The following is a 288358-nucleotide window of genomic DNA, read 5'->3' as shown; positions in this document are numbered from 1 at the left end:
GCAGACAGCCTGCCTCGACTCCTCCCAGGTCTGGGCTGCAGAGAGCCTTGCAAATAGCTTACACCCTGGGGTCACTGTTGCCCACGCCTGCCAGGGCCAATTCTTTCCGGGGGGGGGGGGGGGGGGGTCCTTCATGGCTTGGCTCTACTTCAGTGACCCCAGAGGCAAGTGTTTCCATCTCCTGAAAAAGCAGGTTGGTGGCTCAGGTCCTAAGAGATAACAGCCAGTGGAGACAAACCCCTCACTCCTCCGAGATGATGTGTCTTCTCCTAAAGTTCGGTGTGACGATGCCAGTGCCCATGTTTTATCTTACAAGTAATTTGCCATTTTCTTCTGATTCGTCAAATACCCTTTAGCCCTGATTGTAGTCAACCTTTGGTTTGTAGATTTCTGTGGCCTATAATTTCTAATGGGCCCAAAGAGGACACAAAGCTAACATTTACCCATTACATCCACACAGTGCATGAAGAAAAACACCCCCGCTTAGGAAAGACATAAATTCTGACAGGAAAAAAAATATTTCAGGGAAGTGGCATGTATTCACTCACTCGGTCGTCATGGCAATATTATCAAATTAGCTTGTGCTACCTCCAACTTTAATATTTTTGTTTGGTTCTTTTTCCCCTTAAGCATACTAAATAAGGATAATTAATCATAAAAGGAGTGTTACATCTGATTGAGGAAGTTCATTGCTGGTGGCTGACAACGTAGGTGGGAGACTTCATGTGCTGGTTTTTTTTTTTAATATTTTCTTCTCCATGAGTGAATTAGATAAATGGAGCCGAGGAAATATCAGAGCGCCAGAGGAGTACTGAAAGTTCAGGAGGAAAAGCCAGCATCACTCCCATCATCAATGAGCAAAGCCGAAACTGGGTCTTCCTTTGTCTGTCTCTCACTGTGCAGTCAATGGGCTTCCAAGTGTCCTAGAAACATCGAGTGTGCATCCAGAGACCCCAGATGGATTAAAGAATCCCTATAGGATTGTACCAATCCCAGGAAGGGGAAGCTGAGCCAAAGTGGGTTATGAAGACGAAATATTACCTTCATGGTTGCCAAATTTATTTCTGCCAAATGTCACATTTCAAGGGATTTAGTGTTTAGAGGTAGCCAGAACGTCTGGGGTAGGTGCCTGGTTCAGCCTCCTGGAAGCCTGTGTGAACAATGGGGAAGGGGCTTAGCATCTCCACACTCTGGTCTCCTCCCCTGTAAAACAAGAAGAATAACACCACCTTCCTCAGGAGTTGCATTTCGGAGATGGGTTGAGTCAATTAGAACCCATCTCCCATAGTAAGCCCTGAGTAACTGGTGAGCACTTTTACCAAAGGTGTTGCGGGTGACAGACCATACTGTAAATCTGCACTGAGAAAACCATGAGGACAGGCAGAAGGTGGACGGTGACCTGGCCAGGTCCATGTCTTTCTGTCCTTGGCTGGTTGGGAAGCTGAGTGGAGGTCATCTTTCATGTGGCCACGTCCTTGTCTAGAGGCTTCTCGGTCAGAATGTGTCTGTCTCTTGGCTGATGCTTTCACGTTGGATGACAGAGGAAAAGTTAATTTTACAATGTGTTTACTGCATTTTGAAGGGAACCTAAAACTGAAAAGGATTTCTGTTTCTGAGAATTTGGTCTTTACCCCTGAGCCTGGCTTTGTGTCCTTCACACTCAGTGACCTCACTCCGTGGTCTAGTGATCCAGGGAGCAATGAAGTTGGCACACACCAGGCAGACATATTTTCTCCACATACGTTACCCGGAGGTATCCAGCTCCCATCTGTGTTCATGTTTTGAAGGTCAAATGAAGGTCATGCTCCCGCAATTCATGCAGCTCAGTCACTGATGCTCCAAGGTCACTGTGGGGTGATGAGCAAGTGACTTGGCCTCTTGAGTTTCTTTTCCCATTTGTAAAATGACACTGCCCAAAAGTTTCCTGCATTTGACCCTCAGGACCTCTGCAATCTCCAGATAATGAAGAGATTCATCTGTCTTGTTCAAAGGAATCTTTCTCCAAGCTTTAGGTTCTTGTCTGTGTTTGCTTTATTCTTTTCAGGAGGCCGACATCCTGGACCCCTGAATGCTCTATCCTCACACATGATCTTTCTCAGGTTCTAGACACACTGAATGGCCTGTGAGTTCGTTTCTCCCCTGAGAGTTATTCCGAATCACATCCTGACCCAGGTTTGCCCATGGCAGCTTATAGTCCCAAGTTTTAGCTTTGCATGAACAGCTTTTGTTAGTGGTTGGGTTTGCATGTTTTTTATATAGTGTTTTGTCTGATCTGGTAGTTGCTATATAGACCAGGCTGACTTCAAACACATAATGCTCCTGTCTCAGCCTCCCAAATGCAGGCTTTCCAGGTGGGAACCACTTTACCTGGCTAAGAACTTGTCAGAGAAAGCTGGAAGGAGTCTCTGTTGAAAGCCTACTACTTTTTAGGGTGACACCTATTTCTTGTCTGAGGTGTAGCATCTACCAAAGGGTCACAGTGGAGTGACAGGACAACCTTGGAGACTCAGGACTCACCAGCTCAGACTTAATGGTCCTCAGGATGCTCCCAGGAGTCATCACTCATGCGAAGATCAATGGTTTTCCAAAATCATACAATCAGAGATTTAGAATAACAAAAAGCAATTAAGAACATAACAGAAATTAACTGCCAGTTTAGAGCATTTTGAGTTTCTGGTCTCAAAGAAATACAATGTTTGACAACCTTTTAAGAGGCTAAGATCTTAGTTTATTCTGGATCATTTAAGGAGGGAAATAATTACCTGTGAGGTATCAGGTAACCCACTGAAAGACCTGGATGCAAAATAAACACAATCAGAATTACAATGCGAAACATGGCTGAGGTGGGCGAGAGGACCAAGGGGTCACATCACAGCTCACACTGTGGATTCTGTCATCACTGAGTCCTGGGAAAGATGACGAAACCCCAGGAAGCAAGCCTCACAGGCATGATTCGGCCTCAATGGCATTACCTACCAACTTGCAGGCTATTACAGCAAAACCATTTTATCCACACTGGTCTCACTGTGGTCTGGACATCACAGAGGTTCATCATCGACCAACACCAAACATTCCTCCCTGTGTCACACAGAAACTGCTACTCCATCAGTCAGAGAGCTCCATTTTCCTGTTGTCTCCTGTCCATAAACTGTCATTGAGACAGTCACGGACTCACCCTGTCTTCTAACAGCAATCTGTCCAGAGTGAAACCCATCCTGATTCTCTGCAGATACATCCACTGCCCTCTTGCTGAGGACGCCCTACAGTTTGCATTAACAGACTGAACAGCTTCAGAAGTTGTCCCTGCTGCCCCAGAGGCTATTGTCACCACTCCATTGCCTTGGGCAGGAATCTTAGCCTTTCCCACTTGATACGCTGCCTTCAATTCCAATCACAGGTGAACAAATCAGAAGGATTCGGTAAGAATGGGGAAAATGAAGAATTGGTGTTTGGATTTTTCTACCTCCCACCAGGACACAGAGAGATTTCTCGAGTGTAGGAATGAGATTTTAAAGGTAAGGAAGAGAGAGAAGAGGAACAGGAAATGAAGAAGAAAAGAAAGAGGAGAAGGAAGAAGATGAGAAAAAGGAAGTAGAAGGTAATCAGGAAGAGGAGGAAGATGATGAGTGATGGAGGAAGGTCATTGGCTAATAAAGAAACTGCCTTGGCCCATTTGATAGGCTAGCCCTTAGGTGGGTGGAGTAGACAGAATAGAATGCTGGGAAGAAGGGAAGTGAGGTCAGAGACGCCATTTCCTCTGCTCTCTGGGGCAGACGCAATGAAGCAAGCCGCCAGGTCAGACATGCTGAATCTTTCCCAGTAAGACTGGTGCTACACAGTTTATTAGAGATGGGTTGATCGGGATATCAGAATTAGCCAGTAAGGGCTAGAGCTAATGGGCCAAGCAGTGTTTAAATGAATACAGTTTGTGTGTCGTTATTTTGGGGCATAAGCTAGCCAGGCGGCCAGGAGCTGGGAGGCGGGAAGCGGCCCGCAGCTCCATCTACAGATGAGGAAGTAGAAGATGGGAGGAAGATGTGAAGGAGGAGGAGGGGGACTAGGAGAACACAGAGGGGGACAGGGGAAGGAAAGGACAGGACTGATTTATGTTTTCCAGCATGTGTCATGGAGAGACACACTCCCTCCCGTTGGTCTCTAGAGATGGTAACAGACTGAAAGTAAAGCAAGATGGGGCAAAATCTGTGCTGTCCCGTGTTCTCTGGGTTCCTACTGCAGTAAGATCTGATTATCACTGCCATCAGACTTGTCTGTGCTGTCCCGTGTTCTCTGGGTTCCTACTGCAGTAAGATCTGATTATCACTGCCATCAGACTTGTCTGTGCTGTCCTGTGTTCTCTGGGTTCCTACTGCAGTAAGATCTGATTATCACTGCCATCAGACTTGTCTGTGCTGTCCCGTGTTCTCTGGGTTCCTACTGCAGTAAGATCTGATTATCACTGCCATCAGACTTGTCTGTGCTGTCCTGTGTTCTCTGGGTTCCTACTGCAGTAAGATCTGATTATCACTGCCATCAGACTTGTCTGTGCTGTCCTGTGTTCTCTGGGTTCCTACTGCAGTAAGATCTGATTATCACTGCCATCAGACTTGTCTGTGCTGTCCCGTGTTCTCTGGGTTCCTACTGCAGTAAGATCTGATTATCACTGCCATCAGACTTGTCTGTGCTGTCCCGTGTTCTCTGGGTTCCTACTGCAGTAAGATCTGATTATCACTGCCATCAGACTTGTCTGTGCTGTCCCGTGTTCTCTGGGTTCCTACTGCAGTAAGATCTGATTATCACTGCCATCAGACTTGTCTGTGCTGTCCCGTGTTCTCTGGGTTCCTACTGCAGTAAGATCTGATTATCACTGCCATCAGACTTGTCTGTGCTGTCCCGTGTTCTCTGGGTTCCTACTGCAGTAAGATCTGATTATCACTGCCATCAGACTTGTCTGTGCTGTCCCGTGTTCTCTGGGTTCCTACTGCAGTAAGATCTGATTATCACTGCCATCAGACTTGTCTGTGCTGTCCCGTGTTCTCTGGGTTCCTACTGCAGTAAGATCTGATTATCACTGCCATCAGACTTGTCTGTGCTGTCCCGTGTTCTCTGGGTTCCTACTGCAGTAAGATCTGATTATCACTGCCATCAGACTTGTCTGTGCTGTCCCGTGTTCTCTGGGTTCCTACTGCAGTAAGATCTGATTATCACTGCCATCAGACTTGTCTGTGCTGTCCTGTGTTCTCTGGGTTCCTACTGCAGTAAGATCTGATTATCACTGCCATCAGACTTGTCTGTGCTGTCCCGTGTTCTCTGGGTTCCTACTGCAGTAAGATCTGATTATCACTGCCATCAGACTTGTCTGTGCTGTCCTGTGTTCTCTGGGTTCCTACTGCAGTAAGATCTGATTATCACTGCCATCAGACTTGTCTGTGCTGTCCCGTGTTCTCTGGGTTCCTACTGCAGTAAGATCTGATTATCACTGCCATCAGACTTGTCTGTGCTGTCCTGTGTTCTCTGGGTTCCTCTGGCAGTAAGATTTGACCTCATCACTCTAGTTAGACTTTCTTGTGGACTTCTAGCTCCCAAATAATGCAATGGAGACTTTTTATTAATTATGAAAACCTTGCTTTAGCTTAGGTTTGTTCCCAACTAGCTCTTATAACTTAAATTAACCTGTTTATATTAATCTAACAATAACTCTCTGCCAGGGAGTCTGTTACCTCTCCTCAGTCCCGTGTATCCTACTTGCTCTACTTCTTGTTGGCAAATTACTACCTCTTTCATTCCTTCCCAGAGTTCCTATCTCTGCTGGGAAGTTCTGCCTATCCTCTCCAGCCTAGCTATTGGCCATTCAGCTTTTTATTAAGCCAATCAGAAGATGCCTTGGCAGAAAGACATCTTCACAGTATACAAAAAGATTATCCCACACTATCACACAGCCAAGACAGACACAAGCAAGCAGCTGGGGGTGAAACAGGGTAAACACTTCTTGTTCAGGAGCAGCCTTGCTTACTTCACTGTCAGACTCTGAACTTCTCATGGTCCTCATCTCCCAAACTTTACCCAAAAAAGTAAAGAGAGAAGCTAAAAAGTCCTTGCATTTATCTTCCTCATTCAATTCCTAACACACAACCTTCATATACCCAATTGGCCACACTCAAGTCACCTTGTTGAATGGAACAGAGGACATGTTGGGAAATCAAGGCTCAAAACATCCTCAAAACACACAAAAAAGTGTGTATCAATCCATACAAACATACACACACATATACAGAGACAGGAGAGAGAGAGAGAGAGAGAGAGAGAGAGAGAGAGAGAGAGAGAGAGAGAGAGGTGGGCTTCAAAATTATCTTTGAATGATTCATAGAGCTTCATGGAATACCTAACTCCTACAAGTAAGTGTGTGAAAATCTGGAGACTCTATGGCTGTTTTTGGAATCTAAATTTCCATGGGTCAGATTTATAATACATGGATAAATAAAATGATGGTCACCTGAATCATGGATGACCAGCCTAGTTTACCTGATTCTAAGAAGCCCTTTCTTAAATAGGGCTTCTGTCTTCTGTCAGGTTACTTGAGACTGAGTGTCTTTATAAGCAAATCGCAGAACAAGCTCTTGTGATTAGGCTCATAATTTGGGATCTGACTTTAAGATACAGTAATAAAAGACAGGAATAAAATAGATCAGAGAAGGAGATAAATTTTGTTACCACTAATAGTAAGAAAGAATTGTCTTGTAAAAGCTCTAAAGTAACTTTATAAAATGCATGTCTGCTTGGTTTGCCAGGGGACGTCACGGGAAATTATTTCCCCAACAGCCCACATCCCAGTTTGGCCAAGGTTAGCTCTGGAGCAGTAACGCCCTGAGCTTCCAGGATCTGCATGCATGAGTGCCAAGGCCAGGGTCAGGAGTTTTCCTGCCTTACCATCAAGAAAGTTCAAGCAGTCAACATTACCCAACAAAGATCAAGTACACAACACCTTCAAATCATATCTGGGGAAGTGGAAAAGCCCCAAGATTCTGGTTGTAACAATGATACTTGTGGCCTTCCACATTTGCAATAAGATGGTTCCAGGGAGATCTGGAAAAGTCATACACATCATAAATGGCTCCATGAAATGTTGTGACAATGGCTATAGGTGTGGTGATGATTGTAGTTCTTAGAACCAGAACATCTGGAATGGTTCACTGCCGTATCTTATACCACCGCTTCCTGCGACTCTGACCATCACCCTTACCAGTTCATCCCAACCACAGCTATCTCTGCCTTCATCACCATCCCCACCACCATCATAACCGCTACCACCATTACAGCCACCACCATCGTAACCACCACATCATCTCTATTACGTCCGTCAACATCATCACCACCACCATTACAACCACCACCATCATAACTGCCACCATCATCTCCATCACGTCCATCAACATCATCACCACCACCATTACAACCACCACCATCATAACCACCACCATCGTAACCGCCACCATCATCTCCATCACGTCCATTACCATCCTTACCACCATTACAGCCACCACCATCATAACCACCACATCATCTCTATCACATCCATCAACATCATCACCACCATTATCATTACTACCATCACCACCAGCATTCTCATGACCACCATCACCACCACCACCATTTCTACCGCCATTTCTTCTACTACCTCCACTACCAGCACCATCTTTACTCTATATCCACTACTAACCATGGGTCTTTACTACCACAGCCACCACCATCCCCACCACTTCCACCAGCACCTTGCCCACTCCCTCCCACCACCTTGACCACCTCCACTGCTCCTCCTTCTCCTTTTCAGTAATATAATTTCTATTTCGTGACTCAGTTTTGTGACTACAAACCAGGAACTGTTTACTGGGATTCCAGTGAACTGGCAAGTGTTACAAACGATCACTTTGTTTTTATGATCTTACTGGGTGAAGTCTGCAGAGCCAGGTCTGCAGTTGACTGTCTCTATCACGCCCTCTGTTGCAGTGGTTGACAGAGCTGTCAACAGTGACAGCTAAGCCAGTCTGCTTAAGCCCAGAGCAGAGTATCACTCTTGAAGAGCCAGATCACATGGGACTGAGAAGCCAGCACACCCAGGCTGGTGCCTCTTGTGTTCAATTGCTCTGGCTTTGCTCTGATGTGTCAGGATTAGCAGATGCCTCTTCTCTCTTCTCTACTCAACCTAAGTGCCCATCTTCTTGCCATTCTCGTGTAGACCAATTAGTTGCCATAATGAGCATACTTCTCCTTGACTGATTAATGTTTATTTTCTGCTGCGCAGATCATGACATTTTCTTTGGGTCCTATGATCGTCACCAAACCCAGGCTATGGGTTGCATTGTATTCCAAGAGATATTCCTAAGCCCTGGTTCCCAGAACCTTAGAATGTGATCTTATTCAGAACTAAGCTAATTTAGATGGAATAAGATGAGGCCATAGAGGAGGAGGACTGGCCAGAACTCGACAGCACTAACTCCAGGTGGAAACACAAAGTCACCAGAAAACTGTTTTGTGAAGATGGGGAAGAAACCGGGGTGGCGGTGTACCCGAAGTCAACAGGAAGATGCTTGTGAAGATGGAGGGGTGAGTAGGAGCGATGGTTTACAAATTAGGGAACCCCAATGTGGTAGTGGTCCTTACTAGCAGCTCAGAGACCACAGGGCAGCGTCTCCTCATCCAGAAGGATGTAACTTGGCCGGTATCTTCCTCTGCCTTGGGCCTGCAGCATTGGGAGAGAACTGGTGTTTGCTGCTCAAGCCACATGCTTTGTGTTAGAGTTTATGTGAGCTCTGGGAAATGAATACACCCTGTTTTGTGCCTTCTCTTGGGCTCTTCCCCTCTTTCTTGTCCAATTTTGTTGTGTGAGTTTTTGCTTTATTATTATTCTTTAAAAGCCTGTTTGTTTTCTAATGAGAGACAGAAGGGGAGTGGATCCAGATGGAGGAAAGGTGGGGAGGAACCGGGAGGAGTACAGGGAGGGGAAACTGTAATCAGGATATAATACCATGTGAGAAGAAGCTATTTTCAGTAAAAGGGGGAAAAGAATATAAGTTGTTGGAGTTGGGGAGATGGCTCAGCAGTTAAGGAGCCTATTGCTCTCCAGAGGACCCACTGGGTTGTGCTCCCAGATCCCACACCAGGCAGCCCATCATTGCTGTAAGCCTAACTCCAGGGGGATCTAACGCCTTCTTCTGGCCTCTGCAATCACTGCACACATTTGGTGATACACACTCACACAGAACACATACACATAAATAAAAATAAACATGTAGAAAATGTTGGCCCCGTCATCCCTGCAATCTGTCTCTAGTTCTTTGACCCCTCCCTCATGCTAAATCAAGTATGCTTGTATATGCATATGTACACTATGTTTTATATTTGTATAGAGCATATAGATACATGTTTTTTTTTCTTTTTTGACTCAGTCAAATTCAACCCTTCCCCGGACATGTACTGTTATCTGAATCCAAAATTTCCCCCATAGGTGTGTATATTTGAACACTTGGTCCCGGCTTGTGACTGAGAAAGTGGTTGAGTCTCTAGAAGGCAGAGCCTTGCTAGAGGAAGTAGATCAGTAAGGGTGGGTCTTGAGGGTTGGTAACACAACACCACTTCCTGCCTCTCTTACTTCCAAAGTGTAGGCACAGTGTGATACCTTGCAATTCCTGTTCATTTAACACATATTAGATTTGTGGATAATAAGAGAATGCTTCTTCTCATACATAGGCTGGACAGGGCCATCATCACTGCAACATTTAATATTTTTATAAAGAAAGTTTTCCATGACAAGTCTGTTTATGCTGTTTATACTCCTATGAACACCATGGAGCCCAAGATAGAATCTACTGTTTTTGTGAAGTTAGGGCAAATCTACATCAGCCTCCCAATTGAAGGCATTGCATTAAGATAGTGTGGGATAATATCAGCAGATGTTCCGGACAGAAATCTCAAGGTCCAAATCAGGAGCAGAAGGAGAGAGAGTATGAGCATGGAACTCAAGACTGCGAGGTGTGCACCTACACACTGAGACAATGGGGATGTTCTATGGGGAACTCACCAAGGCCAGCTGGCCTGGGTCTGAAAAAACCTGGGATAAAACCGGACTCGCTGAACATAGCGGACAATGAGGACTACTGAGAACTCAAGAACAATGGCAGTGGGTTTTTGATCCTACTGCACGTACTGGCTTTGTGGGAGCCTAGGCAGTTTGGATGCTCACCTTACTAGACCTGGATGGAGGTGGGTGGTCCTTGGACTTCCCACAGGGCAGGGAACCCTGATAGCTCTATGGGCTGACAAGGGAGGGGAACTTGATTGGGAGAAGGGGGAGAGAAATGGGAGGAGGTGGTGAGGAAGAGACAGAAATCTTTAATAAATAAATAAACGGGAAAAAATATCAGCAGATGTTATAAATTTCTGGTGTAAAATGTGTAATTTTAAAAATAATAAAATCAGCAGGCAAGGAAAATGCTTGCATTGCCTGACATGCTCCTGTAGAAGCCACCTAGAATAAGCAAGCGGCTCTCTGCTCAGTAGAGCCTTATTTCGGGAGAAGCACACACAGATTTTGGAAGTGTTTAGAGACTGTCCTGTAGACTTGCGGTTCCTGCCTCCATGTTGTGATTAACATAGCTTTAGCTTTCTTCCTTGCAAACCCTGTCCTTCCTGGGGTAACATCCCTCAGGAGTAGGTGCCCAGGTTTGGCATGTAGGGTCTCTCTTTTGGGGCAGCCTATGACAGAGGAACCAGGATCTGTTTCTCCTGCCTTGGTCCCCACAGGGAATGAGGATTATAGGGCGTGCCCATAACTATGCAACAGCTGACCCTTCATGCTTCCTGGGCTTACTTCTTACCTTCCACAGACCTGCTCACTCTGAGCCCAGGTACTGGCTGAATGGTGAGGGAGTGTTCCTTCTCAGGGGCCTTTCCTGCTGTGTACCCTGACCTCCTTGATGTTCTCACCAAAGACTGGTAAAACAGTCTCAAAAGGTGCAGTCAATGTGAAGACGGATGCTTAAAAGAGATCCCACACTAGCTCAGAATTGAGGATAATAGAGGGTTATTTATTTAGGGGTAGACTCACAGATTAGAGTCGGGGTTCGGGGAACAGCAACCGAATCCTGCAGCCAGAAAAGAGGTCAGACACACTTTACATCGGCATATATAGTGTAAGAGGCCACGCCCAAGTGGGCAGGTACCTTAAAGGCTACTGGTGGTAGGAATTCTTACAGCATCAATGTCCACATAAGTGGTGACTCTTCACCTGGCTAAGGTAGTTGTTAAAAGAATTGGGCTCTCAGCTGCTAGGTCAATGCAGGATATTCAAAAGTAACTCCCATATGAAAGGGGCTCTTGTTGGGATCAAGAGCATAACTGGGATTTGATGTTATAAATATATAATACGGTTATTATGTTGAGCAAGCGTTGCTCTCAGGAAAAGATCCAAACTCATTAGCAAGGCCATGAAAGGTCCTGCAGATTTCCCAACTTGGACCTGGCTTCCACGGCCACTCCTATACTATCCTCCAGAGAAACCAAATCAATGGCTGTTGGCCAACGGTGTAGCTAGAGCCCTTGCTTTCCCCTTGAATACCCTTCTTGAGGCACACCTCCCCTCTCAGCGAGCAAAGCTCATGCCATTTCACTTTTGGAGTCCTCCTATTCCATCCTCCTATTCCAGAATGTTCTCCCAGAGACCCCAAACATGAGTATGACCCTTTGGATTAATGTCTGACCAGGTAATTGCTACTTAGTCTTGCTGTTAATGCATCTATTCTGTCCATCAGTCTGGGCCTGGGTTGTGTAGATGGTGCCGTCCCCAGCACCCTGAACAGTGTCCAACCAGGGTAGGTATTGATTAGTATATTGCAAGAGAATTCTGCCCTCTTCTCCTCAGAGAGCTGACTCAAGCTACAATCTTCCTATAATGAACATCATTGCAAATGGGGGCATCTGGGACCCACCATATTTAAGGCCAAAGGACTTCAAGGGGAAAGTGTGAGAAAAAGGGCAGATTAAAAAGCAAAACAAGAGGCAAGATGTCAGGCTCCAAGAAAAACCCTGCACCCCTGGCTACTCTTCCCAGTATCCTTGGCCCATCTGAGTCTGACAGGTCTCTGGAGAACCGGAAGGTGAAGGTCAAGGGCTTGAGCCTAGCTTAAACCAGAGCATGTACTTCAGAACGAGGACCCCCAAACACTTATTGCATATTGAAGGTTCTGCCTTGATTCTTCAAGTTTTCCTAATTTCAGACCCACTCCCAAGAACTAACTCACTTGTAGGAGCTGTGGTGGCATTAGGGATCCTTGTCTTCTGGCATTAAGTTTTCAAAACAGACAGGGGCAGAAAGGAAAGACTTATCCAGGAAGGAAAATCAGACCGAACATTTAACCTCTCCTATTAACTTTGGCAACAATGATTCTATTCTTGCATAAATAAATATTCTATTAATCACTGAAGGAAAAGGAAAACAAAACAAACTCTCAACTGTGGTTCCATTGTCTGTTAAGTGGGACGCTCATGTGATAACATTTCTTGCCCACACAGAATCTTAGTGAGGGTACAGGAGATAACCCACTGTAAACACTATGATAGAATTCTCGGTAGGAAGTAAACAATACACATTGGCTTAAGGAAAAATAGTATAATGGAGGCTTAGGGGTCATTTAACACAGCCCCATCCTGCCCATGAAGGAAGGGCTTTAGCGGAGGTTAAACACCCAGACTCTGGCACCCATGAGCTCCCTCCTGGTCTGTCCAGTCCTCACGATCTTCCAAAGGAGGTGAGCCATGCCTCTGGCACACATGAAGCCCACTGTTCTCTGTTTGGAGAAATTAGATTCACCTTGTATTTGTTGTGATTGATTGGATGCGCATGACTCACAAGGGGTGCATTCCTTTTCTTAGGAAATACAAGCATGACAGTCAGCCGCTGTTTTTCCCTTGGCTTTTGTTCCAGATCCCACTCCCTGGGTGTCCATTGTCAGATCTCCCTGCCCTCCCTTTTCTCTCCTGGGCTCTTTCCACCCTTCCTGTTCTTTGGGAAAATCCTCATTTCTTTTACGTTTTAAGGTGAAAATTCGCACCCTTCCAGCGGCCTTTGTCTGCACCCATCCCACCCTCTGTGTTGGCCTCTTGGGAATGATTTCCCTTTCCATGCATGAGTCTTCCAGTCCCTCACCCCAGGGAAGGGCGAATCAAAAACAAAATCCCGTGGCCCAGAAGTTTGACTCATGCGGGTGGATAAGAAACAGACACAACATGCACAGGTGCTCACGTTTCTATCCTGCTGTGCTCTGGTTCCCAGACGAAAGAAGACACACAACATGCAGAATGAACCCAAGGTGTTCATTTAGAAAGACAACCAAGAAATGCCCCAAAGAGGACAGAAACAATTGTAGCAAAGTATGTAGAGGCTCCTCTTCTTTAGGCCAAAATGTTTAAGAAAGAGAAGAATAATTGTTTGTGATTTAATTTTAAAAATCTTGGAGACTACACAGAAAACAATGAATGTATTTGGAAAGAGGGAACAAAGGATAGCAGGAGAGTAGGAAAAAATAAAATGTTCCATTTAGCACCATATATATACATATATATAAAAGGAATACACATTAGTGTATATATATATATACACTAATGTGTATTCCTTTTATAATTTAAGTTTACTTAACTAAAAATGTTTTTTATCTTAGTATCAAGCTGCAAAAAAAATCAACTCATAAGAGATTTGAGCAAAAATGTGCTTACTTCCTAATGTGCACATAATAGAGTTCAGCAAACCAACACTTTTAAAGGAATACCACTCGGGAATCAGAGAAGGAAAGAGAAGCTGAACGGAAAGTGAACAAAAAGACAAATGACAGCAGCAACTACTTAAACCCCGGGAAAGGAAACAGCCTGACTGGTGATGCCACTACCCCAGTCCCTGGCAAAGGGTATCTGGTTCCAGTATCAAGACCTCGAGTGTGAGGGACTCGCAACAGACTTTTCGGCCTGATTCCATAAGACACTGGAGTAACCAAGAGTGGAGATCAAAGGCTTTGCACTTGGATGAGCAGGGAGTTCAGACATAGCTGGGGATGGGGACTAGCCGCCTCCGTACCTCTTCCTGAAGACGGGGTGCTTGGGTGGAACCAGGGACCTCAAGTGTGTGAGGCAACTGTGTCACTGAGTCGCACCCGCAGCGAGCTTTCTTTCTTTCAGCAGATGCAGGGAGGGTTCGGGAACACACACAGAGAGGTTGTGCTCTATCTGAAGGCTACGTATGCAACCCATCGCCAGCGCCAGGAAGCCATCCCAGCCATGAAGATGGAGACATACTTTGTCACGGTCAGTGAACAGTCTGAACTTTCACGCTGTTGACAAGCCGCCAAGGCAGCCTGTTACGGTTTCCCTGCTGCCAGCAGAAGAAAATCGTGGGTCAGAAACTCCATTGCTTAGTGCAGCTTCGCCGCAGGCAGCATGAGCTTCACACTGGTTGGCGCTGAGTCTCTGTGGTCCTGGTTCGTTGACCGATGTTGTGAGAAAAGAAAGGCAAAAGCAGCTGGAGGGAGAAAGAGTTGATTCTGGCTTCCATTCCAAGGATACAGTGCACCGCGACAGGGAAGTCGAGACAACAGGACCTTGAAGCAGCTGGTCACACGTCACCTCCACCACCAGGAAGCAGAGACGGTAGAAAAACACGTGCATTGGCTCAGCTGCCCCTCCCTGCAGCTGAGATCCAGTCCAGGATCCCAGCCAGAAAATAAGGCCACCTGCACTGGGCAGGTTTAACCAACCCAGTTAATACAATCAAGATGATGCTCCACAGACGTGCCCAGAGGCCTGTTTCCCGAGGGATTTCAGATCCTGCCAAGGTGACAGCGAACACTGACCACCAAAATGCAGCTTTGAAAACAAGCTAAGACCAGCATTGCTTAGAGGAAGAAAGTGCACACACTGTAGGTGGCCCTGACAGTAAGCATGGGATTGCCAAATGAGTTTGAGCACAGGCTGATAGGTATGTGGAGATACCATGGTGGTTGATCCTCCACCTGATCCAGCTTTAGAACAGTAGCCCAATAAAATCCAAACGTCAGTAACTACGTTTGTATATATATTATAGTATGTACTTTATCTGCATCGCGTGCAGACACAAATTGTTTATTGGTCCAGGGGGGGAGGCGGCACTCAGAGTCAGCATCCTCCCCTCTGGAGCTCACAGCAATAGCTGACCTGTGTTGATCTCACCTGTCTTTGCCTGTGCTGGCTATATTCAGGGAAAGGGATGTCCACAATTCTGTCCACTCTCTCTCTCTTTAGTGAGCACACTCTATTGAGTTTCCAGTCCTTCACCCCCATTCTTCCAAGGGCCCCATGTCCTTTGCCACTGGAGCAAGGCTCTCTCTCCTAGTGGACACACAGTGGATGCTCTAAAAATGCATAGTTGCTCTAGTGCAGCACGCTACACCAAGGACCAGGCAGCCCTCACAGTGGAGCAAGCAGTGTTGGGGGTGGTGACACTGGGGGACAGGAGCCTTCTTAAGACTGCAGGGGACTCTGGGTGACACTTTTCCTTCAGGACAGCTGAGGGATGATGGCAGATGCCGCAGATGGCCTTAGCGATGAGCTGGGACCAGCTCCAACCTCTCGGTTCTGCCTGCTTACTTGGTCAAGGAAACCTATGCAAGGTTTATAGCAAATGTTTCTTGTGAGTAAAGTTACACAAGAGAAATGCAGCCGTCTTCTTACTTTACTAGGCCACTCTGGACCACTCCCACCTCTTCCTCCCCATTCTTGTGTATCAGTCGTTAAGTTGGAACCATGACCTTGTGTAATACAATTCAATGGAAAAGAACTTTTAACATGTTTAATAGGCATATGAAATATTATTCCCCTGAGTCTTTGGAATATAAAAGTGGTACCGTATTGGCAACTCAAATTGAAGATTCCTTTGAGTACATAGCTTTGAATGGAAAAAGACAGGAAGAGAAATTAAACAAACCAAAACTTTGGCTTTGCTTTACGAAGTCCAGTGAGCTCTGTTTACTTTAGACACACTGTGATAGAGGAGGTAGCTGAGGTTCACGTCTACAGCAGGCCATGCGTCTTCCAGAGTCTTCTTGACTTTCCAGGCTCAGAAGTTTTCAACTATTGAATATACAAAACACTACAGTATGGTCCTTCTGTCCTGCCTTCATCCTTCCCTTCCTTTTGTCCTTTCTGGAAATCTCTGGAAAATATAGTAAAGCAACCCACACCCTTTCTCCCACTGGATGGTCAAATGCTTTTAATATTTTACTTTATTTTCTTGGGTTTCCCCCCTAAACATATTAAAAGTAATTACAAAGCTGTCATGTGACATATTGTGTTCTTAAAAGTAGATCTATCTGAGCTGGGCTTGATGGAACAGACCCACAAAGCCAGCCCTCAGAAGACTGCCTTGCTGAGCCCGTCTCTTCATGGCTCCAGCAAGCTTTTCCAGGTCCATCACCGTGTTTCTTAACTCCAGCACTCTTCTTTCATAAGTCCTCCACTTGTGATATTGTCAATCTTTGCATCTTTTTTTCCTGGTTTTATTTATGTCTGAGTTTTCTTGCATCTCACCGAGCTCTTTGAAAGATGGTTATTTTCAAATCCTTGTTAGTCACTTCACAGATCTCCATTTTAGTATTGGTTATTAGACATTTTTTTCTCATCTTAAGTGAATTTTGTTTGTGATGCTTTTGTGTTTTTTATGGACATCTGTTCGTTTAAATAATAGCTTCCTTTGACAGTCTTGTCGGTTGTCTTCAGTAGGGGAAGGTCTTCAACTACCAGCCTGGCTGAAGATGGTGGAGCCTCTCAACTTTTCTGTGGATTGTCTTCACTGACTAATGTATATAGGTCCCTAATTAGAAAGATCTTCCTTCCTTCCTTCCTTCCTTCCTTCCTTCCTTCCTTCCTCCCTTCTTCCTTCCTCCCTTCTTCCTTCCTTCCCTCCCTCCCTTCATTCCTCCCTTCTTCCTTCCCTCCCTCCCTCCTTCCCTGTCTCCCTCTCTCCCTCCCCTTTTTCCTCCCTCCCTCCCTCCCTCCCTCCCTCCCTCCCTCCCTGCCTTCCTTGCTTTCGCATGGACCCGCTGATCCGCATTCTTTGGTAACTGGCTGCTGCACCACAGGCACATCAGAGCACACTCTATTCCTCTCCCTCCTTGGTGAGTACTGTTGTATCCTGTACCTTCTCCCAAATTTGCTATACCATGCAAGCGACAGAAGGTGCCCCCGCCCCGTCTTTTGTTCCTGGACACAGGTGTGAGAAGGAAGTCTGATAAAAAATAAATAAACAAAAAGATGGGGAAGATGGGCTGTAGAGATGACTCATCAGTTAAGAGCACTTGCTACACTTGCAGAGGACCCTGGTTTGATTCCCAGAACACACATGGAAGCTCACAACCATTGTCTGGGATGCCAGTCCAAAGGGACAGATGCCTTCAGGTCTCCGTGGACACTGTATGCACATGGTACACAAACATACATACACACAGGCAAACACTCAAACACATAAAAAATAAAAATAAATCTTTGAAGGTTTGGAAACTTTACTAGGTGCCTGCCTGTTCTCTCACTGGAGTAAGGCGAAGATCAGCTCACTGGGTGTATAATTGGGAGTGCTCCTCTCCTCCCCTCCCTGCTGAGGGAGAAGCTGAACTACCTGATCTCAGACCCATGTGCCCTTCAGCACTTGCTCAGCCGCGCATAGCATCACCGCTATGCTGGTCACATCAGTGTTGCACGTGAACCCCGATGGGAACCTGCCTGTGACTGTACTAGAGGGAAGGGACACTGGGGCATGCTCCCTCGGACACCACTAAGTGGACTGCTGGGAGAGGGGCTAATACAGCTGCTTGTTTCAATGTGGCTGATATCGGAGTGGATCATATGGGGCATGGGTCTCTTATGCATATCCACCTGCATGTTATTAAGCATGTGTTTGTTGACAAACCAAGGACATGGATGTCCTGTTCCACCATTGTGCTGATGTCACTCCCTTAAAGGAGGACTGAACCACACTTGTTTAAAATGCAGCAGTTTAATTGTTGTTGAGGAGGCTCAGTATGAAATAAAATAACACACAATGTCTTGTTAATAATTTTATGTGGCGTTTTATAATGAGAATGTTTTGATTTAATCAAAATATGACCTTTAAATTAATTCCATTTTATTTTCTACTTTTAATAATGTACTTGTTGGAAAATAAAGTGAATATGTGGCTATTTTAGATCTGTAGGCAGTGGTGGTACAAAGTGCCCAAAGGCATAATCACAAGCTCCACGCTAATGAAACCACTTCTGGGTGACAGCTAAGAGGTGGAACCCCCAGCACCCTCCTTCAGCCTCCTCTGACAGATATCCCTTAGTGTTTGGGGACGGGAAGGGGAAGCAATCAATTTTTAGGGTTTTTTTTTTTTAGGTATTTTTGACTTTTTTACATTTTGATATACCTGTCAGCTTGTTTTTATTAAATATGTGAGCACTGGATTTCATTTCAAAATGGCAGCAAGAGGGTGATGATGGGGAACAAGGAAAGAGAATCAGAATGAAACAGAACACCAAGTTCTGTGTTGTCTGGGAACAGAGTGAGGGAGTGGCTGGCGCTGAGCTGACACCTGCTGCCTGAACAAGGATACAAGCACTCAGGCAGAGGGCAGCCTGGGGAAGAGCCCAAGTGACTGCAGGAGGGGACAGAATACTTCTCCCAAGACAGTCCAAGACAGAAGCCACCAAAGGTAGCTGATGCCCGAAAATCACGAGGCAGCAGAGGGGGACTCTCGGAGTCACAGCTGGAGGACGGGCTGAGGTATAGACAGAGGGAGGACGGGCTAGGGTGTAGACAGAGGGAGGACGGGCTGAGGTGTAGACAGAGGGAGGACAGGCTGGTGTGTAGACAGAGGGAGGATGGGGAGGACGGGCTGGGGTGTAGACAGAGGGAGGACGGGGAGGACGGGCTGGGGTGTAGACAGAGGGAGGAGGGGCTGGGGTGTAAACAGAGGGAGGATGGGCTGGGGTGTAGACAGGGAGGACGGGCTGGGGTGTAGACAGAGGGAGGATGGGCTGGGGTGTAGACAGAGGGAGGACGGGCTGGGGTGTAGACAGAGGGAGGACGGGCTAGGGTGTAGACAGAGGGAGGAGGGGCTGGGGTGTAGACAGAGGGAGGACGGGGAGGACGGGCTGGGGTGTAGACAGAGGGAGGACGGGCTAGGGTGTAGACAGAGGGAGGACGGGCTGGTGTGTAGACAGACGGAGGACGGGCTGGGGTGTAGACAGAGGGAGGACGGGGAGGACGGGCTGGGGTGTAGACAGGGAGGACGGGCTGGGGTGTAGGCAGAGGAAGGACAGGCTGGTGTGTAGACAGGGAGGACGGGCTGGGGTGTAGACAGAGGAAGGACAGGCTGGTGTGTAGACAGAGGGAGGACGGGCTGGGGTGTAGACAGAGGGAGGACGGGGAGGACGGGCTGGGGTGTAGACAGAGGGAGGACAGGCTGGGGTGTAGACAGAGGGAGGACGGGGAGGACGGGGAGGACGGGCTGGGGTGTAGACGGAGGGAGGACGGGCTGGGGTGTAGACAGGGAGGACGGGCTGGGGTGTAGACAGAGGGAGGACAGGCTGGGGTGTAGACAGAGGGAGGACGGGGAGGACGGGCTGGGGTGTAGACAGAGGGAGGAGGGCCTGGGGTGTAGACAGAGGGAGGACGGGCTGGGGTGTGACAGGGGTGTAGACAGAGGGAGGACAGGCTGGGGTGTAGACAGAGGGAGGATGGGCTGGGGTGTAGACAGAGGGAGGAGGGGCTGGGGTGTAGACAGAGGGAGGACGGGCTGGGGTGTAGACAGAGGGAGGACAGGCTGGGGTGTAGACAGAGGGAGGATGGGGAGGACGGGCTGGGGTGTAGACAGAGGGAGGACGGGGAGGACAGGCTGGGGTGTAGACAGAGGGAGGAGGGGCTGGGGTGTAAACAGAGGGAGGATGGGCTGGGGTGTAGACAGGGAGGACGGGCTGGGGTGTAGACAGAGGGAGGACGGGGAGGACGGGGAGGACGGGCTGGGGTGTAGACGGAGGGAGGATGGGCTGGGGTGTAGACAGGGAGGATGGGCTGGGGTGTAGATAGAGGGAGGACGGGGAGGATGGGCTGGGGTGTAGACAGAGGGAGGACGGGCTGGGGTGTAGACAGAGGGAGGACGGGCTGGGGTGTAGACAGAGGGAGGACGGGGAGGATGGGCTGGGGTGTAAACAGAGGGAGGACGGGGAGGACGGGCTGAGGTGTAGACAGAGGAAGGACGGGCTGGGGTGTAGACAGAGGGAGGACGGGCTGGGGTATAGACAGGGAGGACGGGCTGGGGTGTAGACTGAGGTGTATTCCCAGAGCCCTCACCAGTCTTGCAGAGAGGGGCAGTACCACAGCACATGCCTTCTCCAGAACATTCCAGATGCTCAGCTGCTGACAAATGCCTTTGCTCCCCTGGCCCCTGCTTTCAAAGCTCAATCAACAGGGCTCTCTTAAAATTGATCACTTATGTTTGCCTTTTGGCTCCTCAAATATACCACAGAGGAATCGAACTTTTTCATTTCTTTCTCTGCCCACTGGCCCGGAACCCTTCAGTCCTCTCACTAGTGCTCCCCGACCCAGCTCCCCGACCCAGTCCCCGACCCAGCTCCCCGACCCAGTCCCGGACCCAGCTCCCCGACTCAATCCCCCACCCAGTCCCCGACCCAGTCCCGGACCCAGTCCCCGACCCAGTCCCCGTACGAGCAAACAGCAGGTGTGGTGGTCAGAGGATGTGAACTGGACACAATGTTACACAGGGTGTCAGCCCACAATTCTTTAAAAAAAAATATGGAAAATTCATCCTGAAGAATACACATATTTAAATATTTGTACACAGACTCCTGTATTATCCTGTATGTTGGTGACTGTTGACTCAGGGGAGTCCCTGCCTTTAGAGAGTGGTTCTCTGCAGCTGCCGTGGTCACTGACTTGATGGAGCTGTACTTGTCTTCTCCTGCAGCATTGAGCCAGCCTCACGAAAGGAGTGGAAAGAAACACACACACACCAAGCTCCCTGGCATGCTGCAGCCAGGCAGGCTGCAATAGATTAGCTCTCCCCTTAACCATGAGCTTCACTCATGAGAGATGTCTGTCGGGGAAACAGCGTGCGGCCCCAGTGGCCAGGACGGCATCGGGTAATCGCTGACATGAACATACTGAACCGGCACCAAGACTCTCCAGCAGTTTATGAGAAGGCTTTGATGCACACTGTCACGGAGAATCTGGGTGGCTCCTGCGACGGGATACAGAGCCATGCTCTTCTCTGTCCCAACTTCAAACTCAGGACCCAGTCCTTTCTGGCTAAAGTTAGCTGCCATTTGAGACCATTTAGAGGACTTGGCAAGGCAGGCTGGTCATCTCATCCCAGCTACCAGGAAAACTGACCTCATATGTGGGGCAGCTTCCAAAGAACCCAAACCCCCAGCGAATACACAAGGTCGCACACAGTGGTAGGAGGCTACTACCATGACCTGAAGGAGTCCCAGACATCAGTGCCAGCTTAGGAATCAGAAGGGTCTTCAGTCCTCTAGGGACTTCAGGAGAGGTGAGGCTTCAAAGAAGTCAGGGGCAAGAGGAAGAGGCAACAGAAGCTCAACTTCTTCTATGACAAGTTGAATTTTTCAGCCAGGCTTAAGGAAGGCCCACAATGGGGGCTTTGGAATGGCTTAATCAGTCACGCACTTACAGTGTTAGATAGAAGACTTGAGTTTAGGTCAAGCACACACACACAAAGCTGTGCACGGTGACAAATACATACAGTCCCAGCACTGAAGACACAGAGACAGAAGGGTCCATGGAGCACACTGGCCGGCATACCTGCCAAGTTGGTGAGCTCCACATTTGTTCAGAGAACCTGCTTTCAAAAGAACAAGGTGCAGTGGTTGATGGAGCCTCCCGATATCGAGCTCCGGCATCCACAGGCACATGCACAATCACGTACAGAAGCTAACACATGAACACGTGCATATGCACACATGTGTGAGTGCACACACACAGAGAGGCACACATGCACACACATACACAGAGGGAGAGAGAAAGAGAGAGAGTTGAAAACAGAATTGGAGAGGCAATCCTGACCAAAGTAACAAGGAAGGGAATGTTTACTTTAGCCAATAGTTTGAGGGTCAAACTCTGTCCTGCTGGAGACGGCCTGTGGGGGCAGATGCTGGCATTGTGTCTGTAGTTGTGAGGCAGACTGGGGTGAATGCTGCAGCTGAGCTGGCTTTCCAGAACCACACCACAGGGGAAGGTGCTACCCACTTCCCTCCCTCCTCAGTGAAGCCTCTCTGAAAACACCCTTACACACACACTCGGGTGTGCATCTCCTACGGTTCCCAAGACTGGCAGGTTGACAATCAATATTAATAATCACAGCACCAAAGAGACGCCGAGAAACCTCTGCGCATCAGTAAGCCCAGAGCTAGCCCCGATGTCCAGAATCAATCAGTGTCTCCGCATTGCCTCTGTGGAGGAAACGCTGCTGCTGCGAATCCTGGTCAGGTCCCCTAACTGCCCCGCGTAGCCACCCGGAGGTTTGGGAGCTTTCTTGTGGCTTTAATCCACATGGTGTCCTTTTATACCCAAATGAAATGGATACAAGTTCCCAGAACTGTCTGGTGTGGAAATAGCATGGCAGTTCACAGTCCACACTTGTCGAGGCTCCAGCTTTCTCTTGCTCACTGTCATCGTCTCGGGTCATCACCATTAAATTAGGAGAAGAGATCAAGAGACTGCACCTCCCACAACATCCCACTGCAGGCAGACTGCCAGTCAGGTGACTCCATCAAGGCATTCTTCCACGTCACAGAGGTGGACCAGGGCAGGTCTCCGCTCACGCCAGCACTTCATTTACCTGTGCTGGAGATTGTCCAGAAACAAAACTTCATAGTTAAAAAGAAGGGAGACTTTTATTTACAAATTGGAAAAACCACTCTACTGTCCTAACATAACGGGAGACACGATGGCATTTCCGGGGCAGTTCAGGACCCGTCTGCACAAGGGTAACTCCACAGGCTTGTGTTTGAGGGTAAGGACATGCTCTGATGGACTCTGGGTGGCGTCGTTACCTCTACACAGAGCAGAGTGGGGACTTCGGAACAGTTACATCCTGTAAAGTGCAGGACATGCCAAGGTTAGGCCAGACACTACACAAAGACTTGAAAAGCAGAGTTGGGGTCTAGCCTGGGAGGATTATAAATAGCTTTTTCACCTTTATGAAAACCCAGAGAGGAGTCATACCGTTGAGGATGCTGGGTAATTCCCCACATCACAGGGTCAGGGGATACAACAGAAGACACTGAACTACCTTCCTTCTTGGTTTCCAAAGGCAAGTCTGTTCCCCTCAACAAGGGAAAAGCCAATGTCCCACCACATCCTAAGAGGAAGCGCTGAGGTGAGTTCGTCTGTCATTCACTGTAGCTGCTTGTTCAGTGTTCACTCAATTATGGGTTCCCAGAGAGCCAGGGATGTGTCTGTCCCGCTCACCCTTGTCGGACAGACACTGTTCACAGTAGTTTCTGAATGTCTTGACGAGGAAAGAAATGGATAGAAGGTGGGGAGATGGCTCAGTAGTAAAGTTCTTGTCATGCAAACATGAAGACCGAAGTTCAACCTCCAGAACCCACATGAAAGGGATGGGTGTTGGGGCATGCACTTGTCATCCCCAATACGGGAGTGGCAGAGAGAAGCAAATCCCTGGGGTTTACCAGCCAGCATAGCCCAACCAGAGAGGTCTAGGTCCTAGTGAGAGAGCCTGTATCAAGAAAAAAGGTAGATACTGCTTAAGGAAGGAATGACATTTGAGATTCGCATACACACACGCACACATGCACACACAGAGGAACAAGCACATACACAGACACACATACAAGTACAGTCAAAGCAAACAAAAGAGGAATGAATGAATGGCTCAAGTGCTGTGCTGCCCTCAGATCAAGTCTGAACTACAAATTCCTGAGTGGTTTCCCTTGGGGATTAGTTACTGTCCACAGATACCAGCTTAATTGTCACAGCTCCCATAGAAACACACACACACACACACACACACACACACACAAGCTCTTGGGTCAGCCAGGCGGTGGTGGCACACGCCTTTAATCCCAGCACTTGGGAAGGCAGAGGCTGCAGGCAGAGCTCTGTGAGTTCAAGGCCAGTCTGGTCTACAGAGTGAGTTCCGGGACAAGCTCCAAAGCTACAGAGAAACCCTGTCTTGAAAAACGAAAGAGAGAGAGAGAGAGAGAGAGAGAGAGAGAGAGAGAGAGAGAGAAAGAAACTTGGGTCAAATGTCACAGCTATTTCTCAGGTATGTGAGTGTGTGTGTGTTTGTGTATGAGGCAGGGGTTGGGTGGGCGGTGGGGTGCATGACAAGAGAGAAGGGTAAAGATTATGACAGCCTTACTCAGTTCCTGAACTCTAGGTGTAACATGGCCCCTGATTAACAGAGTGACCCTGAGAACCTCTTGCAGGCCTGGGAAGCCCCAGGCTATGGTGCCTCTCCTGTGTCCTGAAGAGCTCACACCTCTCCGGGTACCAGAGTCGAGCCTCTGGTTACAGATTAGAATAGGAATCACATAAGATACCCATTAATAAGGACTTTGCACCAAAACAAAAACAAAACAAAACAGAAAAAGGAAGGGCATGGTCTGTGATCCAAGCCCACTGAAGGGCCGGGAATCAGCCTTGTCTTGCCTCATGAAGGTCTTCAAAATGTTAATATGATTTTGATTCTTCTGCCTTAATTGAAATCTCCAAGCCTTTCTATCACCCAGCCCTCCCCCCTGCCTTGAAATGACAGGCCCAAAAGCGTCCTCCCCACTACCCCACTATTATTACTGGATAATTGCTTAGCATTTTCTAAAGGTAATTAATCTTGCCTTTGAAATGAAAGAAATCCCTAAATTGAACAGTATCATGAAAGCCATTCTTTCGTGTAATTTGGGTTCCATCAGGCAGTACCAGCCACTAACTACCTCAATTTCTGGCTCAAAAGCAGTGAGGAGAATTAGCAGTGGAGATATTTTTAAATTAAAAAGCAAAAAACAAAACCTCAGGGTCTTAATACTGTGAATCTCTGTTTCTTCAGGACAGAAAGTTCCTTTGTCTGGTTGAGAGAAGCGATTGGTTCTGTGTGACCTCCACATGGTCACCTCGATACAGGACATTTGTTCAAAGGAGTCATGTCAAGCCCAAAGACAGGCAAGGGCTGCTGAGTGCTCCCCTAAATTTAGAACTCTGGTTAAAGCGGAGTGTTTTCTTGCACCTTAGAAAAAATACGTTACATTATACAGCTCTCTCATTCTCTGTGACTCAATATCCATTAGCACTAGCCTGTTTCGTTAAAAGTCTTTCTGGTAAATGAGTGGACGGGCAGACTGAAATACACAGGGCTTCAGGTGCTGAAAACCCACACACAACAACTTTGCCCTCCTTGCCTCCACGCAAGGGTGTGCTCAAGTGACCTCAAACTGATAGCTATCAGCATTTTCCTCATGCAAAGTGGAAGGTTTGTGAGGTAGAGACTAAATACGCCTGGCATCTCCTTCCAAGGGTTATGAAGCCCTGTACTAGCAAACCACTTTGTGGTCCAGTAAGATGCTCTTTGTGGCTCTGTGGTGAGCTGGAAAGATGTTTGCCATGGGCCTTTATCACTATAAAGTGCTATATTTCACTTTCTGGGTGACCCAGGCCCACTTTGCAAGCCAGAGGAAGACCTCCAGGACCTTTCAAAGGACCGCCCAGAGACCCTCAGAGATGCAGGGTGTGCCAAACATCGACACGTGATCCCTTTGGTGCCCTCTAGGGGCAATTTCCCGCCAACAGCGCACAGAGGCACGCCTGTCGGATGCGGATGTTAGCGCGGAGACAAACATCTTGTCAGCGATTCCCTCATTTCCTCCTACGGCTTACCAGCAACCTTTCTACATTCTTCGCGTTGATTATTTTATATGACCACAGGATCTCTTTTCTCATGGAAACTTCATCATAAAAGCCCGGACTAAGGAGAAAAATAAAAACCACCACCAACGAAATGAAAGCCAGAGACATTGGTCATGTCTCTCAGCACTGTTTATTTTGATGCAAGCATTTGAAGGCAGCGCTTCAGCCCTGCTCTAGAAAGCTTTGAGTTCATAAACATGTGACTAGAGGTGGTTTCACTGCCTTCTCATGTGTGTGTGCGTGCGTGTGTGTGTGTGTGTGTGTGTGCATGTGTGTGTGTGTGTTCTCTTACAGGAGGCTTTAGATTTAAGAGCATGGTGTTTAGAGTCTGATTTGGTTTCTGTTCATGAACGCCTGCCTTTGGGGAAACCTCCGTGAAAGTGGGTGAAATAAGGGCCTGCTTCCCTGATAAAACTGCTGTAAGACTAAGGAGATACGTCCATCACACACGGGCCACGCCATGTCTTACTTGAAAGTTTCTAGAAACTCAGGACAGTAGACAGAAGGAAGTTAAGGAGTCAGATTACGAATGGGTGGTGGTGTGGGGTGGTGGAAGCTTCACATTAGTGAGTCCTGGCACGGTTAACATCCCCCTGGGCTCACCTCTGTTTGCATGCGGCAAACCCCACAGAGATAAGGCGACTCTCCTCAAACAGACAGTACGCAGTGTGTCCAGGAACTAAGAGCTGAACCCAGACCCACGGCTCTTATCTTTACGCTCCCTATGCCCAGTAAGTATTCCAGTCTATGCTATTTGACAAGGCAGATAAATTTCAAGTCATCTTGCTGTTGCTTTCCCGAAGAGAAGTTTCTAGATCACTAGCCCATGAGGTGAACACACCACAGAAAGATCTGTTCCTGGAGACACCATCAAGCCTGTCCCCATTAGTCAGAGGGCAGGGAGAGGTTCCTCAGATACAGCACTGAGTCCTGGTAAAATCAATGCAGCATCCCTTGGGAGGAGAAAGGCTGAGTATTAACGTGTGTGCCCACTGACTCCACGGACGGTGGACATTCACTAGAGCCAGATGCTGCTGCCTGCAACGGGGCTGAAGCCCACAGTGCCATGGAGTCCAAACCAGGAGGGGAGACGGTAGTAGGTTTAAATGCCCCCCTGCACACCAGCGCACATTCACGTGGTTACAACTGTGACATTTAGTTTGAGGAAATAGCTGCAGGTGCGTTGAGAAGCCAGCACAGCTAGAAAAGGTTGACGTTAGAAAGACAATGGCTGTGAGCCTAGCCTTCAGTGGCAGAGCCATCCACAAAGGGGTCAAGACCATGATGGGGAAACCCCGCAGAAACAGCTGACCTGAGCTAGTGGGAGCTCACTGACTCAGGACTGACAACTGGGGAACCTGCATAGGACCGAACTAAGTTCTCTGAATGTGGGTGACAGTTGTGTGGCTGGGGCAGTTTGTGGGGCCACTTGGCAGTGGGATCAAGATTTATCCCTGGTGCATTAACTGGCTTTTTGGCACCCTTTCCCTATGGAGGGACGCCATGCTCAGCCTAGGTACAGAGGGGAGGGCCTTGGTCCTGCCTCAAAGACTTTGTTTATTCCCATTGGAGGCCTTACCCTCTCTGAGGAATGGATGGGGGGTAGGATGGGAAGAAGGTGGGGGGAACAGAAGGAGGAGAAGGAGGGGAAACTGGATTGGTATGCAAAAAAAAAAAAGACAATGGCACACAGACTGGGGGCTCAACAGGAACGAAACTTCTAGAAAGAGAAGAGAAAAGGAAACGAGAACATTTTTTGAGTGTCCCAAAGAAGCATCCTGCTGGGAGTGAAGCACACAGCATCCTCCTGGCTTGTTAACCTAGTTCTGATAACAGCCAGGAGCTGCAGCATGCACTGCTCCCCTCAACACCCCCAACCTCTGTTCCAGCTCAGGTGCTCAGAGCCTCCTCACCTCCTCACTCCCGATTCTTCCAGGGTCTGCACTTGGTCCTGCTTTCTACTCTCTGAGCTGAAATCTAACCACTGACTAGAATTCAACGTCCCTGCGTTTCCCAGTCTACCTCTGAGAACTTGCAAGCCCTCATAATGGCCTAACCGCCTCCCAGGGAACCAGGTGTTTCAAGGTTCGTCACTTGGCCGCAGGGGTTAACATCAAAATTAACAGAGGCTCTCTAGAATGAGCAGAGGCCAAGGGTGGAGGCTAACTGGGAAGGAAGTTTTCAGTTCCTCTGGGATCCAGCTCTTAGAACTGTGGATCTCAGTCCCATAGGAGGTGCTGTTACTGAACGTGGGGTTCATGAAAAATTTGACTGTAAATGGAGGCGCATTTTATTTCCTGGCTGGTCAGACCCAAATAATCATACAGAAGCTACATTAATTACAACACTGCTTGGCCAGTAGCTTAGGCATATTCCTGGCTAACTCTTCTATCTGAATCAGTGTATCACCACGAGTCTGTGGCCTACCGGTAAAGGTTCTAGTCATCTTTCTCCTTCATCAGCGACATGACGTCCCTTTTACTCTGCCTACTCTCTATTTCCTGCCTGGCTTTACTCTAAGCCATTGGCCAAAACATTAAGCAATAAAAGCAACACTTACACAGAAGGACATTCCACACCATTTGACAGGTAAGGGCTTCTGAAGACATGGTGACCAAAACTAAACCGCAGTCAGATGCAGCATGAATCTGCGGTGTTTCTGGCAGAGACGGCAGGTGTTGTATCACATGACTTCACTGCAGCCTTGATTCTAACACACATGCACACACACTGTGGGCTTTGTGTATTATCACGCCACACGGTGCCAGTGAAACTGCCCAACTGATGGAGGTGGGTCTGACAGTTAATGCCCTAAAAAAAGGGTAAAGTCTTTAAAGAGACAGAGTAAAGGTAGTTACAGACTAAAAGAAATAAAGAAAAGTAAGCCATGTAAAAATGGAAAATTCACAGAGAGTCTGGATTTTGTACATTGTGTTTACTTTAAAATTTTTGACTGTGAGGAGCTAAATACAGAGAAACATTTCATTATATGGGCTGCCAACCTAAACCAGAATGGATATCATGAGGGTATGACTTCAGAATTTGGGTCTAAGGATATGATGCTTTGGAGAGGGTCTTCTTTTGTTTTCACAGAGGATGAGACCCTGTGAATTGTTTCTATCCCAATATGGTATGATAGACCACGCCCTCCTGAAAGGTTGCTGTGAACACCCTCAAAAAATTACTTCACTCAACTGCCAACTGAGATGAATCTAGAACACAGGTTATACCATGAAAGACCTAAATAACAGCGCCCCCATTCAGCAGGAAACAGTTTGGAGAGAAATAACTATGTCCATATTCCCAAATACTGTTATAAATGTTCTTTTACCTTTAAAGGGGGATATGATATAGATATGAATAATTTGCATTGGTATGGATTTTAAGGTCAATTTTGTTATATGAATATGTATTTCTGCTCTTGATTAAGGTACTGTGATTGTGTAGTTCATTTAAAAATGTAATGTATAATTAAGAAATATAGGTTGTTAATGGATAATCATCAATAATAATCAAGCTTGTAGTCATGTTTGTTAGATTTTCTAGATATATAAAGATATATTTCAGTTAGATAGGCATTCTTCATATCTTTCAAAGACTACAGAATATGGCATTTCATGTTTTAATAACTTAGGGCTTCTCATGACAATGAGACACGTCTGCTCCTGGCAGCATCAATCTACTTCAAAAGGAAGATGGGCATCAAAGCGGCTCCTTATGAAGTTGGTTAGCCATTTGGGCAAGAAACTGCTCTTGCCTGGACTGTTACATAAACTGGACACAGAGAACCCACAGAGAGAGGACTGCTGAACTTGCCTAAAGGTGAGATGGTCTTTCGGGGTTCCTAATTCATAAAAGAGTCTGCGAGACATTCTACAGGACACAACAGAAAGTGATTAAACTGTCTTTGAAATTTCCTGCTTCATGGAAGAGTCTGCTGGATACTATGGGCCTGAAGGCCGAAGATAGATGCCCCAATGGTACAGAGGAACTTTGGGTGACTGTCCAGATGGTGAGATGTCTTTGTCATTTCTAGAGTTTTGGAAGTTGCTTATTTCTTGTTTGCTTAGGTAATATTGTATCTTTCTGAAGTCCTTGATGGAGTTAAAGAATGGATAGATAGTTATAGTTTTCCATTATTATGATAAAGATAAAATAGATATAAATATTGTAACTGTAATTCTTGCTTGATAACTGTTTTGTTATATATAATTTTACTATGTTAAAGTTAAAGCCTTTCTTTTTTGTTTAAATAGAAAAAGGGGAAATGATGGAGGTGGGTCTTCTATCTATCTGTTCCTTTCATTGGTTAATTAATAAAAAAAACTGCTTGGCCTGATAGGACAGAATTTAGATAGGCGGAGTAGACCGAACAGAATGCTGGGTAGAAGGCAGTGAAGCAGATGCTATAGCTCTCCTCTCCAAGATGGACACAGGTTAAGATCCTTCCTGGTAAGCTACCACCTCATGGTGCTATACTCATTAATAGAAATGGGTTAATCAAGATGTGAGAGTTAGCCAATAAGAGGCTAGAGCTAATGGGCCAAGCAGTGTTTAAATGAATATAGTTTCCATGTAATTATTTCGGGTAAAACTAGCCGTTTGGAGCTGGGCGGAAACGCAGCCCGCTGCTCCTTATACACCCAACACCATGGCTCCTGGCCCAGATGGCTGTGAGCTGCATACAGGGTTTGCTGTGTGTGCAAAGACTTAGGGTCCTACAAAAGCACAATGACTCAATTACAGAAAAACCAAGGCTTAACCTTTCCCGATCATTCTCTTTGGATCACACTGTGTCCAAATGTTGGGCTTTGAAAATAGCTCTTCGGATTGCTGACTTAACATAAAAAACGTTGGATGGATTTTGTCTTGATACTAAGACAAGAGGCCTTTTTATTATACAGAATGGCATTTGGGCCATTAACAATCATAAAACCCAGGCATTCAGCTGAGAAATGTTTAAGATGGTCTGTTTCCTTCAGTATCAAATATTCAGCCATGATTTAATTTTTCATGTAAAAATAAATAAGCATGTCCATCTCATTAACATGTAAATTTGATCTTATTTAATAAACGGTAAAACTTACCAGTGTGCTATCACATTTTAAAGTAAATAGGTTTATGATTTATTATCAATAATATTAGATGTTTTGCAGGATATTTATGACACTGTGTGAAGATGTGTCATTGTTTTACCTTGTTTGCCTAAGGCACCTGATTGGCTTAATAAAAAGCTGAATGTCCAATAGCTAGGCAGGAGGTTCGGCAGGACTTCTGGGAAGAGAGAGAAACTCAGGGTGGAGGAGAGCTGAAAAGACAGGTGGCAGAACATAGATTAATAGAAGCAGGCTAATTTAAGTTATATGAGCTAGTCAGGAACAAGCCTAATCTAAAGGCCAAGCTTTCATAATTAACAAGTCTCTGTGTCATTATCTGAGGTCTGTCAGGCCAAGAGAGATCGCCAAGAAAGACCTGCTACAGATTATGTATATCTGACATATTCAGGGTTGCCTACAAATCTCTTAGGTGGTCACAAATGCAGAGATGAAGGGGCGTGGTCGATTGGTAATTAACCAGACCAGTTTAATAAAATATATTCAGCTTTAATAAACAGAAGAAAGGGAACTTACAAAACCAGGGTTCCAGAAATCCAGGAGCACAGGGGGCAAAAGAGAAAGAGCACATAGATGTTTTTATTGGCTTTGTGTGGCCCCAGGGGGACACACCTTAAGCAGATGTGATTGGCTGAAGTCCCCCATCACAGAGTTCAGGAAGCCTTATTCCAGAATGTCCAAGTCGGTGATAAAGGAAACAATATCCTTCTGTTGCCATCATAGACTTTGACAAAGTAAAGACAGAGCAGCCTCATCTCCAGTTATTAGTCAGGACTTGAACATGAGGGCCTACTTTGTTGGGGTTTCTGTCCTGCCCAGTTCCCACAGCCTTTTAGTCCCAGAGAAAATCACACAGAGAATCTGCGTTAGGTTATAGACTGATTAGCCCATTAGCTCAGGCTTTGTATTAGCTCTTATAACTTATATTAACCCAGTTTTCTTATTTATGTTAGCCACATGGCTCAGTACCTTTTTCAGCGGGGGCAGGTCACATCCTGCTTCTTTGGTGATTTGGGTAGGACTGCGGAAGGAGCTTCCTTCTTCCCAGAATACTCCTGTTCTCGTTGCCCCACCTTTACTTCCTGTCTGGTTGTCCCACCTATACTTCCTGCCTGGCCAATCAGCGTTTATTTAAAACATGATTGACAGAATACAGACAGTTCTCCCACACCAAGGACTCCCATTTTAGAGAGAGGCAGCACCAGTCAGCATGCCCCACCTGGGTTCAGCCAAGCAGACTGACCTGGAGAGGGAGACGCAGCCGGGAGACCAAAGAACTCTCTGGGATTCCAGACTTTCTGCCTTAGAAAAGGAGCGAGTCCTAGTGCGTTGCTCTCCAGGATGTTCATCCTAAATTATGGCCACTCTTTCAGCCCTTCCTACAGATTGGTATAATTAGCCCAATTCCTTGTGTTAGTAAGCCTTCTGAGACAGGAGATTAGAAACCTACGGTGGCCTGGGAGTTTAGGATTGTCAGAATCAGCAGTAGAAAGGAGGCAAACAGTCACTGAAAGGAGAGAAGATCTCGAACAGGCCAGGCAGGAAGGGGAAGTTTGCATCTGAGCCCTGCCCACAGTTCCCATTGGTTCCTTCCCCTGCAGTTCCTGGTCATCAGCTCTAGTGACACTGGTGCCCATGTCTGCCCTGGCTCTTACGCTATGCCCAGCTATGGTGGCACCTGGAGGCGTTATCCTTTTGTGCCTCCCATCTTTAAACTTGAGAATTTTGTTCCCGGTTGTTGAGGGAGGCCTGCTTTCTTCTTGGAAGGAAAAGTCTTCTGTGGAGACGTCTGTGCCAGATTATCTCGTCTGTTAGCAGAAGAGCCCAGAGATAATGTGGACTATTTGACAGAGACCAACACTGGCAAATGGTCCACATTTTTGAACTCATTTCAAAGTACAAATTTCTACTTCCTTTCATTTTCTGGAGCTCTGAGAAACTTATAGACAATTTAATTGACTGTGTTCGAGACAGGGAATTTCTAAATTGTTGGGTATAATATTTGGATTTAAAGAATAAGATACTATAATAGAGGACATTGTTCAAGTAAGTAGAGACAGGTTCGTGTATTTCAAACCTTGGATAACATATAAAGAAGATTATTGAGCCTGAATTTGAAAGAATTCTGTTGAAAGACAGCAAACAATCCACCAGGGGAACATGAGAAGGAATTACAATGTTTGATGGACAATTGCTTGCTAAGACACATTTACTTTATATCACTATTTAATGAGAGTAGACTATAAAGCTGTTTAAAATTCCACTGGAAACATTTGGATTATCAAAATAAAACATTTAGATTATGGAACACAAACGTGTTTACTCTTTTCTCCTTCCATGGAGATTGGGTTACGCATGGGGGACAGTGGAAAGAATCTAAGACATGCTGTTTTGCAGCAAAAGCCCAGCCACCTTTCAGAAATGTTATAGACTGTATAAAATGGGAATGAGTTTTGGACAGAAATAGCAGGAGCTGCCACGAAGCTGGTGCAGAGAAAAGCACAGGAAGGAAAGACGCCAGAGTCGGCAGAGGGAGCCTATGGAAGGCCATGGCACACAGCCTTCTTCTCATTGGAACAATGTGTCTTGTCCAGAGTCGGCAGAGGGAGCCTATAAAAGACAGTGGCACACAGCCTTCTTCTCATTGGAACAATGTGTCTGTCCAACAAACACAGGGCGCCTTTATTCTCTTTTGTTAGTGCTCTGCTACCTGCAAAAGTCTGTTCGTAATTTATGCTCCTACGACGTCAATAGGGACCCAGGATTCTCTCATCCCTGAAGCTGCTCCCAGCACCTGAGCCCATCTCCTGCTAAATGTAACCGTAAATGGAGTCTGTCTAGAACAAAATTCTACTCTTTTCTTTATGTGAAAGTTACATTGGCTATTCATCTTAAGACGAAGAAGTGTTGGTCTTTCTACTGGTATAACTGCTCCAGGATCGGAATTCACAACTGCTTGTGGATGATTCGTAGGGAGGCAAGAACCATTGTTGAGAATTCAGTGACTTACCCTTCTCCAACAGGTACACGGATTCTATTGCACAAGTTCTTAACATGGGTCCTTGTGCAGTCACAGGTCACACCTTTCCAAAGCACCCTGACTATCTGGAGAGGGTGACTTGTACGTTATGGCGCTTGTCTTCAGTTAGCCCAGTGGAACCATTTGGAAATGCAGTGCCTGTTGGACTTCTAATGCAGGATGCACTTGAATATCACACCAGGAGCTCACTGTTGCACAGCTGGAACAGCAATAGGTGACCTTGATCCTGGCCACACTTACCTCCTTAGGCCATGGCGACATCCTCTTCTTTGCGTGTTAATTACACTATTGCTGCTATAATAAAATACCTTGAGAAAAGCAATGGAAGGAAAGATTTATTTTGACTCAAGGTTCAAGGGTGCAGCCTGTGCTGGTGGGAACCATGGCAGCTGCAGAACAAGACAGCTGGTTACATTGTGTCCACAGCCAGAAAGCTAAGAGATGAATGCTGCTACTTTTTATTTAGCCAGAAACTCCAGTCCATGAAATGGTACCACCTGCAACTAAGGTGGGTATTACCACCTTAATCAACCTAATTTAGACAACCCCTCCCAAGCTGCACTGGGTCTGGTCTCCTAGGTGACAAGACAGGACAGTCCTCAGGTCCTTAGCTCAGCCTCCTCTGCATAGATGTCTTTTTCAACACCCCACAGGAGACCCACAGGCATAATATGCCAGGATGCACTTCAGCGATTAATTTATAGCATTCTGGTCTTTTGTGCATGAACATTCGAATGTAAGCAGCCTCCTAGATATATCTGTCACACCCAGCACCCGTCCTGGCCTAATGGATTGAAAAAGAGTTAACTAAAAGGATTGATAGCTTTTTACTTTTCATTAATTTAAATTGATGTTTATATTTTTCATAACTCCAAAATTAGTTTCTTTCTGGGTGTGGTGGTGTGCACCTGTAATCTCAGCACTTCTGAGGTGGAAGGCAGGGAAATGGGAATTCAAAGTCATCTTTGGCCATGTAGTAAATTTGAGACTATCCTAGGCTATACAAGACCCTATTAAAATCAAAGATTCTTGAGAGAAAAACTTCTTTGGGGGAGGCAGGAGATGAGACAGGGTTTTTCTGTATAGCCCTGGCTGTCCTGGAACTAGCTCTGTAGACTAGGCTGACCTCGAACTCAGAGATTCTCCTGCCTCTTCCTCCCAAGTGCTGGACTTAAGGCATGTGCCACTGCCACCCAGCTTTAAAAAAACTTTCTTAAAGGAAGGGCAGCTAGAATGTGATCTGGTGTGCTATAACCATGCATAGGGCTGCACAGTTACCTCTCCTTGGTCCCAACTGCCGTGTAGGTGCGTTTGGCCCCCAGTCCTTTGTTAGTTTTTCTCTGTGTAGGATACACACATGGGACAGTTTGAGAGTCATCAAGATTGCCTTCTGTATTATACCAGCTACAAATGGAACATTGCATTATTAATTCAAATATCACAAGCTCTTTGAGGTTGAAAGTCCTCTTCCATGGCTATGATCTATCCCAAGTTTATTTAGGCTTTGGTTTCTTGTCTCCTCGGTGACCTGTGACTCTTCCCACCAACCACAGGTATGTAGGCAAATACCCTATATGTTTTGTTTTGTTTTTCATTATTCATGGTTTAAATATGAATTTCATAGACTATGTTCATCCACAGCTGACACAAACAGTTTGAGCTTTGGCAAAACAATGTGTTAATTTAAGCTTCCATTTTGGTATATGTTCTGTATTATGAGTATTCTGAGCAAGAACCTAGAAATGCTTCTGTAGCAAATATTTTATTTATATACAGCGCAATATTTTTAACCGTTTTGTAGATGTTGTTGTACATCCTGTCCTTGGAGATGGAACATGGCCAGTTTTTCATGGCTAGAATGGAACGCCTCCTAATGCTACTCAAAAAAGGGCAGGTTATTCAGCTTCTGCATTTTTTTTAATAAAAGGGGTGCTTTTGGAAAGTCTAAATAACACAGCACAGAATCTGAGGAGCCAGGTCCTTGAGAACCATGTCAAAGATGGGAGTGCATAGGGGAGGGGCGGCTGTATTTGGAGGAGACTGTGGTCCTACAGTCCCTTCTAAGGGCGTACCTGCTACAGCTGACTGGGGCTCTCATGAGGCCCTGATTCTGCAAGATCACACTAACCTGTCACCCTAAGGAACAAGCCCATAATATATTCCAGCCAGCTCCCACGGACTTGAAGGACACACGGAACACACAGACAGGAAGAAGAGTGTGTTGATGCTGTTGGCATATGACTTGGATCTGTGTTTTTCTGACACCCCACCCCCACGGCCACACACACTTTTGTTTTCTTTTCCTTTGAAGCTGCGCCCCAGAGTGCCGATAGTCCCCTGGGCATCCTTGCTGAGCAGGACACACAGGATGTTTAGGCCCAGACACAGGAACCCTGAACAGATGACCTCCGACCTTGGCAGGTGTCCATTCAGAGGAGTTTGTTCATCCACCAGTTCTGAGAGCAAATCTCAGGATGCATGAATGAAGTAAGCCAGGATGTCATGGGTTAGCCTGTGATATGTCATGGCCTTTGAACCGAACCCGAAGTAGCCTGAAAGGTGGGGAACCTCTCTCCCACCCTTTGGTGTTTACCTTTGACTGGCTGGGCAGATTCCGAATCACTTTCACGCTTAGGTTTACATTTTCAAATCATATCTTGTTTGCTAACATGATTTATCTCCTAACTTCCATCGGATGCTCAGTTTGGGGAGTTGGTGGGGTTACATTGTTTCTATGGAACACTCAGTCTGTTGCACCCCTGCCAGGCAGAGCAGCAACCTGGGGTGTGTGTTCTCTTTGCCTTGATATCATTAGGGGAAGAAAAGTTCCTGCTGACCAAGGTCGCCCATTTAATCCCAGAGCAGCTGTTAGAAGCCTGCTCCTTTCACAAGACTGGTGGCAGCTGAGGTCATCTTGCCCTATTCAGATTTGGCTGAGAGTGCTCTCAGTTCTCATTCCTTATGTGAGTATCTTCTCCTCGAGTAGCTGGCCCTTTAACAACCTTGCAGAGGCCCTGAAACCTCTGATGTGTGTGCAGAGTGTTTACGGCCATCCCTGGCCATTTCTCCCAGAGACTTGACCACTCCATTTTTGGACTCCTGGACTCTCCCACGTATCTTGGGTGTTCTATGTACCCAGCGGGTCCATCATTCTGAACATTTTTCTTCTTGTTGTTTGGACCTGTTCTTGCCCCTGTGTGGGTCAGAGATGGCGGTGGTGACTCATCTTACAGGAAAATGAAGGAAATGGAGTGTCCAGTAGTGAAGCTGTCTGGCTTTGTGTTAGAGTGCATGCTCCACAGGCCTCCACCCTCTCCCCATCAGAACCTCCCCTGGCTCCCTGGACACTTTTCTTCCTAGTTCCACATCCTCCCTTTGGAACCCTTCTCTTCATGTCTTCCCATTTCTGTTGTTTCTATGCCATATTCTGGTTAACTTCTTCTACATGGAAGGTTTATTTGATCTGTTTTTCTCTGCACTTTGGCCTTGCGACTACATTCTCTGCCCCTTGGGAAGTCTGTCTATATGTCTTCCCAAACATACCCCACTCCCTGAAAGTTTTATGCAAGCATTCACCCTGCCTCCAGGTAGCTTCAGAAAGCCCAAGTCAGGCTGTTTGTGTTCCATACAGTCCATTAAAAATCACCCTTTCTCAGGTAACATCTTATTCTGTAGTCACTGCCGTGAGTACACAGAACATAGGTTTGGGACTAGACCTGAATTTGAATCCCAGGTCTGCTCCCTTGGGTTTGCTTGACTCCTGTTATGGTATAGGACAATTCTGTATTCTGTCAATAATGTTTTAAATATACTCTGATTGGACAGTAGCAAGGCAGGAAGTATAGGCAGGACAACCAGACAGGAAGTAGAGGCAGGGCAAGGAGAACAGAATTCTGGGAAGAGGGAAGCTTTCTCTGCAATCCTGTCTCAACCACCTAAGAAGCAAGATGTGACCTGCCCCACTGAAAAAGGTACCGAGTCATGTGGCTAACATAGATAAGAATAATGGGCTATATAAGTTATAAGAGCTAATACAAAGCCTGAGCTAATGGGCCAATCAATTTATAACTTATGGAGACCTCTGGGTGATTTTCTTTGGGGCTTACCGGCTATGGGAACTGGGCAGAACAAAAACCCCAACAATCAGGCCTTCATGTTACACTGTTAGGCTACCTTTTTCTCTTCTATGTTTCTTAGCTGTGACACCATGAACAGAAACAGATCTGCTCCCTTGGGTTTGATTGACTCCTGTTAGGCTACCTTTTCCTCTGCTGTTTCTCAGCCGTGACACCATGAACAGATCTGCATGAGGATTAAGGTGATGTCAGTATCCAGCACCTCAGTGAAGGGCAGCTGCTGGATGCCCTTCCCTTCTGTCCAGCTAGCCCCACACATCAGGGCTGCTCGGTGTGGACTCTCCCTAGCGTGATTACTCTGTTTACCTTGTTCTCACACTGCTCCCTGAGACCTTCATTTTGGATGCTTTATTTGTCTCCTGCTTTTATTTCTAGCTTTGAATTTTATTTCATTGCGACTGCTGCCCCAGGCTGCACGTGTGTGGAACTGATGAGTCACATCTCCTTCACCCTGGAATTTCTACCTCTGTTTTCCTGCACAGGCAACTGCCACTCAGATCTCAGTTAGATACCCCATTTTCCAGAAAGCTTCCTGGATTTTCCCAAGGCCCTCTGAGCACCACTATTATCATCCCTGATTTATCCTTATGACAGCCCTTGACAGCTTTGCCACCCCACGCGGCTTGGCCACTCTGTAGATTACGAACTTCCTGAGGCAAATGCAATACCTTCACCAAAGTGGGTGGCATTTGTCATTGGCTTAACACTTCTTATTTTTCTTCTGTGTCATGTGATTGCTCACCCACCTTACATGACTGTAAGTAACGTTAGCTTAATCATCAAAAAGGTAGCTTCCTCCCTGCCACCATCCCATGCACTTATCACGGCAGCTCATCATGGAGACATTGAGCACCCCAGCACTGTCGAAGACAGACAGTGAGAAAAAGACCACAGCAGCTTAGTAACTGATAAAAAGGATGCGTGCCAACAGGGGCCTCTAGGTTTAGTGAAGAACACTAACCTGGGGGTGGAGAGGTCAGAGGACGAACACCCAGGTGTTCCAGCAAAGCATCTGATGTTGAAAGAGGGGGAACGTGTAGAGAAACACCGTAGAAAAGACAAGTATGCAAAGTCCTGCACACTTAGCACATGTCCATATTTCCACGGTGTCTATGGTTCATGCTATGCATAAGTGACGAGGAAAGACACTTGCCTGTCTTTCCACTCTGTTTAAATATGACCCATCTAACGTAGAAATGGCTTCAGAGATGAAGCTGTAGCATTAAGTAGGCCTGAGACACATCCAGAAATATCTAAGTGTTGTTTGAAGTGCCAAGGCCCTCTTACTTTATGTGGAGAGGCAGGGGACTGTGTGAGAGAAGACTGAGAGAAAGGCAGGCTTCTGTATTCTCTTATGTATCTCATAAAAGCCCCTTGGTAGCCTGAAAAGGAAATAGACCCAAGATGGCATGAGCAGTGACTCAGCTCGTGGCTCACGACCCTGCAACCCCTCACATGCTTCAGAGGAGAAACGAAATACCTCGAGGCATACTTCGTAGTAAATAACTTCATTTTAAACATACAAAATCCCAAACATAAGCCCCTAAATACTAGTATTAAATTTACTATTAGGCAAAGATGATAACATTGAAGATTTATTGATCCATGATGCCGGTTATCTTCATTGCTGAGCTGCCTCTGAGCCTTGATATGGTTGGAGGCTGCTGTGGAGGGAGCTGCCAAGGCTGCACCCAGTCCTGTGCACTCACTGGCAGGGAAGCTGAGCCAGGCAGAGGTCCTGTCTGGGGATTCCTAACAAGCGAGAGGGCTTTAAGACTGCACTGGTGATCCCACAGGACCAGGGAACTCTACGGGACAGCATCACGGCTGGGATGTCGAGGGTCTGCCCTACAAGCCTATGAAGGCAGATTATTTCTTTTGATTCTCACCAGGCTATGAGAGTAAACACAGAAGAGCTGGGAAACAGTCTGGATACCCTATGACTGCTGCTCAGAGACAGGAGCCCTCCTCCTGACACACAGTGTGCTCCTGTCCTGTAGAGTTGAGAGGCCAGCTCCAGTGTGAGGACCCAGAGCTTGCCACCCTCATTCCCACAGCCTTGCAGCTCTTGTCTCAAGAGGTGGTCAGTTCCCAGTGCTGAGCCTTCCTCCCTATGTCCCAGGCAGAGGGAAAATAGGGGGGCTAAAAGAGGACCCAGGGTGCCCCCTTATAGGGGCATGACTCCCATCTCATTGGCTAGCATCGAGCAAGTGGCATTCAGTTGACAATGGAGTCTTTTGTAGTGATGCCATGGACCCAAGCAAGGCACAGAATTTGTCTTTGTAACAAGGGAACATTTAATGCTCTCTAGCCATGTCAGGGGCTCTGGATTCCACTTTCATGTTCTCAGTAGGACTGACAGCAATGGAGCCTCCACCACTTGGCACTGCTATTCACAGGCCACATTCTGCTGCCTGCCATTCCCTCTGTGTTTTGTCATGAGATCACAGTGTTGGCAATTATGGTACATGCTCATGTTCCCACTGTCCTCAGGATATGCACTTGTTGATACAGGGGTTGAAATCCACTTTGCAACTTTATTTGTAGAAGGGAATATAGCTCCCCCTCTCCGGAACAGTTCTTAGGATCAGATAGCAATCTGATCACCCAGGCACAGGGCCTCCCTGAGACAAGTGTCATCTAAAGCACCAAGTACCTGGTTGCTAGCAGTAACCATAGTTAGTCTATCCCTTCAGAAATATTTGCCTCAAAGTGTGAGGTCACAAACATGGAGCTGCCAGCTACAAGCCTGGAATGACCACATGACCACATCCAAGTTGTTGCCATCAGACAAGCCTTGAATCTCTCTAGGCCTGCAGCCACAGTCTCCTGTGCGAATGAGTAGGTGACAAAGGCCCAAACTCAGGTCCTCCGGCTGGCACAGTGGCACTCTACCCACTGGGTCATCTCCCCACCTCCATGACATACAAGTTTTGCATTTAGTGCTATGTTGCCATCATTATTCCTACTTGCCCTTTATGCTAGGATCTCCCCATTCCCAGGACCCAAGGGAAGAGAAATCTGATCAGCCAACGAGACTGCATATAATGTATATAACCCATCAGTGAGCTTCGTGTGGTCTGAGTTGAGAGATCTATGGATGTGCGAGGGCCTTGTGTGGAGAAGGCAGCAGAGATGATGCTAACCCTTGAGTCTGGGGGCTCCTTGTGGGTTGGGGAGAAGGCAGCAGAGCTGATGCTAACCCTTGAGTTTGGGGGCTCCCGCGTGGTCTCATGAAGTCCTGTCTCAACTCCTAGAATCTGTATCATAAAAAGAAAGCACTTCTGAGAAATCACTCACAAGCTCTGCTTTTTTTCTTTTCATCAAAAGGGATGAGGTTGGAGATGATGAAACAAATTCTTGGCGTGAATATAATACCATCTGACTACTGGGTAAAGACTGCATATTTGGGGAATTTGTGATATGAAAAACGACTTCAAATAAGTTAGTGTGTATGGAAGCACATCCTGTTCAGGGCATTGGGGATGCCACTCGGGAATGCTGCATGGAGGTGATTTAAACCAGCTGGGAAGAGGGTGTCCTCCTCAAAATGCTGACATGAGAATGAGGCACAGCAGATGCTTCTAGCTGAGGGGAGAAGGAAGGGTTGCCTCTCTCGTGACCAGCTCTTTATAAGTGAGAGTCTGCTGTATGGTCCGGAACACAGCGAGGAGAGCTGTGGTCAGGCTGCAGAGAGGCTGTACAGACAGCAGGCTGGGTGACAAGCATACTGTTCAAGGCTTGGGATGTGGCTTCAACCTCAGGGAGTGACCAGTTATTCAAGCTGGGCCACTGGGAAGAATGAGAGGGGGGATTCTGTCTTCCCAGTTGTAAGGGTCATGACTGAGGTATCTTTCAGGACAGTGTTTTGTCCCTGTGATTTCTTGTCTGCTCCAGAGGACATCATCAGCAATGCCACACACATCTAGTATGTGTATCCTCAACAGGGATAAAGGTTCTAGTACCATCTTGGGAGTATGAGTTAAGAACACAGAAAGACATCCTAATATACACAGATCAGAGGGCTGTGGGGGATCCCCCGATAGTAAAGTTCTCTGTGCAAACATGAGAATCTAAGCTGAAACTCCAGCACCTATGGGAAAGCCAAGCACGGCAGCACACAGCTACCATCCCAGTGCTGGGGAAGCAGAGAGAGGAGGGTCCCTGAGATGTGCTGGCCAGCCAAAGTAGCCACATGCATGTGTTCAAAGTTCAGTGCTAGACCTTGTAACCCAAACTAAGGTAGAGTGTGATGGAAGGGACGTGAGACACCCGACAATGACCTCTGGCCTCCACTAGCATGCACACCACACATCCACACACATACACTCACGTGCACACACACGCACACACAAGCACACACACGCCCACATATACACACATGCGCACACACGTGCACACCTACACATGCTCACACACATGCATACACACACACACACACACACACACACACACACACACAGACGGACACACAGCCAGATTCCTCATGGCAGAGTACCCAACTCAATGAGGGACCTGCACTAGGACAATCCAGTGATGAGTTCATGTCGTGTTACTAGGGCAGTGGTGGTTTTTTTTTTTTTTAAATACTTTTAAGAGAATCAGAAATTTTGGATATTTATGTGAAATATCACGCAGTTAAAATCTGCTGACATTCGTAAAAGAAAAATAAAACACCCTAGGAGTCAAGGGAAGCGGGTCTCCCGTCTTCAGGATGTCATGTTACATCCACTTTAGCTACAAACTGTCTCAGTAATTAATGAGTGTGGTTTAGTTGAAAGTGGGGTTCCTTCCATCTGTCTCTAGTTATCCCAGCCAGAGCTCAGCAGGGCAAGGTTAACCCCTGCTGTGCCCACACACCCGTGTGATGAAGTGAGTGGATAAATCATTAAAAGAAATACTACATCATTGCAAAGGCCCCAGGCTGAGAAGCCAGGTGTCTTAACTACAAGTCCCAAGAACTCTGGAAGAGAGGAGGGAGGAGGGAAGAGGGAAGAGAGGAGGGAAGGGAGAAAGGAAGAGAGGAAGAAAATGAGGAGGGGAGGGAGGAGGGAAGGGAGGATGGGAGGGAGGAAGGGAGGGAAGATGGGAGGGAGGAGGGAAGGGAGGAGAGCACCAGACGTGCTCTCAAAGGCTCTTCCCAGCTCTTCCCGCTGTGCTGAGAATCACGGTGACCTGTGACCTGAGGATTAAATGATAAAGCACACAGGGTTCCGTGGCATCTCCAATTGTGAGGTCTGTGTTAGCCTTCACGTCTGTGTTGGAGGACCAAAGAGCGCTCTTGCCAACTGCAGGGTGGGTGCCTGACAAGTGTCACAGGGACCTGGAGCTAGAGCAGGAGGCTGGCTCAGCATGGCACAGAGCAGATGGGGGGGGGGGGGGGGTTACCGGGCTGGCACACGGTGTTAAAACGCTGAGGGGACAGAGACCAAGTTGCTGTTTTTTACTAACATGAACTAGCGGTGTCGAGGTGAAGCTGGGAGGCTGGGGATTGGCTCTGTTGGTAAAATGCTTGTGGCATAAGCATGAGGACCTGAGTGTGACCCGCAGAATCCACATAAAACGTTACCCGGCTGTGGTAGTGCTCTCATAATCCCAGCGCTATTCAGGCAGAGTCAGGAAGGTCTGCGGGGCTGTTGGCCAGGGAGCTCCAGGCCAGGGAGAGACCCTGTCTCAAAATACAAAGTGCAGAGTCCTATGGTTGACCTCTGGTTTCTGAACATACACAGGCACTTCCTCCCCACACAGAGACACACAATAATAAAATAAATAATAAATTATAGCAAGGTAAAACCCCAGGGCTAAGGCTGGTTCCCTGCTCCTACCAGGTCTGTCCAGGAGCTAAGAAAGCTGGCTCCCCTACGGACCTGAATGACTTTCCCTCTGTCAGCCTTTGTTAAGCGTGCCTGTTATGAAGGTTAGTTACAACAGAGTTTTGCATCGACTTCCAGAAGATCCCTGTTAATTGTCATGTTTTGACTGGCAGGATTTTTCTGGGCCCTGTGTGAGCATGGCGATGATGATGCCGTCTGGGCAGAGAGGGCGCAGCTGAGGTTGCATGCTCCTGACCGTCCCTGGGCAGCTCCAGCAGGCTCCACATTTTTCAGTGTGATGATAGTGTTTTAGTTACATACAGGATGTAATTACCAACACTTATTTGCAATAGAAGTAGTCCCATGTGCTTACTTTTCCATTAATACAACACTGCCCTTTGTGGAATGTTCGCATACCCTTTCCTTAAAGCTCAGCTGAAACCTTAGTACGCAGCTAGCTTCTTCCCTCTGGTGTTCCATATGGTGGCACCATGCTGTCTGCTCTGTCATCTGGACTGTGACAAGCTCCTCGGAGGAAAGACTGTTCTCGCACTTCTGCTCCCTCCCTGAGAAACAATTGATACTTCTTGTGCGGTTTCCGCTCCCACTGTACAGTCCCATGCTCACTCCCGGGAGTATTTACATCTGTGGGACTCACTCTGGGAGGGACAGGGTCTGACAAATGCTTTCTCATTTCTCTGTGATTAACAGTTTGAAGAAAAGCCACAGGAGGAGCAGGGCAAAAGGCTGAATGGCCAGAGAGTAAGCTTGTGGTCTGAGGTAGCCGAGCCACATGAGGGCTACCTTCCCTGGAGGGGGAATCTGTCCCCAGAGACGGAGAGTGAGGTACAGGGATGGCAACTCCCTCCCAAAGGAAGGACAGTTGTTCATCTCAATTATATTCTTTGCAAATTAGCCATCCAACTGCCTCCCAGGCAACCAAGGAAGGCGGCGTGTACGTTCCCCCTGGAAAACCACAGAAGTGGGGAAGATGTGTTCCTTCTTAGTGTTACTTTAAATGACAACAACTTCAATTTTTGAACACAGCTCTTTCAAACCTTGTCCCCCAATCATCAGAACTTGGGGAATTATTTATGGGCCATTGTGGCATGCCTGTCGTCTCTGAACAGTCCGTGCATCCTTCAGCATCCGGCACTGACTGGTTCACAGGAGGGAAGTGCATTTTTCTCAGCCTCTCACAATCTGCAGAAGACGCAGGAGGAAGGATTCAGCTGGGATGTCTGCAGACCCAGAGTCTGTTGGGAAAGAAATTTGTCTAGGAACTTAATTAGGTCAATTCAGGGGGGGGGGGGGGGGTCCTAAGGCAGTTCTAGAACTTTCTGAGAAGAGAGCCGCCTTCTAAGGCTGATAGCTTAGGATGGTTATAGCCCCAGCGGAACGGAGACACTGACACCTGTGGAGTCAGCTGCAAAAGGTACTGGAGGGGAGGAGGCTGTAACTGGAAGGGAGAGGCTTGACACTGAGACAAAGCTGGAAAATGGCTTCCCCTGGTGTTCAGGAGTTGCTGCTGGTCACACACTTACCATGCTTGTGGATGTTTGCCTCTTTCTACCCCAGTCTGTCTCTGTCTGTGACTCGTGTGTGTGTGTGTGTGTGTGTGTGTGTGTGTGTGTGTGCGCGTGCGCGCGCGCACTGGGGGGTAGGGGAGAAAGAGAGAGCAAGAGAGAGTGAGAGAGAGAGCGCGCAGAGGTTGGCATCAGGTGTCTTCCTCCATTTCTCACCACCTAACTTTTCAGGGCAGGTTACTTGTGGATCCCACAGCTGGCTGACTGGCTAGCCTGGCCACCAGTGAGCTCCAGGATCTCTGTATCCACCTCCCCGGTGCTATCTGTCATACATGCATATACTGCTGGTCTGGGCTTCTTCACACAGGGGCTGGAGATCTGAGCACGGGTCCTCAGGCTTTCACGGCTAACATTTTACTGACTGAGCCATCTCTGCAGCCACCACCAAGTGCCTGTTTTCTTCGTGTACTGCGGAAGATACCTTTCCTCCACATCTGTGTATTTTCTATAAAAACACATTGGAATCCAGCGCTGGCCACGTCCCCAGTGACCCCATACTCACCGTGGATTGCAGGCTGCCTCCTTTTCCCAATTTCTGTTTCTATGAATAACTGCGGGGTTGTGCAACTCACGGATGACACATGGAAATCAGAGTCTGACTTTTATGTAGACCGCACTCGGCTGCGCCTGTAAATTGCCTCCAAATGGCCTGGCAAGGGGTACAGATTTCTCTTGCTTTCAGCTACCTGCTTGATACGACCTGATCCTGTGACTCTCCCCATGCCCCTCTGGAGGGCTGCATCAACCTGGGACATTATCTCTGGGGTAAAAGAGCTTTGACTTCTGGAAACAAAGGGAGAAAATTCAAGGAGCAAACCCAAGCGTCCTCACGTCACTGACTGGAATTCGGCATTTTAAGCTTATTCTGAAGAACACACGGTGAGACCAGCAGAGAGACCCGAATGTGGTCACCGGGCCCCACTGCTCTGATTCAGACCGACCTAGGGAGAGAGGGGACCCTCGGAAGGACGACAGTAGCTTGCAGCCCCGTCTATCACCAGGACAGGATGGTTCTGCCACTGACTAACCCACCGACCTCTGGCAATTCAGGAATAGCTGTGACTTAAGTTTAACTGCAAAACAGGATATTATTGCTTGACTCCTGATTAAAGGAGCGTGCGCAAAGGTTGTTTTCTGTTTCCAAAGCTCGTCCTGCCCTTTACATCCCTACTGGGCTGCCCAGGACATCTGCCTGGCTTTCCCTGACGTCCAGTCTTCCTCAGCACGAAACTCTTAGTGATGAATCTTGATTTTATGTTCCTGAAGCTGTCTTTCCACATTGTATCTTAACTTTTGAACCACCAAATAGATGTTTAATTTGGCTGATATTTCCCCCTATAACATTATCATGTTTCTAAAGTTAAGGGATACTTTGAATCAACAAAACAACAGTTGTGAATGTTTATGTGATATAATATGATAACCCATATATATTATCCTTGGGGAATGATCAAATCAATTCCATCCATAGCTCTAGCTCCTGAGCATTTTCCTGGTGGCAAAAGCACTTGAAACTCTTGGGTAATTCTAAGTCCTAAAATCACGGTCTGTGCAAGATCGATGGAAACGTACTCCCAAGAGAAACGCTGGCTGTTCCTTTCCCCCTCCACAGCCACTCCATCCTCCCCTTGTTCATTATAATGGTCAGCTCATGATGAACCTGTTTGTATAACCAAGTCTGGTGCTTCTTCAAACCCCATGGCAAATACAGCTTTTAGCCCGCCACCGCTCTCTCTCTATCACTTCTGTCCGGTTTCTGCTACCTGCTAAGCTTGGTTCTCGTTTCAGGTTCTTGACGTAGTGATGACGTCATTGTTAAAGAGTCTTGATGTGTTCTTTTGACAGAGCCCAAGTTGCCTCTGAGAAGCCTTAGACACATGCCCTCCATTGTTCGGGTAGGATCTTTAAATATGTATCTGGGAGCAGTGCTCAGACTGTGTTAGAAGCATCTAGAGTGTTTGGAGGGAAGCCTTCCTAGGAAGACTGTGGTTTGGAGGCTGAGGGATGGGTAGCACCCAGGAAAATCTGCTGCAGGGGTCCCTAGCTGTAAGCTGTTCAAGGCTCACCAGTGGCCAGGCCTTATCCCTCAGGACCTCCAACCACCAGGTTCCACCCACAAAACACGTCCTAATGGCTGGACGCACCCCCCCCACACACACACACACATTACAGAGTAAAAAGCTCTGGACTTGAAATCCCACCAAACCACATCCTGAAAATCTCCACCCAGGAAGGTCTGCTCTCAAGAAATCCTATATGAACACTGTCTTCTGCTCGGTTCTCCACTGCTTCTCTCCCAAGCAGAGGCCATCACCCTTCTGTGTCCCACCCAATATATCTCTGTGTGATGTCTGTTGTGCAGTGTGATGTGACTTTGTGGTATTCCTTGGCTCCTGACTACCAGGATACCTTTCCCTTCAGAGCACAGCACTTGGGGGAAACCTTCCATGTTGGAGCAGGGCTGTAATATGTCCACTGGGAAGCTTTCCCCTCATAGCTGCAACACTTACACTGGCCAACACCCCCAAACCTTCCTTCAAGTAACGATGGCGATTCCAAAAGTAATCTGGAGATTCAAAACCTTGACATTTTAAAATGAATGTTTCGCAGAGAGGATTACTGTCCTGAGAAATTTTTATATTCAGAATGCAAAGCTGTGGGGACAAGCAGGCAAGTGGATGGAAGTGTGCGTTCACATTCCATTCTGGAATGGAACAGGACACCACAAGACTCTCCAGGGAAGGGATGCAGGGAAGACGGAGATAGTGTGTGTTAGAAACCATCGCAGTGCGGAAGAGTGCAACATGAGCAATGGCAGATGCCTACGAGGTGCTGGAATTCCAGCTCCCGCTTGCCTGCTCTTCCAAAAGTCCTGAGTTCAATTCCCAGCAATCACATGGTGACTCACAACCATCTGTAATGAGAGCTGGCGCCCTCTTGAGGAAGAGACCTATGGACAAGTTCAACAGAACTGCCATATACAAGCTGCCCATGCATGCTTCAGCAATAAAAAGCATTTGTATATAACATTTATAAAGACCGCCAGCAGGCGATGTGTAACATCATATTTTTGTGTATGCACACTCCACTTTCATCTTTCTTTTCATTTTTTTCTTATCTCCTCTTCATTCTTCCTGTGCCCTCCTTGCCCTCTCTACTCCTTCCTCTTTCTCTTCTTCCTCTAGACAAGGTCTCACTCTGTATTTCAGGGTGCCAGGTCAGGCCTCAATCTCCTGCTTCAATCCCAAGTGCTGGGACTGTGGGCGTGATCTTGTGTACCTTGCTTCTACTTTCAAAATATCATCTTCCATAACGTAAAAATCTTTCAGCAGACTCTCACCATAGAGGGTGGTCAACACAACTGAGTAAGTGTTTCTAGGCAATGATACAGCAGAGGGGCACATACTCATCATTTCTCATCCCTGAAATGGGGTACTGTGCCTGCAGACATGACACACCCAACACAATACCACTGAGGTTGATGTGGCCATGAATCATACAGTGATATTCCCAAAGTATTAGCACTTCGATGGCCACTGCTCCACAGCAATGCTGGTTGGAGACCGTTGTCTCTGTGGCACCCTGTTGTGTTGGTTTGATCTCCAAAGTTTCCACACCCAAACTCCTGCTGACATGCTGAAGGGGCTTGGGGCTGGTGGAACTGGTAGTGATGGGTGTTCTGACTTGGGCATGGTGCTCATCACTTCTGTGCCTGTGACTGTTGGCTCTAATTGCCATGGCAATGGGACAGGGTCTACTTACTGTATGTCCCACAGGCAGGGGAGAACCACAGTGATGAGACTTGAGAATCCCTACTTGCGTGGGATAGTGTTTTTGTACACTGTAAAGATTTGTTACTCATATTGGTTTAATAAAATACTGATTGGCCAGAAGCCAGGCAGGAAGTATAGTTGGGACAATCGGACTAGGAGGATCCTGGGAAGAGGAAAAACAGAGAGTCAGTCACCAGTCAGATGCAGAGGAAGCAAGATGAGAATGTCTTACTGAGATAAGGTACCAAGCCACATAGCTAAACATAGATAAGAATTATGGGTTAATTTAAATTGTAAGAGCTAGTTAGTAATAAGCCTGAGCTAAAAGGCTAAACAGTTTATAATCAATATAAGCCTCTGTGTGTTTCTTTGGGACTGAATGGCTGTGGGACTGGGTGGGACAGAAACTTCTGTCTACACTTACTACTGTAACTTCATTGGTTTCCAAGGAAATTCTAAATAGACAACAGCCTATTTATGGTGAGAGAGCAGAACAAATGAACTGGTGGAAAAAATCACATATGTATATGTAGTGAGCAGGGCTTGGATGCTGATTGTAAGGGTGGAGCTTGAAGTCTGGGTTCAGTTTTACCTTTAACATCAATGTGAATTTATTCTAAAATAAGATTTATATACTCTATATATACTATATTAAACCATCCTGTTTTCCACGAATTACTGCTGAATAAAGACTTTTGGAATCAACAGAGATTGTGAAGACGGAGACTTAGGTGCTGAGTGGTGGATACATTGCTCTAAGGAACATGCCATTCCACGGCTGGACATGCAAACCTCAGTCATAGGAAGTGAATGATTTTTAATTAAGTAAAAGTTACATTCTTTTCTTGTGGAACTATTGGGAAAACTCTCTAGGCCAAAGCTAAGTTCAGTCTAAGGTAGTCTGTGGTCATCTCAAACAACACATGAAAAGGTAGAGGAGACAGCTCAGTCAGTAAAGGACTTGTATAAGCATAAGGACCTGAGTTCAATCTCCAGAATGCACACAAGGAAGCCCATGGATTGCTTGCAATCCCAGCACTGTGGAAGCACAGATAAGCAGATCCTAGCCTAGTCTGTGAGCTCCAGGCAATTGAGACTATATAATAAAAAATAAAGTAGACAGCACCTAAGGCGTGACACCCGAGTAAAATATCTGACCACCACATGCATCTGAACACATATACATGCACACACATTACACACACATATGTACACATACAGAGCCAGGCAATACATCCAAATACACACATAACAAACACACACAAGCATATATATGCATATCATACACATATACATACACATGCACTCACACACACACACACAAAGGCTGAGAATTGAGTTGATTCTCTAATTTTTTTTTTTTTACAGTGCTGAGTCTTTTGGACTTTTTCAAAACTAGATCTCACACGGATTTAAAAACAAAAACAAAACTAACACCTAACATATAAAGTTGACAGCAGGAATTTAGACCTAAATTGCTAAGATCATTTATCATCTCCAGTTTCCTCCCACAGAAGTGGGATTAAGTTCAGGGTTCTGTCGATTGGAACTTGCTGGATGTCCTGAACAAGAAAAAAAGGCCCTATGGATTTGTAAGAAATTGAAGTCAAGCTTCGCGTTTGCCTCTGAGTAAAATGGTTTCTAATCATGGTTAATCTTGCTCAGATGTGTTCAGGAGAGCACGAAGTACCACCTGCCCAGAAGTCTCCAAGGCAATACCCTTGGGACGAGCTGGGTAGGCAAGGCCTGCCACCCCCCTGCAGACCTGGAAGTTGATGTGTAGACAGAATGAGTACTTTGGGACGTGCTGGGTAGGCAAAGCCCGCAATTCCCCTCCAGACCTTGGGGTTGATGTGTAGACAGAGTGTGCAATTTTGCAACTGGCTGAGCCAGAAGAGGATTTAATATTACATTCGGAACCGTGCTCAAATTGTCAAGAAACCTTCAATAAAATAACACTGCAAATCACGCTTGGTGAAACCAGCTGGCAGAGGCAGCATGACAGAATTGAGGAATATAGCAGACGGGACTTGCCGCTAGTTACATGTTTTCAGGTTCACGCACTGGGTGGCTTTGCTATTTACAAGACAGTCAGTTTCCACCCTCCCACTCTGCTTTGGTTTGACACGAGTCCAAGTCCTCAATCGGACTGCATCTGACTGTGGTCTAGTTCAGATTAGACTTTGTCACCACTCTTTGGGGGCAGAGAGGAATCCAGCGGCCAGGGAAGGAAGAGAGAGGAAAAAAATGAATGTTTGTTGAGTCTGGTGAGGTTGAACACACCTGGTCTCAAAGCAGAGACCATTGCAGCAGGGAACACTGCGGCCAGCAGTGCACACACCTGGTCTCAAAGCAGAGACCATCGTAGCAGGGAGCATTGCAACCGGAGGTGCACAGTCCCACACCTTCTAGATAAGCATTCAGGGGAGAAAACAGTTCAGAATCCCAGAATGCTAGTTCTAGGTATCTGCATGTGTACTGCAGCAAACACTGTTCCAAACGCAGTGTGAATGTGTTAACAGATATGAACAGATCACAGGAGCAGATATTAGAAAACATTTACTTAGAAACTAGTGGCGTCTAGTCTTCAGTGATCTTCAAGGGAGTTTATTTATGGCTTACCTGGAAGACTGTCCATCAGAACAGATAGGTCAACCATAAGGCAAACTTGGTCAAAAATTAATAGTCCATCAGTGCTGAAATGGTCACTTGGCTGCTTCCTTAACTTGAAATGATTTATTCACAAACCAAGATAGCAGGGAATGATCATAAGTGGAATAATTTTGAATAGTTACAATTTATTAGACATTATTTTGCATTCATTAAAAACTCTACATGTAAGTTAAAGTGTTCATTGAAGTTATAATTTCTCTGCCCCCTCCCTCCCTCCCTTTTTCTTCATGTATATGTGTGTGTGTATGTGTGTGTGTGTGTGTGTGTGTGTGTGTGTGTGTGTCAGAGAGAGAGAGAGAGAGACAGAGAGAGAGAGAGAGAGAGGCGGGGGGAGGATCTCAGGTAGCCCAGGTTAACCCCAAATTCATCATGTAGCTGAGGTTGGCTCCAACCTTCTGATCCTCCTGCCCCACCTATTCAGGGCACTGGTACGGCAGGTACTGCAGGTATATGCTGCAGAGCACAGCTTTCTGCTTATTCATTTCAACCATGGCACTTGTTCATGCCCAAAGACACATTCCTCCAACTTTGGATACTCAGCTAAAACACTGCTCCCTCCAGGGATTATCTGGAGAGAACTTTGCATCCTCTCTTTTGCTCCAGTATGACCAGAGCGACACAGCAAACAAATCAAACAAAAAATGGTAGCAGGAGGAAACACAATCTAACAAAGTATTGCTATGGGAGGCAGAGTGTCCCTAGGAAAGGACAACTCCATCCTGACACTGTTGGTATGATCATATCCCATATATGTATATAAACTTAAAAGAAAAAAGACCCTTCACAACCGTGTTTGAACACTTCAACTCCCACAGCCCAATTGCCGAGCATTCCCTGGCCAGATTGACAATGCTGTACAAGTCACCACTGTGTAAGCGGTAAGGACAGTGAAAGGGTGGCCCCCAAGAGTTCACCTTCTCCCTGTTCCAAGGGAAACAACCAACCTGTGAGGCATTGTGTCATCTCTGAGAGATTTATGCGTGAGTGCATTGTACCAATGGCATTGAATTCTGATTGCCAGGAAGCCTTAAGGGAGGGAAACTCTCACTGGGGAAGAATACAGAGAAGAAAAAGGAGGCAGATTCAGTGTTGTACCCCATAGAAGAGAAGGGGACAGGATGCTCCAGCAACAGAGACCACACATACACTGACTGGAGGTTTGTAGGACTCTTATCTGGTCATTTACCAATTTTATCTGCCCAGATGTCCTGTCAACATGCTGTCATTATTATACATACCCTAGAGTCAAGACCCCATCAATGACGGGCACTCTTCATTGTTCATGACCCAACAGTCCACGATGAAGAAGTAATAAACACATCTTTCTGGAGATGCTAGCTTAGCTCTCAGGCAATCAGGCTACTTAGGGGATTCTTGGGGTAAGTGTGGAATAGTAATCACCTGCATTCTTCAAATGCCTATGGAGGAGACCATGAAGGTCTGGGGCAGGAAGGGGGAATGAGATGGCTGGGATAGTATAGGACTCAGGCTACGCTATGGAGTGATGTAACTGTGTGTGTGCACTATGGAGTGATGTAACCAAGTGTGTGTGTGTGTGTGCACATGTGTACTATGGAGTGATGTGACCAAGTGTGTGTGTGTATGTGTGCATGTGCACTATGGAGTGATGTAACCAAGTGTGTGTGTCTGTGTGTGTGTGTGTGCGTGCGTGTGCACTATGGAGTGATGTAACCAAGTGTGTGTGTCTGTGTGTGTGTGCGTGCATGCATGTGCATGTGCACTATGGTGTGATGTAACCATGTGTGTGTGTGCGTGTGCACTATGGAATGATGTAACCAAGTGTGTGTGTCTGTGTGTGTGTGTGCGTGCATGCATGTGCGTGTGCACTATGGTGTGATGTAACCATGTGTGTGTGTGCGTGTGCACTATGGAGTGATGTAACCGTGTGTGTGTGTGTGTGCGTGCACTATAAAGTGATGAAAACAAGTTGTCTGGGGGATGGGTGATTTTCTGTCCATTGAGGTTTAGTACTAGGAAAGCCCTCAGAAGCACACAGCAGGTACTTAGACCCTGCTTTGCTGAACAGCAGTGACTCCTCACTTGAACCAACACAGAAATAAGAGCAGGGTGAAGCTGACTTCTCTGTCACCTGTCTGTGTCTCTTCTTCTTTGGGCCAGACTCCTGTTGGATCTACACAACTATGATAGTCAATATGAATAGCCTGCCCAACTCCTCTTTGCCATTTAAGGCTGAATGGCACACAGTTAATCATCCCAAACCTGCTGTCACCTTGGATTCCAGAAGATCATCCTCACAGGACAGACTGTTCCCTAGATAGGAAAAGCAGTCTGTGTTGGAAAGGCTGCAGCCAGAAGCAGGACCCATGGCAGGACCAAACTGCCTCGCTCTGAGATGATGGTGATTAGATTAACAGTCTATCAGCCAACTTTGCAGCATAGAACTGAACCAGTGTTGAGCCAGACCATAATGGCTGTTTAATTCCACACACCCACCTCTTGTCCTCTGTCGCATTTTTTAAAGTTTATAGCTCATGCCAATACTTGACTGTCAACTTGGGGTCATCTTTATCCATGCCTCTTGCTAAAATATATTAGTTAAATCCACTTTGCTTGCTTCTCATTGCTTTTCACCATTTCCCCTCTCTTTGGTGGCACACTGGGATGGGTGGCAGATCCTTGCTTGCTGAGGGCTTCAGGAGCCAGGGCTTCTGTACTCAACCCAGGGATGAAGATTCCTGCTCTGGACATGATGAGCATCACTGGCCATATGAAGCAGGTAGTTAAATGGAGGGCTCAGAATTAAAAGGAGAGAGAACGCAGTCAGATACAGATTTGGTGGCCACCATCATAAGGAGAGCATTTTAGCATGGCGTAAGTTGAGAACACAGTATGGGAAGGATGGCAGTGAATGAGGCTAGGGAGACAGCTCTGCGGCTAAGAGCCCTTGCAGAGCAATTGTGAGGAGGAGACTGTAGCTAACCAAGGGAGTGATCTCTTCCGGCTCTGTGTGCACGCACACACACCCCTAAATAAATCTTCAGAAATGTGAAAGATATGGATGAGCCTACCAGCGCGATACTTGGGGTTAGACTCCACACAGCACTGTCTATGGGTGATGAGGGATTTTTAGGCTTCAACGTGGACTGTATTTATGTACAACAGAGAATGTACTTGTAATTGCAACAGGCATAAAGCACATTTCTGAGAGCAAACCCTCTTCCTGTACAGACCTGGCACCAGGGCACAGGGTTCGCACAGACGAAGATTGAAGTGATCGTAACTTTTCAATGGCAAGGTGTTCTGAGCTGTGCAGAGGCAGGTAGATCATTTCCTAAAATCGCAGATTTGATATCCAGAGTTCATCTTATTCTCTACAGCTGGTAGCATATTCCAGATCTAATTTAATATATAGCGCGCCTTTCCTCTGCTTTGTAAGAACATAGAGGAAACTTAAAAAATGTTGACAATTTTAGCTTCTTAAGTGACTAAACATAAACCCTGTCTAAAAACATCACAATATGTAATGAATTTTAAAAACTCTCTCCTTGTGAAAGTTAATACTGTCAACGTGACAAGAGCCAGAATCACCCAGGAGCCTGGGGCACACCTGGGAGGGAGACACACAGTAACTGTGGGCAGCAGTATTCCATGGGCTGTGGGTCCAGACTGAACGAGCTGAGCCCCAGTGTCTCTCTCTGCTGCCTGGCTGTGGACATGCTGTGCCCAGCCTCTCAATCCCCCTAGCTATGATTCCCCCACCATGACATGCTGTACCCAGGAATGCTGAATCAAAAGAAACACCTCTCTCCTTCAGTTGTTTGCATCAGACATTCCGTAGGAACAGCAGGACGAACAGCATACACTAATAACTATGAATTTACTAATTTAGTAACAAAGTAGCCATCATTTTTGTAGACTTTCAACATTTATATCTTTTGGGAAATAAACACCAAAAAAATACTAGAGTGAAAACAGCTTAAAAAGTTCAGCGCTGTCCCCACGGCTGGAGTTACTAACGTGTAGAAAACAATACCTCGATCAAATGGGCAAAAACTCAACATTCATCACATACATATCTCGCCACAAAGAATTTTCTAGAATCTGCCTCAGTAAGCTGTGTTAAAGTCAGCAATTTGTACATTCTGTGGCTGTATTATTAATATTTCTAAGTCAGCTTCCAGACTTCCGACAACTGAATGTTCGCCAGCATTGAGTCAGATTTTCCTACCTTCTGAATGAGTGTGCTTCTCGCTTTCTGTGTATTCCCCATACAAGGCCAGCCTGCATCCCATCCGGGGATGGAGCCGGATTCAGGCAGGCTCCCATCTAGGCGCAGCCTCTGTCTTAGCAGCGCTTGTATATCTTTGGCTCTAATCTGACCTGACCCACCCCTTCCCACTCACACCTGCTAGTCCTGAATGAGAAGACCTTCCGCCACCGCTCCTCCACCTCTTTGCTTGCACCAGGGGAGCACGGAGCCCAGTCTCGTAAAGGGAGATGCTCCCTGGCTCTTACAGCCAGGTACCCCACACCCCAAGACTATTTCATATAGAAGTTCCCACACAGTCTTCCCAACTCGTAGTTCTGACAACCTTGTTGTAACACGAGGGTCAGCTTGTTGGGGTTTCTGTCCCACTCAGTCCCCCAGCCATTTAGTCCCAGAGAAAATCACACAGAGAGTCTACATTAGGTTATAAACTGATTGTCCCATTAGCTCAGGCTTCTTATTAGCTCTTATAACTTATATTAACCCATTATTCTTGTCTATGTTAGCCACATAGCTCGGTACCTTTCTTGGCAGGGCAGGTCAGGTCACATCCTGCTTCTTCAGTGTCTGGCTAGGACTCAGGAGGAAGCTTCCTTCTTCCCAGAATACTCCTGTTCTCATTGCCCTGCCTCTACTTCCTGTCTGGTTGACCTGCCTATACTTCCTGCCTGGCCAATTAGTGTTTATTTAAAACATGATAGACAGAATGCAGACAATTCTCTCACACCACCTTGTGAACTTTTAGCCACTGAACAACAGTGGGAGTGAAAATCTTGCTTTGGAATTTCCAGGCCCTGGTGATTTTCCACAGTCTGTGAGCTACCACAGGCTGGCTACAGGTTCTCATGGAATACAGTGATTTTAGCTAAATCCTATCCATTGCTAGTCAGGATCTATGAGCTATTAACTGATTAGTCTTTCTGAAGGTGGAGTATTTTACTAATTGATTTGGTTATTAAGTCACTATACATTGAGTTCGCTAGAAACAGTCACTGTGAAATGCTTGGTGGAGAAAACACAGAAACTGGTGTAGGGACTGGGAGACAGATGTGTGCAGGTGTGAAGAGGATTTCAAATCCCTGGCACCTATGTACAAGTCAGCTATGTCCTCAAATGCACTTATAACTCCAGTGGTGTGTGTGTGTTTATGTGTGTGCATGCATGTGGGGGGGGGGGCAGGATGGCTGCCAGTCCAGCTCTAAGTCTTGAGAGAGAGACTCTGTCTAAAGGAAATAAGGAGGAAAGTGCTCAGGCTGGACATGCGACATCCTCCATTGGCCTTCATGCAACCTGCATACACACCTGTGGACACACACACCTGATACAGGCTCTCTCTTCAGGGGGAAGACAACATAGAAAGAATACAACCTCTGAACTATAGTAACAACCGCATTTATTCAGAATAATTTAATTATTCGGGTGATTCACATGACACATTCAGTAGTAACGATGGCAGTGCTGTTGCTGTTGCTAAGGGGCCTAGGATGCTGTTGCTGTTGTTAAGGGCCCTGGGATGCTGGCATTGTTGCTAAGGTAAAAAACCTGAGGTGCTGGGGCTGTTGCTAAGGGACCTATGATGCTGTTGCTGTTGCTAGGGAGCCTGTGATTCTGTTGCTGTTGTTAAGAGGTCTGTGGTGCTGGTGTTGTTGCTAAGGTAAAGGGCCTGAGGTGCTGTTGCTGTTGCTAAGGGGCCTGGGATGTTGGCATTGTTGCTAAGGTAAAGGACTTGAGATGCTGGGGCTGTTGCTAGGGAGCCTGTGATGCTGTTGCTGTTAAGAGGTCTGTGATGCTGGCGTTTTGTTGCTAAGGTAAAGGGCCTGAGGTGCTGGCAATTTGGTCCATGGCCCGTGAGTGCTTGGTGCACTGGAGTTCTGGGTTATCAGCTGCCTTTAGGACACAACAGAGTAGTTTACTGGTATGAGAGCTTTGACCCAGCTCTTTCTTCTTCCCTTGGTTTTAAAAATACCTCTCAGGATTATATATATGCTTCCTCCCTTGGAATTTATTATATAAAACTCTCGGTTTTTCAGTGAACAATGCTTTTGTTTTTACTGTTTAAACACAGCATTTTCTAATTTAATCCAGTTAAATTGTAAAACTATCTAAAAACATTCATAAGAAGTTATTATGGACACCTGACTCTGCAGTCTAACACCAGGCCAATTGCTGAGTCAGCTCCTTGGACTTTTAACATGAGTCAGCACTTAGCTAAGGGATTGGACCTTCAACCACCTATTCTGAACTGACAGCAAATGTCTAAGCCAGGCACTGTCTACAAGTCTCAGGTGTCTGTGACTTTTTCAGTTTTGTCAGATGGGAGACTGGTTCAATTATGTATTCAACATTCTTTACAAAAAAAATCTGAGTGTTTTCCTTCTAGTGCAGACTAGCATGTGCATGTGGAGATAAACCAGGGGCTGGGAGGCAGGGGCTACTGCTGGGCTCTCTGGACAGCCTTCATGGATGCTTCTTTGGTGCAAGTAACTCACATGGGCTCTGTCTAGCTTTAAAGGAAAGGGGACCTGTACAGTTCAGGAACACCTGGGTTCTATTGTAGAGTCCAAGACTCAGAACATAGGGAACAAGCAAACTGACCTTGTGTTGTAAGAATGGCGGGCCGCTTCCCGGCCACCCGGCTAGCTTTACCCGAAATAATTACACAGAAACTGTATTCTTTTAAACACTGCCTGGCCCATTAGTTCCAGCCTCTTATTGGCTAATTCTCACATCTTGCTTTAACCCATATTTAATAATCTGTGTAGCACCATGAGCTGGTGGCTTGCCCGGAAAGATCTTAACCTGCGTCTGTGTCGGGTGGGAGAATCATGGTGACTGCCTGACTCGGCTTCTTTCTCCCAGCATTCTGTTCTGTCTACTCCGCCTACCTAATTTTCTGTCCTATTAAAGGCCAAGCAGTTTCTTTATTAATTAACCAATGAAAGCAACAGATAGACAAATGACCTTAACCAATAGACAGATGACCCTTCTCCATCAACCTTGGAAGGGAAATAGCTGCCTCTCAAGGGTACAGTAGGTGACCTACCAACTAACTTTTCACAAGAGTCCCAGTAAGGGTCAGGTCTTTACCTGCAGATCCCTCAATCAAGGAGTTAGTAGTTGACCATGTGCCTGTGGCCGTCACCCATCTGTTTTGTGGACTGTTTGCTGTGGCCGTCACCCGTGTTTTGTGGACTGTTTGTGGCCATCACCTTGTGTTTTATGAATTGCTTGCCTGTGGCTGACATCCATGTTTTGTGGACTGTTTGCCTGTGGCAGTCACCCCTCTGTTTTGTAGATTGCATGCCTGTGGCAGTCACCCGTGTTTTGTGGGAGTGTTTTATCCCTGTGCACTGAAGGCTGCATCAGCAAGGCTGTCACCCCTGTTTTATATGGGTATATTATTGATGGCCATATCAGCAAGGCTCATACACAGAGTACCAGCAATGTTTCACACAGTCTAAAAATCATATTTTTTAATCATAAATGTGGAAACTGAGCCTTTAGTGGGATAGGCTGTGTGTCTAAAAGTCCAATGTAGAATACTAAGACAAGCCAGGATACACACCTGATGTTCTGCCTTTGGAGGGAGCATGGCCTATAACGAAAGAGAAGAGCCCCGTGTTAAACGGCCAGAGGTCGAATCCCACGTGAGAAACTGACTCTGTTCCTCTAATAAATATAACCCTAGCCAGGGTTACTGATCTCATGTAAGCAGAGCTTACAATGATGGGGGCTATAGTGATACTTTGTAATCTAACAAAGCTTGCCTGAAGATCAGAGTGCAGAGGTAAGCCACTAGCCAACCATAGAGGCCAGACAGTGGGGGCTCACACCTTTAATCCCAGCACTATCAAGACAGAAGGATCTCTGTGAATTCAAGGACACCTTGGGCTATACAAAAGGTTGATTTAGTCTCAAAGAGAAAAAGAGCCAGGCAATGGTGGCTCACACCTTTAATCTCAGTCCTGGGAAGTCATGTGTCTTTAATTCTAACACTAGGGAGGTGGAGACGGAAGGGATATGGCTGGGGGTAGGGGAGAGGAATATAAAGCAGTCCAAGGATTCTGTCTGAGGTTTCATAGACAGCATTCAGTCTGAGGATTAGTAGAGACAGGACCGCCCCTTCAATCTGAGCATTTGTAGAGGTAAGAATTCTGTAGCTGCTGGCTGCTCCCCTTCTTGATCTCTCAGCTTTCACCCCCTATACCTGACTCTGGGTTTTTATTATTAAGACCAATTAGGATTCGTGCTCCAGGGGTTAGGGGTCCTTTTCCACTTAAGTGCAGTGGTGTCACACCTGTAACTTAAACAATTTCGCCTGTCAAAAAGGCCTTGCTGATAGGCTGCAACCGTTCACTCCTTCATTCACCTGAACTCAAAGGTGTGAAGGGGCTAGGAGACCAGCTGAGGAACTGAGACTACATGGGACTCACATCTCAAGGCTGGATTTGCGCCTTTGCTGTAAGAAGTGTTTGATCATCTAGTTCTCCTGGTGCATGCAACCAGAGGTGGTCCAGGCTCTTTAAATAAACAGAGCCAACACCACAATGCATTTAATTGGAAATACAACTTAAATGTCACTGAACACTATCAGTTAATCCAGTGTCAAGAATCTGTACACACACCGGATGTCACAAGTGGAGTGCCAGCCATCTTTAGGGACATCCCCGTGGAAAAGGGACCACAGCAATCCAAGTGGAATTGCACGGGACCTGGCAGGTGTCCTGAGCACTCGTGGGCTGACAGATCTGATTCCACGTTATTCCAGAGAGCAATTACTCTGTATAGAAAATGAAGCTGGACACCCAAGAAGGAAGAGGAGAGCCTGTCCTGTGGTGGCCGGAGAGGAGCAGACAACACACCTAGACCCATGCCTGATACTGCTGCCCTCTCTGAACCTTAGCGGCAGTGACCGACACCCCTCATTAACCTAGGGCTTGCTGGCCCACCTGAGTGATCTATGGTGGCAAAGAGTCAAGCAACCTTAAATGCTGGCCCCAGACTTACTGGCTTCTTTGTAGTCTCAAAGCTCCCCTTCCTCGTTCACCTGTAGCAAGTCAGGCCCATGGCTTGCTTACTCTGAACTTTATCTAAGTTTCTATGATAATTGAGGAGTCATAAAATTCTTGGAAAATACTGTCACTATTTAAGGGGGAGTTTTCACAAAACACATTCATGGTGCAGAAATTTGAAAAATAAACACTTGTAATGAATTGCTAGATTGCAGCTTACATAGTGGGGCCATGCTTTCTCCAACACTCAGCAAACAGAGGCAGGAGGATGGCTCTGATTTTTAAAGCAGGACTCACAGCAAAACCCTGACTCGAGGGAGGAAGACTAATGAGAAAGAGAAAACATGACAACAAAGAGAGTTTTGGGAGCTTCTTTTATTACATTTGAGGAATCCCAGAGAAGCCCAGAGCCGCTGAGCGCGGACACATCTGCACAGGTCCCTGCTGTCAGTCCCAGTGCACAAACTGCTCACGATTAATATTGGAGCGCACTGCTCATGGATTAAGAACACCCTGATGACCCCTTATGTCTGATTTTGATTAAATTCCCATAGATGTCTAGAAGTCCAAGTTACGTTCTTTCTAGAGAATAGATTATGACACATGATTCTCAGAGCCTCTGAGGAAGGGCAGGAAGTGAGCCTGTGCCACTGTACCCCACGTTTAACTGGGGCAGCTACTCCAAGCCTGGCCAGCTAGTGCTGTTTATTTTTGATATGATAAATCAATGAAAACCCACAGATTCACCTCTAGAGAAGCGGTCAGGTTTGTTACAACAATGACCATGTCAGTGTTTCCACCCACTCCGCTGCTCAGAAACAAGTAGATGTGTGGTTACACAGATCACCAAAACTGTCACCAGGCCACCTGAAGCTGTACTGTTCCCTCTATGGACTCTGCATAGCATGTCACTTTCCCATGACTTTAGGTCATACATATTCTTCCACTGCTACTTGTAATAAAATAACAGAGAATAAGAATAGATGGTTCTAGATACTGCTCTGGCTCGCCCTTGACCTGGAAATCAACTGCTTAAACAGAAAACAAAAGCCTCTTTCTATTAGCAGTCCAGTGATGGACACAACGGCCAGGGAAGGTAGCCTGTCACGTTCCTTTAATTCAATGCCAACAGGCTCCATGGCCACTAGAGCACGCCGCTGCTTCTGGGTGCAGGCGAGGAACAGCGTCACAGGAGGCAGGTGTGATGACAGGGACGGTGGCCAGCGTCTTTACTCCACGTCAACAGGCTCTGTAGCTATGAGAGCATTCAGCTGCTTCTGGGCACAGGACAGGAAGAGCTCCAGGCTGGACAGACTGCGCTGGCGGGTGACCTGATCGAGCTGTTGATGGGTTTACAAAGAGGAGAGAGAGAAAGAAACTTCAGTTGGGGGAAAGGTAATCCAATGCCAGCGAGACCCTCCAGGGGTGGCTTTCTGTGTGAGAGGTTTCGAAGCCCAGTGGGACTCCCACGTCTGCCTGTGCAGTCACGGTTGCTGGCCTGTTAGCTGAGAGTGACCTCAGACTCTCACAGCTGACTGCAGCCTGCAGTTACTGGAGAAGTTGTGTGCAGACTCTCAGGATGATTTTATAAAATGTGAGTACAAACATGCTGTTTTTTATAAAATAGATCAAACACCGCAAAGATCCTATCAAAATCACAGATGCAAAGGACAGAAAGAAAATCAGTCACATCACGCTTGAAGTCAGGAGGGAAGATGAATGAGGTGACACCCTGAATTTAGTCAAGCGTCACGGGTCGGAGAGGCCTGGAGGGGTTGGAGAGAAAACTCACCAGTCAGGGTCAAGAGCAGGCATTGCTCTTGCAGAGGCCAAGAGTTTGGTCCCCAGGACCCTCACAGAGAGGCTCACAACTGCCTGTAATCCAGCTCCTGGAGACCTGATGCCCTCCCTGGACTCAGAGTACCCACATGCACATGCCCGTGCCACACAGACACAAACACACACATAAGTAAGCATAAAATCAATATTTAAGTTAGGGTTATTTTAGTAGATCAACATAAACTAATGCAGTAGTAAAAAACCAGGTTCAGCAAAGACAGTTATGGGTATGATGACTTTCTGGATGATGGCGATAACGCTGCAAATGGAGCAGAAAGAGATACGCTAACAGTGAGAAGCTGATGCCCGCACTTTACACAATGGGAGCCTTCGGGAGAGTGCTGTGGAGCTCTATTTTAAATATAAACCTGCCATATTCTCCCCATAGGCACCCCTAAATCCAAGTGAGAGTCTCTACTGAACTGCATTTAATAATCCACTGAAAGTCAGGGTGACTAAAAACTAGAAGACAAAGTTTTCAAAGGATCCAAGAATCAACTGACAAAGAATGGAATTCAGCTAAACAGTTGTATGGGAGGACTGGGCTGGATGAGACTCCTTCAATCCTGGGGTTCTGAGGTGTTCACAAATCAACAGCCGAGTTCTGGCCCATCTTTCCCTCTCAACATTCTCCTCCTCCTTTGTCGTACGATGCCTCTGGATAGTTGTGAAAACAAACACTCCTCCCACTCATAGGATCATAAGTAAGAGAACCATTAAGTTTAGTCCCAGCTGAGCAGAGACACGGTCTGCCTTGCAAACGACCGTATCCTCGGCTTCTGGAAATAAGTCTGGAAATGTTGGACATTTGTCGAGATTTCTGAGGACGATGATCTGTGCATGAGCCCAGTAAGGGCCGAGGCATCTACAGGGAAATGGCTGATGTATCCTAAATTCCAAGACAGGCGGTCCAGCTTCATCCACAAGTGGGAATGCTAGAAAGACATTTTAGTATAAACAGGGCATGTGCACGTGCACACACACACACACTCACACACTCACACACACACTCACACGTACACACACACTGTTTAGTTGCATTTGGAGCAATAAGGAAATTTAAAATCCAAGCGTATGCCATTCAGATGAGATGTTCAGACCATTCTGGACAGAGTCTGTATGTGGAATTCCTACAGCACACAAGCTGGTCACTCAGGAAGTAGCAGGTGTGACCAAACTGCTTCCCAGGGTGAGTATACCACAAGCTGGTCACTCAGGAAGTAGCAGGTGTGACCAAACTGCTTCCCAGGGTGAGCATACCACAGGCTGGTCACTCAGGAAGTAGCAGGTGTGACCAAACTGCTTCCCAGGGTGAGTATACCAGGTCACCAGTCCCTAGCATGAGGGAACCATGTCCTCGTTCTGTTCTTTCAACAGCGGCAAAGTTCCCACTGTGTTGACCCTCCTGTGACCTTTCACCCTTGGCTACCCCCATGTCCACGTCACGTATGTTTCATTACCACCCCCCTTCTGCACAGACAGCATCCTTCTCCCCAGTCTGTGGTCCTGGTCTGGTTTCACTGCCTACCCCCACGGTCCCAAAGACTCCCACATTTGAACATTAACTGTTAGGAGGAGTGCATGACAGAGAACATGTGGTACTTTCCTTTCTCGGTCTGTGTTACTGTGCTTCATATAATAATTTCCAGGCCAATCCATGTATCCTGCAGATTTCACTTTTCTTTATGGCTAAATAAAATCCCATTGTGGATATGCATGTTTTTTTCATTATCCATCTGTCAACAGACATCTAGGTTGACCCTACTTTCTGGCTGCCGTGAACAGAGCGGGGATAAACAGGGGTGTGCAAACATCTTGTGGGGGACAGAGGCCTTAGGATGGGCGTCCAGGTGTGATGTAGCCAGGCCATGTGGTCAGGAGTTTCTGTGAAACCTCCACCAACCACGAGATGGACCCTCCAACTAGGAGAGAAAAGAGCAAAGTAGTTCTAACTTGCATCTCTCTGATGGGTTAGGATGCCGAGCACTTAAATACTTGCTGGTCATTTGTGTTCCTTCTTTGGAGAGCTCTGCCCATTTCGCCAGTCCATTATCAATAGGCCGGCTTCTCGGTTTCCTTGTTTTGCAGCTATTTCTATATTCCAGACACCACACCCAAGCGCAGCATGACTGGGAAGCATTTCCTCCTACTCTGGAGGGCATTTCTTCTCACTTCTGATAGTTTTCTGTGGGAGCTTGTAAGACTATGTTCCCATACCTGTCAATTCTTGGGCTATTTCTGACTTCAAGTATTCTTCCTATGCTCTCTTCTGGCTGATTCAGCATTTCAGGATTGAAATAAGGTCTCTGATCTAACTTGAAATGATTGTTGTGTGCAATGAGCGATATGTATCCATCTTCATCTACAACTGGATGTCCATCTTTGTCAACACCGCTTGTTAAATAAGCTATCCCACCTCACCCCACCCCACATGTTCTGATGTGTGAAGGTAGGCACAGCTGTGTGCTTTATTTGCTGATCCTATGTTCCCCTACTCTGTGTGTCAAGCTGTCGTCATCACCACGGCTCTGTAGCACGGCTTGAAGACATGTCCTATGGTCTACCGGGCAGTATTCTTTCTGCTTGGTACTTCTCTTGCTATTCATGATTTTTTGTGCTTCTATATAAATTTTAAGACTTTTTCCCTAGTTTTGTAAATAATGCTATTGGATTTTGAGAGGGAATTTACTGAATACATACATTATTTTTGGTAATGTACTATTTTATGATATTAATACTTCCATCCCAGGAGCATGGAAAGTGTTTCAATGGTCTAGTATCTTCTTCAAATTCTGTTTTCAAGGTCTGAAAATTTTCATTGTAGAGGCTTTTCACTTTCTTGGTTAGACTTATTCCTAAATGTTTATAAAATGTTCCTTTTAAATATTATTACTTAGTCTTTGAGTATAATGAACACTGAGAAGTGTCTTGGGTTTTCTATTGCTGCCATAAAACACCATGACCAAAATCACCTTGGGGAAGAAAGGATTGATTTCACTTTACTCTTTCAGGTCCCAGCCTGTCATCAGGAAAGTCAGGGCAGGAACTCAAGTCAGAAACCTGGATGCAGGAGCTGAAGCAGAGGCCATGGAGGAACCTTGCTCCCTGTTCCTCACGGTTTGCTCAACCCTTGTTCTCACGCCATCCGGGATGATCACCTGCCCAGGACACTGCACCCAGTGGGCTGGGCCCCTTCCCACAATCAGTAAGAAAATGCCCCAAAGGCTTGCCCACAGGCCAATCTGATGTGGGCATTTTCTCAACCCTGAGTTCCCTTTCCCAAATGCCTCTAGCTTGCACCAAGTTGACTAAAAACTAAGCAGGAGAAGATGCCACTGAATGCCTATAGATCAGGTAATATTTCCCTATTTATTTATTCATTTATTAGTTTTCATTATTTTATTTCCCTGACTTTTAAAACTTTACATTCCATGTCTGCATAAAACAAATTTTGAAAAAATAGCCTAGGAATGATCTTATTCCTTTTGAAACCATTCTTCTAGACCCTAAACAGACAATCACACAAACTGCAAGTCCACGGAGAACAGTGGTTGACTGCTCCTGGACTGTACAATGACGGAATTTAACCGCTCGGTCTGAGGTCTGACCTTCCCCATCACAGCCTGGAAAACTGAAGCTGAATAGCTAAGAGTCCAGGTTTGCATTCTCAATAGTACTCCGCACTTAAAAAAACACCCGCTTCTTAAAAGGACATTTAAATACATTTGGGTTTGGCTATTGTACATCAAGGAGAGTCGTCTGTCTTTGTTTTTGATGAGATAGGTTCTTCAGAGGCTCCAAGGCCAGAGAGACACTGAAAAGCTCTGGATGACAATACAATACCCTATTTTGACTTAAGGCCAGATGCTAGCTAACACACACACACACACACACACACACACACACACACCACACACACACACACCACACACATACCCATGCACAGCTCTAAGATCCTGGACTTTTTCTTAGCCATACATAAAGGGCTGATAAACATGAAGACATGGATCTCCCTCTGTGTGGTCTGCAGTGTGAAGCTCTGACATTTCGGGATGAAGACAGCCACCTTTCTTTTCTCTTGTTTCTCTTCACCGGAGTTGAAAAACAATCAGCTTTGTCTACAGCATGTCTAGCTGCTTTAACGGGGGCTCCCTGGTACTACATCACGATGGCCACGCCTGCTCTGAGTCGTTTCTCTATTGAAAAGATTGTTCTCTATTTTTAGATAAGTAAGTCTGACGTGAGAGTCCACATTGTATGCAAAGCTAAAGGTCAGACACAGAGCCCTCTGTGGGAACGTATATGTGACCTTACTGTAAACCGTGCTGATAGGGACAACTGGGGAAATTAGTGTCGCATAAAATACATGCTTAGAATAAATCAGACTGAAAGATTCAACAGTCTGAGCAGCGGTTTGACCCGAGTCAGTGCCGGCTGCCTTCATCTTGAACTTTGGAGGGTGTGGGTCTGGCCCCTTCACCAGGACACTCAGTCCACATCTGAGGATGACAGCACAGAACGAAGCCGTGTTCCAGATGGGCTACAGATGTTCGCTGGGAGCAAATGACAAGCGGGTAAGCGGGCAGAGGGAGTCTAAACTGCGCTGGCCACAACTGAGGGCCTGTTGTTTCATTTTAAGATGTCTCGGGGTAAAAGCTTCTCTGTTCTCGACGTCTCTGTTCTCGAACCATCTAAACTGAGTTCCTCACATCTGAGCAGTTGGCCCTTCTATCCCAAACCACCAGAGCCCGCGGGGAATGAAAGCACTCACTTCTCCACTCTAGAGTCTACACACACATCAGCACATAATCTTGTTCAACTTCACGGCCTCGGCAGTATGCTTGGCCAGGACAGAGAGGCCCACAGTAGACATGGTCTTGGCAGGTAGTACGCCCAGTGTCAAGAACATGGCTCCTGACAAGAGGTCTGGTTCCAACAGCTCTCGCTCTGCCAACGGCAATTCTAACACAATCAAAAAGTAAGGCCATGGATTTAAAACTTATAGAGAGGAAAGCTGGCTACTGCTTCCCAGTGTCTCTGGCTCAATGATCTGGACACCACCACTTGGAGTGGGTGAGGATGTGGTCCCTTGAGGACCCAAGGAGCTGGACACTGAGTCCCAGGAGTGTCTGAGGAGCTGGACAGAGCTTCCCAGGGTGTTCTGTCTCTACCCCTAAGCCATGTCTGTATTCTCCTGACAACTGTATGAACAGGACAATTGAGTTTTAGAGAAGTTATGACTTGCCCCTAGTAGAAGAGCTGAGACTAGCACCAGGTGTGTGTGACACCCAAGCCCAGCCTACAACCTCAGCACGGTTCAGCCTTCTCAGATAAGGGCTTCAGTCATGGCTGGGGGCCTTGGCACAGGGTCTATTTTGTTATAAATGCACAGGGGTTCTTTACGTTGCATTACCCAAGTACAAAAGACTGCCAAGGTGCCAAAACCCTGGCAAATACAGCTACTAAACAATGCAATCATCTTCCTTCCACAGAGTACTCAGTATGTTTCAGAAATTAACACACAAAAGGGTCTCTGAAAACACACTAGAAGCATTTAAAGAAAATTCAGCTTATCAAATACACCATGAAAAGAAACATTTCCTTTAAAAAAAAATCTGGAAATGTCAGTGGCTATACAGAAAAACACTATGAGACTCCCTCCTGCCCCAGCTTCTAACAAAACAAAGGTTTTTGATTCAACCTGTACTGTGTGGTACCAAGCGAGCCTTGCAGTGCACAGCCACCTGAAGCCTGGGTGACCTCTGCCACTCATTCCTGCATTTCCAGTACCAGCAATGAGGCTGGGCAGCTTTGGGCCAACACGTGCTCGGTGCGTACTTGGTTAGGGAATTCTCCTTACTTAGTGCCCCAAATTGCACCCATAAAGCACTGCTGACTTGAATGAAAGGGTGCTGTGAAGAGATTTCCCCTCTGAAATAGTCTTCATCTTCAGGGATTCTATAGTGTGGACCCGACCATGGAAATCTGATCACTGTCAACTAGACCAGCCACCTGGTACATCTTAGACAGACTTCTGCCCTGGTACATCTTAGACAGACTTCTGCTGCCAAGGGAAGGAAGGAAGAGGTGAGTGCCTTCTCGGTGGTCCCTCTCGGGATCACCGCTGCCTCCCAGCTGGCCCTGTAAAAGGAGGGAACAATAACCCCTCCATCCGTCCAGCGCAAGTAAAGGAGGCTCGCTCTCACTCCAAGCTAAACATGGATGATACTGAAAAAGTGGAAATAAAAACGGGTTATGGTAAAACTTGCTAAGTCTTGGCAGAAGGCCTCATCTTCTTCATCAACAGGCTTTAAGGGAAATTCCAGGAAAAACACACACATCCTTGGGGTCACTCTATGTCTTAGTTTGTATGATAAACACCATGGCCAAAAGCAACCTGTGGAGAAAAAGGTTTCTTTGCTTACAGTTGTAGGCCCTCATGAAGGGAGGTCAGGAAAGGAACTCAGGCAGGGGCTATGGAGGAGCGCTGCTTATTGGCTTGCTCCTCAAGGTTCATTGCCCAGCCTGCTTTCTTATGCAATCCAGGCCCACTCACCCAGGGGCAGCATCCCCAACAGCGATCTGGGCCTTCCCACATCAATCACCAATGAACCCCCCCCCCCCTCCCCGGGCTTGCCTACAGAAAATCTAATGGAGGCCTTTTCTCAACTGAGGCTCCTCTTCCCTGGTAACTTGTGTCAAATCCAAGGGAAGGAAAACCCACTGGAGCTCAAGAAAGGGCCTTCCGGGGGCATCTTCCCCATTTCTGGTCTTGCGTTTTTCCTTACCCCACCTTCAAAAACTGCAGCCTGCGCTGGCACTCTGTAGCAAGAACGATACAGTTTGGTGCTATGATCAGAATGAGCACACAGAATTCCACACAGAAAGGGCACCAAGTCCCAACGACCCTGGACCAGAGAGAGTACCTAGACCTGGCTTGGCTTCTGTGTTCCTCTGGACGGTAGGTTTCCAGATTCTGTGCTTACTGCTGCTGCTTTCAGTCTGTGCTATGGGAAACTTCAATGTTACACGATAAAGGAGCCCACTTCCCACAAGTGAAAGTTTAGTTTTCAATTTTTTTAAAAGATTTTATTCATGGGTCTGTTAGAGTGTACACAGATGAGTCACACACACACACACACACACACACACACACACACACACACACTACTGTCCATTGTCCTAAAAAGCACGTTGCACTCCTTACATGCTGGCCCCTTGAAGCCGGAGTTAAAGCATCTATGAGCCACGTGACGTGGGTGCTGAAATGTGAACTGCCTTTTTGGCTGAGCGGCAGATGCTCACAGAATCTGGGCCATTTCACCAGCCTTGAGAGCTCAGGTTTTAGATCATGAACAAGGATGTGGGAACAGGCTCAACATGTTAAGTGGGTAATGGAGCTTTTGCTGAGCTGGACAATTTAATTTGGGGGTTGAACAAGCAATCATTAGAATGTAACTCTGATAACTCAAGAGCCTGTGAAGGGAGCTGGGTGTCGTGTTAGGAAGAGAGGGGCTGAGGGATGAAGGTCACCAAGGACAGCCTGGACTACACAGGGAGCTTTAGGAGAGCCTGAGCTCGAGAGACCAGGGAAGCAATGATGCTTCTCTGTCTTCTGAGGCCGACTGGACATTACAAAGCAGAACTGGCAGTTTGGAGTTAGAATTTATGGCTCTGTGGTGAGCCTGGCATAGACACTCTTATACGTGGCTTTTACTATTTCAGTCATTTCCTTTGTCAACTAATGAGCTCTGACTTACTAGTTTGATTTTTATACACTGCAAACAAGCTATAAAGAACACAAAACAAACAAAACCAGCCCCTCCCCCCTTACCGTATTCTCGGGTGATCAGACCTCCCCACTTGTCTTTTATAAAAAGCTGTCAAAACTGCTTAAGCCTTTGCATGCAGTCAAGCTCTCCCAACACTCGAGTACACTGGTACCAGGAGATAAATTAATAAGAGGTAGGATATGCCTTCTGAGAGGTAAAGTGCATACTGCCTCTGGGAAGGGAGAGGCCAGGCCCTCGCCTCGGGTCACCACTGCCTGTGTGTACAAGTCACTCTGGAAGGACCCAATTAAATTCAGGTGACAGAGCAGAGAGAAACTCTTCTTCCTCTTAATGTAAACACATGACATCACGCGCGGAATGGAAGGGGTGAGCTGTAGTGATATTCTGTGTGTGTTTTAACAAATAAAGCTTGTCTGAAGAGCAGAGTGCACAGTTAAGTTACTAGGGGCCAGACAGTGGTGCGCACCTCTTTAATTCAGGACTCAGGAGAAAGGCAGAGGGGTCTCTGGTAGTTCAAGGCCACCCTGGGCTGGCTACACAAGATTGAATCTGTCTAAAATAGGAACAGAACTCACACAAAGGTGATCCCAGCACCTGGATGGATAAAAGTGCCTTTAATTCCAGCACTAGGGAGTTAGAGACAGGAGTGACGGAGACGGGAACTCAGGCAGTCTGAAGTTTGGTGGAGACGATGGAGTCTGGAGATACAGTCTGAGGCCAGGGTCTCCCCTTCGCTCTGAGCATTGGTAGAAGTAAAGGAACTGGTGGCTGGCTGCTCTGCTTCTCTGATCTTCAACATTAACCCCTATATCTGACTCTGGGTTTTTATTAGTAATGCCAATTAGAATTTGTGCTACAGTAGTTCATCTGAAGGGCATGTGGCGAGTTACGTAGAGACTACTGCCAGACAGAAGCGCCATGATGGGTCTTCCCTCAAAGTCTGCTCCTTTACTCTATCAGTGCCTCTCTGCCTGGACGCAGACTAAAGATGGCTTTGGCGGTACATTCCAGGGTTCTTCTGAATCAAAGACAAAGGCCAATATGCAGAACAGAGCCATACACAATTAAAATCTGCCCAACATAAACATGGCAAGCTGCCAGTCTAGCCTTCGGTTCTCTGGGCGGCTGGGGATCCCATCTGCTTCTTTAGGAAGAGCTAGTACAAGAGGTTCTAAGAGGTTCCCACTTCTTGGCTCTGTATTTCTTAGGGGAAAGTACAGAAGTCTATTGCAGAAGGCATGTTTAAGAATCTAACTTTACAAATACATACATAGTCCTTGAGTCGTAGAAGGGGTTTAGAGGAAAATAAAGCAAGTGTCTAGCCTTGCCCAGTTGGGTTAGGGATAATGTCTGGGGAGGAAGACCACCGTTATGCCTCACTGCTCACTTGCTGTACTTCCTTCAAACGTAGGAGTAAAGGGGCGGTGACCTAGGTTCAGCAATCCAGAGTTTAGCCTAAAAGGCACCAATATGGTGCTCACTCTCCCGGGAGTCCTGACCTAAAGCTGAGACGCATTTGGGGTTTGCTCAGGGGAAGGGTGTGGATCCCGAGAGTGTTAGGAATAGTCTCTGCATCTATCCCGTTTGGAGGAAATGAGGTCACTAGTGCCGAGTCAGAGATGGGCTGAGTCCCAGAAGCCACAGGCAGTTGGCTGGCCTTTCTGTGCTTTTCGAGACTGACTCCGTATCACGGTCTCACGATCATTTCCAAGGGCTTCCTTGATGAAAATGCCAGGGCCCCGCCACAGCTGTTGTAGAGCCCTTCACAAAGGCCGAGTGGACTCAGCGCCCAGCTGCAGGAACTATTTTCAGTGGAAGGTGAAAGGGAACGGAAGCAGTGACCAGACTGTGTCTTTTGTTCCACCTTCCTGTTCTACAGACGGAGATGGAAGTGTTGGAAAGGCCCCATCTGAGATTGCCGGGTGGCACACTTGCAAACCCAGCACTTGGGAGGCTGAAGCAGGGGCATTGGTGTGAGTCTGAGGCCAGCCCTGGCTACAAAGTGAAACACTGTCTCAAAGATCAAAGCCAAACCTAACAGGGTCCTTGTCTGGGAACCAGCAAAGTCTGGCCTTTGCAGTCCCACTGAAAAGAGACCTCTCTAAAGAAACTCATTTAGTTCTGGAAAATAAATGCATAATACAGCAAAAGACTACTCCATTCCCCAAATACATGAGTATATGAAAGACCTTGGAAAGACGGTTCACCAATTTGTGCGGCCATTCCAGAAGACTAGAATTTATTTCCTGTCACCCACATGATGACTTACAACCACTTGCAACTCCAGTTCCAGGGGGAGGGATCTAATGCCCCATTTTGGTCTCTCTAAGTACAATATATATATATATATATATATATATATATATCTGCATGTTCAGATACACAGTACACATAAAATCAGAAATTCTTAAAGCATATGAAAATATTTATGAACAAATTGATCAGAAAAATATCTCCTAACACTCCTAAATGACAAAGACTACAAAGGATGTCAGTTGTCATGATCAAACAGTAAAACTACAGGAAAGGCTGAGGAAAGCATCTCAGCACAGCTAATAATAATGATGATGACGAGGATGATAACGATATCCCTGAAAGGCAGCATTCTCAAACCTGCGCCTCAGATCTCTGCGATTTCAGCACCCCTCACAGGCAAGAAGTAGGGAACATAATGAATATTAGGGTCTTTATAATGCCAGATTATTCTGAACATAAACTTCTAAATAACACACACCTCAAGATATAACCTCAGCTAATAAAAGAAGTGCATTTGAGAGATACGTTTATAAAATATTAAAACTATTAAAAAATGACAAAGATTTTAAGGATGACCAACTACTAAAATTACTTGATAATAGACAAACCCTAAATAGAGTTCTGAAGTATTCAAAGAACGCATTTTATAGGCGACCAAGCCATTTTTGAAAATAAACAAATTTACCGTAAAAATTAAGACCGTTTTGCAGATAGAACTGCTTCTAATTCTGACCAGAACAGTTTGATCCCGACAAGGAGAAAGTTGGGTGCAATTCTACAAATCGTGGCGAAGCAGAGCCAATAGGAATCTGGGACGGGAACATCGTGGACTAATGAGAGGACAGCACAGGCACGTGCCTTGGTTACTAACGAAGCATGGCTTCTGACTATTAAAGAGATGCGTGGATATAATTACCAGATGAAATACAGGCCTGGAGCTACCACCATCAATCAATCACCACATGCCACAGGGGACCCATAACCACAGGTGTTAGTGAAGAACTGTAGAAAGAACAAATTTGCTGATGGATGTGTTCTGAGAAGTTCTACAAAGGATAGGACTTCCAGCCCATGGTGCTTCTCACACGACTGCAACCTTGACTTCCAGTCCGTGGTCTTTCTCACACAACTGCAACCTTGTCTTCCAGTCTGTGGTCTTTCTCACACAACTGCAACCTTGACTTCCAGCCCCTGGTGCTTCTCACACGACTGCAACCTTGACTTCCAGCCCCTGGTGCTTCTCACATGACTGCAACCTTGACTTCCAGCCCCTGGTGCTTCTCACACGACTGCAACCTTGACTTCCAGCCCCTGGTGCTTCCCACATGACTGAAACCTTGACTTCCAGCCCATGGTGCTTCTCACACGACTGCAACCTTGACTTCCAGCCCCTGGTGCTTCCCACAGGACTGCAACCTTGACTTCCAGCCCCTGGTGCTTCTCACACGACTGCAACCTTGACTTCCAGCCCCTGGTGCTTCCCACACGACTGCAACCTTGACTTCCGGCCCATGGTGCTTCCCACATGACTGCAACCTTGACTTCCAGCCCCTGGTGCTTCCCACATGACTGCAACCTTGACTTCCGGCCCCTGGTGCTTCCCACATGACTGCAACCTTGACTTCCGGCCCCTGGTGCTTCCCACACGACTGCAACCTTGACTTCCAGCCCCTGGTGCTTCTCACATGACTGCAACCTTGACTTCCAGCCCCTGGTGCTTCTCACATGACTGCAACCTTGACTTCCAGCCCATGGTGCTTCCCACATGACTGCAACCTTGACTTCCAGCCCCTGGTGCTTCTCACACGACTGCAACCTTGACTTCCAGCCCCTGGTGCTTCTCACACGACTGCAACCTTGACTTCCAGCCCATGCTGCTTCCCACATGACTGCAACCTTGACTTCCAGCCCATGGTGCTTCCCACATGACTGCAACCTTGACTTCCAGCCCATGGTGCTTCTCACATGACTGAAACCTTGACTTCCAGCCCATGGTGCTTCCCACATGACTGCAACCTTGACTTCCAGCCCCTGGTGCTTCCCACATGACTGAAACCTTGACTTCCAGCCCATGGTGCTTCTCACATGACGGCAACCTTGACTTCCGGCCCATGGTGCTTCCCACACGACTGCAACCTTGACTTCCGGCCCCTGGTGCTTCCCACATGACTGCAACCTTGACTTCCAGCCCATGGTGCTTCTCACATGACTGCAACCTTGACTTCCGGCCCATGGTGCTTCCCACACGACTGCAACCTTGACTTCCAGCCCATGGTGCTTCCCACATGACTGCAACCTTGACTTCCAGCCCCTGGTGCTTCCCACACGACTGCAACCTTGACTTCCAGCCCATGGTGCTTCTCACATGACTGCAACCTTGACTTCCGGCCCATGGTGCTTCTCACATGACTGCAACCTTGACTTCCGGCCCATGGTGCTTCCCACATGACGGCAACCTTGACTTCCAGCCCATGGTGCTTCTCACATGACGGCAACCTTGACTTCCAGCCCCTGGTGCTTCCCACATGACTGCAACCTTGACTTCCAGCCCCTGGTGCTTCCCACATGACTGCAACCTTGACTTCCAGCCCCTGGTGCTTCCCACATGACGGCAACCTTGACTTCCAGCCCCTGGTGCTTCTCACATGACTGCAACCTTGACTTCCAGCCCATGGTGCTTCCCACATGACTGCAACCTTGACTTCCAGCCCATGGTGCTTCCCACATGACTGCAACCTTGACTTCCGGCCCATGGTGCTTCTCACATGACTGCAACCTTGACTTCCAGCCCCTGGTGCTTCCCACATGACTGCAACCTTGACTTCCAGCCCATGGTGCTTCCCACATGACTGCAACCTTGACTTCCAGCCCATGGTGCTTCCCACACGACGGCAACCTTGACTTCCAGCCCATGGTGCTTCCCACATGACTGCAACCTTGACTTCCAGCCCCTGGTGCTTCCCACATGACTGCAACCTTGACTTCCGGCCCATGGTGCTTCCCACATGACTGCAACCTTGACTTCCAGCCCATGGTGCTTCCCACATGACTGCAACCTTGACTTCCAGCCCATGGTGCTTCCCACACGACGGCAACCTTGACTTCCAGCCCATGGTGCTTCCCACATGACTGCAACCTTGACTTCCAGCCCCTGGTGCTTCCCACATGACTGCAACCTTGACTTCCGGCCCATGGTGCTTCCCACATGACTGCAACCTTGACTTCCAGCCCATGGTGCTTCCCACATGACGGCAACCTTGACTTCCAGTCCATGGTGCTTCCCACATGACTGCAACCTTGACTTCCAGCCCATGGTGCTTCTCACGTGACTGCAACCTTGACTTCCAGCCCATGGTGCTTCCCACATGACTGCAACCTTGACTTCCAGCCCATGGTGCTTCCCACATGACTGCAACCTTGACTTCCAGCCCCTGGTGCTTCCCACATGACTGCAACCTTGACTTCCAGCCCACGGTGCTTCCCACGACTGCAACCTTGACTTCCAGTCCCCTGGTGCTTCTCACATGACGGCAACCTTGACTTCCGGCCCATGGTGCTTCCCACATGACTGCAACCTTGACTTCCAGCCCATGGTGCTTCCCACATGACGGCAACCTTGACTTCCAGCCCATGGTGCTTCCCACATGACTGCAACCTTGACTCTTCTACTTATCTACACTCTGCCTTCATCGACTGAAAACCAGGCTAACAGATTCTTTTTGAAGATACACAGCATTGACAGTGCTCTCTTTGTGAACTTCTACATGTGTCCCCAGCCCCCTTTCATGTCTGATACTCTATCTTAGCCATAAACCACCAGGGGATGATTCTATCTTACATCCCGGACACGGATGTGTTCATTTAATTAAAAAATACCTGCTATGGTCATAAATCTACCCATTCTTCCTAGGGATTAAAATGATATGTGAGCGCCTTCAACAAAAACTTAGACACTACAGTAATTAAGAGTTGTTCAGTTTTTAAAACATTTGATTTGACACATTTACAATATTCAAACCTCCACCATTTCCTTTTTCTGATACCACTCAATGCTCTTACTTTTCTGCCCAATTTTTTGTGCTGTTCTGTGTCTGCCTAGCCTCTCTCAAAGTCTTGCTCACAGCATGCCTGTGTCTGGGGTGCTCTTCTGGACTTAGCCACTCTGCTCACATCTCTTCTTAGATGCTGGCTCGGTTCATTAGAATGCCTCTCTCACTCTTCCCTCCCAACACTCACTCACTCTCCTGGTTTTTTCCAGTGTCATCTCAAAATATCCTATTTGCTTCTGTCGATCATATGGAAGATCTCTAAGGAAACAGGGTTTCCGGTGTATTCTTTTCCATGACTTTGAGGTCTAGAGTTCTCTGTGGCTCAGTGGCCCCGACGCAGCTGGGGCTGCTTTGTCTAGGCTCTGTGTGAGTCAACATCTAGAAAACTAGATGTCTAGGTGCTTGTTATGGCTTGGATATGAAGCGTCCCTCAAAAAGCGAACGCATGCATTGGTCCTGATGCAATGCTGCAATGTGGGAAATTTGTCCTGATGCATTATTCATGTGGGGAGGGCCGGTTCTGGTGTCTGAAGGAAGCACTCTGGGGAAGCAAGAATGTCCTGAGAACTTTGACCTCATGAGTGGATGAATTTGTGGGTGGATTTATAATCTGATAGCAGTACTGGGTATTGGTAGATAAAGAAGATGCACCTAGTTAGAAGTAGATCCACATCATGTGAATTTAGTTTCTCCAGGACTGTGATTTAGCACCTTATGGTTCACAGCTTAAAGGCTCGAGTCCCTGTGGTAGGGGTAATTTTGTGTATCCGCATACGGCAAATGTTTGTGGAGCGAGACACGATACTTTAGGCTTTAAGAGTCACCAAGCCACCGTCATTGCGACCACTTCTGCACCTGGACTTAATAAAGATAACAGACCACAGGGCCACAGGAGTGGGCTAGGAATGCTCCCTTCCCATCTTAGTCCCGTCATATTTTAGTGAGATTCCTACCATTTTTGAAATTTTTGTTTCTCCCCTACAGAGTGAAGGTTACCCAGCTGACTGTAGGACAGTGTTTTGAAAACACGCACGGCAGCTGTGTTAACACCATTGCCTTGCTACTTCCAGCGTTCTTCGCTATCTACTGGCAACTCCAACTTCATTTAGGGAATTCCTTCTTTCTCTCGACTGCAATCAGGACTCCAGAGAAATGGCGGCAGCTAGCTCGGTCCATTCCCACTTGTCATGCAGAAGTCACCATCGATGCTGCTGCCTCTAGTTTCTGAGGCATCTCACTCCGTGTCCTCAGATGCCAATTAAGTGGGCTGTCTTTTAGTAAATCCCGTTTCCTTGAGTCGGCTGGTCCAGTTTCTAACACTTGAGAGCAAAGAAGCAGGACTCTGAGCGGCTGTGTCTCAGCATCGACTGTTTAATTAATGCTGCACTAAATTAAATAGAAGTGATATTGCTGACATCTCTGCATTTACAACCACCCACTGCTTTGCTTCTCATTTCAGCCCCAATACACAGCAGCCTGGGCGAAATCTACAAAGGAACCCAATCCTCCTCCAAAGCTTCCAGCAGCCCAAGGTGTCAATGATCAGCACTGATTGATCTCTGTGGAGGCCTGGGCATAAGGAGCTCCCAGAAATATAAGGCCAGTGTTCAAGCCGCCATGGTACAACATACCTGAGATCTTAAGGAGGGCTCTTTTCAGTCTGGAGGTCAGCTTGGGTTATGTGTTTCGAGGTAGCCTGAGCTAATACATAACACCTACTCTCAAAAACAAGCAAGCAGAAAGAAAAAAACGGTTGAAGCAAAACTGTCCAGAATAAAGTGTTTAGAAGCAAATGATTATCATAAATAAGCAGAACAAGGAGGACTAGTTTTGTGGAGGATATAGAGATTTTTAATGATTATGTAATGTGTGTCCCCCTTTCCTAGCAAGTATTCCACCTCCCGCTGATGGGGAGGCAGATGATTCCAGGAGGTCACTGTCTTCTACCAATTGAGCCAATCTGCATCTAAGGGGAAGTCGGGAGACCAAGGCTGTGAAGGACTTTAGGTACTAATGGTCATGCTTTTAAAGGAGCAATGAGCTGATCTAGTGGGGACTTTGTGGTTTCCAGAATGACAGTGTGGAATCCTGAATGAGTATCATATCCTTATTTACGACGAAAGAATACACAAGGTTCCTCTTTCAGCGGGTGCTTTTTATACCAAGATGTAAAATATGCAGAGACTCAGAAGACATTTACTTCAAACTTGACAGTAGAATAAGCACTCCTTGGTAGGACACGTACACATGCACAGAGTGCGCACACACACAAAGACATCATATACATGCACACATACAGGCATGAACACACACAGGTGCACACATACACAGGCATACACCTTTACCCCCTGTGGGGAGCGTGAGGGGATGAAGGGCAGACATAAGGACTCCCTGTTTCTTACATAAAAGCATTATTAGCTCATTCCTCCCTGGGGAAAGTTCAGTGTCAACCACTTTTAATAAACTACGTGCCAGGCTTTTCTCATTTTGCAAACTTGTCTATTTTCCATTTTAATTAACCACACACAAACACACTCAGAACTTTATGTATTTAATTACTTCTGAGGGTAGTCTGTTTGCTTAGCTTTAGTTAGTGGCTACTACCTGAGCCTATATCCTGGCTTTGAGTTCTGGGTGTACATGTAAGGCAGACCTTGGCCAGACATTGTTGACCAGCATACCTTGTTGTGAGGAGGCCGCTTGTTTGTTTTCCGGCCGCCGAGACTCCCAAAGTAACCACACAGACACCATGTTATTTAAATCACTACTTGGCCCATTAGCTCTAGCTTACTGGCTAACTCTTACATCTTATTTAACCCATCTCCGTCAATCTGTGCATCATGACGAGGTTGTGGCCTACCAGCCAAGTTTCAGTGTGTCTGTCTCCGACTATAGCTTCTCCCTGACTCCGCCCTCTTTCTCCCAGCATTCAGCCTAGCTTTCCCTGCCTGACTAAGTTCTACCTTGCTATAGGCCATTAACCAATAAAATCAACACATAGAAGGACTTCCCACACCAATCTGGTTCAGGTGACTTAGTACTGATGGTATCCGTTCACAGAATGATGAACTAATACAATGACCCTAACATGATCTCAGACACAGCTGCTACGGAGCAAGCACTGCTCCGGAGAGGGCAGCTAATGGAGACCGTGCTCTCCTGAGGATTTCATCACTGTAAGCCATTCTTCTTCCCACCACACTTCCACTGACTTCCTGGAGCATGGACTTGTTATGATACAGCAGACTCTACACAGTCAGCTTACAGTGTTTGTGTCTGCGGCTTCCTCTTACTTGCCCTGGATAGCTGGTACTGATACTGAGCACTAGAAACTGTTGGGCCAGTGACCTTTTGATTCCTAAACGTTTATGCGAGTTTCACCTTCTTCTTTACTCTCCTACATTACTGATGTAGGAGTCTAAGGTATAAAGAAAGTCATATTGTACTTTGGTAAGAGGAAACAGGAAGGAATCTTTACTACCTATGAAAGTATATAAAGAAAAAGGTATATATAAAACTTTTTTTTTTAAAAGACAGGATTCTAAAGCAACCAATAACCCCAGCTAAGAACAGAAGGAGAACGCGTGTTAGTCCCACAGCTCAGCTCCACCCCAGACAAGATATTCTCACTTTCAACATATGATACCCATGAAAAGGAAAACTGAGCCACAGGAAAGGGACGAACGCTGAGGATGGAAACAGGGTGAGTACAGTGATGGTCACACTAAATCTTTAGAGAACTGGATGAGCTAACTGATACAGAAAAAAGTCAGCAATATTGTTACACTGAAGCCCTGAGAGACATTGAAGTGCTGAGATTCAAATGTTCTAGTACCGACTATTAATGGCATGAAACAGGCAAGTATTGGTGGGATTTCAATGGGCCGAAAGGAAGATCTATCCCAAAGTATTTTACTTCAAATACAGAGCTAAGAAAACCTCTATGAACAGACAACATCTGGAAAACACAAATGAACTAGAAGGTTCTGTGTTTGAAGATGAGTCAACACTGTGGCTGGAGCCGTTAACCTTCAGATCAACCAACCAGTGAGGTCCGGGGAGAGCAGACAGTGAGCAAGCCTACCTCAGCCGCCCTTGTCTAGGCTCTTCGTGTGGCCCTGACGTCTCATCTCTGTCCAGTTTCACACGCAGAGCAGGTGCTGGAGAAAGTGGAGGCCAAGCTATAGCGGCATTTCATTTGTGTTTTAAAAAAGACAAAGCTTGCCTGAGGATAAGAGTAAAACAGCCCCACTGGTCAGCCTTACAGACCAGGCAGTGGTGACACGCACCTTTAATCCCAGCAGCCACACTAGTTTGCTAGAGAAACCGAGCCGTGCATGCCTTTAATCCCGGCCCTAGAGAGGATTATACAGCGAGAGGAGACAGCTCTCAGTCTCAGAAAGTCTGAGATCGCCATTTTCGGCATGAATGGAGCTAAGAACCAGTGTCTGGCTGCTTCGCTTGTCGGGTCCTCAGGCTGAACCCCACCGTCTTTCCACGCTACGGCAGTCTGGTGACCTCTAGGTCTGGGGCACACTGGGCAAACACTCTACCACTGAGCGGTATCCCGGCCCAGGTAACAGGTTTAATACAGCAAGAACATGGAAAAGGAAAAGGAAGAGACGCCCTGATTGGCAGCCGTAAATACAGAGACCAGAGATGTGCGGAGGGCCCAAGGAACATGCTGGAATTTACCCCAGCGCATTCTGTGGGAAGGCAGCTGGCCAAGCTCTTTATCCTACAGAACTTTGCGGTGACCCCGCAATGAGGAAGACTGCTGTGACCACCACACGCAAGAGAGCCCCAAATTCCAGCGGTGCGGCTGCTGTCAATGCAGGGCAACAGCAGACTCACAGACACATGACAACACCCAGCTCCCCATTCTGTCAGTCCACGGAAACAAAAGCCTCATCTACCAAACACCATGGAGCCTCTGGAGGGCGAGACACAATGTAGACATCGGCTACAGAAAATTCCAGGTTACTTAAAGAAAGAACGCCACCACGGAGCCAAGAGGTGAACATTCGCTAGGATGCAGGGCAGTTGCTACAGCTGTTTGAATGAGAATGGGCCCACCCCCACCTCCCAGCTTGACTTCAGAGAACCAGCTCTAGGATTAGCTGAGAGAAAAAAAAAAACTAGAAATATTTCTGCAGTAACCATGGTGACCTGAAGAAACTCCCAAAGTCTGTGGTGGCAATTTGTAATGCTCTGATTTCTGACACCCTTCCTGTGTTTGAGGAACTCCCCAGCCCGTGAAGTCCAATTCCCCTACATCAAACTGAGCAAGCTCAGTCATCTGGCCTGCTCGCCTCTGACGCCACTTACTGGTCACGTGAGCAGGACTCTAAGCACTGAGGTCTCTGCACAGGCACCTGTTCTAAGACGGCAACAGAGGCATCCGTCTGTGGGGTGTGGCATCCGTCTGTGGGGTGTGGCATCCGTCTGTGGGGTGAGGCATCCGTCTGTGGGGTGTGGCATCCGTCTGTGGGGTGTGGCATCCGTCTGTGGGGTGAGGCATCCGTCTGTGGGGTGAGGCATCCGTCTGTGGGGTGAGGCATCCGTCTGTGGGGTGTGGCATCCGTCTGTGGGGTGTGGCATCCGTCTGTGGGGTGACGCATCCGTCTGTGGGGTGTGGCATCCGTCTGTGGGGTGTGGCATCCGTCTGTGGGGTGAGGCATCCGTCTGTGGGGTGTGGCATCCGTCTGTGGGGTGTGGCATCCGTCTGTGGGGTGTGGCATCCGTCTGTGGGGTGTAGCATCCGTCTGTGGGGTGAGGCATCCGTCTGTGGGGTGTGGCATCCGTCTGTGGGGTGTGGCATCCGTCTGCAGGGTGTGGCATCCGTCTGTGGGGTGTGGTGGTTTTTTGTGATTTCTCATGTCACAGCTGCAGCAAAGGAAATGCTACCTTTAGCTCGTTCTATAGAGGAGATTCTGGTACTGCCCACGGGAATTTGGCCTTAACCTTGGTTTCTAGCCTTCCATTTGGCTAACCACTCATTGTCCTTCTGATAATCCTTGTGGGTGTTCACCCTCTGGCGTCGGCTTCTGTGTGAACAAAAACTAGAAACTCAGAGGAGTAAGAAGGACCTCGGGTTGGTTCTCTGTCTGTAAGGCTGGAGGGTCAGTTACCCAGGAGACACTGGAGAGAGAACAAGTCAAGTGTGCAGCCCCAAACCTTCAGCAGTCTGAAACAAATTATTAACTTCAGGGCTTGAACAAGTGGCCTGGCTCTCCTTGCAACAAATGGCACCCAATGTGGGAAACTGCATCCACATAAAGCCCAAGAGAGCTTGGGAAGGGATTCCAGATAGAAAAGAATAGAGTAAAGCAGGGCTTCTTGGTAGCAGCATTTTCTCAAATGGGCCAATCAGTTTATATCTAATGCAGACCTCTGTGTGATTTCTTGAGACTAAACAGCTGGGGGACCCTGGTGGGACGGACTTAGTCAACAGGGGTACGAAGGGGCGTGAACAGTGGGATACTTAGCTACACAATGTCTCAGATGAGTTTCCTATACCAAAGCTCAGCATCCAGCATGCAAGGTTAGTGTGGCAAATACTTTTCACGCATCTCCCAGGCTTGTCTCTCAGAAGACATGGAAACGTTTTCTCTTAGGGTTGCCAAAGTACTGTGTTTCACACTAGGGCCCACTATATTGCACCAGACTCCAGGACACAACACTGTAGCCTTCTGCCTGCAGGTGGGAAGCGGAGCAATCAGCACTGAGGAATACATATTTGTCTCTTCATGGGGAAGTCCACAGCAAGATTCACATTGGGTTCCTTTGTGTCTTTGGTAGTGTGATTCTAACACTTCAGTGTGAGGCAGCTGATTTGAGGGTGTAACACATTCAAATGTCCTTTCTGTTGCTGAGGGTGTCAGAAAGTAATTCAGCTCTGGGAGACACAGAATGAGTTGTAGAGTAGAGTTTGTGATTCCCACAAGGGGCATTAATGGGGGAGTGAGTCTCGGAAGGGCAGCAATGATGGCCAGACCTATTCCACCTCCTCGGGCTTTGCTTCTAAAACCCACACCTGAACACCTGAATCCTTCAACAGATGGCTCTTCACAATCAGCTTATCTCCCCCCCCCCCCCACCCAGTCATTCTCAAAACGTCAGTGAGAATATAAATGTTTGTGTGTGTATGCAGTTTTCAAATGGACCATAGCAACTTCATCTTAGGTGATATGTAGATTTATAATAAGTTAGTTTTAGGGGCGGGACAGATAGCTCAATGCTGATAGGCAGGTATTGCTGTCAAAGAGGACCTGGGTACAGCTCCCAACACTCACACAGAGTGGCTCACCATCTGCAACTTCATTCCCAGGGGCATCTGACACCCTCCACTGGTCTCCATGGGCACACTGAGCACATAAGCTCACAAAGACACAGCATAAATAAAAAGAAAAAAATTAAAATGAGTTTACAGGGTGTAAAGCAATGTGATTCATGGAATCACAGCTGAACCAATTGGCAAAAAGGGAAGAAAACAAGAACTCACTAGGACAGGGATGCAGCGATGAGAAACACCCACAACCAGAGAGAGAGAGAGAGAGAGAGAGAGAGAGAGAGAGAGAGAGAGAGAGATGTGCAGGGCACCGTCACCCCAAAGGTGATCAGTACTGCAGGGGCCCCCTGAGACTATCCAGTTAGAACCCTGCCTAGGAAACAACATTCAACAGTCTCAAGTTTTAGCTGGGGGCAAAGCCAGACTTAGGGTACACCCACAGCCACGGACTTCATTCAAACACAATATGGCGGTAAGCAATGAGCAATCTCCCTTCTCTCTCATGGGCTGGCCTTCCTTTAGGAGGGAGCACCCAGAATCTGCAGCCAACAACGGGCAGGAATGCTGCTGTGTCTCTGAAGGAGAAAAGAAACACCACATCCCTCAGAGGAGGACATTCTCGAGATGTTTCTAAAACAATATTAGTTACAACTGTTATTATTAGTTTTGGCTATTTTTTCAAAGGAAAGGAATGTTTGTGGAGATACACATAATAGAAAATAATAGCACAATAGAGCAAGCACATTAAGACATTACAAAGTGTCTTTTAGCCAGAAAGTCTTTCTTCTTACCACTGAAAATCAGAAAATAAGAAGATGACAATCTCAGGAGCTACACCCACCGGTCTCCTTATAGCAAAGAGGCCAGCGAGAGTCTTCATAAACATGAAGCCATAGGGTGAAGAGTGCTGACTCACTAGGGTCACATGCTCAACCTCACACCCAGTTCCTAGCAGCCAAGCCTGTGACACTCATCATCACGAAGGCTATTGTATTTCTAGATGTTCTGTGGGGAGCGCTGGTGAAAGTTAGCTCAATGCCTGGAATTTAGTCTCTTCTCTCCTCTCCTCTTCTCTCCTCTCCTCTCCTCTCCTCTCCTTCCCTTCCCTCTCCCTCTCTTTCTCTCTCTCGACAACAGCGTGGTATCTCCAATGAGAAGAAAAGATCTAACAGTGAGAGCATTAGAAACAGAACTTGACAGCAGGAAACACTGGTGCTGTGTTGCTCACCTCCAAACCACGAAGGAGAATTAAGTTTTTGTTTGTGGAACGCCCTCTGAGCCAACCTAACTTCAAGCTTTAACAAAACGGACGGCTTTCAGGGCACACTGGGACCGTGACTCAGTTTTCTTAACTTGCTACAAACAAAGCTGTGTTCTAAGTAACAACGTGTGTGCCTGGACAAGCGTCAAGACCAGCAAGGCCCTGGTACACTAGGCTCTCCTTTCTCTCAACGCCAAAGGGAAGTGAGACTTGAAGTGAGTTTGGCACTAGCCCATGTGAAGGAAAGCGCTGAAGACTGTGCAGTCTATTGGAGGCTTTGAGTGAACTCCCCTAGTCCTGATGGGAGGCTAAGATAAGGCTGGGAGCAGTGACTGGCAGGCAGAGGGCAGGGAAGGCTCTGGCCACAGCTGCTGGGAAGGCATGGGCTACTGTCCATGGCTTTCTGACTTGAAATAGGAAATAAATCTGAACTGCCTTTACAGTAAAGAAGGGACAGTTTGTGAAAGCAAAAGACTTGGTCTCTTACAGGAACGAGCAAATCTATGTGCACAGATTGTTACACTCTGCAGAGCCTTGGTCTCTTACAGGAATGAGCAGATCTACGCGCAGACTGTTACATTCTGCCTTTCCTGGGGTCTTAATGCTCTGCCACCCTCGGTCTTTGCCCAGCGGCCATGGCAGCTAGCAGCATATGGTGAGGGTCAGATCTACAATGTTGGTGACGGAGCTATTGTGCCTCCTTACAAGTCCCAGGAGACTCGAGCATGGGATCCATATTATTGCTCCTTCCCCAGCTGCCCATGGTCCTGTGGAAGCTGGGGAATATAGGAAGTAAAAGGCTGATTAAAACAAATACATGATACGTTTCCTCGAGGCTGCAATTCACAATCGGGTGGATGCTGTGGTGATGCTGCTGTCTGTGGGGTCACCCAGGCTTCTCTAAGAAACCCCCCACCCGCATTCTGTAATGGAGCTCAACAAACTCATCGGTCTCGCCACGCCAGACTTTGGTCTGGCACCGGTGCCCATCATGGCTGGTTAGAAGTGCATCAGTCTCCCTAGGAAAAGTTTGTTCCATTATCTTCTAGATTCTTGATAGACTGGGGCTGTAGTTCTCAAGATTATTTGGTACATGAAATTCAGATTCTTTTGGCTGGACGGTGGAGGTGAGAATTCATTATGATGATTTTATCATTTTTCTGCTAGCTAGTCTTTATTTTAGAAATACACATACACTGGCGCGTGCACACACACGCACACACTCGCACGTGCACACACACACGGCATACACACACACTCGCACGTGCACACACGTGCACATACACACTCGCACGTGCACACACACGCACGTACACACACTCGCGCGTGCGCACACACGCGCATACACACACTCGCACGTGCGCACACACACACACTTGCACACACACGCACACACACTCGCACGTGCACATACGCATGCACATACACACACGCACATACACACACTCGCGCGTGCACACACACGCACATACACACACACTTGTGTGTGCACACACGCATACACACGCACATACACACTCACGCGTGCGCACACGCACATACACACACTCGCACGTGCACACACACGCACACACACACTCGCGCGTGCACATACACACGCACACACACACACTCGCGCGTGCACACACACACGCACATACACACACACTCGCGCGTGCACACACACACACATACACACACTCGCGCGTGCACACACACACGCACACACACTCGCGCGTGCACACACACGCGCATACACACACTCGCACGTGCGCACACACACACTTACACACACGCACACATACTCGCACGTGCGCACACACACGCACTCGCGCGTGCACACACACGCGCATACACACACTCGCACGTGCGCACACACACACTTACACACACACGCACACACACTCGCACGTGCACACACACGCACATACACACACACTCGCGCGTGCACACACGCACACACACGCACACACACTCGCGCGTGCGCACACACACACTCGCACGTGCACACACACACTCGCACATGCACACACACGCACACACACACTCGCACACACACACGCACACACACACACTCGCGCGTGCACACACACGCACATACACACACACTCGCGCGTGCACACACACGCACATACACACACTCGTGCGTGCACACACACGCACATACACATAGCTGTCCATTTACTTAGGGGCTATTTATCCAGGAACCTCAACCCTTCATTGTGCTATCCTCACTAAAATCAAGTTACTGAGAAAAACATGTTGCATGTATTCATAGAGCAGGCATCTTATTTTATCCACCTTCTTCATTTCAGCCTGGGCTAGCAACATTATCAATACAATTTTTTTTTTGTTTTGTTTTCTTGCTTGAGCCTTGTGCTCAGAACATAAAGTCGGAGAAGACCACACAGGAAGAGTCTTATTTACTGTATTTCCAGTACCAGCTATGCAGTTCAGACTGGCCTGGAACTTGTGTATGTCTGAGGATGATCTTGAACTCCTGATCCTCCTGCCTCCACCATTAACATGTTGGGATTACAGGCGTGTAACAACACATCTAGCTTCATTCTTTTGTCTCCATCTTGCTCACCAAGGGGGTTTGGCCAAAAGTCAAAGCATGGACTTCAGAATCAGACTGTAATTCTCTGCCTCTGTGACTTGGGGGTGAGAGGCACAACCACATTCCCTGTCCTCAGGGACATTCTTACAGTCATCATTTCAAGCTCTCTGCAACTTTGGATTTCCTTCTTAGTGATCCATTACTTATACCACAAGACTTTTATCCATTGTTAGTAAAACACTCACCTGTTTGAACCATTGCAAAATAATGTCATCAAAATCATAGCCTGTCCTGAATGTGATGGTCTGGCCTCTAGTCACATGTCTGGGAATATTCCCAAGCGTCTTCTTATCAATGACACTTTAGATCAAGAATGAAGGTCAAGAAATGTGAAGAATTCAAGGAAGAATTTAGGACAGCAGCCAGCATTTTAGGGTCCACTTGTACTGATACTGAAAGTTGCAAGGACCCTTTAAACCCTTAAAACCCTGACAGCTCATTGGATTTATAAAGCTTTCTTCTAAATAAAATTTTCTAAGCTCTACACCTAGGGAGGTGTGCTCACTGGAGGCCACTTAGCACGGCAGCTAGAACTGGCTGGCTTCCCTGACTCTCAACAGTTTTCTAGAGGGCCAGCTGACACGGATGAGATGCTACAGATCTGGAAAGGAAAATCCTGATGGTTTAAATGAAACGAGAAGGCTGAGCCCACTCAGGCACTGAAAACAAGTGACCAGAGAGTACAACCACGAGGGAACGGTCCTCATGTGTCTCAGTCTAGAGAAGCAATCTCAAATACGACATCCGAATCAAACGCCACAGCAGGTCCTGTGGGTCCCCACACAGACACACTCCCTTACTGACTACAGCTGGACCAGGTCACACAGAAGAAATAACTGATCAGGATGAGGGAGCAGGGGTGGGCGGCAAGAAACAGCATTGCTTCTGCAGGTGTGTGCAAGAGAGGTCAAGGGCTGCAACTCTTAGGACACAATCAGTGCACACCAGGAACTAAAAAGCCCTTGACATACTCAGTAGTGGTCAAGGAAGAAGCCATTTGCATTCTTGGTGGAATGTCACAACTGTGAAGGGGAGGGAGGGCCGCAACACGCCACCATACTAGATACGAAACAAGGCAACGGCAACGGGACAAGCTCTCTAGAGCTGTCTGCAGTTCCAGTAACTGTCACTATCGGAAGAAATGGAAGTTCTTCTAGAGCTGTCTGCAGTTCCAGTAACTGTCACTATCGGAAGAAATGTAAGTTCTTCTAGAGCTGTCTGTAGTTCCAGTAACTGTCACTATCGAAAGAAACGTAAGTTCACATTGGCTCAGTGCTGCCTTTAGCAGCTGAAGATGCAAGTGAAACCGCAGGGGACTGCAGCATTGCTGGCCTTCGAGAGCCTGGTTGTGATTAAGAAATTCTGACAATGTCTTGGCCTCAGACCTTTGAAGTAAAGATAATTGTTCTTTGCTCCCTTCTAAAAATCTAAATTAAAAGAATCCTCCCAAGTGAAGGTTATTTTCCTGGAGATGATTTTGAAAACACAGGCCGTAATTCTGGTTCTTAAGAGGAAAAAATAATAATCTTTTATTACATTTGGATGAGGTTTTATTTTTAGGAATCACCGCCTGGCTGTGAAGAGCCGCTGCGTGCTGGATGCTGTTCACGCTTCCTCCCTCACGGTGAGCTCATGTGTAACAGTCTGAACCTATGGGATGGGCTGCAACTATCCATTCCAGCCCAAGGGCTATTGGTCGTCCCAAACCACAAATTCTCCCTGCCCCAAGAAGTATCTGGGATGTGGTCTTTCCCGTCTCATTTCTCTGCAGCCTGCGGCACTACTGATGCTTGCTCTAACGGTTGGTCTGGCCGTTTATAAGACAAGGGAAAGACTTCTCCAGAAGACTAAGGGAAAGCCAACTGCCTAGTTCCACAGTGAGAGGTCAGGAGTGTTCAAGGACCGACTGGGGCCTCTGACACCTGATTGCCAGCGCTGCTTCAGCAACATATGGCAGGTGTTCAGCTCAGCTGTTGCAGCATGAAGCAAGGCTCAGTGCGCCTAGAAGAGGAATTTTTAAAAATATGATCGGGTTGAATATTTGTTTGTTTATTTATTTATTGGTTTTTTGAGACAGAGTTTCTCTGTATTTTTGGTGCCTGTCCTGAAACTAGCTTTTGTAGACCAGGCTGGCCTCGAACTCAGAGATCTGCCTGCCTCTGCCTCTTGAGTGCTGGGATTAAAGGTGTGTGCTACCACCACCCAGTGGGTTGAATATTTATTTATAATTATTTTAAACACCCAAACTGTTTCATTATTATTTTTTTGATTAATCATGAATATTTTTACAAGTAGGATGTTTTGATTATACAGTTTTCTTGTGCTGTGGACCAGCAATGCAGTATCATGTGAGCGGTGCTGACGGAATCTGAGCACGTACTGGGACTTCCTAACTAGTACATAAGTAGCTCTCCTGCAGGAGTCTGAGCACTGGGACTTCCTAACTAGTAACTCTCCCATCCTAGATTCAGGGCCAGATGAATGACAGCTGTTTACGAAGTTTAACAACACTGACGGCACTCATACAAACAAAACAAAGAATATGCCACGAAGACTTTCCACACTGTGAGTCCAATATCAATTCCAGTATCCTGGGTATACTTTAACATTCACCAGTCTTGGGGGGTAGCTTAGAAAGTCACTGATTTACAGACTTAGAAAAAGCTATTTCCTCTTACGATGACCTGAATTTTATATCATGGGAAAGAAATAAATTTGAGAAGTTTACCATTTTGAATCTTCTCTTCCATTTTTTCTCAGTCCTTTAAAAGTAAAATCAGAAGGGGAAATGTAGGGTGGAGAAGTGTTCATTTCAAACTTTCAGCTTTGGGAAAGGGTCTGATGATGCTGATGAACACACAGACCAAGGCCTAGCTCCACAGATGTCTCAAAACTTCAAGGCTACTCTACAGACTGGAATACAAGGCAAGCTGGAACCACGGTCTACAAGGCTGCTTAGTGTCTGAGCTGAAAATCTTAAGCTTGATCTAGGGTTTCTTAAAAAGAAAAAAAAAAGAACTAAAGAAAGGAAAGGAAACATTTATCCTGAAAATGTGTTCTTTGATTAAAACAAAACAAAAACTATCTTCCAATGGAAGAAGTGGAGAGGACTTGCCCCAATTTAGGTTTTGTTTTTGTTTTTTTTGTTTTTTTTTTTGAAAGAGACAAGAATAAAAGGAATTAGCTAAAACAAAGCAAAATGAAAAATGTTTCCTCTAAGTTGGTTTGTAAGCTTTGGGTGTCCTTCCTCCGCCCCAAACATTTTCTAAGTCCCAAGATAATACATTGAAATTAACTTGAAACAATGAGTATAGTATTTTAGAGGAAGAAGGAAATACAGAATTAAAAATCTAAAATTTTCAGAAGTGACATAAAGAGGTGTTAGCAATTGCTGCTTCACTTGGGTGTTTCCACGAACTTTTCAGAGTTAGCTTTTCTCTTCAGGAAGACAAAATGCCCGATACTAAGTGTCCCCAACACAACTGCAAGCGACAAGTGGTAACTTTCTATGAAAACAGGGCTGTACCCTCCTGGGGATCAGTAAAAGGAGTGGGGTCAGAGCTCACCATGTAAACAGGAGGACCAACACTGATCGGAGCACACACTTCAAAATGAGCAAAACCTGCCTACCAACATGTGGCTTCTGGGTATTTTTACTAAGGGGCTGAATACAGTGCTCAGAACAGGTACTGATGCTGTACAGGTGTGTGCCCTTGCTACAGCTGCTGCATCCTATCCCTAACTCACGACAACGTGGGTGCTCCGTGCAATAAGAACCAGACAGTGTGAACGAGGCCTGGCTCTGTTGTGTTCTCACTGTCTCTGCTGTCAATCAGACTACTTCTCATAAACAGTAACTGACAGGCCTTTAAAAGGATTTGGAGGACTATAGGACAAACGGCCTAGCCCATAATTTGGTTCTTTTGAGATATTAGTTTGACATCCAGGGATCAGAGGACCCTAAAAGAGCCATCCTTACTCCTACAAGATGCTTTTATGGTAACCACATACTACAGAAAGTAACACAGCTTTGAAAAAAAATATATGTATATACATATACATATATACATACATATATATATAACACACCCAAATGATTTTATAAAATTGTCATAATTTCTCTGCAGATTTACACCTCATCTATAGATTGGCTGACTCAGGAAAGTATATTAAATATGGAGGAACAATCTGAACACCTATCAATGAATGAAGTAAGAAAACACACACATACAACATCCCACTCAGCCTTGCAGAGGGAGCGTCTGTGCTGTGTGACCCACCCAGGAACGCTCACAGTTGGGCTCAGAGCGGTTGGTCTAATTCACAGAGCTGGGTGAGGGGAGGGGAAAGAGGCAACCACTAATGAGCTAACAGCATGTCTGGTCAGAATGATGAATAACCTCCCCTGGGCCACTCTACAACACGGCACCTATAGTCAGCGAGGACACCTCAGGGGTGCCACACGACAGAGGGGGCAGATTTCATGCTAAGGGTTGTTGTAACCACCAAGGGAAAGATTAAGAGGAAAAGACAATGGAAAGGAGGGGCCCATAAGAACCCCTAAGTTTATTTTATCTGTGTTTCTTCACTATTCCAAATAATCTGTGTGTATATGCCATTCCTCTGGGCACAGCTCATAAACTAGATTATCTGAAATAACCTCTGTGGGAAACACCGACACACAATTAAAGCGTCAACTTCACTGTCGGGTTCAGAATGTGAAAAATCTATCAGAAATCAGGGTGAAAATAAAGATCCCCCTAAAGCAAGGTGCTCAAAGATATAGCCACACAGAGTGCTCCTGTGGATGCCCACTTCTCTGGAAATGTCTCTGACCGATTCTGTACTCTGCCGACAAGCTATCTGCTGACAGGAATCACAGAGACCGGGAATTTTCTTCGCGCCATTCAGGTTGGGAGCACGGGACTGAGTGGTGCCCCGACCCTCACTACCTTCTCAGCACTTTGCAAACTACAGGACAGCAGCTGGCGTTTTCCACTCTGCCATTCAGCCAACAATCAAGTTTAGACACTACACGCTTCATATTCATGGTTCCGCTTGTCTGCTTGCTATGGTGTAGAACACCTGACCCTTTATAGTATGCATCTGAATGCAATACACGGGAATTACTGTACTTTACATGCATATGATAGGCATGTAAATAAAACATACTAAAACGCTTTAGTGTGGCCTGTTCTTCATACACTGACTGTTTGTGGGAAGACGGTGAGTGAATCTTGTTCTGCTTTCAGCCCCTGCAGCTCCGTCCCTGAATCCTGACCAGCGTGGTCTGACCTGCTCTCACACAGAACCAGAGCAATGTGGTATTTATTTGTGGACTGTAATGAAATCTGTTAGAACCACAGTTAGGCTAACAAAGAGAGCCTGAAGAGCACATTCAAGTGTCTACAGGAAGTAAAGGAATCGACAATCACACGGCAACCCCTTGGAGTCTAGAACTGCCTTTCTGAGTGTATCGTTACGGGTCCTAGACAGAAGCTCACGGCTGCTCTGTCCTTGTCTGATGGCTGTGCAGAGAGCTGTTGGGGGGATCTGCACGGGTGCTGTTCTGCCCGTGTGTGATGGGTGATTAGCAATAACTGTTGGGTGGATCTGCACGGGTAAAGGGGACTTACCCTCCTCTGCTCTCTCAGGTACTCCACCAGCTCCTCTCTCGTTCTCTTCACTGCCTCCGCCATGGCCTTTTCACCTCTCTTCTGTTCCTCTGTTATGGCTGCTTTGACAGCTTCCTGTTTGGGGTTGGAAAGCGTGGTCAGCATGGCGCACACAAAGGCACACTTGTGCCATTTATGTAACTGAGGGGCTTTCGGGGTGCATCATTCTGTTCCAGGCCAATCTTTGCAATGCACCCCTGGAAAAGATTTGTAACGGTTAGGGGCTATAGGAGGAAAGAAGGGAACTAACCACTTACTGAAGGAGGTGATGAGCCTAGCAGATGACACCTGACTCCCCAGCAACCAGTCACCCGTTTCCATCAGACTGCCTTCCTGTCCTCCGTATCCACACACTCAATGCCTGCTCTTCCAAGAGCATCTCGCGCTCCAGTGGCCTCACTCACAGCCAAGTTTTTCACAACCATCATCAAATGAGGTCTTATAGCTAAGGTTTATAGACACTTTGGCTTCATGTCAGGTCAAGATGCTGAGAGCCGAACACCAGGTGAAACTCCACCCTGTTAGCTGCTATTTGAAATGAGAACTCGAGAGAGAAAAGAGAACTCACTGCCTTACTGAATGGGGTATCAGAAACCTGAGGGATTTCAGAACAGCAGACAAACAGAAAGCGGGTGGGCAGGTAATATTCTAAGGAAGAAAGACTTCTCAGGAAGCAACAATAAGTTCTGCAAAAATAGAACTTTATCCTTCTATTTTGATTAAAAATAAATAATAGCACCCGACTGAAATGAATGCTATAAACCACAACTACTTAACTCCCCTTTATCCAGAGAACTGGCTGGACCTTTCCCATGGGGTAACACCAGCAATGAGCATTCTCCTCACTTTTGATTCTTGAGGGCTCTTCCAACTGTAAGAGTTTACACGTACTTTCTCTTACGTTTTCCTCAACCACTTTAGACATGTATATATGGCCCAGAAAATATAAAACAATGATTCACTATTAAAAGTCTATTTACAGGCCGGGTGGTGGTGGCGCACGCCTTTAATCCCAGCACTCGGGAGGCAGAGGCAGGCGGATCTCTGGGAGTTCGAGACCAGCCTGGTCTACAAGAGCTACTGTCTCGAAAAAAACAACAACAAAAAAAGTCTATTTACAGTAGAAATTTTGTAGCATGTAGGAAAGCATGAGCACAGTGATAGACATGCAAATGTGTAAACACGCAAGTGTGTAAACACGCAAATGTGTAAACATACACATGTAAAACCGTAAACATGCAAGTGTGTAAACACGCAAATGTGCAAGCATACACATGTAAAACTGTAAACATGCAAGTGTGTAAACACGCAAATGTGTAAACACGCAAATGTGTAAACATACGCATGTAAAGCTGCAAACATGCAAGTGTGTAAACATGCAAGTGTGTAAGCACGCAAATGTGCAAGCATACGCATGTAAAACTGTAAACATGCAAGTGTGTAAACACGCAAATGTGTAAACATACGCATGTAAAACTGTAAACATGCAAGTGTGTAAACACAAATGTGTAAACATACGCATGTAAAACTGTAAACATGCAAGTGTGTAAACACGCAGATGTGTAAACATACGCATGTAAAACTGTAAGCATGCAAGTGTGTAAACATGCAAATGTGTAAACACGCAAATGTGTAAGCATGCAAATCTACACAGAGAATAAGGGCAGAGTAGGAAGGAGCGAGGGGGGGGACTTGATCGGGGGAGGGGGAGGGAAATGGGAAGCGGTTGTGGGGACGAGGCAGAAATCCTTAATAAATAAATAAATTAAAAAAAAATAAAATAAAATGCATCTCCAATAAAAAAAAAAGAGGTAAGATTACACTGTTTGTGATATTTTCCTATCTCTGGAAGTTTTCAGCTGAAACATGCTCTGAACATTTTCTTAAGTTCTTACATTCATTATAGTATGACTTATATTCCTTTATACAGTGTTTAATGACTTATTTTTACAAGTTCTTAATTAATAAACCACATTTATCATGCAAATGCGCAATTCAATTTTTATTCCTACACATATTAAATATAATTTAAGCATTATTTTAAAAGTTACACATGGCTGCAGAAAGGCCTAGAAAGCGAGTGATTAGAGGAGGCACAGATACCAGACCGAGTTCTCGTCTGTGGTCGGCCGCCCTCCGCTCATGTGTTCATTTGTCAAAGTATCTACTAATTACCCAGCAGGATGTGTGAAACACAGCTCCAGATCCTAGAACCTCCTATCTCCTCTTAGTAAGCTGTAATTTACCCACACTAACAGGACACAAGCAGAGAGAAACAGAAGCAACAGTGTAGTAACATACTGCAAGACACCAGGGTCAATGGTTGTGCCTGAGAGAGGTGCTTGCTGGGCACTGGATGCTGGTTATGGATACATTTGTCTGATAGTTCCTGTACGAGTGGAGAGGAGAGGGAGAGGAGAAGCCAGGCAGACCTGGCTCAGAGCTCCCAAGTATCCTAGTGCACTGGCTTCCATTCCTGCTGCGTGGGCTAGTGAACATGTCAGTTCCCCACAGTCACCCCAGCCTCTCCCCAAAGTCAGCATCTGCCCAATCTTCCCCACAACACATTCAAACGCACTCTTAATTATGCAGAGAAAAGCAAAGTGAGGGTGAATTCTCATTCCCTTTACTGTGAACAAGGGCTAGTGTGCGTCCACACTTAGCCAAGTACATGATGCAGACCATGGACTTGCCTGAAGTTAGATGTTCACTCTCTTAGTACATGGGACACACATGTCTTAGCATGGTAGGTAGTGTGGTGTGATACATTAGTGCTAACAGAAGCTGTGTGTGCAAGCTTTGGAAGAGGCTGAGTCTCTGCTGTGGCATTAGGTGGTGGGGCCTGATGGAGGCACCTATATCACTGGGGGATTCTAGAAGGGACTAGCCTTGCTCTGGTGGGCTGGGTCGTTTCTGCGGGCCCAGTCTCTGAACTCCTCACTTCCTGTCTCACCGTGTGCTCTGAGGTAATTCCTGCTGTTCTGCCACAGACCTGGAGCGACACAGTCCGGGAGGCCTGGAAATGAATGACTGCACCCTTTCCTGGACTTCAGCTCCAAATGAGTGACCTGCTTTTTCTTCTTTTTACAATTTCTGGGTTCAGTTACATCGTGCACATGCACACACACACACACTCATGCACACACACACACACAAACACACACACGGTGGGTATGGAAAGACACTGGTCAATGCATCCAAAGCTGTTTCCGAGGAGGAGAGAGTTCTGGTGTTCTGTGGCACAGGGGGATGACTACAAACAAAATATTGGATCTTTTAATATAAAAATGACAAATATAAAAATGTGAGGAATATGCTAAGAACCTAGATTTCACACAATATATACATGTGCTGAGACATTAAAGCCCACTATGACTGTATGTGGCATTATCATGCATCTACTAAAAACGAAAGTCACAGATACTTGGGTGTCTCAGGCAGGAGAACCAAGTCCGAGGCCAGCCTGGGCTACAAAGCAAACTGAAGGCCTGTCTGAGAAATACGGTGAAACCTTGTCTTAAATAAGAAAAAGAGCTGTAGGCGTGGGCAGAGAGTGTCTGTCGGGCACACACACTGCCAGTTCACTTTCCCTATCACCGTGTGAAACCTCTCACCCTCCCAGCAGTGTGCAGACAGGAGGAGTCACAGGTACAGTGTGCTTCCCCGTGTATCCACACTCTCCACTGCCACACAAACTTAAAACTCAAACCATGGTTCGGAAGGGTTTTCTAGAGTCTAGACACTAACGTAGCAAAAGGCAAATTTTGCATTTCAAAACGCATCTACTGTGCAACAGCCGTTCAGGCCATGTTGACTTCGAAGTGATTAATCTGTACTGCAATGACTGGAAAAGGAAATCAAGAGAATACAGGAACGCCACCCAGGAAACCAATGCACTCTCTCAACTCAGAAGCTTAGTGACACAGGCAGGAAGTGGGCACTGGAACTCAGATGATGGGGACAATGAACCCTTAATTACAAGTAAGCAAAATGCTACCTCAGAAGAACTTGTATTAGAGAATCAAGCCTGAAAAAAATTACTTTCTTTTATGATATTGATTTTCACCAATTGAGTTATAAACATCACTCATTATATTAGAACTTCTGCAACATTTTGCTGAAACCCTAAAAGATTTACACCCTAGCTTGTTACGGAGACGTATTTGCCAGCACCTAGTTCCGGCCATGGTCCTCCAAGCTAGCGAACGGGGCTGGGTCAGCTCTGCAGGCTCTTGGATCAGCACTTTCTCTGTCTGTAATCAGCTACAGCTACAGTGACCTCAAAGATGGGGCCACTCTGTCTTTATGATCCCCATCCTCTAGATAGGAAGGAGCTTAGAAATTGTTTTAGGAAAGTCAGATGTACTTTCAGAACCAAGAGTGAAGGCATGGAGGCTCCTATGGCAGGCTCGGGATAAGGCAGCTGCTGTAGCCACAATGCTCCCAGATCCTTTGTCTGTGGCCTTCTCAGCACTTGCGGACCTCCCAGACACTGCTGATCCCCTGGGCTCTCCCTCTCTCTTCATCAGAACCTCTAGATTCTAGACCTATAAACTGCTTGTTGTTGGCTGATCCTTCCTTTGGTTGACTATTTCCTCTGGGAGGTTTTTGCCTGGGCAATTTCTTTGTCTGAAAATGTTTTTATTTTACCTCATCATTTAGCTGGTGATTTGAAGCTCTAGGCTGGAATTTTCAGTTTTAAACACCCTTGAGCATGTGACCCTACGTCGGTTCCTGGTCACTGGCACACTGGCTTGGTTTTCCCATGACTGACTCCATGTTGGTTCCTGGTCACTGGCACACTGGCTTGGCTTTCCCATGACTCCACGTCGGTTCCTGGTCACTGGCACACTGGCTTGGTTTTCCCATGACTGACTCCATGTTGGTTCCTGGTCACTGGCACACTGGCTTGGTTTTCCCATGACTAACTCCATGTTGGTTCCTGGTCACTGGCACACTGGCTTGGTTTTCCCATGACTGACTCCATGTTGGTTCCTGGTCACTGGCACACTGGCTTGCCTTTCCCTCCAGAGCATCCTACCTTTTGACATTCCAACACCTTGTAACACAGAGCTCACTCAAGAATCAGACATTAGAGTTTTTTTTTTTTTTTTTCGAGACAGGGTTTCTCTGTGGCTTTGGAGCCTGTCCTGGAACTAACTCTGTAGACCAGGCTGGTCTCGAACTCACAGAGATCCGCCTGCCTCTGCCTCCCGAGTGCTGGGATTAAAGGCGTGCGCCACCACCGCCCGGCTAGAGTTTTTTAAAAATTGTAAAAACCATTCAACTCCTTAAGTAAATTTACAATTTTGTATTTAGCTCCGATTCCTAGCTATCCTGCGGCAGTGGGGTCTATGGGCCACAGGCTGGACACACTGTCTGGATTCTAACATATTTCCTTCATTTCTCAAAAGTTTCATTATGAACCTAGTTACGAGCAGATCCAGACATAAGTCCTAATAATCTAGAAAGCCATACCTTCTATTTCTAGATTTCATAAAAGTCATGAGGAATTAGTGCAGAGTTTTGATTGATCTGAGTTCCATAAAGCTGTGGGTGGGGCCTTCTGATGGACTGCCTGGTTCATTTCTGTATCTGCATGATTCAATTTAGCCTTTTAAATTATCACAAGGCAATTTCTATTTTTAAATTTTATACATTTTAAATGAAAGTAAATCACTTCACTCCTTTCCTCCCTCCAGCACCTTCCAAGATCCCTCCTTACTAATATTCCCCCCATATGGCCAAACTGACAGCTTCTTTTCTTTATTATTACCACAGCTGTGTATTTTACATGCAGGCAGATTCTCATTCTCTCTCTCTCTCTCTCTCTCTCTCTCTCTCTCTCTCTCTCTCTCTCACACACACACACACACACACACACCCCTGAGTCTGTTTGTGTTGTCTGTGTACTGGACACTGCATAAGAAGGCCCATCCCTGAGAGGGCCCAATTCTTCCACCATCAGTGATTAGTTACCTGTAGTTCTCGGTCTGGGGTGGGACCCACGAGGTTTTCCTGCCTTCCATTTCAGCACATCTATTGATAATGCTTTTGTCCTGGTCTTATTTATGTGGCCATTTCTGGGATAAACAGGTTTCACATCAGGATTCCTGGAATTCTGGCTCTTACAATCTTTCTGCCCCCTCTTCCACAATGCTGCCTGCACCACGAATGAGGGAGCTGTGGTAAGGATGTATCTCCTGGGGCTGGGCTCTCAGTATGCCGACCTCTGCATTGGGCCCAGTTGTGGTTTCCAGTGATGGTCCCCATTTGCTGTCAAAAGAGGCTTATTTGATGAGGGAGGGCAGCTACATTCACGCAGCAAAGATGCCTCAAGGACAAGGAAGAGCTCAGGTCATGGTGCGTTTGCTGATGGTGGCGGGATGAGGGACCGGATAGGCTACATCTGTCTATTTATATTCCTCCCTGGAAAACATTTACAACTCCTGAATTTGATATTTTTGATATATGTTCCTATTCTCTTGCTTTAAAAATACAGCATCCTGGACTAGAGAGATGGCTCAGCAGTTAAGAACACTGGTTGCTCTTCCAGTGGACTCAAGTCTAATAGTCAGCACAGACATGGCCATGCCCATAAAAACTGTAACTCCAGTCCCAGATATTCAACACTCTTATACTGGACATACTTGTGCACAGACATGCATGGAGGCAAAACACCCATACACAAAAAATACATTTAAAAAACTTAAAAGCACAGACTCTCCTTTGTCTGGTGTGTAAGACTCCATTTCTGAGGAATCAAGGATAGCATTTAATAACTTCTAAGGCCCCAAATCTCTCTTTTATTCTCTGTGCTCTTAAAGAGTCACACACTAAAGCAGTGTGACAACCCAGTGCTTGCAGTTACAGCCCTTGGCCCAGGTCGAGAACAGAGCCATCTGGCTGCCGCTTCCCTGGGGCCATTTCCTATAACAAAGTACTTAGGTCTTTTATCTTGGGCTCCCCAGATTCTTCAGAAAAAAGCATCCTCCAGTTCCCATGGCCCTCAGCATGGAGAGCTGAGACGGGGTGGACGGGAAGGGTGAGGCTCTCAATGCTCAGCTCAGGGCGCTCCCCTCTGCTGACCCACTGTACTTCAGGAAAACGGCTATATTTCAGAGGGGCACCTGCTCTTGATTCAGAGATCTCCCTCCTTTCTTACAGTCCAAACCTTCCCTCTCTGCAGTGTCCCCGTGGGCCACCAGAACCAAAGTCTCTCAGACGTGCCCACACTGGATTGGAATTCTGAAAGGGGAAAATGACGCTGAATCTTCTCTATGCTCTTCTCAGTGGGGGTGCACGACTCCTACAGTTTCTAACAATTTCCGACATAGCTACACTCCAACCCCAGCCAAAATGCAGCTGAGAGTCATGCAGCTTCATCCGCATTCCAGTGACCGTGTCTGTTCTGTTCAACGTTTGTCCAGGTTTGCTTTCTTCAATGCCTGTTTGTCCGCCGCTCCACCAGTTCAGCTGCCATACCATGAGCCAGGAGGCCGTCTTCCTGCGTTGTTAAATATCCAGCTCTTTCCAGAAAACATTCGTAGCGCTCTCCTGTCCGGGTGCGTCACCTGCAAGGCTAGCTCACGAGCATCACCAAGAACACCTGCAAGGCTAGCTCACGAGCATCACCAAGAACACCTGCAAGGCTAGCTCACGAGCATCACCAAGAACACCTGCAAGGCTAGCTCATGAGATTCACCAAGAACACCTGCAAGGCTAGCTCATGAGATTCACCAAGAACACCTGCAAGGCTAGCTCACGAGCATCACCAAGAACACCTGCAAGGCTAGCTCACGAGATTCACCAAGAACACCTGCAAGGCTAGCTCACGAGATTCACCAAGAACACCTGCAAGGCTAGCTCACGAGCATCACCAAGAACACCTGCAAGGCTAGCTCACGAGATTCACCAAGAACACCTGCAAGGCTAGCTCACGAGCATCACCAAGAACACTGAGCTCTCACTATTAGTCATTACTTTTCAATTTGGCATCATTCCAGATTTCAGGACACTGGCAGAATGTAGCCAACACACAGCATGATGACCTCCAGCCTGGTTCCTAAGGCCTCCTGCTGCCACCTGGAACCCGGAGAGGACAGTCTTCACTGTCCCCATTGCCACCAGCAGCTGGTCTTGGAAAACACTTGCTTAATCCCCTGGTTTGATGGCCAGCACCCACATGGAAGCTCACAACCATGTGACTCCAGTTCCAGGGGATCCAAGACCCTCTTTGAACTACCACAGGCAACAGGCAGGCCTGTGGTGAACAAACATATATGAAAACACACAACAGAACACAAAAATTTGTAAAAAGAGGGATCGGTATATACATGTATATAAAGCTAATAGTATTCTTTTATTTACCATTTATTTTGTTTTTGTTTTGTAACCATGACATGTACTAGAAGAGTTCTCAACCTTCCTAAAGCTGCAATATTAAATAGTCCCTCATGTTGTTGTCACCCCGATAATAAAATTATCTTCACTGCTACTCCGTAACTGTAATCTTGCTGCTGTTATGAATCGTAATGTAAACCTCAGATAAGCAATCCCTGTGATGGCAGTGGCGACCCACACGTTGAGAACCACTGGCCTAGAGGATGACTGTCAACTCCTGACGCATGCTTCTACCTCCTATGTGCTGTGACAGGTGTGCATCCCTATATCAGGGTATAAGACTACAGTGGACACCCCTATGTCAGGCTATAGGACTACAGGTGTGCACCCACACATCACGCTATAGGACTACAAGTAGTCACCCCCATACCATGCTATAAGACTATAGGTAGACACCCACACACCACGTTACAGGGCTACAGGTAGACACCCACAGACCACGCTATAGGGCTACGTAGACACCCTCATATTAGGTTAAGCCTTTTCATTGCCAATGGACTACTTTCCAGGCACAATGGGAAAGTTCTAGAGATTTAAGATGCATGGGAATGAGGGTGACAGAGGGACACTCTTGGATAAATCCTAGCCCTCTGCATGCATAAGGAAATAGAGCTTTTTCAGTAAAAACTGCAAAATGACTGAATCCAAACCCAACATATCGGTAGAGAACGGGTTTGGGGTTGGGAAAGAGTCCGGGCTGGAAAGCTTGGACAGAAATGCCATTTCCTTTAAGAAGGGTGAGAGGGCAATGCTCAGTTTCTTTAAGAAAATTTAAGCCCTGATTATAGCACCTGTGGCCATGATGAACACTGCAGCATCAGACGGGGTCCCTTGCAAGTCCTCTGCCACAACTGATGGAGGAAGGTCATTGGCTAATAAAGGCACTGCCCTGGCCCATTTTATTGGTTAGAGGATAGGTGGGAGGAGAAAACAGGACAGAACACTGGGAGGAAGAGGAAGTGAGGTCAGAGACTCCACAGCTCTCCTCCCCGCAGCAGATGCCTCAGCAGAGACGCCATGCCCTGCTCCCTGGCAGACACACGTGATGAAGCTCGGACCCAGGATGGACTAGGCTAGAATCTCCCCGGTAAGCGCACCTTGGGGTGCTACACACAGATGATTAGGAATGGGCTAAATTAATATGTGAGAATTAGCCTAGAAGAGAATGGGCCAAGCAGTGATTAAAAGAATACAGTTTGTGTGTTGTTATTTCGGAGCATAAGCTAGCCATGTGGGCGGCCGGGCAGCCCTGCCGCTCCATATTACTACACACAACAGTCACGCTAATGAACCCTGCCATCTGTGCCTGCAGTCAGCCACAAATGGACTCTCCCTCTTTGAAGGACTTCAGATTAACTCAATGTGAAATACACCTGAGGTAGAGAGCTTCCCTTAGTATTGTTGAATGGTACCCTCTGTAACAACATGTGTCTTCACTTAGGAAGAGGCCAAATGGAAACCACCCTCAGGTGAGGTCTAAGGACTGGTGGGCATGTTTCCCGCCCATGTGCTCCCGTCTCCCCAGGTGATGCCGGATGAGCGCAGGGGCTCCTTGCAGTCCCTTGCTCAGGGGTGGCCCTGGCCCTCGAGCTTTCACACACGAGGCCCATTCTCTCATGTTCTACCCGTGTCTGCACTCAACAGCCAAGAGAAGATGTTCGTGTCTATTAACACGGCTCATTTGCGTCTCTGTGTTTATCTAAATGGCTGGGCTACACAGCATCTGGGCCACCCTCTGGGGCCCAAACACTGCCTGGTACTGCTAAGGGAGTTGCCAGGAGCAATACTGGCCTCTGTTGCTCAGCTGCGCACAGAAGAAACTCGGAGCACCCAGACGTGGGTGACATCGTTATCCCTTGTGAAGCTTAAGTGTGTGTGTAGAATCACCTCCACTATCACAGTCAAGTGGAAGCAAACCCTGTTATTTATAGTTAGGAGATGGCCACAGTCCATTAAATCGATGCCAGGGCCCTATCCAGAAAGTATTCATGCTTTAAACAGCACCCGTGTCTTATCCGTTCCAAACACTAACAAGGCGCCCAACCTCATACCAGTTTCTTTTCCGAGAATTTTAAAATTAGCATACAAAGTGTAAACTGGAGTCAAAGATACTAACATCTCAAAGGTGCCGCCTCGTCACCCCAAGCAGAACCTGTTTTGTTTCCTTGTCCCTTCTCCCTCTATGTGTCCTTCCCGTGCCCCAGCCATGTCATTTCTGCCCATTCCCTAACCCTCAGCATCTTTCACCCACATGAGGCTTCTACTATGCTCTTCAGGTTTCAACCCCACTTCCTCCTGCTCACACACATGCAAGCACACATAATGATCTTCAGGTTTCAACCTCACTTCTTCCTGCTCACATACATGCAAACACACATAATGATCTTTAAGTTTTAACCCCACTTCCCCCTGCTCACATACATGCAAGCACACATAATGATCTTTAGGTTTTAACCCCACTTCCCCCTGCTCACACACATGCAAACACACATTATGATCCAGACGTGAGGGAGAAGGCGACAGGTTGCTTGTCTGTTTTTCTCCCTGAGTTTGGATTTCCTCATTTATAACTTTCCAGATCCATGTTTTCCTTCAAACTTCATCATATAGCTGAGTAAAAGTCCACTGTGTTTATATGCACTTCCGTTACCCACCATCTGCTGAAGGACAGACACCAGGGCTAAGCCACTTCCTTGGGCTCGTTACAGTCAATGGGCATGGGCGTGCGGGCATCTCTGTAGCAGGATGTAATAGGCCTGTGTCTCCAGCTCCACGATCTCTTCTCTAGGCTTATCAACAGGTTAGCAACAGGCATTAGATATTTAATAGAAAACACTTTTTTAATTCCAACAAAAATTGACACTTTCTCAAAAATGTAATAGGAATTTGTTCCTAAAAGCCACCATTTACTAAGAAATGGCTCTGATGATTGATAGGCTTGGCCAAATGAAACCACCACGACAATTCAGTTCATCACACTTGTCATCAGCAAATGTTCCCAAGGCCCCGCAACCACTGGGTACCTCCCACCACAACATGCCCTCTCCCCAGGACGTCATGTGAGTGGCACCACATGACCTGCCTAGTAATTCCCCAACTCTAGTTTCCTTCCTGTATCCGAGGAACTCCCCCCAGCAGCTGCCAAACACAGGTGTGGTGCTTTTCTCTCTCTCGCAGCTCACCGCACTACAGACACTTAGCTTGTTTACTATGGCTCCTTCTCAACTGATCTTATACTTCACAGGGGTCAGCTCTGTGCAGCAAAACCTTCTCCAGAAGTGACAACGTGTGGTCAGAATAAATGAATAGCAGAAGAATAATGCCTACCTACGGGTTTTCTTATCTAATTATCTATTCCTATCTAAGACAAATCTGTATTTATACTAAGATGAGAACCTTGGGGTGGGAAAATGTGGGGTGGGTGGAGGCACTGTGGCAACCTTCAATGCCTCTGGAGATAGACAGCCTGGCCCTGACAAGGCCAGACATCCACTGTGATGAGCAACAGAACCTGCATCTTCATAGCGGTATTGGCACGGTGTGCTGGAGAGGATGGCTCAGCCAGTAAAACGCTTGCTAAGGCTGAGGACCTAAGGTTTACTGAGGGTCAACCTGCAGAACCCAGGAAAACATCTGAGCATAATAACATATGCTGGTAATCCCAGCATGTGGGAAGCAGAGACAGCGGCATCTCGGGGGCTCCCTTTACAGCCTCTCTAGGCCTAAGGAGAAAGCCCAGATAACAGGAAAGAGTCCATCTTGAAGGGGTGTGTGCTGGGGGGGGGGATGACAAAGAAACAGAATGGTGAGCCTCATGGAGGACACCCCAGGCTTATCTCGAGCTGCCTCATGCACGAACCTATGAAAGCAGCACACACGGGGGTAATAGCAGCACCTGCCTCATGATGTAGCTAACTAGCAAGTACATAGTAAAGTCAAAGTCAACTCGGCCACATTAGCAACTAACTAGAAAAGGGCCTGCCACTCACTGGAGGTGAGGGAGCCGGGGCTGTGATGGTCACTGCGGATGTCATGGCAACCACAAGCAGTTCCTCTTAACAAGTCTACTTCCACAGGAAGCCTTTCATCTCCCCCAGCCATCCTTAAAGTGGCTTCTTTGTCTAGAACAGCCTACGAAACCCCGGAGAACAAAGCTACCCAAATGGCCCCAAAACACGGAGCCCATCACTGTCCTTGTTGTGCGATACAATAATGTCCTGTCAAGGTTTGTAGCACTTCCCGTCGGAGGGACTTTCCCAAGGATGACAAGGATGTTAGTTATGCGTCTAAGACTCACAGCTACAGCGCTCCAGGGTAGGAACAGAAAGCAGGGGCAAGACTTTAGATTCCTATCGCTAATAAACCAAGGGGAAGTCTATTTATAAATTATATTTCTGGCCTAGCCACATAACTCACTTAGGAAAATTAATTTAGTTCGTGGGAAAATTTTCAGGGCAGTTTATAATAACTCATTGATTTTTTTCAACTAGTTTTCCCTGGGGGATGCAACTAATTCATAAAGTGACGCCCACAAATTTATTCAGAAATCTGGGATAATGCCAGGTGTGGCGGATATGCCTGGAACCTCAGCACTCAGGAGGTGGAGGCGAGGATCAGGAGTTGAGGGCATTCTCAGCTGTTTGGTGAGTGTGATTCCAGCTCTGTGTATGAGACCCTTGTCTCTAAAACAACATAAAACTCTAAATACAAGGAGGTCACAGGCAGGAGCTTCCGGAACATCTATTCTCCAGTGGCAGGCACTGCGTGTCATTTCTAAGTGTCTATTTAAGCTGGTATTTTACACCTATAATAATTTTATTTCTCTTAATTATTTCATCAACTAAATTCATTAATTTACTTTTCCCTTTATATTGTGAGTTCTAGAAAAAAGAATCAAGATATGATCAGATCAGATGAAGCCAGCAAGAGTGGAAAGGAAGCCCTGATGATCTCTTCCCATGAACACAGAGAGCCAACAGCAACACATGCACACGAGAAGCCACACACACAAGTTCCTTTTCCGGGAGAGCATGGAGCCAGCCACAAAGCTGCCTGGACACAGTCACAGTGAGCCCCTTTGCCCAAAGGTTCTGCTACAGGAAAGGGGGTGGGCTGCACACCCCTCATCCGTCCTCCTGGGAGTGCTCGTGGCACTGGGTTCCCTCTCACCTGTCAGCGAGGACAAGGCATGGCAAAGGCTGTTCCTGAGACCTGAAGAAGCAGGTAACATTACATTAGCACAAGAGTCATCTCCTCTCTGCCCCGTCAGAGAATGGCATGGTTTCTTCATGGGAGCAGAAGAGCTGCATTATGGCTTCACCTTTGCAGGGCTATCTGGGAGGGTGGCCTCTACTCTACTGGGGGGGAGGGAGAGGCAATGAGGTGAGATCGAACATGTCAGACAGAGTCAACAGGAGTCATAAGGAGGGTCTCAGAGGCTGTGCTTATCTCTGATTAAGCTGATGACCGAGGAGGAATAGGGAAGGTAACTGGTATTGTTAATGCATAAATAAACTCAAAACGTGAAAAATAAACATGGAACCAGGTCCCAGACAAAGGAACAAAAGAAATCTGAAATCAGTTCTAATGAATGGAAATGGGTAACTAATCAGACAGAGAATTCAGGATCCATACAAATGGACACCAGGTCCGTGAAAGATGAGTTACAGGAGAACCCACCTCACCCTGCCGGGAGGGCACTGTAGGAAGACAGGTCTTAGGTAAAGGGTTGAGAGACAGGAAGTGTGTGCAGTGCTGGTGGGAGTGTGGTCAGCAGTCACAGGACATTCTGCACGGATATCTCAGAAGCACTCTACAGACGGTGACGTGACTTGGTTATCGCAGGCCTATATATTCACATACAAAGACTTAGAGAATACAGTAGGCTAATATATAAAGCTTGGTGACTCATAAGAGAAAACAGCAAGAGCCAAGGCAGAACTGATGAAACAGCTGTGTGTGAAACGAGCTGTGGACAGCAGAAACTCGGTGACACTGGAAACTGTTAAGGACATTTCTGTGCTAATGACTGGGTGCTGTAGAAGACAGGGACATTTCCACATGAAATCTCTATGTGATATCTGATGCCATCGAAAGAAGCCAATGGTACCATTGACGACTACACTGGATGTGTGAGATCAGATGTGCACTAATGTATGGGACTAATGTATGAGACTTCAGTTCCTGCCTTCTCTCAGGTTGTGATGCTTTCTGGAACATATCTGGTGAGCTAGGCACTGCTTGGACCTCCTAGGAGACATGGGGGTGGGCAGAGGTCATAGACAAAGCTCTCAAATAAGTCAGGTCAGTCAATTGTGCAAACACATGAATCAAACACAGGCTGTGAGAGGAAGTAACTGTGGGGGACACGTAATCTGGGTGACAGCTGTCGGGAGGAGCAGGAAGAGTCACATGGAGCAGGTGAACAGAGCCACCATCCTAAAAACTCACGAGCAGCCTTCAAAAGAGATGTGGTTCTTGAGGAGCCCAGGCACTCGTGATGCAGAAGAGTTTGTGAATGCAAAAGAAAACATCTGAATTTTTTGTAACACAGAGTAAAGTCTTAGTACATTATCCCATTATTGGATATTTCTGACTGATTTTCTGTCTATCTGTGGATTAGTTTTCCTATTTCTTTTAATATTGTTTTTGTTTCTAAACAATGCACACTTAAAATAAAACAACGCAGCGACCCAGAAACAGGTCTCTTCTGTTCCTCTACATTTATTACCGCATCTGACCGCTAAAATACAGTTTGCCTGTTTGGTGTTCTCCCATGCAGTAACCTTTCAGGCCTAATTATGCAAAGCCTGCAGTCTCCCGCATACGCAGCTGCAGTTACTCAAGTAGTTTCTCACTAGGGCCTCAGATGATTAATCTGCTAAGGGGAGAGGCAGATTCCTTACTGTTTTGAATCACTACATTTCCCACCCTTTTCCAGAAGGTTCCCTTGCTGTGGGAACCTGGACATGGTAATTACAACTCTGCATCTTCGTCTTTACTCTCCGCTTTCTGAATCTTAGACAGCGGTCAGCAGCTACACAGGCCCTTCTAGGGGTGTGTGCGACCTTCCAGAAGCCTGAGCTTTTCAAAGGCATTTACGGAAAATGAGTTTTCCTCCTAGATTTTTCCTCTTAAGTTTTTTTTTCCAGCCCCTATTTTACCCCATCAGGTATTTCTGTAGCTGAGACGATGACCGTCACCATTCTGTCACTGACTAACTTCCAAGGGGTAGGGTGGATCTGGCAGGAGTTAGAGAGAGAGTGGGTATATGATCAAAACACGCTGGATTCACGAATGAAATTCTCAAAGAATTAATAAAAATATTGTGTTGAAACAATAGAAGTGCTACACTGAACAATAAAAACAGAGAGCGGGTTTTCCAAGAAGTTGCAAAGCTAGTCACAGTAACGATCCTTTAGGTGTGTGGCTTCTGTGGGGCTGCAAACCTGGCACCTTGTCAGTGGGCCCTGCAGGCGGGGCTTCATAGTTAATGCCCTGTGCAAATCTACACTAAGGAGATGGAAATGGTAAGGAGGTTGGTTAGAACCGCAGGAAGACAGCTTAGTCATATTTAACCATTATTTTCCTTGAAGAAACATTTGGATGGGTACAAGAACGTGGAAAAAAACCTGACTTTGATAATTTTTGCTAACATTTTCCTACTTTTATGACGCTGATTTTGGTGGTACTTAATCCATCACCCTAACAACCTGCTTAGCCTTCCTTATAAAGAATGTTAATATGTGTCTAATTCCATAAAATTTATAATTTAGGTATTTGGTCAAATTGGAATATATTTTACATGAAGTTCAGAAGGCAATGGGAAGCCAACTGCAATATTTTAAAAAGCTTTCCTAATTAAAATTCTTTTGAGAATTTAATAAAAGTATAAATTATCTTTGCAGAAAAATCTGCTCATATGCACAGTTTTGTGTAATTTTAATAAATTCTCAGACTACCTAGACCCCCTTCCAGGGAATACAGACTCAAAGTGTAGGTGGATAGAGGCCCCTGGTCTATCTAATCTGTTACACGATCATTTTATGTATCTATCAATCCCAGGAGGGACCGGGTATTTCTGTATTGGTGCCTACTCTGATGTCCTCCAGTCTGTTTGTCTTAAACAACAGCTCTGTTTCAGACAAACCAGATACTTATCTGCTCTCCTCTGGAGCACTTTCCTGTGCACAGCAAGTGTCTCGCATCTCTGCAGACTTGTTTTCCCCATGCCAACTGATCATCAGCACTTGATATGACCACCAAACACTTAACATGACCATTAACACTTGGCATGACCACCAAACACTTGACCTGACCACCAAGAAACTTCTTGTGACTGCCAAACACTTGACCTGACCGCCGAACACTTGACCTGACCGCCGAACACTTGACCTGATCGCCAAACACTTGACATGACCACAAATACCTGACATGACTATCAACACTTGACATGACCACCAAACATTTGACATGACCACCAAGAAACTTCTTGTGACTGCCAAACACTTGCCCTGACCGCCGAACACTTGACCTGACCGCCGAACACTTGACCTGACTGCCGAACACTTGACTTGACCATCAACACTTGACATGACCATCAACACTTTGCATGACCATCAACACTTGACTTGATGACCAAACACTTGTTGGGACTGCCAAACACTTGACCTGACCACCAAACACGTGACATGACCACAAACAGCTGACATGACCATCAACACTTGACATGACCACCAACACTCGACATGACCACCAAACACTCGACATGACACCTTTGTCAGTTTCCCATCCATCTCCTTTAAAAAGGCTGGGTTACTATTTTTCTACTACCGTAGCTAAAAAAATAAAACAACACTGGGGAGAAACAGAAAGTCACTTTATTTATTAAGACAACAGTAAAGAGTAAGTTTGGTTGTAGCTACTTATTTAATTATTCTAAATAATCAGGAGAGATGTGAGCTTCACAGAGCTTTTCACAAAAGCCATTTTCCTTGAGGAGGAGCATTGAATTTAAGTAATGGAACGTCAGTTGTAAGACTACACCGAGGTCAGCCTTGGACTAGAGCTGTCTACAATACTCTGACTGTACCTGATAGGCCAGGTCACTCACACAGCTCCTGCTACAGCCACTTTTGCCCAGTGTTCCCTGCTGTGTGCAACCAAAGAAGTTGTAGCAAAACCTTACATTTCTAAGATCCTTCATAACATTCTCAACGTGCACGGGAGACATTTTGTGCTGTTAATGCTTTGCTTGGTTTGGTACAAGGTCCCATGTAGTCCAGACTGGCCTTGAATTTGCTCCACTGCTGAGATCAACCGCTGATCTTCCTGCTTCTATTTCCCTAGCTACGATTACAGGTGGGCACCACCATGCCCAGATGTTTAGGAGACAAATTTCAAAGACTATGACATATTATGCTATACCATATATAAGATAGACAAACAGCAGAGCAAACAGGTTTCCATGAAGGCTGCCTTTGTCTTTTTAGCTATGCATATGTCTTTTATTAAGTACCTCTGCCCACACAAAGTCTCAATCAATGTAAAACAGAAGATGCAGGTTCAACTGTGGAAATGAAGCCTGGGAGGGTCAGTGGGCAAAAGCTACTCTGTGTGGAGAACATGCCCGGGTCACTGCACATCTCCTCTCAAGGGACCATGGGATACCTGTGAGGTTGTGTCAGTTACTGCTGCCAACTAGAGGCACAGAGGCATATATGTCAGACTAATTTATTGGAATCAAACTACATCATTTCCTGCATGCACGCACATTATGTATCACATGAAAGGTGGGAAAGGATGAATGAGAGAGTAAATGAATGTGAGGTGCCTAATACAGTTACAACAATAAAATAAAAACACGGATTCTGAGCTTCCTTAAATAGAAGCAAACCATAAAATATGTTGTAGGATTTTTTAATACCAGGAAGGTAAAAAAGCATAGATTATTAAAAAAAAAAAAAGGTCAAAACAGAAAAGTGTGATAAACATACAATACCTGTGGACCCTCACCTGGACTGGGACCCTCAGAAGCTCCACTGCTGGGTGACTTACCTGACTCAGTGTCCGCTGCTCCTGCACAGCGGCCCGGATGGCCTCTGCTACCTTTTCTTGATCTCTTGCATGTTCTGTTTTCCACATTTCCCGCTCTTCAGCATGAACTTTTTCCAGATTTTTCCTTTCCTCTTCCACTGCTTTGGTGATGACATCTTTCATCGCTTCTTTCTCAAGCTTAAGAAAAGGGGGGGAGGAAGGGTCAAAACAGACCTGTTAATGAGTTCAAGCTCCAGATACGACACTGAACGCACACAGTCCCAGCATCACTGTTTGATGTACATAGACACTGAACACACACAGTCAGTCCCAGCATCACTGTTTGATGTACATCGACACTGAACGCACACAGTCCCAGCATCACTGTTTGATGTACATCGACACTGAACGCACACAGTCAGTCCCAGCATCACTGTTTGATGTACATCGACACTGAACGCACACAGTCAGTCCCAGCATCACTGTTTGATGTACATCGACACTGAAGGCACATAGTCAGTGCCAGCATCACTGTTTGATGTACATCAACACTGAACGCACACAGTCCCAGCATCACTGTTTGATGTACATCGACACTGAACACACACAGTCAGTCCCAGCATCACTGTTTGATGTACATCGACACTGAACGCACACAGTCAGTCTCAGCATCACTGTTCTGATGTACACTGACACTGAACGCACACAGTCAGTCCCAGCATCACTGTTTGATGTACATCGACACTGAACGCACACAGTCAGTCCCAGCATCACTATTTGATGTACATTAAGCAAAGGCACAGCACATTCAATCATTCTGATACAGATTTTCCCTACACCCCCTGACATTCTCTACCTTAAAGAAATCAAGCCTTAGTTTAAAGCAACAGGCATCCAAAGGGAGGCTCAGAAGATAATTATGGAGGCTGGATAGAAGGCTCGGTGATTTAGAGCACTGGCTGCTCTTCTAGGATCCAGGTTCTATTCCCACACGGTAGCTCCCAACTGCCTACAACTCCAGTTCCCGGGGGCCCAGCATCCTCACACAGACATACAGGGGAGGCAAAACTCCAGTGCACATGTAAAAAGTTATTTACAGTAAGGAAAATACAGTAAACGGAAGTACGTCTTTCATGGTCTGTTATAACACAACCCTTTCCAGTACCCCCAAAGACTCCTATAATTGAACATAGTTTCTAAACTGTTGGTATTTGGCAAACACTGATTCACTACGTTGCTTCTCCGGAAGTCTGCACACTTGCTTGTTTCCGGGCAGGTTAGCATCAGGTCCACCCAGCCACCACTCTCACCACCAACGTCAGGCTCCACTCCAGCAAACAGCTTGACCTTTCGTTCTTCCTGGGCCCGCTCTCCTCAGTCACCTCTAGCAGCCGTGCTGAATTCATCCCACAGCCACTTCCACACTTGTCTGCTTGGCTCTCGGGCTATTTTCTGTCCATTTTCTGTCTCTCTACCCGTGCTCTCCTGGGTCCAGCCTCCATTTCCCAGAAGCTAATGCTCATTTCCAGCATGGCGCGCCTAAGCCCCACAGCCCCACACATCTTCCTAAGCCACAGACTCAATTCCAACTCATTTCAGAAGACTAGCCACGTCTGAAGGCTCACTTCAAAGGTGACTTACTTAAAAGCATTTTAATGTGGACATACAACTTTTAATTTAACTACTCATTTCCTTGTTCGTATATATCAGACTTTTTTATCCAACTGTAGGTCCCATAAAGAAAAAGCAAAAATCATAATTGTTTTAGGATCACCACCCTCAACAAAGTAAGATTACATTTGTTGCTATGGCTACTAAACCTACTTCTAAATCACAGGCATATCTGTTTCTCCCTCTCTCATCCATCCATCCAGTACTAGAGGCAAATATCGCTGTCCTAACATAACTATTTTAAAATAAGTAACTAATAATCTACGTTGCAAAGTCTTTCAATGCCATCATGTTATAGAATATGAATTAACAGGAATATGAAGGGTCATGTAGAAAGTCAAAGAACAGTGGAGAGAAGGTGGCATTCTTCTGTAATGAAGCATTGTTCTATACTGTGTTCCTCTGTCAACGGGAGGCATGCCAGCCTATGCACAGACGCACCTACCTTCACAGCTGACTCCAGCGTCTCTTTGTTTCTCTGCATTTCCTCCTGCAGGCACTTTCCCAGCGTTTCCTACAGAGCAGAAGACAGCAGGGAGGATGCCAGCGAAGGAAGGCAGCAGAACCACACCTCTCCCGCCATGGCTGTGGGCACCAAGGCCACCACGCCTCTCCCCCTGTGACTGTGGGTACCAAAGGCCACTGCGCCTCTCCTGCCATGGCTGTGGGCACCCAAGACCACCACGGCTTTCCCGCCGTGACTGTGGGCACCCAAGGTCACCACGGAAGATCCTGACGTGGTTGTGGGCACCCAAGGCCTTACCTTCTGCTCCTGTGACTGCTGGGCCAACGCTTCCTGGATTTTTTCCCTTAACAGCTCCTTCTCAGTGTCCAGAACTTCCAGGAGCCTCTGATGCTACAAGGAAAGACACCTGAGGTATTGTTATGGCTCTGACCATCATCCAGAAGGAACAGAGACCGTCTGTACCCAGGTAACCAGAGCTGGCAAGCCTCCATTCATCCTAGAGATCCTGTTACTCTCAAGCTCAGCAAGGCACATGGCTCAAGCTCTGGCTTACAAATGACGTCACACTGACCAATCAATTGGAACATGAAATGCTACCCACTTGGAGAAAGCCCTCTTTAAAACACTGGGTACTACCTCACTAACTGATTTATTTTCATGGCTAAGTAGAATTCTTTCGTATAAATACACAGTGGGTTTACCCATTCTACTGTGGATAAAGCAGTCACAAAGGGTCTTAAAAACACATCTTTGTTTCTCTTATAAATTTCTACAACCTGGCTCAAGGTAATGTTCAAAACTAGGCTGAACTCAGTGATCAGTAGAGCTTTGAAATACAGCAGTGTCCCAGGATGTCTGCCTGCAGTGCAGGGGGCTGTGCAGGCCCAGGATGTCTGTTTGCAGTGCAGGGGCTGTGCAGGCCCAGGATGTCTGTCTGCATTGCAGGGGGCTGTGTAGGCCCAGAATGCCTGTCTGCAGTGCAAGGGGCTATGCAGGCCCAGGATGTCTGCCTGCCTGCACAGCAGGCTCAGGATGTCTGTCTGCAGTGTAGGCCCAGGGCTGTGTGAGCCCAGGATGTCTGCCTGCAGTGCAGGGGGCTGTGCAGGCCAGGCCCAGGGCTGTGTAGGCCCAGAGTGTCTGTCTGTCTGCAGCACAGGCACAGGGCTGTGCAGGCCCAGGATGTCTGTCTATAGGCGGAGACCGAGGGCTGTGTGAGCCCAGGATGTCTGTCTGCAGTTCAGGCCCAGGGCTGTGCAGGCCCAGGATTTCTGTCTGCAGTGCAGGCACGGGGCTGTGCAAGCAACGCCACAGACCCAGCAGCGTGGTTAAGGACTGACTCTATTGCTTCTCACTGGAATGGGTGATGTGGATGACTTTCCACAATTGCTCTGGTTAACAAGACTTGGCTTTACAGCCCTATAAAAGACGTTATGAAAATTAACTGCAACTATCCCAGCAAATCCCATCCAAGAGGGGTTTGTTATATTTTGCTGACTTAAGATACTATATAGCTTTTTAAAACTGCAATGCAAATTTAATAAAAAATTTATATGTATTTTACATGAAAATATAAAAATAAAAGAGCTATAAAATTATGCAATTTGAGAAATAAGTTCTAACTTACAGAGTAGAAGCTGGGTGCAAAGGTATCAAAAGCAATCTTTTGAAAGATAACCAACACGAAAGGCACCTGGAACAGAATGCCTCCCCTCCCTGAAAACTCATCCCAAGGGAAAAGGATCCCTGGAGATACAGAGGTCCTGTGGTTTTCACCCAATCCTGAATACGTGGAAAACAAACGAACCAACGAACACCCTCTTCTTCCTTGGAATGTGAATGCCGATCCCAAGACATTCCAGGCACACGTGATGTAAGCCACCATGGTGTGCGTGGCCTACAGTTATCTTCACACACCTGCAACCTCCTACTGTTCCTCTGTGTTTGGGGTGGGGTGGTAGATATACTGTACAACTGTCTCTGATCCTGCACACACCGAATAATCCAGAGGAAATTCTAAGTGTGTGCTCACAAGCATGTTTCTATGTGATATGAACGGAAGCACATGGTAACTTAATAAGCATTTCACTAGAATATGAGATACAGTCATTTATGGGCCAACACTTTAAGTACTGGGAAAGCCTTAGAGAAGATCAACTGAGGTTTCATCTAGAGGTTTCACAAAGCCACGGACATCGTGTTTCTATCCTGAATAATACTATGCCTTCACTAGCAGATTTACTTCCACCAACAGTCACGTTCACAGCAGGCGCAGGAGCGCATCGGTGAACACATGGCTCCGATTTAAACAGGCTTTTCGACTTTCCAGAGTGAAGAAATAGGTGCGTACCAGGAGACCAGCAGTGTAGAGGCCAGATGGCACTTCTGCAGCAGGCTTCCATCCCAAGACAGGTGTTTCATTAAAATCAAAGGATTTGACACACTTCAGAGTTTAAGCATTTTCTGTCTCAACAACTTCTAAGTGAAACAGCTCTTGAAAACTCACCTCACCTCATCCAGTCACCTAAACTCTCACGGCAGTGACCAGGAGCTTGAGAAACGACTCCTCTATGCACCAAGCCCAACAGCAAGTATCTTGTGTTTTAGCAGTATCCTGTTTGTGATTGTGACAAACACCGTCATACTTCGTAGTCTGTAGAGGGAGCAGCCAGCCTGGTCTCACAGTGATGCCTTCACGGCTGTGTTCTCACTGTCTAAGGGCTGAACTGAGGCAAGAAAGCCCAGCCGGCTGCCCCAGGCCCTGTTCTCAGCACTGCCTTGCTAAGAATTAAATTGTAACATGTACTTTGGAAGACATTCCCCTCCCCTATGGCAGTGGGGGAGGTGGGAGGAACAGACCCCCGCCCATCAAGGTTTTACTCCACAGGGAACTTTGCAGCATTCAGCTGGAGCCGTCTTTGAGGGGCATGAAGAGCTTGATTCTAACTCCAGAAGGCATCATCAGAAACCAACTGGCAACTGGGCCTCATTTCTCACGCTCATCTTACAAACCCCCACTTTCATGTCTTACATAGCAATATCCCTAAGCCAGCTAGAACAAGACTTTTTATATCAGTAGAGAAATGGAGGCTCTAAGGGCAGACAAGTGTGCAAAACAGTGCAAGCACTGTGGCAGTGTGTGGCACACCTTTCAAAGCTAAAAATGGCCCCCTCATAAGCCTGTCAATCAAGCTTCCTGGGGCTGACCTTAGGGAGATGAAAACTCAAGTCCACACAAAGATCTGGACACAGATGTGTGCAGTGCTATACACAATCGCTAAAATTTACAAGTATCTAAAATGCCGTGGGTGTAGAACAGGTAAACAAATCCTGGAGCGTTTAAACCAAGGGCTTTATGAAAAATACACAGCAGTGGTGAGGAGGTGTGTCCGATCGGAAGACTAGAAGAGGTGCCTCAGGGGTGGGCAGGGCTGGATTCAGGCCCTTACACATCTATGAACACTCCACGATGTGCGCTTTCGAGAATAAACTCTGAGGGGAGCTGTGCACTTTGTGTGGCAGGGGGATGGTTCATGGGCCCTAACAAAGGTGCTGGCACTGGGAAAGCGGACTGTGTCGGAAGCTGTGACGAGGGGAGTATCAGCAGATGGGAATGATGTGGGAGTGTCATATCAATCTGTTGATTTCATTGGTTAAGCAATAAAGAAACTGCTTGGCCCTGATAGGTTAAAACATAGGTGGGAGGAGTAAACAGAACAGAATGCTGGGAGGAAGAGGAAGTAAGCTTAGAGAGACGCCATGTTCCCCTCTCCCAGGCAGATTTGAGAGCTCTGCTCTCTGAGGCACATGCAAAGAAGCTCCGACCCAGGATGGATGTAGGCTAGAATCATTCCCGGCAAGATTGATGCTACACAGATTATTAGAGATGGGTTGATCGGGATATGAGAATTAGCCTGTAAGGGCTAGAGTTAATGGGCCAAGCAGTGTTTAAAAGAATACAGTGTCCATGTAATTATTTCGAGGTATAAGCTAGCAGGCGGCCGGGGTGCTGGGGGCGCAGCCCCGCCACTCATATTACAACATGGGAACCCTGCAGTTTCTGTGACCTAGAAACAGTCACGAGAACAAAACCCCATCAGTGAAAAGAAAAGAGCAGCTCAGGTATCCACTGCCCAGCAGGGATTCATCCTGCCACAGAAGTGAGATACTAAAGCAAACTTCAAAACATCTGACACAGAGACGCCTCTACTGATGGCTCCTGAGGTATGCGTGGGGTGGGGGTGAGGGGGACCACCACGGAACCGTGACAGCTGGAGCACAGGTCGACTGTGGATGTCCTGATAACACAGCTCTGTGAGAGTAGAAGACAGAGAGGACCAGGTGGGAGGATGACTAAAAATCTCCTTACTGTAGCACGGTTTTACGTAATTACTCATCAACCCAGCACTCTCTCCCAAGATTGACCAGGCTGTGAGATGTTGGTCTCTGACACAATCTGGCTGCAGGGGACTGGACTAACAGACGCATATCATGAACAGCAGCTGAGAAACACACAATATCTGAGCTACCATGTGCTGTCAGTAAGAGGAAGGAGTGAGGACATGTCAGAACTCAGTGTTGCACATACGGGATGCATGCACGTAATTATTCACAGACATTATTATGAGCCAGTTATGAACGAAGACCCAAAAACATCCTATCCATATTTTAAGGATATTACTGGGGGTGGTTGTTCTTTTGGGGTGGGGAGGATTTGCGACAGGGTAAGCGTGTTCACAAACACATGTAAGTACCCAACATAGGAGTAGAAGTATGACAATAATCATGCCCCATACACTCTTCCTGGCAGGTTGGTCACCTCACCAGCTTCATCTCATGATTCTGAGTTTTCTTTCTAAAATACGCATGGATACACAAACACATGTGCTCACAACATAGAAAATTCTGTAGAATGTACACACACACCATATATATACACACACATATATACATGCATACATACATACACGAGGGGAGCTAGAAATAACAGTTCAGTTCTAGGCTGTGAACTCCTTCAGGATTTTGGCACATCCTGCACAGCTTGATTCTGGAAACCTGATGGGGGCAATGTAACAGGTAGAAAGAAGAGACACAGACATGACATAGGAAAGCTGGGGTTGGGTGGGCTGTGTCAAGCTGATGGAATAGCACCCACCATGTCACAACTCCACATTTATTTATAAGCAGCACAGGGAGGGGCTGGCCAGCCTCTGCCTTCCTGGGAGATCTCAGTATGGGGTGGTTTCAGGCTGCAACATCTAGGAGGGAACCGCAGGCACTATCTCTGCAAACTGCACCACCCAGGAGGGAACCGCAGGCACTATCTCTACACACTGCACCACCCAGGAGGGAACCGCAGGTACTATCTCTACACACTGCATTATCTAGCAGGGAACCGCAGGTACTATCTCTGCACATACTAGTCAACATTTACACACAGACCAGAAGTCTTTGCCAGCCCCAAAGGTCTGAGACGCTGGAGCCCTCGACATGACCGCACCTATGTCAAGCAATGCCCCCTCACTCAGAACCTCACCGCTCTTCACAAGGCTTCCTGGCCTTTCTAAGAGCCTGTTTTCAGTAAACTGCAGGAGGACATCCTGAGGACAATCTTAACAAAGCAGAATGAATCCCACATGATAGGGGCTATTATCTTATACAATACTATAGCGCAATATTAATGCTCTTCTTAAGATGAAGTTAGATGAACATTTAATTACAGATATACTTAGATTCTTTCTGTAAAGTGCAGGCACTCGTAAGTGTCACCTTCCCCCACTCTAAGTCTAATGGAATCTTTCTTAAAGCCATCAACTTACTCTCCAGGAGTGCCTGACTTTCACTAAACCACACAACTAAAGTATAGTTAAGAAGTGTAAAAAGCTTTTGCTTTTTAGCTTATTTCTGACAGGGCTTAGTTAGGTAGCTCAAGCTCCTGAACCCCCTAAGTAGCTCTAAATGGCCTGGACCCTGCAGCCTTCCTGCTCCAGCATCTGCAGTTTTGGGATTGCAGACTGTGGATCCCATTCCTTGTATTTCCTACCAGTTGGAAGCCCTGACACAAGATGAAACAGGATCAACACGTATGTAATTCATTTATAGCAAACCCAATGGCATACTTGCTTCTTAGAAATACAGAACGTCCTGTATCTTAAAGTACGAGGCATGCTGCATTGAAAGCTCTGGGAGTAAACTGGCCACATATTATACAGACAAGTTTGTGGATGAGTTGTATCATATCACTGTGACCACCAAAATAACCCAGGAAAAGTGAGAACTAGGTTAATTCTTGATTGAAAAAAAAAATAAACAACCCCCTTTCCATGAATCAAAATGAAAGGGAAAGGCGGCCAGTGTCCACCTAAACCCTGCGCAGAAACAGCGGGGAGTGAACTAAATGAGTCCCTGATGGAACCAAGGCTTCACGGGCCTTACAGGGAGCGACTGTAACCAGCTGGTCTGGAAGACTCCCAAGGGGACATCGCCACCCAGTCCACCCTGGGACACAGCTGTGGCTAAGGTTTACCCAGAGCAGTAACGCACTAAATGGCCGCCTCAGGGAACAACCAGGTCAGAGATACATAATGGGACAAAAGTTAGATGACCAAGAAAAAGATCTCCACACCAGCCTCCCTGTTCCTCAACACTGAGCTGACAGTCGTGAGGTCAGGAGGGGGGGAAGTCATGAAGCATGAACTATTCTTACATGGTCAGAATGTGCAGACTGTGTTAAGACTGCCCTGGGAAGGGTGGACACGTCTTTGTCTTTTATGTCTTTACAAGCTTTAACAGGGGCAAATACATTAGTGTTGTTGAGTATATTCAACCCTCTCGTTCCTTGAAAGATCCTATGCTCATATAGAGCGAGAAAACAGAAACCAACCTTGGGACAGAGTTAAGGCCCCTGATTTACAGAACCAAAAACATCAACAAAACCCACTGTCTCTTTCTCTTCTACACGGAAGAAACATGCATTAGCTATAAAAGGGGAGGGAGATTTCAATCACAATATTTTCTTTACTACAATAAAATGAAAAAATATTTTATAATTCTAAGAAATATTTCGATGAAGTCTGAGGACACACAGTGAGATAATCATGAACAGGAAGAACTGAGTGATCACAGCCTGCTCCTCACACGGAGTCACACCAGCCAGTCTGAGGACACACAGTGAGATAATCATGAACAGGAAGAACTGAGTGATCACAGCCTGCTCCTCACACGGAGTCACACCAGCCAGTCTGAGGCAGTGCAGACTGCACCAACAGTCATCACAGTTTGTCTGGGAGAGTTCTAGAAACTTCCATTCTTGCTTCACTCCAAACCAGTGTGGCACCAATGCCCTATTTCTAAGTCTGGACTTCAGAAGTATTATCCAAGACAAGTTTTAAAGTTTAAAAGCAACTTATGGTGTGAAACTGCTAACAATTCAGCAATCAAGTTATAATAATTTGAAATTCGTAACCAGTAATATTTAAACAAAAGCATTAAATGAGTTAATGCAGCAAAATGCTTTGTGCAAACTATATAAGGCAACCACATATCATTTTTTGATAGAACACATGTGATTCTGATAATTTCATAATCTAAACTTAATCTGTTAATTTGCTCTTGTTGACACACCAAACAAAGCACTGAGAGGCTGGGAAGTCCGAGGAGTGGAGGGCATCAGGCCCAGCTGCAGACGAAATGACCTTCTTCTGGGGATGATCGAACAGAAGTAAAAATAACAGTGATTCGTATGTCTTATTCACAAAGAACGCTTGAAAATGGCAAGGAAAAAGTAGGCTTCACCGCGGAAAGCACTACCAAAATGCAAATCTACTAAAGGCTCAACCCCAAAGTCAACAGACACAATGCATTCAAGTGGAAAATGAGGCATCATGTGAGCAGAATGAGATACAGGCCACCGGATCATGCTAAGCGTCGGGGCAACTGAGGGTGAAGGACTGAGTTGGCAGCCCCCCCAGACATGGGGTCCTCATTTAGCATCCAGTACCTGCAGTCTCCTACAGAAGGGACGGCAGGAAAAAAAGGGGAGTGTGGAGAGACCAAGGGGTCCATAGCAGACAGTGTTCCATCTTCTAACTTAGCCTCTCAACATACGGACACATAAACTTTGTGAGAGGCTAAGGGAACAACGACATGGATGTCTGTACACTACAGGGAAGTCAGGGAACACAGGGAATCACAGCTGAGATCTGTACACCAAAGGGAAGTCAGGGAACACAGGGAATCATAGCTGAGATCTGTACACCAAAGGGAAGTCAGGAAACACAGGGAATCATAGCTCAGACTCAAGTCTATGAAAGTTACACCAAAGGGAAGTCAGGAAACACAGGGAATCATAGCTCAGACTCAAGTCTATGAAAGTTACTCGGCAGCAGACGATAGTAAGGAGACAGTGCTCATTAACACTCAGGAATAGTCCAGGATTTTAAAAATATGCTTCAGTGGCTTTCAGGGTAGTCTAGTAGAAAACAGGAAGTAAGTTCTATACATACCATTTTGGCTTTCAGGGTAGTCTAGTAGAAAACAGGAAGTAAGTTCTATACATACCATTTTTGTGAAATAAAATATAATAAAACACACTGTGAGTTATGTATTCGAATAAGGACAAACACAGTAGACATTTTAAAACTGTTCCCCAGGAAGAGGAGAGAGGCTAGAGTGGAGAATTAAACATCAGACATTCACAAACATCTATAAGCGTGTGCATGAACAGAGAGAAGGGGAGACACAGAGAGTAGGAGAGAGATGGAGAGATAGACAGGGGGAGAGTGGGGAAGAGAAGTAACACTGCTGATAACCATCACAGAGAGAGGGGAAGAGAAGTAACACTGCTGATAACCATCACAGAGAGAGGGGGAGTAGGGAAGAGAAGTAACACTGCTGATAACCATCACAGAGAGAGGGGGAGTAGGGAAGAGAAGTAACACTGCTGATAGCCATCGCAGAGAGAGGGGGAGTAGGGAAGAGAAGTAACACTGCTGATAACCATCACAGAGAGAGGGGGAGTAGGGAAGAGAAGTAACACTGCTGATAACCATCACAGAGAGAGGGGGAGTAGGGAAAAGAACACTGCTGATAACCATCACAGAGAGAGGGGGAGTAGGGAAGAGAAGTAACACTGCTGATAACCATCACAGAGAGAGGGGGAGTAGGGAAGAGAAGTAACACTGCTGATAACCATCACAGAGAGAGGGAGAGTAGGGAAGAGAAGTAACACTGCTGATAACCATCACAGAGAGAGGGGGAGTAGGGAAGAGAAGTAACACTGCTGATAACCATCGCAGAGAGAGGGGGAGTAGGGAAGAGAACACTGCTGATAACCATCACAGAGAGAGGGGGAGTAGGGAAGAGAAGTAACACTGCTGATAACCATCACAGAGAGAGGGGGAGTAGGGAAGAGAAGTAACACTGCTGATAACCATCGCAGAGAGAGGGGGAGTAGGGAAGAGAACACTGCTGATAACCATCACAGAGAGAGGGGGAGTAGGGAAGAGAAGTAACACTGCTGATAACCATCACAGAGAGAGGGGGAGTAGGGAAGAGAACACTGCTGATAACCATCAGAGAGAGGGGGAGTAGGGAAGAGAACACTGCTGATAACCATCACAGAGAGAGAGAGAGTAGGGAAGAGAAGTAACACTGCTGATAACCATCACAGAGAGCAGAATTAACAGAACACTTTAGTTGTAAAGCAGAGAAATTGTGCCAAACCTGGCTGGGGTATATGTATAAGAACAATGTGTCATTCTTACAAGATGTCCTATCTTACAAGGTGGTAGCTAACAGTGACTCTGTGAAGCCCTGGGTTAAATTATCTCAGTGGTTTTGTCTTATGAATTTGACTGCAAAACCATTCTGATGATCGATCTTGGAAAATTTAACTTTTTCCACCGACCCTGCTTTAGAGTCACAGAATCCCTGGCCCCTGTGAGCTCAGGAGATGATCCCAGCCCCCAGGTGGGTCCTAGTAGAGGAGCAGAGGAGGGAATGACCACCATTACACACTGTGTACGTTTTTCTGTCTTCCATTGAGTGGGAAGTGCTAAGTTGCCCAAGAGAATGGCAATGCTCTCATTCAGGAGCAATGGTGTCCTGTGGTGACACTGAGGACCCCAGGATCTCTGCTAAACAAGACACAATGGGTGAAAATCAAAAGCAGCTTCCAGAACCACAGAAATCATCATCATCATCACCATCATCCCCATCATCATCACCCACCATCCCCATCATCATCACCATCCCCATCATCATCACCACCATCATCCCCATCATCCCCATCCCCATCATCATCACCATCCCCACCATCCTCCTCCTCATCATCATCATCATCATCATCATCATCATCATCTCCATCATCATCACCATCCCCACCATCCCCATCATCACCATCATCACCATCATCATCATCATCACCATCATCCCCATCATCCCCATCATCATCATCATCACCACCATCATCCCCATCATCACCATCCCCATCATCATCACCATCCCCACCATCCCCACCATCCCCATCATCATCATCATCATCATCATCATCATCATCACCATCCCCATCATCATCACCATCATCATCACCACCATCATCCCCATCATCACCATCCCCATCATCATCACCATCCCCACCATCCCCATCATCATCATCATCACCATCATCATCATCATCATCATCCCCATCATCATCACCATCTCATCACTCACTATGCTAGCGACCCAGGTAACAACCCACCACCAGTGGGGTCACCTTAGTTCCTCCAGAAAGAGGGGGTATGCTGCCTCTAGGGAACTCTCACCCACTTTCTCTACACTAGGCTGGGGATGTGAGATCAATATTTTAATATGAAATTAGGAAAATGTGGCCGATGTCTCTCAATGTGATAGGAGGGTCACCTGAGACAACTTTGTATTTCCATGTTGAGTGGAAATGTCTCTCTCTCCCAGTTTCAGCATGTTTAACTCTAATTCTAGAATAACCTAACAAGCCTTTTTTCCTACATAAGTTTCCAAACAGGCAGTGTGTTTCAGTACCACCACCTGTTCTCCGCACTACAGACTCATTCCTCTAGTTCTGTACTCGCCACCCTCAAAAGACACCGCAATCTGACTATGACATGATTAAGTCTGGCATCTCTAGGATTTTAAGAACTAAACCAATATTACAGGAGCCTCAAGCTAATGTTTTTAACTCTTAAGACTTGACATTTAAAGCCAAAACATTAAATGCACACAGCACGGCTGAGTCTGCCTCCTAACCCTCGACTGATGCATAAGCTTTCAGTATTGGTGCCCCTGAATTGCACTCCAGACACAGTGCTGCTATGCTCTTGTCTTAAAGACTTCCAATGTGCTAAACACAATGTAAGAATGGGCCTTCTCTTCCCCAACCACTCATGAGACACTGAGCAGAATGAGGACACATGCCTGCTGATTCTACTGCATACCCCACTGATGTGGGATTTCCCTCTGTCTGCTGTGATTACTATTAATGAATAAAGAAACTGCTTTGGACCTATAGCAGGGCAGAACTTAGCTAGGTGGGGAAAACTAAACTGAACACTGGGAGAAGGAAGGGCGGAGTCAGAGATATGTCATGTAGCCCTGCTGGAGACAGATACTGGACCTTTATCCTGGTAAGCCACTGCCACATGGCAATACACTGATATGGGTTAAATTAATATGTAAGAGTTGGCCAGTAAGAAGCTAGAGCTAATGGCCCAAGCAGTGATTTAATTAATACAGTTTCTGTGTGATTATTTCAGGACTAAGCAGCCAGAAACCAACGAGCAGCCCTCCTTGCAACAAAATGGCACCCAACATGGGGCACAAAACAGCCTTAAGATTAAGAATCTCATGCCACTCCAGTTGACACTCATCCACACGAGTCATTCAGTCAGTGGCTAGTGGTCAGCTGTTTCTTGAATTCCAGCTCCTCACACATTCTGTTTCTGTCCCAAGAGTTTTGTGGAAGACCTGGCGACGGTGAAAATATGTCCTAGCCTGTTTTCTAGGCTGATGAGCCCAGCTCTATCCCTCAAAAGGTTCAGATCAGGCAAGGTATATTTCCTTAGCAAAGCAACTTCAGTTAGAGTTTCAAACCTTCTTTTATAGCTTACCGCATAATCACTCTAGTATTGTACAGTTATTTTCTCTGGGATAAAGCCTTTCCTTGTGAAACCTTTCATCTTGGAGGAAACCTCCTTAGATACAAGATGTCCTAAAGGAGGTGAAAGAGTCCATCCTTCACGGAAGTTCTTAGGCTCACCAAGTCCACAACTACAAAGCTTCAGTCAGTCCCGAAACTGACCCGATGGTGCACTAAGCCCTTTCTTATACAACAGTAAAGCTGGCCAAGGGAGAGGTCAGATGAGCCTGAAGATGCTCAGGTCACCTCAGCTGCCTGAAGGAGGCAGTCCCCAACCTGCTGAGCTGCCTCCAAGTTGTGCAGTGTGGTCCAGGTTTCAGCTGTCTGTGAGCTGTCACCTATGCTGGGTGGGCTTTAGTGATGCATCTGTCTGAGTCATTTCTGCTCCTGTAATCCCCTACCCATATTCCTGTAAATAACTCTAGTTTATAGACTGGTGTTGTAGGGAGGAGAGGGCTGTGCTCCCAGCGCCCGGCTAGCTTACCCCTGAAATAACCACACGAAAATCGTACTAATTTAAATACTGCCTGGCCCATTATATCTAGCCTCTTCTTGGCTAACTCTCCCATCTTGCTTTAACCCATATCTAGTAATCTGTGTAGCACCACAAGGTCAGTCTTGGTTTACCAGGAAAGATTCAGCATGTCTGACTCTGACGACTTCATGGCGGCTCTCTCTGCTTGCCTTCTTTCTCCCAGGATCCAGTTCTGTCTTTCCCGCCTACCTAAGTTTCTGCCCTATCAAAAGGCCAAGACATTTTTTTTTTATTCAACCAATGAAAGCAACACATAGAAAGAAGGACCTCCTACACCATACAGGGGTCACTGGTTGACTGACTGGAATTGGGTGGTACCCGTGTTGTGGTCTGTCATTGGTTCACGATCTGGAGCGAGCAGATTATCTGTTTACATTTCCCTAGGAATAGGCCATACAACATCTATAATAATCATTACAGGGACCAGCTTGAACGATGTTCCTTTGGGAAGTGAAGAAGGTTCTCGTCTATGAGTAGATGCAGGCACTGAGGCCATTCTTCAGATCACCTAAGGACTGCAGGTCATGGTTCCTGTTTTCCTATGTCAGTTCCCTGACAAACGCCACCTACATATTCCTGCTGCTTGCTCCCTCTGAAGAAATCCACTGTCAAGAGGAATCTATCTTTTCATAGAGAGACTCAACAGTGAAGAAACTACCAGAAAGGCTAGGCAGAAGGCTCATTCTCTGCATCCTCTCCTGATGTGAGCACGGAGCACGGTACTGTGTCCGGGCTTTCTTCCTCACAGGACGCTGACTTCTCTTCACAGATTGTTTTTAGGAGAACAGCAACTCATCTCTCCCAAAGAATGCATACAAGAGAAATGGGAACAAGTGTCTCAATAATGGAGAAGGCTTCATTTTAAAATGATGATTTCTTAAATTTCTTAAATTTACTGTATGCAGAGAATAAAGCAAGGCGAAGTATGCGGTGGCGAAACAGTCTTCTGGCTAGCCGCAATCCGCTCAGATATCCCTATGTATACATTTGGGACAATAATTAGCAGGTAATAAAATGTGTTTTTCCTGGCAGACAAATGGTCTTGGGGCATGCTTTATCTGCCTATTTTATGAGAATGAGACCCAAGTGATCCTGACAGCTAAAAACGGACAAAAACAACGGCAGGACTTACACAAAATCTGCTTTTTCATAACCATCGTACAGAAAATTAAGAAAAAAATGAGCCAGTGATACTTGCTATTAATGTTCTAAAAGTTAGAATTCTGACACCAACAGTTTCACCCCATTTTACCCACGTAAGTATCAGTACACAAAAGCAACCACAAGTGAGGTCCTGAGTTAGATAAAGCAGTCGGAATGGGAGCTAGACTTCCACCTCCCGTGTGAGTCCAGCAGCCTGTACTGGAAGTCATTCCTCTACTTAGAAAAATAAACAAGCAGACCACAGGACAGACGCTGGGCATTAGACAATGCTAGGGTAAGATGGTGATAGGCTTGAACAGAAGCTCCGCCACCTTTATGGACTCTGCAGACAGGAGCATAGACGTGTGCAGACAGAGAAGCCCCGGATGTGGTGAAGCATTCTTAGACAGTCATCTCAACCACAGGCAGGTGAGCAGAGCCTTGTGGGCTACATCTCTAAGGAAGGTGTTCACCAAAGGACTTTATTATTATCAGGGCCTGCTAGAGGACTAGGAACTCAAACAGGTCCTCTACACTGCAAGCAGTTTTAGAGAGGATGTGTCGTCGTGTTAGCTTTCCGATTGTTTTCCTTCACCTCTCTCAGCACGTCTACACACATCCACTCTCACTTCGCTTTAACCTCACCCTCCTCTCCCACACCGTATCTCCCCAGGTCTCCTGTTGATTCTGTGTACACCCTGCTTGTGAATGCCTTTCTGGACCAGGAGGCTGCAGGAGAGCTCTGACAGCACACTGCTTAAGTCACAGCTCAGGAGCTGCTGAACCTTCCATGTTTCCTCTGATTTTTCAGCCTTCATGAACTTCCTCTGCAGCACAGCTACACTTAAAAGCTACCATACAGTGGTATTTATTTTTCTATGGTATTAATCCCACTTGTCACAAGTTCCTAAACACATTCTGTCTGAGGAACCGAGTAATGAAATATCCTTTGATCTGCTTTGATGCCAGTCTGATCTACTGAGGTCACTGCTGTCAGGGGACACAAGCTTCCTCAATGTGTACTTCACGAAATTAATCTACTTCAGGAAAGAAGCTGTCACAATACAAGTCTACCTTTTTCTTCGTTTTTACTTATATTCCTTCAGTCTTGTTTATCAATATTTATTTCCTCAAGTTCTTACCTGTTGAGAAACCAATGCCTACACTGCGGCCAACTGGGAGTGTGTAAAAGGAGAGTCAAAAACAATGACATCTGTCAGGTATGTAGTGGTTCACACTGTTAATCCCAGCACTCGGGAGGCAGAGGCAGGTGGATCTCTGTGAGATCAAGGCCAGCCTGGTCTACAGAAAGCTTTCCAGGACACCCAGGGCTAATGGTGAGACCACCTCAAAAGAATACCCCACGCTCAAAAAATGAAAAAGGTGGAAAACAAGAGAGGAAGATTCCCAACATAGGCCTTGGGCCTCTGCACACAGGAACACACAACTATGCACACAGGTACAAACTTACATGTATGCCACACACATGTATTTACATCAACTGCAGTTAACAACCAACTATCCAACATTGTATTAACAAAAAATGATGCCTTGTTTGCCCACCTACTTACTTTTCAAAGAACCCAGAAACTTAACTAACCTTTGAAGGACTGTATTTAGTGGAGGGTGAGGACAATATCTCACTGGTGGCCAAAGTGACCACGGGAGAAAAAGACTAGCTAGTCAGCACCTAATAATCCAAAATTCAAAATAGAGAAGGAAAAGGCACCCAAAGGCAAATGAGAAACCAGAGGGAGAAAGGCACTAAGGCCGCTGCCAGTGTCGAGAGTTGACGCTAGGTGACAGGCTCACAAGGGGAGAAACGTGTGGACAGACACTCCTCCGCAGTGCAAACTAGGCTAGGGGAGGACAGCACGTGCAGCAGAAAGAAGCCACTCGACTTCAAAATGGCATGGCTTCCTACGGTGAAAACCACTCACAATCTCCAAAGACAGTTCATTTCTTTCTTCACTGATAAAAGTGTGCCATAGGATACAAGGTCTGTATTAACAACAACAACAAAAACAAGTACGTTTCCTAGAAGGTGACAATTGGAAATTAATAGAAATACCACTAAACACACACTAAAGCATAAAGTAACCATAGAAATATCAAATGTGGTCAAATCTGTGCAATATGCCCTGTCCCCTCCGAGACTCACTTTGGTGTTTGATCCTATGCAATAAGGCCTTAGAGGACAAGACGTTGATCACTGTGGTATCCAGAGGAAGTATATGTGGGGGCTGATGGGGACTGGGTAAGGCAGGAAGGTTGAATGCTGTTGGCTTTACAAGACTAGAGAGAGACCAGACACACATGCACACATGTTCTCCGATCAAGGGTCCTATCAACAGCTTTAGAACTCTGCCAGCAAGAACACCATCCCCGGATATTTAAAGCTCCCGAGTTGGAGACAACGAACCTGTCCTCATTTACACACTTCTGGTTTGTGCACTCATGACCAGCAACAGGAAACACACTATCCACTGACAGAAGATCTCAAAGCAGACACACGGGAGGCAGAAAGCGTCATTCAAGGACTGGAGAAGTCGACCCATCTTTAGTTTCATTGATTCTACATAATTCAAACTGCAACACCAAAGGACTTTCCAAAAACAAGCTAATTCCCAAATTTATACGCTCACACAAGAGGGCTATTATTCTGAGAAAAAAATACTGTTGTGTGATTCTGTCATTGTGGCATTAGCACAGGCACAATGTACACAATCAACTACCTCACAGTAAGTCTTGGTCATCAAGATGAAGTAAACACAGGATGGGGGCAGCTCCTGCTGTGATGGTGCAATATCCCGGGCGATGGTGCAGGATTGGATGAGCAGACGGGGCACTCTTTAATGACAGATCAAAACAGACACATTAATTAGTGCCCAGCAGCTAACAAACAATATTACACATTGGGCACAGCCATAGATATTGTTCACACCACCAACCGCCATCACCACCAACTTCATGAGTGATGCTTTGTGCTGCAATGTTACCATGGTTACGGCATAACTACATGGTCCAGGTCCTAGAATCCAGCACACAGTGGCACAGGAAGGAGAGAAGTAAAGACACATGAAGCTGAGTTTCTAGGTAAGGATGATTTACAAGAACTGCTAGTGCTTCCAGACAAATTACATCACACCTTCACAAGAGGAAACAGGAAGAAGTTGTTGTTTGAGGTTAATTATATAAAATATATTGAGGATTTCATCAAAATAGGTTTTTTGGTATGTAATGCTGGGAACCAGATTTGCCATTTATTGGCCATAAAAATATGTCAAAAGTTAAAGTATGCTAAATTTATTGAAAAAGAAAAAACACCTCACACATATTGATCAGAATTACTGCATATAAAAACAGATGTTTCAGAGCAGATATTTTGGGTAGAGAGTGATCTTCAACTCAAATTTTTATCTGTACAAAATGTAATTTTAGTATACAATCAGCTTACTTAACACAATTTACATGTGCAAAGACAATATTTACATATTTACACATTTATGTATGCAAAGATCATATGAGAAACCATGTCACAAATAGTATTTTATATAATATTACCAATATATTTAAAGTTATTCCATGGCTAGGCACTTACTAACAATAACATGCTTTAAAACACTCACTTCAAAATTCACTTTACAAACAAATAATATTTTAAGCTTATTCCTAAAGAGAGCCTAAGAAATGAGGGTTAACATTGACTGGGCAAAAATAATTTAAGAATCTTCAAACACAAGTAGAAGCCAGAACGTATTATAGGTTCAATAACAAGATGCAACTATATGCTTCCTACAAGAAACCCATCTGAAATAATTAGAGGAAAATTCATCTAGAGTAAAAACATAGAGGAAAACATACCCAACTAACAACAACCAAAATAAAAGTGGGTTATTCACATATCTCATTACAGGCAGTATCACCAGAATAAGAGCTGGACATGCCATAGCATAAAAGGCCAACTACATGGACAGAATGTAAGACTTCTCATGTGTGTGCCTCAGCTGTTTGTATGCCAAAAGTCCTAGAAAAGGTTAAAACTTGACAGACAAGCACAGAAAACTAGGCAAATCGATAAGCACAGACAAATGTTTTCAGTATCTTCCTCTTAACAATTGCCAAGGCAGGCAGACAGGAAATTATAATACTCAAGTCCTGAACAGGACAACCAAAAGACTTATTTAAATGAGGACATCAAAATAAAAAAAAAAAGTCTACACATTCTGGGCCATCAAACAGACCTTGAAAATATATCAAAACCACATGAAGTATGTTCTCTCACTACACCAGAATAAAACCAATGAAATAAATATATCTGCAAAACATCAAAAATATCTAGGAAAGAAACAAAATACTTCTAGACCCAACTACAAGACAAATTTAAAGCCATTCTAATTGAAAGTGAGAGCATGATGCTGAAAATAAACCCCCTGCCCCGGGAACAGGTCCACAAAGCAGTTAACAAGGACGCACTAATGGTGACCTCCAAGTGAGAGCCCTACCTGGAATACCTAAGTGAATACAAACTGGCATCCAACTAAACCTGAAAAGTTAAATAGTAAAATTTAGAGTAAAAATTAGCCTCACAGAAATAAAAAATAAAAAAGTAAATAATAAAATTAAAAAATGGAAGTCAATAAAACCAAGTTTAATTGGTTGATTCTTTGGGAAGTTCTAAAATATTGATCAATCTCTAGCAGATCAACAAAGAAAATAAAGCATGACACAAATTACCAATATCTGAACACAAGAGACATAACCAAAATGTTCACATCACTAAAAGGACAACAAGGGAATGTTATGTAAAACTTAAACACAAATATACTTATCCAAAGGAAATATTGTAGTCAATTGATTAATAAAATCCAACATCTATTTCTAGAATACAAGCGCCTACTAGAAACTACTAGAAAGCAGCTCAGGTTTGTAGAGAGTGCTGCCAAGGGCAGCCACACCCAGACTTACACCCAAAGGTCAGAACAACAGTACTTTCCTGGGGCAGCATGCTCAAAGGCCACGCAGTACCTTCCCCATCTACTTTACACCACAGACCTCCAGCTGGCAAGCTGAGGAGAGGAAGCACTGAAGTGGTCCCTGGGTGGTGGAACTGTCTGGGGAGGTTTAGGTGGTACATCTTTACTGCAGGAAGTGTGTCAGGAGAGGGACAGGCTTTGAGAGTGTAAGAGTTCGCCATTCCCAGTCGGCTCTGCTTTGTGTTTAGGGTTTGAGAGTTTGGTGAGTTTCCCACCGCAGCTGCTCAGCTGTCCTCTGTCACAGACTCTCCCCCTCTAGAACCCGAAGCCCGAATGAACTCTTCCTCTCATACGTCGCCCTTGATGTGACGGGACAGCAGCCATGACCGCGTCAAGGACAGAAGGAAGGATGCAAAAGTGTCTAACTTATACTCAGAAATCCCAGGGTTCTTTCCAGAAAACCTGCTAAAACTGAGAAGCAATATTTGATCATTACAGGTTGGAAAACTGAAAACGGGGGAGGGGATGGTGACCCAGCTTACCAATAATGAAAAGCCTGAACTGAAACCAGCGTGCTAGTCCTACTGAAGAAGTGGGGCAACAACCTAATGCCCTGAACAGGCAGTGATGTGCTCTCCTCATGTTCACACATGAGCATGCTCAGACCTGTTCATACACAGGCACGCCCAGTCCTGCTCACACAGGGCACATCAGTCCTGCTCACACATGATGAGCATGCTCAGTCCTGTTCATACACAGGCACGCCCAGTCCTGCGCACACACGGGCACGCCCAGTCCTGCTCACACAGGGCACATCAGTCCTGCTCACACTGGGCACGCCCAGTCCTGCTCACACTGGGTACACCCAGTCCTGCTCACACAGGGCACACCCAGTCCTGCTCACACAGGGCACACCCAGTCCTGCTCACACAGGGCACGCCCAGTCCTGCTCACACAGGGCACATCAGTACTGCTCACACAGGGCACGCCCAGTCCTGCTCACACACGGGCACGCCCAGTCCTGCTCACACAGGGCATGCCCAGTCCTGCTCACACACGGGCACACCCAGTCCTGCTCACACATGAGCATGCTCAGTCCTGCTCACACAGGGTGATGGAGGAAGGTCATTGGTTAAATAAAAAGAAACTGCTTGGCTCTCATTGGTTAGAGATAGGTGGGAGGAGTAAACAGAACAGAACGCTGGGAGGAAGAGGAAGTGAGCTCAGACTCCACAGCTCTCCTCTTGGGAGCAGACACCTCAGAGAGATGCCATGCTCCGCTCTCCGGGGCAGACGCACGCGATGAAGCAAGCCGCCAGGTTAGACATGCTGAACCTTTCCTGGTAAGACCGGTACTCACAGATTATTAGAGATGGGTTGATCGGGATATCAGAATTAGCCTGTAAGGGCTAGAGCTAAAGGGCCAAGCAGTGTTTAAATGAATACAGTTTGTGTGTTGTTATTTCGGAGCATAAGCTAGCCGAGCAGGTGGCTGGGGTGCCAGGGACGCAGCCCCGCCCCCCTTATTACTACAACAGGGTACACCCAGTCCTGCTCACACCGGGTACACCCAGTCCTGTTCACACAGGGCACGCCCAGTCCTGCTCACACAGGGCACATCCAGTCCTGCTCACACTGGGCACACCCACTGCAGCCAAGACATCACACCCCAAGCCTAACTCAGTCCTCATCAACATGCCAGCCTGCTTTGTTATAAAAACTCACAGGGCTTAACAATGTTACTCAGAAACCTAGGACATCAGATATCAAGTAGCCACTTGGTTGGCTACAAGTACAATGTGGAGGGCTTTGCACTTCCTGGTTCAAGGCCAGTAAGACACCCGTATAAAGAAAACACGACAGACAGAGGGCAGTTGAGTCCACAGACATATGGTAACTGTTTTCTGACAAACACGTACAGGAGATTCAGATATGGAAGATTATCATTTTTCAGCAAAAGATACTGGACAAGTTGTGTATTGGGGTGGTTTGAGTGAAATGCCCCCCACAGGCCCATAGGGAGTAGGGTTATTGGAGGCCTAGCAGACATGGCTTTGTTGGAGAAAGTGCATCACAAGAGGTGGACTTTGAGGGTTCAGAAGCTCAAGCCAGACCCAGTGACTCGCTTGTCCTTCCTGCTGCCTGAGGATCCAGACAGAGAACTCTCAGCTACTTCTCCAGCACCATGTCTGCCTGCACGCCACCATGTTTCCTGCCAGGAAGACGATGGACTAAACCTCTGAACTATAAGCCACTGCCAGTTAAATATTTTCCTTCATAAGCATCACTGTGGTCATACCATGGTCTCATCACAGCAATAAAACCCTAAGATATATATATTGATAAATTAAAAAAAAAAGTTTGACTTCAAACAACACATACATAAATCAGTTTAAACTGTTAGATTTTAATATACTTATATACTCCCAAATTACAGAACATCTAAAAGAAAATATTTTGGGGACTGAATTAGGTAAAAGATATTTATATAGAAATCAAGACAAACATGAACACAGGCCACCTCTGGCAGGTGTCAGACCATGTGGGAAGTCCTCTATGCTCCGACCCATGGCTGATGGGGTTTGTTTCAGGCACCCTCAGCCCATCCTAACATGGATAATTCCTTCATGAGAATTCTAATACAGTGTACAGGAATACAGACAGCTGTCATTTGGCTTTCCCTTTAGTAAGCAGAGCAAACTATACTAAAATAGTGAGAGGCCAAAAAGACTATATGCCACCTGAAATGATCCTCTGGCCCTGATTTTCTCTTTTTTCTTTTATTGTTTTTAATTGTGTGTGTGTGTATGTGTGCGTGTGTGCGTGTGTGTGTGTATGTGTGTGTGTGTGTGTATGTGTGTGCGTGTGTACAGGTGCTTGCAGAGGCCAGAGCTATTGGATTCCCTGGGGCTGGTATTACAAGTGATTACAAATTTGCACCATTTGGAGGGCAGAGGCAGATTTTTTTTTTTTAACAGAACAGATTCCTATTTGAGTCTAGCTTAGTCCACAAATCTCCACCAAATTCTATACTTTATTTCCTAAATTGCAGTCAATTTTCTTCCTATTCTATTTAATAAGCCTTTCAAAAAGCTGCTTCCATTTTTATTTTACAAATTTTATGTTATAAAGCATTATAGGAAATGTTTTACATATATTACTGACTATTGTACATGTTCTTCAATGATGGCTTAGTTAATGCAGCGTATCGGTTTGGCTTGTAAGACAAAGTTCAAACAGAAATTAGTACTTGTGGGCTGGAGAGATGGCTCAGTGGTTAAGAGCATTGCCTGCTCTTCCAAAGGTCCTGAGTTCGATTCCCAGCAACCACATGGTGGCTCACAACCATCTGTAATGGGGTCTAGTACCCTCTTCTGGCCAGCAGACATACACACAGACAGAATATTGTATGCATAATAAATAAATATTTAAAAAGAAATTAGTACTTGTACAAAATAACCAAAAACTCCAGAATGCATAGACTACCTCCCTGTTAGTGTAGATATATTCTGTTTTTCTCTGTTTACTTTCCAATTTTACAACCTGAACATCACTGACAACAGCTGTCACAACAGTCACTCAGACTCTGAAGCACTCGGCAATCTCTTTGCTTCTGTGACTTTGTGAAGCTTAATTTAACATGGAAATGGAAACATGAGGAATCACAGATTAGGGGAAACCCACGCAGTGTGGGCCTGTGCCCTATCCTGAGTGTCATTAAGTTATCAAGGTCTGTTTACCCCAGTGGACTGTTCCTCCAAGCAGGCAGCTGATGGGGAGAGGGAGGCAGAGGGAGCACTGGCGTGTGCAGGGTGCATGGTCAACCCGTACCTGAGCGTGGAGCAGCTCCTCACACCTGTGAGCCTGTTTCTCGATTGCAGACACGTACTGTTTCTCGATGGCATCTAGCTGCTGCTTAACTGAAGACTGTAGAAGTGCCTACAAACAAGCAAAAAAAGAAATTATTTGGCTCCGACAGTCCCTGGAGCTGGCTCCTGGCGTGCCAGTGTCTGACAGCTCGGCATCCCAAGCAGGGCGAGCTGCACTCGGGAACCCACACGCACGACAGTGGGGCGCACTGACACGGCACATTAAGCGTCGATCTTTAGGTTTTACTGCTGCCGATACTACACTTTTTTGGCTCAAATTCTACACACCTTCTTAAAAAAAAAGTCAAGCCATAGAAAATGATAAAGAGGGTAAATATCTCTGCTAAATAGAAATTCCGTTCAGTAGAGACCACACAGGATGAAGAGCAAATGAAAGCTGATGGGGGGGGGGGGGTGGGGGGAGGAAAAAAAGCCAGACATATTTCACTGGCTGACAAAACTCCACATCCTCTGGACACACTGTAGTACCCATGGGCCAAGCATGATCTTCGAGACCACAAGGCAAGTGGAAGCAGATGGCGGCTCTGAGCAACCGAGACACTAAAGCCTGCCCCCCAGGATGCTCATGCCCCTAAGATGAAATGGTGGAGGTTAGGTATGTGTAAGTCAGCCATAAAGCGGTATTCATAAAAGGTAGCAGGGCTTGTGAGAGGACACTGCATAGCGTGGACTCCGGAAGCCCGGAAGGGGACATAGGACATTACCGCTCCCAGAAAGTCCAGTCAGCCAGTGCTGGTGCCAACGTAGCCCTTCCTGGACATGCTCACAGGACTGCCAGCTTTTCCCCTTTCTGTTCTCAGTTCTGTGTGAGTCTACCATATTCCTGTGATATCTATTTATAGACTCTAACATCCCAAACGTGCACAGGCCCCCAGCACACGCTCCACTGTTAGGCCTATGGTATAATAAACTACTCACAGGCGGGACAGCAACTCAAGGCAGACACTCTTATGGGAAACAGACCTTTGGCATATTTGCTAGTGAAAGAAAAGCGAGCCAAATCTCCTAATCTTTGTTTTGAAAATAGACTTATTCAGCTGGAAACAACAGGCATCAAAATCCTAAATAAACAGGCAGGCATTTTTTTTTTTTAAGAAAACTAAAAATATTTTTTAAACCTCTGGATAAGTCTCAGATGCTCAAAGAACTGGCTCTTTCGCAATGGAGGTTGCGAAGGTGCTGTCCCAGCTGCACATCAGGTCCTGGCCGAGCAGAGAGAGACCAGTGCTCACGCACGGTGAGACTGCTCCTGAAGCCATCTCAGTCCTAGGCTGAGAACCTAGAGGAGCGTAAGGAGTGATGCACAGAGAAAGCAAAATTAAGCTTCTGAGTGGGACTAGAAACATCTAATTTTCCTATGGCAAAATTTAGTACTTTTTTGTTAGCTTAAAAAATTATTTTTGGTGGTTAGCTTGAGGCAGAATCTCATTATTTAGCCTTAGTTGGCCCGGAACTCACTCTATAGACCAGGATGGCTTTGAACTCACAAAGATCCACCTACCTTTGTGTTTCAATTGCTGGGCACACTTGGTGTAAACATTTCTAGTTAAAGAATGACACAGACCATTTTCTTGAATAATTGAAGGCCTTTCATAAGGAATGCCTTCTGGTTTTGAGATGGGGTGTCAAGTGGCCCAGGCTGCCCTCAAACTCGCTATGTAGCTAGGTTATACTCCTGTCCCTACCCCCCAAGTCCTGGGAGGACAGTGTATATCCCCATGCCTGGTGAAACTGTCATTCTCTTCTGGAAGTAGAGTGTAACAGAACTGTTTAATTCAAGGAGTTGCTTTCACCTCCCTACTTGCTGTGGTCCCAAGCTATCCCAAATGCAAATGGCTCTTGATTTCTAGTCAGTTATGTTCTTAGTCCATATGTTCCCACTATGGAGACGTCACCTGAACAGCCTCCGGGGTCACAGCAGCCCTAGTCCTTTGAACACTTGTCGTTGGAGGATGGGTCCCTCAAGAGGTGTTCAGAGAGAAGAAGAAAAGGCCAGCATCCCAAGCATGCACACAACCTCCTATCTGCAAGCGAGGAAGACAGTGCACATTCCATTTTAAAGACCCCAGAATGTCGAAAGACAGAAAGCAAGCACTCTCTGATGTGCGTGTGGGGGGGGGGGGGAGGGGGCAAGGCCTGCCAGTCGACCCGGGGTGTGTGTGTGTGTGTGTGTGTGTGTGTGTGGCAAGGCCTGCCAGTCGACCCGGTGTGTGTGTGTGTGTGTGTGTGTGTGTGTGTGTGTGTGTGTGTGTGGCAAGGCCTGCCAGTCGACCCGGGGTGTGTGTGTGTGTGTGTGTGTGTATGTGGCAAGGCCTGCCAGTCGACCCGGGGTGTGTGTGTGTGTGTGTGTGTGTGTGTGTGTGTGGCAAGGCCTGCCCGTGGGCTGGGCACAGCAGCTGGTATGAGGAAGCCAGGCCAGAGTAGAGGCAAAGGCAGGGAAGTGGAGGTGGGGCCGTGCAGGCAGGAGACCTGGGAGCCACTGCAAGCCCTGACAGACCTCCTCAGTTTCCTCAGTGCTGGGATGGTTAGTGCCTCGGTCCAGGAAACTCCCCAAAGCTACCCTCCCACCTCAGTTTTACACACTGTGGACACACAAAAACATGCTCATAGCAGCCAGTCATTTTCCGGCTTCCTGTGCAATCATATAAAACAATAATCATCCTGCCATGTGAAACACGCATGGATTTTAAGTCAAAAAAGGTACATTAATATTAACATTCCTAACCTGTCTTCTGTAATTGTATTTATAGATAACTGCATGGGACAAAGGCTTCAGTCTGAATTTAAGATTTCCAATTCATTTTGGCTCCTGATTCAAGTTCAAATGTGCAGTCCCTATGACCCTGTCAGGAAAAGGCCATTCTGACCCCATATGCTCACCTCTGGAGAGAAGATGAGAGCCCCACCTCAGGAGTGAACACCATGTGTCTGGGGAGATTCTATTTCATTTTACAAAAAAAGAAAGAAAAAAAAAAACAAACCCTATTGTCTTAAGTGTTTTAACAACTCAATTGAGACATCAAAGGTTTCTCGTTTTTTTCCTTGTTTTAAAAAAGAGTGCCGACCAGGTCACACAGAGGCTGCAGGCGATGCCTGTATCTGGGGTGTGAGGAGAGGGCTGGCATTCAGGCTTTTCTGGAGACTGCGGACCAGCGCCGCATTAATACACAATTCAAAGGAGAAATCTCAGCTGATGGGCGTCGATCTCAGTGGAACTCAATACAGTCTAGCCATGTTATAAAGTGCTTTGGGGGCTGCGAAGGCCAAAGCAAACCTCCAGGACAGAGGGAGAGTTTCCTGCTGGCCTTGCCGCTGCAGGATTCTAGTAACGTAAGAGCTGCTACCTCAAACACCACACACGTCTCCCAGAGAAAATGTCTTTTGTGCCATGGACAACACATTAAAATTAAGAAGTTTCTAAAATTAAGCGCACCACAGAGGCTGTGCGTGTCTGCCTTCCAGATACTTCAACCTTTTTAAAAGCTGCTGCACGGGCCAGCCTCCCTCTCTGATGCCACAGCCTGGTCCTTGCGACTTGATCACAGCTATGGCTTCAGCTCAAAGAACAAAGAGAGGAAAGGAGAGCGATTCCTGCCTCCTTGTGAGCCCCCGGAGAGTGAGATGGAGCACTCGGTGACTGGTGCAAGAAGCCGAAAACTGGGGGTCAGCTAGGACAGCTCAGAACATCAGGACAGGAGGGCCTGGCTCTTACTCCTCCTCCTCCTCCACCTGTTTGTTTACCTGCATTTATCAACATAGGGCCCCTGTGCCCCAGTATCAGCAGTGGTAACTGGGAAGAGGTGCAGACCCTTCCCCCTTGGTGATGATGTTCTCTTTTATAATGGCGATGGCTTTGCTCTTATTGATGACATTCTAAAATGGGATTATTCTAACAATTTCCTGATTGTTTTGTGTTTTTGTTTTGTGTTTTAAAGTCCTCACTGTGTATACATAAAGTAGACTCTTGGGAAAAAAACCTGGAGTCAACATTACTTTTAGTAGTCGCTAGATTTAAAATCATTACTATTTTTCTTTCCAACTTGGCGGGATCTACTCATGAAGTGCAGGTCTCTCGGGAGAGAAGAAAGGGGGCCTCCCATGCAACCTCTACCAGCGCTGAGAGCTGAGAGGCTGGACTCAAATCAGCTCACTAGAGCGGCACAGAGACACACCTGCCTTGACGTCCTGTTCATGAGGAGCAAGGTCACAAGACACCTCCACAGGTGGTTTGCAGTCCCGAGGTGACAACAGATGACAGAGCGACCGCATGAGGGGCAGGATCTGAAATCCTTAAGACCTGCTGGCTTCTTAGAAGTCAAGAGTCACTCCCCAGAACTCAGGCTTGCCCAGGGTACGGAGCAGGCCACACAGACGCGACAGTGACACTCGTCATTCCGTGTCTAAATCAGACTGTGACTAGCTAGCGCGGAAGAATCTCACTGTTAAACAGTGTGAGGTGGCCTGGCAGCCCTGCCATCAACACATGCTGGTCTTTGCCAACACTCCCCAAAGGGGGGAGGGGCACATGGGTCTCCCACAAAAATCACGAAACCAAAGTGTGCTGATAATGGGAAGTAGAGAGGAACCACGGTTGACTTTTCCACTGAAATCCCTCTGCTACACAGCAAGCTGACAACTCTTCACAAATCAGATGGACTTTAAGTTCTAAAAAGGTAGTCACCAGTTTTCAAATTTTCAAAATTATTCACTGTATATGTGAATATGTCCAAAGACAAACCCTTTGGTAATATATAATTATATACACTCTGTGTGTGTGTGTGTGTGTGTGTGTATATATATATATATATATAAAATTGTGCGTGTATATATAAAAATACATATAATTTCATATTCTCACACTGGGAATACACAGAAAACTAGCTAGAAAGTAAGAACAAACACAACTCAGCCTTTCTGATCTTGACCGTAAGCTACACTAGTTAGAAACAAGACAGACAGGTAAGGGTTTCTTGGATCATTAGATCTCTGCCTGTCCAGACTCAGAGTCTATTACACATATAAAGAACAAATTTAACCACTTCTCTCTATATTGTTCAAACAGGAGAAAAATTTAAAAGAAAAATACATTCTTGAATATGGTCGCCTTTGCAGAGCTGTCTATGAACACGCCCTCCACACTCAGGAACTCAATTTAGAGTGAGATGTCAAACTCCTGTGTCCCTTTCTCTCCTGGCGGCAGCCATGGCACCTGTTCCATCACACTGAATGGGATGTTGTTGTCAAACGAGTGAATGCACCTGTGTTACAAGCATCTCCATTCTTTGTCCACTCACTGCTTCTCGGGCACTTTTCTGAAGGCCCTGATCCACAGACCTGCAAGAGTGAGAGCCAAGATTGCAGGAATGACACAGGGCACTGATGGGGTTGCCGAAAAACATGTTTTGGCGGATGTCACTGAGCAGTTGCTTCTTCTCAAGCATGAGCTGAGATGGACACTGCTGGACCAGCTCGGGTTTCAGGCGGTCCACTCCACCAGAACACGCCAGGTCTCAACCATGAGACTGAGGAAAGGGAGAGCAGGACCTGTGGATTCACTGCCCTGCTAAGTCTCTAAGAGCATTTGTAGGGAAATAAGCAGAAACAGGCATCCTAGCCTATCTGGTAGGGTAAGATAGACAGCGACCAGATCAGATGCTCAACACTGAACAGCACTGAACACTTTGATTTGTACAGTGAAGGCTCAGTGTGGGCAGAGCAGGTGCTGTGGACTCAGGGAACAAGAAGCAGATAAATGTGGGTCATTCTCAAATTTATTATACTGGGGTTCTTCCTGGAGAAGATCGGCGAAGGAAGGCGAGAGAGGGAGGAGGAAGGAATGGAAAAGGGGGGGAGAGCAGTTAGGGGAGGAAGGAGAGAGTGAGAAGGTTGGTGTATAGCCTTCATCTATAAAAGAACAAGGTTTCTTCCAACGTTCCCAGTGTCCTTCGGTTTTAGCCTGGCTAGAAAAACCATGGGAGTAGCCTGGCATGTGGAGTTCTGGCTCAGTCCTGCAAACTCAGAGGCACAGGAAAACCATTCTTGAGCACTCAACCTCCTTCAGACTTCCAGTGAGGCTGAGCTTGGTAGGAGGGACGGGGGAAGACAGGCCAAGGCCCAAGTCCCGTCCAGTCACTTGTATCTAGCAGCAGGCTGTTGGGCCTGACTTGGCTGGCAACAGCAAACAATGTTAGTGTCCAGGAAAAACCTAATCACATGATAAAACTTGGAATTTATGAGAGTCCCTGCTCAATCAAATAGCTAAAAGCTATAAATTTATTTCATACCTTTGGAATAAAAGAATGGTGAGATTCAAATAAAAGTATCCTAAATTTTATTTTTCCCATCTTTGGATGAAGACCCAGAAACATCTAATCAATGGAAATTACCCAACAAAGAGAAAACAAAGTTGTTTCTCCAGTTAGAAAAGAGCTTTATATAATATGAAGTAACTGGACACCCTGGGAAAGTCTCCTAAATGCAATATCTCCCTCCCCCGCCCCCTTACTAATGGTACAGTCATCTCAAGAGCTCAAATAAAGCACCAGCTAGCAGAGATCTGGAAAAATGGATGTAGCAATCATGTGATTCTCTAGGCTGGCACACAACTGGCACTGGCTGGATAGAATTCAATGTGATGCTTACCAACAGGAATTTAAGGCATATTCAAACTAAAAAAAAAAAATAGCAAAAGACCAATGCTCTCACAAAACATGGTTTAGTTACTATGGGTAACTGGAATGCCAAGACTGAGTCGAGATTATCCCAGAACAACTTTATGTAGCAACTGTAGAGGCATATCATATCATTTGTATTTTAATAAACAAGGCTTGCCTGAAGATCACAATAAAACAGCCGGACTGGCCAGCCTTACAGACCACACAGCAATAACACACACCTTTAATCCCAGTAGCCACATAAACTTGCTATAGAAACCAGGCGGTAGTGGTGCATGCCCTTAATCCCAGAACTAGAGAGGGTTATAAAACGGGAGGAGACAGCTCTCAGGCTCAGTCCCATTCTGTGATTCCTGGAGGTAGGATCACCATTTTGGACAGAGGTTGAGGTAAGAGCCAATGATTGGCTGCTTTGCTTTTCTGACCTTCAGGTTGAACATCAATTTTTGTTTCTGGGTTTTACTAATCGTGCTTCAAGCAACCTCACACCACTTTTCTGTTGTTAAGCAGCAGAAAGGCCTGTGCCTAAACTTCAGTGCATCCACTGAGTGCCTGAAAAATGAAGGGAGTGGGGGGCATCAGAATATTTGAATCGCAAGAAAAAGATTTCTGCCCATGTCCTGTTTCTCATTAAGTAGCCAGTGTTTACAGTTCATGTACTCAGTAATGAGTGAAGCTTGGCTTCTGTATTACAGACAGAACTAAAGGTGGACATGAAGTTGAGCTTCAAAAATAAATGGTAGGAAAAAAAGTGGCACTGTGTGCCCATGGGGAAGACATCTTCAAGTGTGTAGATACCATAAGGTAGGTGAACTGTCTGGTTGGTTGGTGGCTGCTTGGTTGATGGGTTGGTTGGCTGGCTGACTAGCTGACTGGTTGGATGATTAGTTGGTTGGTTGATTGGTTGGTTGGTTGGCTGGCTGGTTGGTTGGTTGGTCAACTGGTGGGTGGGTTGGTTGGTTGGTTAGTTGGTCAATTGATGGGTTGGTTGACTGGCTGGTTGGCTGGCTTGTTGATTTGGACATTTGTTCTGATACAATATTGTAGTAAGTAGTTCAAGTTGGCTCTGAATTCACTACGCAGCTCAGTCTGGCCTGGAACTCAACAACTGTCCTACCTCGGAATCCTGAGTGTTCCTACACCCAGCGAGAAAATGAGTTTCTTAAATGACCGCTTCTTGGCCAAGTGTAAGCCAACAACAAACTGGGGAGGGAAAAGGTACCAGTACTGGAGGCATAAAAATTGTCCCTGATGTTTGGCCAGCATCTCATTTTCATGTCACAAAAATAAAAAATGATACAGAAAATGTTGAGCCACTCACAAATAAGCCAAAAAATACAACACACTTTTACAGTTATAACTTTTTAGGCATCCTCTCTGAAGAAATACAAAAACCAAACTCTGTATTTTCACATATGAAGCAGGTAAAAAGTCAAGTTTTTAACACTTCTGTCGAATGTGATCTGAAATATGACTAAGCCTTTTAGTTAAAAGATATTAAATGTTTCTGGGTAGGATGCAAACCACTGAGATAGCACACTGTCCTCTAAATCTTTTAAACAATAGCAAAAGAGTGTACTTTAATTCCAAAATTAAACAAGGTGAGCTAGACAAGAAAACAACTTATAAACCTCTACAGAATGAAATTCTAAGTCTGTATTTAAGAATAGCAAAATACCACGTGGGAGCACCGAACAGAAATCTCAAGGTCCAAATCAGGAGCAGAAGGAGACGGAGCACGAGCAAGGAACTCAGGACCACGAGGGGTGCACCCACACACTAAGACAATGGGGATGTTCTATCGGGATCTCACCAAGGCCAGCTGGCTTAGGACTGAAAAAGCATGGGATAAATCCGTACTAGCTGAACATAGCGGACAATGAGGAATACTGAGAACTCAAGAACAATCGCAGTGGGTTTTTGATCCTACTGCACGTACTGGCTTTGGGGGATCCTAGGCAGCTTGGATGCTCACCTTACGAGACCTGGATAGAGGTGGGCGGTCCTTGGGCTTCCCACAGGTCAGGGAACCCTGATTCTCTTCAAGCAGATGAGGGAGGGGGACTTGATCGGGGGAGGGAGAGGGAAATGGGAAGCGGTTGCCGGGAGGAGGCAGAAATCCTTAATAAATAAATAAATTAAAAAAAAAGAATAGCAAAATAAAGTCTTTTACAAAATGACTGCTCTTTAAGTAAATCCTATGCTAAGTTTAAGTTAAAAACAAAAAATAATGTGGGAAAGAGTGGGGCTGCAATTGAAAAAAATATCCTCTATATAGTAGCAAAACAAAAATTTTAAGCAAAAGAACATGTTCAGATCTTACTTGTGTCAAGCTGGGATTTTTTAATGAGCCGAGCTGGAGTGAGATAAGTAAAAGCAGCACGCTGGACTTGAGTGGCTCGAGAACTTCCCAGCGCTATTAGAACAAGCTAGAGACTGGATTTCAACACACTGAGTCAACTAAGTACTTCCTTGGAAAATTCTTCCCGAGAGTTACTTAGGGAAAAAAGAAAAACCGTTTCTGAGGTGCGGTTAGCACTGAAAATTACCTTACCTCCAGTACTGGTGGGCCTGTGCTAGACTAAGGTGTGAGAAACTGGGAATAGAGCAACAGAAAGCAGGAGCTCTGTGCAGAAGGTGCTCTCTCTACAGACAAGTCAAGACAGACACCACACAGTCCCTCTGTGTCAGTAAATGCCGTCCTTTTTCCATGCATGACTTTCCTTGGTTCTCTCCTGGTACACTGGCCCTCCTCCACAAAGAGCTCTGACTCCAAAAGCACAAGGCTGGAGTTCGTTAGAAACCATCTTTGTGTAAATCAAATCCTGCTCGCTGAGCTACAACTAAAACTCAAATGTTTCTTTTCCCCTTAACTCTCAAGAACAAGGATTAGTTCTTCCTATACTCACTTTCTCTGAATTTATCCTGTTGTAAAATCACATATGTATACGCACACATGTGTACATACAAGTGGATGCATACCCTTACAGTTTAGTCAACGGGATAAAAACACAGATAATAACAACAGAAAGCTGAAGCCAAACCCAGTCACAGACAAGGGAACACCAATGGAGACAGTCACAGCACACAGGTCCTTCGGGGAAGTAACTTTGAAAAACAGACACAGGCCCTGGCTACACCTACTGGTTTAGTTTCCCAAGAAGATACCCACCCCAGAATATGTGCCTTTGACAAGCAACACAAGGTATTTATCATGCCCTATAAAATCACAGCGCTCTGATTCATAGACAACTGCTTAGGTCACCTTCAAACAAAAGCACAGGGTGGCATGGCCACTTGAGTTAGGAAAGGCAGACACGGTATCAGTGTCCCTGGCAGAGGTTCTGCGCTTCTCAGAACTGCTGGTCCGGAGGCAGCACTCCATCAAGACAACAGAATTCCATGACTACCGAATGAGCAAATAATTGAGAAGCTTTTCTGCTGCTTGTGCTCAGTTACCAGACTCTAGGGCCTTTCAGGACTTACATTCGCTCCACTGTGCTAGATCCTAAGAGAAAAGATGTTCAAAGTCAGTGCATAATTCATAATAGCCAGGGCCTGGAAACAAAAGATGACCCTCAACAAATAATGGATTTTAGCAAAGGAGCATTACCCAACTGTTAAAACTAATGCCATCAGGAACTCTGAAGACAAATGGATGGAACTAGAAAAAACAATCATCCTGAGTGAGGTAACCCAGACCTAGAAAGACAAACATGGCGTGTACTTACTCATAAGTGAACACAAGCTGTGAAATAAAGGATAATCATGCTACGATCCATAGACCCAGAGAAGTTAGATAACAAGGATGGCCCAGGGCGGGACATGTGGATCTCCCGGGATGGAAACATAAGGGATGGGGTAGGGGGTGGATGGAGGGGGTAGTACTGAAAGGGATTGACTGGAAAGAGGGGGCAGTTCGGGGTCAGGGACACTCTGTAGGCCATTTGATTAATTCCCAACTCTTCATTAAATCACGATGGAGCAGGCTGGAACTTTTCAGTCCTACTCGAAGGGCAAGACGTGACTATGGTAGATAAGCAGATACAACGAGCAGGTCTCAGCCAGCCTTCTTCAGAAATGGCATTGGCAAAGAGTACTATGAAAAGGTATATGATTTATTATCTCATTAGTTACCAGTGTTGAGAATGATACAAACACGCTTGTTGAAGAAGGAATATTGTGGAGCTGGAGAGGTGGTTCTGCAGCTAGGGGCCCTGGCTGCTCTTGCAGAGGCCCAGGGCTCAGTTCCCAGCTCCCTCATGGCTGCTCACAGCCACCTGCAGCTCCAGTTTTAGGAGATATGTGACTGTCTTTTGGTAAATTTCATACCAGCTATACTATCTATCACTGATATGACATACCATAATCTGTTATTACTTAATTATACACAAATCTTTTAGCTAATTTTTAAAAAGCATATAAGTTTTTCAATTTCACTTAAATATTATAACATTTTTCCTATAACAGGTAAAGCCACATCAGAGGTAGAGACACTAGGCAATTAACTCGTTACATAGTGTTTTGCATTACACTTCACCTGCCGATAGTCTCAAAAGTTTTGAGGCTCACAAATGTAACTCTGTCATCAGTGAGTACACTTTCAATGGCCAATACACTCAGTGGATTGGTCACCAAATAAGGTGTGGTGGGGTCTGAACTGTTCCGCAAAGGCTCCTATGTGAAACCTCAGTGACAGATGATGAGATCTTCTGGAAATGACTGATAATGGTGGACCTAACCTCAGGGAGGCAGTTGGAGGAAGTAAGTCTCTGGGGACACGTCCTTCTAAGACCCCTCCCTTGCCTCAGCTCCTGGGCTGCCATCAAGTGAACATCTGCCACTCACACTCATTATGACACTCAGTTTTATTATGGAAACAAAGCAAGGAGTCAACAGACTGTGAAAGGAAACCTCCAAAACCATGAGCCAAAATCAACCCTTCCTCCCAGAGGCTGTGTAGAGCCAGCGTACGACGGTGAAGAGGACTGACAAACATGGAAAGCTATATGAGAGGTCTCTGACCTGTGTGTGGTTCCAATGACCTGTGTCTGGTTCTATATGACCTGTGTCTGGTTCTATATGACCTGTGTCTGGTTCTATATGACCTGTGTGTGGTTCTGTATGACCTGTGTGTGGTTCTATATGACCTGTGTGTGGTTCTATATGACCTGTGTGTGGTTCTATATGACCTGTGTGTGGCTCTATATGACCTGTGTGTGGCTCTATATGACCTGTGTGTGGTTCTATATGACCTGTGTGTGGCTCTATATGACCTGTGTGTGGCTCTATATGACCTGTGTCTGGTTCTATATGACCCGTGTGTGTGTGGCTCTCTATGACCCGTGTGTGACTCTCTATGACCCATGTCTGGCTCTCTATGACCTGTGTCTGGCTCTCTATGACCCGTGTCTGCCTCTCTATGACCCGTGTCTGCCTCTCTATGACCCGTTGTGGCACTCTATGCACAAGAGTAAAGCTTTCCCCGGCTTTGCAGAGGGAGCAGAACCTCCTGCACCTACCTTATACTCATCCACAATAATGCTCAGTGCCTCGTGCCCAGCCTTCCTCATGTCTTCCAGTTCTTGCTTATGCTTTTCCTGAAAAGGAAAAAGGAAACTGAATGTATAATTTGTTCTTCAGGTTTGTGCCACAGTAGTAATAAAGTGACCACCTTTCCTTTTATACCCCGTGGCTTGCAGCACAGAGTCTGCAAGTGACATCGAGGAGAATCGGATTAGCTGGCTTGATTTTTTGGATAAAAGTTCATCTAAAGGCAAGCAGAGAGGCTCTCTGTGAGTTTGAAGCCAATCAGGACTACATAGTGAAAGACAAGCAACTAAGGGCCAAATAGTGACATTCTGTTTCAAAAAATATATATATAAAAAAAAGTGGACGTATTTGAGTACTTTCTCCAAAATCAGGTTTGTTTTCTTCATAAAATTCAGTAACATGCAGGCTTTTATGTCTTCCATTATTCCTTCTGATGAAAATAAGACACCTTGATCACACTTAGCAATCCTGCAACACTCATTCTTTAGTTCCTTATGTCCAGAAAGGTCCTCACAGGAGTGCCGCAGTCTGGGCTCCCACTTCCCAGGTCACCTGGCTCCCCTATGCGTCAGAGGCAGATGTACTGGGGATTCAAAGACTAGCTACTGAATAGATACATACATAAATGGGGAACTGCATAATCAGCAGCAACATTTGCATAACTACCATAGTGTGATTCACCTAAGGTTCATTCTCCAATACCCAAGCTATAAATTATTTCTCAATCCATATCTCCTTTATGCTTTGACACTGCCAAGCCTACTAAAACTCATATGCATCCCTTCTAATAAATTAATCCAAGCAGAGAAAGACCACCTTTTGTAGCTGGAGGCTGCTTGGTCGTTCCTGGCCCAGACTTCCGAAATAATCACTCAGAAACTGCCATCTGAATCACTGCTTGACCAATAGCTTAAGCATATTTTTAGCTAGCTCTTATATCTTTGGTTAACCCATTTCTATTAATCTATGTATCGCCACATGGTTGTGGCCTATTGGCAAGGTTCTAGCGTGTCTGTCCTCTATGGAGGCTCCATGGCTTCTCTTGACTCCACCTTCTTTCTCCCAGCATTCAGTTTATTTCCCCCCACCTAGCTCTGTTCTGCCCTGCACAGGCCCAAAACAGCTTCTTTATTCATTAACCAATAAAAGCAGCACATATACAGAAGGACCTCCCGCACCAACTTTTTGCCACACAGATGGTGCACAGCCATCCTTTGACTGACAGGCTGGTAAGGAATAGGAAAACAAAGAAACTCTCCACCTAAGCTAGGGTAACTGATCCTGCCTCCCAGGTTCCTTAGAGGACTCAGTCTAGAAAGAGCCCACTGGGACTGAAAGTGATGGCGCCGTCTGACTGAGACTTTTCCAGTGCAGGCTTGACCAGCACTTTCTCTGAAGCCACAGGTCATAACCAGCTCCCCTGGAGAAGGCGCACATGCAACTTCAGGCCACACAGAGGGAGATCAACACATGGGACAGCAGGGGAAAGCCCAGGGCTCGGAGGAGGCTGTCCTGCTGTGCTCCGGGGATCACCCAGGTCCTGCTGTGCTCCGGGGATCACCCAGGTCCTGCTGTGCTCCGGGGATCACCCAGGTCCTGCTGTGCTCCGGGGATCACCCAGGTCCTGCTGTGCTCCGGGGATCACCCAGGTCCTGCTGTGCTCCGGGGATCACCCAGGTCCTGCTGTGCTCCGGGGATCACCCAGGTCCTGCTGTGCTCCGGGGATCACCCAGGTCCTGCTGTTCTCCGGGGATCACCCAGGTCCTGCTGTGCTCTGGGGATCACCCAGGTCCTGCTGTGCTCCGGGGATCACCCAGGTCCTGCTGTGGTCTGGGGATCACCCAGGTTGGCCTACTGGAAACCAGAGCAAGGAAAGCTCAGGCCATGTAAATGGAGACTGTACTCTCGTATCCCAGCTGCCAGAACCCAAATAATCACACCGAAGCTACATTAATTATAACACTGTTTGACCTGTTAGCCCAGGCTTCTTATTAACTAACTCTTACATCTTATATTAACCCATTTCTATTATTTTATATTTTACCACGAGGTTTGTGGTTTGTTACCTCTTGCTTCTTGGGTGATTACATGGCGCCTCTGACTCGTCTTCTTTCCTTCTCTATGTCTGCTTGGATTTCCCACCCTGCTATATTCTGCCCTGCCATTGGCCAAAACAGGTTCTTTATTAACCAATGGTGATAAAATATATTCATAGCATATAGAGGGGGCTCTCACATCAAGGCCATCATACACATGTCCAAACAAAGAGATATAATGCAACGCCACCTGCATGCTTCTCAGTGACACAAGACATTCCTTCAGGGTCTCCCTCGATAGCCTAGATAACCTAGGACTCACTACACAGTCTCCCAGGCTGGTTTCCAACTGACATCATTCCTCCTTCTGCCTATCCAGTGCTGGATTCAGGCTTGAACACCATATTCAGCTTCCTTCTGACAAGGGCATCAGGTCTGGCTGAGCCCGAAGGACTCCCTACCCCTTGCAGAGAGTGTAGGCTTAGGCTGAGAGTCACCGAAGGACTCCCTAACCCCCTGCAGAGAGTGTAGGCATACGCTGAGAGTCACTGAAGGACTCCCTACCCCCTGCAGAGAGTGTAGGCATAGGCTGAGAGACATCTGGCACTTGGGTTTCTTTATACACCTGGTAACAAGTTATAGCGCAGAAATCTTCCCATGGGTCTCAAAATCTCATTTTCAGACAAATATTAAGTGGACAGAAATAACAGATCTGAGGACCAGTCTGAAAGTATCAGGCAGAAACACAAACAGAAGCAAACTTCCTTGGCAAAGCTGTGACAGCATCTATGTTGTGACCTCGGTAAGCCTGTCCCCTCAGCTTATGGTAACACAAATCCCCAGGATTCCTTTGACCGAACAGCCTTGACCACTAAGGGCTGCCTCCACACACTGCAGACATTCCATCTGCAAGCTTAGAAGGGCCTTGCTGAGTCCTGCTCACCAAAAAGACGACACTAGAACAAATTCCTCCAAAACTAACTGACAAATAGAAGACATGGTTGTATAGAGAACTCCAAATCTCCTTGCAGAGGCACAGAAAAAAGTAGCTCATTTTCCTACATGCTAATTTACAAAGGTTGACAACCTCATATCCATATCTAAACCAAAACTAAGCAATTCATAAGTTAGCAAATGAGGAACGAAGATGAAACCCCTGTCTCCCTCCTTAAGCACAGAGGCTCGTCTGTCCAATGGCAGGCTTTCAGGCTCTTCATTGGCTCCTCCCCCACGAGGAGCCAATGAAGAACACAGCTTCCAGGGAAGCCACTGGGCATCACATTAGCACCACTTGGGGTGCTAAATTCTTCAAAGGTGGGTCCTTGAGAAGACAGCTTAAAACTAATTTAAGCCAAGCAAAGCAAAGAGGGGATGGAAATGGACGTGAGAAAAGAACGAACATTAAGATGTAGGAGGCAAATGGGTAAGGGATGATGATGGAAGAAGGGGGGAAGGGAAGGTGAGAAAGAGGGGACACAGAGCAGCAGTCACCATGATCTCCCTCCCTGCTGGGGGATCAGAGGGTGGCATTCAGTCAATTAACATGGGAGCACAGTCCCCAGGCAAGGGGTGGCTCACTGCTGAAGCCTCTGCTGGACAAGCCTGAAACCTAAGTTCAAGCCCCAGCGTCCATTACAGCCTGGTTGTATTGGAGTGTCCCCACAATCCCAGAGCTGGGGCTTGCTAGACAATCGTCTCAAAATCACTGTGTGTGATTTAGGAAGACATCAGACATCGGCCTCTGCTCTATACACACATGAACACACATGTGCACACATACATACAGACATACACACACACACACACAAATACCTGTGCACACAACACACCTAAAAACGTCACTCTAACCATTATGGATACAAACTTCACTGTAAATGCTGTTGCTGCACGGCTTCTCCGGGGGTGCACGTTTCCTGTAGTTTAGCCTCAAGGGCAGGAGCGCCTAGGAAGTTTCTCCAGATAGCTAACCTGTGGTTGTTATAAAGTAGCCGAGCAAGAAAAGCCACCTCTTCATGCTTTGGCTACTGGTCTGTGTTGGGTGTTTCTGCCCACAATATTATCATTCGGCTTCACTGTAGTGTGATTCTAATTGGTCTTAATAATAAAACCCGGAGTCAGATATTAGGGGGTAAAAGCTGCAAGATCAGAGAAGCAGAGCAGCCAGGCACTAGTTTTTACCTCTACTAAGTCCTCAGACCACATAGGGTATCCTGTCTCTACATGTCCTCAGACTGAATGCAATGAGCTTCTCTCTCTTATATTCCTCTCTCCCCCCAACAACATTCCTTCCTGTCTCTACCTCCCTAGTGCTGGGATTAAAGGTGTGAGCTACCCCTGCCTCTGTTTCTTTTAGACTAGATCAATCTCATGTAGCCCAGAGTGGCCTTAACTCAACAGAGACCCATCTGCCTCTCCCTCCTAAATGCTGGGATTAAAAGTGTGTGTCACCACTGCCTGGCCTCTAAGGCTAACTAGAGGCTAGCTCCACACACTGATCTTCAGGCAAGCTTTATTTGTTAGATCACAAAGAAAATATCACCACACTTCATGTATTTCAACATTCTAAAATCCCAGCTTTGAGACTTGCAGTGACTGGCAGTCTCACCAGTGACACACCCCCAAAGACGTGGTTTGAGTCATCATTCTTGTATCCAATATGACTGGATGAGATAAGATCTGACCATCCTGGAGTCAGTGTGAACCCTAATGCAACTGCTGGGATCCTTGCTAGGGAAAGGGAACGAACATGAGGTGGAGCCTCTGAGAGGCAATGAAGACCAAGTGGAGACAGTCGTGCCGTAGGCAGAAAACACGGAGCACCACCCTTCCACGGGAAGACCAAGTGGAGACAGTCACACCGTAGGCAGACAACACGGAGCACCACCCTTCCACGGGAAGACCAAGTGGAGACAGTCACACCGTAGGCAGACAACATGGAGCACTACCCTTCCACAGGAGCCTTCAACAAGACCTGGCCCTGCAGAGATGGCTGTAGAATGTCTGCATGGGTGAGGTTGGGAGAACACGGGATGTGGAGAAAGAAGCCGGCACTACTCTCAAGAATGCTGTGACACATTCCATACAGGGACGAGAAAGGGCTGAAGTAGGAGAGGCCATGGTGGCAAAGGCACTGAGTAAAAAAAAGAGTGGGTAACTTGTGGGTCTACATATGAGACAGCATCACCGTCTGTGAAGGCAGCACGTGCGCACACCACAGAGCCACCACACCACCCACAGAGCCGCGCACAGGTCCAGGCAAGTTCACACCAGTCTGCCTTATCATCTATCTTCCTTTTGTTTCTAAAGAAAATTAGAAATTCATAAATCAAAAAGATTTCATTAAGCTCTCTCAAAGCAAAGACCACAAATTCTAATACAGTTTGACACTGAGTAAGGATGTTACATAGGCTGAAGAATCTGGGCTTTCAAATGCAGGAAGAAAATAACTCATCAAAATGGGGAGAGTCTATGCTATCAAGAAAATTTATCTTCTCCTCTGTCTGTGACAGGAGATGGATCTCGACTAAGAAGTATTTACTAGAGTTTAATCATACTAAAGGAAACTAAAGGGTCAAGCTTGTCTGTTTCCGTAAGATATCAAATTTCCTATTTTTTAAAATAGTCAAGAAAAGATTAATAAATTGCTTTTAAATTCCAAACTACATATTTTTCTGTAATGTTTGCAACTTGTTAAACTCAATTTTATTCAAATATTGCATTTTTAGTGTAACTGAAGATTCCCTACATTACAGCCCCTAGAATTTCAAATTTACTTTTTTCCTTTTTTTGGAAAATATCTATTTATTCCAAATAAAATAACTTTCCGATATGAAATTAATTACCAGAAGGAACTACTTGTGACATAAAGCATATGTTCTATCTCGCAAATGCAATGTTCTCCCTCTCACAACTGTTAATTGACAAATCAACACAGGCATTAGCTCTCAGAAAACGCGGGTCAATTTTCTCAGGTTAACATCAGAGGAACACAGAAAGTTTTGAGCAGAAACAGGGGGCGTCCACCTTGAAAGGACCAGGAGTCCTTGATGCACCAAAAGGGTCAGGTAGCGATTCTGCCAAGAGAGCAGTTTGATAAAACAAAACAATGATTCTATAACTTTGTACCATCTGCAAAATCTGCTAACAAACCAGTGGAATATCTAAACTATGGAACCAGGAAGACCAAAGACAAAAACCAAATTCCTTCCTCTATAGTACTTTATAAAAGATAAATCTACAGGTAAAAGGCAGAAAAATGAGGAGCCCTTTCCTCTAAGTTCCTTTTTTCTCTCGGCACCCTCTCTGCAGAGGAGACAGTTTGCAGGACCTTTGGTTGTGTAGAGGGGCTAAATGTGCATGGCGTGGAGCCTCCCTACACAGCTGGCTCCCGCAGTCTCAGTTGGTGGGTCAGCTGTTCCAGTAGCAACAGAAATCTACCACATCCCTAGACCCTTCGTGAGCTTCTAAAGCCAGGACAATACTCATACAGCCAGCAAGATGGTACTGCCCTCTTCTCTCATGGATGCAGTGTGATTTCCCAGAAGTTCTGGGTCTGATGGTATCACCAATGGAGTTACCTCAGGGTCTTCACAGCTTCCTCTTCCTACTCCCTGCAACGCAACCTGGGACCCCTCATGGGATTCAAACCCTCATGTCACAAGCTCTGTGCTCAATCCCCACCACTAGAATTCTCACTGCCATCTACAGCGTAGCGATGTCAAGGGTCTGCTTGTCCTTGGCTCCCTTTACTGCAAGACGAAGAGCTGAAAACTACAAACCTGTTTCAAAAACAAAACTGCCCTCCAATGCAGAGACTGGGAAGACAGCTACTCGGTAAAACGACCACAGCATACATTTGTATGAGCATTTGTAACTCAGTGCTGAGAGGTGGAGACAGGCAACAGCCAGACAAATAGACGAGCTCCCAGTATAGTGACGGACCTTGTCATAGAAAGTAGGTGGAGGGTGATAGAGGATGACAGCTGCCAATGACAGATAACATCCTAGGCATACAACACACACACACGCACACACACCTGCCATTGATCGATAACATCCGAGACATAAAACACACACACACGCACACACACCTGCCATTGATCGATAACATCCAAACATACAACACACACGCATGCACACACACCTGCCACTGATTGATAACATCCGAACATACAACACACACGCATGCACACCTGCCATTGATTGATAACACCCTATGCATACAACGCACACATGCAAGCACACATGCAGCACTCCTGTGCTCACAAATTCTAAGCTAATAACACTGTCTTCTAAGTTCCAGATGAGTCATTTAAAGTGCAGTTTACATTAGCTAATGGTGAGAACAGGGAGCAGCCAGTGACAAAGTCACCCCATAGAGCCGTCCGTGAAGCCTATACAGTCCTGTAGCTACACATCCAGCCCCTGGCCCAGCCGTCCATGAAGCCTCTACGGTCCTGTATCTACACATCCAGCCCCTGACCCAGCCGTCCATGAAGCCCATAGGGTCCTGTATCTACACATCCAGCCCCTGACCCAGCCGTCCATTGTTACGGGAGGTCCTCCCACTCCTACAGCCTATCGCCACTGAGATACCAGCCCACTGGGGCGTGGTCTCTCTCCCTTTAAAAAAGCGGCCACTTCCCTCTCCTCTCTCTCTTCACTTCCTGCTCCGCTGGCGACTAGACTCCCTTCCTGGTTGCGCAGAGGACTGACGGTGATCTGTAAGTTTTTTCCCCTTTAAATAAATACCACCCTATTAATCATAATTCCAAACTGGTGTGACATTGTTTATGACTTACGCCTTCAATCCATGAAGCCTATACGGTCCTGTATCTACACATCCAGCCCCTGACCCAGCCGTCCATGAAGCCCATACAGAACTGTATCTACACATCCAGCCCCTGGCCCAGCCGTCCATGAAGCTTATACGGTCCTGTATCTACACATCCAGCCCCTGGCCCAGCCGTCCATGAAGCCTATACGGAACTGTATCTACACATCCAGCCCCTGGCCCGACAATAATTCTTCTAATAATTTACACTAAATCTACCGTAAGTCAAAATGTGATTTTTTTTCTTCTTAAAGTTTTTTAGGTTTACCTTCTTTTATGCCTAACATATGTATGTGCACTGTGTGTGTGCCAGGTGCCCCCAAAGGCCAGAAGAGGGGCTGAGATTCCTGTGGATCTGGAGTGACAGCCAGTTGTGAGGCACCAAGGGGATGCTGGGAACCAAACTCCAATCCTCTCTAAGAACAACTGCTCCCAACCACGAGACCACCTCCCCATCTTCCCACCTGGGCTTTTCTGACAAACAGCATGGACAGGCTCAGGGTGCGGCTTGGGGGCACAGTATCTGAGGAGCACACAGAAAGTGCCAGGTTTAACACCCCCCACACCCCAACCACCATCACCTGCAAAAGAAACCAGCAATGCAGGAACATGGTTTTAAAGCAGAAAACAAAACAAACCAGATGTGAAAGGGCTAGTTCCCACGACAGAATCCCGCCGAAGTGATGGCTGTATCACAAGGAAACAGGAATGCTTGCTATGCTAGATGAACAGCAGATAGGAAGGCCTGGATCAGACCGCAGTGAAAATATTCGTTAAGGACAAGGAGCCAAGTGCGGAGCTGGTGTCTAAGGAAACATGAGGGATAATACCGACCCTTGGCATTAAGGACAAATCTCCCAGGGCCAACATTACCACAGAAATTATGCCATAAACTGAAAAAAATAGTGTAAGTCACCACTGCAAATTGAGGACAACTGGCCTGGAACAGCTTCAACCGAGTCTGAGCTGCAATCAATGGTAAGCTGGAAAGCTATGTTACAAGCACGTGAATAGAGCACACCACCACCAAAACCCGGCCCTTCTTACAGAGAGAGCACAAGTTGTAAACAGACTAACAAATGGGAAATACCTTTATTAGCAGAAACCAGACTGAAACCCCTGTGCACGCTCAAAGACAGGACAGCTGTCAGGTTGTCGCTTAAGGAGAGAAAGAAAAGATTTTCCCACAGACCACTGAGGTAAGGCATCTCCCTTTATACCCACAGGAGCAGGGCGACCCCAGGGTCAGCAGGAGGAGTCACAGGACTCCACAGAACAAGACCAGCAGCGTTCCTTCTCTGTCCTTGCTCGTGGTCATTCTGCAAACCTTCCCTGCCTCTGGGAATGAAGCTGCTGTGCACCCCAGAAGCAGCATAGAGACTCTGGACAAACTTTAGAAAACGATGCCTATGCCACCCCAGCCAAATGCCGGCCTGAATCAAACGCTCGCACTGACTTGGTAAGCCTTTCTAAGTTCCCTTTTAGAGATAATGCAACCACAATTAAACAAGTCATCACAATATAACCATTGCTAAAATATCCAAAGCTCACCATGGAAATTTGTTTACCCAGCGGAGCTGAAGGAAAACTGTCTCTGAAGCATCTCCCAGGAAGCAGGGTTTCTAAACTCTGCACCTGCAAGCACCTGTCAATCAGCCCATCACATTTTGCTCACAGCACCTGAGCACCTGCACAGCATCTGAGCACCTGTCAATCAGCCCATCACACTCCGCTCACAGCACACCAGGCTGGACCTCATTCTGGAACTGTCTGTTCTTTTGAATTAGCGACTGAGTGACTGGGAGTTGTCTGCTTATTTTCCCCATTTATTGATAAGAAATCAGATTAAAGAGTCTATTTTTATTTCCCTGGAAAGGAATATGGAGAGAGAAAAATGCAAGAGAAGGAATTATTTTTGTTCTTATAATCCACCCCTCAAAGTAATTCGTTTGTTCTCTAACAATAAGCCAATTATCAATAGGAAAGCAAAGATAACTGACAGACATCTCTGCTACACACAAGACGTGCGCACACGGGTATTCTTCTGGGTCTTCTGTAAGAAGCAGCGTTGCCACAGCAGCAAGAGCAGGTGAACATGGAGCTGCAGCTCCCAACGCAGGCAGGCGTGGCTGATCCATTTTCAAACCAACAAAGACAAACAGAGGGCTGTCTTACACTGGAGTTCTGTCCAAACTAAAAAACGTAAATAAAATACAAAATGGACTTTAAACGAAATAATAAAGGGAAAGTTAGTGTGTGTCATTTTGTCTAAGTAAGTGACGGTGGTGAGACCCCTTTGCACTAACTGCTGTCACGATGAGCTCTGCTGTGCCGTCACAGCCCTGCCTGCTCACAGGGAGGCCCGACTTCTTGCCTCTTCCCGCCCATCATGCTAAAGCCAAGGGAGCCACTTCCCGGATACCACTGAACTGAACTGGATCCGGTTTCTTACATCATTAGACAAACCCAAAGACTAGTAACTCAGAAAACTATTTCTTTGGTTTAAAAAAAAAAAAATCCTAAGAACCAAACACATGTCAAAAACAAAAAAAAGTTCTCCAGAATGTATGTGCAGACAGAATGTCCACCTACAGTCCTGTGTGTGCAAACAGAATGCCCACCTACAGTCCTGTGTGTGCGACAGAATGTCCACCTACAGTCCTGTGTGTGCAGACAGAATGCCCACCTACAGCCCTGTGTGTGCAGATAGAATGCCCACCTATAATCCTGTGTGTGCGGACAGAATGCCCACCTACAGCCCTGTGTGTGCAGATAGAATGCCCACCTACAGTCCTGTGTGTGCGGACAGAATGACCACCTACAGTCCTGTGTGTGCGGACAGAATGTCCACCTACAGTCCTGTGTGTGCGGACAGAATGCCCACCTACAGCCCTGTGTGTGCGGACAGAATGCCCACCTACAGCCCTGTGTGTGCAGATAGAATGCCCACCTACAGTCCTGTGTGTGCGGACAGAATGACCACCTACCGTCCTGTGGACCACCCTAACAGAGGACCACCCTAACAGAGAGAGCTGACTGGCTTGCTCAGAGCCCAAACACTAGGAAAAGAGGGGAAGGACTAAAGCCTGACTTTTAAGAACCCCTGGACAAAAGGAAGGATTTATCTGTAATTCCAAGAAAAAATGCCTGTCACTGAGCGCCGGGAAATACCTGCTTTAAATAAACCCATTTTCCCTCTTAAAACTGCTCCTTCAAACTGTGCTGGGCCAGCAAATTAGATTAAAAAAAAATACACCCCACTCTAAATGTGGAAAGGCAGCTCTTCTAGCAAAAGATCTGCCCACTAAGCGTTCTACACAGACCTTGTTGACCGACATTCTCAAGTTCCACCCCTACTAAGATGTTGACACACACACACACACACACACACACACACCACCCCAGACATCACTGAACTCTAAACCATGATCACTGACGTCTGCCTTTAAAAACACAATTGGGGACAGTGTGGGGACAGGTGGCACAGCAAATCCAAGGCCAATCCAGGCTATGGAGTCAGTGCCAGGCCAGTTTATGCTACAAAGTGAAATCAGTTCTCAAACATAAAAATTAAACATGTGAAAGCAAACCATTACAAACCATTGGGTATACGCTTTAGTGCCAGTTTTATCAAGGTTGGGAATCAATCTCAGGCCTGCAGGTGCACGTGTTAGGTAAATGCTCTACCACCGTGCAGCACCTTCCCAACCCTTCAATATGGTTTCACAACAGTCATAATTAAAAATGTGAATATTAAGAACTGGCTGAGTACAGAACAGGCCTCACAGTAATATATCCATAAGACAGAGAAATATTCTGATAAACCTGTAATATGCCTTTGGATTAGGCTTCATGAAACTGTACAGGGACTGTGTGTAAACTGAGGTAAGGGAAGGCTAATGCTGTCAGGGTTAACAGCTGCAGTAAAGAACAGGTTTTAAAGTGTGAGAGGATAAGGAAGCAGAAGACCCTTGAAGGGTACTTCCACCAACACAAGTTTGTAAAGTGAGGACAAAAGCCAAGCACCAGCCAACCCCAGAGTCCTCTCAGACCACAGAGTCTTATATGACTGCTTACTCAGGAATCATCTGTAATTCCAAGTCAACACACCAGGAGCTTCTATAATCACCCCAAAACAAACTGATAAAAACCACTGGTTAAGGAAGAAGCTGCTTTGGCCTATGGTAGAGCAGAATATAGCTAGGTGGGAAGGACAAACTGAATACAGGGGGAAAGGAAAGAAGGCGGAGTCAGGGAGATGCCAGCAGTTGCCAAAAGCAAGATGTGAGGTGACAAGCCATGAGCCCATGGTCAAATGTAGAGTAATAGAAATGAGTTAATTTAAGTTGTAAGAGCTAGCTAATAAGCTTGAGCTAATAGGCCTAACAGTTTGTAATTAATATTAAGCTTCAGAGTAGCTATTTGGGAACTGGTAGATGGGAGAGAAACCTCCAACTTCAGTGGGCTGGAGAGATGGCTCAGCAGTAACCAGCATGTACTTACTGTTCTTCCAAAGGACCCCAGTTAGGACCCATGTCAGTTGGCTCACAACCTCCTAACAGCAGGGGATGACACTTGATCCTGGCCTCTGTGGGCACATGTGCACACATCACACAGAGAAAGCACACAATTATTTTAAAAGCCAATATGTAACAAAAAGAAAATGTGGCGTGGTCTAACATTTAGGACAAAATGACAATCTTGTCTCCATGGCAGCATTGTGGACAACTGACACTTCCATGGTATTTTCAGCATTCAGCACTGTTACTGATGATGTCACTGCCTACGGTGGCCCGTAAGGCCCCTAGGGCTGTCTTGTGTTCATTAGTGCCAGCAAAGTCAAGCACAAAATACTGATGCCAGGTTTCTTCAGACACTGCTGCCAGCTGGGCCAGGGCTAATACATCAACAGTATACCGTAAGCAAGATGGCCTTAACAGGAGGGCACATAAAACAAGGATCTTCCTCGGTCTCTCGCCACCTTGTTTTCCGAGGAAGAGCTTTTCCCTGAACCTGGAGCTCACCAATTCAGCTTAACTGGTTGGCCCACTGATTGACAGGTCTCTCCTGCCTCTGCCTTCGTGGTGTTGAAACTACAGACACATGCTGCCGCTCCCAACTGAGATATTCCTCATGGTCCTTCCACACGGTGCAGAGTGACCGCTCATCTCTCCAGCTCCTGGAATATTTTGTGAGTGACCAGCCACTAACATTCCCAGGATTCATTCAAGTTCACAAAATATTGACGAACTTTCTAAATAAAAATGAAGAAGACAGGTACTCTGAACAGGGGCTTCCTCTCATTGCTTTATAAGAAATATAATAAAGAGGTAGAAAAGGACTTTCCACTGCCATTTTAACAAATACTTTCAAATGTCAAGCTCAAGTTCCAGAGACTTGCAGGCCATGCCTTCCCTTCATCCTCTTGGCAGCTGGGTCACGACCCTCTGTGTGCTTCTCAGAACCTTTTTTCAAACGCAAGTTGCATGAAGTAAACATGGAAGCAATCCTTCCCTCGCTCAAGATGCTGACTGTGTCTTTCTTGACAAGCTAACGTGCTATCCTGTTACCACGCTGATTTCTGCTCATTTGAGGGCTCATTACTGAAGCGGGAAGCCCTGCATCTGGCTTACCAAGACTTCTGTCACAAATGTGCTGACAGAATCGACAACGGGTTAGCCATACACTGTGTACAGGTCCTCTCCTAATATGCGCACGTGGCTGCCACGAATCCTCCTGATTGGAGGGCTAACATTACTGCAGACAAGCCATGAACTGTCTCCTAGCTCTGTGAAGAACACTACAGAGTAATCATTCCAAAAATAGACTAATTTATTATAACTATCATTGCCATAACGTCCTGGGCTTCAGAAGAGAGGGAAGAGGCTTCATTATTTCAAGGGCTGTGGCTTTTCCACAATGTTTAAAAATCTCGCAGCACAAACTACAGCATCATCACCACCTCCCTAGAGCACTGCGCTCCAGCCTCTCCTGCCCCTATAACGTTAGCCCAGCTGGACTCGTTTCCTTGTGTGAACCTCTGTCAGGACAGCTGTGCTGGCTGCAAACACTCGGCGCTGGATTTTCAGACTGAGACCACGGACAACCAGAAACCACAAGCCTGGAGTGGAGATAGGACTCTGTCTTTGGAGTCAGGATGCAGTTTGGCCTGTGTAGCTCATCACTTTTTATGTTGTGGAAGTGAAATAAAAGTTAAGGAAAAGATCCATGTTTAACTGTCTTTGTCTCGAGACTACTCCCTGATCTTTCAAACAGATGTCAAAGAATCTAGATTACAATCCCAAATGCTGCATTTAATGCAGAAGTCTAATTGAAAACAATTTCTGATCTGAGAGCAAGAATTTTTCTTTACTGGAGAGAAATCCAGAAGAGCAGCAGGCTTGCTTGGTGTTCAGCTCACTCAAGAAATAGAGATTACCTTCTCAGAAGGCTTCCTGCACAACAACCAGATTCATTTTCTTCTCTTTGTGTAAAGGCTGAAAATGGGCTGTGGGCATTACTCTGCCACAAGGTCGGGGCACCCATCTCCCACTGGGAAGAAGTAAGTCCCAAGAGAGCAACAACCTGTGAGCGTTATCCAGCCCTGTTCCAATCACTGTACTCTGGAACATCTCTGCAAACTTACACTATCCACACACACCAGCTCTGACAGTCCTATGAGCATTAATCATATATAAATCTCCTCTTATAAAAACACAAAATGCGCCAAACAGAAAGCCTGGCATGGTGGTGCATGCCTTTAATCCCAACACCTAGAAGGTAGAGGTAGGTGGATCTCTTGAGAGTTCCAGGTCTGCCAGGGATACACAGTAAGACCCTGTATCAAAAAGAAGAAGAAAATTAAGCACTGTACACTGAAGTATGTACACTGAAGTATGCGGTGAGGGTTTTGCCCACAGAGAGCGATGCGGTCAGAGCTCCTATCTGCGGGGATAGCAGATGAGGGCTCTGCCCGATGGAGCATCTGCAGGGTGTGGCAGAGAAGGAAGGATTCAGTGGAAATGAAATTCACTCCGCAGCACTATAAATCACTCTGGGATGAACAGAAGGAAGGAGAGTCAACCAAGGGACAAAGGCTGTGAAGTCCAATCCAAACACCTTGCTTCCACAAAACTTCTTGGTCCTGGAAGCCCCACGCAACTCAAGCATCTTTGGAACAACGGGCAGCTGTTTCCCACGCAGCTTCTGCAGTAAGACTGCAGGCAGGTACCTTTATTCCCCATTCAAAGACACTGCACGGTCCAGGTAGGAAAAAAATACATGTTTATCCCCCAAAAGTCACACTTTACAGGGTTAGTGGGAAGTAAATGGGTTGCAGTGTTTCCCAAACACCATCATTTCAACTATCTGAGGGTTATTCAAGAACTCCAACTGCACTAGGGATTTTTATTTTAAATATTGATTTTCAGCTAAATAGTCCATTACTGAGGAATTTTTCAAAGACAGTTAAGAAGGTATTTGTTTTTAATTTATAAACATAAATAAAAGGGTTTTTAATATGCTAATTTTATCTCTTAACGCATTTACAAAATACAGTAATTCTCCACAGTAAACTTCCTGGTCCTCTGGCTCTTAGACACTTTCCACCCTGATCCCCTGCAACGTTTCCTGAGCCTTCCATACAGGAGTTGTACTGCAGATGGATCAGTTGGGACTGCGCTCCACAACTCTGCATTTTGATTGGCTGCGGCTTTCTGTAATGGTCTCCATCTAATTTCAGAAGCTACAACCATGAAGTCTCACCAACATAACTAAACATGAGCCAGACAAGGACAACACCGTTAAACAGCCTAAGGTGGGTGGCGGAAAGCTGGCGGGGCCTCAGTGTTGTGGTGGGGAGTGGTGGGGCTGCGTCCCCAGCACCCAGGCCGCCTGCTAGCTTATGCCCTGAAATAATTACACGGACACTGTATTCTTTTAAACACTGCTTGGCCCATTATATCTAGCCTCTTCTCGGCTAACTCTCGCACCTGGACTAGCCCATTTCTAATAATGTGTAGCACTTTATTAATGTGCGCTTACCGGGAAGATTCTAGCCTACGTCCATCCTGGGTCGGAGCTTCATCGCGTGTGTCTCAGAGAGCAGAGCTATCGCATCTAACCAGGAGAGGGGAGCATGGTGTCTCTCTTCCAAAGAGCAGAGCTGTCGAGTCTGAGCTCACTTCCTCTTCCTCCCAGCATTCTGTTCTGTTTACTCCTCCCACCTATGTTTTAACCTATGAGGCCAAGCAGTTTCTTTATTACTTAACCAATGACCTTCCTCCATCACCTCAGCCCACGACAGGCAGCAGGAGTGCTGACAGCCAGAGACACAGTCTTCCCCAAGAAGGGCACACCAATCGGTTTTCCCACTCCAAATGGTCAGGCTTCAAACCACACAGACAAGGAGCACAGCCCAGACTGGACGAGTTTCCTGACACATTTAGGAACACAGAGAAAGACACTTGGAATATTTAACCTACATAGTGCTGCAAGGATAGACAGGGAATGCTCCAAATACTCCCACACACAACCCTAATTTGCTCAAAAGCTGCTTCTGGATTATGCTACAACTGACCTCACACCTATAGAAGAAGGTATGCCTGTGTCTCACTTACCAACAGACCCTAAGCTCTGGGCTTCCTGGGCAGACACCTGGAATCTGCCCTCCACTCTGCTCATGTGCAGCAGCGGCCATTCCGCTTTCCACCCGACACCTCCAGGCCATTCTGCTTTCCATCCGACACCTCCCTTGGAAAGATGTGGGATTCCCCTCTGTATGCTGTGATATTGTTGGTTAATAAAGGAGCTATAGGGGAACAGAGCAAGGTGGGGAAAACTAAACTGAATGCTGGGAGAAAGAAGGCAGAGTCAGAGAGAAGCCATGGAGCCCTGTTGGAGACAGATGCCAGAACATTAGCTGCTAAGACACAGCCACGTGGCAATACACAGATTAATAGAAATTGATTAAATTAATATGCAAGAGTTAGCCAATAAGAAGCAAGCAATGATTTAATAGAATTTCTGTGTGGTGATTTTGGGGCTAAGCAGCTGGGAACCAACAGTGGCCTCCCTACCACAATCGAACACAGGCAATACTTCTATGGCCCCACCCTACAATGGAGGCACAAATCGCAGCCACCCTTCGCCTAACAACGTGTGACACTTTTAGTATATTCCAGTGTGATCCGGCCTTTGCTTCAGCTACCAAATGATTCCTTAGTGTTCCCAGATGATATCCGATCACAGACTACAATGTATGAGGCATTTCATACATTATACTTGGTGCTAAGTCCTGAAAACAAAACCAAAAAGCACTCACCATTTCAAATCCTAGTGTTCCTACAGTCTGGAAGGGGAGTTAGATACTAAAAAGCAGGGAAATAACGGGGCAGAGGATGTGTAAGGACTGAAGTCCACCCGCATTACTTTAAAGTCATGGGACCAGGAGCTTGTGTAACCACAACAGCTAAAGAGGAGGAGCATCGCTAAGTCTGCTATTCCTGTTTGAGCAAAGTGTGAAGGGAGAGACTGGAGGCAGGCTGAGAGCGAGAGAACCGAGGGAGAGAGTCACAACAGAGGAGAAATGATCAGAGAGCCACGGTGCCTTCAGCCTGGGCACCTGGAGAGGTGACTGTCCCCCACCTAGGATGGCTCTTCAGAGGGAGAGGCTGGGATTCCAGGGAGCACATATGCAGGGTGGGGCAACCTGAGGCAGGTAGTGTTGCCTGACTGCCCTCCACCCTGCAGTTCCACTGGCAATACGCTATATACCAAAGGAAATCCATCACTATTGTTATGAAATGTACAGTCAACAGAAATGATTAACAGGGAAAGGCCTGGAAAATACCATAAACAGAAAGGCAAAGCCATTCTGGGTGTTTTCCTTCCTTCTCTGACAGTTGCTCAATTCATTTCAGCCTAAAATTCTGTCACTACATCATCTCAACTTTCATCTATTTCCCATTCTTTACACCTGGCGATGATCCTGGAGTAGTCTCCCCATCTATAAACCTATCTTTGACTGTGGCATTCCCTCAGACTCACCCAAACAAACGTCTTCTCAAAGAGCAAGAGAAGCTCATCTTTGACAGGCTCTAACAACTTCTTCTGATTTGGTCCCTAACCAGTTCCCACCCTATCAGATCCCATACGGACTGACAAGACACCCTCACTACTCAACTGTGCGTTGCAACTGTGGGTGCCATTCATGCCACTGCCGGCCAGTCAGCTCCGGATGGTCCAGAAGGCCCAGGAGCTCCACTGATGGCTTCTCCCAGTCCGCGTCGGAAGCCTTCACAAACAGCAGGGCCCTTCGTGCACACGGACTCGAACATGAGTGGATTTACACGCTGCCACTGCCTATGGGAGGATACGGGAACTCACGGCAATCTGAGGTGCTAGCAGACTTCAGCCTTTCAGGATGATAACAGGAAATCTAATTTCTAAATTTGTTGGCATTACTGGAAGTGAGTCTTTAGAACGCATGGGAACGTGACAAAAGATGACAAAAGATCAGAATGCTAAGACTCAAAACTCTGAAAGTCAACAGCCCCAGGTTGGAGGGCTCAGAGCAAGTCCTATCCTAGCAGTCACTGACCTCCACTGCCACAATTCTCACCAAAATCCAAACAAAATCAATCTTGCAAAAGTAGCCAGGAAAGTGACATATAAAACACTAAATAACTAAATCCGCCAGTCACTGAAGCAACACAGACGCCTTGCCCCGTGAACACGAGGAAATGAGAGAGGATGCCAGAGCTCAGCATAGTAGGGTGCTGGACGGGTGAACCCAAATCGGGGCATGGGGGTAGGGAGCTGGGGTGTGTGTGCGTGTGCAAACAGTCTAAGAGCTGCCGTGAGAACTCAGACAGAAGAGCAGCTGGGACTGTCTTATGCAGCCTGCAGGAAATGCAGGTGAGTCAGAACCTGTATAAAATGAGCAACTCACTAGACAACAACAGATGCCTGCATCCAGTATAGGAAGAAAGAGCACTAACACAATGGTGTATGAACACCTAAAAGTGTCTGTACTGCACTGAGAACCACAGAGAACCCTGACACACGAAGGTCTTTGTAAACAATATCAATTAAGATAGAAATAAGAAGACAACGAAAGAAGAGACAAGGGAAATGCAGAAAATGTAAACAGTCAGTGACTATAAGAAAAAAAGCCACACATGTTTGGTGTGACAAGCACAAAGCAGGCAGGTCCCCCTGCAGGTGCTGGCTGGGTGAACTCAGATGAAGTGCTGGGAGTAATGAACAGTCTCTGCCTGCAAGAGGGCCACTCACACGGTGTGAGACCACAGTATCTTTCATATTCTAACCTACAGTTTTATAGACTATGTTGCTAGAAAAATAGTTTTAGGAAAGTGTGCCAAACATATATAATGTGGAAGAAAAAAGTCATGAAGTCAGAGTGGGTGCCAGGGGCACATAGAAAGAACATACACCAAAACCAGTACAGAAGCTGGATGCTACAGACCAGCTAAACAAGAGAGGTTCTCCCACTAGCGGGGGTTCTGCCACTGCAAGTCTGCAGTGAAAGAGTAGAGGTCCATGAACCGAAAAGAGGGGAAAGTGGGCGATATCCGGGGTGAAGACTGACCAGCCAGACAGTGGAGCCCTGTTCAGCAGTTCCTATGTAGTGGAGAGTGTGTGCATGAGGACCGAGGCCTGCTCTCATCTGGGGGCCGCTCTGGACACTCACGCTGCTGTGGATGGCATCGGTGCGGCCAGCCGGTATCCAGTGAGCGTTCAGACCTGCTGTACTCTGATCCGCTTTTACTCCACACTGCACTGCATCCACAGTTTCTGGCAGATACTACTTTCATGGAAGATGTTATATAATAGCATATACTGGCTTGAAATGAAATAAACTTTAGTAATGCTTATATCACAAATTGGTGTTGAGGAGATAGTTTAGCAGTTAATAGCACTGGCTGCTCTTCCAGAGGACCTGGATTCAATTCCCAGAATCCACATGGCAGCTCATAATTGTGTGCAACTCCAACCCAGGGGATCCAGTGTCCTCTTCTGGCCTATGCAGACAAAGTCCCATAATACCCATAAAAGTAAATAATTAAAGAAAAATTACATGAGTTGTAACTTCCCTCGGTTGGCTTACACTGTGAACTACTTCAAAATTGACGTCACCCAAGCCCAGCACAGACAAACAGGGTATATTAAATGGACAACTATAGCATAATCTGAAATTTAAAAACCAAACTCTCAACCCGTTTCTTAGACTGCTTGTGCAATCTAATGGAGCACCAAAGACTGGACAGCTTAAATACCCAGCATTAACAGCTCACAATTCTAGATGCTGGAAGCACAAGAGCAAAGGGGCAGCATGGTGAGAAAATGCCGAGGGCTTCTCCAGGCTCATCACAAGGGCCCCACTCTCCAGACTCCATTTGCACCTGTCTTCCACAGACTCCAACTCCCACACCAACGAAAGGCTTCTCTGCTCCTGCTTCAGGGTCCTTGGCATGGCCAGCTCATGACAACAAAACACTGTCAAGAAGACTTCATTCGCTCAGGGCTTCCTCCACTCTCTACAGGGAAGGAAGTAGTCAAACAGTGAATGTATCAACAAGATTCTATTAAGTTTTCAAGAAAGTAGCAGAAATAGGGCAGGAAAAAGACGACCAGCCTTAATTAGAAGTTGGAAAAATATTGTCTCATGAAGTAACTGCAAGACTACTATGACCTAAATAATGACCCTCTAATGGTGGTTCAGCATTCCCATAATGCCCTTGTTCTCCCAGACATGCTAAGGCATAATACCTCCTCGACAGCGAACATTTAGAGGGCAGAGGACCTCAAACCAAGCACAGCAAATATCCTTGAACTATTTCCCCATTAGATGTCTACAACTGAGAAAGGTCAGAAATTGAGAATCCTTCAAATGGTCATAACACAAACACAGCACTGGGAAACAGCTGGCCCTTTCCAACATTATCTCAGGTACGTAAGCCTGGGAGCGACATCTTAGCGTGTTCTTCTGACAGTGCACACAGACTCATCTTTTCTTCTATGTTCTATATGAAAAAACTCTAACTGAGGAGAAGTCTGCGGTGTAGCTGCTAGGTAAACTATATGAATTTAATGAGATCTGTCCCACACTCATCTCACATTGGCTGCTGAGGTCTGTGGCTTTGTTCTAGAATGGCTGAGGTCAGAGGCTGACCTCAGAGAAGTAGAGAGAGAGAGCAGGAGCTCCCTAGAGACTGCGAACTGGCGTTTTCAAAAATAACAGGTTCCTTTGCCACCGGGAGAGAACAAGGCTTATCCATTACAAGTCCGTGTTTTCCTCTTGCGGTGATGTTGTTAAACAACAAGAAACAACCTATTACCAACACTTCCCAACATTGACTGACAGCAAAACCCTGCACACCCGAGGCTTCGCCATGACACACAGCACAGCAGAAGAAAGGTGACAACGGGGCACACAGACATTCTTGGAGCAGACACAGTGGCTGTCAACATTAAAACCACATTTTACCAAATCATACATCATCAGGTCAACTTGAAAAGTTATGCCATCTTATAGAGCAAAGCTCCAACCCCCATCAATGACTACAACTCTGTCGCTTTCCCTGTTTGTGCACGGATCTTTACAAGAATATCAATCCCAAGAGGTCCTGGGTTATAGGACCAGGAAGCTTCTGTAGGCAGCCCTGAGCGACCTGTGACCTAAATCACTGAGAACTGTAGACTACATGAATATACAGCCAGAATCTACGTTTCCAGAGACTTCATACAGAATCACATGTGAACTTAGAGACTCAGAGTGGGCGCTCATTTTCATCTTACAGAATGCTTCCTCTTTACCACGGTTGACACACTTAAACTGTGGAACTATGTAGGGGCCAGCGCTGGCTGTGCAGCACCCTCACCAACATCCGCTCTGGGGCTCTTTCCAGAGACTCCGACCTCCTTTATGCCTCGAAACGCATGACCAAGTTCATGTGCCAGCACAAAGTACAGCCCAGTCTGGGTCAGATTCCGTGGGCTGATCCTGCCGAGGCATCAATTCCCCGAAGAACTGACCTCAACAGCGCTGGTCTCTTCTTAAACACGGCTGATTCTGCGCTCTTAGCTGACTAGTAGTGATTGTCCCAGAAAAGCCCAAGTCTCACTTCAGTGAGTCCCAATTCAAACATAGGGTGCCCCAGCAGAATTTTAAAGGGGCTTCGCTGCCTGCACTGCTCTCAGCATTGTCTTCTACCTTCTCACAATAGTTCACTGGGCTCTGAATGTTTAATGGCTTCTACAGACCAAAGTTCTTCCAGAATCCTCACACAGTACAGTCACGAGGCACAGCAACATTCTCTGGTACCAATTTGTCTTAATTGGGGTTTCTACCTGCTATGATAAAACACCATGGGGAAACTTGGGGATGAAAGGGTTTATTCTGATTATACATCCGGATCACAGTCTATCACTGAAGGAAACCACAACAAGGACCCAAGGCAGGAGCTGAAGCAGACTACAGGGTGAGTGCTACTTACTGGCCAGCTCCTCATGGCTCACCCAGCCTGCCTTCTTACATCACCCAGAACCACCGGTTCAGGGGCTAGCCCCACTGCGATGGACCCAACTGTGTCAGACATCAATCAAGAAAATGCACCACAGGCTTGCCCAGCGTACAGTTTGGTGGGGGCATTTCCGCAGTTAAGTTCCCTCTTCTGAAATGACACAAAAACTACCCAAGCACAGCAGGTGTCAGCTGATCCACTGCAGGGTGACTTCAGTGTTCTTCACCCAGCGAATGTGCTTTTTCAGGTTCCTGTGCACCTCAAGATGCTGTGACCACAGAAGACTTAGGCCAAGAGCCCGAGAGTTCAACACTTAGATACTAAAGCATGATAATAGTGACAATTATCCCCACTCCTAGAAGTTTAGCATGGTCTGTGAAGTCAGGAAGAGAACACAGGTGGCGACCTAATGCTACAAAATCCAATTCACTTTCCCCTAACAGCCTCGGTGTGTTTTCTATTTATTGATTTTTAATTCTTAAGCAGAAAATATTCCATCTCCTGTAACCACGGGGCACTTCTGTAGAGCATGAATGGGGAAGGATCAGAATGAAGGCTGATGATGCGGCAGGATCATAAGAAAGGTCGTCAATGCGCTCACGTGAAACTGGTCACCACAGAATAAAGGCAGCAAGCAAGCTTGGTCTTTCAAGGCTTCCACTGAGAGCGCAGAGCTGGCCATGGCTCCCCAAGCTGACAGCTACTAGAAACGAAGCCTTAGGAACCGGCTGGGTTTGGGTTTGTTATTGTTTTTAACACAACCGTGTGACTGCTTTCTGAGAAGGCAGCAAATTCACCTGGAGCCACCGTGGGACCACGCTGGGGAGAGGTAAGCATGCTTCACTCAGTTCTAGCAAGGTCAGCTGACTCACTGGCTCCCTCCACTTGGCCTACACACCTTAGGAGCAGAGAGGGAGGAGAGGGAGGTGTCCCTATTGTGCCCTGGCTCTTACAAGGTCTTAAATTTCCATGTGCCCATCGCAAAAAATAACAGAACTCTCTGCAATGCTTTATATTTTAAAAAGTCAGCTGAAGTTTTATGCACATTCCATTTGTTAATCATTTTCTTGGGCAGTGAAAACCCCTGCCAGCGTGAGCCCCATGCTGAACTTTGAATGACAGGTTTCCTCTCAGACCTGACAATTAAAAGCCGAATATTTGAAAACATGGGAAAAGATTTTTAATTTTCCTTGTGATAAATAAGAATTTGAGTTTTCTTGTTCTGTACTGCCCGTTTTTTCCAGAATAAGCATATTATTTTAGAACTATACACCCTGGCATTTCTTCTGGAGAAGGGCTTCGATCCACTCACATACCCTACTGTTGGCACATCCAGGAATCCTGGCCACAGTGTGCTTTGTGCTGAGGACACTGCAAAGGCCCAGCCAGCACTCCACACCCTTCTCATCTTAACAAGAGACGCTGCTCCTGTCTTATCTCGCAACATATTCAGATGACACACATGTTAGATAGCTAAGTATAAAAAAGCATGGGCTGCCCACCCTGCTCTACAGGAAATGTGGATCCCTCACCCTGCTCTACAGGAAATGTGGGTCCCCTCACCCTACTCTACAGGAAATGTGGGTCCCTCACCCTGCTCTACAGGAAATGTGGGTCCCTCATCCTACTCTACAGGAAATGTGGGTCCCTCACCCTGCTCTACAGGAAATGTGGGTCCCTCACCCTGCTCTACAGGAAATGTGGGTCCCTCACCCTGCTCTACAGGAAATGTGGGTCCCTCACCCTGCTCTACAGGAAATGTGGGTCCCTCACCCTGCTCTACAGGAAATGTGGGTCCCCTCACCCTACTCTACAGGAAATGTGGCTGGATCCCTCACCCTGCTCTACAGGAAATGTGGGTCCCCTCACCCTGCTCTACAGGAAATGTGGCTGGATCCCTCACCCTACTCTACAGGAAATGTGGGTCCCTCACCCTGCTCTACAGGAAATGTGGCTGGATCCCTCACCCTGCTCTACAGGAAATGTGGGTCCCTCACCCTGCTCTACAGGAAATGTGGGTCCCTCACCCTGCTCTACAGGAAATGTGGATCCCTCACCCTGCTCTACAGGAAATGTGGATCCCTCACCCTGCTCTACAGGAAATGTGGGTCCCTCACCCTACTCTACATGAAATGTGGGTCCCTCACCCTGCTCTACAGGAAATGTGGCTGGATCCCTCACCCTACTCTACAGGAAATGTGGGCACCCGGCACAGGACAACCCAGGACTAAGATCAGCAAGTCAGCAGCAGGTACGGAGACAGCAGGTGTTTCCTGGTCTGAATGCCCCAGAGTTTGACATCCTCCTACCTCCAATGACTACACGTAAAGCATTGTCCTAACAAAACCAACGAACTCCATTTCCCAGATTCTCCAGATCTCTATCTGCAAGCACCTTCCGTAGCTTTACCATGGAATCAGTGATCTGATGTCAGCTTCACAAAAAGTCATGACAACAGAGAATGCTGTGTCCAGTTCATCCCATACTAAAGTAGGGGACCACTCTCTGCACCGTGTGACACACTCACCACGCATGTCTGGAAACGAGAGCGTGTTTCCTGCTCACCTGAAGCTCACGGTATCTGGCTTGAAAGGACAGGGCATCCTGCTCCTTCTCCTTCAGGAAGTCCTTCTCCAGGACGCTGTGCTTCTCCATCAGTGAGTCCACATCCTATGAGGAAGCCAAACACAAGCTCTGCTACGTCCCATAGCATAAAGTAAACATCGGGAAAAATAGCTGAAAGTCTAAGAATTATACAAGTATGAATTTGCCCAAGTTAACTAATTTCTAAGCCAATATCGAATATTGACGTAAAACTAATAAATATGCAAGACTGAGGCTGGGGAGGCAGCTCAGGGGGTAGAGTGCTCGCTATCTAAGCATGAAGGACCTGAGTGTAGACTGTCCACACATACCCCCCCCACACACACCTACACACACACATACACACACACCCACACACCGACACACACACACACACACACAAAGCCAACAGTGTCCACAGGCATCTGCAACTCCAGGACAGAGAGACAGAGACTAGGGTATCCACAGAGTCCCCCAGGCCAACCACCTCAGTGGAATGTGAGCTCGCTAGGTCAGGAGGAGAGCAATAGATAAAGGCTTCCCGAACTGACCTCTGACCTCCAGAGAACATATGGGCATGTCCTGCTACATGCATGCAACCATGTACATAGGTACACAGCACAAACACAAAACAAGAAATAAATAAGAACAAGAGTGTCTCAAGAGTATTATGAACAGAACCCAATCTCTGTAAGTGCTTTCGATGAACTGGCTAAGATAAACAGACATGCATATGGGTGGACAAATGGATGGAAACAGACTGAAGAATGTAGAGAAAAGATAACAGATGACAAAAAATAGAAGATAGGTAGATGGATAGACAGACAGACAGATGGAAGGACAGAAGGGAGCCAAGAGCATATGTCAGTTCCTTCCCTGAACAGCTGTGTTCAAACACCCAGGGGTACCTGACCTCCCACAGGTAGAAGGTTTCCATCCATTTCATCAAACCTGAAATCCACACATGAAGTAAAACACTGCCGACAGAAACAGAAGCCTTAGAGGAGCAAGAAATAACAACAAAAAGCCCCAGAAAAATCTGAGCATGCCTTAGAACTGCATTCAACTTTCGAGTTCATATGGGTCCATGCTGACACTAAAGTCTCAGGATGCTCAAGTTCTTTATAAAAAACAACATGATATTTTCTTATAACCTATACTTATCATACCATAGACACTAAATGATCTTCAGCTACTTGAAGTATGCACAATGGAATTATAAAGCCACTGTGCTGCTAGGGCAGCAGGAAATGCAGGTCTGTAAACAAGCACCTCCAGCGGAGAGAAGGGTGTCTGGCTGGTGGGATCGGATGCTGGATGCATGGCTGTGCTAACTACTGACTAGGACCTGTTCCAAGTTTATTTAGTTTTTGTTATTTATGTGTGTTTGCCTGCATGTATGTATCTATGTGCACGATATGCATACAGGACCCTTGGAGGCCAGAAGAGGGCATGGGGCCGGAGTTATAGACAGTTGTGAGCTGCCATGTGGGTACTGGGAACCAAACTTGGATCCATTTGCAAGGACAGCAAGTGCTCTTGACCACTGGGCCACCCATCTCTCTAGCCCCTGACTGGCTGCTTCTCGTAAGGTGCCTCCACTGAGTGTCCGATGTGACGGACCTGAACCCCACCCCAGGGAACACAATACATTCTTTGGTGAATTTTCAATCCACTTTGTGTTGAACTGGATATCAAATTGCTAGCAAATACGGTTCTACATTCCCAGGCGAATGTGTGCGCACACCTTTTTAATTCTCTGTTTTTCTTCTTCAGACGCTTTGAGTTTGGTCTCCAGACTTGATATTTTTTGCTGGAGCTGTGAGCTGGACACGTCGGCTCCAGGACCCTCAGGGTCGTCGTCCAGTGAAATCGCTCCATGGCTCGTCTCATCCGTCAAGCCAAGCGGGAAAAGCGGGATATTCAGATGTGTGTGCGCTGACTGCTGGATCTAGACCATGTTAACAGAGAAGGGTTAGACCATTCCGTCAAGGAGATGTTCATCATAAACCACAGTTAGAAACAAGCTGGGGTGCAAACAATGAGATCATCTCCCCTAAGTGAACCAACAGAAGACTTCACACTCTTACAACAGCCTGATCTTTCAATCGATACATCTAGAAGTGCCCAGTCTGGAATGCATACACTGACCTAGGACAGATTTGTAGTTAAACTGCAACTCAGAATCTCACATGTATTCATGATGCTAACTTATCAACTTCTAGCAAAACTGACAGGCGACTAAGAACCGAGTTTTGGAACCCTGTCTCCAATGCCCAGCACAATGCCTACAGACACCTGAATGAACACACTGTGCTGATGCTGTCCTCCGTGGCTTTACCCGAAAACTGAAATAGATGCTCTTGACCCTAAGAACATGTTAATACTCCCAGGAGAGAAAAAATATTTTTTAATAAATATATCCTTTTTTGAAGTTTAACTTTAAGTTTGAAATGCAAAAACAATCACTCTTTTTTTTTTTATTTACTATTATTCTCCTTTTAAGTCCAGGATACCATAAGCAAAGCTAAGTCCATTGTAATGGCCACACACAGCTGTCTGTCAGAGTAAAGCATCAACCTTTGTGACAGAAACGCTAGCACCTGAGCACAGAATTAAGGTAGGAAGCAGTTTCTACATTTCTACACGCAGGCTTCCTTCCGAGAGTCCAGCCCTCACCTGAGCCTTGGGGATGGTCTGACTCACGAGGCCGCTGTCTGCACGCGTGTCATCTGGTGAGGAGATGATAGCATCGGAAGGGAGGCGGCCAGAGGACGGAGACGAGTGGTCATGGTCCAGAATGAGCTCCGGAGAAGCTGGTGAGAGACGCACTCCGGATACTGAAGACAGAGCACAAGAACCGTGTTAGAAGACAACACAGAGACAGGGAAGGTGGCTAGGAAGGTGTGGGGTAGAGCAGTAGAGGTGGAAAACCAACACTGTGTGGCTAACGTCTAAAATCCAAAGGAGTTTTTCTGAATTACAGGTGATGTTTCCACGGGTCACACACAACATGTTTTAAAGTCGTTAGCACACACACTAGCCTAGCACTGGAGATGTCCATTTCCCAGCAGAGGAAATGTCCAGCCGATGACACAGTACACAGTACTGGTGTGGCCGAAGGTAAAGACAGGAGGCATGGAGAGACACTGTCACACACCGGTGACCCTGGCCCCAACCTAGCGGGGCTCAACAGCTAAACATTCACTGCGGCAACGCAAAGACAGAGGAGGGCTGCTGTAAAACCTGGAGGTTCCTCTTACGTAATAAATTTGTTTTTAAGTTTTCATGTTAAAGTCAATCTTCACTTACTGGACTGTTTCCACAAGAGTAATGCTGAAGGACAGTTTCACTATCAGATCCATAATAAACCACTGTTATACTGTAATTAAGGCTCTTATTAGAAGGTTAAGGAAGCAGCTGACTGACAAGTACAAAAAAAGACAAAAATGCAAATGAGGAAAAAACAGATATTTATATTACTTTATTTTAAATGCTCCCAAAGAGTCAACTGAATCTAATCTGCTTTGGAATGTACGGAGCTATCTTTGGCAGTCACCTCATTCCCACACCCAGCGGCCTAACTGCAATGACCTTTATTCCACATTGGCATCGGTAGCTCTGTCCTCGGGTCCTATCACAAACTCTGAAGGTGGCTCACAATGGAGATTGCGTGTTCCCCTGAAGAAAGACACACAGAAGGCAGTAAATTCTAATGAGCTAAATGCACAGATTTCTGATTGTTATTTTAAGGAATTGCTTAGTTATGTAAAAGCTTATTGTCTCTAACAATGTTGTGTACACTGAATAAGAGGGTGGAGATAAATATAATTTAATAACAAATATAATAACCATGTACAAAAATCTCAAAAGAAAATTAATTTTAAAAAAGGAAATCATTTAGCTGCAGAGTCAGCTTCTTTCTGAACTTAAATCAGTATGCACAGGTGTGTGTCTGTGTGCGTGCGTGCCTACGTGCATGCATGTTTCTGTGTGTCTAGCTGCACAAAGGGGTACTTCAAATTTTTCAACTCAAGCACAAAAAGGTAGAACTTTAATTCAAGTTTGAACTTGATATATATTTTTCAGTATTTTCCCAAATCCTCCCTACATTTGGTTACAGTGAGTTGTCTAAAAAGATTAAAACATCCATATGATGAACTCTGAGAGCCATGAACAAAGTACTGCCTGGCACCACAATGTCACACCAAGCGCAGAACAGCGGAGAGCAGCCTGTCCTTCTATCCTTCCGTGTCTTCGGAAGGTTTGAAAGCGTTTAGCACACTGTGGTTGTCACAGATATTAAACGTCCTGGACAAAATGTGGTCAGGAACAAACCCAGAAGTACCACCCTGTGCTTTCTGTCAACCTGACACAAGCTGGAGTCATCTGGAAAGACAGAAGCTCAACTGAGAAAATCCCCCAGCAGAGTGGCTGTGGGCAAGCCTGTGGTGCATTTCCGCATTTGCGATCCTCTATGGCATAAGGAAGCAGGCCGAGTGAGCCATGGAGAACAACCCAGCAAACACATTCTTTCATGGCCTCTCTATCATCTCCTGCCTCCAGGTTCCTGCGCTGACTCTCACTGGTGGACTGTGGTAAGGGGCTGTAAGCTGAAATTAAACCCTTTCCTCCCCAGATTTCTTTTGGTCATGGTGTTTTATCACAGCAGTAGAAACCCCTAAGACAGCCCTAATGCCTGGGTATTTCACCATCTTTGGCAATCACATCTACGTCATGATTTAGAACAGGAGGCCATGTAATCCTGGGGGGAAATTCTTCAAACACTGAATACCCAAGTTCATCACATGAAAAAAGAAAGAGAGGGGAAGGGGATGGAAAGAAGAGAGACAGGAAGGGTAGGAAGGAGGGGGAAGAAGGAAGGAAGGAGAGAGGACAGTAGGCAGAAAAGCTGAAGAATGGGAAAAGGAAGTAAAGAGAGAGCATGAGGAGAGAAGAGGTTACAGAAGGAAAAGGAGGAGGAGAGAGGAGGGCCGGGCTCTCAGACAGGCACCACCCCCACACACAAGCACCTTCCCCTTCATAACCGCACTTCCTGGGCAGAGGGTAGCCCATCTCTACCTGCCTCATTCCCATTCAAGCCAGTTCCCTGCAGCTGTTACCTAAGGCCCTACTGGCCCTTCGAACACTCACTCTGCTCTCTGGACCCCTTTAAGTGCATAGAGGCGGCCTGCCCCTTCCTTCAGTCACTCCCAGGCCCATTATTGGATCTCTTATGACCCGCAGAGCAATGGAAACTGAGCACTCCCTGGCCCTCTCGGCCATGTGCCTACCTGATTACCACAAGGATCCATCTAGATGTCCCGCGGGCATGCTACAGTTGACTACCAGTTCACACCTCCCAGATGAGCCTCATGGCTCACTCTCCATGAACTCAACACTGGATCTGCCAGGCCAGCGCCACCTCATGCGGTCACACTGCTGCTGGCATCTACAGCTCTGTCACACGGCCCAGGGCCTTTATGACATCACAGGGTCACTCCAAACACAAGCCAACCCAAGAGTCGGACTCGGCTCCAGTGTGAACAACGGACAATTCCTTGTTGGTCAGCTTTAGACAAGTTACACGGACTCTTCAGAGTCACGACTTCCTCTTTCAAAGGTGGGAAATAACAGGCAATTCGAGCTCACAATCAAAGGCCTGACCGAGCTGAAAGAAAACAGCACTTCTCTGCGCAGGTGCAGGGTGTGTGAGCACACAGCAGTGAACAGAGTCAGAGCGCTGTGTTCTCCACAGAGGTGCGGGGAGTGTGAGCACACACAGCAGTGAACAGTCAGAGCGCTGTGTGCTCTGTGGAGGTACAGGGAGTGTGAGCACACAGCAGTGAACAGAGTCAGAGCGCTGTGTTCTCCACAGAGGTGCGGGGAGTGTGAGCACACAGCAGTGAACAGTCAGAGCGCTGTGTTCTCTGTGGAGCTGCGGGGAGTGTGAGCACACAGCAGTGAACAGAGTCAGAGCGCTGTGTCCTCCACAGAGGTGCAGGGAGTGTGAGCACACAGCAGTGGACAGAGTCAGAGCGCTGTGTCCTCCACAGAGGTGCAGGGAGTGTGAGCACACAGCAGTGAACAGTCAGAGCGCTGTGTTCTCTGTGGAGGTGCGGGGAGTGTGAGCACACAGCAGTGAACAGAGTCAGAGCGCTGTGTTCTCCACAGAGGTGCGGGGAGTGTGAGCACACAGCAGTGAACAGTCAGAGCGCTGTGTTCTCTGTGGAGCTGCGGGGAGTGTGAGCACACAGCAGTGAACAGTCAGAGCGCTGTGTTCTCCACCGAGGTGCGGGGAGTGTGAGCACACAGCAGTGGACGGAGTCTGAGCGCTGTGTTCTCCGCGGAGGTGCGGGGAGTGTGAGCACACAGCAGTGAACAGAGTCAGAGCGCTGTGTTCTCTGTGGAGGTGCGGGGAGTGTGAGCACACAGCAGTGAACAGAGTCAGAGCGCTGTGTTCTCCACAGAGGTGCGGGGAGTGTGAGCACACAGCAGTGAACAGTCAGAGCGCTGTGTTCTCTGTGGAGCTGCGGGGAGTGTGAGCACACAGCAGTGAACAGTCAGAGCGCTGTGTTCTCCACCGAGGTGCGGGGAGTGTGAGCACACAGCAGTGGACGGAGTCTGAGCGCTGTGTTCTCCGCGGAGGTGCGGGGAGTGTGAGCACACAGCAGTGAACAGAGTCAGAGCGCTGTGTTCTCTGTGGAGGTGCGGGGAGTGTGAGCACACAGCAGTGGACGGAGTCAGAGCGCTCTGTTCTTTTCCACAACACCGAAGAGCAGCTTCTCTGCATCATTCCACCTGCCCCATTATCTGCTCACTCGCAATGTAAATCTATTATCCGCTTTCAGGTGAGAATATTATCTAAGAAACAAATGACCTTAAAACATTACTTACCTGAATCTGCATTATATATAAAGCAGTAATTAGGAATGCAGATGTACAGACATACATATACAATCTAGAAACTTTTATAAAAAACTAATTACTTTCCCAATCAAACTAAAGAAATGAAAAAGAGAAATTAGAGTGGGATAATATGGATATTAAAAAAAGATTTGTAAAATAATTGGTCTAATTTTTAAAATTCTGGGTTCAAAGCAGAGCTAAGAATAACAGTAGCTAATCCGCTAAAACGGGCAACATGTGAATATAAGCAATTAAATGGCAACAATCAGAGCTTTAAATTGGGAAATTTTCTTCATTTTAAGTGTTCAAATTTCTAAATAATTAATTTAAAATTTTCATTAAAATGGCAAATGCTTAAAGAAATGCAATTTGTGAAGCTGACTTGGTTAGTTTTTAGAACAGGTCTCTTGAGGAATATACCTTTTCTTTGGGGGAAATTAAGCCATAGACAACAACCCTATAGACAAGCATGAAGCTCCAATGACATCACAAGGCCTTTTTTTTGCTTACCAAGGGCCGAACCTATATAATCCCAACACTCTGAAATAAAAATTAAAGGAAACCTCAATATGAACAAATCGTCCTCTTCCAATGTCAAACGGTTGGATGCCTCATGAGAACAATGACGAAAGACACGCTGAGTTTGGTTAAACAAGAGAGAATACTTCGTAAGTTCAGCAAACAATGTGAGGAAAACCGTGACAAAGGACACAAAGGGAAACTCAGGCCAAGACAAAGACAGCCCTGCAATTGTAAAGACCTCAACGCCATCCAGTGGTCCTTCCTTCCTTGGTTAAGGCACAGGCTTCCTGTGATTCCCATACAGACTAACAGGCTTTTCAGTGGGGCAAAAGAAATGGACACTATGGACCACAGAAAGAGGTAGCCACAGAAAACTCCTGCGTGAAGTTACAATGAACGACAGCAAAACTTCAGCCAATGAAGAGGCAGCAAAGCAGATCAGAACAGCCTGAGAGAGACTCATCAATGGGAAATACGTACAGAAAAGGCAAGGTGTATTAAGTCACTGAGATCATAAACATTTTTTTTTTTTTGGCCTTTTGGGAAGAGGTAAGACACAAAATAAAATCAAAGATTTAAGGGGTGAAAGATGGCTCGGTAATTAAAAGCACTTGCTGATCTTCCAGAGAACCCAACTTCAATTCCCAACACCCAACCTCCAGCTCCAGAGAGAGAATGCAGTGCCCTCTTCTGGCAAACAGAGGTACTTGCACACATGTGTGCATACACACACAAACACAAAGTAAAAACCTAAATAAAATCTTTAAAAGATCAAAGGTTTAAGTATTTTAAATATAAGACCTTATAAAAGTTAGACTAAAATGTAGACATATACAAATGTATCACAAATAAAGCCTAATTCCTAATATGTAAAGAACTTAAAACTGAGCAAAAAATTTGAAAGACTAAGCAAATAAGATGAAAAAAAGAAAACAACAGAGACTTTAGAGTGGCTTACGTGGAAAAGACTCCAGTAGGAGGAAGAAACAGAAGCTACTGGGCCTGATCACTGACAGCTTGTGGGAACGCCGTAGCAACAAGAGAAGGTGAAGGCATGAGTCTCTCTCAATGTCAGCTTTAGGGTCTTTGGAACCTTGTTACCATGTCACACACACACAATTATAATTTGCCAGAAACAGGGGACTGAACCCTAAGATAGACTGTGAGCTAACCATCCTGCAAATGGCTGTCCTCGTCCCTTCTCTGCCATGGCAGTAAATCTGTAACTGCTGCAGAATGTTATTCTAAGGTGTGTTATATTTGTTTATGCTCTGGAACATTTGTTTAACAATATAAAGGTGTGTTGCTTTTGTTTGTGCTGTATTTGTTTAACTCTGTGAAGCTGTGATTCTGTTCCTGTCTAAAACACCTGATAAAGAGCTGCCAGTAGTGAGGCAGGAGAAAGGCTAGGTGGGGCTAGTAGGCAGAGAGGGCAAATAGAAGGAGCAATCTGGATGGAGAAGTAGTACCATGAGAATAGGGAGAGGAGGACACCAAGCACCACAGCCAGCCACAGAGTAAAAGTTGATGTAAGATATACAGACATAAGAAAAGGAAAAAGTCCAGAGGCAAAAGGTAGTCAGGATAATTTAAGGAAAGCTGGAAAGAAACAAGCCAAGCTAAGGCTGGCATTCATAAGTAAGAGTAAGACTCCGTGTGTGATTAATTTGGGAGCTGGATGGCGGGATCCCCAAAAAGCCAAAAGAGTAAAGAGCCCAAAAAGTAAAAGAGTAAAAAGCTAACAGCAACACATAACTAAAAGCAATCTGGGGAGGAAAGGATTTGCTGGCTTACACAGACGCCAAGCCAGGATCTCAAAGACAAGCGCCTCAGGCAGGGACCGAGGCAGAACACAGGGAGGAAGGCTGCTTACTGACGCCTCTGACTTACTCAACCTGGGCCCATGTGCCCAGAAATGGTGCAACACACAGTGGGCTGGGCCCTCCTACAACATCAATCACTAACCAAGAAAAACTCCAGACAGCCCCGCCAGCCAATCTGATGGAGAGAATTTCTCAACTGAAGCTAGCTAGGACAAACCCCAATCCTACTGTAAGGGGAGGCACTAACACACTTTACTTTGGGACACAGGCTGTCACTATACGCCTTCGGTGCAAGAAAGTCACAGTAAATAAATACTGAGAGAAAAGAGGAGGATGAGGGAGGAAAAGAGGACATGGAACAATGGAAAACCAAACTGATGGCAACCATGGGAGAAGGATTCAGCGTAAGTGTGGATTTCTCGCTCCTTTCTTGCGGCTCTCTCTCCGTGTGGGGGATCAGGCAGAGGGCAGACCTGAGAAGGACAAATACACACTGTGTTCTGGTCCACATTCAGACTGCTGAAATAATGGCAGCCTGAGAGTGTCAGTGTTTCCTGAGACAGAGCTCTGAAAGAAATGCATTTGGAGATGTACCGTCTCCGAAGATGTACACCCATCACCCTTCTCCATATTCCTAAAGAAACGCATTTGGAGATGTACCATCCCCAAGGACGTACACCCATACACCCTTCTCCATATTCCTAACAACAACCCAAATAAAGGTGGTAAGTAAAATGCTGAAAAGGGCAGAGGCACGCAGTGTTTTAGGTCAAGTTTTAAATGTGCAGATCAGAGGTTCTCAGCCTTCCTCAGTGGATGCCTAAGAATATCAGAAAACAGAGGGATGTCCATAAGGATTCATAACAGCAGCAGAATTAGTTATGAAGGAGCAATGAAAATAACTTTATGGTTGGAAGGCATCACAACATGCAGAACTTAATTAAGGGGTCAGAGCATTAGGAATGTTGAGAACAATTGGTGTAGATGAAAGTGTAGAAGTGAATATACAAACACAAATGTGTTTCTGCGTGTGTGATATAAAAGTGTAAGTACATATATGCTATGGAATATTACTCTAACTGTGTAAAAGTGTACTGAATTTACTTACACTACATTTGTTTAATTATGAAAAGATGTATTGCTGTTTCTCCTGGCCTGCCTAAGGCACCTGATTGGTCTAATAAAGAGCTGACTGGTCAATAGCACGGCAGGAGAGGGGTAGGTGGGGCTGGTGGGTAGAGAGAAGGAATAGGAGGAGAAATCTAAGATCCAAAAAACAAAAAGGAGAAGAGAGTGAGGGAGAAAGAGCCCAGGGCCAGTCAGCCTAGGCAGCCACCAGTCAGCAGACAGAGTCGGACGTACAGACAAAACGTAGATTTAATTTAAAGAAAGCTGGCCAGAAATAAGCCTAAGGGAAAGCATTCACAACTAAGAGCTGGTTGGTGGCCCAACAGAAAGCCCGGTACACATATGTGTGAACAGCCAGACAGCACAGGGCAAGAGCTTTTCCATCCAGCACCGCGAAGGTTCATAGAGAAAAAGAACAGAAGCTCTTACAGCTTTTCATAAAGCAAAACTATCGGTTCACCCAAGACCTGCCCAAGGCTGGAAGGGAACCAGGCAACTGAGACCATTCTACAGGTTCCTAGAGAGAGGTCTGCTGGCAACGGAGACCATTGTACAGGTTCCTAGAGAGAGGTCTGCTGGCAACTGAGACCATTGTACAGGTTCCTAGAGAGAGGTCTGCTGGCAACTGAGACCATTGTACAGGTTCCTAGAGAGAGGTCTGCTGGCAACTGAGACCATTCTACAGGTTCCTAGAGAGAGGTCTGCTGGCAACTGAGACCATTCTACAGGTTCCTAGAGAGAGGTCTGCTGCAGAGAGACTCCTCCTTATGCCATCATTCCAGGAGTCACAAGGGAGGCGGACGCTGCACAGCTGTGGCAGCTTTGCATTTCTCTCCTGTAGCTGTGAAGGAACCGGGGATCCGATGTCACCCAGGGCTGGGTAACACACGGGTGATGTCAGCCGATTTGTATCCAGTGTGTGTCCTGTACCAGACCTGAGACACTTCACGAGATCTGACCATCACCAGGGGCTGGGAAACACACAGGTGAAGTCAGCCGATTTGCATCCAGTGTGTGTTCTCTGCCGGGCCAGAGACACTTCACGAATTCCTCCGCGAGTCTACAAGTAGCCAAGCTTCTCTTTTTTTTTTTTTTTTTTTTTGGTTTCTTGAGACAGGATTTCTCTGTGGCTTTGGAGCCTGTCCTGGAACTAGCTCTGTAGACCAGGCTGGTCTCGAACTCACAGAGATCAGCCTGCCTCTGCCTCCCGAGTGCTGGGATTAAAGCCGTGTGCCACCAACGCCCGGAATCAGCTACCTTACTCGCAAGCCCACGAGCTCTCAAGATGGCATAAGCAACAACTTACTGAAGAAGATAGAAACAGGAGTCGGTAGCATGCCAAGAAGGCTCAGCAGGTAGAGGAGCCACCTCCGAGCCTGGCAAGTTCTATGGTACGAGGAGAGAACCAAGTCTCACAAGGTGTCCTCTGACCTTCAAGGCCCTGTGCTATATACGTACAGAAACAAGCACATATAATAATAAATAAATAAATGTAAAAAGTAGAAGGGTCGAGGAAAAATGCTAAAAGACAATTCTTCAAGAGGAAGATAAAGGGAATTATGGGGTGGGGGAGCCGGGGAGGCAGAGGGAAGCAGGGTGTGGCATGTTAACTGTAACTCAGTTGACAGCACAAAATACAACAGGAAAATCAGGGAGGAACACAGGGAAGGGCCTTCCCCTGGCTGACCCATGCACAGGAAGGCGGGGCATGGGCATGGGGGAGTTTCAGTTCACAAAAGACACTGACTAGGTTTCGACCAAGAAAGGTGTGAGGTGCACTGCAGAGATGCAGAACATTCCAGAAGGCGAGAGAGCCAGAACAGAATCCGGATCCAGGAAGATGCCAGGACTGTGCTATGGGCCTGACTGTGCAATTCTGAGCCAACAGAACAGCAACCGTGACAGTGAGTACACTCAGGCACACGGTGCCGCCACACAGAACACAGACGTATACTGAACCCCTATGAAGCCTGAAGACAAAAAGCTGGGGTGCAGGAGTCAGCGACTGTAGATGAGATGCTCTGTGCACAGGAACGTAGCAGAGATGGAAACAAGGTGCTGAGACGAGAAACAGAAAAGCAGCCTTCACTACCACCAGGCTACAGTCCGTGTCTGCTGCACGGAAACAACCGAGCTAACCAGGAGTCAGGCTACGACACCACCCCAAGGGCTGTGCTGCCCACAGAAAGTCCACGTGTCATACAGAACTTGTGAGGGCTCGATTACTACAGAGAAAAGAAGTGTTTGGCTCAGTCAGATAAAAATGTATTTCGATGCTGGCTTTTTTGGGTTGAAAATATTAATAATTGTAATATCTAGAGTCTGCATGAACTTGCACAGAAATGTTAATATCACTTAAAAATAGGAGCGGCCACCGCTGCGAGACACAGGCTCGAAATGAAGCTTTAATTATAAGGGAAACTGAGATGCAGCTCTGAACGCGAAATTCCAGTAAATCTAGCAGCTAAGTGAAACAATTACAAAATTACAATTCTAAAACAAAAAGCTGAAATTTCTCTAAATGACATCCATAAGAGATGTACGTGGTCCTCTAAAATATAAATTCCCGTATAAATTTCAACCTGCACAGAAGGGCTTCAAGCGCGGGCCGTGCTACAGGGCCTGCCCCAGTACAAAGGCCTGCAGCAGCATTTTTAACAGATAAACAATGAATGCTTTACTGCTTTTCTAAGCAAATTTGGCCAGCTAAATTTCTGTACTTTCAAACTTTGAAAATGCACATTTTGAGGAAAACTAAAATTAACTTGCCAAGACTGAGGAGGTCTATGGTGACTTTGTCATCAAACTGAGCAAGGCCAAGGTCACAGTGCGCCCTCAGCCATGCTCTGGTGAACCAGGGTATGCACAGGGAATCTAGTGGGAGCAGGGAAAGGAAAGAAACTTTGCAGAAAAGAAAAATTCACACCTCAGTGTCCCCCTCACTACAGAAGGCAGGAGCTATGTTCACCACAAGGGATTCACACCACAGTATCTTCCTCACTACAGAAGCCAGGAGCTATGTTCACAAGGGATTCACACTACTGTGTCCCTCTCGCTACAGAAGCCAGGAGCTGTGTTCACCACATGAGATTCACACCACAGTGTCCTCCTCACTACAGAAGCCAGGAGCTGTGTTCACCATAAGAGATTCACACCACTTTGTCCCTCTCACTACAGAAGCCAGGAGCTGTGTTCACCACAAGAGATTCACACTACAGTGTCCTCCTCACTACAGAAGCCAGGAGCTATGTTCACAAGGGATTCACACCACAATGTCCCCCACACTACAGAAGACAAGAGCTGTGTTCACCACAAGGGATTCACACTACAGTGAGCCCCTCACTACAGAAGCCAGGAGCTGTGCTCACCACAAGCCATTCACACCATGGTGTCCTACTCACTAGAGAAGCCAGGAGATGTGTTCACAAGGGATTCACACCACAGAGTCCCCTCACTACAGAAGCCAGGAACTGTGCTCACCACAAAAGATTCACACCACAGAATCCCCTCACTACAGAAGCCAGGAGCTGTGCTCACCACAAAAGACTCACACCACAGAATCCCCTCACTACAGAAGCCAGGAGCTGTGCTCACCACAAAAGACTCACACCACAGAATCCCCTCACTACAGAAGCCAGAAGCTGTGCTCACCACAAGCCATTCACACCATGGTGTCCTGCTCACTAGAGAAGCCAGGAGTTGTGTTCACCACAAGGGATTCACACCACAGAGTCCCCTCACTACAGAAGCCAGGAGCTGTGCTCACCACAAGCCATTCACACCGTGGTGTCCTCCTAGAACAGGAAAGCCTCTTCTTCAGAACAGAAGGATAAACACGTACGATACAATCCCTTTAAGCAGAGGACTGATGTTAATTCGTTTCAGGAAGACGGAAAGTTCTTAAACACAACCAAGAGATGTGAACTAAAAATCCACAAGGTCTGCGGACACAGAGTTCTAGAACTCATTCGCTAAGGGGACGGTCCCCAGCTGTGAGCTGCAAACAAACACCCAATGGCGTGGCTGAGACTCACGCCTGGGATGAGCAGAGAAACTCTCTGTTTCCACAGCAGCACCTCTTCCCTTCCAGCAAAATCAACGCAGGTCAGGCAGCAGCAGACTGGTAGAGGGCTCTCTTGTTTTTCTTTCCAGTAAACAGAAAGCTGGTACCCAGCAAAAAAGAAAGCATTTTAGTCAACAAAATTGTTCATAGATGAAAATAAATATTCAAGCAAAAAAACTAAGCAAAGGAATAAACAAAGAGAGATGAACAAATTTTGTCAATTTCTGTAAACCTCAATTTGATTTTCAGGCCCTAGTCATACACAAAGGAAACAAGTAGGAATTAGCCACATACTTCCTTCACCCACTTGGAGCTCAAGGTGAATGTGACCTGAAAGCAAGGAGATGAGAACCTGTCTTGCAAACAGCAGTCAAGGTCAGGAAAGGGGGGACAAAAGAAGGAAAAGAGGAAGAGAAGCAACTGGAGAAGGAAGCATCAGACACTTCATCCCCAAAGTGGAAAAGTGGGACACGAAAACAGAGGAGGGGATGGGGAAGAGGAGAGGACAGGAGGGGGAGGACCAGAGGACAGGAGGGGGAGGACCAGAGGACAGGAGGGGGTTGGGGTTGGTGAAAGATGAAAAGAGAAAGCAAAATATAAATAACTCAAAGGACAAGTTTTATATCAGATTATATATGAAGGGCACATGATAAATGAAAGCAACCAGGCTGCCTCTCTCAGCAACAGAGCCTTACCCTGCTCACCCCGAACTGATGGGCTCTGCATCTGAAGAGAAATAGCCCTCATCTAGTGCAGCCCCACACCCTTCTTCTCCATCCTGATGGGCTTCCCCGATTCTTGTTCCTGCCTTGAAGCTGCACTAGTTCTATAACCCAGCAGCACTTTGTGAACATTTATTTAATCTGGGCCTGTTTTACCAGCACACGCTCCATAAAGCAGACAGAAGGTCTCTTCTCAGTTCCTCACTGTCCACCTGTGGCGAACACAACCTAGGATCAAACGTGGGGACCCTTGCTTCAAACTGGCAAAGAACCAGCAAGAATCTAGAAAGGCCAGAGTAAAACCTGTAAGCACCATCAACACACCCCAGGAAAGCAAACACTGTTTACATCAGAAGGAGCACCTGGTGAAGTCACTGAAGGCTTACTCAACAAGGGAACAGACGATTCTATCGGCAACAACTTCCGCTGAAAACAAATGGCATTCTGTGCTGAGTTTCGAGAGAATGGTAGAAGCAGGAGCCTTTGAGTCTGCTGGGGTCCTTGCTAATAAACACGGCTGAACAATGCCCGCTGACCCTGACCACAGTGCTCTCTCCAGCCTGTGCTGTTACAGCTCAAGTGGTGTGCTGTCCAATCTGACAGAACCTCTCACAAAAACGTAAGCAACGTGTGTGTGTGTGTGTGTGTGTGTGTGTGGTGTGATGCAGGTGTGGGTCTGACACTGACGTGTGTGTGTGTGATGTGTGGGTGTGACACTGACGTGTGTGTGTGATGTGTGGGTGTGACACTGACGTGTGTGTGTGTGATGTGTGGGTGTGACACTGACGTGTGTGTGTGTGATGTGTGGGTGTGACACTGACGTGTGAGTGTGTGTGATGTGTGGGTGTGACACTGACGTGTGTGTGTGATGTGTGGGTGTGACACTGACGTGTGTGTGGGTGTGACACTGACGTGTGTGTGTGTGATGTGTGGGTGTGACACTGACGTGTGTGTGTGTGTGTGATGTGTGGGTGTGACACTGACGTGTGAGTGTGTGTGATGTGTGGGTGTGACACTGACGTGTGTGTGTGTGATGTGTGGGTGTGACACTGACGTGTGTGTGTGTGATGTGTGGGTGTGACACTGACGTGTGTGTGTGGGTGTGATGTGTGGGTGTGACACTGACGTGTGTGTGTGTGTGATGTGTGGGTGTGACACTGACGTGTGAGTGTGTGTGATGTGTGGGTGTGACACTGACGTGTGTGTGTGTGTGATGTGTGGGTGTGACACTGACGTGTGTGTGTGTGATGTGTGGGTGTGACACTGACGTGTGTGTGTGATGTGTGGGTGTGACACTGACGTGTGTGTGTGTGGGTGTGATGTGTGTGAGCACTACAGCATGCACGCCAACTCCAGAATAACATCTTACTACTGTTTAGGCACAGAATGGCTGAAACTTCAAACTGTCCACAGTAAACACTTCTGTAGAATGAAGCCTGGGTAAAATTTTCATTATTTCTCCACAGTTCAAACACATATCTCTACACACACATATCCCTGCCTATTTTCTTAGTATATTAGGCAAGTTCTGTGTTATTTATCCTAAAATTACTTTACATGGTCCAGTTAGCCAAAACAATCTATATGAAGTTATTGACAGTAAAACTGGACTTCATTAGATTCACAGAAAGAAAGAGAAGGGGGAGAGAGAGGGGGAGGGAAGGAGGGAAGGAGGGAGGGAGGGAGATCAACCTATTTTCCATGTTAGTCTAAAGAAGGGAACTTTCAGGTTAGGAACGAGGTGAACTGGGCTCCCCACATATGCCTGGCCAGTGCCCAGCTGCTGGGCTACATGCCGAGCCCTCTTTCCACTTTTTGAGACAGGGTATCGTTAAGTTGCCCAGACTGGCCTTGAACTCATGATGCTCCTTCGTTGCCCTCTGGAGCAGCTGAGATTCTAGGCCTGTGCCATCAAGCCCAGCTTCAGAAGTTACATGAAATGATTCCCTCTTCACATGAGCCAAGCTTTAATAAGAAAAAAACTTAGTAGTTATGAGCTGCAAGGCAAGAGTATCAAGCAAATTAATACAGAAGTCAAAAGTGAGATCAAAAGGCTTCTATTAGGCCTAATAGCAATACTTAAATCAAGTGAGATTTTGTAACTGCATAGTTTATATGATTTATTCAGAAGAACATGGTAATTATAGGTACAAGCCTTGAATACACTGCACAGGTTACTAAAACACTCAGAGGAATATCATAAAAATAGGTCAAATTATAATCACCAATCATTAGCTAAATGTCTTCTACTTCAGTATTTAGAATCCACAAAAATGAAAGGGAAAAAGACTTTAAAATAAAAGTCCACAAACAACAAACACACAGATGTAAGTCCCAGCCCACTGAGCCCTCACGGGAAACCAGCGTGGGTGCAGGCAGGAGTGGTCGTGGTCACCTGGCAGCAGCGTGATGATTGATGGCTTTGCTGGGGCAGTGAGCAGAAGTCGAGAAACCCAAGGGGCTGCCCCATTTGGGCAGCAACCGATGGGATGGGATGCAGGATAGTCACACAGAGCAGACAGGATGTGGGACAGGAGATGCGGGACATACTGAGGAGACAGGGATGGTTTGTAGGATTCCAAAACCTCAAGAAATAAGGCCAGCTTGCCAGTGGAAGGGCCAGGAACACGGAGGAGTGGACAGGAAGCTCTGAGACCTGAGGGGAAGCAAGAGGAACCTGAAAACTCAACCTTGTGGCATAAAGTGAGAGTTGATTTAAACCCACATCAGCAAAGACAGCGAGCACACGGGATAACAATGGAGAGCTGGGGTCCTGTCAGAGTAGCAGGACTCAGAGAATGAATCTCTCTTTCTAGGGCATTGATCACCATGACTTACAGGCTGAGGTTCAGCTAATCCAACATTGGCTGACAGTGAACAGAAAGTCTGCGAATCCAGGACTTGTTCAGTCTACAAGACCAATGTCTCAGCTGGAATCCCAAAGAAGCAGGCTTAAAGCAGTGAAGGCATGGCCTTGCTGGCCAGGCAAAGAGGAGAAGCTTCCTTCTTGTGTGTCCTTATATAGGCTTCTAGAAGAGGGTGTGGCCCTGATTAAAGATGTGTCCAAGATCTGGATCAAAGGGGAGTGTTTTCCTACCTCAAAGGCCAGGACTAGAAGCGGATCCACCCACTTCACACAGGGCAAAAAATACCCCAGAGGTGTTCTTCCCATTTCTAGATTGTAGCTCCTTCCAGATGTAGTCAAGTTGACAACAGAGAGTAACCATGCCAGGCCCTGACGGCTATGCAGGGCACCCCTGCCAGATGGCCTCACACCTCCCTCTCTTCTCACTCACTCCTTAAGAATTCCCACTACAGAAAACTTACTGTTTCTGTCTATCTATAGCTAGGCTTGTAAGAGGCCAAGAGTGTGGAAACAAAGAATGTGAGGAAGGAGATGATTCTGTCTGCTGCAATGGTCTCTAGAATTCACAACAGCAGCTTTGGACCAGATGTGAAAATTAAAATACATAAAACAGGACCACTTTCTCTTAAGTATTAGAAGTTTCCGCGGTAGCACTTGTATTACAAGTATATATCTATTTGGAAAGAATACAGTCATGACATTAATGTCTTATCACTTGGCCCATGTAGTTTAAACCAGGTACCCCAACTCATCTAGAATAAGCTTTGTAAATTACAGAGCTATAACAAGAAAAAGAATAAAACAATAAGCTGAGAGCTCAAAGGTCACCTAGCATTTCCGTTTACACACTGTCTGACAGAATTTCAGAGCAGCCACAGACAGCTGGAGACCAAGGGTCACTGCCATAGTCTGCTTCGGTTGTCAACTTGACACTCTTGGAAGAGGGACCCTTGACTGGGAAATCCCCTGCTGGATTTTTTTCAGAGCATGTCTATGGGTCATCTTCCTAATTGTTAACTGACGTACGAGGGCCCAGCCTACTGAGGGCATAAGGGTAGCTGAGCAAGGCAGGGGAGCAGATCCGCAGCAGTCTTCCTCCGTGGTCTCTGCTTCAGCTCCCGCCTCAGATTCCTGCCCTGACATCTCTCAATGAACTACAACCCTTAAGACAACAACCTCTCCGCCACAAGATGCTCTTGGTCATGATGTTTACCACGGCAACAGGAAACTAACTCAACTAGGGTAGTCACGGCCGCACGGCAGAGCACATCGGCAAAGTCAGAGCAACACCACCAGTCCATCTCCTGGTGTGCACACATTAACCAAGGCGGGAGCCACACACAAGACCAAGCATGCTACTGCAGGAGCAGCTCACAGCTCTACAGAGCTGTCTTCCTCAGTGCGATTTAAGGAGGCTGGCCCTGACATCACAAGCAGAAAGGGACATGAATAGCCTTGGCCTGAGAAGAAAATGCATTACGTAGCAAAAGGAAACCATATGGCAACCTTCCCTCAGATAGCGAAATTACAATACAACGACAATCCACGGTCTGCGATGGTCAACAGTTAAGGGCACTGACTGCTCTTCCAGAGGAAGATTCCCAAAACCTCATGGCAGTTGACAACTTTCCAGTCCCAAGAGACCTGATGCCCCACCTTGCCTACACAGGCACCGTGAACTCATACGGAACACGGACATATATGTAGGCAATAAACCCATACATATACAAAATAAATGAAAAAGAAAAGAAAGCTCAGAGCCTGATCTAACAAGAATCTCTAAATGGGTAGGAAGCAGGAAGCAGAGAAAGTTTTAAATGTTTTCCACACTACTGTCATCCAGTGTGGGGGTCAAAACCATTCCTGAAGTCAGGCCAGCCACACATCCTCACTAAGGAAGGCAATTCGGAGTCAAGTTAAAAGTAGAACACAGAAAAGAGAACATTATTCAACGGGGCCACACTGGGAAGAGGGGCAAAGACCAAACAGAGGGCCCAGGAAAGGACAGCTCAGCAGTGCTGGTCAAGGTGTGGTTCCGCCCACCGCTCACCCCTGGGCTCCAGTCTGTCTGTCAGGTGGTCTGAGGAGTTGTCAGAACTATGAAATCTGTTCCTAGAGCACAAGTAGCTCATTTTTTCCTCCTCTCAGCATGAACTTTCAGGGAAAATCTCATTTCTTCGGGGCCCATTACTTCACCAGTCTCTGTCAGACTAAGACATGAGAGTCTCTTGAAAATGTCACCTGCCAGGCTGGTTACACTGCCTGTAAGACACAGGCACTGAGCGAGCAAGGAGTCACTTTCCAGTTCTACCACAGACGCAGATCCGACCAGCGAATCTTGTGCTTTTTACTGCCACGTGAAAAACGTGCAAACCACACTCAAGAAAATACACAAAGAAATGTGTATGCTTGGGTCTTCAGCCCTCGAGAGGCCTAACACAGATCCCCCTGGGAGAGCAGGGCTAGTGGAGAGAGGAAGGGGATTAATAGGATGACCAATTTGCTATCCTAGGCTTTCCTGGCCGGGAGAATGGAGAACGGAAAGACTGAACCATGAAATCAAAAAAGCATCTGTCTTCCAGGTTCCCCTCTGCCAAGGTCTTGGGAGGAATGTTTGAGCTTTCCTGTTGGCTTTGTATGCAAATAGCTCCAGATGCAGAGGAACCACATCTAAGTCGCTCCCTCAGCATCTGCTGGTCCAATTCCCATCATTCCTTCTGCAGGGCCGGCTTGTGACAGACAGTTTAGTCTGCCCTCTTTATAAGCTGTTTTGAAGGAGCTAATTTGGATTAAAGTATCTATCTGGACCACTTGTTTTCCCTTTGATGGTCACTGAATTCTAATGTGGTCTGTGCAGAGCAGCAAGGAACTCGGAGGCATTATTGGGGAGGACAGTGCTCAAGGTTTGTGCCTCCCACCTCGCCTTCTACACAACTTACATTTGTACGGTCAAAGGCAAAAAGTGAACAGTCTTTTTTTTTTCTTTGCCTTTTAAAACTGTGCCACCCACATTGTACAAAATGGCTTTGTAACACATCCTGACCCAGCACTCACTGTAGGCAGCTACTAACAAGGACTTGAAGCTCACAAATGGGGCAGAAGATCTGCCAACCTCCCACCCCCCCAAAAAAAGCATCTGGGGAAAGCTCCATCCTCCTAGCAACAGCTTCCAGTCCGCAACTCACAGACCTGGGTGCCCAGCGCTGCAAGCGCCTTCTGCATCTACGGCAGAGGAGTGAGTCCACAGTGAACACGGAAATAACCTCAATAAATTCCATGAATTCTGAAACTCTGGCTCTGCTACCAGGAGAGGCACAATTTAAAAAAAAAAAGAAAGAAAGAAAGAAAGAAAGAAAGGAAGGAGGGAGGGAAGGAAGGAAGGAAGGCAGGCATACAGATGCCTAACGAAGTATTAAGAACTGACAAAGTCAAGTACAGATGAACAGATGAGCCCTTCTTTCTGTCTCAAGAGCACAGGGGAGGGGCAGAAGGGAAGGGAGGGGCAAGCATAAGTGACACAGGGGTAAAGCAGGTGCAGGGAAGACATCACCACAGGGGGCAGTCGAGGGAGACCCCAATCCCAGGGTCTCCACATATATACAAGCTTTCACACTCACATGTGTGTGTTCACCTGCACATGTCTATCAGCAGACAAACATTAATTTCAGGGAAATAAAAGGAGAACAGCATTCCTTTTATAGACATTATAAAAAATAATTATTTTTTAATTTCATAAAACAAGATTTCTTAGCAAAAAAAAATTTACTTATCTAAAACTCATGGCAACTTTGAATGTTGTTATAATATCCAGCACGCGAGTCCTGAACGGTTTTCCAGAAGCCCAGGACCCAGATGCAGCCACCATTGCTCCTGAACCTGCACTGAACTACATTGTGCTCTAACGTGCAGGAAATCCATCTCTTATCACACAGGGAAACCAGGGAGACATGAGAGAAGCTCGGTGCTTCTGAGCATCCGTGGCCACTCTTTAGAAACAGATCCCATCGTGAACGTGTGCATGCGGACGGTGTGTCTGCCACGGCACTCATGGGAGTCGGGACACTGCACGCACTGGTCCTCTGTTCTTACCAGGGCTCCGGAGGTGGAACTCAGCTGTCAGGGGATGGGTGTTTTACTCGCTGATCCGGGTCACAGCCCCGTGACTACTCCTATCAATCACCACTTCCAGGTCATGCGTCTGAACTGAACGTCCTCAGAACACTTACCTCAGAAACACACACATCCAGCTCTTAGCAATCACTGAAGGTTTCCAAGGCTGATATATTTTTGAAGCAAAGTTGAGTTTTCTGCTCTTATATCTTATCATTAAGACTACTTAATTATTCACCTTGGACTGAAAATAACCAAGAAGAGAGAACTGCAGTAAATCTACTCAGCAGTCATCAAGAATCACAGAGCACTGGCTCAAGGTATGACTACCTTAGTGGTTCGAATTCCAAAAGATTCAAACCTATTTCCTGCCCTAAAAAGACTCTAATAGGCATGTAAAGATGTCACACATGAGATCACAGTTTAAAATCACCTAACAACTATCCTCACGGTATCACCATTCAAAATAGCCAAAGGCAAAATGAACCCAAGTGTCCATAAAAATAAATAAAAACTGGGATTTTAGGATTAAAGAAAAGGAAACTGGGGCAGATGGTGAACAAGAATGAAACTTGAGGGCACTGTACTGATTGGGATAAGCCAGGCACAGCAATCAGCCTGAGTGATTGCCCACGAACACACCTACAGGCTTCACAGGGAGAGACCGTGCACGGCAGTGGTTTCCAGGAATGAAGGGGAAGGGAGAGGGAAGGTCACCGGTGTCAGTTGTACAAGACACAGTACTAACCTATTCATTAGGATAAGAAAGATGGCAAGCTTCATCACCACTTTCAAATACGAATTAGAATGCACCAAGCACCAAGCAGGAGGAACAAGATGGCAAACTGAATCACCATTTTCAAATATGAATTAGGATACACCAAGCACAGAGCAGGAGGAACAAAATGGCATTATGACGGTGCTTCAGGTATCAAAACAGAACTAGAAAATGGTCCCAAGGAAGGTAGCATTTCCCCCTTGGCCAGCTCTCCCTGGAACGACAGCAATGCTATGGGCTGCACTTTGATCTTCAGGCAAGCTTGGTTAGATAACGAACAAACATGGCAACATCCCACCACTGTTTTCTAGACCATAAACACGCTGAGAGTATTCCTCCTCCCTCGTGCCCCTCCAGCATCTCCATCATCGTTTTCTGAGGATGAGCATTCATTCTGACAGTGTAAGACGGGGTCCCAGAGTAAATTTGATGTGCATCTAAAGATGGGTAGGGTAGCGAACAGGTTTTGAAAATATTTATTGGTCAACTGTTATTTTTAACTTGTAGTACTTGTGAATGTTTCACTGTAAAGAAACTGTTGTATATGAACAGCAATGGGCATCACAAAGTGAGACCAAAATGGGGCCTGTCATACAGATGGCCCAGGGAGCATCTTGACACCTTCCTACACCAAGGTAAAATTGAGCGATGTGTGTTGTAAGATTCAGTGCTCCGCATCCCCTTTTACAGCCAGTCTCCAGATAGCACAGACTGTACATTGCAATTCAGACTTTGAGAAAAAGAAAATTTGGATTCAGAGTAAGTCTAGGACACTGTATTTTTCAGATCAAAAAAACAAAAACAAAAAAAACCCTTGAGAAATGGGTTTTAAAAACAGCAAAAATCACTTTAAATAGAGGAAAAAAAGAATCCAGTGACCAGGAGGTAGTAGTACCTGCAGGAAAGGTGGCCCAGGGGACAGCAGGGGACATCGCTTGGTTTCCACTGTGTTCACCATCAAAGGTCTCTGCAGCCTGTAAGACAAGACCAGACCACCTGAAAAGACCTAAAGGGCTGTACTGTGTACCAGCAGTCACACACCTGCCCCACAGGCATGCTTCTGCCACAGGCCACTCACTCACACTCTCTCTGAACACCCACTGCCACAACCTCCCTACTCTTCCCCTGCACTCTCCCCGCTGACAGGTCCCAGGTAAATGGCCCCCTCATCCCAACAACCTCCTGTTAATGTCATGTTCATTTCATGTATCTTTCATGATGTCTTCACTGTGATCCTTCCATCACCTATTCTAACTCACCACATTTATCCATCCACGTAAAAATTTCCTCATAAACAGACTGAGCAAATCTTTGATGTAAAATGATCTTTATAATTAGCATACAACTTAGAGGCCAATCTGAAAGAGCAGTGAGCCTGTCTTCTTGAACAATCTACTCGGGTCTCTCAGGCATTAAACACTAGGGAAAGACAAAAGCCAGCATCTTCAATGAATGGCTCACAAGGCTCACAGCGAGAGCACCAAGGTTTCCGTCTCTCAGGTAACTATTAAGCAAGATTATTACTGAAATCAGAGTCACGATTTCATCATTTTAATTCCCATTCTGCACTGAGTGCCAGGCAAATCAGAAGTCAAAGGACACAGGCTGCGGGGGACAGAGGATACAGCTGTGCTGTCCACTAGCTGTGAAAATGAGAAGACCTTCCTCTCTTCCACAGCGAAACTGCAGAGTGAGCACGTCTGGTGAACACATGAAACTGCCCGTTAACGCTGGGTCTCGTGTCCACAAGACTGACAAACCAAAGGGACAATGAGTTCAATTGTCACTTGCGAAAGCAACAACCAACTTTGGCTTTTCTATGGATCTCTTATGGTTTAGACACATGGATATGGTCGGATGGGACCCTTAAATATAGCTTCCAAGCACCACGGCAGCCACGCGATAGCATGAAACACACCTTGTCCTCTATCAATGGAAAACTAACAAATTGTAAACGTTCCATTTAACATAAATTAGAGTCAACACACAAACTATTAAAACAAGAGCATGACACATTCAGGTGATATTTTTAAAAACCAGTTTGGGATGAAACATGGAATGCATGTATGTCTACACTGCCTGCCTGCACATACAAAACACATTTCTACACTGGCTGCCTAGATAGGGAGAACACGTGTGTCTACAGCAGCTGTCTGCACATGGAGAACACGTGTGTCTACAGCACCTGTCTGCACATGGAGAACACGTGTGTCTACAGCAGCTGTCTGCACGTGGAGAACACGTGTGTCTACACTGCCTGCCTGCACAATGGCAGCTCTAAAAGGCAGAAGGAAAACAACTTCCTGCTGAAAAGAACCGCGTATTCCTCCCAAGTAACCCGCGCTTCTCCCATTCACATTAATCACACTCCCTAACACGTACAGTTCTCTTTTTACCATGTCCAAGCTAGGTGAGCGACTTTAAAAAAGAGGAACAGAGAGTCCTCCTGTGGGAGGTTCTAAGACTTGAGCCCTGGCATTTGACTCTTTTTTTTTTTCAAGACAGGGTTTTTCTGTAGCTTTGGAGCCTGTCTTGGAACTCCCTTTGTAGACCAGGCTGGCCTCGAACTCACAGAGATCTGCCTGCCTCTGCCTCTGGCATTTGACTCTTAATCCAGAGATTTTCCTACAAGACTATACTGGCTCTGTAAAAATAACTGGGTTATAAACTATTCCAATAAAATGAACACACACTGAAAAGGACCAAGAAAAAGACACTACATTTTCAGCTGACAGCGCCAACTTAACAAACGTCCCCAAAACCTGAGAGAGCAACCTTGAGGCACAGCACTGACCAGCAGCAACCCTGGAGGTCCGTGTGTCTCACACAGGGCATCCTCGCTCCATCACTGCAGACAGGAGCAGGGCTATGGTAGTCGGGCTCTCACTGGATTGACAGCTGTGTCCCCATCCTCTGCTGGAGGCCTGGGCACTTCCTGATGCCTCCCTAGCCACATTAATTACCCCGATTTACACCACGGCAAGATCAATGCTTCAGGAAGAACCCATCTCAGTGTCTGGGGGCTGACTCCTCTTCATTTTCCTTGACTCCAACCTCTGTTTCAGAGTGAGTAGGAGTAGATCATGAAGGTAGGGACAATAGCTCAGTTTACCAACTGTCTGCCTTACAGGACCACTGGGCATTGTGCCATGCGTCTGTAATCCCAAGTGCTAGGAAAGTCGACCCTGAGGCTAGCCAGCCAGCATAGCCTACTGGACAAGTTCCAGGCCAGTGAAAGACCCTGTCTTTAAAAAATATAGTGGACAGGACCAAAGAGGAGACCCACGTGGTCGTGCTCTGGGCTGCAGGCACTCGCGTGGCCCACGCAGCAGCAGCCACACACACAGAGAACAGACCAGGAAACAATGGGCGCAAATGCGTTTCTGTGGCGGGTTACGTCACCTGGAGCCAAACAGACGTGTTATACACACCTCAAAGCCGCCGAAGTCGTCATCGTCCATGCTTCCCGCGGCACCTGAAACACAGCAAGGGACATGAGCACAGCGTGGAGCACACCTGGGACCTACAGGAACACACACTCCTGAGCTGTGTCGTGTGGATCGTGAAAGGCTTTCCTAAACTCTATGGGTGTGTGGAGCACACCTGGGACCTACAGGAACACACACTCCTGAGCTGTGTCGTGTGGATCGTGAAAGGCTTTCCTAAACTCTATGGGTGTGTGGAGCACACCTGGGACCTACAGGAACACACCCTCCTGAGCTGTGTCGTGTGGATCGTGAAAGGCTTTCCTAAACTCTATGGGTGTGTGGAGCACACCTGGGACCTACAGGAACACACACTCCTGAGCTGTGTCGTGTGGATCGTGAAAGGCTTTCCTAAACTCTATGGGTGTGTGGAGCACACCTGGGACCTACAGGAACACACACTCCTGAGCTGTGTCGTGTGGATCGTGAAAGGCTTTCCTAAACTCTATGGGTGTGTGGAGCACACCTGGGACCTACAGGAACACACACTCCTGAGCTGTGTCGTGCGGATCGTGAAAGGCTTTCCTAAACTCTATGGGTGTGTTTCTTAATCACGTAAAAAAAAAAAAAAAAAAAAAAAACAGCTGGCAATTGGCTTTTACTTTCTGGCAAAATTAGCAATTTCTGGAACCTTTTCAGTAACCATGCATCTTGCCATTTTCTGTTGAGACTCCAGGAGTGGAAAAATATTCTTTTACATTTTAATTTGCTTTTCCCAAAGTGGCGCTAGGCCCCCTCGGTAATGCTTCCTGCTTTCCGAATCTACTCCTCAGCTGTCTGGCAGCATCAGCACAAACTCCAGTTAAGAACAGGACTGTGGTGAATTTTTGGAAATCTGTCCCCACCACAAAGGTTCTTCCCTCGGTTTCATGGCCGGGCTGAGTTAGATTTTCAAAATTGATCAGCATTTTTGAGCTGTGGCCACGACTTCTGGAGCATTTGATATGTGTATTTTTAGCTGAAACTGCTTTGCACTTCTGGAAAAATGTGGAGCAAGTTACTGGCTGGTCAAGGTAAATCAAGTCGTGTGTTCACGAGACAAGGCAGAAAACAGGAGAATACCCTGGATCCTTCACACCTTCAATCGGGAGGCAGGGGAGAGAAGCTGCAGCAAAGTCTGTACTGTGCTTCTTCCTAAGAACATTACAGAGGGGTCAAGGGTCCAGGCCTAGCACCTAGGCTCTGGCTCACAGCAGGAAGAAGAAAGCCTGAATCCTACCTAGTTAAATGTTCTCTCCCTACAACTGAGAACAGGAAGGCAGACAGGGCTTTGGCTCCATCCAGGGGGCCAGCAGCCATGCTGGGCTTCTTGAGAAATGCTTACCAACTACTCCATCAAGAAAACTCCACCCACTTCAAAAAGTCACAACAAAGAAATATGCTAATCACAGATTGTTTTCACTAAGTCAAGCAAATTCATTTCACAAAGAGTAGAAAACATAAAGAATGTTCGTGGACGGAAATAAGATAGTTTTATAAATGGCACTGAGTTCCTGGAACTGCTAACACAGTGAGGACAGCAATGCTGGCACCGTTGGCTCGCGGCCTCACAGTGCAGCGACATTTCCCAAAAGATGTGCTTTCATAAACTCAGAAACTAAAGCTACGCCAGCCATCTACAGGCAGCACCTAAAAGATACAGACCAGACTTCTAAGAACTGTCGATGGCAGTCAGTCTGAAATGACGTCACATTAATCATGTCTCAGCTGAGCAGGAGAAACTACAGGAGGAAACAACAGGCACCCTAATAAACAACAGTTAAACTGCAAACACCACAGCCGCCCCTTCACGTGAGCACCAACCTCCAGAGCCAATTACAAACTCCCCTTAGCATCTGTGAACACTGCACTCGGGTGCTCATTCTAAAGACTGGCATACTCGGAGTTAATACTCCTGTGTTTTCATAAGGCACATCCTGACACAGGATGGGACAGGAAGGGTGCCAGGGAGCCGACAACACAAGCATCGAGAGTGTTCGCCTGTGGTAAGGGGGCAGATCCCTAAATTCTGATTGAGCTGCGCAACACAGCAGAATGATGACCACTTACGCTCTGGGTTCCAGCAACTCCTACACACCGGATGAGACAAGACAGGGTTCCTCTTCTATACTGTCAAACAAGTAGTCACGTATTTTATTTATCAGTAAATAAATGTGTTCTAGACAGCTTAAGGTACGGCGCTACAAAGACGCTATTTTAAAGTCATAGCCTTTCTCCAAATAATTTGGATTCAAACCCTATGACAGTTTCCTTTTTTTTTTTTTGGTTTTTCGAGACAGGGTTTCTCTGTGGTTTTGGAGCCTGTCTCAAACTTTTGAATATGTAAGAGAAGGAAGACAACAGATGCTCTTTGCTGCTGATTGTGTGTGTGTGTGTGTGTGTGTGTGTGTGTGTGTGTGTGTATTAGAAACAGGGTCTCACTATGTAGCCCTAACTGGCCTGGAACTTGCTTTGCAGACCAGGCTGTCTTCAGATTCAGAGCTCTGCCTGCCTCTGCCTCCTGAATGCTGGGATTAAAGGTGTGAGCCACCATGCCTGGCCTCAACAGCACTGGCTTTAAAAACTCACTTTTACAGGGGTCGGAGAAACAGCTAAGTAGGTAAGGTATTTGCCACACAAGTATATGCACCATGGTTTAGGTTCCTAGAATTCACAGAAAAACAAAGCAGATGTGAAAGTCCTGTTCTCAGCACTTGGGAGGCACAGACAGGGAACCCTGGAGCAAGGTGGCCACTAGAATAGCCTGAATTGTCCAGCTCTGGCTTCTGCAAGAGAGCCTGCCTCAAAAATTAGTGATTAAAAAGTTTTTTTATTTGTTGTTTTTTTTTTTTGGTTTTTTTTTTTTTTTTTTTTTTTTTTTGGTTTTTCGAGACAGGGTTTCTCTGTAGCTTTGGAGCCTGTCCTGGAACTAGCTCTTGTAGACCAGGCTGACCTAGAACTCACAGAGATCCGCCTGTCTCTGCCTCTCGAGTGCTGGAATTACAGGCATGTGCCACCACTGCCCGGCTTAAGAAATAATTTCTAGGGAGGAAATAGTAGAGGCTCTTTGTGGATTCTGTCACGAGCCTTGGTTTTAGCTATGCACACAGTGATAAGGCTTTGTAAAGCACTTCGGAGATTTCGGGTTGTCGCCATCAGAACAGCAGGGAGCCCCGGGACACCTATGTCACTGAGTGAGGAGACTCTAAGTCAAAGCTACGAGAGTTAGTTCAGGGACCAAGACTAAAGGTCTTTATAATATCAGGTTCAACAATCTCAGAACTCACTATATGCAAATATGCAAATTAACCTTGCCTGTTGCTTTATTTAATCCCCCGTTCTGCCATCCTCGGTATTTAATAGACTGATGGTACTTTTAAAGAATGGCATGAGGAAAACAGACCAGAAAGTAAAACTTGTACACGGACGGCATAACACCCTCTGGAGCCGCCGCACAGATGTCAGCCGAGGTCCCTGAGAAGCTGCTGTGGTGTGGAAGAAGGCACAGGTCCAAGGAAAGGTACCATAAACAAGAGAGAAAACGGCCCAGGGTTGGGGAGATGACTTCAGAGGGGATCTATCTAGCTGAGAATATATCAGGGGACCTCTAAGACAGAAGATTTTAAACAGAGATTTTAAATAGAACATTTAAAAACTACATTTTATCCAAGTTTCCACTGAAAAATCTTCTTTAAAAATGACAAAAAAAATTGCTACATTAAAATGCTCATGTTTGCTCCTAAATACAAACAAGGTTTAAAGACAAGATAAATGAGAAGAGGCGCTGGCACCCATGGACAGCGGTGGGGAAGAGGCGCTGACACCCGTGGACAGCAGTGAGGAAGAGGCGCTGACACCCGTGGACAGCGGTGAAGAAGAGGCGCTGACACCCGTGGACAGCGGTGAAGAAGAGGCGCTGGCACCCGTGGACAGCGGTGAAGAAGAGGCGCTGGCACCCGTGGACAGCGGTGAAGAAGAGGCGCTGGCACCCGTGGACAGCGGTGAGGAAGAGGCGCTGACACCCGTGGACAGCTGTGGGGAAGAGGCGCTGACACCCGTGGACAGCGGTGAAGAAGAGGCGCTGGCACCCGTGGACAGCGGTGAGGAAGAGGCGCTGACACCAGTGGACAGCAGTGAGGAAGAGGCGCTGACACCCGTGAACAGCGGTGGGGAAGAGGCGCTGGCACCCATGAACAGCCATGGGGAAAAGGCGCTGGCACCCGTGGACAGCGGTGGGGAAGAGGCGCTGACACCCGTGGACAGTGGTGAGGAAGAGGTGTTGGCACCCGTGAGGCAGAGGTGGGGAAGAGGCGCTGGCACCCGTGAAGAGAGGAGAGGAGGCCCAGCTCCATTTCCCTCATGCTGGCCACAGAAGGTTCGAGAATGGGCAACTAGCAGCTGCTTACAGCGGAGACTCAAAATACAACCAGAGTCAAGCTGCACCTCAATCCCCTCTCAAAATCCATAGAGCCAGTCACTTGCAGCTCTTCCCCAGCAGGACACAGGTTTACCATCCGCTGCATTGGAAGGTGTGGTCAGGAGACCTGAGAGCAGGAGCTACCCAGACATTTCCCAGAGTTTATCAGACCTAGAGAAACCCTTTAGCTCCTGACTTCATTGAAGGGGAGGCCAGCATAAACACTGAAAGGACTCAAGGGCAGTGTCTAGCTGCTGCGGTTCAAATCCCAGCGCTGACAAGCACTGTGCTACAGTGGACAATGTAACTTCAACATTCTTGTCACTACAGGGGTCACTGAAGAGATTAAATAAGCTAAAACAGAAATGAGACACTTGGAATAGGAACCCATCCCTAAGATTTTACACATTCACTCTCAGACAACCAGAGAGGGGAGTAACGGCACAGACACAGAGACCAGACAACCGCAGACAGATGGCGGAAGAGCGAGCAGGTTCTCAAGCACACACCTTATCCTCAGAGAACCGTCAACAGGAGTGAGACACAAGGAATGACACCAGGGACACGAGAACGGGGCCTCCGGGGCCTCCGAAGTGTGCGAGGGAGGAAAGGGGAGCAGAAAGGAGGAGCTGAGACTGGAAGGTCTTGGAAATTTAAATTACAACTGTAGAAATGAAGAACTGTAAAATGGAAAATAAAGGGAGACTCCCTTAAAATGAAGCACATAAAAGAAAAATGGAAAGTAAGTAAAACATAAGAAACTTACTACGAAGTCATCAGCAAAATAATTCAAGAAAACTTTCTTTTATAAAACTACAGTGTAAGGGAGAAAACAAGAAAAAACACACCAGAGCCCCCTTTCCTTTCTGCCACCGCCATGACATCCAGACTGAGGAAGACCCGGAAACTCCGGGGCCACGTGAGCCACGGCCATGGCCGCATCGGTAAACACCGCAAGCATCCGGGAGGACGCGGGAACGCTGGAGGCATGCATCATCACAGGATCAACTTCGACAAATATCATCCAGGTTACTTCGGGAAAGTTGGGATGAGGCATTACCACTTAAAGAGGAACCAGAGCTTCTGCCCGACTGTCAACCTGGATAAACTGTGGACGCTGGTCAGTGAGCAGACCCGGGTCAATGCTGCCAAGAACAAGACTGGAGTTGCTCCCATCATTGATGTCGTGCGATCGGGCTACTACAAAGTTCTGGGGAAGGGAAAGCTCCCTAAGCAGCCTGTCATCGTGAAAGCCAAATTTTTCAGCAGAAGAGCTGAAGAGAAGATAAAGGGTGTTGGAGGTGCCTGTGTTCTGGTGGCTTGAAGCCACTCAGGGAGGCCAATTAAATGCTAACACTTTCCAAAAAAAAAAAAAGAAAGAAAGAAAGAAAGAAAGAAAGAAAGAACACACCAGAGCACAGCACAATGCACAGAGCATCCAAAGAGCCTCCGGAGCGTGAGACAGGCTTCATGCAAGCACGCAGGCTTCACGCAGCATTGCAGGAAGTCAGAAGGCAGCAGTGGGGGCTTTTAAAACTCAGAGGGGAAACCACGTACCACACAGACTCCTATAACCAGTCACACCAATAATTCACTGCGCTCAGGAAAGAATAAAGTCATATCCACACCCACAGCACGAGTTTCAAAAATGTCTTGTGGAGCAGAGTGCTTGCCTAGCATGCACAAGGTCCTGGGTTCTGGGTTCACTCCCCAGTGCCACAGACTTAGATCAGGCTGGAGCTGGGCTCGCCCTCTCTCTCTCAAGCCCCCTCTCTCATGGTATCTTTATCTGACTGAGATCAGGTTAGAGTTGGGCTCTCAGAATTGTGTATAAATTGTTCCTTTTTTCTGTAATTAAAAGAGGTTGCATCAGAATTTAATAATCTATTTCTTAGAATTTTGGAAGAAAAAAATAATAAATTGCTCAGCAAATCTTCTGGGCCTGTTGCTAGCTTTGTGGGAAGATTCAGTTTCTCGTAATTATGGGACGATTCAGACTTGTAATTTCTCCAGAAGTTTTTGTAAGTAATATTTTTTTCTAGAAAACCTATTTTAAACAGTTGGTATACAGTCATTAACATTATTCCTGTTAGCACTTTTAATGTCTCACTTTCTGTTGTTTATTCTTTTGATTTTATATACATTGAGCAATATGTTACTTCAATCTTTTACATCCTATGGGTTTCTGTTTCCTTTTTTGTCTAATGTAATTCACAAAGGTGAGTTGAAATCTTAGCCACAGGAATAGGGCAGAGCCAACAGCATCTGGGTTCTACCAAGTTAGGGAGGAGATAAATTCTAGGTTTTTTCCTAGAAAACAAACAAACAACTGGGAGTGATTATGAGGTCAGACTGTTGGGGTACAGGGTTTATGAGGTCAGGATATTGGGGTAAAGGGATTATGAGGTCAGATTGTTGGGGTACAGAGATTATGAGGTCAGATTGTTGGGGTACAGAGATTATGAGGTCAGATGTGTGTTGGGGTAGAGTGGTTATGAGGTCAGATGTGTGTGAGCAAGGTTTAGTGTCATGGTTGTATTTCTCCAACAAGCTCATTTAGTCTATTTTAGAAACACCAGTCTCTGGAGTAAGAAAAGGTATGGCATTTCATGCCATAAATTATCTCAATCATTAAAAAACACTAACAGGCAGGGCTAGGCTGGGGCTGCTCAGAGGTTAGAGCACTGGCTGCTTCTGCAGAAATCCAGAGTCAGATCCCAGCGCCCACTCACAAGGTAGCTCACAACTGCCTGTGCCTCCAGTTCCCAGCAATCTATACCCTCTCCTGGCGTCCACAAGCACTGCACAAGTGGTATACAAACATGCACAGAGGCAAAACTTCCCCCACACAAACAGTAAAAGAAGTAAAATAGTAACGGACATAAACTATAAGACCAACAATAACAATGAAAAACGTTCAAAATTAAAGTGATGAGGCAGACCCAGAGAGTGGATGGATACTACAGTGAAGGGGGACTCGGTTTTTACATTCTGTGTGTGTGTGTATGTGTGTGTGGTGTGTGATATGTATGAGTGCATGTGTATATGTGTGTCTGTATGTGTGCATGTGTCTGTGTGTGTGCATACATGCACACATGGGTATCACAGCAAGAGTGTAGGGTCAGAGGAAATGTTACAGGAGCTGGTTCTTCACTTTCACCACATCGGTTCCAGGGATCAAACTCAGGAGCAAGCAGCTTTACCTGCTAAGTATTCAGTATTCTCACCAACACCCAAAACTTTTTTAATGGAACCAATTTGAAAACACAATGGAAAGACAGATAAATGCATAAGGGTTATTAGAGGCAGAAGAAAATTGTAAGAAAAAGTAAAGTGGAAAACGCCAGACTCAAAAACCATAGTGTAAGAAAGGCGTTTATGGAGCTACGGGCGAGGCTCGTGAAAGAGGAAGAAAAGTAAAGACAGCAATGAAGCGGATCAAAAGTGATGCACATGCAGGCAAAGGCAAGTGCACACACACACAGGCACACACACATGCGCGCGCGCGCACACACACACACACACACACACACACACACGGTATTTAAAGAGCAGAAAGGAAAAAGGAAAGCATCCATTCCTGGACTACTGGGAGCTGCCAGAAAAATCAACCATGCTATAATTAAAATTCCAAAAAGAGAAGACATTGACAATGGGATGAAGAAATAGCTGAATGTAAGATGGCCAAAAACGTCTCAAGATTAATTATTAACAAACTACAAACCAAAGAAAGCCAGACAACCCAACAAAACAAACACTGGACACTCTCACCGCCCTAGCAGGACAGAAATAAAACACAGTACGGGAACTGGAAGGGCACAGCACGCGGAACGTGAGCCATGCAGACCTCCCCACACAGGCCCTGAGGATCCCTCTCCAGAAACAGTTGTTACATAGTCCTCACACATCTGTGTGGATTTCAAGAGTAAAAATGTTACTTTCAAATGACTGGATAAATGGCATAGCTAAACTACCTTGGAATTGAGTGGTCTGTCCCAACACCTGAACTTAAGAAGCACACTATTAGACTAACCAGCCCAGAGAAATAAACTCGAACCCAAAGACAAACACTGCACACACGCACACACCTTAGACATAATTACAAAACTGTCTTACCACATTCTCCCCTTAAAAGAATCCAGAGTGTGGAGTTGTAGACCTACATATTACAGTTTTCTAAATTTTGTTTTCAAACGTTGCCAATTCTTTGTCCAATTTTATTGCCAAAATAATGCAGAAGCCCTTCACCATAAGCCTGCCTTTTCTGTCTGCGTTCCACCATCTCCGTCCGGCACACAGAAACACATCCCGACTGCACATACGTCCACTGTACCACAGAACACAGGGTCAGGTTCCCAACGACCTTACAACGGCTCTGTGCATTGCTCTATTACTGACTAATACTCCATCAGTATGCAAATTTAGTTCTGTGCCGATTATGAAATAAATAAGATGTCTTCACACATTAGTTTTGTTTTCTTTTAAGTTATAAACTTAATGTAAAACTCCCAGATACTGAGCAATTAACCCAAAAATTGCGAGCTGCCTGACAGATCATGTGACTAAGTTTCCAAAGGAGCTAAACTTTGTTATCACACAACTTTTAAATCCTTTCAAATGTTATCAATGTTCACTCGGACTAAGAGCTGGGAGCAGGAGAGGTGAGCACAGTGGTCATCCAGTGCCTGTCAGTCAGCACTCAAAGCATGAGTAGCGTGTGTGTGCATATGTGTGTGTGTGTGCATGTGTGTGTGCTTGGGAGTGTTAGCATGTACATGCATGCATGTGAATGCATGCAATAAGTGTGTGCATGCGTGTCTGTGTGTGTCTGTGTATGCATGTGCATGAGAAAGCATGCAATAAGTGTGGGTGTGTCTGTACACACGCACATGTGAATGCATGCAATAACAATTGATGAAAGAAGAGATCGTGAATTTTAAATAGAGTGGAGGAATAATATATGGGAGGCTTCGGAGGGAGGAGAATACAGAAATGTATGCATAGTACAACTCCAAAATCACAAACACACATGTCACACACATGCTGGCTTTGACACTGCAGGGTCTTAAAGTAACACACTTTTTTTATCATCTTACATTTTTCTCTAACAGCTACTCCTGCGGGAAAATGCGTCCTGGTTAGGACCTCTAACTGATTTATTCTTTACAAAGACAACTAAGAAGGCACTATGTAAACCTATATATTTGACGATTCCCTACTCACAGACAGACTGTGTGTTCAGTTATGTTCCTGCAGACAGAAGCCTTTCCATGCTGAGCATGTTTCTACGGGCTGGACACCCATAAATGGAAGTGTCAGGTTAATTGGCATATGTATTTTTAATTTTTATAGTTAGTGTCATATCACCTTCCAGAAGGCCTCGACTAATCCACATTTCCAAGAGCAAAATATAAAAATAACCTTCCTCCTCAGTTTCTGCCACTAAAACATTACTGCTCCCTCCTCTTCCTCCCCGCCTCCCTCTCTGGCTATCTGTACCAGTCACTGGTAAGCCTGATGTCTTTACATCTTTCCCACTGCTGGACTTGTAGGCTTGCTTCTCTGTGTTCTTGTTCATTTTCCTCTGTTGCTGTTTCCTTCCAGTCCACATACAACAGGTGTCAAACCTGTCTGTTCTCGACATTGAAAATATCTTTATCGATGCACTGTTTGGATTTCTTTTTCTACGGCCTGCTTACCAGAGTCGCTAAGGCCTCTCACCCAAAGAATGTACATTTCATCTGCTGCATTCAGCAGGCTGTTTCGGTTGGGTCTTTCCATGTGGAAATGGTGCACTATAAAATAGCAATGCAATAAGAGGTCCAGACAGGGAGTGAGTGTGGATCTGTGTGTGTGTGTGTGTTTCTCTCAAATTGAGTCTCCATATATTCGTGTATAGAAAAGGAACATGGTCCCCTATCTGACTCTCTTCAAAGTTACATTGGTTAGATTTTGTCAAAAAACTCAGGTCATCTGGGAAGACAGAACCTCAACTAAGAAAATCCTGCATGAGAATGGCCCATGTGCAAGCCTGTGGAGGCTTTCTTGATCGATGATTGATGTGAGAGGGTCATGTCCATGATGATGCTAGCCTTGGGAAGCTGGTCCTGGGCTGTCTAGGAAACGTAGCCGAGAAAGCCTGGGAGAAAGCCGCTAAACAGCAATTTTCCACGGCCTCTACTTCAGTTCCTGCCGCTAGGTTCCTGACAATAAAAATTTTAATTTTACATAGCCACTCAGAAAATTTATATCTTATATACTTTATATATAAAGACATTATATATTTATATATGTCTATATGTAAATATATATAATTTTATATTTTATATAAAATTAAGCAAAACTTTCCCATGAAACACCTCTATCTTCAAATATAAAATATACAAAATGGGAACAAAGGCAATGGCTAGAAAAAATAATTTTATTTCTATGAATCATGTAATAAAATAAAAATACATAAGAAATTTAATGAGTCATTTCCAATAACAGTGTTTTACAATTCACTGGAACACCATCTTTGCCTAGAGAGAAGGAGCTCTTTTGGCTATAGTGGAATTCACATCTGAAAGCAATTCCTCTTGGCAATGTCATGGAAGCAGGTGCCAGTACCAATCACAAGAGAGCATTTTCATTACTGTTGTATTTAAAATACAACCACTGCCATTGGTAATTACATTCTACTGATACTGATTAGTGAAAAATACAAATCAAGGTCTCTTGATTTATATATTCCTAGCATCTAAGCACGGCACAAACGCCATACACATCGAAAGATGTCAAAAGGCTGCATTAGCTGGAGATGCAGCTCGTGGAGATGGTTGCCTAGCAGGCTAGCACATGGAGACGGTTGCCTAGCAGGCTAGCACACACAATGCCCGTGGTTCAACCTCAGTACCAGGAAACAGAAAAGGGAATGAAAGCAAGAAGGTGGGAGGAAGGGGGAGGAATTCCAATCTGCGTTCTATCCTCTGCTAAAAGATTTGGGCCCAAAATCCACAGAGTAGAATAGAAATGTTTTCAGTCAGACACACACTATTTTCATGACCACCTACTCTACCCTAAAGCTACACAAACTAGATTACTGGGCCTAATGTCAGACAAATGAGCTTGCCACTTTGTAAAATGCTTTTTAATTAAGAAACGAGGTTCTGTTCACCGGGTGAGCTCTACAGACGGACGGCCATGACAGCAGTACCACAGCACTGCCTGCCAATGGAGTGTGCGCTTCAGAACCCGAAAACCATCAGCTTTGTGCTAGGAATACTTTACCACAATTCTTAGAGAGAGATGGCAGGAAGAATGGAGCCATATGTACCTGGTGTCTGCATAAACTCGGGGTCACAGTTCATGATGAAACTGGGGATGACCCCCTGAACTCAGGGTCACAGTTCATGATGAGACTGGGGATGACCCCCTGAAATCAGGGTCACAGTTCATGATGAGACTGGGGATGACCCCCTGAACTCAGGGTCACAGTTTATGATGAGACTGGGGATGACCCCCCTGAAATCAGGGTTATAGTTCATGAGGAGACTGGGGATGGATGGCCATGGCCAGAGACGACCCATCACAAAGGCTCTAACACCAGCTGACAGTGGCCCCTCTCCACATACCCTTCACAGTAAGGGATGGAAACCTGACCCTGGTGTGAGAATGGAGGTTCAGGAAAAGCTCCTCTCTTGGATTTGTGTTGCCAAGAAGATGATTGTTAAAAACCTAAAGTATTTTATACGAAGTCCTTTGTTAAAGAAATCAAAATACTCTGCATGCTACAACAGACACCTGCCAGGGGAGATGTGCTTACTGGGCCGAGAGTGGCCCAGCATTTAGAGGAACTGGTTTCTGACTGTGCTGAAGATCTGCTCCACAGGGGTAGGGAAGGATTTCAAGCTTGCTACCTATTATCCTACTCAAAGCCCATGGAGTCTGTGGTAGTTTGAATGAGAACGGCCCCCATTGGCTCATATATATGAATGTTTTGTTCCCAGCCAGTGGAACTATTTGGAAAGGATAGAGAGGTGTAGCCTTGCTGGCAGAGGTGTCACTGGAGGTGGTCTTTGGGGTTACAAAAGCTCATGCCAGGTTCAGTCACACTCTCTGCCTGCCTTCAGCTACTGCTCCAGCACCATTCCTGTCTGCAGGATGTCATGCTTCCCACAATGACAGCATGCACTTAACCCTCTGAAACTGAACAAGACCCTACTTAAATGCTTCACTTTATTTAAGTTTCTTAGTCATAGTGTACCCATGGAATAATGCTCTTGTACACTGTCAAGATTTGTCACTCGAATTGGTTTAATAAAATGCTAATTGGCCAGTAGCCAGGCAGGAAGTACCGGTGACCAAACCAAGGATGATGGGAAAGGGGGGAGTCAGGAGGTGCCGGCAAGATGCAGAGAGAATAAATGAGCACACCGTACTAAGAAAAAGTCCCTACAGGTAGCAGAGTGTAATAATGAATAAGGCTTAACTTAAAATATAAGAACTAGTTAATAATAAGCAAGAAGTTGTAAGTAATAGTAAGCCTCTGGTGGTGATTTGGGAAGCAGCTTCTGAGTACTTGGGACTGACCAGTTCTAAGATGGGAAACTTCCATCTACACATGGTGCCCAAATGTTCAACAAGAATTTCCACATAAAGCCTGAAAAAGCTTTTAAAAGGATTTTAGGCACCCAAAAATGGAGCCATACCCAGCCTCTTGTCAATGCTTTTCTTGGATAGGCTGTTTGCTAGCGGCAGCAGAGGCAGTGATCCTTTAAGAGGTGGCTTCCTGACTCAGCATTAACAGCAAAACCCAAGTGGCTCTTTTAAGAGCCTCTGCCACCAAGCACTGAAATGAGTTTGTGAGCAGCAGGGGGCACACTAGTCATTAGCAGCATGGACTCAGAAACTTCCCAGAGCTGGAGTGGGAAGCAGGACTCCTGTCGGTACCTCCAGCCCGATGCCAGACTCTCAGGAAGCTAAGAAATGGGCGGAGCCAACTGCCAAAGCCCTGGCTTTGGTCCTGGTCATGTCCACATGGCAGTTTAAAGGTCGTGTGATCAAAAAAACATAGAGATGGAAAGTAAAGACAGAGTCAGATGGTAAAAAAGGAAAACCTCTAAAGAGTTTAATGTGTTAAAATATATATATATATATATATATATATATATATATATATATGTAGGCCTGGGAGAGAAAAGAAAAAGAGCAAAGAGTCCTAAAAAAGGAATACAGTCATAAAAAAAAATAAGCTACATAACGATGGAAAATACACAGAGAGTCTGGATTATGTATATTATTGTGTTGTCTTTAGACTGTTTTTGACTGTTAATGAGCAAATAATGACCACTGAGAGAGATTTGATATGAAAGTTGCTAGATTAAAGCAACCTATATATTTTAAAAATGTCTTGACTTCAGAATGTCTTGACTTCAGAATTTCAACCAAAAGATATGTTACTCTGTGAAAGAGGTTCTGCTTTTATTTCCATAGGAAATGAGAAGTTGTGGATTTATTCTGGGTTATGAAAAATCAGGTTTGGGTGAGAAAGACCCCCTGAAAAATCTCCAATAGGAGCAGATGACCCAAATGATCAAATGTCTTAGAAAGTCTCGGGTGCAGTTTCCTCTGAGATCTACATCTAGAACACCATCAAGGCAACTGGCTAAGGTGATCCAGCCTCAATGAATACTCCAGTCAGGACTTGACAGCAATCCTAAATTTTCTCAGGGTCCCTCAAAGATTACCATAGGCCCAATCAGCAGGAAGTAATCTAGAAAAATATGCCCACATTCCCCCCCAAATATGGATTATGGATGATTTTTATTATTTGGGGGGTTTAATTACAAATTGTTATTGGTCATAGTAAAAAAAATTTTAATTTTTTAAAAAGTTAAATTCAAAGATCTCTTTTTAAAAGAAAAAAGGGAGATGGGATAAAAGGATAGATTATTGAATCTACTTTAATCCAAAAAATAGGTATTAATCTCAGGATATTTTACATTGGTATAGATTTTAGCTTATTAACACAAATTTAAAGCTAATTCTGTTATAATGTATGTATATTTCTACACTTGTTTAGGGTTTTATGTTTATACAGCTAACTTAAAGTGTAATATATAATTAAGTAACAGAGATTAATAGTCATCTATAATTGCAAACTTATATTCAAGTTAGCTATGTTTTAAGGTCATACAGAGATATATTTCAGAAGGATAGGCAATCTTCAAACACTTCAAAGACCTGTAGAATATGACATTTAAAATGTTTAAGAACTTCAGGACTTTTCTCAACAGTGAGACACGTCTGCTCCTGGCAGTACCAGTCTACTTCAGAGAAGATGATGGGCATGGAAGAAACTTCATATGGAGTTTGTTTTCTTTATGGCAAATGCTAGCCAGCTTGCCTCAACTGCTGATAGTTACTGTCCAAACTAAACCAGCAGGAACAAGAAAGGTGACTGTCAAGCTTTGTCAAGACAAGGTAGGAAAGTTCTTCAGAATTCCATTTCACAGGAAAGTCTGTCAGATATGCTAGGACTGTAGGCCAGAGATGGATGCCTCAATGCTACAGAGGAACCTTGGGTGAATGTCCAGGCAGCTTGAGGTCTCTGTCCTTAGGAAACATTTCACCCTTCTGGGGTCTTTAATGGAGTTGAAGACTAGATAGTTATAGTTTTCCTTAGTTATCATAAAAGATAAATTAGATACAAAACTTTGGACTCACAAAGATAAGATGGAATAAAATAAACATTTACAGCTATACCCACTAACCTGGGCCACTCTCACCCTTGGTCAGAGAAGCTTCTTTCTGCAGTAGACAACAGTCAAGGGAGAGATGGACAACTGGCCAGAGTACTGAGAAAAAGAGACTGGGTGTTCAGTCCTAATGGGACATCTTTATCCCGTTCTCCCATTCCCTCACACGTGCTAGCTTAGCTGTTTCTGTCTATCCCAGTGAAGTCTCAGTTGCGGTGCTCTGGATGTATTCATTAGACATTGTTCCTCTGCTGCTGTGGTGCTCTGGACGTATTCATTAGACATTGTTCCTCTGATGCTGTGGTGCTCTGGACGTATTCATTAGACATTGTTCCTCTGCTGCTGTGGTGCTCTGGACGTATTCATTAGACATTGTTCCTCTGCTGCTCTAGGAACTGTCCAGTGTCTGCGTGCTGCAACCCTCCTCACAAACACAACCTGCAGCTTCAACTTCCTGCTTTGTAGGCTGACTTTTTGTTCCCTGCTTCCTCTACTCTATTAAGGCCTTGAAGTTTGTCACAGATATCTGAACTCCCAGGTTCAGGGTTCCTAACAGTCAAAATATGAAAACAACATACATGCCCACTAATGGCAAAGAAAATGTAAGAGGGATAGACAGACTGAAATGGAGTATTACTAAATGTTGACCAATGGGGACAACGAGACAGTTCCACAGTAAAGGTGCCTAAACCAAGCTTGATGATCTGAATTCAACTCCTGGGATGCACATGGTGAGGGAAGAGAATCATCAACTCGCACAAGCTGTCCTCTGATGTCCACGCCGCATGGCACGTGCATGTTCATCCACCTCATCCACCCACATAGATGGGGAGGGGAGAGAGAGAGAGAGAGAAACAGACAGATAATAAGCAAAAAAAGGGGGGGGGGGGATACCGACGGATATAGAGTAAGAAATTGTGTTACTAGAGAAAGATGGGGGACGAGAGGAAGAGACAAGGAAGGCTGAGGTCAGAGGACAGAAGGGGCAAACATCGGCATGAGCATCATGCACAGGAAAGCCCAAGTCAAACTGCACTGCGCTAGAAACTTGGGACCAATAAACAAAAGGCTTGCTGCTCTTGCCACAAGCAGGAATTGAGAGAACTCAACTGATGCTAAACCAAACAAAAGATTTACGCCTCAGAAATCATAAACTAGGTAGGTAAGTGTTCAGACAGAAACAGACGGGAGGTCAGGAGGGCGGAGGACAGACTGCACTGTGGCTCGTGGCAGCCATGAGCCTAATTTCCCCATATCTGTCTTCTCAGGGTTCTACAGGCCCACATCTAGTGGGCATTGCCCTTTTGGTTTCTAAAAATTTCTACTGAAAAGTTGTAAGGAGTAGAAAGTCTTAGCAGGTAGACACATTCACCAATAATTCAGAGAAAATCCATGGGTCCAAAAGGCTTCAACAAAGAAATATGCAATCTGCATCTCCTGGAAGCACACACACCCACGGCAGTGTGGAGACTTAGCACTGTTTTGAATCCCCACCTGAACTACATACGTAAGCTAGAAGCAAAACCAACGAAATGTTTGAGGCACTGATAGGCCTGACCTTGAACTAATCTCAAGCAGAGAAGGACCAGGTATTTCATTTGCGCTAATAAACCCAAGCTGGAACAGGCAGCTTCGTCAGGACACGGGAAGGAGGGCTGCCTGAAGCAGAGAGAACCTACCAAGGGAAGGGCTGACACTAAGCAGGCAGTAACAGTGGCCAGCATGGGAGTCCTTGCTTGCTTTTTTCGTAGCTCGAGAACCTTTACAAACTCTGTCCATAAATGTTCTTTTTCAGAAACCAAAAGACAACCTTAGAGGTCATCAGCATCAGTCTGTACATCCAGGTGGAAGATTGGGTGGGACGCCTCAGTTGGCTCTCACCTACGTCACAAAACTGAGATGCATGTGGGTGCGCTCATGCCCGCCTCCAAGCACATGTTTGTACATTGAAGCTCTGTTTTGGTAGAGCCAGGATTTGAGAGGTCCCGGCAGTGGGGGAGCGCTGGCCAGGCAGGCAGGCCTGGGGCTCCAGTTCCAGCCCTCCTGTAAAGCTCTGTCATCGCACACGTCACCTAATACATCCACAGCTCGGCTTCCTCTCAATGGAAGGGTCTTATTTCTGATTAAGCTCGGATTTCTGGCTAACTCCTAATTAGAAATAATGCACACTTGTTAACTGGAAGATTTATGGGGACTATTTAGGGCTGCGATGCTGGGCCAGCCAAGTCCCCAAAGCTCTTCCAAGACCATGATGACACATGAAGCTTTTTTCCTACAGAACCCAGTTTCACAAGAGCTTTCACTGTGGCCAGAAATGTAAATAGCATGATGTTAGAACTTCTAAAATAACTGAAAAATTTAATTCAATTTCTCTTTAAGCCCAGATTCCTTATTAAAATGCTGCCCTGTACCTACACACGCAGACCCTCGCTGCTGGACAGAGGAGTGGAAAATGACAGGAAGGAGCCACTCTGCAATTCGATTACAGAGATTTCTAACCACGAAGCCCAACCGAGGAAGAAGACGATGGAAAAGAGCAGGGAAAAGCCGGGGCCCGAGTCACAACCAGAAATGGAAATTTCTATAGTGTGAAAAGTGGGGGATGCGTCCACAAGCCAGCCTACAGGTTTAGCGAATTAAACTTCCACGTCTTGTTGAATTTCTCTTAATGGTTGTTGATTTAGGCAAAACAGAGAGAAATAATTTCCACGAGCAGGTTGTTGACAGCAAGAACAGGAGGGGTGTGTGATGAACAGACTTTGGCAGAGCAGATGCAAAACCCTCTGAGATGACCCTGGATAAAACACAGGGGCTTTAGCAACCATGTTTGACCTGGGGTTGGTTCTTCTCAAAATTATTAATAATGAAAAATACTTACACAGGATATGCAAGATTGCCAGGAAAAAAAAATGCACCTCTTTTAAAAAGTTTTTTTTTTTTTTTAAAGCCACCCAGAGAAACCACACGGACACAAAATGAAACGGCCTGGTCACCGCTCATCTGTGGAGTGAGTGTGCGAGCTGAAAGCCTGCGGCTGGAACCATTTCTTACACTGGAAGAGCATGTGCAGAGATACCTGACAACTGGACCAAGCACACCTAGCCTGAGGGCCAAGAGGAGTGACTTCTGCAATGAGAACTTCAGGTTTCAAGAGGCTACCTGTTTCTTCAGCCTAGACTCCGTCAACAGCGGCATGGACAGACAATGTGACATCTGGACACGATGGAGTCCACTCAGCTGCATACAATGAATCATGGAACTGGATGTCACCAGATTCAGAAAGACAAGCACAGCATCTCTTCTCACATCTGTAGGATCTAGACTGAAATTTACATACACGGGATGTGAGTGTGAATATGGAATTAGCTGAAGGGAGGGGAAGCAGAGTGTGAGAGTAATGCCTATGGCAGGGAAGCAGCAGGAGAAGCCACTGGGGCAGGAAAGAGTCTAGCAAAAGTAGGAAGGGAGGAGACTGAAGGGAGGGAGGGTTCAAATTACAAGTGTGGGGGATTTTCTTTTTGTTTTGGGGTGTGTGTGTGTCTGTGTGTGTATTTGAACATAACATAATCTAGAATCAGCGGGAGAGTTATCTATATCATCCTGGCCTTTGCTCGTGTCTGTAGGGGACTGTCTTGATTACTAATTGCTAGAGGAAGGTCCAGCCCCTGTGAGCAGCAGCTTCCCCTAGGCAAGGGGTCCTGGACAATGTAAGACGGAAGAAAGCCAAAGGCAAGAAAGGATCCTTGTGCTTGCTCCCCCTTTGCTCCTGACTGTGGATATGACATGACAAGCTGGCTGAGTTGATGTCTGGGCTGTCTTCAAATGCTACACTGTAACTTTTAATTGAAGGACAAATGAACCCTTCTCTGCCAAGGTTGCTTTTCGTTGGAATGTTTCATCACAGATACAATAGGAAACGGAAAGTGCCATAATTAAACCCATTACTTTGTATCTTTTAGACTAATGTTAACAGAACTCCACATGCGTCTGCTTAAGAGGTATCAAGGATTTAAGATACAAAACGGGGAAATACACTCATGAATACTGGATATGGTAAATCCTGTTGCTGAGTCCTTGGAAAGCTGGGGACCAATCACACGCTGCTTCAAGCCACCTGACCCTCCTTCACCATCCTCCTTCCTTCCTTTTAAGAGGTCACCTAAGCAGACAAGAAGCACCACCTTTATCAGGTCAGAGAGCCCAAGGTCATGGGCAGAGCAGATACCCATTACAGACTAACTTAAAAATTACTTTAGAAGCAGCCAAGATTTTAAAAGACTAAAAAAAAAAAAAATTCTTCCCAGTAAAAATCTACATAAAGCTTAAGATTTGGCCTTTAAAAAATTGTACACAATGTTTCTATTGCAATGTTGATGATATCTAAGTTTAATCTGCAGGACTGATCCTGAAATACTAACCTAACACCACCATCAACAGTGGAGGAAGCAGCGTTAAAAATAAAATATGTAAGAGTCTCGTAAAAATAACATTTTTAGGTACTTCAAACAGAGGATGGAGTAAACGAGAAACTGACTTTTCAGGAAACAGGAAAAGCAGGGGTAGCTGCTGGACACTGTAGCACTAGAAGCAGGAGTAGCTGCTGGACACTGTAGCACTAGAAGCAGGGGTAGCTGCTGGACACTGTAGCACTAGAAGCAGGGGTAGCTGCTGGACACTGTAGCACTAGAAGCAGGAGTAGCTGCTGGACACTGTAGCACTAGAAGCAGGGGTAGCTGCTGGACACTGTAGCACTAGAAGCAGGGGTAGCTGCTGGACACTGTAGCACTAGAAGCAGGGGTAGCTGCTGGACACTGTCACACTAGAAGCAGGGGTAGCTGCTGGACACTGTAGCACTAGAAGCAGGGGTAGCTGCTGGACACGGTAGTACTAGAAGCAGGGGTAGCTGCTGGACACTGTCACACTAGAAGCAGGGGTAGCTGCTGGACACTGTAGCACTAGAAGCAGGGTAGCTGCTGGACACTGTAGCACTAGAAGCAGGGTAGCTGTTGGACACTGTAGCACTAGAAGCAGGGTAGCTGTTGGACACTGTCACACTAGAAACAGGGTAGCTGTTGGACACTGTCACACTAGAAGCAGGGGTAGCTGCTGGACACTGTAGCACTAGAAGCAGGGGTAGCTGCTGGACATTGTCACACTAGAAGCAGGGTAACTGCTGGACTCTGTAACAGGTACATCCAACAAGAGAGGGAACCAGAAAAGGAAGCCAGAGGATGTGGTAGCCAAGGCTCCACTGGGACACACCTCTGCTTGGCGTCAAATGTTGAGTTTATGCAAAAAGTCCTTTCACAGGCAGAAATCAGACAGGCACTAGACACAGCAACAGCAAATGCAAGCTTACCCTGGAGCTGGCATCCTCTCCTCTCAGGAGTGCAGAACCCAAGAAAGTACAGCCACATCACAAGCCGCAAGTCACATGTGTCTGTCCACACATCCTTTACCATGCTTGCAAGTTCCTGACACAAGTCTAAAAACAGAGGTTTTTCCCTCCTTTTGGCTCCATGGGAGGTGCTGACTTTTCTCTTTGATATGTGGGAAGAGCTCACTTGTCAGAGCCTGTGTAACTCTAAAGAGCACTTATAAGTTCCAGAGGAAATAGAGGAAGGATGGAAAAAATAATGTTTCCTGGAGAAACCATTTTAACCTGAGCATCTCTAGCCCCTCCCTTCACAGACCACGTTACCAGTGGCTTTGCTATTCTTGAACAAAGCCTCAAAAATGCATTAAGACCCATTCAAGTGTAAGTGTAGTTACAAACTATAGCTCTAACCCAGTAGAGAGATGAGGCCACAGACAGGAAGCCTGGCTTGCCCGCCTGGTGAGGGTACAGAGGTGAGACTCACGTCTTCAGCTAACACGGACCTGTAACTACGCACACAATCACACACCCTGCACAAAAGCAGTCTCCACGCAGAAGGGAAGCATCTTCTGAGGATGCTGGGCTACTGCAGACGGATCGCAAAGCCAAGCAGAGCCGGAAGGGGCAAAGGGAGAAGCACACAGTGGATGCAAAGGGTGAATTCTGTTCTGTCTTGCTACGTTTCTGTTTTTCATTTTTGCACTGCAAACTAAACCCAGGGCCTCGTGCATGTGCGGCAGTGCTCGACAAATGAGGCATCCCCGACCTCTCGGAGCGCTTGTTCAAATAAAAATTTAATGGCAGGTGAGGGAAGAGATTTGCTTTTTATAAAGTACGTATTAATGTATGAAGAATAAAATAAAGAATGTGATATTAAAACGCACATCTGCACAGCAGCAGCAGGTTAACCCTAACCATCACCTGGTCCTGGAACATCCGATCAAAAGGAGAGCACAAACAAGCAGACAAAGCAGGCTGGAGCTCAGAGGCCAGAGCTCAGGCTGGAGCTCAGAGGAGCCATGCTGAGGGGGGCTCTCAGCAGACAGTCAGACTTGCAAGGCCAAGAACCCAAGCTTAGGAGCTGCGAATAGGCTGGATACTCATCTACTGACAGAATAGGAGCATCAGTCCCAGGGCTCTGGCTGGAGAGAGAGTAAGGACGGTTAGATCAGGCAGTAAAGGATGCTCGGGTCATGTTAACCCCTCACGGCAAGTGCTCCTTAGTAGTATTTTCTTATAATAGATGAAGCTCTAAACCGCACATAATTCAGCTGCTTGGTGAACGGCTGTTAGCTCCTCCTCTGTGTCACACAGCAGTCGTCACTGCCCTGGAGCAAGAGGAGGGAACACCCTCAAGTCCCATGAGAGCTGGGGACCAATGTCGGGTCTGTGGATTGACACTGGAGCCACTCCTGACGATCTATCAGGCAACAGGCCTGCCACTCTCCCGCAGACCTGCAGAGCTGTCAATCACGCAGCAGCTTCAGCAATCTTTCAGCTTCCATGGCCACAGCTGCTTTAAACAACTCACAGCGACTGTGAGAGAGGGCTCCTCAGCCGCCCACACCTGGAAAGATTCCTTTCCAGTCCTGAGAATCACCACCACAGCTGTCACGGCCATAGCTTCAAGACAAAAAGCCCACACCAAACAAAGAGACCATAGTATGTTCTGTTCCCCTAAGGAGGAACAATAATGAGAGAGTGACATGTGAGGTGGTGCAACTGCAGGAAGGGCTGGCAGGAAACAATGGCCTTGTCAGCCAGCGCAGCAGGTCAGGAAGACAGACTGGGCAGTGGTGAGAGAAGGCTGGGAGCACAGAGCGAGTTCAAGCAGCCCGGAGTACGGGTGAACAACAGCCTTCCCAAAACCGCGAAGACACAAAAAGAAAAGTCCAAAAGCTGTGGGACCCAAAAGGCTAAGCCGTGCAGAGAAAACATAAAATAGTGTGGAGTGCTCACAGCCTACTTACAGAAAACAGAATGTTTTAAATAATCCAGAAAAGGGACACATTGCACACCGAAGAATTAAAGTCGACTTCCTACCAAAACCCACGTGAGCCAAACGCCAATGACAAGGTGTCACATGTAGTAAGCCTGAGCTGGAAACACCGAGGAGACTAGTAATGTGTGCTTTGCAGTTGGGGAGGCACACCCCAGCACAGGCAGATGCTCCTTGGTCCACATCCACCACGAGGTGCTCCACCATGCATTCCTGCCACCAGGCTGGTGTGCAGCACCGGAGTTCCACAGAAATGGCAACACCAAGCACACACTGAAACCATGAGTTTGTCACAGCGACTAAAAGCCCACGAATACTTAGGGGAGACTATACGGCAGTATAGAATTCTTGAAGGAGTTTTCTTCAATCAGACAAACAAAATGAAAAGAATTATCTGCCCAGATCTGCACTCAGCACACAGACATTTCCCCAGGAAGAAGAAAAATAAAACCAGACTGAGACGTGGACCTCACAAACAGAACTAAGGGAACTCGGAATGCCAGCATGGTGAACTTGGCAGACACAGCACTTTAAATGTAACTGGCTTTATAAGGCAAAAATAAAAATGCACTGTTGACTCACAGAATATAAAATCTGAAGATTGCAGAACTGCATAGCAATACCACAAGAAAATGAAATGACAATATTTCAGAAAGTAATTTTACTGTACATTAAAAATATGCAGTATAAGTTTAAAAGTATACTATAGACATCTGTATCACTTAAATAATAGTTAGCAAAGATATGTCAGTCAGCCTATATTAGGCATAACATGAAATTATTAAGGAAAAGAAAACTCAAACATAACTCTAAGCCAGGAAAAGGAGGGAAAGAGGCAGAATGTGAACCAGAATGCAGCACAGGAAACAACCAGTACAATGGCATTCAGATCCGAGCAGGAGCTAAGTGCATGGAGCACAGGTCTGACCAGCCAGGTCCGCTGTGGACTACAGACTACACTGTAAGAGTCAGCATTTTATAAAGGAAAGGAGACAAAATTAAAGGCTAAAGAGCTGACACCATGCAACTTCTCAAGAGAAAGCTGAGATGGAAGATAAATATTAGAGGAATTAGACTTCAGATCAAAGTTAGTCAGGAAGACACCACCACCCACAAACACATGTGCACCTAAACAGCATGCTCCAAAACACAGACAAACGGAAATGCTTCTCTTAGTAGTGGATTAAATATGGAGGGAAAAAAAGTCAGTAAATATATAGAAAGCAAACACTGTTATCAATACCCTGATATAGCCAACATTCCTTGGGAGTGGACTCTACCCAACAAGGTCAGTCTAGGCCCTCAAGGACATACACAGCGTTCAAAGCCAGATGATATTCTGAGCCTGCACAAGTCTCAATTTGATTTTGAAAACTGACATCATACCAAAGGTCCTCACTACCCCAGCTGAAATATATTAAAAATCAATAAAGATGAAATTTGGCAAGTTATAAAATAACTCAAGAAAAAACTTCTAAATAACTTATTATAAACTCTAAGGGAATCAGAAGCGCCATGCAGTGAAGAAGCTAAAATGACAAGCTGCAGATGCCCGCAGAGCTCTGAAGGGAATGGACAAACACCCTGGTTTAGAAAATAACACAGGATTCAACGAACAATCTAAGAATTCTCCTAAAAAAAAAATGTGTGAAAGCACGGGAAATTCGACCCAGAAGTCAGGGCCTCCAGATACGGAAAGGGGGGGGGGGGGGGGCAGGAGAGAGACAGACAGAGAGAAACTGACTATAGATTGGTTCAAAGGTCACGAGATCTGAGACGTCCTGGTATCTGCAGTCAGAGCACTAGCGACCTGGAGAGATGGCGGTGCAGGCCTGAGCAAGCAGAATGATCCTGAGACCAAGTCCACAAACAGGCCAGAAGAGCCATCAGTGGGGAACAGGCATCTCCTCTGACATGGTAAGGTCACTCTACCCGGATTTCCTGTTATTGGCATGAGGCCCGCTCTCACTGGGGAGGGCAACAGCAATGCTGTCCAAAAACAGCTTCAGACATGACCAGAACACTGGACCATGTATCAGGGCATTCATGGCCCAGTCAACTTCACATATGATGCTAAGCATCAAAGGTGCAGCCTTCACCAACCTGTCCCCTGTAAGCATTCTCCCAAGCTACACTTGGTCTCCCACACAACACAACACGACCACCTTGCACAGAACTTGACACACGTTCACTCCTTCCCCAAAAGAGAAGGTGAAGTCCCAGAGTGAGGCTCAGTCTTCTGGCCCTTGGGCTCCAGTAACTTACAATGATAGCACCAAAAAGATTTAACTACTGTGATGTGAAGTAAAAATATCTCATGTTACCCTGTGGGGCAAAAGAACAAGAAAGCAAGACAGCACTTTATGCGCATCACAGATTGGTAAGAAAATCCACAAGCAACTGCAGCCCTAGCCTGTCTGGCCCCCTGCTCACAGCCTGTACTGATGACTACCGTCTTCACTACCCATTCATCATCCCTCTGCCATCAGCAACTGCTCCAACTGGCTGTGACTATCCACCTGCCAGGACCACCCTAAGCCCTGCTTCTGAAGCGCCAAGGCCGTAACAGTGGCACTGAGCTTGGCACTGTGAAGAGCGACCCTAGAAGGTCGCCTGGACCCTAGACTCTCTGTGCCTCCAGTGCAGAACAACAGATGGGTTTCTCCTTGACAGGGCTCACCCAGGCAGGTGCAGTCTCTCCTTTGACTACTGAACCAGAGGCGGGGGGAGTCACTTACTCCCAGAGTGACCAGCAGCAAGCCTTAGAATCTGGTAGCAGCGTTCCTTTTCCTGGAAATGAGACCCTGTAGGCCAGCAAGGACAAGATCATGGGAACAGGAAACAGAAGTCTTGCTAGTGGGTCACTAAAACAATAGCCAAGCTCGTCTCCATCTTTGATCTCTGGATCCTGTGAATCCTCACAAGGGGAGGAACAGTATGCACAGTAGGTGCTAACAGAGAGTGGAGGCAGATTCCTGGGGAATCCTGCGTGGAGACTTCCGGGTTCAGTCACCAAACTGAACCTGCAAAAGACCCCTCCACTGACTTTGGAAAGCATGGAAGAGGGTAAAGTAAGTGAACTCTGTAAGCTTGGGTGTGATTATGTCCTCTACCCAGAGCACAGCTGCTCTTAAAAGACCACTGGTTCCTCGGAAAGACTGGGGGAAAACTGGAAGTATAAACTTTGACAGGTGTTTGAGGGACACTGCTGAAGGCGACCCAGCCTGCCCTTCATTTAGAAGCTGTGAACTGCCCGTGTCTGGAACCGGCGGGAGCTGGGATGCACTCTTTATTATTCTGCTCACAACCTACCTCACCTGACCTGAAACTTTCTACTTATGCAGATCAATTATTCTACTTCTGGGAACACCAAAATCAATATGACGGGACCACAGGTCTACAGAAGTCAGACTGTTCTACCTCTTGGCTCTGCTGTGCATCCTGGTAGCCCCTCACATCTCATCTTCGGCAGCTAAGTGCTCTGGGTTCCCGTTCCCCAGTTCAGTGGCCCCAAGTCCCACTGTAAGTCCTGCCTTAAAATACACCACCAGAGTTCTTACAGGATGTCAGGGCTCCCCTAAAAAAATGTATCCCAACAATTTCAGTGAGTAGGTCTTTTCTTCAGGCAGTGTTTCATGTAGCCCAGGCTGGCCTTGAACTCCCAATGTAGCCTAGGATGACTGAACCTTTGATCCTCCCACGTGCCATCACCCCCCACCTCGGTGAGTAAATCCTCAATGACACAAGGGCTCACATTCTCACCTCCCTAACCCTATAGACCCCAACTTGGCCGTCACACCACAGGAGGTGCAGCATTCCCAACCTGCTCAGGAAACTGCATCTGTGACCATGCTGCAGTCATGGTGGGGGGAGCAGGTGGAGTACCACAGCTCTGCCTAACTTCCCAAACTCAAGTGCAGAATCCCTGCTTAACGCGCACAGCAATGAATCTGGTCTGATCTGACCAGGTTATCAGTTGCACCCTGCACACCTAAACCTTCTGTGTAAACTATGAAGCTCACACAGCCCTTCAGAGCGCAGCACAGCACGTCCTCGCAGGGAACGCTCTGAACCTTACCTTTAGGGGCTGATGACGCCTCGAGCCGCAGACCCAGAGACTGAGTGGAGAGAGGCTGTGAGCAGCCAGCATACCCAGCGTGAGGTTTCCTCGAGGGCACAAGAAATTAATTCCCCGGGAAGGACAAGGAGGTCACTCATTGCAATTTAGGGTTCAGTCTTCACCTACATCGGGGTTTCGTCCTATTTCCTAGTGTTGTGGGATATTTCTCTAACTGTGCAAAGGTGTGTTGCCTTTGTTTATGCTTTAGTGTATTGCTTTAACTGTGCATAGGTGTTTTGCATTTGTTTAATTACATGGCTTCCTGGAAGACCCACGGCAGCAGTGCTAAGAGCTGAAACCTAAGAGAATGTAGAGCCCACAGGTTTGAATCCATTCCATCTTGACTAAAGGTCAGGGAGTACAAATAACAGGATGTCTTACTAGTCAAAGACCAGACAGCAGGATGTTTGACTTAGGGCATGGTTGCTAGGTGTTCTGAGAGGTAAGGAGGGAATTACGCTTGTTTGTTCCTGGTATCACGGGAGGGAAGTCCTTTGCCCTCCCCTTTTGACTGGAGTAAATAACAACCATAAGTAATAAACTTGAAGCAGTTACAGTATTCACTGGAAGCCCTCCCGACTCTACCTTCTGTCTCTTGTCTGTTTCTTTCCTCAGTCCCCACGCCTCTTTTCAGGAACCTAGGAACGAGTCGGCCATCCCAACAAGTGAAGACTCAGCAAACGCTGCAGACGGGAGCTGTGCATCTCCACACCTTCAGCCTCCCACTATTAAAGGTTCAGACTCTCGAGAGTACGCAGATCCGACTATGTTCTCACCAAAGGTCTGACCTGCTAATAGTGTCTCTTTAAAAGAAAACAGACTTGTTCACCAAGAGAAACACATAAAGTACTTGCCTGCTCACATTTTTCCAAGATGATATAAAACGTATTCTAACCACTAATTTTCATTTCCCCTTGAATTAAAAATACCAGAATCCTCAGCACATATTTTTCATGTGATTCTGACTTTAGCATGAATCACCTGTAATTTTTTCACCTCCACACCTAGTAAGTAATTGAGCACCAACTCTAATAATACTTCTAACACACATAAACCAAGCCCAGGAGAGAAGTCCTTTTTAGAAACACACCTTCCTATCTTAACTCTGGCAACGCCCAATCCAAAAGCAGCAGCTGGGCGTGGTCTTCATCACCTGACACCTTGGGGGTCAAGGTCCTACAGACCTTGCCAGCTGGCCCTGCTTCTCTACTGAGTCAATTAATGTAATTAAAGTCAAACAATGATACCTCCAGGGAGACAGAAATGACACTCATTTTTATTTGCTCAAGATTCTTTCCTTATGTATACAAATTCCTTAAATTCTGTGTAAATCTTCAGTTGGTGTTTTTATTATTTTATACTGAACCTTACTCAACTCTAGGAGCCAAGGGAGGGGCACTGCCATGGTAATCAACAAGTAAAAACCTAGCCCCGATTGAAGGGACAAGAAGGATACACCCCGGGGCCACCTACCTAGTGTCTCTAGTGAGAACAAGTCAGATACACAGTCCCTCTGCAGGATGGTGGTACTGGAGTTTCCAATGGCACTGCTTCCCCAGAGCTGTCAGCTTGGCTCTGCGAAGAAGGAAATGCATGCTGGGATACATCTCCCAACCCCATTGGCCGATCACTCCCATGTTCCTCAGTTACAAAGGTGACCACACGAAAGGTCACACACGCGCAGTGGACAGTCCCACCTTCACACCAAGGGTCTGCAGCAGCAGACTCGTCCGTGCTGGTTTCAGTTATGACACTGAGATACGACAAGACAATAACGTTCTATTAAATGAGGGAAGCAGATACCTTCAACCAAAGCACAGAAATATACCAAACACACCTAGATGTATTCAACAAATCAAGAGGGAATATGGGCTCTGGTTGTCTGTTGTGGGGAAATTCCTTACACGGAAAATCCAACTTCACTAAGCAGTATGTTCAGGCAAAGGACGCAATTCGATAAATGGTGTCTTTTGTTTGCTACTTTCCCTTTGGGCATAATGGCTGGCAATTCACAATCTGTGTAAGCTAACTGGGTTACAGAGAACAGTGACCTCCTAACTGGCGACACTCTTGTCTAGGATGCAGCGTTTATAGTTAACTGTGTTTATGCACCACCTCATCAGATCTACTTCTCATTCAGCCAGGGACGGAATCCACGTTTATAGATTGCTCATACTCTGGAGCCACCCTGCTGAAGGCAGGAGCCGATCCTAGGTTTTATTCTGTGGACTCATCTCACAGCACTTAAGACAATAACTAAACTTTCCCTGTCTGAACTCGAGTAACCCACAAATGATGTCTTCCGCAAAGCTTCGAATACACACAGATGACAAAGAAAACGGAAGAACATGACTGGAGGAATCAACACTAAGAACAATTTGGACCACGCAGATGTTACCCACAGCGGAAGGAAGAAGACTGCTAGAGGCATTCCAGAAATAATACTTGAACAACACTGGCAAAAAGTGCCAGCCAACTTTCTCCTAACTCAAACTCTACCAACAGCTTGTGATAACCAGGGAGCATCGCTGCCAGGAAGGACAGAGGCTCTGAGACACTGTAGCCCCTTCTACCTTCACCCTACTCTCCCCAGCACTGGAGACTGAAAACCCAACAGGCTCAAAGCACAGGAACCCGGGAACTCTTCTGAAAGCCCATTCTCAGAAGCTGCCACTCCTGACCCGTCCAGCTGCTCCCTGGAAATGCTGCCCTGTGCTTATCGACATTTGATCTTACTCAGGCTGCCAGGACAGGATCAGCTCCGTCAAAAACAAACAGCCAACCTTCTTAAAACTCAGCTGGCAACAGCTACACACACAGGCAAACATATAAATATGAGAAGTGGAGGAATGACATGTTTACATGTTATATCTAAAAGATCCAACATGCTCCTGAAAATCTACAAGGCCAAGTTTGTCCACAGAGCTGTACAGACACTCAAGGTCCTGTGTGAGCACGCTGGAGAAAGACCTAGGACGGCCCTAAGACTCCGCCTCTGGCTCTGCAAAGTAGTAAATGTGCTCACCAGAGCACTATGGGCGTGCACCATCTTGCAGAGACCCTTGGAAAAGGCTGGATGTATTAGTTCTATGAATTAATGGAAATAATTGTATGTGGCCAATAATCTATACAGACTTCAGTGACTGCACTGTAAAGACACAGAGCTGATCTCCAAAACAGACAAAGAACTCAAGAAACTGATCATCAAACAAATAATCCAATAAAAAAAAAATGGGGTACATACCTAAACAGAGAACTCTCAACAGAGGAACCCAAAATGACACTTAAGGAAATGCTCAACATTTTAGGCATCAGAGAAATACAAATCAAAACAACTCTGAGATTCCATCTTACACCTGTTGGAATGACCAAGATCAAAAATACTGATGATAACTTATGCTGGAGAGGTTGTGGGGTAAAGGGAACACTCCTCCATTGCTGGTGGGAGTGCAAACTGGTACAGCCACTTTGGATATCAGTATGGCAATTTCTCAGAAAATTAGGAAACAATCTACCTCAAGACCCAACTATACCACTTTGGGTATATATCCAAAGGATGCACAACCGTGCCACAAGGCCATGTGTTCAACTATCTTTATAGCAGCATTATTTGCCATTGCTAGAACCTGGAAACAACCTAACTGCCCCTCTACTGAAGAATGGATAAGGAAAATATGGTACCTTTACACAATGGAGTACTACACAGCAGAAAAAATAATGACATCTTGAAATCTGCAGGCAAATGGGTCTAGAAAATATCATATTGAGTGAGGTAACCTAGACCCAGAAAGACAAATAGTGTATGTACTCACTCATAAGTGGCTTTTAGACATAAAGAAAAAAAAAAGCCTACAATTTACAATCCCAGAGAACCTAGACAACAATGAGGACCCTAAGAGAGACATACATGGATCTAATCTACACGGAAAGTAGAAAAAGATATGGATCTAATCTACATGGGAAGTAGAAAAAGAGAGACATACATGGATCTAATCTACATGAGAAGTAGAAAAAGACAAGATCTCCTGAGTAAATTGGGAACGTGGGGACCTTGGAAGAGAGCAAAAGGGACAGGAGAGGAAAGGAGGAGAGCAGAGAAAAACATATACCTCAATAAAAACAAATTTTTAAAAACAGAAAAAATAAATAAATGAAAAGTCAATCAGTCCTGCTAAAGCAGGAGCTAAAATGCCAAAAGCTGACTGCTGCACAGCAGCGCGGGCCACCCATCCTCACTTGCTGGAGTACCGATACCGTGCACAGCAGCTGCCGTGGAAAACTGTGCTGAGAGGCTAACATGCACCTGCCATCTGGTCCAATATTCCACCTCCATATTTAACCAAAGGAAATGAAAACAAATGTCTCTTAATGATTAAATATGAATGTATCCCAAAATGGACTTTTATATCAGCTTCATTCCAAAATACAAAACTTAGAAACACCCTAAATGTCCACCAACTAGTGAGTGAGAACACGGTGGTCTACTCACATAAGGAAATACTACCTCCCCCCCTTTTAAAGGAGGCACCAAAATGGGCGCACCAAAACTGCATCTGGTGAAAAGCTGTGGGAGCAACGGGTGGCACTAAGTCATTCCACTTACACAATCCCAGAAAAGGAAACAATGGTCAGAGAATACAACTGTAGCTATCTAGGATGATGCCAACAAGCAAACTGGTGACGCTATGTGACCAGGCATCTGTCAGAGTGTATACAAAGACATACTAACTCAATTAGTGGAAGGTTCTCCCTAAACTAAAATGTGAAAAAAATTTCCTTTGAGAAAATGTACAAACTCCAATTCAAATAAACTAAACCCAAGTTACTGGAAACCGGAGTAAGAAAGGAGACACAGAAAGAAACCAAGCCCTTCAAATGTTTCCAAATCCAAAAGAAAAAAAACCATTACAAAGACATGGATACATACGATACAGAGTAGCGTCACCAAAGTTTACACTGTACAAGAAATGAGAAAACTTAATGAGAAGTTATAAGGAATAGGTTGCCAATGGGCACTGTGATTGTGAAACTTAGAATTTACTTTTTCCTTTTTTTCATAAACAGAAACACCTCACCCACCTCAATCCATTCCTATTTGGCTTGTGTCAAGAAAGAGCCCCTTCAAAGTCTTCGTCATTCATAAAAATTCTATATACTTTACAAACCTGACTGTAGCTGGGTGTTCAACATAAAGTGCCCGACTAAACAAATACCTGTCTGTCAATTCGAGTTTAAGACAAGTTAATTAATGATCAGACAGAAAAGAACAACCAATGTTTCTCTGAAAGATTTCCTAAGCAGTTTCTTTTCCTGTGAAGTATTAAGATTAAAATTTTTCTTAAAGACTCAAAATTCCTAGGCTAAATACCCATTAAGACGATACATTTTTCCATTTCATAAAAGAGAGACGACTTAACTTTCTCGTTTTGTTTTATGTTTATTTCATGTGGATTATGCTGTTGCCAGGCAACCAGTTCACATTTCCCAGCCCACGGAACTGCCTCCTAGCCATCCTGAGGGAGATACCAAACTTCCTCACCACACACTATCACACTGCACCAAGGAGGTGCAGCGAGCAGGCCTAGCATCTTCCCTGGGTTATTTATCCCAACAGGTGCTGAGGAGACAACCCCAAAGCAGGAGAAAGTGTGGCTGTGAGGACCACAAGTGTAGGGCTCCGCACTTTTCACTGGTTGCTGCCACCCCGTCCCGTGAGTATCTGCAGGCTTCTGCCTGAAACCCTGAGGTGAGGTGATTGCTGGTCCACCCAGTGACAAGATGGTACTCCCTCAACCACACAGCATGCAAACGTGTTTCTGAGCCATCCACCGACCCGGGCGGTAAAGATCAGGGCGGACGCTGTCAGTGTCTACACAGTGGGGGAAGAAGTCGGAGTTTGGGGAGTGCGGGGAGCCCTGAGGAGCCTCAGCCGAACCCAAAGCCTCCCCCCCCCACCCCACCCCGAGCGCTGAGGGTCGAGAGCACCGCGGCCGCGGCGGCCCAGAGGTGCTGGAGCGGCAGACAACTCGCGTGCAAAGCGGCAAAGCTTCCTCCGGAGGCAGCGGCCGTGCAGACGCGGCCTCCTGCGGGGGAGACCGAGGTCGCGCACTCCGCAAGGTGCTCGTCTCGGGTGGGAACCCGACACGGCGCCTTGGGCGTGTCACGTGACCGACTCTCCCTGAGGACTCGCACTACCCGCCGCGGGCGCCTTTGCAAAAAAAAAAAAAAAAAAAATGCTGAAACCGGAAGGGGTGCGCCGCTCGGCGCCGGCGGGAACCGCGGCCGGCTCGGCACTTCCGTTCCGCCGGAGCGACGACTGCGGCGCGGCCGGCACGCGAAGTTCCCTCTCCACTCGGGACCACGCGGGGGCAGGTCCGCACGGGCGAGGGGCGGAGCAGGGCGCCTCCCTGACCCAGGTCCCGTGAGTCGCCCGGCCGAGGCCTTGGGGCTGGGAGGAACTCGGTCACGTTCCCACCCGGGAACGCCCGCGCGCGGCCGAGACCCGGATCCTGACGGCGAGCACCCATTTACCTGCTCCCTCCGCTGCCAAGTGCTCTCCGCGCTGCTGCGCGCCACACCCGGCTCCCGGACACGAGCCCCAGGACGCGGGCCAGCACCCCCCTCCCGGTGACCGCGGGCCCAGGTACCCAAGTTAAGGCTGCCCACGCACCACCCGGCGTCCAGGACCTCACCGGAAGTTGATTTCCACCAAGGCCCGCCCAGGCCTGCGCGCGGCGCTCCAGGCACCCTGGGCGCATCACATGACCCCAGTCTGAGGCCAGCTGTACCTCGTTTGAGGAGAGGAGGGACCTGTGAAATGGACCTTCCTGACCATCCTCAGAAACTGCATCGTGCCTTATCTTTTGCTCCGTTCAAAACAAAACCATTCACCAAATGTTCCTCCTCTCAGGGATTCAGCAGGCTAGACCACCGGAAGAGACTCATAGTTGGGTGATCCTCAGATAATGGCACTCTACAATAGATTGGCTTTGGCTTGCGCTTTTCCTGACCTTCCTCAAGAGCTACCTCCTATTTAAGGTTCTCATTCTTCCTTAGTAAGAGACGCATAAAACCACCTACCAAATCAGAATGTTCCTCCTGTTGAGAACTCGGATCTGCCATGAGAACATTCTAATCCCTTCGCTTACAAGCAACTAACCATGAGGCCCAAATAAAGCACCTGGCTGTATGACAGGCTCAAGACACGTTTGACGTGACATCTGATCCTAATGGCTTAGCAGAAGGCTCGAGTTTCTGAACATGCCTAAGCTAAAAACTTGTCTAGACTGCTATGGATTTGAAGATCTCTACCCTAGGACTGTAGTTACTCTTCTCACTCTATTATAGCGGTTCAGCCATACTCTGGAAGGCAGTTGGTTTTTCAGCTGCCATGACATCCTTATCTCAAAGCCTTCAGTCAACAGCTTCTGAAGGGAATACACACATCCTTGAAAGATTTTTGTTTGAGAGGGTTGTGTAGAATGTCGTGCCTGTTAGGTGGAAATGACCAACAGGTAGCACACTTGCTCTGATTATTTGAACAACATTCACTTAACAATTTTTATTGAATGTTTACCATTTACTTGGGACTAATCAAGTGGTAACAATCTAGAAATGAACCCGATACATTCAAGATTTTTTTTTCTGTCTAGTACTCTGGGAATTTGAGTGTGAGTCTCTGGACTACATATATTCATCATATAAAGGGCATTCTTAAACATCTTGGGAATTGCTTTTCTCTCTTCCACTGAACAAAATTGACAACTACATATAATCTCTAAACTCAAAGCGGGAAGTATCACCAGGATCCTGGCAAGCCTCCACTGAGCTGGGCAACTTGAAGCCGTTAGTGGCTGATTGATTGTGATGCCTAATAGATAAGTATTACAGTACAGTAATACATATCAGGTCTTCTCACCCTTTCTCTATCCTATCCCATTCTTTGTACAAACAAGTGTATTTCTAGTACAGAAATGTGATGCTATCTTACACATATTTTTTTCTCACACATTCTTTATTGTTGTTAAGCAACAAGTGAACGGCCACTTCTCATTTGTACATCCAACAAGCTGCTTCCTATTTCTTGTTGATTGAGCAGTCTAATAGAAGTGAAAAGCTTTCGATAAGCATGTCTTAAACTGTTATCAATACCTTTGTGTCAGCTTGTGTCTTCCGCCTGCCACTCTAATGCCTTTGCCTTTCCATCGAAACATCTGTGTGCTTACTCTGTCCCACCTAATCCTAAATTTAGTATTACATGGACTTAATAGTAATGATAGGAACATGCATAGAACATTCTGTGTGCCTATGGCATTGACCAAAATATAATGAGATTCTGTTTTCTTAATATGTACAATAAATCTACACTAGAGGTATAGTAATTTAATCACCTCAAATAAGAGCACAGACTCAGGAAGGGCAACTTAACACACTGTAAAGAAGATGGGAGCCCCATGGGAGCCCCATGGTCCCCGCAGCACACCACTCCACGTTTCAAGTCAGTGTTTCCCTGTTTTCAGACTCACCTCTGAAATTCCTCATAGGAACCTGTGTGTCAGGACGCTCATACTTAAGCCCCCAACACTAAAGTGTTTTCATGACTTACAAAGAAAAGCTCATGCCCTTCAGCCATCATCCCTTCCATCTCTTCACTCTCACGTCAGCCCTAGGAAACATTAATCCACTTTCTGTCACATACACTTGTTTCCTCTGGACATGTCTAATACGCACAACGTGAGACCTTTTGTGCCTGGTCTCCTTCACTTTGCGTAGTGTTTTCTGAGCCCTCTTACATGAGTAATACTTCTATGGATCATCCAGCAGTTCTGTGCTCACCTTTACCTCTTGGATAGATATTGGGAATAGACTCTAGTTGCTGAGTCACATGCTATCTCTACCTTTTAGAAAGTCCACCCTCTTCCCCGCCATTTTACACTCCCTGCAGAGGAGAGGCCTCTCATCTCTTTGGGGCCTCGCTTCTGGAACCGTGACCTTGAGTACTAAGCACAGTCCTTACCTCTACAATCACCTGACACCTTCCTGACATTTGCTGTGCACGTGTCTACAGATCCACAGTACTCATAGTTAGCGGAGAGGAGCAGCTCTCAAGACCAAGTGGAGAGACAGATGCAATCAAATCAGGAATCAGAGCCGTTGGGTGCCCCTCTCAACCTGGCTAACCAGGGGGTGTTGCTCGTTGGACAGAGAGCTCATAACAAGCCCTGAAGTGCAGCTAAGAAGCAGGAGCGTGCTTCAAACAAACATGAAGGGAGGGGGGGAGGGAAGGGCCATGGCAAGTGTAAAACACGGCTTCCATTCCAGAAAAAATAAGATAATGTATTGGTGTTCAAATGTAACTGGTCATGGCCTGGGAACACTGCTTCATACTACAATAGAATGACATGTTCCACCATGGATGAGATTGTGCGACTTCTTCATGGTCACAGGACAAAAGAAGGTCGCGGATGAATGCACCTTCCAAACTTATTGTTGAGAACATCAGCTAGACAGGTTACAGCTAAGCAGAGAAGTCTCTGCCTATATGTTTAAGATGTTACGACTTTTTTAGCCTTTGGGTCAGTAAATGCTGATGTTCTGCTAAGTTAATACATTTCAAAGATCTCACCTGTCAGTAAAAGGGGACGTTAGATCAGATGTGGACATGGGTGTAAATGGTTACTAAGGAGGAATAAAGACAGTCCAAGCTCATTTTATTTCTCGATCTGTAACATGCCACCACTCCATAACCAAGGACATTTTAATCAGTCAGTCCCCAGAATCCTCAACATAGATATGGCATTGGGACCAGGGGTACCATGAGATCACATAGGAAAAACAGGACTCTCTCTAGAAGAGGCAAGATAGGAAGGAGTTTTGCAAACTCAACAGAAAGATGGGAGTTTTATTCTGAAGGCAATGGGAAACTTTGGGGTGTGTTCATCAAGTCTGGAGGAATTGTTGAAGCAGAGGTGAGCAGGGGGAGAGAGGTAACCAAGACTAAACTAGCAACTGGCAGACATGAAGTAACCAGGATGAGGATCTATGAACAAGATGGCCATGAAGACGACCCCGTTTACTGTAGGCAAAGGGGAGGGGAAGATCAAGATCTGAGCATGGGTCCAGGTTCTGAAGATGTTTAAAGAGGTACGGGGACGGAGATGCATTTGGAAGCAGCGGCCATAGAACACCAAATCACCCTGAGTCCCATCTAACAACTGCAGCACAGCCCTGGGAGACTTGGCGATGACATGCTATTTCTCACAGCTCTGAAGGTTGGAAAGTCCAAGATCTTGCTGAAAAGGATCTGATGTCTGATGAGGGTGCTTTCTGGTCCATAGATGGCACTTGACTTCACACAGTACCAGCCTTCCACCTGAAGACACCAGTCAAACCCATGAACCAATCATCTGCCAAAGTCCCACCTCCTTACATAGTCGCACAGGGAATTAAACTGTCATGTGGATTTGGGAAACACAAACAGACCACAGCAAGGGGTTCAGAAGTTCTACTGCTGACCATGGTGGTTTAAGTGTCACCCACAGAAATGACAAGGATCACAACAGAATTATGTAATATCTCAAGACATATACCATGTGCAAGCTGAGAATATCTGAAGCGTTTATTATTTGTTACCTGTGAGACTTTGCGTGAAGTTCAGGGGAGAGTCCCCAAGAAGGTCTAAATATGAGAGTTTAGGAAAGACTTTTAGCTTGGTGTGTGGTGTGTGTGTGTGTGTGTACGCACGCTTGGTGTTTTGTTTCGGCTTTTCACCATGGCATAGAGCTATGCAGTGTTGGAAAGATCCCCACACTGGGCTGTGCTTGTAAAGGGTAAATTTTCTGCGGGCACCAAAACCTGGAATACCCAAGCTTGCTTATCACTGTGCCCTCATGCATGGCAACAGGTAACAAGTTAAGAGTATGACTTAAAGCTATCAAGAGGTAAACACCAACAGTGTAATCAGCCTGCTGATTATGTGTGTGCTCCACATGTGCATTCATACAGGTGTATGTGTGCATGAGTGTGCATGTTCACGCCGACATGTGTGTGTCTAGAGGCCAGACGTTGGCGTCGGGTGTCTTCTCAGCTTCTCTCCACCTTGTTTCTATGATGTGGGAGTGTCATATATCAATCTGTTGATTTCATTGGTTAAGCAATAAAGAAACTGCTTGGCCCTAATAGGTTAAAACATAGGTGGGAGGAGTAAACAGAACAGAATGCTGGGAGGAAGAGGAAGTAAGCTCAGAGACGCCATGCTCCCCTCTCCCGGGATAGCTCTGCTCTCTGAGGTACACGCAATGAAGCTCTGACCCAGAATGGACGTAGGCTAGAATCTTCCCAGTAAGCGCACCTAGCAGTGCTACACATTATTAGAAATGGGCTAGTCCAGGTGCGAGAATTAGCCTAGAAGAGGCTAGATAGAAATGGGCCAAGCAGTGTTTAAATGAATACAATTTGTGTGTTGTTATTTCTGGGCATAAGCTAGCCAGGTGGCCGGGGTGCTGGGGACACAGCCCCGCCGCTCTTATTACAACATTTCTACATAGTCCAGGTTCCATGGGAGCTCATCAATTTGGGTAGGCTGGCCGGCCAGTGAGCTCCAGGGATCCACCTGTCTCAGCCCTACCCCACTGCCAGTACCGGGATTACAGATGTGTGTTTCCACACTTACCTTCTATATGGGTAATGGAAATCAGAGCCTAAGTCCTTATGCTGACAGGGCAGGCCTTTACCAACTAAACCAGCAAGGATCCTCATGACCCTGTCACATGAGTGACAAGAACACTCACTCCGTTATAATGTCTTTGAGTAACTTCTTTTGAGTTGAGGATTTTTATTGATATTTTGATCATTTTTTTTCACTACATTGTGTTTTTTATTGGGAATTGATAGTTGTGTATGCCGTACTGATTGCTAGACTTTAAGCCTCTCCGGAGGGACCTAACTTATTTGACAGTGAAGCCGGTGGGACAGAGAAAAAATGAATATGCCAGTTCTGGAATTATCACAGTTCTACTTCCTGGAACCATGTGGACTAGTAATCAGGATTCTTTTTAGTGGTTGTTGGAATTTCATCTCTTCCAAGAATATAAATGAAGAAGTGTATGAGTCTCAGTGCTTTTATAGCTAATTTATTAACATGACAGAAGCAGATCTTAGAGCAGGTCCAGGGAGCGAGACAAAGCCATAGACTCCAGAGGTGAAAACTAAGGGTTGATTAAAGCAGTTCTAAAGCCTTAACATTGTGTGATTGTCCAATCTATTATCTGTTCAGGTTTCTGTTACCTGCACCTAAGCCTTGATGGTGTAGAAGGATTCCATATCTCTAGCTTCAAATGAAATATTTGAATTAAAACACAGAAGGGCCTTATCTGCCTTCTTCCCTCGGCCTTGTTTGGGCTGCACAGAGGTGAGAGTTGAGCAGGTGCACATAGGAGCTATTCTCCAGATTCACGTGACATTTGCTTGTGGGAGGACGACGAGAAAGGATTCATTACATTCATTTATGCCCCAGCAATGCTCAAGCACGCATGGGCAGCCCATTTATGGCAGTTCTCCTGTTGTTCCTGTCCTGGGCAGTCCTAGATGCTTGTGTTATTGTCACACCCAAGGTTCTGCAGTCTTCCTTTATGCCATCTATCCAGCGTTTTGTTTTGTTTTGTTTTGCGGGGGGCGGGGGGACTTCCTCTTCATCGTATCCCGTGCACTCCTCCAAGCAGTGCTGTCTTCGGGTATCTGCCGTCATTCATTCTCATAACATGGCCGCAGTATCTCAAGAGCCATTTCTGTATTCTGTAGCTTACTTCCTTCTGTAGAAGGAGATGTTTCTGAAGGCCATCATTGTACAGCCTATCTCTTCGTGTGGTGCTGCTGGGAAAGGACACTGGACACTAATCAGAGACGCACACAGCTGGAGAACACAGTGAACGGAGAACGGCGTAGCTCGTTCCTGATCTTTGTTCAGTTAGATACCCTCTGAGTTATGCCCGACACAAAACCATCCTAGAGAGGATATGTGACCCCTAACTTCTCACTCTGAGGTCACCAGGGGACCCCTGTCCAGTCGGCCAGTTCTGTCCTCATCACACACCTTTTGGTTTACATACTTAGCCTAGTTCCAGCGGAATGAGAATCTCTCTTCTATTGATATGTGAAAACATGAATTGCTCCTATGGTAGCTGAGGGCAAACGCTCCAAAGGGGGGGAAAACAAGCCAAAAAATTAAGAGAAGTCATAATTTCATCTATAAAATGTTGCATCAATTAATAAACATGTATTTCATGGTCACCTGCTTTTAACGGGGACGTCTGAGTAACTCACAAAAGTGGCTGAAGATAAAGGGCGCATGCGTCCTCCCTGTACTAGAGCTCCGCATCACGTCCTTGAAATAAGCAAGTCCTTCCTGTGCAAGCAAACTTCTAAGTCGGCACTGGGGGTGGAAGGGCAGGGGTAAGTGCAGGATCGTGCCCGCCTAGCATGTGCAAGCCCTGGGTGGAATCCCCAGAAAAGAAAACCCATCTGTCCTCACCTTTAATTACAATCCTGATCTCACTGTAACGAACAAACAATCAAAAAGGTTAGGGCTGCAATAATCTTATTTCCCGGGTTAGTTTTAATAGGCAAGCTATTCCGGTAATGACAAACGGTTTTTCAAATGGCACACCTCCAGCAGCAAAATGCTACTTTTTATACTGCACGTTGGAAAATCAAAACAGAAGTTGAGTTTTACGTCCTCACTGGACCACTGCATTGCTTCCTTCAAAGCTACTGCACTGCTTCTGCAATCAGTACTCCGGGCAGCATGCCAGGCAAGAGCTGCTGGTGCAACAAAGATAAATTGAGTTTGAACTAAACATTTTCATAAATTTTGGTGCACCACAAAATTAACACATCATGAGAAAACTCTGAAGTTTGAAAAATGGGGTTTGAAAAAACATGATTGAACCCCAGGCGGCATTCTCCTGAGTCTGATCACCCTTTCAAGTTGACCAGAAGAGGGAGAGTATTACATGGGAACAGCGGGCGGTCTTCCTGTTTATCTTTCTTTTTCTCCTAGTCTTTTTGGGGATTTGGGTTTTAAATAATTTTAATTATAAAAGGTAATTGCCTCTTTAATTATGTCAAACTTTAAGCTAGCATAGAAAAAAAGAACCGAAAGCAAGTTCTTGCTAGTGGAGATTATTCTGCCTGAATAGGGATGCCCTACCCAAACTACACATTATAGAGTGTGCCTTCACCTTCACCGTCAGCTCAACTAGATTTAAAATCACCATGGAAACATATCCCTGAAGACCTATCAGAAGGCATACAGCACAGAAACCTGGGAAAGAGACCCATCACGAACGTGTGCAGCACCGAAATATGGACCGGATCCTGACTGAATCTAAAGGAAAAAGTGAGCTGAGCACCAGTGTTCCTCCCTCAGCTTCCCGACAATGGATGTCACGTGACCAGTGGCTCATGGTCCTGTGCCTTCCAGTTGAGAACGCCTCTTCCTTTTGAGCTGCTTCTTATTGGGTATTTGGTCACAACAGTGAAAGAAGAAGTGGATGTCGGGGTACTATGGAGACAAGCACATCTGAGTGACAGGCGTTAGTCTTCTTTGTTTAGGTTTTGTCCAATTGTGCTTTGTTTGTTGAGCTTCACCATACACAATGATGCAAAGATTGAGTCTAAGTACATAATACATATGTGTCCTTGTTAGGGTTTCTGTTGCTGGAAGAGGCACCATGACCACAACAACTCTTATGAAGGAAAACATTTCATGAAGTGGTTCATATTTTCAGCAGTCCAGTTTATTAGCATCATGGTGTGACGTGGTGGCATGCAGGCAGACGTGGTGCTGTGCAGGTAGACATGGTGGCGTGCAGGCAGATGTGGTGCTGTGCAGGCAGATGTGGTGGTGTGCAGGAGACACGGTGCTGTGCGGGTAGACATGATGATGGAGAAGTGGTCTGAGATGCTAGGCATAGCTTGAGCATGCACAAGACCTCAAAGCCCACCTCCACAGTGTCACATTTCCTCCAACAAGGCCATGCCCACTCCAACAAAGCCACACCTGCTAATAGTGCCACTCCCTATAAGCTTATGAGGACCAATTACATTCAAGCTGCCACAATGTGGTAATACTTAAGTTCCTTGATGTATATCACTAGACACTTCGGATTTTATCACTTGAGAGACTATAAAAGGTATTTTCGGTTAAATTTCTCAGAATCAGAAATTTACTTACCCTCATTGAAGCAACAAATCAGCAGAAGCTGTTCAGAAGCCTCCCACTGAATTCTGTTCTTCTTTGGAAGTAAAATAGTAGGGAGTAAAATCCAGATTAGTAAATTCACAAGTAAATTGTTGCAGGAGCTGAAAAGTTTGGCTCTTGAAACCATCCAAGTTTGCTATAATTTAAATTTTCAATTACACAATAAAAAAATTCATTCCTATTTAAGAAAGTTGTAGATGAATTAGTTGGTTGCAGTGGGAAAGTGAAAACATCGATACCAGAGTGGTTATTTTCATCAGATTTGAATTTCATTAAAGCCAGCACCTGCTTTTCATTTCTGCTCTCTGCCTCAGAAAGAAAACTGTCACTTGTCTGGAAATCACTGAGGACCAGGACAACGTTGATTACAGAAATTAGTGAAATACCGCATCAGAGCCTGAGTTATTGGGATCCATCCCAAGGTGTGAGATTTGAGCATGCTCCTGCTGGTTTGGAAGCTGTTCATTGTTGATTCAGCTGGAGATGGTCCCCAGTCAGGTGGTTATGAATCCACCAACACATCTGGCAACATGGTAGCTTGAGCAGATGTGGGGTCAGTCCGAGCCAAGATTCTCGTGCTATTGGGTTCCTATTTGGGCTTTGGCCTTCTCTGCAGCAGTGAGAATCCTCCAGACGTTTACATGGGAAATGGTGCTAGCTTCTCTGAGCCCTGGGAAGACTGTTCCTATCGTGGTTTTCACACGACACTTGGGAACATACGCAGGTGAGATATAAGTGCAAAGTCATTTTTTAAAGCCCTGGCTTAGAATGACTCATGACAAGTCTAGATTCAGTTTTGGCCAAATAAAGAGGAAAATCTTACCAACTGATGGCCGCCCGGTGACCTGTATGGAAAGAATTGGTGGACCCGGGAGAGCACACAATTGAGAGAAGTGATCACATCACCAGATGTGACATCATTGTTTGGCACCAGCTGCCAGCCTGGCCATAGAGAACGCACAGTCCACTCAGCTCCTGAGTTTCCCTCTGGATTCCCCTGGGTTCAGCAGAGGGCACTATACATAGTGCCTCTACTGATACTTCCGCTGTTGGAAAAGTCAAGGTAAGAGACCCAGCCTGATGGTTCCATGTTACTATCACTCATAATACTGTATCCTGTAAAGGAGTATAAATGTTACAGGTCAATTAAAATTCAGATAGAAACCAGCCAGCACACAAGGTGATAGTCTAGGGAAGTTACTAGATTCACTGTGTGTTCACCACAATGAATTCTTAAAGGCGAGAAATTAACCAGTCAGCTCAGGATATATTTATTGCGTGATGAGATTTTAGATAATCCCGTGTTTCAAACTTTCAAGTTTATGGTACTCATTTTGGGATTACTAAACAGATTTCCCCCTTTAGTCTTAAAAGTATAGACTATTATCTAAAAGCGGGTAAATTTCACTTCCCCTCCCTGTGTGTATACATGTGTGTGTTCGCGCACACACGTATACACACACATGTGTACAGGTATCTACATAGAGGCTAGAGGAAGACATCAGGCACCTGTCCTAACAGTCTTCAATTCATTACTCTGAGACAGGGTGTCTCAAAGAACCTGGGACTAAGTTTGGCAGCCAGCAGACCACTGTATTCTCTGTCTTCTGCAATATCAAGATTACAGATGCACACTGGCTTTTTATGTACGTGCTGGGCATTCGAATTCAAGTCTCCATGCTTACATAGCGAGTACTCTTAACATATTGAGGCATCTCCCCAGCCCCTGAACCAGCTCCTTACACACAACCCACACCTGAATACTGAAATATTTCTGATTATGTGCATAGAATATCTGAGAGCACTGACTGGGAATGGTAACAATAACTTCGAACATCTGTTGATCCTCCTCATCAAGAGTTTGAACTCTGTCATAGGATTGCAGTGAGAATAAACAGTGAAATATAGAGCTGAACTATATAAAAATAAAAGTGGTACCATAAAAGTACCAGGAAGCTGGGGAGATGAGGACGCTGGGTCTAAGGTTCAAGTCTGAGCTGACCTCACAGGCAGGGCAGACACCATCATCATAGGTACCCACTGAGAGTCAAGAAAGCCCCTCCCCTCAGACAAAGAAACCACTGGTATATGCAGAATCAAAGGACCCAAGGGCTTGAGCCTTGCAAGAGTTATGGGAAATGATGTCAGAGACTCAAACTGTGGGAACATCTTTGACATGCTGCAGACACAGAGCCAACAGCAAAAGGTCATGTAGGAATGAACACACAGAAAGATCAAGCTGGTCTGTCCGGAGCCCAAAGATGGAGTGGTGGTTTGAATGAGAATGGCCTGCATGGCTCATATTTTTAAATGCTTGCTGCCCAGTTGGTGGAACTCTTTGGGAAGGATTAGGAGGTGGGCCTTGCTGGAGGAGAAGTGTCATGAGGGAAAAGTGATAAGAATTCAAAACCCATGCCATTCCCAGGTAGCTCTCTCTCTCTGCTTTATGCTTGTGGGTCAAGATATAAGTTCCTGCCATGCTAGCCATGGACGCTAACCCTCTAAAACGGCAAGTCCATAACAAAACCTCTCTAGGTTGCTTTGACCATGGTGTCTTACCACAGTAATAGGACAGTACCTGGGCAGGCTGCTCTAGTGAGCTCCCTATTGCTGTAATAAACACCTGGACCAAAAGCAACTTAGGGAAGAAAAGGTTTTACTTACAACTCTCAGGTCCATCATCAAGAAAAGTCAGGGCAGGAACCTGGACGCCGGGAGCTGATGCAGAGGCCGTGGAGGAGTGCTGCTTACTGGTTCACTCCCATGGCTTGCTCTGCTTTCTAATACCATCCAGTACCACCTGCCTGGGGTGGCACCACCCATAGTGAGCTAGGCCCTCCCACATCAGTCATTGGTCAAGAAAACGCCTCACGGATTTTCCTACAAGACAATCGTTTGGAAGCGTTTTCCCAACTGAGGTTCATCTTCTCAGATGATCTGAACTTGTGTCAAACTGACAAAAAAAAAAAAAAAAGACCAGCACACAGGCAGACTCAAACAAACCCTGAATTTTTTCATGTATGAAGTTTATCTTTAAATTAATATATATATACATGCATTGTTAGATGAAGGTAGAAAGAGACTATGAGAGGGAGAAGGAAGGCTAAAAGGAGCTGGGAGGATAAGGGAGGATCTATGGCATGAAAGTAAACATAGGTAAGGAGATGAGCAAGAACAGGGCAAAGGGGACGGGGGAGCACAGGCTGTGCTCAGTAAGCACACACGCACGCATGTGAGAGCATGTGTGTGCACACAATGGTGTTGAATAAACACACAATAGTTTCAGATAAGCACACACACATTATTTTGCACAACAACTAAAAGAGTTAGTAAAAACAAAAACAAAAGATTTTCAAGAGACAAGCAGAAAAGAAACCACACCATCCACCAGCAAGAAGTTTGGTTAAGAGAGGCATCATTTGAAAGAGGGATTAATTAAAATATGTCATCACTTGAAAGAGAATCAATAGAAAGGAGATCAATTAAAAGGTTCTTCGGAAATCCCTGAAGATTTTAAGGCTGAAGAGGACGGAAGGAAGATAGCCTTAAAAGCAGAATTTTGTCTGAGTGGAGCTAAGTAGTTGTGGGTGGGGTGGAGAGCGAAAGAGTCAAAACATAGTCTGAGGTTTTGAGCTGAAGTAGGAGAAAGATGACATCATCCATTGACACAGGGCTCATGAGAAGCAAGTCTGAGAGGCCAGAGAGAGAGAGAGAGAGAGAGAGAGAGAGAGAGAGAGAGCAGTTTAATTTCCCTTTTCACTTTTTTCTTTCTTTTTCTTTCTTTCTTTCTTTTTTTTTTTTTTTTTTGAAGTAGATTCCAGGGAGTTTCTACTGCAGGAGGTTTCCACATTGTCCCACAAATGCCCTCCAATTCCAGTCTTCTCTCTCTGGTCTCTCTCCCTACATTCTTCCCTCCCCCACCTGATCCTTCCTATTCCCATCCTCACCTAACCCCAGTCCACCACAAAACCTATTCCTTTTCCCAGGGAGATCCATCAATTCTCCCCTAGAGCACTTCTTGTTACCTGGCCTCTCTGGGTCTGTGGATTGTAGAATGACTATGATATATTTAATATCTAACACCCACTTACAGTGAATGCACACCTTTGTTGATGGACGATTCTGTCCCACCCAGTCTCACAGCCATTCAGACCCAAAGAAACACACAGAGGCTTACATTAATTATAAATTGTTTGGCCTATTAGCTCAGGTATATTATATTAACTAGCTCTTATAACTTAAATTGACCCCAATTCTTGTTTAGTCACATGGCTTGGTACCTTACTCAGTGAGGCATTATCATCTTGCTTTCTCTGCATCTGATTGGTTACTGCAGACTGAGCCTTTCCTCTTTCCAGAATTCCCCTAGTCTGGTTGCCTGTCTATACTTCCTGCGTAGCTACTGGCCAATCAGTGTTTATTAAACCAATTACAAGTGTCAAATATTTACAGGATACAAGACCGTTATCCCACAGCACATATTATGTTTGTCTTTCTGGGTCTGGGCTACCTCACTCAGGATGATTTTTTTCTGATTCTCTTCATTTGCCTATGAATTCCATGATATCATTATAATACTGACCCATCACTCAGAGACAGGTGGATCTCTGTAAACTCAAGGCCAACCTGGTCTACATCAAGTTCCAGGACAGCCAGGGCTACTGTCCACATTCAGACAAAGTTCTGGTTGGTGTATTTACTTGCATAGTGGCTGGACAAGTTTGCACTCCCACTAACAATGGAGAAGTGGTCCCCTTGCTCTACAGCATGAGCTGTCACTTGTGTTATTGATCTTAGCCATTCTGACAGGTATAAGATGGAATCTCAAAGTCGTCTTGAATTGTTCTTACCTACTGTCTAAGGATGTTGAACATTTTTAAGTGTTTCTTGGCCATTTGAAGTGTCTCTGTTGAGAATTCTCTGTTTAGATCTACACCCCATTTTTTAAATTATATTGTTTGGTTTGTTGATATCTAGTTTCTTGAGTTCTTTATATATTTTAGAGATCAGCCCTCTGTCAGATGTGGGGTGGATGAATATCTTTTCCCACTCTGTAGGCTGCCATTTTGTCCTATTGACAGTGTCCTTTGCCTTACAGAAGCTTTTCAGTTTCATAAGGCCATATTTATTAATTGTTGATCTTAGTACCTGCGCTATCAGTGTTATGTTCAGGATGTTAACTTTTGTGCCAATGTGTTCAAGGCTATTCCCCCACTTTCTCTTCTATCAGGTTCAGTGTTTCTGATTTTATATTAAGGCCTTTGATCTGCTTGGACTTGAGTTTTGTTCAGGGTAATAAATATGGATCCATTTGCATTCTCCTACATGCAGACATCCAGTTAGACCAGGATCATTTGTTGAAGAGGCTGTCTTTTTTGTGTAATTCAGGCCTCTTTATCAAAAATAAGGCCTCCATAGGTGTGTGGATTTATGTCTGGGCCTTCAGTTTGATTCCATTGATCAGCATGTCTGGTTTTATGCCAGTACCATAAGGATTTTGACACTATAGCTCTGCAGCACAGCTTAAAATCAGGGATGACGATAACTCCAGAAGTTCCTCTATTGTGAAGGATTATTTTAACTATCCTGGGTTTTTTGTTTTTCCATATGAATTCTAATATTGTCCTTTCAAAATCTTTAAAATATTTTGTTGAACTTTTGATGATGATTGCATTGAATCTGTAGATTGGTTGTGGGTAGGATGGCCGTTTTTATTATGATGAACCTAACAACCCATGAGTATCAGTGATCTTCCACCTTCTGCTATCTTCTTCAAATCCTTGATGTTTTTGTCATACAACTCATAAATTTGTCATTTATATATATAGGAGGACTATTGATTTTTTTTTTGTTTTAGTTGATCTTGTATCCAAACACTAAGCTGAAGGAGTTTATCATCTATAGGAGTTCCCTGGTAGAATTTTAGGGGTCACTTATGTATACTATCATATCATATGCAAATAATGATACTTTGACTTTTCATTCCCAATCTATTTACCCTTGATCTCCTTCAATTGTCATTGCTTTAGCTAGAATTTTAAGTACAATGTTGAATAAACATGGAGAGGATGTACAGCCTTGTTCTGTTCCTGGTTTTAGTGGGACTGCTGGGAGTTTCTCTCCATTTAATTTGATGTTGGCTACAGGCTTGCTGCAAATTGCCTTTACTAGGCTTAGGTATGTTCCTTCCTAATCTCTCTAAGACTTTTATCATAAAAAGAGTGTTGAATTTTGTCAAAGGCTTTTTCAGCATCCAGTGAAACAATCATGTTTTTCTTCTTTCAGTTTGTTTATACGGTTGATTACATTTCCTGATTTTCATATGTTGGACCATCCTGCATCTCTAAGATGAAGCCTACTTGGTCATAGTGCATGATCTTTTTGATCTGTTCTTGGATTCTATTTTTGAGTATTTTACTGATTGTTTTTAGATTTATGTTCTTACAGGAAACTGGTCTACAATTCTCTTTCTTTGTTGAATCTTTGTGTGGTTTGGGTATTAGGGTGACTGTGGCCTCATAAAATGAATTTGGCAACATTCTTCCTATTTCTATTTTGTGGAATGCTTTGAGGAGTATTGGCATTAGTTCTTCTTTGAAAGTCTAGTAGAGTTCTGTACTAAAGTCATCTGGACATGGGCTTTTTTGGTTGGGATACTTTTAATGACTGCTTCTATTTTGCTAGGGGTTATAAGCCTATTTAAATTGTTTGTCTGACTTTGTTTTGGTAAATGGTATCAATTGAGAAAATTCATTTCTTTTTGATTTTCCAATTTTGTGGAATACAGGTTTTTGAATTATGCCTAATGATTCTCTGGATTTCCTCGGTGTCTGTTGATATGTCCCCCTTTCATTTCTGATTTTGTTTATTTTGATATTTTCTCTTCACCCTTTAGTTAGTTTGGAAAAGGGTTTGTCTATCCTGTTGATTTTGTCAAAGAACCAACTCTTTGTTTTATTGATTCCTTGTATTGTTTTGTTTCTATTTGATTGATTTTGATTATGTCCTGATGTCTACTGCTCTTGTGTGCGCTTACTTCTTTCTGATATAGAGCTTTAAGGTGTGCTGTTGAGCTGCTAGTTTGAGATCCCTCCAATTTGTAGGCTCTCAGTGGTATAAACTTCCCTCTTAGCACCACAGTCATTGTGTCGTAGAAGTCTAAGTATGTCATATATTCATTTCCATTGAGTTCTATTCTTTGATGTTAAAGGGTGTTTCCTGTATGTAACAGAAGGATGGATTCTGTTTTTTAATCCATTTTGTTAGCCTGTGCCTTTTTATTAGTAAATTGGAACCCATTGATAATGAGAGATATCAATAATCAATGATATTTAATTCCTGTTATTTTGGTGGTGGTGGTGGTAGTGTTGATAGTGGTGGTGGTGTGTGTGACCCTTCTTTTGGTTTTGCTGGTGTGAGATTATTTCATTTCCTGTATTTTCAAGGGTATTAACTTCCTTGGGTTGGAGCTTTCCTTCCAGTGCCTTCTGTAGGGCTGAATTTATAGATATATATTGTTTAAATTTGATTTTATCATGGAATGTCTTGTTTTCTCCATCTATAGTGATTGAAAGTTTTGCTGAGTATAGTAATCTGGACTGGCATCTGTGCTTTCTTAGAGTTTCCTGCACATCATCCAGGCCCTTCTGGCTTTTAAAGGCTCCACTGAGAAGTCAGGTATAATTCTAATAATCCACCTATATATTTTACTTGTTATTTTCCCTTGTTGCTTTTAATAGTCTTTCTTTGTTCTGTATGTTTAGTGTTTTGATTATTATGTGGCAAGTGGACTTTCTTGGTCCAATCTATTTGGTGTTCTGAACCTTTATAGGCACATTCTTCTTTAGGTTGGAAAAATTTTCTTCTATGATTTTGTTAAAAATATTTTCTGGGGCTGGAGAGATGGCTCAGCCGTTAAAGGCTAGGCTCACAACCAAAAATATTTTCTGGGTCGTTGAGCTGGGTGGGATTCGTCTCCTTCTTCCCTTCCTGTTATTCTTATGTTTGGTCTTTTCATAGTATCCTAGATTTCCTGGATGTTTTGTGTCAGAAATTTTTTTTAGATAGTTTCTTTAACTTATTTATCTATTTTGTCTATTATATACTCAGCATCTGAGATTCTGTCTTCCATCTCTTGTATTTTGTTGGTGAACTTGTCCTCTGTAGTTTCTATTTGTTTACCCAGATTTTCCATTTCCAGAATTCCCTCCATTTGTACTTTTTTTGTATTCTTTATAGATTTTCATTTTCAGGTCTTCAACAGTTTTATTCATTTCCTTCAATTGTTTGTTTTTTCTTGGTTTTCTTTACTGGATTTATTCATTTCCTCCAATTTTTTTGTTTGTCTTTTTCCCAATTTCTTTAATATATCTATTCACTTCCTCCTTAAGGATGTATCATCTTCATTAAGTTGCTTTTAGGGTCTTTTCCTTAAGCCTTAGCTGTGTTGGAATAGTAGAATAGATGGTGTATAGTGGTGACATATTTCTCTGGCTGTTGTTGATTGTATTCTTAAACTGGAAACTAGGTATCTGGGTTTGTGAGGATTATATGTCTAGGTGCTGATATATGGGTTTGTCTTTGTTGGATGGGCTTCCCCCCCCCCCTTGGTTTCTGTTTCTCTATGATCTTTTGGCTGGTGTGCAATGTGGTTGAGCAGGGATCTCCACCCAAGCTGGGGATGGGAGAAGCTGACAATGAGGGTTAGGGTGGAGCAGCACCCAGAGAGTGGCAGGTGTGTCCTCTTGTTGTGCAAATGTTCTCCACCTGAGTTGGGCTAAGACATTTGCAGTGGTGGCGATGAGGAGGGGAGAACTGGAATTGGTGGGGTGGCATTAAGAGAGTGTGGAAAGTAGGTTGGCAGGCAGCCAACCTGGACTTCTGGCGGCCAGCTTGACTTCTAGTAGAGCAGGGGGTCCACTCAAATTTTTTATGAAGATAAAACTCAATTACTGTAACATGAGGGCCTGCTCATTGGGGTTTCTGTCCTGCCCAGTTTCCACAGCCATTAGGTCCCAAATAATTACACAGAAGTCTATATAAACTGATTGGCCCATTAGCTCAGGCTTCTTGTTAACTCTTATAACTTATATTAGCCCATTATTCTTATATATGTTACCAACATGGCTCAGTACCTTTTTCAGCAGGGCAGGTCATACCTTCCTTCTTCAGTGTCTGGACAGGACTGTGAAGGAATGGGCTTCCTCCTTCCCAGAATTCTCCTGTCCTCATTGACCTGCCTCTACTTCCTGTCTGGTTGTCCTGTCTATATTTCCTGCCTGGCTACAGGCCAATCAGCATTTATTTAAAAAGGGTGCTCAAAGGAATGAAATCTGGCAGATGGATGTGTTCCACTTTATGGAATTTGGTAAATTAAAATATGTACACCACACCATAGACACATATTCAGGTTTTCAATGGGCAACTGCCTTGAGCTCAGAAAAGCCTGATTCAGTAATCACACTTTTTTTTATATTTTTATTTATTTATCTTTTGGTTTTTTGAGACAGGGTTTCTCTGTGGCTTTGGAGCCTGTCCTGGAACTAGCTCTGTAGACCAGGCTGGTCTCGAACTCACAAAGATCCGCCTGCCTCTGCCTCCCGAGGTGCTGGGATTAAAGGCGTGCACCACCAACGCCCGGCAGTAATCACACATTTACTGGAGGTTACAGCCATCATGGGCATACCTGCACAAATAAAGACAGACAATGGTCCAGCATATGTATCTAAGAAAATGAAACACTTTTTGCTTATTATAATATAAAGCACATTATAGGTATACTAAATAATCCTACAGGTCAGGCAGTTATAGAAAGGTCAAATCATACTATAATGGATATGCTGAACATAACAGAAAGGGGCATAACATTAACAGAAAGGGACAGAAAATACCCCCAGAAATAGATTGCATAATGCTTTATTAACCTTGAATTTTCTTAATGCTAATGAGAAAGGAACAACAGGGACAGAGAGGCATTAGATAATGGGGAAAACTGAATTGAATTAACCAGTATATTTCAAGGATGTGTTGACTTCACAATGGAAGTCAACCCTAGGTATAACCCCAGCAGCACAGACATTAAGGGCAACATTGAATAAATGGGACCTACTAAAACTGAGAAGCTTCTGTAAAGCAAAGGACACTGTCACTAAGACAAAAAGGCAACCTACTGACTGGGAGAAGATCTTTACCAATCCTGCAGCAGACAAAGGTCTGATCTCCAAAATATATAAAGAACTCAAGAAACTAGACTTTAAAATGCTAATTAACCCAATTAAAAAATGGGGCACTGAACTGAACAGAGAATTCTCAACAGAAGAAGTTCAAATGGCTAAAAGACACTTAAGGTCATGCTCAACCTCCTTAGCAATCAGGGAAATGCAAATCAAAACAACTTTGAGATATCATCTTACACCTGTCAGAATGGCTAAAATCAAAAACACCAATGATAGCCTTTGCTGGAGAAGCTGTGGAGGAAGGGGTACACTCATCCATTGCTGGTGGGAATGCAATCTTGTGCAACCACTTTGGAAATCAGTGTTTCGGTTTCTCAGGAAATTCGGAATCAACCTACCCCTGGACCCAGCCATACCACTCTTGGGAATATACTCAAGAGATGCCCAATCATATGACAAAAGCATTTGTTCAATTATGTTCATGGCAGTATTATTTGTAATAGCCAGATCGATCCTGGAAACAACCTAGATGTCCTTCAATGGAAGAATGGATGAAGAAAGTGTGGAATATATACACAGTAGAGTACTACGCTGCAGTAAAAAAACAATGACTTCTCGAATTTTGCATGCAAATGGATGGAAATAGAAAACACTATCCTGAGTGAGGTAACCCAGACCCAAAAAGATGAACATGGGATGTACTCACTCATAATTGGTTTCTAGCCATAAATAAGGGTCACGGAGTCTACAATTGGTGAACCTAAAGAAGCTAAATAAGAAGGTGAACCCGAGGAAAAACATATAGTTATCCTTTTGCCTATGGGGAGTAGACAAAATTGCCGGGGAGGAAAGTGGGATCTTGGAGGTGGGGTGGGGTGGGGGTAAGGGGAGATGGGGAGAGAAAAGTGAGAAGGGGAGGATGGGGGAAACTTGGGGAAACAGGATGATTGGGATAAAGGAAGGCTGGATAGTGGAGCACGGAAGCACAATTCTTAGTTAAGGGAGCCACCTTAGGGCTGGCAAGAGACTTGAACCTAGAGTGGCTCCCAGGAGCCCAAGGCGATGTCCCCAGTTAGTTCCTTGGGCAGATGAGGATAGGGAACCTGAAACGACCCTATCCTATAGCAATACTGACGAATATCTTGCATATCACCATAGAACCTTCATCTGGTGATGGATGGAGATAGAGACAGAAACCCACACTGGAGCACTGGACTGAGCTCCCAAGGTCCCAATGAGGAGCGGAAGGAAGGAGAAGATAAGCAAGGAAGTGAGGACCACGAGGGGTGCACCCACCCACTGAGACAGTGGGGCTGATCTATTGGGAGCTCACCAAGGCCAGCTGGACTCTGACTGAAAAAGCATGGGATAAAACTGGACTCTCTGAACATGGCGAACAATGAGGGATGATGAGAAGCCAAGGACAATGGCACGGGGTTTTGATCCTACTTCATGTTCGGGCTTTGTGGGAGCCTAGCCAGTTTGAAAGTTCACCTTCCTAGACATGGACAGAGGGGGGAAGACCTTGGACTTTCCACAGGGCAGGGAACCCTGACTGCTCGTTGGACTGGAGAGGGAGGGGAAGAGGAGTGGGGGGAGGGGGAGAAAGGTGGGAGGAGGGGGAGGGAAATGGGAGGCTGGGAGGAGGGGGAAACATTTTTTTTTCCTTTTCTCAATAAAAAAAAAGGGAATAAAAAAACAAAGAAAAAAATTCAAGAGACCCTGGATGTTTGAATGCTGACAGAAGAAAAAATAACTATCCATCAGGAGCATCTAGAAAACAGACTATGATTTATGAATCCAGGTACTGTTACACTTACATTTACACACACACACACACACACACACACACACACACAGCTGGTTTTGGAGTTGGGCAATGACTCTGTACTCCTCTAAATCCAGCTTGTTGTTAAAAGGAACATTCTGAGTTTATATCTCACATCAGGAGCCATCTGGTGTGGGACAGAAGAAAGACTTTAGGAAAAATTTTACTTTCTCCATGCCCTTTTTGTCTATACCATATTCTTTATTGAATGTATGTTTACATGAATGATGTTTAAGTTTTTTCATGATGATCATAGATCTTCCTACAGATCCTTTTCCTGCAGTAATCTTTGAAGTTTCCAGGAAGAATATGGGGCCCCACAGCAACAACTCCACCTAGCTGAGATGACATCATGATGCAGACAGTGCTACTATAAGACTGCTTGGGGTATCAGCTGCTGAAATGGTGCACCTTCTCATATTCTGGCCAGAACTCCAAATGAGAACTTTGAAAAGCAAAATAAAACAACAACAAAAAAATCCTATTGACTGCTCAGAAATTGTTTGCAACTATACTAGACAGTAATTTTGGAACTTAGCCACCACTTAATTTTTGCAGGATCCCATTTAAGAGAACATTGCCCCCATGACAGTGGGAAGCAATTCTAGAAGACAATGCCCCCACATCCCAAAAAAGTTTATCCATAGTGTTGGGAACACTGTTCATGGGTTATTGGTTATTACTTGTATTAGATAGAGGGTTGGGGTGAAAACTATGTTTGTTAAAAAAAAGGGGGGGATAGTAATAGTGGGTAACAGAGTGAATATTTGTGAGCTATTATTCATGGATAATTTATATTGGTATAGTTTTGTATATTGATACAAGTTCAAATTATATCTGTTACTTTCATTTACATTTGTACATCGATGCAACGCTATTTTGTCAGACTGTATATATGCATGTTTCTACCTCAGTTTAGGGCATTTTGTATATTGATACAATTTTTAGGATATATTTTCATATTGCATTATATATTACTCCTACCTCTGATCAAGATACTTATAGATTGTTTACATTTTGAGGTCATTGTCCTCATTTGTTGAACATTTATTTACAGATTATTTAATATTCTAACATGAAGTTTTAGTCTTTAAGTTATACAGGTATTAATTATTAAGGTCAATAGTGTTCATGTTTGTTGTACATACAGTCAGATCAGTTGGGTTCTTTAGATAGAGACTGTATTCTGTCTAGATAGGGAATCTTCAACCACTTCAAGGATCTCTGGAACATGGCCTTTAAATAACTTACAGTTTTGTTGACATGAGACATGACTGCTTCTGACAGCACCAATCTATTCCTGAGAGAATGTTGAGCACCAAAGACACTCCACTTGGAGCTTGTTTTTTTCTTGGAAAAACTGGCCTTTGGGCAAGGAACTGGCAATACTTCAACCACTGACAAGTAGTTACATGATATCCGGAAATGGATAAGCAGGACTGTCAAATCTTGCCAAGACAGGATAAGATGGTTTTGAAAAATTTTATGCCTCTGAAAATGGTCTGTCAATTATGCTAGGACATAGCCAAAGTTGGTTGCTTCAATGTTGCAAAATGAGACTTTGGGTGATTGCTCAGGTAGCTAATTGTCTCTGTCATATATTGCTTGCTTTGGAAGCTACTTGATTGTACTTCCTGCCTGCTCAAGTAGTATTTTCTTCCTTCTCAGGCCTTCGATAGGGTTGAAGATTAGATAGTCGTAGTTACCATCCTCTTATGATCTAGCCAAGCCATTTCCAATACAAGATTTAGACTCCTTAGGATAGAATGTTTATTAAAATATATAGCATATGTCCCCCCCCCGTCTGTCTCCTTCCTTCCTCACTTCCTTCCTTTCTCCCTTTCTCTCTTTCTCCCTTCCTCCCTTCCTCTCTCCCTCCCTCCCTCCCTTCCTCCCTCCCTCCCTCCCTACCTCCCTCCTCCCTCCCTCCTTCTTCCCTCCTTCCCTCCTTCCTTCTTTTCTTCCAAGCCTGGAACTCCCAGACCTCTACTTCTAAAGCGCTGGGATAATAAGTACGTGACCCTCCACCCTTGGCAGTTTTCCTGGCATCTTTTTCCCTCCTTCATGTGCTTGTGTGCAACTTGTAACCTCACTCAGCCCACGATTTAATCCTCCTGGTAACTGGTACCGTGAGCCAACAGTGTGAAATCCGGCAACCAGTGACTTAGCCCACACCAAGCCAGAGTTACCTGGCACCCGGGGGGCTTCTCGGGACAGCGCGGGACAGAGGGGAGTAATGGCTCCCTGCGCGAGCTGCAGGTCCGCGGGTCGCGTGCCCAGGCGGGTAGAGATCGTTGCTCTGCTCAGATGCCAGCCTTCCCCCTTGGGAGCCGGGCCGCAGCGAGGCGCTCTTCCTGTCTGCCAAGGGGACCAACCGCTAAAGGGATGCTGTAGGCGGGGCTGTCTCGGAAGACCCGCAAACGGACCCCGCATTGTAAGCAACCCTTAAAAAACACATTTTTAGGTTGGGCCTGATAGCATACTCCTTTAATCCCAATACTGCAGTTGCAGAGGCAGGAGGATTTCTGAGTTTGAGGCCAGCTTGATCTACGTAGGGAGCTCTGGGATAGCTAAAACTACACAGTGAGACCCTATCTCAAAATAATTAGACTCACTCTTTTAATCCCAGCATTCAGGACACAGAGACAGGCAGATTGCTGGGAGTTCGAGGCCAGCCTACTCTATATAGCCAAGTTCTGGGACAGTCAGAGGTACATAGAGAGACCCTGTCTCAAAATAATAAATAAATATGTCATAGGAAATTACACATGATAATAGAAGAAAATATGTAGAATTTATGAGAAACTCATATTGTACATATGAGATGTTAATACATAGTCTTGTGTATGATAATAATTACCTATAATATACTATAACAAAAGATTCCCTGTTCTCAGTGTTACAGAATAAAAAAGCTGTGTGATATAAGTTTATAAGTTTAGCTCCCTCCCCTTCCAAAACCTAAAAGAAGCAAACATTTAACATGAAAGATTTGGCAGTGGGGTCTTTTTGTTTTATTTTGTACTCTTGAGACTAAGTCTCACTGCTTAGCCCATGTTGGCCTTGAACTCTTGAACCTCCTGTCAGCCTCAGGAGTTCTGGTGTGCTGGGCATAATTTTATCATGCTAAAATCAGCTAAAATCATGGTATCTTTTGAATGTTCACAGTATCTACAGCAGGCACAGACACTTGCAGCAGACTGTAGCTTCAACTCCAGGAGATCTGACCTCCACAGGCACCTATACTCATGTGCACCCCTCCACACACACAATTAAAAAAAATCGGCCAGGAGGTACCTCACCCAGCAAGTAGCACTCTCTCTTCTCAAAACTTGCTGAATGGCTTCTGCTCTGTTCCCAAAGAGGATGCTGGCTGCACTCAGCCTACAGAAGAGGCCTAGAGGCACTTCCTAGCCAGAGAAAGCCTGGGATCTGCCAACATCCCTGAGGCTCAGATGGAATAAAAGAGGGATGAGAACACCATCTGAGAGCCACAGCTCCTCTGCCTCCTGTTCTGTGGGGACCCGAGGATGCGCACAGTCCCAGCCATGTGTTCTTCACCATACTGTATACCCTCAAACTGTGACCAAAATAATTTTTTCATGTTATGTCACAGTGAGAAGACTAATGGGAAAAGGCCCCTTCACACTGAACCCCTAGTCCTAGGAACGGTACCAAGAACTGGTATGAGGCATCCAGATGCTCACAGGGACACAGACGGAGCACAAGGAAGGAAACCATTTCTGCAGTGTGCTGGAGTAGCCCAAACTGCTTAGCCAGAGGGCCAGCTGCTTCCAGGCCTGGATGTTGTCCTTCAGTAGCTACTGTCCAATGATCATCTCCATGTATAAGAGGGGGATCCCCACCAGCAGCAGCAGGATGAAGTACATCAGCAGAAAGCTGCCTGCGGAGCAGAGAGTCCCATCAAGAGCTTGCTTGAGGTAGTTATGGCCTCTTCAGTGGGACACTTACTGGGGACACTGGTGGATTCCTTATCCTAATAATCAGGATGATATAGAGGAAGACCCAGGTGGCAAAGAGGCACAGGGTGATGTTCAGGACCAGCATCTCAATCCCTTCTTCCACCTGGCTGGAGGCATCAAGGGTTGTGTGATACCAGAAATACTGGTAGGGCACTATCCAAAGGCACTGGATCTCTGGGGGAAGGAGTGGGCAGAGATTCATATACTTACAGGTCACCTCACATGGTGCCTCCAATAGCTCTTGCAACTAACCCATCTATCTCCCTGTCCCTCTCCTTACTAGTCATACTGATGTTCCCATGGTCATGGGAATGCATTTTGCATTGTTCCCAGGGTGGAGGGTAATCAAAGGACCGGCACAGGTACATGACGTTCCAGGAGATCAGAGTGTTATTGTACAGGCTCACAGGCACACAAGCCTGAGGAGAACAAGGTGGGCCCGAGGAACCACACGGAGGAGACAGGGCACCAGGAACTTGCGGGTCTGCCAGCCCCAACCTACCAGTGTGCTGGAGTAGCCCAAACCGCCTAGCCAGGGGGCCAGCTGCTTCCAGGCCTGGATGTTGTCCTTCCGTAGCTACTGTCCTATTATCATCTCCATGTACAAGAGGGGGATCCCCACCAGCAGCAGGATGAGGTACATCAGCAGAAATCTGCCTTTGAAGGGGTGGGATCTTGCTCAGGCAGCTGGGAGCCCCTCAGCCCTCACACTCCTCCCTGGGGGGGGGTCTCGACACCCCTTCCTTAATCTCATAGCATAAGCTCTGGCTTCACCTCCTCCATTCTGGTGGCACAGGTATGAGAAATGCCACATGCTACCAAGTCCAATGGAGAAGGCCACCAAGATCAGGATATTCTCTGTCGTCTTCTCCTGGATGTGGTTTGGGATCTTGGTAATTCAGACCTCTCTGGTCCTAAAGCCCCGGGACATGGATGTGGGGTTGATGCCCCTCTTCCTGTACGTGGGTTCTTTCTCCACAGGCTCTTTCTCAAAAAGTAAAAGTAAAAATAAAAGAAATAGAGGTTAAAGTAAAGCCACATAAAGATGGAAAATACATAGAGAATCTTGATACTGTGTGCTATTATGCTCTCTTTGAATTGTTTGAATGCTAAGGAAGGAGCAGCAGCTGCTAAAAGATATTTGTTTATAAATGCTGCTGAACTAATCCAACATAGATATTTTGAAAATACCTTGACTTCAAAATTTGGATCTAAGGATATGATACTTTGGAAAAGAGATTCTTCTTCTGTTTTCACAGAGGATGAGACCCTGTGGATTGTTTCTATCCCAATATGGTATGATGGACCACGTCCTCCTAAAAGGTTGCTATGAACACTCTCAAGAAATTACTTTGCTCAACTGCCGACTGAGATGAATCTAGCACACAGGTTATACCATGAAAGACCTGAATAACAACACCCCCATTCAGCATAAAGCAGTTTAGAGAGAAATAACTACGTCCATATTCCCAAATATTGTTTATAAATGTTCTTTTACATTTAAAGGGGGATATGATATAGATATCAATAATTTGCATTGGTATGGATTTTAAGGTCAATTTTATATGTATATGTATTTCTGATCTTGATTAAGGTATTGTGATTGTGTAGTTCATTTAAAAATGTAATGTATATAGGTTGTTAATGTATAATCATCAATAATAATCAAGCTTGTAGTCATGCTAGTTAGATTTTCTAGATATATAGAGATATATTTCAGTTAAATAGGCATTCTTCATATCTTTTAAAGACTACAGAATATGGCACTTTAAATGTATTAATAACTTAGGATTGTTCATGACAGTGAGACATGTCTGCTCCTGATAGCACCAATCTACTTCAAGAGGAAGATGGGCATCAAAGAGGCTCCTTATGGAGTTTGATAGCCATTTGGGCAAGAAACTGCTCTTGCCTGGACTGTTGCATAAACTGGACACAGAGAACCCAAAGAGAGAGGACTGCTGAACTTGCCTAAAAGTGAGATGGTCTTTCGGGGTTCCTGATTCATGAAAGAGTCTGTGAGACATTCTGCAGGACACAGTAGATAGTGACCGAACAGCCTTTGAAATTTCCTGCTTCATGAAAATGTCTGCTGGAAACTATGGGCCTGTAGGCCAAAGATGGATGCCCCAACGGTACAGAGGAAGTTTGGGTGACTGTCCAGGCAGCGAGATGTCTCTGTGATTTCTAGAGTTTTGTAAGTTGCTTACTTCTCATTTACTTAGGTAATATTATATCCTTCTGGAGTCTTTGATTGAGTTGAAGAAAAGATAGATAGTTATAGTTGTTTTCCTTTGTTATGATAAAAGATAAAACAGATATAAATATTGTAACTGTAATTCTTACTTGATAACTGCTTTGTTATATGTAATTTTGCTATGTTAAAGTTAAAGCCTTTTTTGTTTAAACAGAAAAAGGGGAAATGATGTGGGAAGGTCATTTGTCAATCTGTTGTTTCATTGGTTAATCAATAAAGAAAAGTGTTTGGCCTGATAGGTCAGAAAATTAGGTAGGTGGAGTAGACAAAACAGAATGCTGGGAAGAAGGGAAGTTAGGCAGACGCTATGCCTCTTTTCTCTGGTCAGACACAATGAAGCTCCAGCCCAAGATGGACGTACACTAGAATCTTCCTGGTAAGACAGCACCTCGTGGTGCTACACAGATTATTAGATATGTGTTAAAGCAAGATATGAGAGTTAGCCAGTAAGATACTAGAGCTAATGGGCCAAGCAGTGTTTAAAAGAATACAGTTTCAATGTTATTAATTATTTCAGGGCATAAGCTAGCCAGGCAACCGGGTGTTGGGTGACAGGAACGCCAGCCTGCTGCTCATTCTACAATCCATGACACTATTCCATCTATTCAGAGACTTTTCTCTAGGTTTTGTTGTATTCTTCATTCATATTCATTCACTGAATCTGAAGAGTATATAGCCAATGTGCATTAGTACTGTGAATATTTTCAGCCTATTTTTCAAACTCGAGGAAAGCCATGATTTTATGTTTTAATTCATCTGTGATTTTTGGAGTAAAATAAGGGACTCACACATGACAATACTGGATATTGTGTCTTCTTCTGGATCTGTAATTATACCTTGTGTCATGTATCATGCTTCATAACATACTTTTGACTCTTCATAGAATGTCTGCGATGTTTCATCATTAAACATGGTAGAAAATGGGGAAATAATACTGCCATGTTTGAAAAGTATATACTCTTAATCTATTATGAGTTTTGTTTTTTGTTTATGTTAGATGTTGACTCTTATTAAATATAATTCTTGTGTTATAGCCATGAGGGATCTGCTTGGAAAACTGAATATACTTTGTGCACTCAGGGTATGAAGAATTTATTGCCATAATTATAAGCTTATGCAACTGTTGGAAGATCAAACAAAGGGCAGGGAGTTTATGACCTGCAACTTAGTTGGTGTTCTATTGTTGCCAAGAGACACCATGACAACAGCAACTCTTAAAACAAAAACATTTAATTGGGGCTGGCTTACAGTTTCAAAGGTTTAGTCCATTGCATCACAGCTGGGAGAAAGGCAGCATGCATGGTGCTGGAGACGCAGCTGGGAGTTCTTTATCCAAATCTGCAGACAGAAGGAAGAGAGGGACACACTGGGACTGGCTTAACCTTTTAAAAGCCCAAAGTCCACCCCCAGTGACACACCCCCTCCAACAAGACCACACCTCCTGCAACAGACATACCTCTTCATCCCTCTCTGGGAGTGCCAGTCCATGAAGACCAAGCATTCAAACAGATGTGCCTATAAGAGCCATTCCTATTGAAAACACCACAGCATGTAGCACCATAGCGGTGTCCCAAGGGCACCTTTTCCCTCCACTGGAGTCTCTTTGCTCACTCATCAGTGTGTGGTGACCTCCAGATGCCAACACTCCCTAGAAAGCTCATGCAAGTCCCATTCTTCAGTAGAATCTCCTTAGAACTGGAAGGCAGCCCTTGGATTCTCCTCTGTAATGCCTGGAACTCATAACAAGGAATAGGGTAGCAATTATGCAACCCAAGGCATTACTTCTGGGGAGGACAATGATGAAATCTGCTAAATTTTCTTAATATACTAATATTTTATCTTCTAAGTTACTTTGTCTTGGAATATTTTCTAATACATTTTCAAATTTAATTTGTGAGAATGTATTTTATTTAGCTTGGTGATTTGTATTCTATTTATAAAAGAGTTTCCTGGTTCCATTGTGCTGTGAGATCTTCATCTGATTTTGCTCCACACAATGAATTGACGAGTCTTCCATGTTTCTGTTGTATTGTTTTTAAAATGTTATATTTTGTTTTTTAACATGATTTGTGTTCTTAAAGAATTAAAATTTATCAATAAGAACTACTTGTGTCTTGATAGTTAGAAGTTGGTAAATATTTCTGGTCTGGGTTCAATACATTCTATATACCCCACCCTTAGACACTTCTATTACTGCATGCAAAGACATGTACACAGTTAAGCAAACAGGCCCAGGGTCTGAGTTGAGTTATCTTGCTATGGATATGTTAATGACCACATTTACTACAAATTTCAAAGACAAAGAGGAAATTCCATAGCACTCCAGCTGCGTGACATCATTGTTTAGGAAACCCAAAGGACCATGGGATGACACTGCATCCAGCATAACCGCAGTGCGTTGACTTCTGCAGCAGGGCACACAAGGCTGCCCAAATCTTAGACAAGGGCTGCAAAAATACTTAAGGGAGAAAAAGATCATCCAAGTCCAAACTAAACCTATGTTCTTGGAGCTGAAAACAAAAGAGATTAATTTGAGGACTTGAAAAGTAGTCTGTACTAAGAACAAATGCAGTGTTTTATTTGCATGTGGGTTAAAAGAGAAAGGGAGAGAACAAAACCATGGCTGGAGATATCTAGGGGCCAGGAAGGTAACACAAAAGTAGAGCACCTGCCTGGTATGTATTATATTTTCACCCCCTAGACCTCAAAAAATCCATCTACCTTGGACAACTGGGTAGATTCCTAACATGGACAGTCTTTGTGGCTGTTATATTGCTGTGAGGAGAAGACGGCATGACCAAGGCAACTTAGAAAGGAGAGCATGTAACTGGCTGCTTGTTTACAGTTGTATACGGTTAGTCCATGACCACCGTGGCAGGAAGCATGGTAACAGGCAGGACATCAAAGTCCACTCCCAGCGCCTCACCTCCCCTAAGACCACATCCTATCCTTCCGAAGCTGTTTCACTCAAACACTCACATAAATGAGCCTAGGGGGCCATTCTCATTCCAACCACAGACACAAAGGAGAAAACTCAGACTTCTGGAGTGTAAAACTAATTTTATGTTAGCAAAGACTCTGAAGCATCTGTCACCACACTACGCACAAATGCCAAGGAGATGATTCGGAATCTGAACAGGAACCCAGGTTTCGAGATTTAGACAAGATTGTGGGCATCGTTGATGGACTAGACTGGGAAGATTTGTCTGAATCAAATCCCCCAGGAAGGAGGAAGAGAGGAGGGAGAAGGGGCCAACACTTAAGTGGTTGGAAGAAGACGAGCTAACAGAGGAGGCTGAGAAGAGAGCAGTGTGATATTTAGAACCAGGACAGCGTGGGATCCCAGAAGCCACATCAGGAGAAAGAGAAAGTGTTCATGGGAGAGACTAGCCAGAGAGTCACAGACACCAGAAGTCAGTTCCACGACCAGTAGTCACCCTGAGAGCGTCATTGATTGGGTTATGTACTCTTCCAGAATACCAGTGTTGGGGGAAGTTAGGAAAGGCTGAGAAACATATATCCTTTAAGTAGATATTAAGTATATCCCTGATGCTTTTCAATTCATTTAAGTTTTATTTTACTATTTTAGGCAAGTGCATGAATCCTGTATAGCATTGATTGGATTCTGACACAGTGTATAAACTCATGCAAACAACACACATGAGAGACACAGCACCCTCGCCTCAGAGGCTCCTGATGTTTCCTGCCTTATAAATGAAATAATCTATACCTAACTCACAATTACTATTATATTAATTTAATTAATTAAATGGGGGTAATGCAGTGACCCCATTCTCCTTTGTATCCCTACACCCTAGTAGTATTGTGAGAGCTTCTAAGTTTGCAAGGTGCTGCACACCTGTCAGCTTAGCCCTTGGGATGCTCAAGTAGAAGGACCAGGAGTTCAAGGCCATCCTGCACCACCTGCATCCTTGTGTCAAAGTAACTAAGATGCCAGGCTAACACCCCACCAACATAGGACACCCCAGTCCTCACGTGATCTTCCCCAGGCCCCTCCAACTGCTGTAGATTTAGCAGGAGCTGGGTCACTGTCCACTGCAGGGTGTGAAACATCCTGCGTCGGAACATGGGTTAAGCTAAGGATTTGGCTCAGTGGTAGAGCACTTGATTGGCATGCACGTGGTCCTGGCTTCAATCCCCAGCCCTGGAAGAACAAACAGACCACATAACATGAGTTGAAACCGTGTTGCTTTATTTTGAGAGATGTCTTTGCGTTTGCCACCCTGGCATCTATGCCCCACCCAGTTTGCGGTTTCTGAGCAGCTCAGGGCTGCCTCTATACCTACCGCCTTGCAGAACGGTCAGATAAGTGATCCATGAGCAAAGTCCTCACCTAGATTTTCTCTGATGTGGCACAGCTTTGATAAACATACTTGTTTTTATTAATGTTGCGATCCTTATGTTAGGATGTATCACAAAATCATATGCATGCTATCCTGTAGAAGCCCGAGTGATTTACATATTCTTGCTATAAATACATACATTTGTAGCAAAAAGCAGCTAAATAGAAACCTGATTACAAAGCAACTGTCATTGATTTCATGTGGCTCCCTCCCGTCTCCTCTGTGTTTAATCCGCTCTGATACCATTAAAATATTATCCTCAAGGGAGCACATGGGATTCAATGTTAAGATTAAAACCATACGGTAAAGACGTTCTTTGCCTACACTTTCTGCGTGTTCCTGACAAAAGCAAGGACTAAATAGAACCCATTCTCCCCTTCTATATCACACGCCTCTCTACCAGAACAGAATGCACACCGGGAAGCACTGTCTTGACGTTTAGGGACATAACTGGAAGCGTATTTTGTTTTTGAGCAAAAGGAGCCAAATCTTTTTCTCTCTCTTTTTTCGTTAAGAGCTGGGTCCTCTGTTACACCAAAACCCCACCTCTGGACATCAGGGGCTGCTGTCAAAAATGAACCAGAATGCTCATGTTATAAGGCAGGTTATCTTCCTACAGTGAGCAGGAGAAAAGGATCCGAGGAAAACATCCTCAACTCTAGGAAGAGCAAGCTCCTTAGATCCCGTTATTTGAAATGGAAGAGTAACAGCCGGTAGTTTTTATGTATGCTAAAGCTAAAGTGTTTATCATTTAAATCCTAATTTACATAGAGAACTCAGATGGAATTCATTATGGAAGCAAGCATAAAAGCCCAAAATCTGAGGAAGAGAAAGAGGAAAATTTTTACAATATCGATACTGGAACTCTTTAAACTGTTTACATTTGCATAACTTTTCTGAGAAAGAACGGGAAAGTCGAGAAGCAATGAGAACCAAGAGCAAAAGGAGTCGAAAACCGGCATTACCGCAGACCGAACACTTCCTAAGGCCAGGGAAGGCTGTGCTGGGGTGGGCACAACTTATTTGTGTTAAATGCTGCGTCCCTTTGGTAATTTTTTAAAACATTGTTTATATGTTTATTTTTATTTTATGTGCATTGGTCTTTTGTCTGCATGTATGTCTGTGTGAGGATGTCGGTTCTTAGAGTTACAGACAGTTGTGAGCAGCCATGCGGGCGCTGGGATTCGAACCCGGGTCCTCTGGATGAGCAGCCAGTACTCTTAACCACCGAGTCATCTCTCCACTCCCCCCGCCACTTGGGTAATGTTTAAATGGCTTTTCCCTGGATTTCTGAGGGCAGAAGGGACTGTGTAAAACTCTGGAAAAATAAGGCATATGTTTCATCATCGATCTGCTAGTATTTTCAAAATGCAACCTCTTGATCTCTTCAATATGTGGCTCTGGAACGGGATAATTTCACGTTTTTATAAGCACTACTATTGCCTTCTTTATTGATAATATGGGCAAAATAACAGAGCTTTCTGAGGAAATAGATCTCTACCCTGTAAAATTGATTTATTCATAACTTTTAAAACTATTTCTCCAAAGAAAATATCTTTCAGTGAAAGAGACCTTCAGGTGTTCTCCACGCTGCGGTGTGGTTTTGCTCTCTGCAGGCTCCTGTCTTTGCATCCCCGTTCTCTACCCCCCCGCCCCCTCTTCTGTTGCTACAGTAGAACCTATGAACACAGATCCTTCAGCATAACCCTCCTCGGCAGAACCAGAAACGGTGCTCACGGCTGCCTATGCGTACTGCGAACTTCTGGCAATTAATTTCAATTAAGTTATTTACAAGGTGTGCCGCCGCTAACTTTGTGCCCAGATGTTTCCCTTGGCAAAACTCAGCGGCCACCAATGAAGTCGGTTTCAGCAACAATCACTCATTGATGGGATTTTCTCAGCGAATGCACGGCACCTTTATAACACCAGCACATGATGTCATCACCCTGCCCCTCATCTCAGCCGTAAAAATGCCAATACAAGTTGCAACAAATGACTGCGGGCGATGGCTGAGCTCTAGAGAGGCTGCGCCGAGCACCTGGGCTGCCGTGGAGTCTAGCGGCTTTCAAGGTTTCATTACCAGATGTTTGTGGAACAACTTATGCATGTATGGAACACATACATTATTTTTTATTTGCATGAGTGATTACCAGAACTTTGGAAGTAGTGGAAACATGGTTTCTTTTCTTTTTTAAAGGCTAATGAGAATTTACTAGGGAAATACATTTTAATTAAAATCAGCGCTGTTAATCTTAACCATTAAGAGCTGAATCTGTGTAGTAATGTTTTTAAGTAATTGTTTGTTCAGATAATGCATTTTAAAAAGTAAATCAGGTGCTAGGGTTGTAACCTTGAGGAAGAAAATAAAAACCTATAAAGGTTTTTACTAATTTTTAGGTCAGCTATTAAGCATCTCATTTTGCTTAATGAGTGTGCATGGTTTAGGGTGCTATTTAATAACCACACATTGCTTTTCTAACTCTGCTGTACGCTCTTTTTTTTTTTTTTTTTTTTTTTATTTATTTTAATTTATTTATTTATTAAGAATTTCTGCCTCGTCCCCACAACCGCTTCCCATTTCCCTCCCCCTCCCCCGATCAAGTCCCCCCCCCCTCATCTGCTCGAAGAGCAATCAGGGTTCCCTGACCTGTGGGAAGCCCAAGGACTGCCCACCTCTATCCAGGTCTCCTAAGGTGAGCATTCAAACTGCCTAGGCTCCCACAAAGCCAGTACGTGCAGTAGGATCAAAAACCCACCGCAATTGTTCTTGAGTTCTCAGTATTCCTCATTGTCCGCTATGTTCAGCTCTTTAAATGCGACAAAGGAAGGCTCCAGAGATGCCTCATGTAGTGCGGTGTCCTTGCTGCTCTTCCCAAGGATGGGAGCTCGGCAGCCAGCACCCACTGTGGACAGCTCACAGCCTCCTTTAACTCCAGCTCCAGGGGATCTGACAACCCTCTGCCGGCGCCTGTGTGCACTGTGCTCATGTACCTATACCCCCAGGCAGATGCACACACACACACACACACACACACACTCACACACACGCACCCTCACAGACACTCACACACATATACATATACACACACACAGATATAAACATACACACATATACACACATACACACACACACAGATACACACGTACACTCACACACACGCACCCTCACAGACACACTCACACACATATACACACATATACATATACACACAGATATAAACATACACACATATACACACATACACACACTCACACACACTAACACATATACACACATACACACACACAATTAAAAATTAAGACAAATTATTTAAAATTATCTGTGTGTTTACCATCAATTTATCAAAGTGTAAGAGTAGCTGCACTTTATGATTCCAACACCATCTTGTTTCAGAAATGCTTTTTCATATTAGGCCCAACTGTATTCTCACACACAGTGATGTCCCTAGAAAGAAAGTTTGCAAAAGTCTTGATAGGTGTGTTTCTTACAGGATTGCAATTTTTTTTTTTAAGTTTTAAGGAAATTGATGCTTCTTAGAGTTTAATGAACTAACACGCTAAGCCTAGGACAACAAACAGGGGATTCCTTCGTGGAAGCTCAACTATTGTTCCCAGTATAATATACTTTATTTTATATTAGGGGATGAAATGGACTACATTTCTTCCCTCTAAGCAACTACAAAAAGCTGTTCCAACTGTGCACAGCTGCAATTTCATGCAGTTCAAAGAGCTCTGAATCTATACAGGTGCTAAAATGAAGTAACATTCTGAATAAAATCAAATCAGATTCTATCAGGGCCCAATGAATGTGTTATTGTTCATAAAGCCCAGTTTCTGAAAATGTATGTATGCTGCTTCCTGAACAAACAGGTAAAAATCTGTCTCGTTTAAGAAGCAAACATTTCAACCATTTCAACACCTTGACTAAGAACTAGCCATTAAATGGAACCTGTTCGCTATCAGGCTATAAAATGAACGAAGTGTCAGAAGCAAATACACGTTAATAGGTGGGACAGTAAACACGAAATGAAAACATCTTTGCAAATGTAACACTTAGGAGATGGATTCCCATCACCCGCTGCCTTGCTGTGAAGTTCATGGTGGTCCTTGGATAGAGCTGGGATCCCTTCCTTTGCCTTGCCTTCTTAATGTGTCCAGGATCCTGCCAGCTCTCCAGGGAGTCGTTAGGAACGGCAAGGTGGTGTTGCTGGCAGGCGCCTCGCCGCGTGGCATCTCCAGGGAGGCCGGGTCTGAGACACTGAGAGCCACTGTGAACACACACGTCCTCTTTCCTGGTTTGTTCTACGCGGGGCCCAAGGTGATGAGAAGGAACACGGTGTGGATATAGATAGCTCCCTGTGTTTTTTTTTTTTTTTTTTTAAAGAAAACCTAAGTGTTTGTCCTATTGCACGTTTTATCTGAAATGATTTTTTACTTTTAATCTTGGCCTCAAGGCAAGCGAGTGGAGGACTTCTTAATGCTTATGTTAAAGGGGACCGCAATTTGTTTTCAGTCCTTGGGACATTTTTATGCCACCATTAAGCAAAAGCAATAATCACAAAGGAAATTAAACTACAAAGAAAATACGGGAAAGCCGTGTTAGCGTCTGACCTAAATATACACAACAAAGGAAATGCAGGGCTGCAGTTAGAGCCTGTTCTTTAACTACCACCTGCACTTACAGCCCTGGGAGCATGGTGGCCACGTGTTAAGGATGTTCCTAAGCTGCACTGACTCTACACATTTGCAAGGAAAGTGAGAGAAACAGCGGTTTACCCCAGGGTTTTGTTCACTTGAAATCAAACTTGCAAAATTTCACAAGCATCCATGGCACTGGCCACCAGAGAAGGCTCGCTGGCCCCTTAGATGCAAGAATATTAAATATCTGGAAATACATTTGCTCAACTGGAAAGAACTGGACACTGTTCATCTAAGCCACACCTGCCAAACTGTGGCAGTTGAGTTGTGTATACTCTAGTGAGATGGATACATGGGCCAGCTCACCTGAAGCCCTTCACAGAGCGTGCATTGTCCATTGTCAGTGCTCTATGGCTATTGAGCTGCTAAAGACCGATCTAGGCCCATTGGGTAGTTGAAGATACTTCTCACACTTGGCAGGCTGGCTAGAGATTCTGTCCTCTTGTCTGTCTGTAGGATGGAGCTGATGACGGAGAAGAGTTCTGTTATGCCTCTGGCAAGAATCTTGCAGAAATGGATGTGTCTTTGGGAAGGTTAATTTTGTTGAAAAGGGTCTTGATGATATCTTAGAATTTCCCAATCATTTGCAAAGGTTTCTTTTACATGGATTTTCCCATTTAATTACATGTCCATCTTCCCCTGTAGATCAGATGAGCCAATTACTTGGAGGTTAGTTAATAACAAAAACAACTAGGAAAGTCACAACAAGAGCAGAAGAAAGAAAGAAAACACATGAGTTCTTTGTTTAAATATGTACTGTCATTATAAAACTTGGCCGTTATTCAAAAGCATCACGACCGGTATCTACAGACAGGAGATAACTCAGTAGGTTAGGACTAAATGTTTCCCAAACACAAAGACCCACATAACAAGTCACACTTTATAGCCAGGGAAGCCAAGGTAGGCTTCCTGTGTGAGGCTCACTGACTTGCCAGCATCCCAGGTCCCAGGGAGAGACGGTCTCAAAAGACAAAACTGATGGCTCTTGGACACGTGGTAGGAAAAATGTTTCCTCTTCCACCAGACTTAAAAGGAGATGAGGTCCCTTTCCCCTTCCTCATTAGCATTGTCGTATAAAAACCATCTGGGACAATTTAGTAAATTAAATACATTGAAGCAACAAATAAAAGATATTCTAATGAATAAAACACAGGAGACCCCATACGGCTATCTGTTTCTTTCTTGACAAGCAGCATAATCAAGTGGCCAGCATCAGACACTGGTCAGCATCAGAGGACCTGCCAGCAGCCAGGCGGGGAAGGCTGGTGAGCTGTCAGACTCTTCCGGCTCCTGCTTTCCCGCCTCCCTTGCCATTATTGACTGTGCACTTAAACCATAAGCCCAGACAAACCCTTTCTTCCTTGAGTTGTTTTTTTTTGTCAGGTACCTGTCACGGCAACGGGGAAAGTACATAATACACACCCGCCTAAGATCCAAACCCAAATAGACTCCATTTGGCCTGTGGAGAACAAACTCACAGCCTGGGAAGTACAATCACCATTCTAATATCGATTACGAATTTGCCTTCTTCAGAAACTTCCTGAAGATCTCTGCTCTTCATCTTTGTTTTCCTTCTGAAGTCTGTGTGCCCTTTAGCTTGGTGCTTTCTGAGGAACTCACGTATGCGCGTCTTACTTTCTCACCTATTTAGGAAATGCATTTTGCTGAATGATGGAGGAAGGTCATTGGCTAATAAAGGAACTGCCTTGGCCCATTTTATTGGTTAGAGGATAGGTGGGAGGAGTAAACAGAACAGAACGCTGGGAGGAAGAGGAAGTGAGCTCAGACTCGACCGCTGTCCTCTCGGGAGCAGACGCCTGAGAGAGACGCCATGCTCCTGGCTCCTGGGCAGACGCATGCTAAGAAGCTCCGACCCAGGATGGACATAGGCTAGAATCTCCCCGGTAAGCGCACCTTGGGGTGCTACACACAGATGATTAGAAATGGGCTAAATTAATATGTGAGAATTAGCCTAGAAGAGAATGGGCCAAGCGGTGTTTAGATGAATACAGTTTGTGTGTTGTTATTTCGGGCATAAGCTAGCCGGGCAGGCAGCTGGGGTGTTGGGGACGCAGCCCCTCCGCCGCCCTTATTACTTCAGCTGAAGGGAGAAGCATGCGTTATGATTCTCTGGTCCTTCTGTTCCAGTGCTAATCTTCCACTTCATTGATGTGCATGCATGTGTGCGTGCGTGCTTGTGTGTGTACAGGTCACATGCCCTAGTGTATAAGGGTTAGAGATCAACATTGTGTGCCTTTCTCCATCACTCTCTCTGTGTGTTTTGAGACGGAGTCTATCGCTGAATTTAGAATTCGCCAGTTGGCTAGACTAGCTGGCCGGAAGACCCCGGGATGCACGTGTCTCTATCTCCCAAGCTCTGCATGAGAGATGCACACTGCAATGAACCAGCTTCTTAATGAGGGATCTGAATCCAGGTCCCTGTGCTTGCTTTCACGCAAGGGTTTGGCTGACCGAGTCATTGTCCTAGGCCTTTGTTCAAGGTTTTACATCTATTTTAAAATGCAGATGTCAGAATAGCTCATTTTCGTGGGGCTCAAAAAAACAAAAACAAAACACCAGGTAGTCAGCTAAAACTATGAATAAAGGCTGTTTGTCCTGGGACTGTTTGCAGAACTTAACATATAATGAATGCACATCTCATTCCCACTTAAAGGGGAAGTGTAGAGCTCAAGGGGGAAATGTTCATCAAAGCCAAGAGGACCAACCACTAATGTAATATTTGGGAGAGGGTTTTCAGTTTCCCAGCATGGGAGTTGCCTGGGTAGCCAAAAAATAAGCGATTACTGACTGGCATTTGAAATTGGCGTTGTTTGAACTGTCCAATGAACCTCATTAAGAGAAAAATCACACAAACTTCGTAGCTGGGACACACATGCACGCACGCACACATGCATGCACATTGAGTTGAAGGGATGTTGTTTTGCTGAGTGACTTTTAATTCCGGCCTCCTCTGGGTTTCTGCAGGGCAGGCCTCTAAACACACCTCCTGTGTAGGTGGAGTCCTGCTGGAGTCATGGAGGTGGGTCTCCTGCAGGGGGCATCGCTACAAACAGGGAAGCTGGTAGTGGAAGAGCTAGCCCTTGAAGCAGTTTATAACATGACAAATCGGAGAACCTTGCGGAAGACCCCTCCCTCCTTTCTTTGGTCTAAAATGACTGATTTCTAGAATTAGAGACGCAGAGGTGGAGGAGGGGGGAGAGGAGAGGCAAGAAGACTGGGGGAGGGGATGAAGGAAGAACAGCAAAGGGAAAGAGCCTGCCTTCTTCCCCGTCTCCACGCTTCTCTGCAAAGCTGCTCACCTGACGCCTCCTCCTTTTGTCTTTCCTTTCCCCTTTTTCGTTTTCTTTTTCCTCTTTTTGTTTTGTTGTTGTTGTTGTGTGATACAGGGTCACACTGTGTAGCCCTGGATGGCCTGGTACTCATAGCGATCTGCCTACCTCTGCCTCCTGAGGACTAGGACTAAAGGTCTGTGCCACCACGCCAGGCTACTCCAGATTACTGCACCCTGATCTGGCTTCTCTTTCCATCATTCCCATCAACCAGCTCCTGAAACAGCCTCTGTCTGCAGACCTGATGCCCTTCCCATTGTCTCCATTTTTTTTCTGAATTCAAAATAGTTACCAAGTGTCACTTGACATGCTTATTTTTCTTTTGAGGAAAGAGTTTCTCCACGCACAGCTTTTTCTTCTGTCCCCACCCTGACTTAGCTTCTCTCATACACTGGGTTCTTTGCCCCTCTGGTTTTCCTCCAAGATTTTTTTACTCCTGCCCAGTGCATTCTCCTCTATGGCCTCTCCAGAGCCAGCTCACCCTCAGCCGTGGACTAGCAACACCCCAGCTCACAGCTCTTGAGACACTAGGACTTTTATCCTCGACAAAGACCAGTGCCGTGAACTTCTGACGTGTTATTTCTGAGCTCCTCATCGATCCTGTGCAGTGTCTCAGAAGCGCCTTAACCCTGATAAAGCGGAAATGTGCGTCTCCTTAACCTCTCAACTCCTTTCTGTATCAGATCACTTTCCCTTCCTTACTTGCTTCTGCTGTGAGTCACTGCTCTAGATGAGCCTGGGGCTACCTGGGGAATCCACCCCTAGGCAACTCGCCATTCGCACACTCCCTGCCTTACCTCTGCTGTTGCTACAGCCTCCTCCGTTCTCCAATCCAAATGACCCAGCTTGCTCTCCTCTTGAATCTGTGGTCCCTCTCTTTGCTGTGCAGCTATTTCCCCTACACCTTTCTGTGGCTTTTATCACACATAAGTAAAACTTCCTTTCCGACTGCTTCCTCCTAGTAAATTTCTACCAACAGCTCCCTAAACATTCTGTTCGGGTTGGGGACGGGCTAATAGGTTTGCCTAGAGAGCTTACAAGCCTGTGTGCTGTGTAAACCACTGAGATTCCTGCACCTCAGACTCCTGCACATTTTCTTTTGGTGGCAGGATCGTGATGACGAAGGGTATGCCCCATTAGTGTTGTTCTTGCTTTATGGGAGTTTATAACGCGCAGAGTCTTAGTCAGTCCTTGAGACCTCTGAGAACAGGAAGCGTGCCTTATTCATCTTTTTCCAGGCATTTTAAATTATGAATAATAATAGGTTGTAGAATATCTCACGACTGAGTAGAAAAAAAAAAGTGATCAGACAGGGTAGCTGGTTGAATGTTTGGCCCTCATTTCTGGTGCCTTTGGTACTATATGCAATAATCTGCAACTATTTCAGTTTCAATTAAGGTATTTTTATTTATGGAACCCTCCTCCCTCTTTTTCTTTCTTTCTGTGTATGGATGCCATGTGTGTGTATGCCATGTGTGTGCAGGTGCTCACAGAAGTGGGAAAGAGGCATCTGATCCTTTGAAGCTGAAGCTACAGGCTGTGAGCAGCCTGACATAGGGTTAGAAACACAATGAGGCCCTAAGCAAGAGAAGCAAGCGCTTGTAACTTCTCTAACTCAGTCCCTACAGTTATTTTCTTAAATCAAGCAGAAAATTATATAATGATGCAACAATTAGAAAATCAAAACAATCATAACAAAGGAAATGGTTGCTCAGAGCAACAGAAGAATCCGAATTCACTAACAGAAGAAATTCCCTCCGCTGTTGTTAATGGGTGAAATGAGAGGTGAGGTCCAGCTCTGACAGGTAATTCTTCCTCTCACTGGAAATATTTGGGAAAGAGTGAACCATCATTCAACCCGTGGGGTCAGCTCTGTCCACCGAACAAAACACGGATATGTGCGTCACCATCTCCCTTGCAAAACCTCAGTGGGCCTGCAGCTACATGCAGGCCGCGGATTGTATGAGGCCGTACGTGACAGCGAACACCTCAGCAGCGAGTCTAGACTACGAGGTCATATTACCTCAGTGTGGGAGAGTGGAGGTTGGGGGACAGAGCCTGGGTCAGGTGAACTTCTGAGCAGAAAGGGTGTTTGTGAGATCATGAAGAGTCAATAAAGAAACAAGGAGAGAAGCGTGTTAACAAAGGAATGATCTGTCATAATTCTGGAAACTACTGGAGCAGAAAGCTATTAATTCAAACAGTCCAGTGCTGGGCAGCTCTAGTGAAGGCTGTTCCCTTTGAAGGAGAATCTCTGCCAATTCCTGGGTGGGAAGTGAGCAGGCTGACAACATCATCAACAACAACAACAAAATGCAGATTAAGAGCAATTTAAAAATTAGTTTTCCATTAAAATCAGGAAAAGGCATTTTTTCCCCCTCAAGACAATAGGTAATGTTGGCTGGAAAGGACAGAGAAAACCTAGGAGCCAAGCTCTGAACTGAACTCCAAATAAAGAAGTTCACAAACCATAGCCTGGTCAGAGCCTCTCACCATCCCTGATCTCTCTCTGCTTCCTGTTTCCAGCTTTCTGTCTGACATCTTTTCTCTCTCCGTCTGCAGTGATTACACACAGCCTCCTTAATCATTTTCCTCTTCTTGTTTGGAGAAAAGGGTGATATTACCAATTCTATTGAAACCAACCGCCAAAACCCAAGCCTGACTCCTCTGCCCGTCGTGAACCAAAGTCAGGCATCTGAAGGCCAGGAAACAGACTGCAATGCAGCGTTGCCTTTTCTGTTATTTTCAAATCTCGGCAAATGATTTTCTTTTTAAAAAATCTATCCACTAATATCTCCACTTAAATCCTTAAATTACCAATTCTGAACAGGAATACTAAATGGTAAGCTATCATTTGGAATTTATAATGGAAAAAAAAAAAGTCCTGGCCGTTTAGCAAACTCTTATTGACTTAACTCAGGCCTCTGCCTCTGTGGCAGGAAAAGGCAGGGTGTTTTACTGGGAGATGTGAGGCTGAACTTGCTAGTGTCCAACTGTTTGGAGTCACAGTCCTAAATCTTTTCTTTTCTCTTACTAATCTTGTACTGATTTTATTGTACCAGAGGTTTTCTCCATTCATTTACTCTCACGGTCCCATCTTCTCCTGCAGGTAGTGACCCCAGGTTCTCTGCCAAGTATATGAAGATGCACATTTTCCTTCAGTGAGCTTCCCGGTGGGTCTCCAATTGTAAAAGATCAGTGACTCCATGGTTTTAGGAACCTGGATTGATTTTTTTTAACCACTCTGGATTATTCTATTCTGCACGGTGCTCTTTTGACATTTTCTGTTCTTCTGGGTTTTTCACGCCATGCACTTGACCATCTAGAGTCTCAGACTAAAGCAGATAATTGTGGTTTCCTTCAGAAAACTATTGTCGAGGACTGTCTCAGCCGTGATCGTGGACTGTCTCAGCCGTGGTCGTGGACTGTCTCAGCGTGGTCGTGGACTGTCTCAGCCGTGGTCGTGGACTGTCTCAGCCGTGGTCATGGACTGTCTCAGCCATGGTCGTGGACTGTCTCAGGCATTGTTGTGGACTGTCTCAGTCATGAGTATGGACTGTCTCAGGCATTGTTGTGGACTGTCTCAGTCATGAGTATGGACTGTCTCAGCCATGGTCGTGGACTGTCTCAGCCGTGGTCGTGGACTGTCTCAGCCATGGTCATGGACTGTCTCAGCCATGGCCGTGGACTGTCTCAGTCATGAGTATGGACTGTCTCAGTCGTGGTCGTGTACTGTCTCAGCCATGGCCGTGGACTGTCTCAGCCGTGGTCGTGGACTGTCTCAGCCGTGGTCGTGGACTGTCTCAGCCATGGCCGTGGACTGTCTCAGCCATGGTCATGGACTGTCTCAGCCATGGTCGTGGACTGTCTCAGGCATTGTTGTGGACTGTCTCAGTCATGAGTATGGACTGTCTCAGCCGTGGTCGTGGACTGTCTCAGCCGTGGTCATGAACTGTCTCAGCCTTGGTCATGGACTGTCTCAGTCATGGTCATGAACTGTCTCAGCCTTGGTCATGGACTGTCTCAGGCATTGTTGTGGACTGTCTCAACTGCTTTTGATTGTGGCTGCAGACTGGCCTTTGAAAACCTGATTTTCTTACCTACAGTTTTTAAAAACTTAGTTTTCTTGTTCATCTGACTTTTTTAAATGCAAAACATTTTGTATATATTTATGAGCAAAGAAAAAATTCAGAAAATAACCATAAATATCATTGTATGGAATATTCCGATGATTTTTATAATTTTTATTTGTTTTCCAGAAAGCAAAAGAAAATGAAGCCATGACTCTAGACTGGGAAAGAGTAGAGGGAACTAGTTGGCAGGGGGAGCTTGGGTGTCAGGAAAATCACAATTTTGAGAAGAGAGAAGAGTAAGGACAGACAGCTCTGCTTCCCTCCCTTCCCGCCCTCCACTCCAGAATTACCATCAACACCACTTTAGAAACTGTCCCCTGCTTGCTCTTAGATTTCTTTCACCCCTCACTTTTACATTGCAAATTTTTTCATATACCATTGAACATGTATTGACTATTTAAAGAAAATGCCCACAAAATGTTTTCAGTAAACAAAAACAAACTAAATAATTATACAGTATATTCTCACTATGATAATGTTTTTTGTAGTTACATTTATGCATTCACAGGAAACCTGAAAATGTATGAGCCTGTTAGTTACCTTAGGGTCTCTGCATAGGAGGCTGTTGGGGGCATTTTCATTCTCCTTTATTTGTTCATTTTATTGTTTCATGATGTAGATAATTTTGTGCAATAATTGTGTTTTGTAAATGAGAACAGAACATAGAAAATCACTGCTCCTGCAGAGGACCCAGAGTGCCCATTGAAAGCTCACAAGTACCTATAACTTCAGCTCTAGAGGATCTGATGCTTCTGGCCTTTACAGACGCCTTCAGTCAAGTGTACATAAACACACACACACACATTAAATAAACAATTCTTAAAGAAAAAGCAATATGGTAGATATTGCTATTACTCTTGTGTAATCAAGTAACTTCTTTCTTGAAACTGATGCTTTATGGGGCCTTTATAAAGATTATACATATAGATAGATGATAGAAGATATAAATAGATGTATAGATTGATGATAGATGATAGGTAATAGATAGAAAGTGCTGCTGCTGATGTAGATAGATGATAGATAGGTAGATAGATGATAGATAGATAGATAGATAGATGATAGATAGATAGATAGATAGATAGATAGATAGATAGATAGATGATAGATAGATGATGATAGATAGATAGATAGATAGATAGATAGATAAATGTACTGAGTTTTCTTAGCCCCACTTGTCACGGGCATCCATGTTTACGATCCACTTTATAAGATGACAGGAAGATCAGTAAGACACAGGCTCTGAAACACTTTGAATTTTTACATGAGAAACGGTACCGTGCAAACCAAGAGCTTTTCCATGGCTGGTCTGTCGCTGCGTGAGTCCAGGTGGTCTGCTCAGGTTTATTATTTTGACCTGAAGTTGAAAACCCCCAAGGAGGGTGAGAAGGCTTGGTGGGTAGAAGTAGCTGCCACCAAACCTGAGGACCTATTTCAATTTCCTAAATCCACTTGGTAGAAAGAGAAAACTGACCCCTGAAACTTGTCCTCTGGCTTCTACACGCACACCGTAGCATTCATGAACCTATACATAAAATAACCTCAACTATCTACAGATTAATACCGATAGACCCACCTACCCTGCCAGGTCACACTGGTCACAGGGCCCACCACAGTCCTTGTGAAGGGGAGGGGAGGTACTTCATGTGGGCTCAGTTGTATGTGATTATGAGCTATGACAGCTCATGTGTCAGGTATGTGTAATGAGACCATTGTTTGTACTCTGTGGCCCTCTGCCAACCGACCATACAGCCACAAGAGAGAGCCTTGCGTTCTGCAGTCATGGCTTCTCTCCTGCTCATGCAACACCGCCCACTCTCTCTGCTGTCCAGCGGCAATTGTTACTCACCGAGTTTCAAGAAAGAAACTACACATGAGTAATACCAATATCTGCCGATATTGCTTTTTCTTTAAGAATTGTTTATTTAATGTGTGTGTGTGTTTATGCACACTTGAGTGAAGGCGTCTGTAAGGCCAGAGGCATCAGATCCTCTAGAGCTGGAGTTACAGGTAGCTGTGAGCTTTCAATGGACACACTGGGTCCTCTGCAGGAGCAGTGCAAGCTATGAACTGCTGAGTCATCCTCTCCGGTTCCTACTGCTCTTCAGAAGAAGCTCACAGCAGCATGACGTGGTATATATGAATGTACATTTCTCCTGATGACTGCTACAGTCATGAAATTCAAGCTAGACCCAGGTTTATCCCGTTCATCTAGACGCTGCTATGTGTCCCCAGCACAGTGACTGTAAGAACCATTTGGTTTTAGTTAGTCATTTCAGAGTTCAGTCATCTTTGCAGGTGAGGGCTTGAAACGTGAACATGAATGTTCAGTTCCTTACACTTCAAGGACTGCAGCTCATTGTTCCAACCTGCTCTACCCGTATCAGGACCCCAAGGTTGAGAATATAACAATGAAGATGGCGGTACTTGAAGTTGGCCTTTAGGACATAACTGGACCATGAAGTCAGAACATCTCGAATGTGTCTGTTACAGAGCAGCCTCCTCTTCCTCCCACCTTGGAAAGATAATGAGAGAAGCTTGACTATGAGCCAGGATGCACGCTCTCTCCAGGCCCCCAATCCACAGACATCTTGATCTTAGACTTTAGGACTTGGAGAAAGGAATTGTGCTTCATAAATGATCCAGTAATACTTTCTCGTAGGGACCGCCTGCCCACAAACAACCACACAGAGACTTGTCATTATATGAAAGCTTGGCCTTTGGCTGAGGATTGTTTCCAGCTAGCCCTTATAACTTAATTAGCCCATATTTTTTAATCTACATTCTGTCTTGCCATTCTTTACCTTTCCCCTTAGGGCACATCCAACTTTATGTCTTGCTCCTAGTCCACTGGTGAAATTCACATGCCTGTATTCATCCTCCCAGTTTCTCTCCGTGCCCAGAGGTCCCACCTAACCTCTCCTGACATAAGAAGGCTGGAAAGCGCAGTCATGCACAATTGGATTCTATACCCAAAGCTCACAAACATTGCCATGAAAGGATCAAGCTCACAAGGACAAGGAGAAAGAGAGGAGCGTATACTGGCCAAAGAGAGTAGGTCCAATCATAGCACTCCTTACCGAAAATTATCAGAGTCTTCCTATACTTAAATGGATCCTCCTGTCCTGACCATGACACATACGACCCTATTAAAACTGCTACCAGCACTGCTCTCTGACTGACTCCCTCCTTTCAGACACCCTGCCTGTGCACTGGTCATGCTCCCACCCCGTGTCCTTGGGATGTGAATGCCCCAATCTTCTGTAGACAGAACAACACAAGCAGGCAATCCAGCCGCACCACACGTGGGTCTGAATGAGAACAGTCTTCCCTAAGCTCCTGTATCTGAATGTGGTCCCCAGCTGGCGGCAGTGTAATGGCGTCAGGGAGGTTGTGGAGCCTGTAGGCAGCAGAGCCTTGCTGACAGGAGTACAGCTCCACGGGGGCGGGCTTTGAGAGTTGGCCGCCTCCCTCTGCTTCCTGCTTGCTCTCTTTGCTTCCTGAGTGTGGATGAAAATGTTGTGGAGCCATGTTTGTTTGGTGTTGCCGCACCTTCTCTGCCGTGGGGGTCTTTATCCTTCTGGAACTGAAAGCCAAAATAAACCCTTTCTCCTCTAAGTCACTTTTGGTTTCAGGAACAGAAAAACAACCAGCTGTTATAATTATAATTCTGCTGGCCTTCCCTGTCACCTGGGTACCCTGTCCCTTTAAGAGACAAACTCCAACCCTCCCCCCCCCATCTTTCCCTTCCTGCCAAGGCAAGTTGATCTCCTGCCTCCTCTCTTCCTCTTTCTCTTCATTCTTTTTCTGAAGAGACAGTCTTTGCCTCTCCCTTCCCCCTTCCTCTCTCTTCTCTGTCTGTCTGTCTGTCTGTCTGAGTATGTCTCTTCCCTCCATGATCCCCTTAACTTTATATGCTTCCCAATACCTACTAAATAAACTCTATACCCAAGCTCTTTCTGCATGGCATATCTGTCTGTCCCCCCACGCCAGCAGGGGAACCTGCCAGGGTGGGCACCCCATAAATCATGACACCAGCTCACTGCAGAACCTGAAAAAGAAGCAGGACTTAGAGACACTGCACACTTTAGAGCAGTGGCTCTCAACCTTCCTAATGTTGTGACCCTTTAATGCAGTTCCTTGTGTTGTGGTGACCCCAGCCGTAAAATCATCACAGATTTGAGGACATCCCAGGTTACACAGTGAGAACTTGTCTCAAGAGAGACCGGGAGGAGAGAAGCGTGGGGGCAGGGGGGGGGGGGAGGCGGCCCTGGTCAATCTCAGTCAAAATTCCTCTGAGAGACCTATGTCACTGGGCTCCTCTGTAATTTCATGTCACCAGGTACCTAGCCCTCTTCAAGATTGGAAAAGGCTGGATTCTTACTTACGGAAATTGCAGAGGCTTAGATTGAAGAAAGCCAGGTCATATAAGGATAAAGCGCAACACTTAACACTGGAGACATAAACACAGGCCTTTTTTGGGGGAACTCTATCCTCAGACTTCATATATGAACTTTCTAATATATTTGCACGAATATTGCAGTCACATAAGAACGTGACCAAGGTTCTGGCTATGACAAACAATGCTGCTATGAACATAGTTGAACACATGTCCTTGTGGCATAATTGAGCCTCCTTTGGGTATATACTCAAAAGTGGTATTATTTGATCTTGAGGAAGGTTGTTTTCTAATTTTCTGAGAAATTGCCACACTGACATCCAAAGGGGTTGTACCAGCTTGCATTCCCACCAGCAATGCAGAAGTGTTTCCTTTACCCCACAACCTCTCCAGTATAAGTTGTCATCAGTGTTACAGGTGTAAGATAGAATCTCAGAGTTGTTTTAATTTGCATTTCTCTGATGACTAAGGATGCTGAACATTTCCTTAACTGTCTTTCAGCCATTTTAGATTCCTCTGTTGAGAGTTCTCATGCCTCTCCACTGAAGAATGGATAAGGAAAATGTAGTACATTTATACAATGGAGTATTACACAGCAGAAAAAAACTAATGACATCTTGAATTTTTCAGGAAAATGGATGGAGCTAGAAAACATTATTTTGAGTGAGGTAACCCAGACACAGAAAGACAATTATCACCTGTACTCACTCATAGGTGGTTTTTAAACATAAAGCAAAGAAAGCCAGCCTACAAACCACAATCCCAAAGAACTTAGACAACAATGAGGACACTAAGAGAGACTTACATAGATATAATCTACATGGGAAGTAGAAGGTAGAAAAAGAAAAGATCTCCTGAGTAAATTGGGAGCATGGGGACCTTGGGGGAAGGTGAAAGGGAGAGGGGAGAAACAGGGAGGGGAGCAGAGAAAAATGTAGAGCTCAATAAAGATATTAAAAAAAAAGTGATCAAGAGGGGATGCATCTGTCAGAAAGTCCCAGAACAAAGAAAATCAAAATAAAGATGTAGAAAGAGAGATCCAGAAGAAAGGTCATCCAGAGAGGAGAAAAGTGCATGAATAGAATAAATTGAATTTTTAGTAGAAGGCTTATTTATATGAAATAATTGTACAAAAAGACAAAGCAGCGAAACTCTAAGGAAAAGAGTTGAAGAGGTTTCAAGGTTCAGGCTGGGTAGTACAATAACCGCATCCTAAAATACCCCAGAAATCCAGGAAAATATCCCCCAAAATAAAGAAAAGTTTCCAGAAGGGAGGTATATGAGTTTTTACTTTCAGAAGTAAAGTTTGGACACTATGAATGAAAATGACTCACAGTTAAGCAGACCATCATGGACTCTCAGAAGGACAGGCTGGCTTCCTGAGAGAGCATGGGAATAGTCAGAGAAAGTGTTAGTCTCAACAACAGTCCCAGCAAGGAGAGAGCACCAAACGAAGGCTTCAAAATCCTGAAGGGTGCTAGCAAGGGCCACCTGTTCCCTGTGGCTTACATCTCTGATCTGAAGTGTGGGATGGCCTGGTCCAGGGATGCCATAAAGTGTTATTCCCAAGGGCCTTGGCCCTTACAGCTCCTTATCCTGACATTTCTACAGGTCTGCACCCGTGGTCTCGAAGTTCATGGTGGTGGCAGCGCTTCAGCCATCACAAAAGATGCCCCGTGGCCTGCTCTCCGGAAAGGGTCCTTTCTACCCTTAGTGGAACTCCATCTATACTGCCACACAGTGGCCCAGGAGGCTGGGACCATGCTGGTCAGGATGGCTGGAAGCTCATCTGTAAAAGGCGTTTGCCCAGTGGGAGCCTGGAGACTTGGGCGGTGATATTGCTGCCAGGTTTCCCTACTGAGCTCAGAACACCCACCCATTCGCTCACGATGCAGGCTTTCCCAGGAGCGCACTGTGCTCCTCAGAGCCACTACCGAGGAAAGCTAGGCACCTGAACACAATAGTGCTTCGTCATAACAGTGGAACCGATCCAGCTCCCATCGTGTGACTGACGAGTGAGTAACTTAGCGTGCACATACTCAGTGAAGGATGAATCACATCCTGGGATGGACCGAGCGGGCCCACAGGAGCCTTCCTTTTGCCGCTCAGCAGACTGCACGATTTCAAATGTCTACGTGTCTGTTCCCTGAATTTCTAGTCGGTACATTTGAACTACAGGTGATCGTGGGTGAAGGTGAGTAAGCCACCCGCACACGATCACCAGTACCCATGGCACCTTCGTGAGGCCTCTGAGAATCAGGAAAGCGCCCCAAATGCGAGGGATGCCCTCCCTCTGATGAGGGAGACAGGAGCTGACAGCTCAGAAGAGGCCCTTGTCTGCGTAGCTCACTTCTGGGCCTCGCAACCTCCAGAACTGTGGGAAATAACGATGCTGTGTGTGACCCCTCATCTGTGCGGGGCCCAACAAACCAAAACCATGTGTTCCTTCTTAGCAAAACCCAAAAGTTGTGCAATGAAGGAAATGTAATCACAGTATATCATAAGGCTCAGAGCAGAAATGATGGGAAACCAGACTCTGAGGAGAGAGCAATTCCCTGGGAACGTGAGAGGAGGGGTGGGTGGGGAGGGAGGGAGAGAGGGAGAGAAGAGAGGGAGAGGAAGACGAGGGAGGGAGGGGGAAAGGGAGGGAGAAGGACAGGGAAAGAGAGATTTTCTTGCCTCCTATGCTTAGAAGTCGGTCCCTTCTAATGTTGAAATATAAAGAGAATGTAGAACTATCTATAAAGCACGTTATTTGTCAACACCAGAGGACGTAGCTCGGAGTTAAAGGGTGTGCATGGGAGGCAAAGTGGGGGTAGGAGGGTAGAGTGGATGGGCTGATGGCTTCTGACCTCATGATTGTAGTCCCCACAGCCTTTGTTCGGAAGGAATAGAATGAAAGGTGGCTAGGGAAAATAAGGTGGAATCCAAACCTTGGTTTACTAGGGGTGCCTACTGAAATTCTTCCGTTATAAGGCTGGGGATGGCACACATGCCTGCATTCAGAACCTAGGAGACTGAACCAGCAGGACCAGGTGTTAAGGTTACTCTCTGCTCCATAAGTTGTAGGATAGCCTGGGCTACACGAGACCCTGTCTTAAAACACCAAGTCAGTAAAATGAAATAACAACAAAAGGAATTCCCTTTGATATTTCTGCTGGCCACAGGACCTCACTCCTGTAAGCTCAGCACTCAGGAGACTGAAGTGGAGGGATCAGGAGTTCAAGTTCAGTTGTGGCTACACAGTGAGCTTGAGGCCATCCTGGGCTACATTCAAGTTCAGCTGTGGTCACATGGTGAGCTTGAGGCCAGCCTGGGCTACATTCAAGTTCAGCCATGGCCACATGGTGAGCTTGAGGCCAGCCTGGGCTATATTCAAGTTCAGTCGTGGCCACATGGTGAGCTTGAGGCCAGCCTGGGCTCCATGAGATCTGTCCTTCCAGACAAATTCTTTCACTGTTCCTCACTAACGTAGAGGAGGTGTTCGGGGTCTCATTCCTTGTCTGAGAGTTAACTGCTGCTGTTAGATCTACAATATTAGGGTGACGGCTATCGTTGTGGTGGCCCTGACTGCACCTGGGATTCTTTAAGTCTCCCTCGGAGGAGCGAGGTATCACCGCTGCTGTTACTGCACATAAGAGGGAGTGAGGCTTAGGCTGCTTCTGTAGCGTTTGCCCGACATAGCTCAGCAAGTCCCAAACAAGACCAGTACAGAGTTAAAGACAGCACCTTATTTATTTGACTGACAGCAGGTATCTCTTTCTTTGACCCACTAACATGATACATGCTTTCAAAAACTCTAGCAAACACAATTTAGAAACTGGTAGCACCTTTACTCCAAGCATGACGGAACACCCAAGAAGTTTCCCACAGGCAACACGGCCAAAAGAACCTCGGTCGTGACCTGCAGCACCCTGGCTCTGGGACTCTTCTGAACCGAGGATGCCAAACTCTGCAGGATGATGTCAGTGGTTTTACAACAGGAACATGTCAAGGCTTTGGGGATACAGATGGAAACTTCCACTTGGTGAGGGCTTTCGTGTAGAGACAAATTAAGCAATTGTCACTACTCAGTCATGTCCAATGAAGTCACATCCAGAAGGTCAAAGGGCCACGGATTTGGGTAAATACAGAAGGTGGGCTGTACTATCTGCTTTAACAGCTGCCCTTCCCCCTTTACATTCAAATACATTAAGCCTGTTCCTTAGGCCAACTTCTCCAACCAGGAAAACAAGGGAAGAGAAAGGTCGTTCTTCTTGCCTTTCCACCCCTCTCTGTGGAAGGTTTTCAGGGCTCCCCTCTCTCATTAAGGATTTGGTGTACTTCATCCTTAACCAGTGCCGGTGATGGACGCCAACCCTGACAGCTCCAGGATGGTGACTCCTGATGCTCCTTGAACTTCCTGCTGGGTGCCGGGGACCAGGCATGTCCTTCCCTTCCACAATGGCTGTGACATTCCTTCATGAAAATCTGACTCATTTGACAAGTTGAAAGGAAAAACACAACAAGGAGGCAGAGAGACTCAGAGAGCACATGAAGGAGGGCATTTCCTTGAGAAAACCTGGGAGTTAACTGTTATAAGTAGCTACTGAGACAGAGTCTTGCTCTGTAGGTCAGGCTGGCCTTATTCAAGGAGTTCAGGCTACGCTTGAGCGGTCTCAGTCTCCTGAGCACTTAGAGGCGTATTCCGCTGTCTCTGTGGCCTGGGGTCTCTTTGCTAATTTACTTCACTAATTAGATTTGATATTGCTGGACTCTAAAAGTGACTCGTAAGAGTGGGAGCAAGCTTTCTGATGGACGGTGACTTGTCAAGATGAAGGAATACGCAGAGCCTGTGACTGGAGATGTCTCCTGAGCATCTATTCGAACAGTGTGGTAGCAGAACACAGGGGATGCCACGGGGACGGAACAGGGGCCAGTGATGAGAAAGTTTGTTTTACTCAGGGTGTGGTGGCATGGTCTGGACCCGAGCGACGGCATTTCCAGACATCAAGAGATAGAAATAGCTCTATCCTTTGTTTGAGTTCCATTTGCCTCCTTCTAGCCTTTGGAGCGTTCCCTTCTAATTATCCTCATCTGGTTCTGTTTTAATGGCCTCTCTGGCTTTGTGTTTACCTTGGGTTGGGACATGCAGATGCCTTTCTGCCCCTCCCCTGCCTGAGTAGATGGGGGACACCGAGCAAGACCTTCTTTCTACAGAGTCTTGGACATCTGCTGTGTCCCTCTCGGCCGACCGCTCCCAGCGTGGCGCCCACCGAATGGTGGGCTCATGAGGAAGACCCTGTCCCATTCCCATGCTCTCCCAATCTTAGCTCTCTAATCTGCACCCCAATTATCTGGCTTTGCTTTGAGAGCCTCCCCCTCCCACTTTCTAAACATCGCTCCACAATTTTTCCTATTTCCACCCTTCCTTGATTATAACCATTCTCGGAAACTTCCAACTTCCAAACCAAAGGCCGCAAATTCCACAGGCTGGAATTATGGAGGTACAATAGAAAGGCCTGGGCTGGGCACGCCAACAGATGTAGGCTCGGCCCGGGTTCTCTCACCTACACACCAGTGCACACGGGTGGATTAGCCAGCCTTGCTAGTATGTGCCACAGCTGAAAAATATCAAAAATAAGATGTAGCTCTAGCATTATTTGAGGTCCAGCTATTTCACACACAACCTAGTAGCAAGGAGTTGTGTTTATTTATTTTGGGGACCTGTCTCCACTTCTCTCTTCTGGAAGACATCAAGCCCCCAGGAGCTGGGTTTATGTTGTGATTACCTCCTCTTCCCTCACAACACCCACCATGGCATAATAGGCTTTCAATACAGTCTCAATATATTCTTTCTGAATGAATTTGAGGTTGTTGACTTTGGTGGTGGTTGGTGGGGGGGAAGTTGAGGTACTTTCCTCTTATTTTAAGAAGACCAAGGTGTGTCTGATGTGGGAGTGTCATATATCAATCTGTTGATTTCATTGGTTAAGTAATAAACAAACTGCTTGGGCTCATAGCTTAGAAGATAGGTGGGAGGAGTAAACAGAACAGAACGCTGGGAGGAAGAGGAAGTGAGCTCAGACTCCACAGCTCTCCTCTCGGGAGCAGATGCCTCAGAGAGATGCCATGCTCCGTTCTCCCGGGCAGACGCACGCGATGAAGCAAGCCGCCAGGTTAGACATGCTGAACCTTTCCCGGTAAGACTGGTGTTCACAGATTATTAGAGATGGGT

The 288358-nt window shown here is 45.8% G+C and overlaps 2 protein-coding genes and 1 pseudogene across 5 annotated transcripts; 2 read left to right on the top strand and 1 right to left on the bottom strand.

Moving 5' to 3' along the window:
• Window positions 1-12053: 12053 nt before the first annotated feature.
• Window positions 12054-12418, top strand: LOC121432347 (annotated as a pseudogene).
• Window positions 12419-61772: 49354 nt separating this feature from the next.
• On the bottom strand, window positions 61773-234400 carry Ccdc91 (coiled-coil domain containing 91). Of its 4 annotated transcripts, XM_041639198.1 has the most exons (14): window positions 234230-234400; window positions 229172-229273; window positions 201014-201057; window positions 198478-198556; window positions 177341-177501; window positions 176409-176612; window positions 174644-174748; window positions 149633-149710; window positions 137378-137485; window positions 115039-115131; window positions 114721-114789; window positions 112626-112802; window positions 94128-94241; window positions 61773-62743 (listed from the first exon to the last, which is right to left on the bottom strand). In XM_041639198.1, the coding sequence occupies exons 3-14, from the start codon at window positions 201041-201043 to the stop codon at window positions 62633-62635; spliced, it is 1329 nt and encodes a 442-aa protein (XP_041495132.1). In that variant the 5' UTR covers window positions 201044-201057; window positions 229172-229273; window positions 234230-234400; the 3' UTR covers window positions 61773-62632. The 4 variants fall into 4 exon arrangements, with proteins under 4 accessions (XP_041495132.1, XP_041495126.1, XP_041495142.1 ...); XM_041639192.1 differs by lacking the exon at window positions 229172-229273; XM_041639208.1 differs by lacking the exons at window positions 229172-229273; window positions 234230-234400 and adding an exon at window positions 178256-178342 and having other exon boundaries at window positions 201014-201030.
• Window positions 206340-206817, top strand: LOC121438794 (60S ribosomal protein L27a-like). The gene has a single exon (XM_041639229.1). It carries the CDS (start codon window positions 206341-206343, stop codon window positions 206785-206787), a length of 447 nt encoding a protein of 148 aa, XP_041495163.1. The 5' UTR covers window position 206340; the 3' UTR covers window positions 206788-206817.
• Window positions 234401-288358: the final 53958 nt, after the last annotated feature.

Source organism: Microtus oregoni, unplaced genomic scaffold (assembly GCF_018167655.1).
Source record: "Microtus oregoni isolate MIOR12 unplaced genomic scaffold, Mior012 000002F_ref0000024, whole genome shotgun sequence".
Taxonomy (NCBI): Eukaryota; Metazoa; Chordata; class Mammalia; order Rodentia; family Cricetidae; genus Microtus; species Microtus oregoni.
The sequence above is the reverse complement of the archived record's forward strand: the minus strand, read 5'-3'. Positions and strand labels throughout refer to the sequence as shown.

Bases quoted from the DNA above. Each gene is read 5' to 3' on its own strand.
- Ccdc91 (XM_041639198.1), bottom strand. From the start codon at position 201,043: ATGGACGATGACGACTTCGGCGGCTTTGAG. The intron at 176,613-177,340 runs GTGAGGGCTGGA...AACATGGTCTAG, and splicing joins AGACCATCCCCAAGGCTCAG to ATCCAGCAGTCAGCGCACAC. The intron at 112,803-114,720 runs GTAGGTGCGTCT...CCTTTTCTTAAG, and splicing joins CGCTGGAGTCAGCTGTGAAG to CTTGAGAAAGAAGCGATGAA.
- LOC121438794 (XM_041639229.1), top strand. From the start codon at position 206,341: ATGACATCCAGACTGAGGAAGACCCGGAAACTCCGGGGCCACGTGAGC.